Raw genomic sequence first — 211,855 nt, 5'->3', positions numbered from 1 at the left:
GAGACCCCACACACCCCCACCATGGACTGTTCTCCCTGCTGCCCTCTGGGAAGAGGTTCCGCAGCATTCACTGCAGGTCCTCCAGGTTCTGTAAAAGCTTTTTCCCCGCTGACATCAGACTGTTGAACTGCTGAAGCTAAAACTGGACTCTGTATCACATGTGTCCTGCATTGTTTACATCTCAATTGCTGTACTGTGAAATCACTCTGCACTTTATCCTGGAACTGCCCTGCAAAGTTATTTTACTATCCTGCAAAGTTACTCTATATCCTGCAAAGTTACTTTATTTATCCTGCAAAGTTACTTCATTTATCCTGCAAAGTTATTTTATTATCCTGCAAAGTTACTTTATTTTCCTGCAAAGTTACTTTATTATCCTGCAAAGTTACTTATTCTGAAATCCACTGCAATTCACTGAAATTCTCAAGCTGCATGCAAACCTAATTTCGTTCTGTACGCACTCTGTGCATACAAAATGACAATAAAGTTTGTCTAGGTCTCTAAGTCTAAGTCTAATTTCATTCACTTCATTCTCTTGAATTATGAAAAACAGAGATATGGTCTAAAGCTGTGGGTGACAAGCATGAGAGGAAAAAAACATTACAATGTCTGCTACAGGCAAATTTAGTTTTAGTAGAATGAGATTTCTATCGATTCCCAGTGTATAAGTATCTGACATGAGACCATAAATTGGTGAACATGCAATAATTAATTTAACTGTTTATTTTGTAGCTATAACGTGACCAATCAATACAACCTGAAGACTGCATGGCACTAAATTATCAAAGTTCAACTCCCATGTTGACAAATCTTTTGTTACATACGGTTACGCATGCTTGTTCGTAAAACTGTAAGATATTTCCTGTCTGTCCTTCCTTCCATTCTGTTGTTTGTCTGCTCAGCCTCATGCCCAGGGAAGTGAAACGCCTTGTGGTCAATTTCTGAGAATTTTAATTTCATAATGTTTGTGACATTCTCATGAAGGACTGAGTCGGTGTTGTAACTCCACAACCGATTACCTCATGTTTCAAAAAATATCTACACACCAGGGTCAGGGACAAAGAAGTGGTGACGGTGAAAATTCAGTTTTTGCTGTGAAAAAGTGTGAAAAACCTAATACATTCATTCTGCTTTTTGCATTGTTTTTGTCTCACTTAAATGTTTCAGATCAGAAAATCATAACTGTCATGATTTGTCACGATGAACCCGAACACACACACACAACAAGCTTAACTTGTGAGGTTTATTGAAGACAGATGATTTGTGGATGACGAGGACCAGAGTCTTAACCGGAATGGAGCAGACGGGAGTAGGCTGGAGGACCGCTGGTGAGCCCTGAGGCGGAACACAAGGCTGGAAGATGAGCTTCGGGACAGGACCCTAGTGGAGCTTGGAGCGGAATCCAAGGAAGGAGTGCGGTCAGGAAACAAAGTCTCTTAACAGAGGAAGACGAGAGTCCTTCTGATGAGGGAGTATGAGAGACGCCTGTGTCAGACGACGAGACGGACCGGCGACGAAGAGGAGACTGAGGAGGGTTTATATGGAGAAGCTGGCAGGTGGATGATTAGGCTGAGTGGAGTCCGAGGGGGGCTGAGGAAGAAGGTGCTGGAAACTTCCACAGGCAGGTAGGTCATGACAGTAACAAAAAAGTTTTTAAAGGGTGAATTGAAATATTTCACTTTATAACCCCACAGAGGGTAAATGTGTCTGCATTTAACCCATCCCTTAGGGGCCAGTGGGATGCCATACTCGCTGCAAAAAGGGACCTCAAAGTAAGTAAAATCTTCCTGAGATGTGTATATTTGTCCTTGATTTGAGCAGATAAATATACTATTTGCAAATGGAATGAGATATTTGCACTTAAAATAAGAACAATTCATCTCCACCATCTTATTTCAAGTGCAGGATATCTAATTATCTTATTTTAGGGGTAAAAATACTCATCCCATTGGCAAATAGTCTTATTTAGCTGCTCAAATCAAAGAAAAACATACCCATTTCAAGAATATTTTACTTAAATTTACTTCCCTTCTTGCAGTGCCTGGGGAGCAATCTGGGTGTAAGGCACCCATGGTGGCAGGCTGCAGAGATCAAACCAGGTTCTTACAGACTTCTCAGAACTCCATCGCTCTACTCTAACCACTAGACCACTCCCCATTTTATCTATAACGAACATTAAAAACAACATAACGGCTGCCCAAAGTGCTGTACCAAAAAGAAAAGCTTACAGTAATACAGGCGTAAAGTGGTTAAAGCATAGATCACTGTGTCTGGTAGGCAGTGTACAGGCAGGAGGGGCTTAATTTTTGATAGCTCCCTTAAATGAAAGAAAGATGACTTAACCACATTGTGGACATGCGAGTCATGTATTAGGCTGGGGTCCATTTTCCCACCTAAATTCGTAATGCTTTATTTTCTTTACGTAGCAACAGGGAGGAGAAATCAAGGATGGGATATAACTGGAACCACAGCATTTAAAAAGCATTACCTCAGTCTTTTTTCATGAAATCCAAGGAAATAAGGGCCATCCCCAATGTTCCAGAGAAAATCCAGACGAGGCTGAACATTATATTTTAAAAGGAAATAGATTTGACAGTGAATAGCATATAAGTGAAAAGGCAGGCAAAAATAGTACCAAATGTGAGCAATTAAAGAGTGGACAGAAGAAGACCAAGGATGGAGCCTTAGGCCTAATGAAGGACAGGAGAAATGCCTATCAGATCTGTAAAATTGAGAATTCTCGTACAACCTCCCTTGCAACATGAAATAAAAAAGCAAAACATTATACCAAGAACATATTACAAACATAGTCCCTGACAGCTGTGAGTCTAGATAAGGTTACAAAGTTGTTTCTAAGGCTTTAGGACTCCAGAGAACTGGAGTGAGAGCTACTAGCAAAACAAAGGCGTGTCTCACACAGTATATGCCAAAAACATGTGGATGATTCCCATATTATCTTCCATTCTTCCAGTTACCATCCTCAGGGCTACCATTTCCAAAAAGTTTAGCTGTTTTCCTGTTAACATTTTTCCTTGAAGTGCTCTGCTCCCCACTACTCACTTCCGACCATGATTTGCTCCTTGCCATTTTAGTTTGACTAATCTCCAAACTATTCAGCATAATCACCATCAGAACAATGACCCATTGCTACGCTCACGATACAGCTGGAACTTCAGTCCCAGTTTCTGGTCCAGAAGCTTACAGCGTTCTTGCACAGAGGTATTTTATTTTATTTTATTTTAGATCTCTGACTTCTTAATGGCAAAATTATAATGACTTTTTAAAGCCATCGATTTGAAAAATTCTCTAATGGACAAAGAAAACCGACAAGGGTTTAATTCTCTCATTAATTGACTGCTGAAATTGTGGTGTTTTATACCCCTGATAATGTTGGCTCTTCATTTTAAATCATCGGCTCATTCCTAGTTTTCTTCAATTTCTGTTTATCTGGTGTGTTAGGTGTTGAGTTGCATTCACCATTATTTCAGCCGGACGGTAGGAGAGCATTTTTTAACAGTTCTCTTCTCTTTTGTTGTTTTGTTGCCATCTTGGTCCAATTCCCTAAAAATGTCGTTTTTTGGGTGTGTCTCAATTGCAGGGGCTGCATCCATCGAAGGACCCGGTCAATGGTCCTTCGATGGCACAAAAAGGAAAAGCCTGTAAAAGTCTGCACACCTCGCGACCTCATGAGGGATAAGCGTGTATCGATAATGGATGGATGGAAGATCGGCTTGTGAATTTGGTCTGGCCTTCACCAGTTGTCCCCGCCAAGACCTCAGGTAACTCCTATTGCCGCTCAATCGAGACGGCATGAGGCAGCTGTGTCAGCGAACAAATGAAGCCCAAAAGTTATGCTGCATTCCATTTGTAATGGGAATCTGGAAATCATGGCTTCCATTCAGAAGAATCAACTGGAACGGCCATTAAAGTCAGACTTTCCCCTCAGAAAGTCAGAGAAAGTATTTTGGGCTGATTGCTGGATCCAGTATGGCAGCTCCTCACGTCAACAACAGTGAGCTTGTAATGAAGACATGTTTATTTTACAAGACACAGTTGTAAGAGTGCGTCTAAAATCAATGTTTCATGCAGCAGCTGCTACTATTCATCAAACAAATTATAAGTGGTATGTGGAAAGTACAGCTTTAAACGACCAGAAACAAAACAACAGCTTTCCTGGCTGTTACCATATTTGAATCCTGACCTTTTTTTGTTTTTATTTTGAAATCTTGACCCTGACTTTGTTGACTGGAACACATTTTACTCGGTTTTACATCATTCCCAGCTCATAGTTATGATTTCCAACCTAAATGGAATGAAACATTAAGCTCTCTGTCCCCACTGTGAAGTCCTAACTCCTTCTTTACTGCCTGCACTTGTCATTAGCTGAGGTTCAGCTGGGGTTGGCTGATGCTCTACCCTGGTGCATGCTCTGCTGCTAGTGTGTGATTTTTGTGATTAATGGAGGACTTCTGTGTGCCTGGGAATATGTGATTAAGAGAAAGGACTACATAATGGTGCATGTTCCAGAAACTTTACTGCTTATTTTATTCTTTTTTTTAAAGTGATTTTTCATCATATGCCAAGCAATGCAGACATGGCCAAGGAACAGATGGGCTTTGTCATATTCCATATTCTACACAAAATCACTTGGCCAAAATCATAACCTTTTGGTGAAACATATTGCATTCACCACAGAAAAAAAAAACTGACAGCTTATCTCACAATTATGACATCTTATCTCATAATTACGAGAAAATATGTCATAGCTATGAGAAAATATGTCATAATTACAAGATAAGATATCATAATTGTGAGAAAAGATGTCACAGTTACGAGATAAGCTGTCATAATTACGAGTTCCTAAACTCGTAATTATGAGATAAGCTGTCTGATTTTTTTTTTTCTTTGGTGAATGCAATACGCTTCTGTAGATAAACATATAAAACTAGATTTAAAAAAAAATCAATAAATCTATCAAAACAATCAAATTACTTAATCATTTTAACCTACATGTAGCAGACTTCTAAGTGCTCTTTGTTATACGTGTTATTTATTTCAGATATTTATTTTCATTTTGTATCTTGTATTTTCTTTCCAGCTCTGTCTCTCTTTAAATTCAGTAATTGACCTTAATTCATGTTTACCGACGTTGTATGTCTTTAGGCTGAAAGATTTGAAGAGAACAAAAAATACATAGACATCAGATACGTAGACGCGTCGTTGGGTGGGTTCTGCCTATGCTGCGAACGTGTAACACGTTTTTTTTTTGTTTTTTTTTTCAAATAATGAAGACCACAATGTTTAGATTTAACAAATTGATCCTTATAGTCATAACACATACACATATACACAGACAAATGTATATATATATATATATATATATATATATATATATATATATATATATATATATATATATATATATATATATATATATATATATATATATATATATATATATATGATACTTGAAAATCTATATATGCGCACATCTATGTCTAAATACAATAGTCTGTACTGTATGCAAGCTAAAAACCTTGAAAAAGAATGGTCTTGCACATCTTTTTCTTAGTGTTGCCACTCTGCAGCTTTAGTGTGTCCAGTTTTATAACATGGTGCAGCCTTAGTTTATAGAAGGCAGATACAAGTAGTGAAATCAGCCCGAATACATTTCCAAGCAGCACAGGAATGAGGCATCGTCTCTGATCCACGTTCACTACAACAGAACTTAACTTTTTTCTGCCACATACAATATGGCGGTGACGTTGACGTGCGAACCGGCGCCCAACGACGCAATGAGTGACGTAGAATTTGTGCGCCCATAACAGTCACGCAGAAAACGTTTTTCTGGGAACACGCTGAAATCTTCGGCGAAACTGATAAATTAAAGATTGTTTACATTGCCTGAACGAAGATTGAGGAAATATTATGCACACTTCCCACTAGAGATGTTATCAAAATGCATATAACTGCAGATGTTTTTCCTTAAATGTTGTATTTTTTCACGTACGGGGAATGTCGGCACGCGTCAGTGACGTACGGCCGCTTCCATAGAAACCACCGTAACAACGGTAGAAAATGTAACACTCATATTTTGCTGAGAATGCGCTGCAATCTTCAACGAAACTAACGAATGAAAGATTGTCTACTTTCTTTGAACAAAAATTATGAAAATATTTTGGATACTTCTTACAAAAAGAGTCAGCAAAATGGAAATGCAGAACCTTTCAATAAATGTCGAATTTCCCCCATAAAGTATTGGGAATGGCAGCCAGATTGTTGTTGTTTTTTTCGGCTTGGAAAACGTTATAGTTACATGACTTTGTTGCAGACCAATGTAAATGAACAGACCAAATAAAACGCAGGACTGAAATTGAGGAGCCAAACTGTAACAATACTACTTTTCTCTGTGAATCAACGTGGAGTTACACGGTTTTCAGTGAGACGGGGTTATGTGTGGCGATAAATCCAACTTGTATTAATCAAAATGCATATAAATGCATCTGCTTTCTTTAATTGTCGAGTTTTCCACATAAAGTACGGGGAATGACGGTCACTTTTTTTTCTTTGCTGGGAGAAACGTGAACGGGTTGCCAGTCAATGTAAGTAAATAGACAAAATAAAACGTATGGTTGAGAATTAATTAGGGCTATTGCACGTTTTTCAGTAAAACTGGGCCGCCGCCAACATAATTGATGCAGTACCTCAATGTGGACACCAGGGGGAGGCGCTGAGCCGTGAAGCAGAGACGTGGCTCTCTAACATGGGCCGAACTGCTCACTTTCTGCTTCTTAATGACGTTAAATGAATGAGTGGTTGAGGGGGCTTTATATCCACAGGCTCCATGGTGGCCGTGCTCTCCGGACTGAATCCTCCATTTCCAGAAATCCACGCAGTCACGTTGTTATAACAAGATGGTGTCCCATTTCCAGTTTTCAGTTATGTCGCCGCCTATTTAGATTTGCTTTGTCCAATCAGGCGAGCTGAATCTATTTTGGTGACAAGTTCAAACAGAGCATCCACGTCTGATTTGTTCTTGAAGCCCAACTAAGAGGCGCACTTCACACAGCCCTTCTACAACATAAAAATCCACCAATGCCCGTACTTCAGCGGAGGATTTTTCTAATTCTGAGCATTATTATTAAAGACATTCTGTCGGATGACGATATGACAGCATCTTCTGCGACTAGAGGGAGTCATCTCTGGAAATGAACGGAGACCTCGCAATGATTCAGCGATATTGCCACCCTCAAGTGACGATCTGGCAGGATTATGTGGGAATACAGTAAGACACGGGTTCTCTACTTATTTGTTTTGAAAATGAGCGCCAAATGACAGTTGATGACATCATATTATGGGCTGCTGATCGGGCTTTATTTCTGTCAGTCAAGTCATTCAATTTGCTTTAAGGCCTGTTTGTACAGTCAGTGATATGTGTTTAGATGTGGAGTCACAATAACACCAGGAAGACACGTGCTACAGTCCAAGTCTCAGCTTGTTTTCGTTCTGGCTCGGTTATTATAGTGTCTATATATTGTTGCACATCAAATCGGTTTCTAACAGCGGTAGTCTTTAGCTCCTTATGCAGAAAATGCAGTATAAACATTTAAAGCCCTAAAAAAAAAGCTCATTCGCCGTAGTGGGCTATCAGGACATGATACTCTTTACTTAAGTGTTTAACTGGAGGGCAAACTGGACTTCTTTTGTTTAATGAAGACCTTTACCTTAAAATACTTTTTCAGTTTTTCAAATATGACGTTAGCTAGTGAATACATTGTCTAAAATGTATATAACTCAGCGATAGCATAAAAGACTTGTCATAAAAGTGTATAGGTATATTTTTACACTAATTTTTTATATATATATATATATATTCACTCACTCACTCACCGGCCACTTTATTAGGTACACCTGTCCAACTGCTCGTTAACACTTAATTTCTAAGCAGCCAATCACATGGCGGCAACTCAGTGCATTTAGGCATGTAGACATGGTCAAGAGAATCTCCTGCAGTTCAAACTGAGCATCAGTATGGGGAAGAAAGGCCAAGAAATATATATACACACACACACACACACATACAATAGATAGATGCAATCTGTCTTCAGTTCAATTATGGTATTTACAGTGATAGTTGCAGTTGGGTATGTGAAAAATCTTGACCACCTTTCCCAGTCATCAGCAACAGGAAAAGGCGGTGCCTGAGCTGAGGTTGGCCTAGGTCAGCAATGTGTGCAGAGTTATGAGGTAAAATTGCTCGTGTTTGAATTTTTTTTTTCCATGAACAATGACCTCACTCAGAGAATGCATGCAAACACTTGCTACTTTTTCTTTTTCTTACCGTTGCAAGTCATGAGCAATACTTCCTGCTCCTTTAGTGCTTTAGAAAAGAGGTTTCATCTTTCTCTTGGTCAGCATTAAACCTATACAGCAGTTTGTGTGTGTGTGTATATATATATATATATATATATATATATATATATATATATATATATATATATATATATATATATATTCTTCCTGATTCATGACTTGAACGTGGCATAAAAACTAATTTTTAGAGTGGTGCTACATATAACCAGAAAACAAAGTGTTTCAGTTAAATGAAAAACAGGAAGTTGTCTATCTAAATACCAACAAATAAATACAAACATAAGCAGCCACTGCTCTGAATTAAAAATTTGTATTATTTAAATGTTTCTGTTTAAGGTCACAATATAATGACTGGAAAACGAGGCACAACCACATGTAAAAATAGACCCTCCAATAAACCTTATGTTTGTTTGACACAACACTGCTTTTAAGGATTCATTATTTAACTAACTTGCTTATTACGGAAAACTTGCGTTCATGGAGGGTGTTTGGGGGAGTTGGTAGGGAAATAAAAACAGTATTTTTCTAAAGCTCGTACAGTTACATCAAACTCATTTGCAGTTTCTAAAATTACTTGTTGGCAGTGAAATACGGGAAATATTGTCTCAATGCGGACACACTGCGGCTCTATATTAAAGATTAAAATGAGCAATATGATCAGATAAACAAAGGCTGGATCACACAGGGCCATATACAACTTTTTTTAATTAAAATAAGCTAATATTATTTTGCTTTCCTCGTGTCCAGGCGGTGAGTTTGGGACACAATTCACTGGTCAAGGCACTGACCCTCACGCCATCGGGCCCAGAGGCTCACCGTGACTCCCGAAGCGGTGCGCGAGACGGGTTCCTGGACTCTGCGCGCGTGCTGATAGACCATCGGTGCCACCGACGTTGACCAAAAAGTGGAACCTGCCGCTGCACCGGCCTCCTGGAAGTACCGTCAGACTCCCAAGAGGCCAAATAGGAGGAAAACACCGCTCTGATGCTGGCGATGGAACCTTAAACGGGTAAAGAAGGCTAAATTAAACGAAAACTGTCTGCTTCGCCCCCCCCCCCCACACACACACACACACACACACACATTTTTCAGCCGCTACAACCGTTCAATCCGTTATTTGCAAATTGTAACGCGTTTTTCCGAGCCGTCTTTAAACGCACCGTTAACGTACTGCCGTCACCGTGGATCAGACGGGAGACGTGCAGCGCTTCACCGTGTGTATGCGCGCGCATATCAACATACCAGCTAGAGCCAATAAAAGGAAGGAAAATTTAAACCTATTTTTTCTAAATAAACCGTGTAAGTTGGGTAATGCTGTTGCAAACATAATGCAGATAATGTTAAATGATGATTATGCAATACATGCCAGGACAAATGACAGATAAAGCTGTCTATGTCTATGGCAATCCATATCATGTTAGGCTAGTTAACAAGAATACTACTGTGACCTCTGTTATATCCCTTGCTAGTTAATTCATGGCGAGAGAAAGCACAACCATATTTCATTTCTGCGTAGAGAAATGAAATAAAAAAAAACATCTGTAGTGCCAAAATAGAAAAATCAGAAGTAAGGAGAACAGAAACCAGCAGCAGTGGACAATGATACTAGGCCTTCACAGGTAAGGAGAGGTTACAACTCGCTGACTAAAATATATCTATCTGCAAGGAGGAACCAAGCAGTTCTCAGGAGAAGGTTTACACAGATACTTCATAATAACTCTCATCCACACTCTAAAATATGTTTAATCTGTATTAGTTAGCCCAGGGAGAAGGTCATGTGTCAGGACAGAGGCCAAGCTGCAGCACTGACTGTCAAGGAGAGCCTGCAGACAGTGATAGTGTCATGGTTTTGTGTTTATTTTTGGACTATTCTGCAATATTGCTTCATTCCTCTCAGCCATTATTATATCAGCTCAGTCACCTCCTGGCCATCCACCCAATCAGCGCAGTCCCCAGTTAGATCAGATCCACCTGTTGAAATAATTAGAGTCCACTCTGCTCCACATGCCTTACTGAGGTCTCGTCTTCTTTCTAATGCAAAGCTGCATTGACGCTCCCAGTTCCTGTTTGCTCAGCCTGTGGGATCCAGTTTCTCTGCCTACGATCGGCCCTCACTGAGGAGGTTTTCCAGTGCCTGCGTGCTGCTCATATCTGCCCTGTTTCACGTGAGTTCCTGCTGCTTGCTCTGGTGAGCCGTCGGCCTGCGTACCTGTTCAAGTCTGTCACTGTCTGCTTCTTCTATTCGCATATATCCGTTGAGCTCCTGCATATTATTGCATGCCTCGTCTGCCATTATTCACTTCTTGCAATAAATTTTTTTAATAACGAAGCTCTGTGTCCGGCTGAATACCGGTTTCTCCGGCGGTAAGCATTGAAGATAGAGCAGGGGATGGATCTTTGTTGATTTTTGTTTCTTTTTTCAGATATTATCTGACGTCTGTATATTTTGCATTCTTAATGGAAGCAGGAATACACGTGCCATTTTTCTTGATTCGTTTTGGACTTTGTTACATTTGATTACAATGTAGATTTTTAGTATCATGCTACTTTCATTGTTCATGCCAATAAATGATGTGGCCTATTACCGTTCCCTTGTTGCTCCTATTTCGTATAAGTTTGTGCCATGTTCAATTGCTACTTGAATTTGTACCATTTCCTTACAATTTCTGTAGGCAAATAATTACAGAACTTTGCTTACAGGAAAAAAAAATTCTATAGCAAATATCTGATGTTTAATGTTTTTATTTAGGCTATTTGCCCTGTAGACGTCAGATGGTCATTGTCTCAACTCTACCACAGTTTGGGAGCTAAAACTTTATAATTTGTTAGTTTAAAGAAGGCTAAGCCACTGGAGAGGTTAGGATAATAAATCACTCAATAGTCATCTGAAAAAAATATGTCCCTCTCACTTCTGAGATGATGTCTATGCCCTTGAAAATAAAGCTGTCTGAGAAAACTAGGCTGTGTGTGTGTGTGTGTGTGTGTGTGTGCGTGTGTGTGTGTGTGTGTGTGTGTCCAAATGGATGTAGTTCCGCGGGGGAGTGTTTCCATACACATTTACCCTACTAATTTACCTTCCTGGGGCGTTGGTCCGCCAACCGACCCAGTACTTTTCTGCTTTGTCGGGGCTTGTTGAGGGGGTGGGTTTGTGTGCAGTAAGAAAAACTGTTCACCTCAAGGGTGGAATAAGGAGATGAGTTTACAAACCTATCAATTTTATAACCTTAATTTATCACAAAGTTGTTAAGATGATTTTAGGTGAGAAAGTACACCTCCAAACTTCATCTGTGCAATCGGTTCATCAGAACTTATGAGCCAATTTTAATTCTGCTAGAACTCATCAGGTGCCGGGGTGTTACGGCTGCTGCAGCTGCGTTATCACTGGGCCAGACAGTCTGCAATTTACTGCTGACTGGATCATGTTTGTCGAAGCTGAAAAGTCACTCAAAAGGGCTTACTAAGTTAGTCGGAAATATTTGATCATAACAGATGTTAAAAGTTTGGCTGGAAGGGTCTATCTACAGATATCTGATTTTTGCTATGATCAAAAGGCCTCTATACTATACTTAAAAAAAAAAAAAAAAAAACATCCTGACAGAGACAGCGCTACTGCTGTGTGTGTGTGTGTGTGTGTGTGTGTGTGTGTGTGTGTGTGTGTGTGTGTGTGTGTGTGTGTGTGTGTGTGTGTGTGTGTGTGTGTGTCCGCGGAGGGGCCGGATGATATGGGAAGAATATTTGGTGCGCCTTATGGTCTGAAAAATCCGGTTAGTTCTTTAAAAGAACACCAACATCTGTCTTTTACAGACATTGTGCCATATTCAAGATGGTGGCTTTCTGTTTTGGTTTCACTGTGTTGCTCTCGTCAGTGTCACGGGTTGGTTTTGACGTGAGTGGTTGAAGTAGCACGTCAGTAAAGATGAGGGACAAGTGGTTTATCTAATCATATGCAAGAATTTTTTTTGATGAGGCCCCTCCTCCTGAAATACATCTTCAATGGAGCAATCCCAGATGGATGCGTGGAGCTCGGCGGAACGAAATCCATCTGGCGAGACTCAATTTAATTTCTCCATTATGATTGAGCACACTGGAACAATAGGGATGCAGCTTAACAGGTTTCTCAAGGTCAGGTCTAAACTTGTCTAATGTAGACAGTGCAAAAAGTGCCCTTTTGTGTTTATTATTTTTCCTATATGGCGGTTGAAAAAGACTTAGAACACAGCAATGCTTTTAGTTGGTTGTGTCTTCAAGGTTATTTGAGTGGTTCATGATTATAGTGGCTTGTCAGTAATCATGCCCCTTGAACTTTTCCATGTATTGTCACATTACAACCACAACCATAAATGTATTTCATTGGAAACTTGTGTGAAAGACCAACACAAAGTGGTATACAATTGTGAAGCAGAAAATTATACGTGTTTTTTTTTTTTTTTTTTTTTTACAAATAAAAAGCTGAAAATGGCATTGTGCAAAAGTATTGAGCCCTCCTGATTCAATACTTTGTGGAACCAGCATTTGCTGCAATTACAGCTGCAAGTCTTTTAGGCCTTTAAAATTTAGGGTATGTCTGCACCAGCTTTATACATCTAGTGACTGATATTTTTGCACATTCTTTGCAAAGCAGCTCAAGATCAGTCGGATTAGATTAAGAGTGTTTGTGAACAGCAGCTTCTAGCTCTTGCCACAGATTCTCAATTGGGTTTAGGTCTGGACTTTGAGCAATACATTCTGACAAATGAATGTCTTATTTTAAACATTTCCATTGTTGCCCTGGCTTTATGTTTAGGGCCATTGTCCTGCTGGAAGGTGAACCTCTGCCCCAGTCTCGAGTGTGTTGCAGACTCCAAGACTGCCCTGTATTTGACCCCATCCATCACCCCATCAGCTCTGACCATCTTCCCTGTCCCTGCTGAAGTTAAGCAACCCCAGAACATGATGCTGCCTCCACCATATTTGACAGTGGGGATGGTGTGTTCAGAGTGATGTGCAGTGCTAGTTCTCCACCAAACATGGCGTTTAGTCGGATGACCAAAATCAAAAGTTTTGGCCAAAATGCAAAGTACCTTCTTCTACATGTTTGCTTTGTCCCCAACATGGCTTCTAGCAAACTGCAAACAGGACTTCTTATGTTTTTCTTTCAACAATAGCTTTTCTTCTTGCCATAAAGACCTCAGTTGTGCTGTGCTTGACTAGTTGTCCTGTGGACAGATTCCATCACCAGACCTGTGGATCTCTGCAGTTCATCCAGAGTCACCTTGGCTGCATCTCTGATCAGTGCTCGCCTTGTTCGGCCTGTAAGTTTAGGTGGACGTTCTTGGTAGGTTTACAGTTATACTCTTTCTATTTCCAGATGATGGATTGAACACTGCTTGGGGAATCTTTCCATTGCCTGAGCCTGCTTTAAACTTCTCCACAACGTTATCCCTGACATGGTGTGTTCCTTGGACTTCATGATGCTTTTTTGCTCCCAAAAATTCTCGTAACCAACCTCTGGAGCCATCACAGAGCAGCGGTATTTGTACTGAGATTATCTTACACACACACTGGTGGACTCCATTCAGTCATTAGCAATCATCAGGTAACTTCTGAATGAGTTTGTTGGCACCCAGAGAAAAGGGGACTGAATATGTTTGCATACCGCACTTTTTTTAGTTTAATTGTCAAAAATGTTTTAAATCATTTATAGTTTTCCTTCTACTTAACAATTGTATACTACTTTGAGTTGGTTTTACACATAAGATTCCAGAAAACGAATCACATTTGGCCTCATACAATAACGTCACACGGCCCAAAATGATGCAAACAGCCTCAAGCAGATGTAAAGTTGAAATTGATCTGTTTTTGTCACATGTAGATATAAATATGCATCGGCCTGTCTGCTGATCAGCAGATTAATTCCTAACAAATCAGATGTGATTATTCCTAAAGTGGAGACAATTACACTAGGGCTGGACAATTAATAGACGCAATTTCCAAATCAGAGGTCTGCAATTTTTTTTGCCTTGTAAAGACACGTCGAAATATGTTTAAATTAGGTTTGCCTCCACTTGGAAGGGAAGAGAGTTGCAGCAGTGGGATAATATAATTTAAATATTGGTTTTATATGATCATACTTATTTATTATTTTACCAGAAACTTTTAGGAATCTCACCATAGCCTTAAATACCGGTCAAACTGTTTAATACATAGACTTGTAGGTTGTACTTTTACTATATGTTGAAGGTGAAGTTGTAGGATCGATATCCTACTCAATTAAAAGCCATTCTCTTAAAAGCTATTCTCTTCAATAAGAATATTCTGATTAATAAAAGGAGTTAAATTTCTTGTCTTGAATACTCATTGTTTACAAACTATCTACAGGCCATTTTGTTGCTTGTGGTTAATGCAGAGAAAAGTCTAAATTAAATTGCAATCGCAATTGTGGTTGAAATATATTGAAATATTTTTGGCAAAAATCGTACAGCCCTGGATTACACGTCCATACATCGATGCGTAAAGTTGCGCGTAATCGTGCCACGCTGGCAGCGTTGGAGCTGCGGGAGGAAATCCAGTCTCATTTTCAAATTGTGTAGTACCTCGTTTGTCCCCCTGGGACAATTTCCCCCTGGGATTATTAAAGTATGTCTGAGTCCACAGGTCCAAACGTAGCCATTTCACTGGGTTGCTGGAGGACACCCCCGGTGGAAGAGTGCGGAGGCAGCGTGTTTTGAGACATCCTGCTGATGTGCTGGCACATGATGATGATGGTGGTGATTAGGAGCTTAGCCGGTTTAAATCACCCAGGGTTACTTTTTAACTGGCCCCATCCTTAGCGGGAAACCGGGAGGAAAAATGCGTCCCCCGTGCCGTTTAAGCTCCACTGCGGTCTTTGCAACAGGAGCTTTTCAGGCGGAGCTGACTGACATGTCGGGTATTTGTCATGTGTCGTCCTAAGCCTGTCCCCTGAAACGGGGGGACGGAGACAGTTCAGAAACGTCCCCTAAACCAAAGCTCTCATTTGCAGCGAGGAGCCGATTTCCAAATGTAATCAGAGCGACTGCACTCATAATACTAAAATCCTGCTCAACTCCGCTATCGTAATCATAACAATTATTATTATTCTCACAATAGTTTTGTTTGAAATAAAATAAGAACAGGTTCCGAGCACGACGGCTGACTTTTATGTAATTTTTATCGTGGTTCGTCTTAAAGATTTAAAGTACTCCACAGTGTGTGTGTGTGTGTGTGTGGTGGGTGGGCAGACTTTCTCATCGAAGTATTGGAGTTATATTTATTACGTTCAATGATCAGCATTAAGCTGTAACCGAGCTCAATGCTGCAGCTGCTGCACCGTTTCAATTTAACAGACAGAGAACAAAGCGTGCACGACCAGACAAACTTCATATTTTCATCCAGTTTCTTTATTGATTCGCCGATGTCGCCCAATAAGCTGTTGGTTTGCTGTAATTTAATACAAGTATCCCTAGTGCAACTATATGCGGGGAAGACGGGCAGGGCGGCCCAAGATAAACGTGCAGGTGCGTCCGATTCTGTCTCAAGCTGGGAATCAAGGCAAAGCCGGTGGTCACCGTCTACGCACGGTTTCGTAGCTGATTTTTTTTTTCTTTTTCTTTTTTTTTTTTTTTCTTTTTTACTTTATTAATTTATTTATTTCAGTGCACCGCAAGTTTCAGGATTTTCCCCACCGCCAACTTTTAGTAAGAGACGCTCTTTCGTGAATGAGGCCCCAGAACATGGAGTTTGTTTGAACCCTTATCTAAAAAAAAAAACCTCTGCTTTTTTTTTGTGCTTTTTTCAGACCAAAACACGAAGAAAGTTAAATAAATCCTGTTGTAGAAACATTGTATTGGAGGGTTCACTACAAAGCTGTGGTGTAGTAGAGGGTATACTGTGCTTAGAAACAAAAGTACACAGATTTGCGCATTTTGAATCAACAGTTTATTTTGGTTTTTAAGCATTTTTAACGTTGCAAAATTTGTCTGCTTATACTGTATTTGAATAAATGTAAAACTTTGTAGAACTGTTGGATATGCATTGAAAACGCTTAGAATGTATAATACAATGTACATAAGCAAAACATGTTCATGTGTATTCAAAGAGTAAGAACAGAAGTCATAACTAACCATAAAACCTGTTAACCGTTTCAGTGCCGACTTCTGCAGCACAAACTTCTGAATGACTTTTCCAGCGGGGGGGAAATGCCCATAAATACTAGTGAATTAGAAAAATCTAATTTAAACACAGGAATTTAACACAAACTGTGACTCACAGCATGACTAGGAAACATCTGGCACAGAAGCCCAGCCACCTACACTAAAAAAACCAACCAGACCACTGAAATGCACCCAACGATTGTCTAAACTTTCCTTACAAGGCAGACTAATTTGTTTTTCAGTGATGTTAACTCTGTTACGTCTTAGCTTTCACATTTTATTAATTTGTAAAGTTTGTACCATTTAGAAAATGGAGATGTTTTAAATATTTTCCCGGCACTTCTTATTTTATATAAAAAACTATCATATTTGTAATAGTTCTACACATAAGTAAAAGCAGCTTCAAAGGATTGCTTTATTTAAAATTTAAAAAGTGCTACATAGTCAGAGTAACCTGCATTTTCTGAGTAATCTGCATGTTTGAGGTGAGAATGTCTGAGTGATTTTGCAGATTACCTCATGTAATATTTAGGATGAGCTGCTGTCGTGCATATTTTAGTTGTTGCACAGGTTTTCATCCTCTGTGACATCTGTTAACTCATCGTGGGCAGTGACTCATTGATTCTAGGTTTTTAATGAGGAAATTGAGTTGTCCTCTTTAACATGCGGAGGCATGCTGGGTGGCAGGAGACTGCTGAGCTGCAGGGACAATTGACTCCAGTTGTTTACAACTCAATGTACTTATAAAATGCTCCCAATACATTTGTTCTCAAGCTCCCTAGGCTTCATGAGTCTTCTGGTTGGTGTTGCAGAGTGATGCTGTCTTCACCACGTACTTGCATACTTTATCAGCTCAAAAAGATTAATAAGAGGCCCATTTATACTGATCATCATGAAATTACTCACATTTGTTAACAACAAACAAGACATTTTATCTGTACATACATTGTTCATTAAGCTAAACCCTCTTTCACACTCAGCTGTGCTACATGGAATGGTTTGCATGCAAGTGATCAGTGGATTAAGGTGTTCAGGTTCTTTGTTTTGGTCCTCAATTAAATCTCTCTTGGCATTAACAGCTTTATTTTCACTGTGAAAAAGATTAAATCTCTTACAAAGTCGCTTTACTTCTGTCTCACCATATCTTAGATGGCCAGTTGTTTTTATAAAGTATGCTTAGATTGTGTAGCACTTCACCTTCAAACGAGAGACACTTCACCTTCAAACGAGAGAAGCTTCATCAAGCTTTGGAGGAACTGATTTGCTACCTAATTTGTTGATATTAGTTAAGAATTTGACACTAAGAGAACAGACCCACAATGTCCTGAAGCCTGTGGTTCAATGGCTTCTACAGATTTCCCCCCTGGGGAGTCTATGAAAGACCTCAGCACACGAATTGTGCATTTTAGCTGTTCTGCTTTTAAAAGTGTCATAGATTGTGCTTGGACAGGTTTGACAGTTCAGAAAGTGCATCATACATTAATCTGAGGTCAAAAAGAAATTATTTGCTTTGTAGACGACATAGAAGCCCTATATAAGTTTGCCTTTCTTTTGTGGTCCTTGTTTGGTCTCCTGCAGCATTTTCAAAGTGTTTGAGTGCACCATAGGGCCTCCACACTGCCTTTGCAGCAAGGAAGCTGCTTGCCACCCACTGTGTGTTCAGAACTCACAATGGGTCTAGTTCTTTGGACGTGTGAACTTACTACTTGTGCAGCTTCCAAAAGTTCTCTGGAGTTTTTACTGAACTGTCTATACAGATTATGAATGATTTACATCTACATCTATGGAGGCTTTGTCCTCATCTACAGCACCTGACACAGCAAGCTCCAGTCTAGACAATGATTCATACAGTGCCATGTGAAGAGATTAGGATGCCTTGCAGTCAGCCTGGTTGCCACACCCAAGTTTCTGCCTAACATAACATTAGCTCCATCGGAAACAAATGCAAACCAGTTGTTTTTAAGCCTCTCATCAGTGCAGCCCACAGTATTTATACAGTTTATAAAAGCTTTTTCTCTACTTTCGGCTTTTTTGCTCTCCAGCTCCAGTAGCTCTAGAAACATAAATTCAGGAGGAGCAGCTTCATCTATGAAGGCTTTGACACCGACAATCATAACAGATTTGTGACTAGCAGATGTAGCCGCATCGATTGAAAACTGACAGTTTGCTAAAAGACAACACTATACTGTTCACAATTTTAGTCTGCATTTTTATATATTTTTTTGCAATATATTCCACAATTTCTATGGGACAATAACTTGAGTGTAAACTAGTGCCCATATTGACACCATTGTAGTTCAATTAGATCCTCATGATCTAATTGAAGGTCTATTTATTTTGGCACTTACCGAAACTAAAGTCTTAAATCTCTTATTATCGGACAACTATTCTTCGCATTAGCAAATTAAAGCTATAATATATTCATATTGTGATTTTTACCACTTTTGAATTATGACAATAAATAAATGCTACTGTAACCTGCACAGATTTATTTGATGCACTAAACTTCATATACACACTTGTTCTAGGGCTGGGCGATAAATCGATTTAATCGATTAATTCGAATTTACAATTCTTTAAGATTTCATTTTTGGAAAATCTGGATTTTATTTTGCTAATACACTCATTGGGTTTCCATGAAGAGAACAGCATGTGATGCTGAATATATGTTTAGGCAAATGTATTGTCAAAATATTGTTAAGTGGAAACTTTTTTTTTTACCATAATACAAAGTACTTAATTTACTTATTTACTTTTTTTTTTTTTTTTTACATAGTTTGAAGTTCACAAGTGCAGTGAAGCCTGTTCTTAGCTCAATGTGTAATACCACTAGCAGCAAATGTTTTGTTATATTTTCATTGTTTATAATGGCACGGCTACCATCTTGTTTTCCAAGCATGTTTCACACCTTGTTTTTAGTTGCACGTTGAATTCAGGTCAACTCCCTGACAAAATGCTTGACATAAAAGCAAGGCTTTAAAATAATTTCTTTTTATGAAACAAAAAGGAGGGGAAAAAAAATCGATTAATCGGATTTGGTATGATAAAATCGGAGATTTATTTTTTAATCCATATCGCCCAGCCCTAACTTGTTCCCATGTTTGCTGGTATTTACCTAACTTTCTGCCCCTCCATTCAAACCAAGGATGTCTGTTTTTAAATTCTCTAGCCTGACCTTTGTTCCACACGGCTGGCTAGGAGCTCATTACTAAAAACAGAAACAAGGAGTTTTACAACGGAGTACAGAGCACACCGTTTTGTTGATTAACGGCACAATAACGCATTTGGATACAAACACATAATTTTTATATTTACGTGGCTGTGACTCTCAGGGAGGACAAAGAGGAAAGGGGAGCGTATGGCAGTGGGGACAGAGCAGCAGAGAGGAGCAGAGGAAAGGTCGCGTTTGTCCTTTTATAACCAAATGTAATCAGAACGTCTTGCATACAGACAGGTTCTAAAGCCGGGCATACACTGTACGATATTTTCAATCGTTGTACACAGATACAGCTCAAACTGTACGATGAAACCGCAGGGTTTAAAAGTTCAGAATTCACGATATCTGTTCTTACACTGTACGGCCCGATGCTCTGATGCGATCTGACTGCTCACACTGTGCGTCTAAAAAGCACACGTCAGACTCAGCCCAGTAGAGAGATTGCGCTTGTCAGACTCCTCTATCCGGAAACCAAACGTAAACAGTAGGAGGAAAAAGACAGAAGTGTCAATGTGTGAGAATTGTGAGAACGTGTGAGAATTATAATTTTTTTTTTGGGATCGCGCCGAGTTGCAGCTGCATTGTGCGTCCTGTGTCATGTAGTATATAGAGGGTAACGAGGGGTGATTGGCTTCACGACCACTTCCTGATTAGGAATCGTACAGTTGAATGAAAAATCAGACGTTTGAAATTCAGTCGGCCCTCGTGAGGTGATCGTGAGCTCATCCTGCTGTCGAAGCAGAGTTATGTATCACGTAGACTACTGCTATAACGCAGTGGTGTAATGCCTGATAATTGCCGGATTTCGTCTGGGACCTATAAGACAAAGCAACAGGAGACAGGAAATAAACCAACAAAATCCCCACTCTTAAAGACACAGCTGATGATGTTCTGTTGGAACTTGCATTTCCCATCTCCCGGTCAACATAAACGAAGTGAAGAAAGCGAAAACTTGTGAAATTGACTTCCTCTTCTGAAATGATATTGGGCAAGGTGTGTGTGTGTGTGTGTGTGTGTGTGTGTGTGTGTGTGTGTGTGTGTGTGTGTGTGTGTGTGTGTGTGTGTGTGTGTGTGTGTGTGTGTGTGTGTGTGTGTGGAAACCACTGCAGGCGAACGGATCCTTTTTTTTTACCTTTATAAGCACACGTGGGAGCAGAAGGACATCACTCTGATGTTTAGCTGCCTACACATTCAGTGACAAACTGGAAACATTTCACACTTCTTAAAATCCAAGGTTAGAAACTATTCTCAAGTCTTTGAAAAACTAACAAAGCCTCTGAGAAATTGTATGATGCAGCCTAATACACTACTGATATTTATAAATCTTACCCTTTACATGAAGAACATTGCTGTGTCCTTTAGAAGTCCAGTTCGTTTCAAGCTATCAAGTACTTGGTAGAAATGCCTCGAATGTCAGGAAAACTAACTTGAATTTAAATGAGACTAACTAAAGGACTTTTATTTCTTTTGTGGCCAGTAAAAAAAGGAAGCAATTACTCATGACTCCAAATTTCTAGTTTAAAACTCAATCTGATATGCTTGAATCATGGTTCAGTTTTCATTTTATTATGACCTTTATGCCTCTTCTGGCAGCTGCCACCACACAAAAACTTTCCACATAAACATTCAGTCTGATAAATGTACTCTGGGATTTATAAGCCACCCCTGCACAATAATCCGTTGGGAAAAAAACACTTTGACTGAGCTCTTTTCCCCAACCTATGGGAAACAACATTTTAACTGGCAAACACCCTCAGACTACACAAATAGGACCCAGGCAGTGGCGTGTGGTAGGGTTCATAGCTGGTGAGGCACTGACGTCATCAGAGTCAGATTTACAAATATATTCACTCTACAGAGTGTCAAGATTGTTTCTTGAGAGCACAGGAGACTGACACACACAGGGAAGCAGAAGGCAGAACACAGAATGACTCGACAACGGGGAAATAAACAGAGGAACCTAAATACATATGCTAATCAGGGGAACAGAAGGGCGATTCTGCCCGCGGGCGAGGACAGCAACCGTCAGCTGACCCGACAGACCTCGCAGCAGATCTTGGGTGGTCTGAACTGCTTCTCCAAGTGGCGGGAGGAGAGCGTCCTCCCGAGTGAGTCCCAAGGATCAAGCTGGCCAAAGTGGTGGCAGAGGAGCCCCGGAGCGGCTAAGAGGCTGCTGCACAAGGGGCTGCCTCCAGAGCTGATTACACAGCCCGATTCTTTTCAGCCCTGTTGCCTAGCCCTCTTTTGGTCGGGTCATTTCTGTCAAGATTGGGGAGGCGAGGACCTAGGCGGCAACGAGGCAGAGACAGGCGCATGGGGGTTAAACAAAGTAATTTTAATGAAAACTGGAGACTTACAAGTTTCTTGGGAGCACAGGAGACTGACGCACACAGGGAAGCAGAAGGCAGAACACAGAATGACCCGACAACGGGGAAACAGAGGAACCTAAATACAGATGCTAATCAGGGAAACACTGGTGAGACCAATAAACAGAAACGAGTCCCCAGCTCAGAGGGTCCTGACACAGAGTAGACTCATTGCAAAATGCTGAAGGAGACTGATTGAGCCAAATTAATTCACCAAGAGACATGGAAAAAAATATTGATTCTTTGATTATTTAGTATTATCTTTGAAAATAATACTAAATTATTTGTCATTTGGTTGGTAACAGTTTGAGTTGTGATGGATTTCTGCATTTTGTAACTATAAAACTATAACACTGTAGTGACTACTTGTCTATGGAAAAACTTAAAAGTAAACGAACAAAAATTAAATGTAAATCAAATAGTTACTTGATGAATAGTGGGTTTCCGGGTTTACGCAGTACAAAAAATTCTCAAAATGCGTCAAAAAATGCAGTTCTGAGAGTTTATTCCAGGCCTCTTCAGGGAAAAAATAAACATGATACAAACTGAAAAACTACTTGCTGCCTTGGCTGCCCTGGTTTCAGCCTTTGTGCTCGCTTCACCTGCTACTCACTGACTAACCAGGCTGAGTGACTTGCTTCCTGAAAGGACTGGTAGACTGCCAGACTGCAGCACTGGAAGACTGGTAAAAAACCATAAGCCCACCCACTTTCCATCCTGAGCTACCTGGAGTCCATGTATTTATACACCAGACACACCCAAAACCCAAACAAAATCAATTAACTAATTAAACAATTTACTAAGAAATAATTGTATTCTAAACAACTGTATTCTAAATGCAACAAATAACCAAATAAATACAAATGAACTAAATAATCTGAGTTCTAAAACAAAAATAGAGAAATGGCTCCTACACACACATTACGCACATTTCATTACAAATCAAAAGATGAATAATTATCGCTAAATTAAGTCCATGCGGCGCTCTTTCTGATCAAAAATATCTGTCATTTTCCGGTAAAAGTTCTCAATATCTTCTTCAGTTTTAAAACTCTCTGACAGGCCCAAACGTATTGTGAAGGTTTGCTGGGAACGTCTGGCAGAGTTCCCTGTGAGACGGAGCTTTAACTCCCACCTCCGGGAGAACTTTGAACACGTCCCGAGGGAGGCGGGGGACATTGAGTCTGAATGGACCATGTTCCGCGCCTCTATTGTTGAGGCGGCTAGTCGGAGCTGTGGCCGCAAGGTTGTCGGTGCATGTCGCGGCGGCAACCCAGCAGTGAGGGAATCCATCAAGCTGAAGGAGTTCTACCGGGCTTTATTGGCCTGTGGGACTCCGGAAGCAGCTGATGTGTACCGGCAGTCGAAGCGGCAGGCGGCTCGGCTGGTCGGCGAGGCAAAAACTCGGGCGTGGGAAGAGTTCGGAGAGGCCATGGAGAAAGACTTCCGTACGGCTTCCAAGCGATTCTGGTCCACTATCCGGCGTCTCTGGAGGCGGAAGCAGTGCGGTACCAACACTGTTTACAGTGGGGGTGGTGTGCTGCTGACCTCGACTCGGGACGTCGTGCGTCGGTGGGCGGAATACTTCGAAGACCTCCTTAATCCCACCAACACGTCTTCTGTTGCAGAAGCAGAGCCTGAGGACTCTGGGTCGGGTTCTCCCATCTCTGGGGCTGAGGGTGCCAAGGTTGTTAAAAAGCTCCTCGGTGGCAAGGCCCCGGGGGTGGATGAGATTCGCCCTAAGTACCTTAAGGCTCTGGATGTTGTGGGGCTGTGTTGGTTAACGCGGCTCTGCAACATTGCGTGGACATCGGGGGCAGTTTCCCTGGATTGGCAGGCTGGGGTGGTGGTCCCCCTATTTAAAAAGAGAGGCCGGAGGGTGTGTTCTAACTACAGAGGAATCACACTCTTAAGCCTCCCTGGTAAGGTCTATTCAGGGGTTCTGGAAAGGAGGGTCCGTTGGATAGTCGAATCTCGGATTCAGGAAGAGCAGTGTGGTTTTCGTCCTGGCCGTGGAACACTGGACCAGCTCTATACCCTCAGCAGGATTCTGGAGGGGGCATGGGAGTTTGCCCAACCATTCTACATGTGCTTTGTGGATCTGGAGAAGGCATTCGACCGTGTCCCCCGAGGGTTCCTGTGGGGGGTACTCCGGGAGTATGGAGTACCGGACCCTTTAATAAGGGCTGTCAGGTCTCTGTACGACCGGTTTTAGAGTCTGGTCCGCATTGCTGGCAGTAAGTCGGACTCGTTTCCGGTGAGAGTTGGACTCCACCAAGGTTGCCCTTTGTCACTGATTCTGTTCATAACTTTTATGGACAGAATTTCTAGGCGCAGCCAAGGTGTTGAGGGGATCCGTTTTGGTGGCCTAGGATCGCGTCTCTATTCGCGGATGACATGGTCCTGTTGGCTTCATCAGGGCGTGATCTACAGCTCTCACTGGAGCGGTTCGCAGCAGAGTGCGAAGCGGCCGGGATGAAAATCAGTGCCTCCAAATCCAATACCATGGTCTTGAACCGGAAAAGGGTAGAGTGCCTTCTCCGGGTTGGGGAGGATGTGCTGCCCCTAGTGGAGGAGTTCAAGTATCTTGGGGTCTTGTTCATGAATGAGGGGAAGATGGAGCGGGAGATCGACAGGCGGATTGGTGCGGCGTCTGCTGTGAAGCGGGCGCTGTACCGATCCGTTGTGGTGAAGATAAAGCTGAACCAAAAGGCGAAGCTCTTGATTTACCGGTCGACCTACGAACTTTGGGTCGTGACCGAAAGAACGAGATCCCGGATACAAGGGCCAAAATTAGTTTTCTCCGTAGTGTGTTTGAGCTCTCCCTTAGAGATAGGGTGAGGAGCTCAGTCATCCGGGGAGGACTCAGAGTAGAGCCGCTGCGCCTCCACGTCGAGAGGAGCCAGTTGAGGTGGCTCGGGCATCTGGTTAGGATGCCTCCTGGACGCCTCCCTGGTGAGGTGTTCTGGGCACGTCCCACCGGGAGGAGGCCCAGGGGAAGACCCAGGACACGCTGGAGGGACTATGTCTCCCGGCTGGCCTGGGAACGCCTTGGGATTCCCCCGGAGGAGCTGGCCCAAGTGGCTGGGGAGAGGGACATCTGGGCCTCCCTACTGAAGCTGCTACCCCCGCGACCCGACACCGGATGGGCGGAAGAAAACGGACTGACAGCTCATAACTGTTTGAACAATTGAATTTATGATCTAGAGACGGGAAGATGCATTCACAGAATGGAAGCCAGCGCAGTTAACATGGGACTGCACAATCCCAGGAGAGGCCAAGCTCGCTGCGGCCTCACCGGCATCGCTATCAAGCGCCACCAAGGATTTACATGAAAAATAGCAAAGAGTCTGCGATTTTAAAGGGAATATGATCAAAAATGAGGAAATTGGATAAAAAATTACTTTTATTACAAATGACTGAGTGAATCACAATTTATATTATGTTATCATTATTATATTTTTTTTCCATAACAAGTGAAGCCTGGTCTCACTTGCCTCCCCTGACTGCACGTCACTGGATCCAGGGTCTGTATGCATACATTAATTAGCCTCGTGAGACCATCCTGATCTCGCGAGCTTTCAAGGTTTCACTCGCAGATCAGTCTGGATACTCTCCGTTGAAGAAAATTTGGAGCCGTTCACCAAACGAACGTCCAATCAGCGTTGGCTTTGAGGCGGGTTGAGGTGTGACGCAACGGGAAGCGCGTCAGTTCAGTCTTAACAGCAAGGCGGCTTCAGCCGATGAAACTAGCGTTAGCGTGGCTATCGAGCAAGTTTTATCGGAATTACAGAGTATTTCTTTGCTGAGCTAACGAGCCTTTACCTGCAGCAGCAAGAGTAGCTTGGCTTGTGGTTGTGTTTTCGTCGTCGCTCTGTTACGAGCGACGACGAATCTGATTGGTTCATTTGGCCCGTCTATCACCAACATAGGCCAATCAGCTAACCAGTATTTTCGCCCCTTCCCAAAATTACTTCAACGGAAGGTTTCCAGATGGATATGCGGAGCAAATCTATCTGGCGGAGTCAGGTAATACATTAATAACTAATTGTTCAAATGTCATTGCTAGTGTTTAGTCTGCTGAACATTGCTACATATCTTGTTTGTCATGTTTACACTTTCCATGATCGACCCGGGATAGCGTGGTGTGTAAACGGTCGTCTCGGCTTGGTTAACTGATCCAAGCTCGGACTAGGCTCGGCTCGGTTTAACAAGGGTAGTGTAAATGGGGCTAATGACAGACGTTGAGGTTCATCACACTGCTAAGCAGAATCATCACTGGAAATTGTGTTGCACAGTAGGGAAGCTAGTACTTTATAGGCCCGTTTACACTACGCGTTTTTTAACCGAGCCGAGACCAGTCTGAGCTTGGATCAGTTAACCAAGCTGAGACGACCGTTTACACACCACACTATCCCGGTTCCTTGGTTGCTCCTCGCCTCCTAGTGACGATCTGCGGTACTGCTGCTCTCTGGGATTGAAGGCGGGACGAGCAAATCAAAATGGCGGCGCCCGTAACATTCAGGATGTTATGGTTAGACAGAGTCGGCTTTTGGGACGTGTATAAGACAAACGAACGTCTAATAAGGATTTACAGACAGAGGAAACAGACACTGAGATTCATCACACTGCTAATCAGAATCATCTCTGGAAATCGCGTGGCATGGTACTTTTGAAGTTATGGTTGCTCTACAGTTTTCTGATAATACAAACTTTAAAGGCTTTGACTATGGAAGTGACATTTGTTTGGGAGGTATTTTCATTATTTGTGCAGTAAATTAATTACTGCGTAGATTAATTAAGATTATTAATTAATTTTAAGATTTGGATTAAATAGATTACATAATATGCTGTTTTAATCTATTTGATAGCCACATAGAATTATTATTTTTTTTCATCTATGCCATCATTTGTTTACTCAGTTTGAGCTTAGATTTAGGGCAGAGGATGATGTCATTTTAAATTACTCAAACTCAGACTGGAGTTTATTTTCTTACAACCCTCATGGGTGGTAACCCATGAGGGTTGTACCACCCTCAGAAGAAAACAAAATACCTATATAGCGAGTGTTTACACACAAAGATGCCACAGGCAGAAAGTGACTAACGCGCTGTATGTGCTGTTTCATGATTCATCATAACTCCTAGTATGTGTCAATAGTTTCAGATACTTATTTTGTATTGGTTCAGCCAAAGGGCGTACAATGTGATATCTTAATTTCTTTGTAAATATTTAAGTAAGATCAGAGTACTGGGCAGTTGTCTATTTTGTGCTAACATTTGATTTCCAGTTAATACATAAACACTGCAAAAAAGCCAACTTGTATCTTTTAGCCTAAAACAGTAATTTAAATTGGCTAAACTTGAAAATATAAATTGACATTTGAGGCAATAAAATTAGTTAGCACAACAAAGCAAGCCAGTTGTACACTCTAAAACAGTTTAGTGAGTTGGTAATAATTAAATCTTTAAGTTGGAGTTCAATACAAGGGACAAGAGTTCTGCAAACTCTTATTTCTTTGTTGTGAAATGTGGGAAAGCCAACTTTCCGAGTTGGCACTTGACACTTCAAGTCTCATTGTGGCTGTGCTGCCTTGAGTCCACATAGGTAAGTAACCTTTAATTAAATTAAGTTAAAATGATACAACAATTTTATTCTAAGTTGTGTTGTGCAGTATTGTACGTTGTTTAATGAAGAAGGCCACATACACATTTTTAACACTTAAACACAAACATTTAAAAACAAACAGCTTTACAGTCACTCGCGAAAGCTAGCAGCTAACTGATGCTAGTAGCGCTAGTAACACTGTGGTAATAACACCGTCAATTCAGCACCTGCATTGCTCCCTTTATGCAGCAGGAGCGCCGGTTGGTTTGACAGTAAGGACGGTTAGAGAGCGGAGCCGGAGCTGAACAAGAGCTGCGGCTTGGGCCGCAGGGCCTATTTTGGTCTGTCTGTTTTCTCAGTGTATGCAGAGTGCACTATTCACACAAGGGAGAGTGCAGCTGTCGGTGGAAAGAGGCAACAACATACCTATTATGATATACTGGCCTATATTATACTACTATATGTAGTGTATATACACTACTATATATCAGCATGTACGATCGGTAAAATGCAGATGACCAGTGAGTCTAATGACTCAAAGTTGCTGTAACTGGTCACCGCCTTAACAGTTTGACAGTATAACTTCAAATCAACACAGCTCAAACCGACCCGATGCCTCAGCACGGTGACCAAGCTTTGATCTACACCTGATCTGCGTCGGCGGAGTGTCCTCTTGTATTTTAGCCGGGTCGCTAGTGGAGCTTTAACTTTAAAGCTTTATCTTTCATAACTATCCCTGAAAATCACACAGGGACAACATGGAGCTGCTTGTGTGACCGGTTATTGAGTTTTATGAATGTTTACATTAGGGCTGAGTTCAGCAGATCACTATATGCTGTAGTGATTTAAGTGATAAGATGTAATTCATATCAGAGTTAATATCATCATAATAGTGTAGTGGTAAGAAAGACCAATTCACCTGTATGTGTCAAATATTGTGTTGGTCATAATATACAGAGATGTTACTGCTTTAATTGACTGCTCCGTTTTATACTGACTGTTGACTTTCTTAACCTCGAGTGTTATAGGTGTTGGTTTGTTAAGTAGTGTCCATAATTAATAAATGTTAACTGTAATTCATCCTATTGCAGTAAAATGTATTAAAATTTTAAAATAGGACAACCCTAATGTCAAGTCTATTCTTTGTCATTAAATTGATAATATTTTTAAAATTTTTACTGACTGCTTTACTAATCCCTAGCAAATTGTCATCTTTGTTTTTTTTTTTTTTTTTTTCAGATTGAAATTAATGCAGTGCCAGTCCTGCAAGTTCACCCACACCGTGCAGCAGTTCTGCTGAAACACTACCGACTAAATCAGAGGTTCAATCTGGCCTTGCATCCACAGGGACTGCTGTTGCACTTTTAAAACCATTGGTGCTTTGAAATCACATCTTTCAAGATTACACAGGACTGTCCCAATGTAAGAGAACTTATCATTCCAGTGCTGGTTGTGTGAATACAAGGACATTTGCTGTAAAAAGAAAATATTAATTAATTTGCATCATCACCTTAGACGCAGAGAGAGAGTGCGTTGCCCATTTGTGGGGTGCAGCTTTGAAACCAACCACTTTAATAGTTTTACTGGACATATATCACGGAATCATAAAAACCATAAGATGAGAGATTTTCTGACACCAGTCATGGTATTTAGTGATTTTCAGTCTAATGACGCAGACCAGCCTTGTAATGTTGATCCTCAAGCTGGATTGTCTTTGACAAGTAGTCCTAGATTGGATTTCACAGAAAAAGGTGAACCCGATTGTGTACAGAATGTAGACTCCAAAGTACTTGAGCACAGGTTAGCTTCCCTTTTGTTCGTATGCAATGTCTGTGTCAAAACATGCAACACAGGCAATTATAGAAGAATTTAACTACATTTTGTCTCTTTCCAAGTTTCATACAACTGGAATTCTCAGAGGTTTTTGGAAAAGATAATACTGAAGTTATTCAAGAGATAAGTAACATTGTGTTTGACAAAAATCCAGTACTTGTTACTACATCAGAAAAAGGTACATAATTAACAGATTATAGGAGGAACAGATACTTCAGGGAGCATTTCTCCCTCATTGAAATGTCAAATTACCCTTTAAAAGCAGGTAAACATCTGACGTGCACTCAACAGGAATTTTCTAAGTATGGAAGAGGACAGCTGCTTGCATGTTTAATCTACTTTATTTTTGTCAGTTACATCTTATGTTTCATGCAACTCTTTGTTTCAGATATATGACATCACTGCACATCGACAAACTGCAGCATTGAAGGGCCTTCCCTTGTATCTCCGTGATAGTCAGGAGAAGCTCTTCAGGAACTGTTTTGTGAGTGGTTATAAGCAGAAATTGTAAAAATGTAATTATACTGTATTTATAGTGCTGTATTTAATGTTGACTTCAACCATTACCTCTCTGTCTTCCTTGTTCCTTTTATCTTTCCCAATGTCCAGAGTGTCTTCAATAGCTGTACTGTCCTGGCTATAACTGTGTGTGTGTGTGTGTGTGTGTGTGTGTGTGTGTGTGTGTGTGTGTGTGTGTGTGTGTGTGTGTGTGTAAGGGGTTAAATTTTTAATTGCAGGGTATGGGATGGAAATAGTTAATATGTCCAACTTATAATTAATTCAATTTGGAAAAAATGTTTATTCAATAATTTGTGACTATTTTGGCGTAATACCTTATTCTGATTCACAGTATTTTAATGACTAATGTCTTGTCCTGTCTGTCCACACAAGGACACTGACCCAGAAGAGGAGCAGACGAAGGGCCTCACTGTGGGTGTCCTCACTATGTTGGAGGATGATGACAGCGCAGCTCCTCAAAGACTTAGACTTAGACAACTTTATTTGTCATTTTGTATGCACAGAGTGCGTACAGAACGAAATTTCGTTTGCATACAGCTTGAAAAATCACAGTAAATTGCAGTAAATTACAGAGTCCATTTTGTGGCTTCAGCAGTTCAAAGTGTCGTGAATGTTGCTTTTGTTGTGGACAAAGATTGTCCTTCAAGATCTCCCTGGCCTGCCGACTGCTTTTGCTTACCTCTTTGGACTGATCTATGATTTGAACCTTAAGCACCCAAAAGATACACATTTGAAACTGTTCAGAAGGTTTTCATGGAACTTAGTACAGATCTCTCTGCAAGGAGCAGATGCCTCAAAAACAAACTCCTTGAGTGAATCTGCAAGTTAACTGATAATATTGGTCTGGAATTGTTGATCTCTGAAAGGTTCCTTCCAACCCATGTTAATTTTGTCTTCCTGTTACTCACACTCAACTCTGATGTACTTCGAACTCCCACTCTCTTACATTTATTTTGCACTTTATTGGGTTTTCCTTAAACATGTTACATGTTAAGGTTCAGTGTTTGTAAAATGGCAAATAGTATAGCCCTGTTGGAAGGGCTTTGATTCTGGTACAGTTCAAATAAAACAAAAGTTTTGAATGTATATGTTGCATCTGTAATTATTTATACATTTCTGTAATTATTTATACATTTTATGAGTTACTACAACGTACAGGAGAGTTAGTAGAAAAATAATTTAAAGTTATTACAATGTAAAATCAGATGTTTGCACAACTCAATGTAAAGTTAGTAGAAGTAAGGATTTGAAAGTTATTACAATGTAAAATTAGAAGTTGCTACAGTTGAGTTGACAAAAATTAGAACTCAGAGTTCTCCAAACTCAAAAGCAAAACTTAAAATATTTAGTTTTATTGCCCTACTTGAATTTTTATCAAAGGTTGTTGCCTTGAAATTTTGAATTCATCCGGCTTTTTTTTTTTTTTTTTTTTTTTGCGGTGTTTGCTTGGTTAAAAACAAACTGTGTAATATTTACTAGGAAAAAATCTATTTAACCCTACAGACACCTTTTTAAATGTAAAATGCATAAAGTGGACAACAGCCCTGGTTCACCTTTGCTCCTCAGACATTTATTTTGTAATGCTTTATATGTCGGCATTAATTCGTCTTCCATCTCTCGCTTACAGCTTGTACGAAACTCCGCCCCTCGCTTAATGACTGATATAGTGAATATGAGCATGCAAATCTCTGCACTAGCTCCCGGTTCAGTTTAGGATACAGTTCAAGCCGTTTTTTTTTTTTTTTGTTTTGTTTTGTTTTGTTTTTTAAAGCTTTGAATGTCTGCCAACCTAAATCAGCCGGAGGCATCTCGCTAGACAATGAGCGGCCCTTTTATGCTGCTGGTCCAACAGCCGGCAACTTTTCCCCCAGCTGCGGACTATCTCTGATCTGGTCTTGTTTAAACCCAAACTTAACCAATATATTTAAAATGACTTTTGATGTTTAACTTTTAGTACTTTTATATTATTTTATATTTTCTATTGTGATTGTATTTTAACTAGCTCCACTCTACTTTTCATCTTGGTTTAGAGTCTAAACACAGAGATGTGCTGAGCTCATTGAGCCATCTGGAGGGCAACGCACAGCAAGTAGATGCTGGAAGTAATTACTGTTTTCACGCAGCTTACTGTGTAAATATATCAAGTGCTCTAACTATTGCTTTCAAGTTCAACGTTGAAAAAACAGGATTTAGAAATTTGCTTCTTTTGTCTTTAGTGTGTTTAGGCTATCTTTTGTATTTTGCACATAACCTTTGTTTTTGTCAGTCCTATTACATAGTTTGTAATGAAATAATCAGCTGTTATGATTAATTACACAGTACTTGAGCAGCCTTCTTACTGAATACTTTACTCTTATTTGAGTAATTTCTTGGCTGACAACTTTTTGCTTTTAAAAATATGTTGAAGTAGTGCTATTCGTGAGTACAATTTTTTTGGCTACTCTACCCACCTCTGATTGTAACAATAATAAAAACCTGAAATCAAAAGATCAAGAGTCCAATTCTAGACGTCGAAAGAAAACTCACTTTTCTTTTAAACTATCTCCCAAACGTATAGCCTACTTTAGACGGACCATTTAGACATCGTTTATATGGATTTTAAACAACAAAATGTTCGCTGGTACCATCTCGTGGAGAATATGCCTAAAACCAAAATGCTCTCTTAAAGATCTTCACAATTTTTTTTTTTTTTTGTTGTTGCAAAACATGATGGCATTTCTTACAGGCACATTTATTCGCTGCGGAATATTCCAATGAGCACTGCGACCATAATCTGGAAGGGGAAACAATACAATGTCAGCCAAACCGCTCGCTGCCACCCAACCCCACCTGCTGCTGCTGCTGCGGCCTCCAGGCTGCATGTTTAGACGACGCTTCCACATCTCCCTTGCATCAACAAGGAAGAAAGGAAAATGCAGCAGCTGCACACTAAAACAAAATTAGCAGTTCTATTAACATAAATCATATTTAATGCTATTTTCATGCTGCGCGTGTCCGAGCTGGGAAAACATTTTACACATGAACGTTTTCTAAAGAAATGAGCAGTTTTTTCTGTGGGTGGTTGTTGAGGCAAGCTCGCCCACTTCTACCCTCCAATAAATGAACGTTCATACGCTATTGTAACGCTGTAAATGTCTTAAATTGTTGCCGATTAATCTTTGCGTTCAGGAATATGCTTAACTATATTATTTAGACCCATTCGTGTCACGTTTATGCACGTTTATTTTCACCTGTAGACAGGACAGATCGAGATAACAGATGACAAACTCAAGAAAAACATTAAGATCCCAAAATGTCTTTTTATTTATTTATTTTTTCAGGAAAAAACCAGGAAACGACCCACAATCCAGTCTATTTTAACTAGCTATGTGCTTTTTGGTAACCTATCCAGAGCTGCGAACAGCTGAACAGAAAACTGCAGAAATGAACTAATAAAAAGGTGGCTCCGTGAAGGAAATGCTGCGTATGGGCTCAGATGAACCTTGGGTCAGCGCTGCATAATAGCCAGTAAGCCCTGATTGCATTAATCATTCATATTTCCACTACAAGCCTTGCAAATACCAAATAAAAACAAAGTCAAAAAGCAACTGAATAAAAGCCGGGTTGTTAAGCGTTTCTTTTAGTTATTATCTCAAGGTCAATGTCACGCAAATAAAAGCTGCCTTCACATCTTCTAACGACCGAAACCTCCTTTGAGCAAATGTCCCCGGAGTGCGAAGCTGCAAAAAGGAAATAGTGCTGGCAGAGCCGAGCGCATCGTATCAACACGACGCAGCGCTCTGAAATGAATTCATTTTCCCAGCGCCGGGCCACGTTGCACCGGTGAGATGGCTGCCGGGGTGCGTTCCTTTACGGTCCGCCGGTGGGTGGCCTTGTGGGGAGCAGTGAAGGTGGCCAGTTTCCGGTACTGGGCTGATCGCTTGTTTGTTGGCGCGATGAGAACAGAGACGACCTGTCAGCCAGATCTGAGCAGTAATGGCAACGTGAGACAGATGTGAGAGTTCCCCTGGTGGCCATGAGACGACCTGGGATCTAGAGCGCATTACGCACACTCGCGCACTTTATTCAGTCCGGTCATCACGGAAATCGTTCATCTCAACGCACACACGGAACCGTCGCTTCGATCTCCGTCGTATAATCGAAGTGGATCTGAACGGGGTCATGCAGCAGTTTTAAGCGAAGGCGCAGATCCAGGCGAGCCCGGCGCTCCAGCTGCCTCTCCGGGCGACACATCGACGAGACCCGCCTTCTCATTGTGCTATATTCAGTCCAATCATGGCCATTTTATGTGTTCTTGGTTTCATTTCTCTTTGTAACCGAATAGAAATTAGCTCTTAGGTGCGCTTTGAGTCTAAAACGCACAGTTTCTTCCGTTTCGGGGGGGATTTTAGCGGCGTATTTCCACCTCGGCGCATTAATGTCGCCATATTGGGTCGCGCTGCGATGTGAGAATAAGGCGCGCTGTGATAGAGTCATTTCTGAAAAGGAACGGATCCTAAATGATTCAACGATATTTGGACCCATATTGTAGTGCAAACTGACGATGCCCGTGTTACCACTTTTTTTTATGGCTGATTTATTTTTTTATTTTTATTTTTTTAAGAAATGTACGGGGGGCGTTTGTTAATGCCACTGTGGTGCAGTGTTAATTGGTCCTGTTTTCTTTTTTTTATTATTTCGGTTTACTTTTTTATTTTTTATCGTGTTCAACCGACTGATTTTCTTGTCTGAAGTCTCTAAACAGGGTGCCGAATAAGAGGAAGACATGTGCTGCGGTTCAAATCTCATTTCAAGTAAGTCCCACATTTGTTTTCGTCATGGTTATAGTTTTATTTCTTTATTAACAAACTCTTATTATTATTATTATTATTATTGTTTTAAACTGAAACTCCTCATTGTGTGCACAGTAAATATGCTGCAAATAACAGCGCAAGCTCATCTCCAGCAGATGTGGCTCAAAACGAGGAAAGCTTTCTACTAGTTAAAGAAACTATTTGAAGTCTGATTCCTAAATCTACATAATATAAATCAAAAATATAATGTAACTTAACAGCTGATGTTATTTTGTAGTCATTTTTAGAATTTTTTTTTGCATTTGGTAAAAAATAAAATCAATTTGGCACTATCTGGCGGCACAAATAGTCCAGGATACCGGAGTGTATCAACTTTTTACAGACATAGTTTACATTAGTATAGGATAAACAAATTAATATTATACAGCCCCACTCTATATTAGGAAATAAAAGCTGTTGGCTTATTTTTACATGCATGCTTTGTTTAATAGTTTGCTACCCTTGTGTAACCCATTACTTGTCCTCCTCCTCTTAGAAATATATTTACTTTTTAAAGTGTTATGCAGGTCTTTGCAGTGTGAAATTAAGTAAAATATTTATTTATGGATATTCATCATTCTATACATGAAGCTGGTAAAGTAATTAAATTATTACGTGTGGAAAAAGAGAATGAAATGTTTCTCTATTCCTACATGTTCTTCACAACAAATGCATAGTTCACACATGAACTACCCCTGAGATTGCATCAACCAACTTTATTCAAACAAAAAGGCCTTTTTGCAGTAAGGGAAGGCAGGGCCCTGGATGGTGCAAGGAAGGGGAGAGAGGAGGGGCCTTTGAGGGTTTTTATAAGACCAACATGTCAAGACTTAGTCGACATCAGCTCTGGAGACTGAACAAAGCTTTAACCTTCTGCCTTTATTCTTTCCCTCCCCCTAGAATGGAGTCCATTACAGACCTGCTCTCTTCTGCATCAGCACGTGGAGAGCTGGAAAAAGTGCTGAGTTTGCTGCAAGCTGGAGTCGATGTTAACGGAAAGAATAAGTTTGGGAGAACTGCTCTGCAGGTTTGTGCACAATTTATTCACTTCAGATTAAGATGTTTATGATGTTAGAGCACCTGACATTGGACATTGTGGCATTTCCTGATTTTACTTGTTTCCATCTATTCAGAATTATACTCCAAAATGTTAACTATATTCTCAAATTATTCCAAATTTATTCTGTAATATAAGTAGATATTTTTGTTCCATTTGTGTTTTTTTTCTTTTCATGTCGCTTAATTTAATTCATAATGTGTAGTAGGCCTACTTTAAAAAAAAAAAAAAGTTTTCAGACCAGTGGATATGTTACCTAGACATAACAGAAACCAAGGAAATTATTGTATTTTTACTTTAAAATATCTGCACAAAAAATATATATATATATATATTTTTAGTTTAGGAGCAAAGAGAAAGAAAAAGGAAGTTGTTTCTCAGTGGAAAAGTACAGGCCTCACAGTGAAGGTAGTTTTACCACATTACAAATTAAAGCAGTGTTGTATAGAAACTATCAACTGCACCACCACAGACATATTTTACTTATTACTCTTTTCCTGCCGTTAACCCTTGGCAAGCAAACCATTGTCTCTTTTCTCTCTCTCTCTCTCTCACTCAAACACACACGAGCACGCACACACACACACGGAAGGGTAACAGCCTGGTAGAAACGTGCTAGAGCAGTGCGAGAGCCTCTCCCCATTGCACATTCTTATCTGTCTTGATGGTTTTCACTGTAAATATTAAAGGAGCACAGTTCACAAAGTGAGTAGCTCTTTTGCAACGAGTTTTTACGTGACAGAAGGAAATGTAGTCCATAAAGAAAATAGGTTTCATAACAGCCAATGCTTTAGAAAGAAACAGAAAACAAGTGCAGTGAGGCCAGGGGCGGTTTTAGGATATTTAGACCATGGGGGCTTGAGCTCAGGCCCAAAATGGTTACATTTTCACAAGAAACCTGCCTAGTTCATAAGTAATTTAAAATTAAAAAAATATCAATCAAGAATATTTATTGTCATTGTGTGTTACTATAATGGAATTTTAGTGAGGCAGACACTGGCTCACATGTACATAGTTACACATAACGCACAGACACAACATTATTTTATTTTTCTATCTTTTTAAACAGTTGATTGCACTGGCCAACACTCCCTGAGGGGCTAAAGCATGCATATATGACATATTGTACCAGTTTCCTGCCTTGGATGGGTTTTGATTTAATTTAAATGATTGTGAATCAAGAAATACAATAACTTTACTTGTTTTGTTGAGATAAAGGATGAACAGAAGCAGATTTTAGGATTGATTACTAAAACATTGTAGCTGAAGCACATTATGACATTTTGTTATAGTTAGAAAAATAAATATAGCTCATTCCATCTGACAGAAGTTGTTCTTAAACTCAGAAAAAACATGTTTACTATGGGTTAAAATAAAGTGCTTCTTTTCTTGTTTACATAATGACCTTTTTAAAACTTTACACTCTTATCCAAGTGTTTCACCGATGAGGGTCCATCGTCGTAATTTCTTACATTTCAAAAATGTAAATCGACACAAAGTTGATTTTCTTAAAACTTTGTCAAATGTTGAGATCCTAAAAACACATTTTATTTTACCATATTTATGAATTTTCCAAAAATTTTATTAGAATTCATACTCTATGCTCCTTACCTCTTTCCAGCCCTTCAGTCCACTTGTGAACAAAAACTAATTTTCATTTGGCCCTCCAAAAATAATAATTTAAAACATTTTACAACACAGGCTGCGGCTCTCCGTGTGAGCCAGTAGTGTCGTATTAATTATTAATGCACTTTCTGTAGGAAAAGGTGTTAACTTGTGTGCTATGTGCTCCGGAGCGGCTCTGAAATAATCTGCATGTGTTCCTGCTGTGGCCCTGTTGGAGACCCTTGGTGTAACTGAGACTCACTGAGGCCGAGGGCCCTGGACTGAACGGCCCTTGTGGACTTTTCCAGAATGGACAAATTCCCTTTCTGCCCATGCCCCTTCCCATAGTTGCACAATCGCTGTGCTGCATGTGCCAAAATATCTATTTTCTCCTATTTATTTTAGAGTGGAATATAATAGAAACAAATCTTTTTTAAATAAAAATGTGAAATCTAATGTCATTTTGGAGCTTAAAGCATCTTTTTTTAAAAAAAAAAACATGCAAGCCTACTTCCAACAGTCTTTTTATGTGCCACATCCTGGAGTGGCACTGACAATTAAAATCCATAGAAGACACAGTGTTATTTTCCTACACTTAACCAAAAACCTTAAACTAATTTAGCCATTATTAATAGATTAGTGGAAAGATTCACTATGAACTATGAGCATGATTTGGAGGCTGTGGTCATGCATTCCAGAATACATTTCCAGGCAGCTTTCCCAAAGCATCTTTGGGGAAGTACCTTCTGCAAGGGCAGACAAGAAGGCATCTGACTGAAGAGGTGGAAGATTTTCAAGTAAGACTGTACATACTGCCCTTGTTCATACCTCCCCCCCTTCTGTTGGTGTTCTGCATTGGAGAATACACTAGAACTAGAAATATGAGGTGGGGCACAGTAAGGTCACACATTTGCTCACTGAAAGAAAATAAGGTTTTGGAGTGGTCAAAATTCAGTCTTAATTCCATCTGTGAGGCTTTTGCATAATCTTAAACAGGCCAATCACTTTCAAATACCCCATCAAAGTGGCTGGATTAAAACATCAAAGAAGAGTGGTTCAAAATGCCTCCATAGTAAAAAAAACAGAAAAAAAAAAAACAATTGCCAGTTTTTGGAAATGTTAAAGATAGCTGCCGACAGTGGGACGGCCAGTTGTTCAGGATTAAAGGAGAAGTCCGGTCAACAAGGAAAAATCAGGGGACCATTAGCTATAACTAAAACTAATACGTTTGTGGTTATTTAATGAACTTATCTTTAATCAATAAGAAAATTAAAACATAAATTGTCATCTGGATCCCTGTGTATGGAGGCCGCCCTTAACTAAGGTCCGTCTGACATCACATCCTGCGACGTGGAAAAGCGGAAGCGGCGACATTTCTCCGCTCTTTCCATGCAAAGTCAATAGAAGCCGTTCTAGCAAGGGGATCAGTTTGGATACTTTTTTTTTCTTTAAGAAATCAGAACTTACAATTTGTATTTACTCTGGTTATCTTGTTGTGATATTAGTGTGAAGGGGCACATAATGTAATAAACATAAAAGGTATTGCTTTCTTGTGCCTCGGCCCTTCATGGGTCTTAATACCCAGGACGGCATTTAGCTCATTATTCATTGGGTTTCATTATTCCCATCATCTCACCCATTTCGTTCGGTGTCACCATCAGTTCACATATTTCTTCCACCATTTTTATGTTTCCAGGTGGCGATGCTGGGGAAAACCAATCTCGTCCCGGCCCTCCTCGAGGCAGGAGCCGAGCCCAATGCGCGCGACGACGTCCTGAAGCTCACCGTTGTCCACGACGCCGCGCGAGACGGTTTCCTGGAGGCCGTGCGCGCGCTGGCAGATCACGGGGCGGATGTGAATCTCACGGACGAAATCGGCAACTTGCCGCTGCATCTGGCCGCGAAGGAGGGGCAGCTGGAGGTGGTGAAGCTGCTCCTGGAGCTCACCGAGGACCCCCGGAGGCCCAACGACCAGGGGCGCACTGCTCTACAGCTGGCACGAGACTTCCACCATGAGAAGACTGCTGACTTCATCGAGCAGTACTTGCTTTCCTGTGAGTGACGCGAGGAAAGATGTCTTTGTTGTTAATGCTTGTAATCTTCAGATGAATAGCATTTTAAATCAAAGAGGTGTATATTACAGTGTAATTCTCACATTAAGTTTAAATAAAATTGGGCCTGTATCATCTTTGACCGTGTATTATCTTTTTTTAGTTTATGATACGGTGCACCTTTTTATATGATTATTGTTGTGCTTACTGGACAATTTTATGTGGTACAATGCGTTCAAAAATCTGTTAAAATGTGTAGGTACGACTTTGGTTAGCAACAAAGCCGCTCCGTTTAATGCATATTTGGAGCATTACGGCACACTGTGCCTGTACCTGAGAAGTCTACAAGACTGCCTGACTGTAATGTCGAGTCTAGAAGTGCATTCATGAAAAGGCCCCCACCCCCACATTCTCAGGCGTACTTCACTCCGCAGAGGTCCGCGCGTACTCAGGGCGGACTCGGTGTGAACTCCCTGCATACAGGTACGTGCAAAGCTCAATTTTTACAACCGCATACGCGGTGTCGCACTATAAACTGCTCAGTGCAAGAAGTCTTTACATCGAACTGTTTTATATGTGACACAGAGCTCCATACACTGAGCTGCTCCAAGCAGGCGGTCGCAAGGACGTGCTTCATCACAGTCCCTCCCTGTTCTCACTGACAGGTGGGAGCCTGCTGGAAGAGAAACAGCTCTAGATGCTCTGTTGTGCCGCTTTGTCTAACCGGCACAAAGTGTGGGAATTTTTAAAATTTGCCACAAGAAATGTAGGCAACATTACGCTTGATAATGAAGGGTAAAACGTCCGCAGAGAGGGAGGGTGGAGTCTGCCAAGCTCACAGTATGCGCACCGTACGCCAAAGTATGTGGGAGCCTTTAGGAAGCCCACACCCAGAGTATGCGCTAGCAACAATAAACCTAGGAAGTTAATTCAATATAAAAGTTACGTTTATTTTGGCCTCATGTTAGAAACAGGGCAGGGTAGTCCAACTACTGTCCTCCCAACAGAGATGGATAGAGAGCTGTGTACGTGAAGGAGCAGAGTGATATTACACACTTGGGAAGAATATTTAATGCGCCTTATAATCTTGTGTGCCTTATGGTCCAGAAATACGGTGCATCATTTTGTTTAAGCTAAAGCGAAAAGTTGCTTTTAGCTGCATTTAACATTGGATTTAAGCCTATGCCACAGGTGATACCTTAACAGAGTCATGAGTTGATGAACAGAAAAACAGTTGGCAATGGGAATGTTGAAAAAATAAATTGCAAAAATAACTTTTTTACTGTTGTAGACCAAAAAATAGCAAAGCATCTTCCGCGTGCAGTTTTTCACTAAAGCAACAGTAAACTTCTTTGAACAAATGAAAAATGATTATTGCAAAAAGTAACAAAGACACGAGAGTTGATCCCATGTTCAGCCTGTTACATCTGCCCTAATTAAGACTATTTTCTCTGAACTGCCGTGTTAAAGTTTGTTACTCTAAAATAATTAGCTGGAGTTCTGCAGACTTTGAGGGTCTTTGGTTTTATTGAGTTTCTCCTAATGAATATTCCTCCATTAAAAAAACAAAACATGATCACATTGTTCAGTTTCCCCTGGAAAGTCTGACATTTATGATGATTTTATCAAAAAAATACAACACATGAAAACATGACAGAACATGTCTTATTCTAAGAGCAGATTATAGGATAAGTCCTAGTTCTGCATTACTCTGCCCATTGTTGCATTTTGTTCATTGTCCTTTATTTTCTCATTTTAATCCTATTAAATGCGGGTAGAAGTCCCGGTATGCGCCGCACCCAAGAAAGTCTTTCTGATAAGTCTTTTAATGCAAAATATACATTTGTAGTGGTGTATTTTCAATATTATGCAGTTGGTTACTGTGAAAATTAATTAAGATTAAATAATACAATTAATTTAAAATAAGCATGTAATTGATGATATGCTGTTATATTCAACTGAATATTGAACAATAATATTAATATTGTATACTTAGGTTGAGTTTAGATCTAGGGCAGAGGATGATAACGCTTAACTTTAAATTACTATAAGTGCTCCAGTCAAGACAGTCACAGCCTGGAGTGTTTACACAATGACAGTGGTGCTGTGAAGAGAACAGTAGAGGAGACCAGGGCTAGTTGTCACACTTTTTACACTATAAATAAATATTGGAATCAAAACACCATATATAAAAAAACATATGTACCAGATGAAAGACCAAAGTCTCAGGTATATATTTTGTATACGGGTCATTTTCATCTGTTATTTCTGTGCAGAGTTATAAGCGATCTAATGGAGATTGTCACCATGTGACAAGTTGCCTCTCCAAAGGGTAATTTGTCACATTATATGGGGTAAGATGTCACACTGGGTTTTGCAACAAATAAAATAAGGGGAAAATTAATTTTGTTATTGTTTTAATGTTAAGTGAATAAATGACAATAACTCACTTTTACTACTTATGAAATAACATGAAATAATATGCAACATGCATTACGAAACTGACACTTAAACTGGATCAACTTGAACAAAAGAAAATCTCACGAGTCAGACTCCTCTTATGAGTTGCAGTTTTGGCATAGTTTATGTAGATTGAATTGCCAGGAGCACATGCATCATATGAAATAACATGAAATAAAATGGAATATTATGAAACATTGATTGATGGCTGTCTGACCCTGAATTTCCACTGATGTGAATGTTTTACAGTATTACGCCAAAGTACGGTAATTGACATTAAAGTCCTTTGCTGTACTCCTGTTCGACTTGTGACCTAGGGCCACCTGCCTGACTGCCCTCAGCATCACGTCAGGTGCTGCACGGCCATGCTCTGTTTTTCTTTTATAACTCCTGACCAGCTTCTTACTTTGTCCTTTCTTTTAAATCACTCTTTTTTTCTGTAAAAATAATGTACAATTTTTATTAGGATGTATTGATTTAAATTATTTTTGAAAATTATCATTTTGGGGTAAGTTGTTACATGTGACAACTTACCCCAAAATGACTGTGACAAGTTACCCCAAATGACCATGTTTGCTAATTATTGCTCTTGCTTAATGTTAGGCTAAATCAGAACAATGACTGAGCTATGACTGAATGCCTTAATATCTACTTTAACAAGTCCATATGTCTAACTGGTAAAATTTTTATCTGAATGAAGGTTATTTAAAATAATATATAGTTAATATTTTTTACTATGGGTAGTGGAAAATGGTCAATTGGTGCTCATCTCAACCTACAATGTCTTGTCCTCTTCTCACACAGTCCGTGAGACCTGACCATGCAAAGGAAGAAAACCAGTATTCCACTTTTTAGTTGTGCCCTTCGATGGAGAAGATAACTGCAATGTGACAACTTACCCGTGTGACAACTAGCCCCGGTCTCCCCTATACACCGTGTTTAATGATTCATCATGACTCCCAGTATGTGTCGTGAGTTTCAAATACTACTTTTGTATTGATACAGCCAAAGGGAGTGCAGTGTGATCATATCTTAATTTCTTTGTGAATATTCAATAAGACCAGTTGTCCATTTTATGTTAACATTTGATTTCCTGTTAACACATTAAAAAGGTATTTGTTGAATTAAAAACTAACAATTGTGTAATTTACTAGAAAAAAATATATTTAGCCCTGCAAACACCCTTATTTGTCAGTTAACTGGAAATTAAATGTTAATGCAAACTGGATAACAACCCTGGGACCCTGGATACATAGAACAATAAAAAATAAAAATACATTCCTTCATTGGTTGAGTTTAGATCTAGGGCAGAAGATGATAACGATTAACTTTAAATTACTGTAAGTGCTCCATGACAGTCACAGTCCGGAGTGTTTAAACAATGGCAATGGCCCTGTGAAGAGAACAGTATACACCTTGTTTAATGATTCATCATGACTCCCAGTATGTGTCGTGAGTTTCAAATACTTCTTTTGTATTGATACAGCCAAAGGGAGTGCAGTGTCATTTACTAGAAAAAAATATATATTTAGCCCCGCAAACATCCTTTTTTGTCAGTTAACTGGAAATTAAATGTTAATGCAAACTGGATAACAACCCTGGGACCCTGGATACATAAAACAATAAAAAATAAAAATCCATTCCATTATTTTTACAAAGATGCCTAGACGTAAAATGGCAATGGCGCTTAAAGAGAACAGTATATACTGTTTTGGGGTACATCATGACTCCTAATGAGTTTAAAATACTTCTTTTGTATTGATACAGCAAGAGGGAGTGCAGTGGGATATCTTCATTTCATTGCGAATATCAATAAGACCAGTTGTCCACGTTAACGTTTGAATTCCAGTTAACACATTAAAAGGTGTTTGTTGAATTAAAAACAAACGATTGTCATATTTACTTGAATTGTATTTATTTATTTTAGCCCAGCAAACACCCTTTTTAATCTGTTAACTGGAAATTAAATGTTAAGGCAAAGTGGACAACAAGCCTGGTTCACTTTTTTACGCGCTTAGCATGACATCTAGTAATGTCGGTGCTGTTACCACCCGTGGAATGCGTTGATTACGCTCTTTTGTAGATTGCTGTGGGCTGACTGAGCAACTCAAAGTCCGGGGACCTCATTTATAAGGCGTGTGTAGGCACAAAATGGGGCTTGAAAATTACGTAGGCCTACTTCATTTTCCCGCAAAAAGCTGGAATCTATTTAAAAAACAACAACAACAACTTGACGGGAAAATGTGCGGTCCTTATGGCAACTCTGACCCATGCCTACGCTCAGTTTTGGAGTCTGGGGAAGTTGACGCAGATGGTAAAGTGATATATCAGCTGCAGACTGCATGAGGCTGCCTCTCAGACGTTCAATTTCACTCAGATTTCAAGTATAGACCGACTTTCTCATAAGCATCCAAAAACCCGAGTTATTCATACTTGCGCTGGAGACACATAACTATTAAAGGACATTTCAAATAACAAAAATGCCCATAAACCAATTTTAAACCTTGATTTCTGCATCAGTGAGGGGACAAATCTCATTCCTCCTGGTCTCACAGCTTCAGAGGAATTTCAACACGGACCTCGGCTCCGTGAGGCTTTCCTCTGGTTTAAAACTGCAATCAACTTAATTTTGACAAGTTATTTTAATGTGAACAACATCTGTGCTTTTTACATTTTCTTTTTACCTCTGGCTCATATCTGACATTTAATAAACTCCTCTCTCCGTATACGTTGACGGTTTACTTTTGTTTTTCTCCGTCGTTGCCACTTCACCATTAAAAAACCACGACCGGTTGACTAATTCATTTTTAATACAGATTATCATGAGGTGCTTTGCTTTGACCATCTGGGCGTGTAGAATGTGAGGAGGAACCTGGTACGCAAACGTTCAGCTGTGATCTATAAAAGAAAATTGCGTATACGTTTGATTTTATAAATCTGATTTTTTTTTTTTTTTTTTTTTTTTGACATTCTGCAATTTAATTTCTTTGAAGTGCGTACACCTTTTATGAATGTTTTATAAACGAGCCCCCAGGGCAGTTTTGTTGTCCCAATCCGTCCCTGTACAACAGTGACCACCTGGTTTCCCCGTTAAACCATCGTAAAGACAGGAGTCAATGAAACGTGTTGTAATCATGATTTAGAGCTATAAGTTTTATTTTGGTTGTAGGAGCCATACATGTATTGTTTATTTGTCACGTGGTGAATGGTTTCTATGGTGATGTGTACGCGTGTATGTCATGTGACACATTTGGTGAAGGGGTGGTTGCTTCAAAAGAGGCGTGCTCACCTGTACCAGGTTTGACAGCAGAGAGGGGAGGCCGTATTTTTTGTTCACTGTTTTGCCATGCTAAGATGAACTACAGATCACGTAACACCATATAGGCCTGTTTCCAACTGAGTGTAAACAGCGCTGAAAGCCGCTGTTTAATAAATCATTCACGATATAATCCTGGATTCAGTGCGCTTCTCTTCTCCAGCGACGGCAGCGCGTCAGACAAACAGCACCTTTCCCTCTCAAGCGACTATAGGCTGAGTTTTTGGAGTCGCAACATTGTTTTTTATCAAATTAAACGGTTTGGTGACAGAGTCGTCCGAAACACAGATACAAAGCCGTTTGATGTGTTTAATTATACTGCGTTTAATTTGATCTGATTATTTTTCCTTAAGTTTATTGTAATAATAATAAAATCCATGAACTCAGACGATCCCGTCTAATTCTAGACGTTAAAAAATAAATCCTCACTGTTTATACTAAATATCTGCCAAATTTAGTTTAGACGTCTATGAACCATTTGGACATTGTTAAAATGCATTTTAAACAGCAGCAGCAACAACAACAAAACGTTCACTGCGAGGATAATCTCAGGATGGGTGAAACCAAAATGTTCTCTTAAAGACCTTCATACATTTACTGTCGCTTACAGAGACATTTCTACACTTCTGAATATTCCAATAAACACGATGGGACCATATCCTCTAGAAAAGTTGGGGAAAATGTTCTTATAACCACTTAAAGGTGCCCAATGATACGAGGCAAGCTGTCTATTGGCAGCACACCAACTTTCTGTTCGTTGACGCAGGCTGCGCACGCAGGTGTCAGGTTACAGTCTCTCTCACTCACTCACTCACTCACTCACACACACAGACTTTTTTTTTTTTTATGTGGGCAACTTTTAGAAATTTAATAAACGCCTCTCTGTGAAATTGTTCCAGAGTTTCTTTGCTTTTTATCCGTGGTTGTTGCCACTTATGTATAGGAACGAAAGGAAAACGATCAGCTGACCCGGGCCGTTTCACGAGAACGCGAGTCCAAATTTGGATCAACATTCATGAGGTGCTTTGCCTCATGTTCCGCCCTCTACACAATCTGGGCGTGTAGAGGGCGGAACATGAGGCGGAACCTGCCATAACCAGAAACCTGGTTTTAGAAATCTGTATTTTCTTTTGCGTAAGCCCTTTTCTTTTCGATTTTTGGGGGACGTATAGCTACATACACTTTTAGTACGGATTCAGTGCAGTGTTTTATGACTGCGACCCCTGCTCTATTCTGCGTCAGCACGGAGAGCTGAAATAAGTGCTGAGTTTGCTCTGCAGGGTGTCTACAATTCATTAACTTTTTTAGACTAAGATGGGTATGAAATTATACCTGACATTGTAGCGCTTCCTGCTTTTACTTGTTTCCATCTGCTCAGAATTAAACTCTAAATTTCATCTACATCAATTTATTAAATTCGGCTATACCAATGTCATTTTTTCTGTAACAGACAACTCCATTTAGTATAAAGTATATTATATAAGATGCAGAAGATCGTTCATGGCTAATTTAATACATTCACAAAACAAGTAAGCAAACGAATTTGAAACAATATTGACACACTCAGTTGACACACTCAGCTGAGTCAATCTGCTTTTCAATAATTAGTAATTCTGTAATAGGCCTACTTGAATATGTTTTGCTTACTGTTATATAAGCTCTCCAACATATTACTAATACAAATCCAATTGTTCTACAAGGTTTGACATTTATTCAAATATAAGCAGTGTTACAAGTGCTTAAAAGTCTATATAAATTGCCGACTATTGCATTAACCGATGTATTTTTGTCTCCAAGCACACTATACTCACTACAAAACTGTAGACCACTCGACAGAGGGGTCAAAACGATAAGGTCTTTCAGTGAAGTAGGTGGGAACTAAACGGTTGCAGGTAAGTTTGAGGTCTCCAAAATGAATTTGATTAAAAGTATACGATGACGTAAAACTGCTAAATCTGACTAAATCTGTTTCAGTATTGTCTTCTAATGGTTTCCAGTGCCGAGGTAAAAAGAAAAAAAATGGATAAAAAAAAAAATGGGTTTCCAAACAGGAACTTCAATAAAGTCTCCCGGTTTATTTCAATCCGGTTAAAAATGTTTATATTTTATGAAAATAAAAGTTGGTTAATTTTGATGAAATACCAGAGACAGTGTTGCAGTGAGCAGAGTTTCCTCCGGCGGTGCGGAGGTCCGCGAGAGGCCGCTCCCCTCTCCTCCACCTGCTGCCGCTGCACGCATGCGTACTACCGGGCGGTATGCTGAGAGCACGCTACCACGTTTTCCTTGTATAAAAGAAAACAGAAAAAATCAAACTGCACCAGCTGCACACATGAGTTTTAAAAATATAATTTACAGTTATATTAGCATGGATAACAGCTATCTTCACACCAGTGTCCAAGCTGGGAAAATATTTCACATGCTTGAACTTTTTTCCAAACAAATTAGCAGTTTTTGTGCAACCGCATTACATTTTTATGTATTTATTTATCTTGACAACTTCTATCCCCAAATAAATTGGTATAGATACTGTAATGCTGTAAATTACTTAAATAGCATAGAACTTACTGGAATATTTACTAAATTGATATTTTTAAGACTTGTACATATCACATTTTTGCACGTTTCTTTTCAACATAGGAGGGCAACTCACGACTCAGTCAACTGCTGACAAACAAACAAAATAAATTGCAGTATGCCAAAATTACTTAAATTCAGTTTTTCACAAAAATAACAAAATCAACCAGAATCCAGTCTGACGGTTTTAACTTTAAGCAACCTATTCGGGGCTCTGAAAAGCTGAACAGAAAACTGTAGGAATTAAATAATAAAGTCCATCCCTTAAAGAAAATGGCTCAGACATAGCCCCCTGATGTAATTCTTGTTCTTCTATGTTCTAAAAACACTTTTTATGTTCGCCTGTGACTGTTCACAGGCAGAAAATATGTATTAATTTAAATTTGTTTGTTTTATCATTTGGATGTTCCTTATTTGAGATTGTCTATTTATTTTTCCCTTACTTTCCATATTTTTAGTGACAGGACAAGGACAAAAGTTGAACACCTCTAAATGTTACTGACCAAAGTTCACTAACATCTGATGTGGAATTTTATCATTTTTGTAGCAACATTAACAGCAAAATAATATTTATTTTGAAGGGTATAAATTTTGAAATTCCAGATCAGATGCTGGTGAACTTTGGTGAGTAACATCTGGAGGTGTTCTACTATCATTCTGGAGTTAAAGCCATCACTGGAATCGGGCAATTTTGGAGCAACATTGACTGCAACCTAGGTAAAAAAAAAAGTGTCATTGCTTTATTTTCCATGATGATCCTTTAAACACAGAGCCAGGATTAACATTAAAAAGGTGATTTATTGAAGGTAAGTAATGACAGGGGAGATGTGGTTATGGGTGATTGGTTCTGGTTAGATGAGAAGGCTCTGGTCACGAACTGTGAGGAAAAGGAGAAGGGAAAGTGAGCAGCAGGGGGGAGTGGTAATTAGCAGAGGTTGGCTAGTGAAGATGGTGAGAGAAGCACCAGGGGAAGGTTAGTCGGGTTGTGGCGAACAATGACAGACCAAGTTGTGGTTCCAGGTTTGATGGAGCATTCCACAACATAGGGGTGGACAGGCGGACTGCAGGATGTCAGCAAGAGAGGAGTGTCAAGTCGACTGGAGTTCCAGGAAAGGTTCAAGGGATATGGAGCTTTCAGAGGACCAGAATGATGATGCCTGAGGAAAGGCTGGATGACACCAAGCAGGAACTGGAGGGGGTCCAAGAGAAGAGACACAAGGAGTTAATGAGCGGTAAGAACATCGGGGAGCTAGGTTCAGGTCAGGTACTGCCTAGGTGAGCTAATGCTCTGACGCCTTCCTTCTGTCTCCAGCTGCCTTAAATGCTCCCCTGATTAACAGAGATTGTGAATCTACCGCCGGCGTCTGCCTGTCGCACCCCGCAGGAGAGAGGTAAGAACAAGAATCACACACCATGGCTGACCTGAACCACATACCTGACATTACCCCACCCCCCTTTTAATGGTCACCTCCTGGTGACTGAACAGATGAGGTGGAAGAAGATCTTTCAAAGTCTGAGATGTAGTGGTGAGCTGCTGGAACCAGGATGACCTTATGACCCGGGACCAAAGGAAAGCAGGTTACATAGAGGCGTACAGGTGGTCCTCCCCCAGCATCTGGTTCATTGATGAGGGCTCGCTGGAAGCTTTGTTCCAGATCCTAGGAGAGGGATCTGACAACACAGGAGATGGGAATGACAGAGGAGAGCAGAGAGTCATGGTCAGAGGAGAACTGTCGGGAAAGGGCATCCAGTTTGACATTCTAGGATCCAGGGTGGTAGATGATGATGTAGTTGAAGCGAGGGGGAAAAAACAGAGACCAGGGGGACTGCTGGGCATTAAGCCTCTTGACAGTTTTAAGACAGACAAGATTTTTTTTATGGTTGGTAGGTACAGATGAGGATGGGATGTTGAGTGTCCTCCAACCAATGCCACCACTCTAAGCCAAGCTTAATGGCCAACAACTCCTGGTCGTCGATGTCATAGTTAATCTTGATGGAAGTGAATCAGCCGGAGAAGAAGGAACAGGGCTGTAGACGATTGTTGGAGTCTGACTGTTGGGAAAGGATAGCTCACACTCATCCTCTGAGGCATCGACTTCCAGGACAAACTCCTTCTTGTTGTCAGGGTGGATTAGGATGGGAGTGGAATTGATAACTTCATGTCCTCCACAGCTCCTTTTCCAGATGGAGTCCCTCAGGGGTCAATTCTCGGATCCGTTTTTAGGAAATATGGCATTTCATTTCACTGTTATGATTGCCAGGTCTATTTCCCCCTGGCACACAACAACACTGTCCAGCAACTCACAAACAGCCTTGAGGACATTAAAGCACGGCTGTCTCTGAACTTCCTTTTTTTTAAAATGAGAACAAGACACCCTCGCCAAACGTAGATCTTGGCTCGCTGTCATTTTATCTCAGGGAGTGGGTCACCAATCTGGGGGTAAATGTTGACTCTAATTTTATATTTGAGTAACGGATCAGCAGTGTTGTTCAGAAAACTTATCAACTTCTTCAAATGGCAAAGGTGAAATTAATCTTAGCAATACCCGACTTGGAAAAACAATGTATTTTTTATGTGCTTTTATCACAGTTCATCTTGACTGCTGAAATGCACTGTATATAGGTGTAACCGGGTGGTTTATTGGTGGGGAACAGTGGTTACATGGAGTGGTTGTAAATTCCTACCCATTTCATGTCCCTGAATGCATCTGTGCCCTATTTCTCCACCTTCCTCTGGTTTGCAGCATTGTGGGCTTATTAGTGGGTGTATGTATATAGGCACCAGGTGTGCTTGCCAAGCTAGGAGTGGATTTGGATCTCACTTGGCTGACTACTGGAGCTGTTGGTCTGCTGTACTAGGAATTGGTATCAGGAAATTTGTGTTGCTGGGATCATTTCAGTGACTTCTCACTGCAGCATCTGTAGGTACCAGTTTTTCCATTGTTTTCTTATGTCTTGTTGTTAGCAGACCCTTTATTGTCATCTTTTTGGGTATTTCAGGCTGCTGCATCTGCATATTATGCTCTCACCCAGGTGCATGGTTTATGCTCTGGATTAATTTAGCAGACAAGGGGTTGTTGTTTAGAGCTGGAGTTGTAGCACCACCAATACTGAACCAGACAATAGTGGAGGGTTCTTTAAATTTTTATTAATTAGCTGATTGGGCACAGCTTTACAGGACTGGATTGATGCAGTTTGAGCTTTGTTTTCTTTTTTTGGTTATTTAACATTATTTTGTGTCTTTGGTTGCTACTAATTTGGGTTGCAGTTGTGTGTGTGTGTTTAATTCTCAGATTGTTTCTAGTATTGTCCTGTGTTCCTGTGCTTTATTGGGTTTTAGATTGGTATGTCTATTTTTAATATTGTAAAAGACTGTATAAATATATATTTTGTATTATATTTCTGTTTCATAATTCCTAAGTCAGACCTACCTGGGTACTTTTAATTGGGAGACCCTAGGCCACTTGATATTTAAGGTCTACCAGTTGGCTTTAGGGCCACGTCCTCTGCCACAGTCCGGGCTCCATCTCCCCGTGTTACATAGGCATTAGCCAGATGTCTCTTGCCTGCCTGCAGCTTGTGCAGAACTCTGCTGCTGCTCGTTTAACTCAGACCTTTAGACACGAGCATATTACTCCCATCATAGCGTCCCTTCACTGGCTCTCTGTGTGCTACATAATTAATTTGAAGCTTTTGTTTGTTTTTAAATGTTTGAATAATTTTGCTCCACCATATTTATGTGAGTTGATTCAACTTTACTGCCCACCGACCCCTTAGATCAGCTGCTACTGACAGTCCCTAAAACTAGGCTGAAACTCAGAGGTGACAGAGCATTTGCTGTTGCTGCTCCCAAGTTGTGGAATAACTTGCCACAAAGTATCAGACAGGCCTCCTCTTTTCCTGATTTTTATATCTCTTTTAAAAACACACTTTTATTTCCTGGCTTTTAATACACTGTGATATTGTCATATATGGCATTTTAAAATGCTCACGCCGTGAACCTGGTTTTTAGCTTCGGATGTTGGGTGTGTATGTTTTGTATGTTTTTAACCTTTTCTTGTTTTGATGTACAGCACCGTGATCACCCATGTGTTTTTTAAAAAATGTGCTGTAGAAATAAAGTTGATTGATTGGAAACAAAGAGATCCTTGAGTTTCTTAAATGTGTCTCAGCAGAGGGCATCCAAATTATAAGGTGGTCCTGGAGGAAGTGAGAGCCATCAATGGTTGAGCAATTAGACTGAAGTTCTTGATGAAATGCTGCTAAAAGTTGACAAATCCCAGGTACTTCTAGAGTTGTTTACTCGACTGGTTGAGTAAACAACTGAGAAACTGTCTCTTTAATCGACTGGCCAGTACCCACTGGTACTGGCCAGTCGATCATCACTTGAACCATGCCCAGAAAAACGGTTGAAGGAATGTGGAACTCACAGTTCTTGGCTATCATGAACAGCAGGTTCTCCAGCAACCTATGCAAAACCAACCTGACATGTTGCTGGTGGCCGCTCAGACTATAAGAAAAAATTAAACTCATTGCAATAGCAAAAAACAAAGGTATGAAGGATGTCATTGACCTGAGTCTGGAAAACTGGTAGTGCATTGGTGAGACCAAAGGGCATGACGAGGTACTGAAAGTGATCTATGTTTTGTTTTTTTAACAGTTTTCCATTCTTCTTCCTCCGTGAAAATAACAATGGCCATTTCGTTCAGTATTAACATCAGTTCGCAAGCTGACAGCTCAAGGGATGGATGTGAATCTTGCAGACGAATTGGCAACCTGATGCTGCATCTGGCCACGATGGAGGGGCAGCTGGAGGTGGTGAAGCTTTTCCTGGAGCTCACCGAGGACCTCCAGAAGCCCAACGACCTGGGGCGCACAGCTCTACAGATAATATTCATCGTCTTTGTCATTGCAACATACGTTCCATTGAAATGTGTTCTCTGTATTTAACCCATTCCCTTGGAGAGCAGTGGGCTGCCACTGTGTGGCCCCCTGAAACCAAAAATCCCCCTTCCTGGGTCCATCACAGCTGTCTGCTTGTTCCTGTATTTTTATTTATTTTTTAGTTGCTATGGACCCACATTAATGGATCATATAAAACGGATCCTAAATATGATCAAATAAAAACTGAATAAAGTTACTGCCAAAATTATATGGCAGATTCAGGACTCAGTTGGGTTTTAATTTGCTCAAGAATGTTGAGGATATATATGACACAGGTATCTTTTAAAAATATAACAATTAGTTTAAAAAAAAATAATTACAATGGCATGTTTAAAATTCTTTAGACTTACACTGTAAAAAAACAGTCCAACAAATGAACATAAGCGCTATAGTAGTCTATAATACAAGCCGCCACACACACACACACACACACACACACACACATTTTATTTCATAACTGAGCTAAAAGCGGCATGTCAGATTTAACAGATTTGATTTATTGGCGCTCCCCGAATGCGTAACGCACCGGCTGTGCTTCTTCATTACGATGAATACGGTAATGTTTCACCAGCGTATTCTACTACACAATTTTCTTGTAGCGTGAAGGCAAAATAAATTATTCGAATTGTGATGGGTTTGGAAATGTTTGGATGCCAACTTTGATGGATTTCTGCGTCAGTGGCCTTCCGCTCCTTCTTCCCAGGTAAACTGTTGAATGGACTTCTTGAAACCGAGCATGCACCGCGGCTGCTCTGGAGCTGCAAGGCACACCTGCCAAAGACAAAGAAATGAATTATACGCCTTTGAAGCGGTTCCCTGTAGGTGGCGTGGGCGGGACATTAAATTCCCTGAGGGGAAGCTGTAGCAGATATTACGAAAAGATCACCCTCGTTAAAGCAAAGCTTTCAGCATCCAAACGTTCCCTGCTGTGCGGTTCATTGAACCGTGCGCTTCATTGTGCATATTTTATTACTGCTCATTTGTAACTGCATTGCTGTTATCTAGAGTTTGCAAATGGAGACATCTATAATTTTTTGTTGTTGTTTCTGTTCCTCTTGCAAGGTTGAGACGAGGTCGGAGATCAGGTCCCTGGAGGATCAAAAGGAGCACAGCATTATAGCTCCAGGGTGTTTGCAGACGTTTGCTCCGTCGGTCGAGAGGTTGAAATAACACCGTTGTCATATGGAAGAAAGGGGGGGGGGAAGCACCTGCCGCTGCGACTGCACGAGTCTTTTGTTTAGAGGCTTAATGTGTTTGAGGTAAGAAAATTATATACACTGAAGTTGGCCCGTGTTGTCTGACACGTCACCAGGTTAACGAGAGCGCGGCGCGCGTCACACACGCGCGCACGCACAGAGGATTCAGCTGGTACATGTGGCCCTCATATAATTAGAGTATCATGAAAAATAAGATTTTTTTTTTTTTTTTTTTTTTTTAGAAATTCCATTCAAAACGTGCAACTTGTATATTGCACTCATTCTTCACACACACTGATATATTTCAAGTGTTTATTTCTTTTAATTTTGATGATTATAACTGACAACTAATGAAAACCCCAAATTCAGGATCTCAGAAAATTATATTAGTTAAGACCAATACAAACCGAGTATTTCCAGAAATGTTGCAAACTGAAAAGTGTGAACAAGAAAATTATGAGCATGTGCAGCACTAGTTGGGGCTCCTTTTCCCTGGATTACTGCAGCAATGCGGCGTGGCATGGAGTCCATCAGTCTGTGGCACCGCTCAGGTGTTGTGAAAGCCCAGGATGCTCTGATAGTGGCCCTCAGCTCTTCTACTTTGTTAGGTCTGGCGTATCACATCTTCCTCTTCACAATACCCCATAGTCAGGCAAGTTTGCTGGCCAGAACAAAGATACCTGACCGTAAACCAGCTACTGGAGCTTTGGCGCTGTGTGCAGGTGCCAAGTCCTTATGGAAAATGAAACCTGCATCTCCATAAAGTTGGTCACCAATAATGAGCATTAAGTGCTCTAAAACGTCCTGGTAGGCAGCTGCATTGACCTTGGAACTCAGAAAACACAGTAAACCAACACCAGTGGATGACACGGCACCCCAAGCCATCACTGTGGAAATTTTACACTGAACCACAAGCAATGTGGATTCTGTGCCTCTCCTCTCTTCCTCCAGACTTTGGGACCTTGATTTCCAAAGGAAATGCAAGATTTACTTTCATCAGAGAACATAACTTAAGACCATTCGGCAGCAGTCCAGTCCTTTTTGCCTTTAGCCCGGGCCAGACGGTGCTGAGGCTCTCTTGTTCCAGAGTTGCTTGACACCAGGAATGTGACAAATTAAACAATATCCTGCATATGTCTGTGCTGGTGGTTTCTGAAGCTCTGACTCCAGCTGCAGTCCACTCTTTGTGAATCACCCACACATTTCTGAATGGCTTTTGTTTCCTGGGTGCGGCCTATTGCTTATACATTTTTTTTCTACCACATCTCTTCCTTCCCTCTGCCTCTCTGTTAATGTGCTTGGACACAGAGCTCTGTGAACAGCCAGCCTCTTTAGCAATGACCTTCTGTGTGTTGCCCTCTTTGTGTGAGGTATCAGTGGTCGTCTTTTGGACAACTGTCAATTCAGCAGTCCTCTTCATGATTGTGTCGCCTACAGAACCAGCCTGAGACCGTTTAAAGGCTTTTGCAGGTGTTTTGAGTTAATTAGCTGATTAGTCTGGCACAAGGTGTCTTCAATATTGGACCTTTTCACAATATTCACATTTTCTCAGCTATTGAATTTGGGTTTTTCCATTGTCAGTTATAATCATCAAAGTGAAACAAAATAAACACTTGAAATATATCAGTCTGTGAAATGAATGAATATAATGTACAAGTTTCACTTTTTGAAAGGAATTACAATAAATAGAATAAAAGAAAATCAACTTTTTCATGATATTCCAATTATATGAACTGTAGAGGCAACTGCAGTAAATAGTTGTAAACTCATTTTACACATCGGGCAATTGTAAGCGCATGTATGGGAAAGAAAATAAATATTTAACTTCTAAACTTGCACTATGCACATTTAAGTACTGGAAATGTCAACGATGTTCTCAGCAAACACCTTTCGAATAGGCCTAATGACCTGTAATTCACACGAACATCTTCTACACTTATAAAGAAATCAATTACTCAAAAAAATGATCAGCAATAGACTGAAATTTCAGAGGGAATGAGAATTAAATACAAAAAAAATTAGCAGCACAAAGGCATAGGGGGTAATTTTTAGGTCTGTATTCAAAGCAAACAGGATCCCCAACAGTGCAAATTAATGTCAACATTGGAACAATAATTACAACAAAAACTAAAACTGAATCCATGAGCCCATGCCCACTAAGAACTTATGAGAGACCTAAAACTAGCAAGTACAGTGTATAAGTGATAAATAAACTGAGCTGCAATGGCAGCCGGATATGACCAATACTGAACTCTTTGCATATCACTGCACACACTGAAGAGAAATCTGAGTGTCATACAGCAAACCAACAGTGAGGTTTGGAGGTGGGAGCATCATGATGTGGGGCTGCTTTTATGGCACTGGCAGACTTCATAGAACTGACGGAAAAATTAGTGTACTAAGAAGCTCTTGATTCAAATGTCAAGGATAAATGTGACTTTTTTTTTTTTTTTTTACAATTATCCCAAATAAACAATGAAAGTCAAATGGTTTCAGGTAAAGAACATAAATAGGACGGCCAAGTCAGTGATCCCACTTAAATTGAACAGGAAATCTATGGTTAGAACTGAAGATTATGGAGTACAAAGAAGAGATCCCCATAACTTTCAGGATTGATGGAAAAACACACGCAGTTAGTTTCTACCAACAAGTCAGAAATGACTATTTTAGTCGTAACGAGCGGTTGTTTCCTGCGTAATTCCATATTATTTAATACAGCTGAATTTACCTGATTTCTATGTCTGTGGATTTATTAGGTCATTAGTGACAGTTAAAAAAAAAAATAATCCCAAAGGGAAAGTAAGTTGTTGTAGAGGCTGATGGCTGCCACATAGCGGTCCACCAGCTCCCTGTACCCAGCTTCCTGTTTATCTCTGACGCACCCAACAACGGCGGAGTCATCTGAGTATTCCTGCAGATGACAGGAGTTTGTCTTGTACTGGGAGTCTGAGGTGCAGAGCGTGAAAAAAGGAATAGAGTACAGTCTGCTGCTGTGCTCCTGACGACCTGGTTAGACACACAACCTACGTGACGTACAAAGTTTTAATAGCCTCATATTTACTGAGAAACACGTTGACATCTTCAGTACTTACTTTCCACACTGAAATTATGGAGTCCAAATTAATTTGTTTCAAACTTCTATAAAGTTGTGAAAAAAAACGTCTCAAATCAAAACCATGAAGATTGGCATGGATCAAACATCGCACCGACCTGAGATGAACTCCAAGCTGTTGGGTTTTACAGGCGAAACAGAAATTCAGGAAACCAGTAAACTCCCTTCCCCAGCACTTGTGCTCGGCCGCCTTTTCAATTTGCTTTTATTAGCGCGTATGCATATTTAATCTTACACTGTTCTTACAAGCATTCACAAATACACACACACACTCCATTCACGTGTGAGAACACCTTGTCGTTTTGTTCTTTAGAAATTAAAAAGAAAATAGTTAGAAACACTCATATTCATGTGAGTTTGGTCAGATTTAGATGGATGAGTCACTTAAACGTTGAGCCAGAGCCACTCTGTCATGTTTTAAGCAACGCCTTCTGCTTTCTGGATTAGAAACAAAGGAAATGCTCCAGCTTCTGTGTGCACACTAGTTTTGGTGAGACATTTTACGGTTTGGAGAGGCGAGATAGATACCAAAAAAAAAAAATCACATTTTATCAGACTATCCCAGGCTTAAAGAAGCTATACCTGAATTTAAATTTGTCTGGCTAAGAAAAATAGCTTTTTACAAAATGTATTATGTGTTAAGACGCAATTTGATAACAACTGACTAATTGATTACGTGATAGAGCGAGTTCAGGCTTTTTTCAGTAGGAATAAGCAGCAAACTGGGGACGACTTTTCTCTGCCAATGGCACAACAGGGTATGCTGTTATTTGAAAGTAATTGTTCAGCATAAAAGAAAATACAATTTTCCCGAGACGTAGCTATTTATGTCAAAGAAAACGAAGAGAAGTCCCCCAATAAAGCCTTGTTTTGTCCAGAGGATTGTGCTCGAGCTTGATGTGCGTTTAGTATTGTGCGTGTCGACTGAGGAGAGACAAGGAGGGTCCACAGCTGGGGGTGGAGCTTACAGTTCAAACTAAACTAGTCTCCTCACTCGCAGTTTTGTGCAGAATCAGGGATTTCTTTAATCAGAGCTAAACTCTTGAGATAAAGTAGCTAGAAAATATGTATTTTTTTTGTCAGCTCAGCCTGCATCAGCGGCACCGAATCCCTACTAATTTCCCACAAAGAACGAAAACCAACAATGTTAAACAGTCTCTCACGAGTACAGCCTAAGGCCATGAAGCGCCACCTGGATGACGGTTATAAAGATATAAAAGACTGTGCGGAAAAAAACATGTATAGACCATGACCAGCTATCCATCAGGGTTTTTTTAAAAAAGAAAACCTCAGGGTGGGTGCTTTAAGACCTGGAGGACAAGTTTGCCCACGCCAGGACTGCTCACTTGATTTTTTATTTTTTTTAAACATGATATAAGTCACGTAAGCAGTGCAGAGGCAGATTCAACGTCTTGCAGAAGGAAAATATGACCAAGTAATTTAGTTTCATGGGCCATTTCTGTAAACTGGATGACATTGAGAATAGGAACGTAAAAATGTAGCAGAGATTCTTCAGACCGAGGCCTCGTGGTGCCAAAAAAAAAAAGTCCAATTTTAACAGAAATATATTTAACTCAATAAATTATGATTAAATACAGGACAACTGCACACATTTGCAACTCATTAAACAAACTGTATTTTTGGTGAAGGCTTAAGCAGTCTTACTTTTATTTTCTGGCAATTTATAGATGCATTATTTCAGCCTGGTCTCCTGCACAACCCTTATGGGGATGTGCATAAAGCAGATATTATAGATCACATTGCAGTAATGCAGATTCTCTTGTCCTAGGTCTGACTGGGAAGTGCAAAAAAAAAAAAAAAGCTGTTGAATTGTGCTTTCTCTAATAATCTGAGGGAGGAATCAGAACCTTTAAAAAGGGACACTTTTTTACCAGCAGTCCGTCACATTAGCATACACTGATTCAACAGAGCCCTTTAGTTGGAAAACAAATACATTTCACAAAACCACAGGACTGTCGATCAAAGCATTGACCATCACATTTGACAGAAAAGATCTGTACAGACAGACAAAACTCAGCCTGTGGTCCCCCAGCAACAAACGTCAGTAGTCTTAAGCCGGATGTCCGTCTCAAGTTAGCCCATCAGGAGTCCTCTCTGCAGCAGAGACAGTTTCTCAGTAAATGCCACTCTGCTGGAGGTCGTCTAGTTTCCCCCTTTTCGTCGGGAGTTACAAGCAGTCCAGCAAACACGATTACGCAGCCCTGGGATGGAGGTCAGACGTCTCTTTCTGGCTTCTGGTGGCCACGTTTCAGAGGCTGGAAGTAAAGGAAGGAACTGTGCACGTTTGTACATCACACGTTTAAAACGGTCTTCTTAATCCCGACCTTCGCTCTACCCTGTTCTGGCACATCTCGGTGATGCTCGTCTCCGAGTCCTACCGTCACACCAGCTTGCTCCTGCCTCAGCCTTTTTCTCAGATACAGTCCCGTCCAGCAGGCTGACTGAGGAAACGTTGCGCTCACAGTCAGTCGTATGCCTTCACATTTAAGTACATATATTTTGCACAGAAACAGAATTCCTCCATTTTTTTTTTCTTCTCTCTCTTAAAATCATGACCTATATTTCATAATTTTACTAATCCAGGATATAAGTTAGCAGTGAGGAGGTTTAGGGTATTTTTATGTGTGTAGGTTTTGCTGATCCAGCAGAGGGGGAAGGAGTCTCTCAGTTGGTCTCGTAGGAGGAGAGCAGAGCTGCGTCTACAGGCTCCATGCAGGAGGGGCAGGTAAAGGACCTCATCAGCCAGTCGTCTATGCAGTCCATGTGGTAGATGTGCATGCAGGGCAGGAACCGGATGGGGTCCCCATAAACAAAGTCCATCATGCAGATGACACACCTGTGGAGGTGAACGCAGGGTCTTAGAGCAGAAAGGATTTTATTTCTTGTCCTAAACAACATTTGCAGCAGCCATCAGGCCTCATCACTGCAAAAAGGGAACTAAAAGTAAGTAAAAATATTCTTGAAATTAGTGTATTTTTCCTTGATTTGAGGAGCTAAATAAGATTATTTGCCAATGGAATGAGTATTTTTACCCCTGAAATAAGATAATTAGATTTACTGTCCTTGAAATAAGATGATGGAGATGAGTTGTTCCTATTTTAAAAAGGCAAAAATCTCATTCTATTGGCAAATAGTCTTATTTACCTGCTCTAATCAAGGAAAAATACACTGATTTTAAGAACATTTCACTTACTTTTAGTTCCCTTTTTGCAGTGCATGGATGGTGTACGGTTACACTTCGATACATGGTTTAAAAGAAAAAAATTCTTCACAGATTCCTAATTGCTGCCAGGTCTGGACTTTGTAGCTCTGGCTGTGTGTTGAGGGTCCTGGACCTGCTGGGACGTGCATTTTTCTAGCTTCAAAACAGGTTTTCTTCCAGAATTTCTCTCCCTTTAGCTCCATCTTCCTATACGCTCTGACCAACGCAGGGAACGGAGGGCTCAGAGTGATTTGTGGAGTTGAGGGGTAATAAATGATCATCATCTCATCAGATAACACCTCAATAGACACTGGACATGTCGAGCTGAAGTGCACCAGGAAAGTCCAGACTACCCAACTCTAGCTGTGGATAGTTTTATCAGAAAGCTGTATGGCTCCTGGGCGCCATCTGTGGGCCACTCACCAGATTCCACTGGAGAGTTTTATTTAACAGGATAAGGCCTTAATTCATGACGTACATTTTAGCCCCCAGGTTTTCAGCTACACGCACAGTTTTCCATTAAGTAGGGCTCACATTTGCTGTAACCCCTGCATGATTTGTGACAAACTAATGTTGTCTAACAAACCTCTGAGGTCTTCACACAACAGCGGTATTCATACCGAGACTAGATTACATTAAATGGACTGTATCTACTAATAAAGTGGCAGAGATGTTGCAAACTGAATTTTGATTGAAACACTGAACACGGGGTCCCACTCACTCTCTGATCTTCTTTTCGGAGCCATCGCGGCCCGGGTCGTAGACGCCCTTCGGGAGGTGCTGGATGAGGCCGATGCGCTGAGCGATGCGGACCTGCTCCTCTTCAGTCAGCTGGGTGGCCAGTCGAGCCTGGCTGGGGGTCGGGTGGTAGACGGGGACGTGGATCTGCTCCTGCGGACAGAGAGGCTCGTGAAAAATGCATCCAACAATCGCCTAAGGTGGAAACAGGCAGCGAAGGGAAAGATTTCCTGTAGACGCTCACGTTAACTTCAAGTTTAAATGCTAGATTAGACCCTAAAAGAAACCTCTTCACGTTTGCCAGTAAGCCCCTCCAGATTTAACTCTTTATTATGTGACCCAATTTTAATAAACCATCAGTCTGACCAGTAAACTGCGAGGAAAAATGACAGAAGCCCAGGCCATCAGGAAGCTGCATCATACATATTGTGTTCAATTCGACAATAATATATACTACGATACCGAGATTAGAGTAATATCTTTACAAAGGAAACTTGCTGAAGGCACTGATGTGTGAACTCCCAAACCAATGAAAGTACTCAGCTGGTTGCTCAAGTTTCAGAACCCAGCCCACAGCCTCGGCTGCAAGCGTGCATGTTACTATCATCTCATAAACGACTTGTGGAAGAGATGATGAAGCAAGAGGACATTCCCGTCATAACGCGAGGCTGCAAATCAGTCAGTGGGTGGTGGTGTTTCCCCAAAGCTCTACAAAAACAAGCAGCGGCCTCATCTGGCTAACTGTCAAGCTGCAATAAAGGGGAAAAAAATTGCAACAACATTCCTGATCAGGAGGATTAAAACCTTTTCTAAAGGGATCCCCGTCTTTAATCTATTTCAGTTCCATTTCTTGTGCATTGCAAAAACGAAATAAACAAAATAGTTGAATTTTCTTAAAATTAGTATATTTGTTCTTGATTTGAGCAGGCAAATAAGATGATTTGCCAATGGAATAAGATTTATGTGCTTAAAATGGGAACAACTCATCTCAATCATCTTATTTCAAGTGCAGTATATCTAATTATCTTATTTTAGGGGTAAAAATACTCATTCCATTGGCAGATCATCTTATTTACCCGCTCAAATCAAGGACAAATACATTAAGTTCAAGACAATCTGACTTATTTTTTGTTCCGTTTTTACAGTATGTAGGTCATGATTCACAGCGTCTCACCAAAGCATTCACACCCCTTGGCATTTTACACAACCTGTCAAGGTCAAAGCAACAAACTGATTTATTTTACCGACGCCGTAGATCTACAAAAACAAAAAGCACATAAAAAAAGAGACAATTATTTAAAAAAAAAAAGTTAGCTGTTAATTAAGTTAACAGAAAGCGCTCTCATAAAAACCTACGCTCGTATTCACAAAGAATCCTAAGACTAAAAGTAGCTCTTAGAAACGCCATTTTAGGAAAAAACTAAATACTAGAATTTCTCAAATTCCAGGATTTTTCTTAGAACTTTACCTCTGTAACATAAAAGTTATACATAAAGCATCTTAGGCCTTAAGAGAGCTCCTAAAGTGGAAAAATGTTAGGAGTAGTGAGGAGGACTTCTAACGTGCTATGAAGCAGGAAGATGGTGGAAACAGAGAGAGCTGATTGGCTGATCCACTCCCTAAACAGTGGAGGAAACGAACACAAACATCTTTATCATACAATTATTAATATGTCGATAAAATAAACTATCATCCCCATAGAGGGGAAATTAATTAGCTTCAGCAGCCCGATGGGTTAGCGTGTGCCTCCAAGTAATTTTATTAAGGAGAAATAAATGGCAAAAATATTGGATAATCGTGAATAAAAAAAATGGAAGAATGTACAAACAATATGGACCAGAATAATTTCAATATTATTTACAGATTGTAACATACTCTCAATAATAAACGTTTCAAAAGAATTGGAAAAAGTTGCAGAAAAATATTTACATAATGCACACTAAACTTTTATTCTAAAAAAAAAGTACAATAATAAACACTATGAACAGAGATGAGATGTAAAAGAGGTGAGAAAGTATTTACAGTTTTATACATGATTATAGCATCAACCTGGACAGAGGCGCTGCTGCTCTGTGCGGTTTGGTTTTCTCCACCTTTTTACTAAATTTTATGTCGGTCATTTTGCCAAATGTGACATTTTTTATACCAGCCGACAATCCCGGTAAAATGCTGACAGGTGAGTAATATCAAACGGATGAAGTAGTAAGACGACCAGTACGGTAGAATTTAGATCCATTTAGGTTTTTTTGTTTTATTTAAAAAGAAGCAGGCCGTTTCATCTCCATCTTTGAACAGGTCCTCTTTGTAAACTGGTTTTTATTCACTAAACTCTGTCACTTTGTGGTCTGGACGACTTCCTTCCTCTGTCCTCTCAAACAATCCTACATTCTCAGCAGTTACTTGTGGTGGCTGCTCCGCTTCCTCCTCTATACGCACTTCACAAATTTAAAGTTTTTCCCTCTTCCGTTTCGGGTTTCTAAACCCAAACGCCGCCAGTATAAAAAGTCAAATGACAAATTAAAGATCAAGAAGCCCAATTTAATGCAATGACTGTAGATATTTGGGGGGGTGATGCTTTGCACTTATTTAGTGAAATGCCTTGTTGGAGGTGAACAGCCTTTTAGGAGACAGATGTATAAACTAGCTGGGCTTTTAGCGACACAGCATTTAAACCTACCTGTCAGCAGTTTTTTTTTGTATCGGCTGAGCTTGTGTGTCGCTCCCCTGGCTTCTTTAGTGTACATAAAAGGAAAGACCCACTGACATGATGACCAGAATAAAAGCTACTAACAGGGCCTCAGAGGGGGGCAGCAGCTGCACTGGGGGTCCTCCATTGTGCTACGGTCAGCAGTTTGATTGTCAAATGTCTCTCCCATTCCCCATCTCCCAGCCAATAACTGCATAACCTGAGGGTAAAACCAGGAGGAGAAGAGTTAGAAAAGTAGATGGGGAGGTAAAGGATGGAGCTGAGAAGCAGCTTTTAGTTTCCGCTGCATCTCCCCTGATAGGATGGTTATACATCACATATCAAATTCCCCAGGGTTGAGGCTTTGCTCGTACGGAAAGCCAGGCTTTCCGTATAAGATTCTGTATAGTTTCTTCGCTAAATATCTGAACAGCTGAAACACGAAGCGTTTGCAACTTCTACCATCCAAGATCTCTGTTTGGCAACTGCGGAGTCAAAATGTCTAACTGCTTTCTTTGTATTGTGTGCGCCGGTGTCTGCAGGTCTTATTCAAACTCAAAGAAGAAAAAAAAAAAAAAAAAAAGACAACGGACGTCAGCGTAATAGCTAGTATTTGTCACGTGATAACGGGACAGGCAATACTAGGGGTGTGCAAAATAATCGTCATGACGATGCATTGCGATTCTAATTTTTGCGATCTACTGCATCGATTCTTGACGCCAAGTATCGATTATTTATAAAAAAATGAATAAATAAAATTGCATTAGTGGTTGGCGAACATCAGCCAAAAACAAGTGGAATACAACTTCATTGGTTTAAAGGACCCCTGAGGCCATGTAAACAACACTGATTATCCTTTATTTTGTTATTTTAAGTTTTATAAATCCTAAGCACTTTTTGTCAGTGTGTCCACTCCAGTAATAGTGATATTTGTTTTCATGGCAATACCTACAAAAGTGGTTTCAATAAATACAGCTATGTATGAATTCAGTTGCTTTCAGTTATGTATCAATTGAAGACACTATCCAGATCGTACACATCCAGTCAGCCACTGGTAATGGCTGTATTTGTTTCTAACAGTGTTCAGTGAAAATATCACAATGCATAGCGATACATCGCAATAATTCAAGTATCGTGATGCATCGTGATAGAATCGGATCGTGGCATGTGAATCGTGATTCGAATCGTGACTTCTTTGGCAATACCTAACCCTAGGCAATACCGTTGCAATTCAATACACGGAACGAATGGAGTTATTAACCTAGGATCATAACGTGAAGCTCTTTTTTTTTGCATGTAGGCCCAAAAGGTCTATTTTGGTCTCATCTGACCCAAACACCTTCTTTCACATTTGATGTGTCCCCTCCATGACTCGTGTTAAACTGAAGTGGACTATATCTGGCATTTCTCTCGTCATTCCACCATTGCAGGACTAATACCATCGACAGAACCAGATTCTCCCACCTGAGTTGTGGTCCTAGCAGCTCCTCCCAAGGGTTTCTTGGCTAAATCTGTGAATAATACAGTCCCTGCATGGCCTTTCAGTTTAGCAGGCAGCCATGTCTTAGGCTCATAGTTGTGACACGTCTAAAATAAATGTGACTATTGCGTAAGAGTGCAATATTTTTTGCCAGCCGTAAGGGAAGTAAGGCAAACGGGTATTTTATAGAGATTCACTATACATGGGGTAAAATATTTCAAGCTTTTATTTCTTGTACTTTTAATGATTGTGGCTTAAAAAAGGTAAAGAAAACCCAAAATTAAGTGTCTCAGAAAATTTGATTATCACAGACCATTAAAAAAAAAGGATGTTTTAAGCCCACGTGTCGGGCTTCAGAGCAGTATGTCCATTTTTCTGTTGGTTGGGCCTCTTGCATGAATTACTGCATCAATGCTTGGTGGCATAGAGACGATCAGCCTGTGGCGCTGCGTAGCTCTGATGGAAGCCCAGGTTGCTTTGATAGCTGCCTTCAGGTCATCTGCCTTGTTGGATCTGGTGTCTCTCATCTTCCTCTGGACAACAGCTCATAGTTTTCAGGTCAGGGGAGTTTGCTGGCCAATCAGGAACAGGAACACTACGGTCAGTGAAGCAGCTTTTGGTACCTTTGGCAGTGAGGGCAGGTGTCAAGTCCTGCTGTAAAATAAAATCAGCATCTTCTCCATACAGCTTTGTCTGCAGAGGGAAGCATTTAGTGCTCCAAAACCTCCTGGTAGACGGCTGCACTGACTGTGGACCTCAGAAAACCCAGTGGACCAGAACCAGCAGACATGGCACCTCAAACCATCACTGACTAAACGTCACGCTGGACTTCAACCATCGTGGATTCCAGACTCTGGGACCTTGATTTCCAAACAGGCACACTTTACTTTGATCTGGAAAGAGGACTTTAGGACCACTGAGCACCAGTCCAGTTCCTTTTCTCTTTAGACGCCTCTGGTATTCGTCTGTGTGGCTGCTCTTCAGGCACTGACTCCAGCCTCAGTTCACTCCGTCTGAAGCTCAACATTCTTGCTTGGATTTCACTCGACAATCCTCTGAAGGCTGCGGTTCTCCCTGACACTGGTGCACCTTTTCCTGCCACACTTCTTCCTTCCACTCAGTTTTCTGTTAATACGCGTGGATCCAGAACTGTGAACAACCAGCTCCTTCAGCACTGATCTTCAGGGTCCTCCCCTCCTTGTGAAGGGTGTTGATGACCGTCTTCTGGGCGTCTGTCCAGTCAGCAGTCTTCCCCAGGATCGTGTCGCCTACCGACCCAGAGTGAGACGTTTAAAGGCTCAGGAAGACTTTGCTGCTGTTTTGAGTTGATTAGCTGATCAGGAAGTGACACCATTAGTTTATGCAAATAAGTGCAAATAATGTTGCACTTTTACACAACATCCTAATTTGTTTAAATGCACCAGTATATTTGTCAGTTTTTCCTGAGATTGGGAATGGACAAGCTGTGAAATGTTTTGCAACGCAGTGCTGCCACAGGAAATGACACGCGCTTGTTTAAGCCATGGTTCTGTTGTGGTTTCCATTTTGGCTCTCTAAATATTTCTGCAGAAAACAAACCGTCTTGTGTGGGGGGGAACAAATGGGCCGTTAGTTACTCATCCAATAATTATCAGAAACAGCATATTTCTGGCTTGCCTCGACAAGTGGGGAACGTTACAAGATTTTTGAGCAATTTTGTGCTTTAGCGATTCCAGCTTCCACCTTTTAGACTCTCTCTGAAACCACAAATCCAGTTCAACCTTGACAGCCATTTAGGTACAAATCTAAAGCAATTTTTACTTCCTTGTCAGTCTGACTAAAGGAAACTTTCAACAAGAAACCATCTAATTTTTAGAAGAGTACACATGTACTCTGACAGATAATCCAAAAATGATGCATTTATGGGCACCAAGTTAAGCGTTTGTTTTGAAAAATCCTCTGGCGCGTGTTTTTGAACATGCAACCAACTCCGTGCCCCGCTGAGGTCAATGTAAACATGGACGAAGGAGAACCGCTTCAGCCTTTACCAAGAAGCCAATCTGAGCTGCTCTTCCTGTTGCTCTCTTGACTGATATGAACCCACCAGGGACAAACACTCATGCATTTTAACGGCACATTAAATAGGACACCAGTAGATAGCTCAGAGAACTGCTTTCAGCCACTCAGCCGTCATCTTTCCAACCACGTACTGTACATCCTAATCCAAAGACAGGCTGTTTTTTGTTTTTTAGATTACAACCCTTAAATCTGAAAAACGTACGATAAGCAGCCCCAGAGTACAACTTTTCTTTTATCGTGACTAGACTAGACCAGCGGTGGAAAAAAAACAAAAAACTAAAAAAAAAAAGTTTAAGAAGTACTTTAAAAACCTAATTTTACATTTGTATATCTGTTGAAAAAGGTTCAACACAACACACCATCTATTGCACTGGAGACTTAACCTTAAGTAATAGTTGATAGCTCTGGAAACTAACTAAATACTCTAAAATTCGTCACATCCGAATTGTTTATTTGATGACAATAAGCGGCGTTAGCCGGGCTGTTCGTCTTGGTCTCTCTATTGATTTATGCCTCATAATTATAATAGTTTAGCAAAGAAATTACTGCAGGTTTTTCCTTAGAAAAGAACACACCCACCATAAAACAACAAGGACGACTAGCCGTCTCTGAGCTCACCCTGGTCTCTCACAAACAGCGAGTCAAACTGTACGTTTCGACTATAGCGCTACAAATAAAACCAGAAGTGTCTGAAGGGTTCTGTCAGAAACGACGACAGCAGACGAACTCAGTGAAACCCCCCCCTGCTGCTGGTCGATGATGCGCCATGATTTAAATTTGATATCTCACCGTCTTCCTCCAGTCGGACATTACTTCTAGCCTCGTTCACAAATGTTAAGTTCTGGGACCGGCTGGTGACACAAACGAGACGTCATCACCAGATTCACGGTCTCGACCCGCGAGGCCGGCTCGCCATCCTTTGGCAGCACACAGACGCTCGAGGTTGGGCGTGTCAGGGCGGCAGTCTGGAGCTCACGCAGCGGCTTGCTGTCACGCCAGACTACAAGACATGGACATCATCACTGAGACTCGAGTCCCAGAAAACAACACCAGAGTCCAGGTCTTTGTGACTTAAATGGCTGCACTCTGAACTCGAGTCAACGTTTGAGGATTAAACGTCATTTTGTGGTTTATGTTGTTTTAGTTGAAATGTGTGAAATCCAATTACTTAAAATAGCCGCTTCAGTGAGCTAATATGTTGCGATTTAAGTTCTCTTTATCAGTTTTGTAGTTTAATTTAGTATATTATTAGACCTTTACATTTGGCTGTAAAAATAGAAAAAAATACTAAACTCCTGAGACTGAAGTGTTGCATCATAAATCTTGCAGGTCTAAATATGCAGGAGTTTAATTTTTGTTCCCTGGGACCGATTTTTCCCTTAATCCACTCGTTTCCAGAAATAGATGAACCACTTTGGTGCCTTTTATTTCTTGGTGTAAAAATTAGCTTAGTTTAAATATGACAATCCTCATTTCTCCAGAACATGTAGGGGAAAAAAGGGGTTGAGACGAGAGCCATCCACCATAAGCTGCTCTACCACGCCAGTGATGCTTCCAACATAAAGTCAGATCATTCGTTTCCTCTGACATGTAAACTAGGGACTATAGTTTCTTATAACCCGAGAGATCCCCAGATGTCACGGGTTGTATGTTGCCTGATAAATGAGTTTTCTCTAATTCTGGGAAAACTTTATAACCCTAAATTCACAGAGGAGGGTTGTCACGAATCGCGATACTAAAATTTCAAAATCAATACAAGTACCAAGAAAAATACTTGATAACCAATTAAAAAGGCACACGGTTATTTCTGGTTAAGTGAAAAAATATAGTTACAAGAAAAAAAACACTTTTTAATGAAGAAAAAAATTAAAAAAAAAAAAAAAAATCAAGAAGTTGGGGAGAATTTGGCCCTCGGTAAGAGAAACATGTTATTTAAAGTGTCACTTCCCTGTTTGACAAAATAGTAATCAATATAATTACTATAACTGTGCTATGGATTTATGTACATTCAAATTAGTCATATAATTAAATTAATTATTCATAAAGTACTCTAAACATCCAAATGACGAGAAATAAGCACATAAAACAACAGGCAAAAAGGATTGCAGAATACAAGATACTTCAGTTAAAGAATGTGTTAGGGAACATTAAAAGCCTTTCTGAACAAAAGCATCTTTAATTTTCTCTTTAAAAAGCCCCAAAGGTCCAAAGAAAGCTGGTTCCAGAGTGTGGGCGCCTCCACCAAAAAGGCGGGTCACTGGATGAGCTGAAGGACCTGCCACGCACACAAACACTTTAAGGTTCAAATAAATAAGGAGCTGGGAGATTTAAAAATTAACGGTAAGAGTTTAATATACATTTATTCCACAACAACAACAGGCCAGTCTAATCTATGAGTCTTAACAGAGGGGGGTTTAGACTGACAGGCGTCATTAGGCTGTCCGTGTCGCCAGTATTTAAACTGCTAGCATTAATAAAAATAAATTAATAAACAAACTGCTAGCGTTAGCTTACGTTGTCCGTGAGGTTTACTACTCCACCGCTGCAGATTCAGCGGAAATACTGACATTATTAAGATGCTCCCAAACGTCTGCGTCGTAACGTTAGCTTGCAGCTTATAGCTCGACATCATTTTTTTTTCTGAACGTCTGCCTCGTGGGGAAAGTTCGTCTTCGCAACACTTTTGTGTTCGCCTTGTCGGCTAAAGAGGGTTGCATATGTCATCTTCTGGACATAGTTAAAAGGTGAACGGGTCATTTAGTAGCTTTGTCGCAAATTAGCATCTTTGAATAATATATAAATTTTTGAAGATCGATTAGGCATCCATTATTTCGACAACCCTATAACCAAGACAACGCTTTTGGTTTTCCTCATCCGTTTTTGGGACACTTTCCAACACAGACTAAAAGCTTTTCCATTCAATTACCTCGAAGGAGGAAGGCATCTTTACACCTGATATCTCAGAAACTGCTGAAAGCACAAAACCATTCCACACAGCTAAATAAGACCATGAACCAAAGAAATAATACCCAGTGCACTCAGAGTCAAGTCAAGCATTATTTTGTGTGATTTCTGGCAGTCATTTTTACACCATATCTGGCACAAAGCTCATTTGATGTCAAAATCAAAAAGGCACAGTGAAGACGCGCCCCCGAAATATCATTTCAAATAGACCATAAGGGAAAATAATGTCCATTGTTCACCACATACAACACTTCTTAAATGCGTTAAGCTAAATATAAAGCAATGAAAAACAGGGGTGGGGCAGGTTTCTCAGGCTAGGTTCAGACTGTGATGGTGCTGAGTCACCAGGAAAAAAAGCTGGCAGATTTGATCGAGTTGTTTCTAAGTGGATTTTAACGGAGTAGGTAAACCTCTTATGAAACGCTATCAGTTTAACCAGACCAGCGAACCCTAAACAGACTTATCCCACAGAACAGAAAGATCGGGTAAGAAGGCTCACATAAAAACTGCACAACTCCTGTGTTTCTTATGTCACCCCCCCCCCTCAGACCACAGCTGACTGACCTAATTACACAGTGGGAGTGACGTCCCAGGACAACGAGGACACGCCAGATAACAAGCACTCTCTGCTAAAATGGAGAAAGTCTGCATTGTTTTCACAGACATGGAACAACAAAGACTCAAAATGTGAAGTTAATGCTTAATATGACTTGAAATGTTTCACCTGTTGACTATATGACATGTTTTTTAATTTCCTTTGCAACAACAATATACCCGTCTTACTGTACATATGTAACACCATGGTCAGTTTTAGGATTGTTTTGTAACCTATTGCCTAAAATCTGAGCACTAAAGAATGGCTCAAATGAAGAAGTCATCCAAAACATACTTAAAATAATCTATGCCTGTGCAAACTGAGAATTTGCACAGGCATACGTGGGATATTTTTAACCATTTGTCTTTTATTTTCTGAACATCTTTAAAAATGTGTTAAAACTGTTTTATTCCTTAACCTATGTGAGAATTACTGCAACTTTAAGTATCCAGCAGTTATTCATTACAACTGGATTTTCAAATAGTGCAATAAAAGTTTAAATTATATATATACTACAGTTACTAAGTCTAAATTAACGATTTATAGCCCATATGCTCTTGCATTGATGAAACTATTAAATGTTACAGTAAATACTGTAGCATTCCCTGGGATATGTTTTTGGAAATTCATTCGTACAATATAGTTTATTTGAGCAAAAACAGGAGAGAATAAAAAGGATAATAGGAAACGGCATAATCCACACGCTAATTTGGTTATGACATCATGAGTGCAACTTTATATATATATAAAAAAAAATTATGACATGATAGAGAACTAGTTTAAGTTGGAGTTGTGAAATTGGTTCAAAATGTTTAGGTGGTGAACTATGATCATGAATCGGTTTATTTTAACCTGACTGAACCGAGCTAACAACCAGTTCTGGTCAGGATAACCTTTGCTATGCTGACTATGAGAAACGTGTACACCCCACATGCCAGATTGTGTTGAAGCACAAATCCAGATAAGCAAAGCAAAAAAAAAAAAAAAAACAAATGGGAGAACGTCTTAAATAACTAGATGGTCTCCATTGTTCATAGACGGTACCTGGAACCACCCTTCCTAGAGCGGCCCAAACTGAGTTATCAGGGAAAAGGGGGCATTGGTCCTGAAGATCGATCAATAATCCAACGATCCCTTAGTTAGAGCCCCGCCAGTTCCTCTGTTTGGTAGGAAACGGCTCCTTTTCACACACGTCATTTTATAATTTCAGTGTTTTTTAATGCTTGTGTTATTAGCCAATGTAGTTTCAGACATTTCTATTTTACTGAGAATGATTTAAGTCCGCAGCCGCTAACGTAGATGTTCATAAACAACCTTGACCTGACATGACTTCTTTTAGTCCCAACATTGTATTTGAGAGACCACGCTTTAAAAAAAAAAAAAAAAACAACAACACTTATCTTAAACCCACTGATAAGACCCGGCTCGGCCTGCTAAGGAGCAAAAGCTCTCTGCCTGCCGGTGCCTTAAATACCATCACACACATCCTAACATGGAGCAAGACAATAGCATGATCAACAACAAAAACACATTGACAGGAACGACTTGGCCTAAAGGCGTAAGCATGACCTAAGTCAGGAAATGAAGTCAGCAGGCAAACAAAGGTGGTGCCTGCAGGTTGTCAGGCAAATCAAAAAGTTGAGCAACTTCAGCCTAGAAACTCAAGCTTTTATAAAAACAATATTGAAAAGAGGACGGCTGTCAATTGTAGCATCATTAAAACTGCATATGGCTCATATGGTTGTCTTTAGTGCCTCCTTTTGTAAATGAATGCAAAGGGAACTATTGCTCCGTTAGAATTACGCGCAGGCAGAGGAAGGACCTTGGGATGTAGGGCAGAGGATTAGTTTCAGCGCGGTGAAGCGACGGGGTCAGCGGCCGATGTTCGGTCTGTAAACAGCTGATCCGGCTCCGCGCATTGTTTGCTCTGATAAAGACGGCCATCGGCTGCTTTACAGGCGGGTCTGACCAACCAGCGCAAACACGGGAGCTGGGCCAGCCACCATAGAGTTCAGCATTTAAATCAAGAGTTTAAGGTTAAAAAAACACCAGAGGGCTTCGGTCTGCTCTAAACTTACCTGGTAGGGGGGCGGCGGCTCCTGGTCCAGGTCAGCGCCGTCTCCATAGCTGGCCCGGTCCGACTGGGATTCATGTAGCAGAGAAATATCATCCGAGGTCGGAGACTTCAGACAGTTTCCCATCTCCTTCCCCTTCAGTCAAACTGGATCTCCCACCCTCCTCCCTGCCTGTCTGTCTGTCTGTGTCGGCGGATTTCAGATGCGTCAACGCGACGTCCCCATCCACGGCTGACAAATATCCTCTCCCAGACGACGGGAGGGCTGCCGGGCTTAACGACAACAACAAAACATCCCTCAGCTAGCAGCTAGCCGCACAAAAAGCTAGCCCCGCTAACGCCAGCCTCGACTCCCTAGCAGGATATTTAAATGCAAAATTGACACAATTAAAAGCGTCGACAGGTGTTTTGTGTCTCGCTAAACCAGCCAGGACGGCAAAACATCCAAGTCCGTCTGTCCAAGAGAAAGACGAAGGTGTGTTTTGCCTGCCTGGAAGCTGTCTGGCTCTGAGGGGACTTTCCAGTTTGAGAGCAGCTGCTGAACAACGACAAAGGTGGTGACGTAAGCTAGGCGCCGCCCCTTTAAAGAATGAACTACCACTTAAATTCACGAGGGCCTTGGCAACAGCCAATCAGCTTGTTGGCCACATTTCCTTATCTCGAAAACGTAAACACAGGGCTTTAATCTCCAGATGAGTCGTTTTCATGATCGTATGTGATGGCCGGTTCTCAAATTGTGTCTTTAAGACACATCTTTAAAAAAATAAAATAAAATAAACGTGTCTTTAAGACAACTTCACGGTAGATCTAAATAGTTTAAAGCGTTTTCTCATCCCAGACTGTAGGCAAATTCGTTAATCGTCTTTGCAGACCAAAACATTAATCATACGTTTTCTTAAAATATAAGATTTATTGTGAGCACGTTTAATACTTAGGGGTTAGGAGCATTTTTTACAATCTTTGGCAGAACTGTTGGCACCCTTACAAACCTAACATTTAAAATGATATGCATTTTAAACATTTTTTTTTTTTACTATCAGAATGCCAAATAATTTTGAATTGGTAATTGACAGCTTTGTTTCTCTAGGGTATGATGCAACAGAGGCCATTTATTTTAGCCACTGGCTACAAGGCTGGAAAAGGAAGACCCATGTTTATTTTGGCCACCTGCACTGAACACAGTGATAAAGGAGGTGAGAATAAATCTCCCAGGCTCATTATTAGATTATCGCAATCAGGACTCAGGCCAACCTGTTGTTAGGGAGTAATAACCGAAAACAAACCTTTTCTGCAATCACATACGTAAATGTAAATTCACTCATTGCTATTAGGAACTGTGTTCTTTAGTCAGATGAGACTAAGAATAAGATTGTTCTGCAATTAACCCCTTGGTTGCCCTCTGGTGTAAAACAGAATATGTGGAAAAAGCAACCACTCCCATAAGGACAGTGAAGGATCCATTATATTGTGGGATTTATTTCTCTTCCAGATATCTAATAATAAGAATAATAATAAGAATAAGAATACATTTATTTATACTACACTTTGTATCAAAATATCTCAAGGTACTACAGGTAAAAAAGAAAAAAAAGCATAAAAAAAATTTAAAAAAGCTATTTTAGAAGAGAGAAAAAAAGCATAAAAAAATAAAAAAAGCTATTTTAGAAGAGAGAAAAAAAGCATCTATAGGGGACCAAAAGCTTTGCTAAAAATTATTTTTTAAGGCCTTTTTTAAAAAGGGGAGGAGGAGTGGAGGAAGTTTGAGTGAGTGGAGCGAAGGGAGCGGGTTTTGTTCTGTGCACAGTTCTTTGAGGTAGGGGTCGGGGCATGTCCATGGATGCATTGATGTGTGAGGAGGGAAACCTTGTACTCAATCCTGGTGGAGATCTTGCCAACTTTGTTGCGTGACATGATGAGCTTTTTGAAATATTTAAACATTTTAATTAAAAATCTTACAGTCTTTGTCAGAAAACCAAAGATGGCTTACCACTGGGTCTTTCAACAGGACGATGGTCTAAAACATATGATCAGATCAACCTTCTTCTGGACATCTTAGTCCCCAAAGTTTGATTTTTTTCTAAAATTCTATGCTGATATTCTACAGCAATAAAATCTAAATTAATTTTAAAGGTTCCATAAACCATTTGATGTAGTTGATATTGCTGCACATGTAAATTCTGCTTGATGTTGAGCTCTGATTGGAGAATTTGAATAGAAAGGCAACCCGTTTTCTGATCCGACCGTTTTTGGGCAAAGCAACAAATTCTGACTGCCACTGAGCAGATCCTTTGGTATTCACTTTTGACATTCAGTACACACAAGATCATATTCTACCCCCAAAACATCATGGGGGTATAACATGGCCCCTTTAAGGCTTTTCACACATCACACGTAGTGAATGTATCAACAGATGTGTCTACTTTTACTTAGTGTGACGGACCAGATCTTGCTAAACAAATAAATAAAAGCAAGGTCTGCCTCTTTTTTCTATAACTTATACAACCTCATACCGTGCATGTAGAAATATAATTATCTTAGATTAAAAAAAGAAGACAATTGGGAATGGGGTGTTCAGTTGCACATCATAATTTCATCATAAATTACAACATATACAGGAGAGCCATTCTGATCGGTGGGTAGCCATGCCCAATACAATATACAGAGTGTAAACACCAACAGCTTCTACTTTAGAATTTCTTCCAGCTACAGCATGTGTAAATCATAGGGAAACTGAAAATATACCTTTTACTAATAATAAGAATGTAAAGTTTAATATTTTCCCTGAAACATTCCAGAGACTGACCTTAGTTACAAAAATTATGTTATAACCATTCCTCCACCATTAAAATATGTTTTGCAATTGACTCCAAGTAATCAAATTATCTCCCTACATTCTCTTGTATATAAATAAATCATTATTCCAACTCTCAGGTACACCATTGGAGTTTGTGAAAGGCTGTAAGATGTGCACAACCTGTCACAATAACCCATCCACCAATCAAGTAAGAAGAGAACCATATTTGTTTTTTTTTATACAGATTATTTGTAGCAGGATGCGGTTGTAACTTTTGGGTCCTTCTGTGTGTAGTTCTAGGGAAGAGGTGGCTCATAGGGGCGCAGCAGAGGATGTCAACAGATGGTTCTCAGAATCTGTAAACGCTGTAGTGGTTTGTGGCGGTTTTAAGAGTTTCCTTCAACTTGTAAAGCGATGCAGCAGGAGGACAAGCGCACAGCCCCGATCGCTTTGAAAGGCCCGTTTGTTCAAGCTCAAGTAGCACTGGAACCAGTCCCACACACCAGGAGGCGAAAAGGAGGGAGTCTGCCTTTCTGAAAGACACGTTCCTCTGTCCTCTTAAAACAGGACGATCTGTTTAAAAAAAAGGTGCCGTTTACAGTAGGTAAATCTAAAGAATGTCTGCAAGTCTTGCTGGCTTTTTTGACTTTGGGAAGTTGAGAGTTATTTCAGTAGTTTGCAAAAGTATGTGCAAAGAGGGAATAAATAGCCAGGGTGTTTTGGAAGTGATTGTTTCAGGTTGCAAAAGGAGACTAAACAAGTGGAATAAAATCATAAATTCATTCTATCCAGTATTCAATATAGCTCAAAGAACTAAAAAAAATGATTCCAGCAAACACAGAGAACCAATTATATAGTGTACATACAAAAACCTAAAATATCTTAACAAGAAAATAAAATGTAAAATTTGGTTAAGGTGGCCATGGATTTTGATACATGGCAAAAATCTGCATGATTAGATTCTGATAACTTTATCACAAAATAATCATGTTACCGTGATAATAATCTGTATTTAACGAACTTCAAAAGAAATTTGAAAATATTGTGACCAATTGTTCTCCTTCAGATCTGGCTTCAAACCCGGGCATATTTATACCAGCTCAGGCGTCTTCAGCTCCACTCCCTGAGAGCCCCTGTCCTGCAGCTTTTAGATGCATCCCTTTGTCAACACGCCCGGAGCAAATGGATGCCTGGTTACCAGATCTTTGCCAGACGGCATGCTGAAGAGGTAATTCAACCGTTTTATTAGACTGTGCTGGAGCACGGACGCTTCTAAAAGCTGCAGGACCGTAACTCCTGAGGACTGGAGTGGTAGATTTCTACTGTAAGTTTACATCAGAGAAATCTGACCTTGTTCGCTTCTCTTTTGCACTCATTGTGAGTAGTCACAGTGAAAGACCACAGTGTTTCATAAACACACGACCCACTTCTCAACTCATTTCGGTTTTAAATCAGATCAGGAAGTGAAGCTCTGTCATATTAAAAAAAAAAAAAGGCATAGAAATCAGAAGGAGAAGTCAGTTAAGGCCAGTCAGAGCTGCAGATGTCTACGCGTATGGCACGCATAAGACCAAAAAAAAAAAAAAAAAAAAAAAACAAAGCCTCCATGTTTGATGAGCAAATAAAATAAACTCTTCAGCCATAACGGGCGGTGGCTGGCCAGGCTGGGTGTTGCACTGTGGGACTGCAGGCACAGCAAGCTGTCACTACACTCGTGTGCCCTCTTCTGTCCGTTATGGACTGGAAGGAACATGGACGCCGTTCACCCCAGTTCCCTTAGCTTTGTGCAAAGCAGCCTGGATCCGGAAGTGCGTCCGTGATTCCATGGAGTAGTTTTTGTAATTGTTCCTGAGACAGAGCAGCAGAAAAGTTTAATTAAAAATAAAGTTCAAAATATGTTGAAGCTGATATTGTTAGGTGAATTGTAGGCATGTCATGCCTAAAATAATGTGTCTGGTAAAAAATACACAACATGCAGATGAGATGTACCGTTAAACCCAAAATTATTAATACCTTGGGCAGATTTAGATTTAAAAATATTTAAATTTGACCCAGAAGTTTGTTTCTGAATGAGATGGGAATTTCTCAAAAGTTAATAGATCTTTTATCCTTTTAAATATATATATAATTTATCTCTTTTTATTAAAATTTAATTGAAAAAAGTTCATGATAATGATTATTTATACGTTTCCAAAATGTTTTGGAAAAATCTATACAGGATTGGAGCAAATCAAACCCTTGCTCCAGCTGCTGACCACTGGTAACTAGTAAATAAAGTAAGCTGGTTTTAAACACAGGGCCCCCTCAGGGTTGAGTTTTACCTCCTGTTCTGTTTCTGTGTTTTACCAACAGCTATCCTGCAACAATGAAAGGAATGTCCCTTTTTAAAAGACACAGACCCACTTTTATAAAGCACTTTGTGACCCTCAAAGTCTGTGAAAGGTGCTATATAAATAAACCCACCGCAAATAGGTGCGAGCCTCCCATTGGATAATTACTGCATGGGCGATTATGTTTCAGCTGGCAAGTTATTTAAGCCCAGCTGGTGCAATGAGTACTTCTAATTTCTCAAACAACCATGTCAAACGACAGACCCTGTAGTCATGGAAAAGATGTCAGTCTGTTTCTGAAGGGTCAAATCATTAGCAGGCATCAAGCAGAGAAAACTAAGGAGATTGCAGAAACTACTAAAATTGGGTTAAGAAGTCCCCAACACGTTAAAAACTGGAAGGATAGTGGCGTCCCATCATCTTCGAGGAAAGAAATGTGACCAGAGAAAAAATCCTGAATGATCGTGATCGGCGCGTTTGGTGAAATCAAATCAAAGAAAAACAGTAGAACTTAGGTATGTTTAATAGTGAATTTAAGAGCATTTCCACACACACAATGTGAAGGGAACTCAAGGGATTGGGACTGAACAGTTGTGTAGCCTTAAGAAAACCACTGATCAGTGAGGCTAACCGGAAAAAAGGCTTCAATTTGCTTGGGGGCATAAATATTGGAATATTTGAGGTCATCTGGTCTGATGAGTCCAGATTTACCCTGTTCCAAAGTGATGGCTACATCAGAGTAAGAAGAGAGGCAGGTGAAGTGATTCACCCATCATGCCTAGTGCTACTGTACAAGCCTGTGGGGGCAGTGCTGTGATCTGGGGTTGCTGCAGCTGCTCAGCTCTGGGTTCAGCAACACTAGGGGCACAAAGAATGAGGTCAGCTGACTACCTGAATATATTGAATGACCAGGTTATTCCATCAATGGATTGTTTCTTCCCTGATGCACCGGGCATATTCCAAGATGACAATGGCAGGATTCATCGTGCTCGATGGGTTATAAATCAACCGAACTGGTCCAGATCACAACCAAGGCCAGGACAATTATCAGTTCCCGTCAAACCTCCCTTTCCAAACGACACAAAGATCCTTTATATCCCCTCCATCTCTGTAGTCCAGCTGCTCCTGTCAGCCAGAAGGTTTATAGCCATTTTTTCTTTTTGCAATATCTACCTCGATCACTTTAAAATAACTGCACTTTTACACACTTTTAACTGCACTTTTATGTGTTTTAATGTGCTTTTTACGTGCGTCTTGAAGTGTTAATTGTATGTTAAGTGCAGAGATGCTGTTGTCAGAACACCATCAAAGAAAAATTTCTGTCACCATCTGCGACTGACAATAAAATTTAAGTTATTTTGATTGTTTATCTTTCTTTACTGATGAGCTCCAAGTCTTTGAGGTTGGAAGGCCTCCTTGCCATTACCCTAATCGTTGGCGTCCTGCACTAATTCTCTTTTACATTGCTTCAAGTCAGAGGAAATATGTTGGTAATATTAAAAGATTACTTTAAACCCAAATCTGCCAGGGGTGTGACATAATTTTGGTTTCACTGTAAATAATTTACTTGCTCAAAGACTTACTTTGCTGTTTCCAGTAGTTTAACAGCTTCGTCTTTTCTGCCTTGCTCCAGACACAGCAGACCGTGCTCAAGTAGGGCATTAGGTACCAGGTAGTGGTCATATTTTATCTGAGACTCACTGCAGAAAACAACAAAACACAACGTCTCCAGCTTAAGTGATCTGCTGCTTGGTTTTTCACGCAGTAAACCAAAAAGCACAACATTGTTTCTTATAGGCTTCACTAGAACAGCCCTGCAGGCTAGCTGCATAAAACAGGAAGGGGAAAATGAGTTTTTCCTCAATTGCTTCTTGCGGTGAATGCGCCGTCTGTGTTTGTGTTACTGTACGAGGCTTACTTGCAGAGGACGAGGGTAAAGTAGTGTTCAGCCTCCTCTTGGTGTCCCAGGTGTTTGTGACAAAGGCCCTTCAAAAGGCTCAGCAGACACTTATCATCTATGGTGTACTCTGTCCCTGACAAAGACACAAAATTAGTTATCCGGTCATTTAGTTGTGCAAAGCTGCCACAGATGAAGGCGTTCAGGATAAATTGCAACACATGGATGCATATGGGCTAAATATAATTTGAACTTTTCAGACTTTTATTTATAACAAATAATGTTTCATTTTTCTTCCACTATGAAATCATGCACAACTTCATGTTGATTGATAACATAAAATCTCAATAAAATGCAAATTTCTAGTTATAGCATAACAACATGCGTAAAGGCTGAAGGAGTATTAGTAACTTTACAAGGAATTACATCAAACATATACTGAATCAACTTTCGCTAATTCTTAAAATTGAAAAATGTATCCCAGTTTATAGTTTTGCATACTTGGGAAGCTTTCGATTGTTTCCTGCGCTTCTTCCAGGATTTTCAGCATGCCCTCGGTAAGGTCTTTATGTTTCCCGATGACAGTGTAGCCGTTCCAGATGTACATCATCTCCTGAAAAATCACCAAAAAAGTTAATTTTAAAAGGAGCAATCATCATCATTTCCTATTGTCACGACACAGTATGTTCACTGCAGCTCACATAGAGTCACCAGAAGTACGCCGCCATTACAAACTATTCTAAATGCAATCATGTTTACTCCAAATATCGGGTTTTTAACTGGTTGATATTTACTAACACCTTACATGGCTGCCTGTGTACCTTCACTTAAAAGCCGCATTGTCAGCAATGAGAGGAAAAGTTGACTGATCAGAGGGCTGGACCTCTGCTTATATAACTGGGTTTAATAGGTGTTCTATTACAGAAAACCATTGTTCAATAAGCAGCAAGATTTGGGTCTCATTAAAGGATAAATGACAGTTAATAAGAATAAATATTCTGGTTAGAGCTGTTTTGAGTCTAATTGGCGACTCCAAACTCTGTTTCTTTGATTAACGTTGAGGTTTTTTCAGCAATGAAACATTGTGTGTTCCAGTTTTTGACACGTTACAAGGACTTTTAAAGCGACTCATTTTCCTGTACTGACCAGTGGAGGAGCTGGAAGAGGAACAGGATTTTCTGCAAAGTAGCGGCGGGCTTTCCTGATTGCAAACTTCTCTGTTGGCAAGGATTTTCCTGCAATTTTCTGTTTCAGCCCAGGCACTTGCCTGAAACGTGAGACAAAAAGAAGAACAACATGTAAATAACAGTAAAACAGAGAAAACGTGAGAAAATGTTAAGAAAATATCTTTCTGTAATATCCCACACTGATCCTTGACTTTAGTTTATTTAACTGACAATGAACAATTTGACATTTGTTAGTTTTTATTTCCATGCTCTATGTACTAACAATACTTAAATTAACTCGCCCCAAGGAAACTGAGGGGTGCTTTGCATGAACTATAGGTACTTTACCCATGCTTTTTCTTTCAAATTTACTTTCTTTCCCCTTTGACTCCTTCTGCTGGGGGATTACAGAAAATTTATTGCCATTTATTTATAGCCGGTTCTATTTGTCCTGGGAAGTTCTGATCTTTGCACTTTTATTTCTTCCACTTTGACCTCAAAGGGATGAAATGGCAATGTTTGGGCACAAAGCAGTGTTACAAAGTGATCCAGAGCCATTTTGTAATGGCTGGCATAGAACAACCTGTGGCCCCATTTCATATCAAAAAGTCTGGTAAAATGGAGCCAGTAGCCACTACACCAAAGGTGTGGTTACAAAATGGCAAAATAATCCCACTCTTTCGTTTACTAAAATTCAGCCTCCCTTCCTCTCAAACGTGTTTGCGCCAACTCCAGCCATGGGTTTAAGCTAAACATATTTCTGCCAGGTTACGGACCGACACTCCAGACCAATAATATCTCAATATTTTTAGGCTGAATGCCGATGTAAGATATTTATCTGGATATGTCTTTCTTTTCATAAAGTAATTATAAAAAAGGCATTTCTGAATCAAACCTTTATCCAAAATGTCTCACAGGCAAATTTTTTAACAAACAGCTGTGGATAAAGATGAGAAACAGCTGAAAAATAACCTACTGGAAGACATAAAAGTATAATTCTAATGCAACATAGAGCATCTCGATATAAACAAACAGCATTCTTTAAACCCTTTTACTGCCTTCTTGCCATTATTTCTTCCTATTTATCAGCTGCTCTGAGGATCCATGGCTGCCAATAAAGGCCCAGAACGCACCATGTCCATGACATACTAATGGATTCTGAGAGCTTGAGTTTCATCTTTAGCTTTCTGCCTTTAAATGAGCGCATTACGCTCCACTTTCTCAACTTTGCACATCAACAAAAACCTCTGAACATGACGCCCCAAACTGTTCCGCATTTCTGTAGTGAACTGTCAGGATGGATTATGTCTTTCACTTTGTTGTGAGTAATTTGAGCATCATCTGGGCTCATACCTGAACAGAGTTAGTGCAGTCTCCCCAAAGGTAAGGCAGTCATCTGCAGTCAGCATGCTGAGATAGGCTGCTTTCATGTAAGCATAGGTAGCCTGAGGGGAAATAAAAAGTGCTTACTACAGCAAGCTCACCAAACCTTCAGATAGGATTTTTGTTTTTTTCTCTCCGGGGCGAAGAACAGATTTACAACATCTTGACTAAATTTGCACTGGAAATAATTATAAATGTATACCTGCATGGAAATAACTGGCTCATATTGGGAGAAGGCTTAGCGTCTAAACATTTACATCTATGTTTTCAAACCTTGGACCAGGTGTTCTCCTTGCTTAGCAGGTCAGCGTAGAAGTAGGCCATCTTCCAGTGCCTCTTGTATGTGAAGCACCACATCAGCTCCCAGTAGCACATGTGGTGAAACTGCTTCCACTGCTGCTGCGCCTCACAGCAATCCTGGAAGAGCTTGATAGCCTGCCCAAAAACACATAACAGCGGTCATGTTTTAATGAGCCTGTGCGTTTTGAAAAACCATTCAGCGCTACAAAGACAAATTCGTACTAATTTGATGCTCAGAAAAAACTGCAATCTACGCTTTACGTCAATCTATTATGGGAAATTAAATGCAAAAAAAAGTTAAAATGTTAAAATCAAAGCCAAAATGTATTGTTTTGATTTCAATTCCTTGTATTACTATTTTAGAGGCACACTGTTTGATTTCATTATTTTTGTTATGTAGCAGTTTCACCTTCTTTGTATTCATTTTACAAATGTATTTTTAAAAATGACATTTGAATGGATGCTTCCGTATGGTATGACAACATTAAATGGGTTTTATGTTGTGTTCACAGTTTGAGCTTTGCACAATGGGTGGCGCAGCTTTAAATCAGAAAAAGATAACCAATGAGAAATTATTTATTTTTTGGTCTCTAGGCAGAGTTTGTTTATGATGTAGAATTTGAGTCCACCCTTAAAAGACCGCACTGAGCTGTTAATCTGTACAAAAGTAATAATGATAAAGATAGTAAGCATCCTTATCATCCATTTTATTGCTTTAGTGCCTTGCAAAAGAGAAGTTTCAAGGAACATCTACAGCCAAAAAAAATTAACACACCATACAATAGTCTATATAACTTTATGGCACATGCTGACATACAGATTTAATATTAACGATACTGAAAATATGTAAAATAAATAAAATTTTAAGAAATACGTTTCAACTTTGCAGTGGAATTTCAATTTATTATTATTATTATTTTTTGGTGAAGAACAGATTTGGACATGGCCACATTTATTCCCACTTACTGCCTAAAATTACAAACAAGTGTACTACATCAGGTGTAAATGTTAAAACATCATCACTCAGCCTTTTGAGTTTTTTTTACCCCCCCCCCCCCCCACAAAGTCTGAGGCTTTCAAAAAGAAGCTTATTATGAATCTGGTAAAAGGTTTTAAGTATGTTTTAGTTAAGGAAAACAAAAGTAACAGACTTTAAAAGTATATATTTCATAGGAGGTGAAGCCTCGGTTCTCTAGGAAAGCCATGAAGGCCAGAATAAAGTTTGCCAGAGAAGATGTAGACAAAGACCAGGACTTCTGGAATAATGTTGTTTTAACACATGAGTAAAATTAAATGGTCTGGACATCTGAAAACAGTTGTTTTTTTTTTGCATAAATGCAATATCTTAAACACTGTGAAGCGTGAATGTGAAAGTATCATGGCTTGGATATTTCTTTTATTTCTTTATGCAGCAGGTCTTGGTCAGCTCATCATACAATAGTTTGTATATTTGTGTTGCGAGCTGTCAGCGTAGAACCAGAGGGGCTGCCTTGGTGGTTGACTCTTAATCTACTGCATACTAAGCAGTTGAGTTAGTGACATTAGGACAATTGCTTTAATGCCCATTAGTGACGTGCCACTGATTTAACACCATGATGAGAGTACTTACAGCATCCAGGTTGCCTTTAATCTCCTCTACTCGACCAGCAAAGAACAAAAAGATGGATCCCTGGAGGAAAGCAAAAACGTATATGCGATTGATCGACACACTTCAGGGCATGAAGACAATCTAATGTGAATACAAACTTGTTATTGCACACCTTAGGGTATTTTTCCAGATATGGTTTCAAAAGCTTCTCCGCATCCTCAACGTCTCCCTCCCCAGTGCCTGTGACAGACATTCAAAACTAATTAACCCGTGTCTGCTACAAAAGTCTTTGAGCGGCTTGGTGTGTGTGTGTGTGTGTGTGTGTGTGTGTGTGTGTGTGTGTCGTACCCAAAATGAAGCTCATGAACGTGTGATAACACAGCAAGAGCATGTTACACAGGAACGACCTGAAGGTGCTTTCTGCAGAGCCCTCCTGGAGCTGCTGGAGACCGAATTCCTGCACGAGAACACAAACACAGATAAAACCAAGCCTGAGTTCAGTCTCTGCTCATGGAAGATCAGCTGATATACAAATCAGAAAATAATCAGCACACGAATTCAGTTTCTCTATGATGTGAAGTTGGGTCGGAGGACACAACTCCTCTGCCATGCAAAAAGCGCCTGATGAACCAGTCTTATGCACCGCTGCCCTCTGCTGGAGACCTCGAGTCAAACAACTACAGAAAACTTTCACGGGTAGGTTTGCTTTTTACTGAATATCGGTAGCATGGATGAAATTAGAGGCAACGGAAACATAGACGGGTCATATAAAGAGGAGAAATTTCAGTCGCATTACTCATCATGGTCAAAGTTTCAAAGTCAATTCTGCAGCTGAGAACTTTCGTTTCACGCTTTCACCAAATGTGTCAGGTTCCACACCAGTCATATCAGTAGTTATTTAGTGCATCACTAGAAAGTATGATTTAGCAGTCAGTTAATATAGATAAATAAGAGTAAAAATGTACATCCTGTTATAGATGAACCAAAATGGTGCTAAATAAAAGAGAGCAGAAGGGTTACTATCCATATTAGGAACTTAAAACAGATACTCTGCTGCGCCAGGCTTTATCAAGAACCATTGAATCAATTGCAGAACATTACCCGAGTCCAACCATTTCTTTCTCAGCCCAATTTGGAGACGGTTTTTAATCTCACACAGAATAGATTCGCTCAACGCTCGGCTCGTTTCTGGTCAGAAACATCAGAAAGAGAGCTCACAGTGATTATAAGGTCTCTGCTTTAATTACCTCAGTGGGGATTGATTTTAAGCAAATGATTAATCTATTAATAGATTTACTCTCACATTTCTATCAGTCTTATGGTACAAGAGATCCTTATTGCTCAGGTCTTCTGAAAAATTGTCTTTTCATTGTAACAAACGTAAAAACAAAAGCCACAGGTGTATCATCATCATCATCATCATCATCATCATCATCATCACTTCTATTACAGCTGTCATTGGCGGAGCTGCCTTCCTGAACACATGAGGAGCTGTGAGTGTTGATGATTTTAAGAGCAAATTTAGGATTTTTGGCTGAATCTGATCAGTATTTTATTTATTCCTAAATCAATCACTTTATAAGTTAGTTATAGCTGTGGTTTCAATACGCTTGTGAGACATTTTAAATAGATTTTGAATGGTTTGATTTATTTTTGTTTTAACGCTGTAATTAATTAACTTTTATATATGAGGCTGATTTAAAGATTTCATATAACTTAGCATTATTTTATTCTTATTAAACGTGATCCTACTGTTCCCGCTCACTGGTATTTTTACAATCTATGCTCTGCAGGATGTTTACGTCCACCTCTAGTGATTCCAAATCCTCATCAACAAAAACTGCATTTCCTCAGTCTTTTAAGCCAATATTACCAGTTTACCACCCATTTCTGCACAGTTTATGTTTAGTATTGGTAATCTTGCTTTGTTGTTTGCTTGTTTCTATATAACATAAAGCCTTTTGTGTTACTCCTAAATAAAGAGTGATTCATTGGTTGAGCTTGACTCACCTTATTGCCGGAGAATCCCACAAACTCCAGCAGCTTTAGTGTCCGTGTGGGCAGCATGGAAATCATCTAGAGGAGGCAGATGAAAAGCTCACAGGATCACGGGATATTTTCTCTGTTATTAAAGTAATGGTAAAAACCAACTCATTCTGAAATGTGGTCAGACGGTAGACCATACGGACTCTTAATGTTTTTTTTGTTGTTTTTTTTTTTTTTGCTTTGCATGTTTAAGCATCTAAAAATGTTGAATGTGTGCTTTAAACATTGAATTAGGATTCTAAAACATGGCGTTCCCTTTAACAGATTAAAAGTTATATTATTCCACACTTACAAGATTGAAGGCTCCGACTCCCAGTTTAACGCCGCCTTCAAAGTGACCGTGATTGTCTCCTTGAGTGTATGCAGCAGACTTCAGGACGGTATGGAGCTCTCTGAGAGGACAAGATAAATTAAGAAAATCAAACGCTGCCAAAAAAAAAAAAAAAAAGCATTAGGACAAGATATTTAATGGGAATGATTCAGGAAGAAGCAGGAAAATGTCAAAGCGTGAGCATGGACATGGTTGAGATTCTCACTTGTATGTCTGGTAGCTGTTCCTGACTTTAATACCTCCTTTGATGAAGTTAATCATGTTTTCATCCTGGACAGAAAGGGAGCAGGAAGACTATAAACAGAGGGATCGAGCTGCACACCAGACTGCATGTGGCTGACGTGTGAAGGCTGACCTGAAGGAAGGTGAGCGCTGCCCTTTGCAGGAGACATTCGGCGTAGCAAACCTCCGCGTGGAGTTCCTCTGAGGTGAACATGATCACACCACAAATTACCTTCACTGATACAGTCTGGCCGTGCACACAGGCAGCAGCAGATTGCACCAACAAATACGGTATCTTAACCCTAACGCCACGCAGGATTCAAACCAACACGCTTCCCTCAGTTTAGACTGACACACATTCAAGAGCGAAAAAACATGAAAACCGCTGACGTCTGACAAACTGTGGCGAAATATTTAACTCTTTCTGACCTTCCGTGAAGCCTTTTGCGAAAGTTGACTTCCTTCTGTGTCTAAAAGGGAAAGCAAAGAAAAAAAAATTAATATTTTTAAAACATGAAATCATCACTCATGCACAATGCAAAAGTATCTCCTTTTTCACATTTGGTCACGCAGCAGCCACAGAGATTAGAGCGTTTTATACTGATTTCATGTGATACACCACAAAGAGGCCCACAGTTGTGAGGTGTAACGAGAAACAAGGTGGTTTTTAGTCCTAACAACTGATGTGCATTTCACTTCCCTGAGTGACTACTTAGCAGAAACGCGTGTTCTTCAAATTACGGCTGCAGGTCTTTTGCACATCAGGATTTTTCTGTGCATTCTTCTTTAAAAGAAAATACCTAAAGCTAATTCAGACCTGTGAACATGTATGTTTTTAAGTCTTGCCACAGATTCTCAGTGCGATTTATGTGTGGAGTTTGGGCTTTTCTAAACATTGAAATGCTTTCATCTGAACCGCGTCTTTGTAGCTCTGTTTGTTCAAACCCGTCGTCCTGCTGAAAGGTGAACCTCCGCTCCAGCCTCGTCCATTGCAGCTTTCCACAGGTTTCCCCCTAGATTCGCCTGTATTTAGCTCTATGCATCTTTTCACACACTCTGACCTTCTTTCCTGTCCCAGCTAAATAAAAACCATCCCATATGACCATGCTGCCTCCACCATGTTTCATTATGGGAATGGTGTGTGTTTACTTTTCTGTAAAGTCCAGAATGTGGAGCACAAGATAAAGAGATTGCCCCACCTGAGAAATTTTCAAGTGGTAATTAGTTGAACTGGATTTTATTTTTGGTGTGGACATAAATGCATGCCACAAGTTTCAGATAATTTACCTTTGTGTAAACAAAAATTAAATCTATGAATCATCTTTCTTCCGAATCCACAACAATGTGTTGGTCACATGCAGTTCACATAAAAACAACCCGATTTCTGGCTGTAATGTGACAAAATGAGGCTAAAACTCAGAGGCATGTTCAGTGGCGTAACACTACCTTTGATTAATAAATACTTTAGCAGTGCTAACAACTCCCAAAAAAGAAAGCTGTAGGTCTGATCTCACACTCTCGTGTACGTCGCGCTGGATTCTCACACGGCCTTTAAGATCCGACTTTTACAGGTCTCTGTAAGATTTTTGTGCTACCGAGTCGGGATAATCTTAGCTTGTTCTTAGACTTCTGCTTGACGTTAATCACAAAATTCAGTGTTTTTAAGAAGCGTCGTCCCTACGAGTATAAACGCTTAAAACAATCCTCACCCAACTAAAACTAGCGACAAACATATTGACTGTGGCTGCTGAACCAAGCAGAGAGGAGCAACACGCCGCCTTCATTTATTTATTCATCCCAGGTCAAACAGCTGTGTTTCACTCTCAAACCGCAGGGAAGTCTCACCTCTGACAGAGAACCTGCGCCTCCTTCATAGTACTGCCCGCAGTCAGAATGTGTTGGGGATCGAAGGTCATCATGGCCTTCATTTCTAAAATAGTGGCGTAGGTCAAAGCGTGGTACATGCTGTCTTTGGATCTGTCAAAACAAAGCAAGGCAGACGTTGGACAGGATTTTATTACACGGTGAAAGAAACACGTCGAGGGAGAGAAACCTTCCTTTTTGTTTTTAAAAGTGTGAATGTTCCTGAGTCATCGCCTTTTGTTCAACAAGGATGGACCCAACGAGGTTTTAGTAAAAACATCAGCCACATTTTTTTCTGTGGATCTCCCTGTTGGACTGGTTCGATATCGGTCTATTTAAAACATCACCTGTACTAGTTCCCACATTAATATGCGTTCAATGAATTACAGGAAACTGCAGAGCTTTCCCTCTGGAGTCATGCTTGGTGGTGGTGTTCTCGACGGTCCAGAGAGCTGGAGGGGTTCAGGCATCACCAGAGTACGGTCTGCTCGCACGTGAAAAGACGTGGTCTTGGTTTTGTTTGTTGGTGCTGACAGGTGTGCAGCCAGGAATGCAGTCGGTTCGCTCCGACTACACTTCACTGCCTTTCATGTGACCCGCCCCTGCGATCAGTCAGCTCCAACCGGTCGTACGCTAATGTTTGCATGAACGAATTTCAGCAGCTCACGGAAAATAAGCACAAAGCAGAACGTGGGACATCAAAGTTAGTCACGACGAACCTGAGATTGTAAATGTTGCGAACGGGACAAAAAAGCTGCGTCCTTCTCGTTTATACACGTTTAGACGCTTGTTGCATGAAATGTATACTATGCGCAATGACCCTAATAAGAAAGCAATGGCATGGCTTGAATATTAAGGTTGAACTGGTTTATAAATGGTTCTTCTAACCGTGTCCAACCGGAGTGACAACTAGGAGGAACAACAAGCAGTCAGACAATGCTGGGCCACAGGCTCAACCACTGGGATTTGCTTTACATTACTATCTTTCCCAGGGTAACTTAAGCACAACGGCAACCAGAGCTAACACTGTGAAACCTGTCGGCTGCAGACATGAATGTAGTTGTCTGACACAGCTGGCTTAAAAACAGGGCATTTGTTTATTTTTAACACAATGTTCCTTGATGCATGGGAGGAGCTGTAATGTAATCTCTTTAAAACACACAACCCCAGGCACACCTTGGACTCAGCTCTGCACACGTCAAGTCGAATCAGGAAGTGTAATCCTCGCCTTTTATTCCTGACAGAAATGGACTGAATTTGACAGCGGAAATGTATGAAATCAGAGTAAACATTTTAAAGATCAGTATCAGAGTGAATGACTGAAAACCTGCAGCAGATTCACTTCAAACTCGCTGACCAAAGCAGAACATAAACACAGAAAAAAATGTCATGTCTTGATGTTCAGATTATTGTGTTTTACAACATTTCCAAATGGAGTGGGATGGAAGAATACATTTTTATTAAAAGACTAACCTCACAAATATAGCTAAGCCTGCTTTTGGACTGTGGTCAAAGGGTAAATAGACAAAACAACTACAAAACCTGATTAAAAAAAAAAAGGACAAAACTCAAAATTATTTTTTTATGATAGATTGACTATACATGTTTCAAGTAGCAAACCCAAAAGAGATAAAACAGAACGTAAAAGTCTAACCTAAATACGTAAAACCTGTAGGAGAAACAACAGAGACCCTAGTATAAAACACCAAAGTCAGTGTTCCCTGTCAAAAGTCTAAAAATAAAGAAACACGTGGCTACTGGCTATTCTGAGGGCTGATTGTCTAAAACTGACCTGTATTTACAACCAAACTACTACAGCTTCACCACCAACAGGTGCAGTAGCTTAACAAGTTCCACAACGAACTTTCACTCACATTTATTTGCAAGAACGCACTCAAAAGCATTTTTGCATATTCCCAATATCTGATCTAGAAGTCTGAAAACTCTCAGACACTTGTGCGTCAGAGGGAAACTCCTTCTGCAGGTGACGCAAATACACAATCAGCATGTGACAATAGCAGATCCAGTCTGACGTCTTTTTTCCTGAGACTTTTTAGTGTGGTGCTGTTAAGTCAGAAGTCTGAAGCTGATAGATTCGACGTCTGATGATGCTTCCCCCCCCTCACATGAGGAGGTCCTAAAATGTACACCGTAATTATGTGTGTTTCAGGCAACATGCTGGTGGCACATTTTGGTATCTTTTTGATCCGAGCTAACCAAGTTGGGATTTAATTTCCACTGATTGTGGAAACTATATGTCAATCCACGGATTGACATATAGTGGATAATTTTAAGTTAAAAGGGACACAAGCACAATATTAATGTAGACCATGTAACTCTGATGGAGAAGATGTTTTTTTTTCTGCATTCTAAAGGTACGTTCACACCGAAAATTAACAAGGCCAATGGAGCGAGGGATTTACATGTTAGCCTTATTTAAAGGAGCGAATTAACGGTTTGCCATCGCAGCATTTTAATCGTTGCGAAAAAAGAGAAGCGAAACTACAAATAGGCGTGGTTAATGCACGTCTAGAGTGAGTGAAATTTTGCTGGAGTTCAACTATCTGAACGTTTCTGTCAATTCTCGTCACGTTAAGGGTCCTCCTCGTCCATTTATTTAAGGGTGAAAATGTTTTTATGCGTGTTGCATATTTAGACGGTACAATTAGGTTGTATTTCTATTGAGCATTGATTGATTTATTGACCGACGCCGGTGGCTTGTGTACTGGTGGGGGACAGCAGGTCTTCATGCGGGGTCCTGGACAGATGGAAGTACCGCTGGAAGCGACCTGAGATGGCCACTCTAGTATGTTTCAGGACTTTTCCTGACTTATTGAAGGCCCAGCGAGGCTTAAGCTTCAGCTTCCTCCTCAACAGAGTGGCATTTTATCTCAAGGTTTTCTGATACTTGATTTAATGCATCTCGCCTTTCACACGCTGCAGGTTTTCACCCCCCAGAGTATCTTCGACATACAGCCGTGCCTCACTGTAGATGAGTTTTAATTTTCACTTTATTCTTCCTCCTCCATAAACCACCGCAGAGCCACAGGCATGAAAAGTTCCAGTTTTGATTCACAGTTTCAGAGAGCAGAATCACAACACTTCTTTGGCTTATTTTATAGCTGTGAGGGAACTGATACTGACATTTATTGTACTTTTGTGTCAGTAGTGGTACATCCACTGTAGTGTAAGCCTATAGACGTTCATTATTTAGCATGCACCTTACTGTGTAACCTGAAACATCGATGGCTGCACCCACCAAGTCCTGCTAAAGATATTTTCTAGTCATTCTAGGGTTTTGGACCACCTGCCTCCTTGGGGGTCTGTTGGCAGCTGTTGTTAGCTTCCTCTTTCTGCTACGACTGGCTGCCGCAAACACAGTTTACTTTACACCTGCAAACCTCTCTTCCAACTCTATGTTCGAGAAAATTCAGGATATTTGCTTTTGTTTTGGTATATTTTTCCCTGTATGCTTTTGTACAGAATAAAAAAATAATAATTCAACGATTTAATAACATCCTCACAATAATAGTTTTATTTAACTATTTAAACGGTTTGGATTTGCCAATAAATCTAATCTGTAGGGAGGTTTGGATCAGTTCAGGGCCATGCATGGTAGGGAGGCAATAAACGTGATATTATTTTGTGATAATACAGCCAACAGTTAAATTAGAGACTAGACTAGGACTTTGTCATTTAACTGCACATTCACAATGTACATTTGAGCAACATTTTGTTGCTCAAATGTACATTGTGAATGTACGAGAAAAAAAAAAGACAAAAGAAGTCTACAGCTGATGCTCAGTGTAAGGGTCTGATACACATTAACAAGTTAGTCACCGTATTGTACTGCTTATTACGTTGTAATAGAAAGATAAATACCTTTATTGTACCACAATGGGGAAATTTGGGTATGACAATGGCAAAAACACATACAGTTACTCACTGGATTAAGAAATATGAATAAAAAGATAATTTAAAGTTAGGTTATAAAGCAAAACAGAATGATGTAATGATGCAGCCTCTCTCGCTCTCAGCTGAGTGCATACTTTGTCGGGCAGCTGTCTTTAAAAAAAAAATAAAAACTCACTGAATTAACTTCAGTATAACTGAATTAGTGTCTCTATTGTCTTCAATGCTATCCTTCACCAGTCAGTTTGAGGTCTAATGACTTTGATTGCTCTCACCACATGAACGGCCAGCACCTCTGTCACGGCTGTAACTCCACTTCCTCTCTCTGATAAATGAGTAACTTAAAAAAAATACAATAAAACAACCGACAGTATAAAAACGATTACTTGCTTTTGTGTAAGCCAATAAAAACAGTTAGCAGCCTTCAACAAAAAATATGGAGAATGTAATAAAAGGAGGTTGAATCTGACAAGTTAGACTTTGTGTGTGTGTTTATATTAACAAGCCAACATTTTAACTGAGGTGGAATAATTGCGTCGCCACAGTTGGCAACACCACACCTCACATCTCCCCTTCGATAGAGGAGAAAAGTCCTGGTGTGGTTTTTCGAAAGGACCGAATTAACGCTAAGAATGAGCCTTGTACCTGAAAGTTATTTCCAAAGAGTTGTTAGAATTGGTTTGTGATGTTTAAAATGATAATATCCTGCCTGTCTGAACAGTTCTAGGCCCATTACAAGCTTAACTTTAGCTTAGCGGCAGAAATGTGCCGTTTCAGCGTTCTTTCTATCCAAACCTTTTCTATTGTGGCTCCAGCTTTGTTTAACTCTGCACAGCATGGTTCAGCCTGGGATGTTTGGCTTGGTGCACCTGAAGTTAGCTTTAGACCAGATTTACAGTCATTTTCAGAATAAAGAAAGACATAAAGCCTTTGAGAAGGCTGGTTTGTCAGATTAAAAGTACCTTTTTGAAAATAGCAACCTTTAATTGAGTATTAAACATAATTTTTATTAACTCCACTATTAAAATTTATGTTTTTCTTGTTGCTATGTAATAATCTAATCTTAATGAGCTGTAAGCGGGAAATCATCATGATATAAAGAGATATAGTAGCTGGAAAACACCCACCTGTGTGTAATTAATCTCTATAATGTGATTCACTTCTTGAGTTACTGAAATAAATGGACTTTTCAATAATATTCGAATTCATTAAATATGACCTTAAAGCCAGAGGTTTGTAGTTTCTTTTCCCCATTCCTTTAACAAACACTCTTTTGAAGCCAGCGTGTTTATTGCATTCGTTTCAGTGGTGTGTTTCAGAGTGTGTGCACATGTGAGCTCTAATCAGAGCCGACTGGAAACGGATGAAGAAACCAGAGAGAGGAAACCTGGAAATACCCAGGGCCGACAGCAGAGACTCCTGCTGTTGTTTTAAATCCTCTGGGTTCCTTGTTTTTAAGCAGTCAAGTCTTTCCGGGGTTTTCTGCTGCACAGAGAACAGTATACCAGTCAACATCACACAGACGACTGAAACATTAGGACATTTTCATCCCAATAAAGAAAACTCAATACACGTGAACGTTTCTTTTAATAACATAAGATATATCACAATTTGGACGGAGTTTCATCGGATTTACCATGTCTATTCAATTATTTCAATGAGAGAGGAAGATGCATAAAGAAATAAAAGGAGTAGATATTAAAGTATTTCTTCACTAAGAAGCTTTATCTTAAAACAATGTAGATTTGAAACAGATATAGCATGATCAAGAACATACAGTTGAAACCAGAGATTTACGTATGCTATACAACAAGACACCTAACCTTTTTCTTGGATTTCTCACATTAAAGTAGGATAAATGTTCCTTTTTTAGAGATCAGTTAAAAGAAAATTATATAATAAGAATTTATAAAGCTTCCGTTATATTAAAAATATATATTTCCTTAATATTTGACAGACTTGCCTTTCAAACTGTATGACTTTGGTCAAATATTTTCCACAAGCTGTAACTAAACCAGGTTTGTAGGCCATCTTGTACTCGCACACTCTCAGCTCTGCCCACAGAGTTTCTTTGGGACTGAGATCAGAGTTTTTCGATGCCCTCTCCTAAACTTTCTCCTTTCTTTAAGACACTTAATAACTAAAACGGCAGTATGCTTAGAGTAGGGCTGTCCAAACTTTTCGGCTGAAACTGTCAACTAAAAAACTCTCGAGGGTCAAAAAAATAAATGACATAACCAAAATATGGATTTTTTTATCCTGCTTTGACATAATATGATAATTTTAAACCACTTGTATCTAGCCAAGTTTAATAAATAAGTTCTAATCAAGTTTTTTAACTTTGCGTTGGAGTAAAAGCCATTGGATAGCAGTGGTCCCACGCCACACTTTGGACGCACCTGGCTTAGAGTCATTGTCCATTTGGAAGACCTATTTATGGCCTCATTTTAACTTTTGACTGATGTCTTGAGTTATGGCTTAAATATCTCCCTATAAAGGTAATTCCTCATGAAACCAAAGTATTTCAATTCAAAAATACTTTATTAGAAATGGAAATTAAATTCCAGTGGCAGCAAAACATCCCTATAATTTGCTTCCACCCACGAACTCTGAGGCTTAAAAGTTGTTGTTTTTTTAATGTAAAGATAGTCGTTATGGTCAGATTCTTCATTGTCTTTGTCTCTGGGTCCATTTTGTAAACTGTAGTCAGGCGTTTTGGGGTTCTTCAGTAATGGCTTCTTCCACTCTGAGTGGCCATTCAGGCCATGTCGGTGCAGGACTTGATTCACTGTGGACAGGGACACCCTCTGACCCGCATCTTTAAAGGGTCTTTAGCTTTTGTTCTGGGGTGGATTTTCACATTTTGCACCACAACAGGTTTATGTCTGGGACACCCTCACAGTCTCCTTCCTAACAATTTATTTCTTGCTCATAATTCTGGCATTTAGGAAGAGATTTTGGTTATCATAGCTGATCTAAAACAGAACAGATTCAATGTCAAAGGGTGAGAAAAAGAAGTCTGTAAATTAGTTTTTTTGGGGGGCATAAATTAATTGTATACAAACAAAAAACATGTTGACCCATCATAAAGACAGAAAACACACAAACGACTTTATCTGTTAATCTCACCCAAGTACAAAATTACCAACAAAGTGCCAGGAGACAGAAAGCTCTTCTTACTGTAAACTAGGACTAAAAAGAGAAACCTGGGGCTAAGGAGTGGCCCAGGGCCCTCGAACGCTTCTATGGAGAAGGAAATATTAGCCACAGTGCCACAGAGCTTCTGATAATAGTACACAGAATAAAAAGCAAACAATAGAGTAACTTGACGACAGCCCTGGAGTACAAAAACATGAGGCTGGGTGGGACCGTTCCCTTTCCTTGTGAATTTATCAACGTAACTCAAAGCAAGAAACGTTGAAGGATTTGCAACAAACGCCTGGCTATGTTGGACACAGCTACCCGTTTCTGAGCCATGACTGGGCTTTAAAAGGACCTAGTCATGGACTGACTTTATGAATTTCTATAGCAGTGGCTCACTCTGGTTTCATACAAAGGTTTCCCAATGTATGTAATAAGCCCTGTTGGCTTATTACATTTTATTGTTGTGTTTTACACTTTGTTTTTGCCCTATTTGCTATTAAATGAAGTACTATTGTGTATATTCACCATAACAAGCCCACATGGCCAGAAGTATGATATTGCGCATGCGCACAATGAGTGAAAGAGGAGAAGCAATGGAGGCGAGTGAGTGAGCAACGTCTAGCGGAGGAGCGAAAAGAAAGAGGTTAAGTAAGCCTAACCCTGTAGATCTGGTTGGTCTTCCACCACGCTGAGCTGTCACTTTACTGCGAGACGTTCCAGAACGGTCCACTGCCTCTCACCACAGCCGCGTCATTTGTCAATAAGTAAACACTACCAGGACGAGTGCTTGGCGTATATCATCTTATTTAAAGGTGAACATATGGTTTTTTTTGTGTGTTTTCTTTCTATGGTCAAAATACGAGACTAGGCCCCTTTAAAAGTTCGTTTCCGTATTACAAAGTGGGAGACTCCTCCCACACTTACTGAAAACATCATAAAACTGTTACTGTAAGTTTGTAAAATGGCCTCTACTTAACATATAAAAATATATATATATATTGAAATATTTAATACCTAGAGGAATCTAGATTTAATTTACCCCTGACATTTCTGCGGGGGAAAAACAGCTAAGAAAATTAGGCCTAATGCTGCATCCGGTCATAAAGGCAACAATGTTCCCACACAGCCTATCACAGGCAGGAAAATATCAAAGCCATTTATTTAGTTATGCATTGGCTAACATAGTCATGTGACATGAGTCAGGTTTTTTACTGAGTAATGTTTGCCCCTTCCTCACGCAGAGGCAAACCCCCTACTTTCACCGAATAATGGAAATCAAAGAGATTACAGATATTATTGTAGGAGTAAACCAGTTTCTTGCTTTTAGATTATAATATTTGAAACAAATAAAAAAATAGACTAAAGTACTTTCCATATTTAATAGGGGTGAATATTAGAAAAACAAGGAATTGTGACATAATTGTTGAGTTTTGCTCTGATAGCGTTGTGAATCTCTACATTTTCTTCTCTCTTCTCTTTTTCTTCTGTCATCCGAGTGTTACAAACACTCGGACAGCATTGCAATATTGTGCACATTAAAATAGCAATGACGAATAGGTTACAGTGTGCAGCTCCAATTTGTTAAGTGATTAAATGTTATTGAAATGATTAGTAGCTCCCGTGTGTCCTCTCTAAAAATCATAACTCTTGTGCTCAGCCGGCTTTTGATAGCCTGAGGAAGCACCCAGAAGAAATGTTCAGTACAGCCAAACACTATGGCACACTGACAGATGGAAACATATGACCAAAATTAGGTGGACATTCATGAGGAAGATAGGATGTCATATGCTGTACATTAAGCTCCACGATGCTAACATTTTAGAAAAACAAAGCAATTCTCAGTTAGGCTAATTGAAGCTCTTTATGTAGCAAGTCTATAATAACACGACACAGAGAGCAAAAGACGGTCATCTGCAGTTAAACCCAGACCCTAAAACAAATATATATATCTAAAAGTTTCTGACCCTTGCTCTTTTTCATCATTTGGACTCAGTCTTTGTTGGGACAAAGGTTATAATAGTTAAGGAGTAAAGACAACAGAAGCAATGAGGAACGCACCGGCTAAACAAATGCAGGAAGAGCAAACTGGCCACAGGATGGGAGAACTTCCAGAGCGTCTACCCAAAGCTTCTCCATGAAATGTTGATCCATTTACAAACATTGGAAGAGACAACATTCAGGTTTCAAAAAGGGAAATTAACTTTTGTGTTTATGATGGTCTTTTAAACTTAGCAGATCCAATTTTGGAGCACCTTGAGCAGCTCTTTAAGAGTTATTAGTGTCTAAACTCTGTACACCTTATGCACACATTAGCTTTTTAGTATAAGTGACAACATGTTATCAAAAGGAACATGACAGATTTATGATGTTCAACTAAACAGAGGAGGCAGTCGCACCGAAATTCTGCTTATACATGAATCCTATTATCAGGGCCAACGATCATGTTTATTTAACCACTGCATGATTTCTGTCAGGAAGCCGCTTAAACTGGGCAATTTATAAAGCTCTTAGGTTGAATGCCATCAGCATTAAGATAACAGACATACTTGAGAAGATTAATCGGACCTATTGGATGCACACAGAATAGGAAGAGAACAGAGCCTTGACAGAACCCACAAAACAACGCTGTGATTTTCAGTGAAACCCAGGGGACCTAGCTACATGAAGCAGGAAAACTACAGATTTGTTTTCAACAGAAATAGTGGAAAACAAAACCAGCAATCCCAATTAAGTAACTTAATTTGTTCACATTCTAGAATGAACAGCCTCAAAAGCAGAAGAGAGGACAGGTCCAATATAACCAATAAAAGGAAAAAAAAAAAAAAAAAGAAAAATCAGTCTGCTGACAGTTCTGCCAAATAATTTGGACATGTGCCTCCGACTGTTCAAAGTGTTGCCTTTTCATAATATAAGATTGTTTGCAGAAAAGCACATCTTTCCTCTCTCTCTGTGTCACATGAGGCTTTTTATACGTTTACCCATGAAAGCTGAAGTCTGGGGCCCATAAAAGCTGTTAACCTCTGTTTTAGACTGTGGACTTACCTGCTCAAAAGGCGGGCCTGCGCCTCCTCAAAGTCATTTCTGAGAAACAGATCAAGGGCAGCCATGCAATCCTCCAGAGCCACAGACAGGTCGGACCGAGAGCAGCTGCAGGACCAAACATATCCAGATTAAACAGTGCTTAAAATTAAATGCTGTACAATGTGTTTTAGCTAACACAAACATTAAATTGAGTAATTTCACTAATTAAATTGTAAAACAAATGAAACATACAAGTCTTGACCAAACAGTGATTTAAAATCTGCCTCTTATGGAACCAAACAGCAAAAATGCCCCTTTTTAATAAGCCGTTTCTGAATATTTTCTGCATTCTCCCTCAAATCACACAGTCACTGCTGACCTATATGTTCTTCCTGTTGAGCGCATTTTGCACAACACCAGTACGGTACTTTAGATGAGAGACAGAAACAGGAACAGAGGCAGAATGAGTAAGCTAGATGAACTCGATCAATGTGTGTTTTTAACAGTTTCTCTGCCTTATACTGCAAATTACAGAGGAATTCAGCAGAGTTAAAAGGTCTCGAAAAAACATTCATCTTAAAAGAAAACAAAAAACAAAACAAAAAAAAAACAAGATCTCTTTTCTCCACTGCTTTCTTGGTCCCAGAGTAACTTAAACCCGGTCCATTCTTTGTGTTTGGCTATGCAGGGAAAAAAACTGAGATCTCAGAGTTATCATATCATGAATTTAAGCCCAAATAATCAAATTTGTTTTAAAATAATGTTGTAAAGCTCATCAGCTACTGCACATTTTCCCTCCCATTTTTCTCTGTTAAATACCATAGCTGGGGTTCTCTTAGGCAGCACAGGGAATACATTTTACATTTGAACTGCAGCCTCAAACATTCACAACCTTCCTCCGTTTTTAAGCAAACTTTATGTGCAATTTGGGGGTATGCGCGCATATCCCAAGATGGGAGCCCTATTGCACTTGTGAATACGATGCATCTTCTTTATCTGTATTTACAGAGTTCCTGAGCATAGCATAGTGTTTTTTTTCTGTTTTTGTGGACAGTGGATGGTTTGTGTCAGGCTGCTTTTTGTTGTGGCCGTACCCCATGCACACAGAAGGTGTATCATTGTGATGAATTACGCTACGTGAGAGCTCACGAATCAGGTGAGGGTGTGACATGGTTGCAGATCTTAGAAAGAGACTAGCGTGACCAGCCCGTGCAGGTGCATGCAGGACACACTTCATGGATAAGCAACTGCTACTACCAGACTCCAGTACCAAGATATGCTGCTAGAATGATAAGCTACGATACCACCAGAGAGACTTTTTGCCCTAAAACAGTTTCAGACTCCATAGGACTGCACTGTATACTAAATGCACGCCTTAAAAACCCTGCAGAGATCACCAGCGTTTTAACTGACTTTTAACGACATGATGTAATCTTCATAGTTGAAGACAGGCTTCTGTAAGTTGGTAAAAACAACACAATCAGCCCCAGTCTCAATAACAAGACATTAAAACAGCGAAATACAAGAGCACAAGCAGAGCGAATAATATGCCTTACAGTGGTGACTAATAAACTTTTACATTCCTGTCCGTTAGCCTCACAGAGGAACAATAAAGTCATGTCATAAAGGCGCACAGCATCGCCACGATGGAGGAGCACACACAGGCCTGTGCAGGCCGGGCTAATGACATGCGGGTGACTGCCGCCTTCACCATATGACCAGCACCAAGCAAAAAACCTCAGTTTTCTGATAACAAAACACACAGTCACTCAGCCGTTTTGAGGTAAACACACACACACAGTCGGTGTCTTTCTTAATCATATTTACTGTATGTTTCAAAATGTGGAAGGGAAGAAAAGCTGAAGTCATAAATTGTGATTAAATGATCATGTTTTAAGTTATATTTTAGGTAACCATTATAATTAAACTATGGTTTTCTACAGGACAAATAACAGCCGTTAATAGAGTCAAAACAATTACAATTGTCATTCAGGTCACATGTTCTCCCTTATGTGACCACTGACTTGACCCAGCCATTACTACCATCATTTTCCCTCATGTTTCCTCTGTGCAGCTTTTATAACTTTTACACAAATTGCTTTTATTCTATATTTTTCTAAAAAATAAAGTAGAAAAAAGTCTCAGCACTGAATACTTAACTCTAGTAAAATCTACTTTTTTGGGGTCTGATCTAAGGACAGAGAAACAGAGCCTACTTTGACCCCAGTAAGTATGTTTAACTTTACATGCTTTTAATAAGATTTACTTTATCTGATGTAGATAAAGTGACTGGATTATGTCAAGCTCATCAGCTAATGTCTGAGCACCTAACCTCTTGTCCAGGATCTCAGTGTAACCAGATAATGTGTATAAAGAATATTGAGGCCTTGAAGTCTCATCTTGTTTGCTAGGACTTCGCCGTTTATATGTTTTTTTTTTTTTTTTAAAAAGGAGAAAAACAATTAACCATCCTCAGCTGATAACTTAGGGTCTTGTTTCTTAGATAATGTATTCCCACAGTTAGTATCTTCACACACCATTAATGTGGATAAACTAGTAGGATTGTTGGATACAAGCATGACTACAAACAGAAACTACACAGCTTCTAACACCCAACACCAGCAGTTCTTCAATGCACACAGACTTTGAATATTCAAATTTATAATATATGTGCATATTGGTAACTGAAGCCCATTTCTAGCTTTCAAGAAGATGAACGTACACTTCTTATGAACAACTTCGGAAGCGTGGTTAGATTCCCTTAAGCCCCCAAAACGCATCGCAGTACTTTCATTTTCTGATTTATGAGGAATACCTACAGCAAAGCTACAACATAGTGTAGATCACAGCACTATAAAAGGGCCTTTTTGTAATAATTTTATACCACACCGGTGTGATTGTTTTTGGAAAAATGTTTTTTAAAAGTTTTCTATAACCCTGCACATCTCCACATGTCAAAACATAATCCGATTTAGAGTGCTCCACTGTTTAAAATCATGTGAAGATATGACGGAGCACAGACAACGTCTGCACTTGATGTTGTTGTAGTTGTCCTTTATTGTATTGTTTTATCATTATCGCAAAATAATTCTTATTGTGATAATAATCTGGCAATAATAAATTCCAACCAATGGTCCCTGAAACCCCCCCCCCCCCCCAAACAGCCAGTATGATCAGGATTATTATTTTTGCTATTTTCCTCACTGTTGATTTCTTGAGAGCATTAATAAGTATAAATAAAAAAATAAAAAAAATCTAATTAAATGCAGTTCCTTTGTGTAGTTTGGTGATAGAAATCCCACTTCTTTATGCAACTACTGTCCTGATGAGATGCATTTCGTTACACTATTATATATTTTGAAGGTATATATGTTTATTGGGCTAAATGACATGCAGTCACAGCCACACAGTTACCTAAAAAGCTGCAAGAAGGTGTAAATAGTATTTTATCCTCATTTTTATCATTATCACAATAGTACCACAAAGAATTTGACTTTGGTTCCAATTTGCTCTCAGAGATCGTAAAAGATAAGATAGATAAATAGGATAAGATGGAAATATAAAACACACATTTCTGTATTTTTTTCTTATGTAAAAATGTTTATACTGTACACAGGCTTTAAAATATGAAGATCTGGTTGGACTGGTGCACGTAATTCTGATACTGATTTGTAGACTCCGATATGTGTTCATCAGACTGACACCCCTGAAGAAGAAACAGTCCCTGCTTTTTTTGTTTTTTTGTTAGAAGTGGTCTGCAATACTGACCTAAAAGGTAAAAGTCTAAACAGCTTGTGTGCAGGATGTCTGGGGTCTGCAGAGAGCTGCTCTTTTCTTGACTCTGGACATGTACAATTCTGGACAGAGGGAAAGTCAGTCCTGATGATCTTCTCTGCAGACCCAATTGGTCGTTGCAGTCTGGACATTTTTTTTGGATGAGCCAAACCACACAGTGATGGATGTGCACAAAAACAGACTGAATAATGGTGGTGTAGAGCAGGGGTTCCCAAACTTCAGCCTGCGATCCCAAAAAATAAACGATCCCTGAAACTGGCACCGTTTTAAAATTACGCCCTGTTGGACGTAATTTTAAGAGAACTCTTACAACAAAGTGAAGTCCCCCCCCACCTCCCATGTTAAAATAAAATGTTGAGCATCTTGTTAAGTTATATTTTGGTATCGGTTTTACAAATAAAAAAAAATACTAAATCTTTTTAACTCATCAGCATCATTATTAATTATTAATAATAATTATTAGTAACAGGACTATGAAATGATTGTGTGAACAATTGTGACTTTATTTTCGTAACATTATGACTTTATTCTGATAACATGACTACTTTTCCAATGTTATTTATTCTTGTACACAATATTATGACTTAATTCCATTGTAGACTAAAGTAAATAAATTATTGGCCACAAAGGAGTAAATTTCCACACAAAAAAAAAAAACTGATTTTGATTTAATTTCACATATTTACAAGACAAAAACTTTGTTGTTCTCTGATGTCAAAAAGTCGTAAAAGCTTAATACAAATTTTAACATTTTCCACGATTAAAAAGGTATGCATTTGCTATATTAAAACTAGGATATTCTCTAACTAATCATCTTGCGACCCCCCCTAGGGGTCCTGACCCCCACTTTGGGAACCCATGGTGTAAAGGATGACCAGCAGCCTCTGTTGAAGCTTGTACTTCTTGAGTTACCACAGGAAGTATAGTATATGCTTGGCCTGCTTGTGAAAAGCGTGAGGACCAGCTTATGCAGCTTTTTCAATAGTACCAACTTGGAGCGCTTTGCCAGGGGTCAGTTCGATTCAGTTTGCTTCCGGTGCTTTTCGACAACAACTGAACGCAGTGCACATGTTTTAGAGGGGCGGCGCAGAGACAGAAAGGTGACGTGACGACAATAATAAAACATAGCATGTACGTGTAGCTAACAAGCTATACGTTTTAAATCAGACCGTAGGTCGACAAGCGGGGATAACGAGCTGACAGAAGAGAAACACGAGAGAACTGAGAAAGTGTTAGAGCAGATGATAAAGACCAAGATAAGGCTTCTGGAAGGCATGGATTTAAGACGAAAGTATTAGCTCTCTCCGGCGTTTATGCTAGTTCTAGCTTGCTACGTTCTACATCCTAAGAAAGGGTGGTTCCTAGAAACTGAAAGCGATCCACTGTAAACACAGATGTTGAGGTGGTGAAGGAAGGCAGTGTGCCAACATATTTACTCAGTAAGCAAACTGCATGGGGTCCTTTTACTTCAGATGTTTCAGCACCAGTCGTGGAAAGGATTTGATGACCACAGACATCAGGGCTACAGGCTTGCAGTTGTTTAACAGTGTAGGGGAGCTTCATGGGAACTGGGATGATGAAGGAGCTTTTGAAGCTCGAGAGAGTCCTTTCTTTGTTAAAGAGTCCTGTTGAATCTGATTGAGGATGGGTGAATATATTGGTCAGTGTAAGTTCTCAGGCATGAGTGGTAGACATAGTCAGATCTTTCCTGGTCTTCTGACACTAAAAGAGCCTATTAAGAACTTCCCCAGAGATTTTAAAACTATGTAGGAGGTATGAATGGCTACTTTCCAACCAGCAGTGGGAGCTGTTATAGTCATTTGTCAGGGGAGAGGATTCAGCCCAAGGTGGGAGGAGGAGGAGGACTCCTGTAGTTAGTGATGGACCATCACCAAGCTGCTGCAGGGTCGTTAGCTCACTGCAGTTCCTTGATCTTCTTGGTCAGTTTGCGCCGGTCATGCTTTGAGCCTCTTCCTTGTTTCTACGCAGCTTCCGCAGTTGTGAAGTGAACCGTGGTTTATTGTTGTTGTATGAGCAACAGGTCTTGGTCTGCATGCACATCCTAACAAAAATTGATGTATGCAACATCTGCTTTGACTCATCGGTCCACCTCCTAACAATCCTAGCCACAGACTTGGAGGTTTTTCGTTTTTGCCATTAAATTGGAATGAGATGAAGCAGACAGTGATCAGATAATCCAAACAGGGCACTGAAAACAGCACGGTGTATTTTTTAAAGCTATGCAACAATGACACATGATGTCTGTACTTTGGAAGTTCATTGGATAGATTTGCACTGTTAAAATCCTCAAGAATAATGATTCTCCATATCAATTTTTCTCCATATCTGGTATCAGTTCAGCGAGTTGCATTTCAGGTAGGTGGTAGGATGTAAACACCAGATATAACCAACAAGGAGGACTCTCTTGGTGAATAAACGTGTTTGCAGTTTATACAAATTACCTCCAGTTAAGGACTACGTGTCTGATGTAACACTGACGTCAGCACTCCAACCTTTGTTTATGTAAAAGCAGATTACACAAACTCTCATTTCTTTTAAGAGCTCCACACCGCAGTCTGGACTAAACAGCTGGAAGCTCTGCATCTGTAGTGTGCAGTCCGGGGTGTGCTCACCGCACCAGGTTTCTGGGAAACAGGGGGTGGCAGATCCGCAGAGATCTCAAGTTTTCAGAGATGTCCATTTTTTCAGCTCGGGTGCAGATATTAGCCAGGTGGATTGAAGGCCAGGGTGTGCAGAGTCTCCGTTGTCAAATCTTTACCAGTGTGCCTGCTGGTTTTTATACCTCGTCTCTGTCTCCGGTAAGTCCCATAGAGTGAAATGTGTTTGGAGGCCTCGGTCCTCGACTGTCCTGGGTTTAAGTCCTGGCTACTGTCAAATAAAGACACCTAGTGCCATAAAATAAAATTAAAAAACTTTATGTTCTGGTGTGCCCCAACCAAATTCTGCGTGAAGTTGGTGTTGATGAAAAATTAAAGAAAAAATGGCAGATAGACAGTTTGATGTTTAGGAGTTCCTCTCTTGATCACTGGAAGGTGGCAGAGAGCAGAATAAACACAAAAATAAGAGAGCAAAGTACCAAGGCTGTCATCCCCAACGCTAATCTTAGAAATGATTTATACCATTTCCTTCCAGTTAACAATGGCCTAATGAATAAAAATGGATAAAAATATCCCGTCGATCACAACAATGATATCTTAGCTTTTTAAAAAACTAAAGACTTTAAACCAATTTCTACATGTGGTCTAGACAGCTACTTAAGTGTTGAGGTCAAGTTTTCCTTTTGACTCAACCAGTAACCCCATTTCTTGTCCATGTGTTAGGGTAACCTAGACGTGTTCCTAACCTTCGCAGAGCCATTTATTTCTCTTGGATGTTAAGGGTTTTGATTAATTATGTACTCATGAATTATGAGAGATTATGCCCTCTGAATAAACCAAGTGACCTTGTTCCTATAGATTCTTTTTCTGAAATAAAAATATTTCCTCACAGTACACTATACAAATGTAGAACAAAGAGTATGCTTTAAACAGCTGGTTGTCCAAGTGAGTACAAAATATTCCCTCGGCTGGTTCAAAATTCAGCATGAAAAATTACTCCTCATCATATCAGGCAGAAGTCAGCTACGAAAAGACCAAATCTGCAAAGGTACAAAGTTGTGAAGGGGCGAAGAGACCAGTGTCTTTAGCTAAACAGAACAAGAACAGGAAACCCTATTGTTCACTGCAATATAAACTTAACCTCAAAGAACCGGGCAAAAATGCTATTAATTTTGCCTTAGAACTGCACATTTCCACTGATTTTCAGTTTCATTTAAATGTTGATTTGAACTCTAATAAGTTAAACTGAATTTGATCCAATTCAATGTCATTAAATCATACCCAATCCAGTCCAGTCTAATCCAGTCCAGTCCAGATGGATTCAATTCGGACCAGTCAAGTTCATTCCAGTTCACAATTTTCTGAATTCGATTAAATTTAATTCAATCCAGTTCAGACAAATCCAGTTCTGTCCAATTCAGCGGAATATGGCCTAATTCAATTCAGTGTCATGAAATTGTACCCAATCAAGTTCAGTCCAGTCCTACTCAGTCCAATCTGGAAGGTTTGATTTCTGACCATTCCCGTCAGTTCAAGTCCAGTTCACGTTTTCTGAGTGCAGCTGAATTTAATTCAATCCAACTCAAATCAAATCTGATTTTAATCCAGTCCTGTTAAATTCCATTCAGTCCTATTCAAACCTTTGTTACTTCCAAAGAAGAGATAAATACTGCAATAATTGATAATATAAAAGTTTCTAAAAGTTATTTGTCAATTTTCTGCTCTCTCATCATTCGTCAATTTTACCCCAATGCACTACCAATAAATAAAAAGCACATTTAATAATTGAAAAAGGCCTGAAGTTAAACTATAAATAGCCAAGGTCAGCTGAATAAAAAAAAAAAAAACATATCTATGTGTGTGATTTGATTTAAATAAAGACTTTCTTGCGTTGTTTTTAATTATTCTGGTGTTTATTCTGACCCCAACTCTCGGGTAAATAAATCAGCCACACGACAACCCTGACTGTCAACAGGATTTGACTGGATGGAGAACCAATCTGATTGGTTCAAACTTAATAATTGCTCTCATTTAAATAGCTTGGATGCCTCCTCGTCAGCAAACCAGCAAGTCACTGTGTCACCAAAAGTACAACCAGTGCGGTTTGACTGCAAACCAACATAACTGGTACTGCCTGAATGGAAAACAAGCTTCTAGGCCTTTCAGGCCTGAGGCTACAGGAGATAAAGAATTGCCATTACTACGCGACACAGACCTTTAAAACCAGGAAAGAGCTGCAGACAGAAGGGGCCAAACAACCGGCAGAACAAAAAGAACGTGTTGGCTTCAGGATGTGCATACCACGCATTGTCCCAATAATTCAATAAAGTTTCAAGTCAGCAACTCTGCTAATTTCTCCAGAGAGCAACTTGCACAATGCTTTTCATTATCAGGCAGATGCACGCATAAAACCCATCACACCATGTGGTCATGCACGCCAGTTTGCAATAACACACACACACACACACACGTACGTAGCCCCACAGGAGTGACGAAGCATTAGTTTGTCGACTCAGAACTGTCATCGTGCTCGTTCCAGCCGAAATCAAACATTCAGAAGCTTTCTTTTAAACGTGAAACGAGGGAGCGTGCCTACTTGCCAGAGTGTCACGGTTAAAAAAGACGTTTCCCCTCATGTGACGTAGCAGGACATGCAACACGCAGCAGAAAATCTTACCCGTTTGACAGAGTCTCCTCTTCTTCTGACATTTTCATCTGGCAAAGTGTGTGAAAGGGAAGGCACAAGAGGTAGCAGAGACAGAAGGTTTGCAGAAGTGAGCCTCGGGCCTTCGCCAGCAGTGCGGAGTAAGAATGATCTGCGCTTCTCTCTGTGGTTGCAGACACTAGAGCAGAAGCAGCAGAAGAGAGGAGAGGGAGAAGAATGAATGAGCGAGGGGAGGGAGGGAGGGAGGTAGAGAAGGAGAGAGCGAGGGAGGAGGAGGTCGGAGGCAGCAGCAACAGCAGCCTTTAATCAGATTGGCATGACCATCACACATGAGGGGGAGAACACACAATCTGTTTGTGCTGCCCTGAACACACACACACACACACACACACAAATAAAAAACACAGACCACCTCCCCTGGTCGCCAGACTCGCTGCGGTCTCCCCTCCGATTGGTCAAAGCCAACTCAGGGGGTGCCTTTAAATGTCCACAGCTTCAGAGGCCGAGGACTTTTAATGCGCGACGGAATATAAAGTGGAAAGAAAAGAGTAAGAATGAGAGCATATAGCTCCATATAGTCCAGAGGACAAATAAAAATAACTAATTGCTGGGGCGTTCTGGCTGAGTGTGCTGCAGTGGCAGAGAGAAACAGAGAGAGAGAGAGAGAAGACTGCAGCGTGTCCTGACACAGAGGCCACAGATGCAGCACAGCAGCTCCCACTGAGGAGGGAAATCATGAATGAGGAGCTGGCACACAGGAAACAGCCGACTGCATCCCAGCCATCAGGTGGGCGAGAGAGCAGGAGCGAAGAGATCGCTTCAGGAAGGACCGACCGCAGCTAAATGTCACATTGGTTTGCCCGATCCTCCCGCTGTCAGAGTTACTGATATAATAACCGGGAAAAAAACTTCACTGCCAGTTATTGTGATGTTAAGTTGGAGGAGTACTCTGAAACGTGTCTGATGCATTTCTATTCAGCCCCCCCTCAAACAGATCTGAACATCTACAGAATGAGAGGGAGCGATGTTGTAAGGATGATGAGCAAATAATTCAGTCGGGTTGCAGAGACAGCTTTTCTGACAGTCATTTTTAAAGTCTAGCAACACATCCTTAACTAGATCTAGGCCTGGACTTTGACTAGGCCATTCTAAACCCTTAATATTCTCTGGTCCTTATGGAAGGTGAACCTCAGCAGCCTCTTTTGAAGTTTTCCAAATTTAGCTCCTTCCATCCTCCTCCCTGCTGAGAGCAGCTTCCAGTTGTATTGCTGAATGAAAAAACTCCTCCCCAGAGCATGAAGCTACCACCACCATGTTTCACTATGGGAATTCTGTATTCAGTGCCAATATTCATCCACCACACAATATTTTGAATGCTGGTGGAAAAACAATTAAACGTTTGTCTCATCTGACCAGAGCACCTTCCACGTATTCGCTAAGCCCCTCGAAAACAGCTTTTACCAAACTTTAAAAAGGACTTCACATGTTTTTTTTTTTTAACCATCAATTCCAATCCCCACCCCAACACACACTCTTTCATAAAGAATTGAACTAAACAACTAATTATTCGCATGTTGACAGATTCATCCACCTGAGCAGTGGCTCTCTACAACTCTTCAAGAGTCATCTATAGGCCTCTTGACTGCTTCTATGATTAATGCCCTCCTTGTCCGACCTGATAATTGCTGTGTTTTTGGAAGATTTTCCATTTTCAGATGATGGATCGAACAGGGCTCTACGTTTTATAACCGGCTCAGCTTTAACGTTCTCCACAACTTTCTCCCTGACCCGTCTACTGTGTTCCTGAGTCTTCATGATGCCGTTTCTTCACCGATGTTCCCCAACAAACCTCCAGGGCCTTCAAAGAAAAACCTTAGACCGACATTATGTGAAACAAACTACACTCAGATTGACTCCATTTACTACTTGGGTGACCTCTGAAGGCAATTGGTTGCACTGGATCTTATGTAGGATTATCTGATTGTAGAAGAGTTGAACACAAATAAACATCTCTTTCTTTAAGATTTTTATCTGTAAACAAATTTACATCCTGCAAGTCAAATCATTCAACTTCATAGTTGATGCAGTAGTTTGCATTGGTCTGTCACATTAAAGCCCAACAAAATCCATAAAAAAAAAAATCAGATGTAAAGAGACAAAATAGTAAAAATGGGTATGAACACATTTGCAAGACAATGAATCAATAAAAATGTTGTGATTTAGCCTGAAGGGTTGAGTTATGTGTCAACGGTGAGGAGAGAAATGTGACTGTCAGTAAAAAGAGTTTAAGCCAAATAAAAAAAAAAAAAAAAGTAAATAATGCTTAAGGCAATAATAACACTGCCCCAACAGGATGCTGAGGAAGGCGCTAAAATAGGAGGTCAGCTGGACAGGTTGTACCTTTTGGTCACCACATCAATCTTTACCCTCCCCCTGGGATGAGTGTAAAGATGACTTATGTCAATCGTTGGATTTTTCTTTAACAAAACGATCCCTAACCCTGCCCACCAGATGAATTTTCACAGTATGCGTTCACAAAACACACCAGAATCCATCTTGTACCGCTCCGGCTTGAACCGTTTGTGTCCAAACCAAAAACGGTTTGGGCCAATCACGTCGCAGTATTGTGATTTAAGGCGGGACATACCAGCTGTGACGAAAGCAAGAGCGGCTGAGCCCACGGCCAAACCAACATAAACATGGCAGCACAGGAGGACGCATGCGTAGCTGCTGCTATCACATCCGTTTGGTGAGAATCCACAATTTCTTCTTTGAAAGAAAAACAGCAAGAAGTGCCTTGAATTGCTTAGTTTGTTGTGGTTTCTGATGACGCCTGCTGCTTACGTTTTCATTTGATAGCATGATTGGCTAAAACCAACCTTTGGTAGGCGGACACTAGGTGTCGCTTCACCCAATCAGGTCGGAAGGTTCTGCTGAATGTCCCTCCTTTCCCTGAATGGATTCAATGGGAGCAGTCCCAGACTGACAATGTGCAGAACAGAGAGTGCTACACATTATCAATCTGGCCAGCCGGCTCAAATGATCCCTGCAGATAGAGATTCATTTGCACCAAACAATGCCTGCCTCTCTTAACATTTCTGTAACCCGACTCGGACTTTCTTCTTTCTTTGCTGCCCTGCCAAGCATTCAGAGCACAGCCCTACCCATTTGATGAAGGATTCACTGACCCCTCGGCGTCGCCGTTTCCCGGCAGCTGTAACCTGAAACACAGGAACAGAATTGAAGGTGTTCAGAGAGGTGAGGGCCACTCTCCGGGGACAAAGACCAGCTGAAAGCACCACTGTTGTGTGAGAAACGTAAGCGTGAGAGCCGCAGAAACCCAGGCAGGGAATACAGGGATAAAACACAGACAGCTGAATGTGGCTCGGTGATGATTTAACGACATCTGTCAGATATTGCTGACTTGACACTTTAAGGGAAATCAGGGAAAGTGGTCTGATATTACAATAGACATTAATGTCTATTAGTTCTTCACTAAAAGACTTCTAAGTCAGATCAAAACTCACTTGAAGTCTGTGAGGATGGGGTCCAGCTCTGGAACGTTTATGACAGACAACCTGGAGAAAGAAGTATGCAGATCAGCATGTTCCCAGTCCTGCACGTCATCATTACAGGGTTGCTTTGAGAGGCAATGTCTTTATTTAGCCGTTGCACTCCTCATTATTCTCGACTGTATGGACAAAAAAAAAAAGAAAAAGAAGCGAGTGAATGTGAACATACCGGCTCGGGGAGTCCAGGCCGTCAGGGATGCCTCGTGCCTGCATGGCACCCCTGTGAAAACAGCAAAGGGAAACGTTAAGACATGATCCCCTGATGGGGAGCAGAGGAGAGCTGAGGTTTACATGATTGTTTGAAATAAATTCCATGTTTACAAGAAAAGTCTTCTGAAAGACGGGAAACCTTAATTTTAAAAAGACAAACATGCATGTGTCATGTATGAAAACCACAGCCTTACTTTAATAACCCTGTTAAAAGTTAAAACATAATGTATGATGAATGTGTTTTCAACAACCATAGCTGCAAAGGCTGCTGTGTTTTCACATAAATAATAGATTTCTATTATTGATTTTTAACATTTAAACAACCACCCATGGTTGTACGATGTCAGGAAAATATGAAATTTCATATACTTTATTGCTGGAAGCTTCAATATTGATATCAGCCAAAATTACCCCAATCTTACCATCTATTTCCTGTTTTTTATTATTATTATTATTATTATTATTATTATTATTATTATTATTATTAAACAGTCTCACCAACACTATGAGTTAACATCTCAGACGCTAAGATATGGATCAGGTGAGGACATTAAGGGCTATTATTGTCCTTCCAACTACCAAAATGTACCTTGCTGTTCGATAAGCATAGTGCGAGCGTCTGACACGTTAAAAATAATATCCTGCCAAATATTTTCCACATGAAGTCCTTTGTGATTACGATATCGAATGAACTGATATTGCAGTAATGATTTAGATTCAGTATATGCAATATGCTACACAACCAACACAAAGTGCTGCATCTTGAATAGGATGACAGAGTAAATATGAGCAATGATGTGCAGAAAAAAAAACAAAATGAGTGTATTCTAAGACATTGATTTATCTAACGTTTCTATGCTTGAAATCTTATAAAAATAAAAAATAAATCACCTTAGCACTACACCTGCTACACTATAACTTGATGTGAGGCAGGCCGTCCATAAATACCTCTGTGACGAGCCCAGTCGTCACAAAGTACCTTTGTGTCTCCTCTTTTCTGTATTTTCTCCTACCTTTTGTGTTTCTATATGTTGAAATCTTTTCACCTCAAAGCTATGATCATAGCGTGACATCCAGCTCAACAGGGTTTGGCACCAGAAGCAAAATAGCTATCCCCCCCTTCTTTTGTTTAAAATTAGGTCAAGTATGTCCATCAAGGAACCTGTCGATTTGTAAGGTTTAACCAAATCCAAAAAATTTACTAATTGGTTTAGCTTTTTTTTAAGTTTAGTTGCTGTAAACTATTTTAAACATATTTTCAATGAAATATTTGTGAGTAAATAAGTCGCTCTAGTAATGTAAAGCTAGAAGAGGTCAAGTCACAAAAATTATCCCTGGCTTTCCAAAGGTATTCAGGACTTTACACCAATTATTATTATTATTATTATTATTATTATTATTATTATTATTATTATTCAAACCCTAATCTGAGGCAAAAAGGCAACTTTATCATTCAAAAAAAGTTTGACACCCCAGCTGGACTTCAGTAAGACCCAACCAACATGGTGAAGAAGTCATTTTAGCGACTATAAATAGCATATTTAGAGCAGATGGGTCTAAAAAGCACTGACCCAGACAACATTGTGCTCGCTATTCCTCTCCGTGACGTCTACGTCAGCAATCCTGACCATAATCCCCATTCAGGACATTATGAAAGTAATGCTGTCCAACAGGCTGCAGACAGGTTACACAGAGCAGGGGAGCACACAGACAGGCATCGCAGTGCTTGACTAAAATAAAGTTTCCTGAGTTAAAGCAGGAGTTTGCGTCCACGGAAGCTCCATCTTATCTGCTGCGTGATAACAAGATAAGAAGCACATGATGAGCGCCATAAAACCCGGTCCTCTCTGCCAGGGCCCGCTGCACGGATTTCTGCCTCTACTCACTTTTTGCTGTCATCCCTCTTCACGCTTCGCTTCTTAAAACTCATCCCAGGGCGCAGGAGGGGGTCCGGACAGCTGAGGACTGCGGACAGAGCAGCTGTTCACACAGGGGACATGGATGGAGGGACACACACTTCACACACACACAGCGGCAGGCAGCAGAGGACAGGACCAGCTTCCCACTCGCCTCCCACGCAGACACTAATGGCCAGGAGCCGCCGCCACCGAGCCTCTTCCTGCTTCCTGGCGTGGAAACAAGGTGTGTTGCTCCTCATCAGCATAATAATGACTTTCCTATTTAAACACGCGGGAATGTGGCTCCCGGGTCCTAAAGCCCTACGTGTTAAAGTCGCCACTAAATAAAGAGGAGAGAGACAGCCGACGAAAAGACGGAGAAAGCTTTTATTGTGGTTCTTCATTAAAATATATCAATATATAGAAAGCCTGAACACATTTATATACTTTGACAAGTTTGTAGGCAATAGTCATGAGGACAATTTTTCCCCCTAGGCTAAAAAAAAGTTATGGAGGACCAAGTCTTCCGTATCTAAAAATAAATACAGAAATAAATAAATGCTCAATAAATAAATAAGCATACAATTAACTGCCACCAAATTAATAAATGTAGGTAGAAATTAAATTATACAGTGAGACATAAATGTATATATCTCTTAATTAGCTTATTTATTTATTCGCCTTTGTAATAATTACCTTATTTATTGTGCGTTATTAAGGAGGCGGAGATATGGAAGACTTGGTCCTCCATAAAAAGTAGCCTATAAAAGGGTTAAAAAGAGAATGTGAACTAAAAATAGCACGTGCACAAACTTTATAAACACTTCTTTCTATTTATTTACAACGAGTCGTCTCAACAGTGTTAGTGTACTCAAAATAAGAAGGTGGACTTGGTGTTTTCGCTTAGTGTTACTTTAATGTTAGGATGGAATGTAATAATTTGGCTACAATATAATATGATACAAATATGGCAAAATTATTTTAAAAGTACGCTTAATCTAAAGTAGCTTGAGGATGGATAAAAGGTACACTACACTAAAGTTTGGGGTCACTTAGAATACCACAACGATAATGTCCAGACTGTATTTCTGATTATTTTAATTGCAGAAAAGGTTTGCCTTTTATAAAAAAAAAATAGGGGAATTTCTGTCTATAATGGAGGAGCACGATGCCCAGCTCTCAGCCCTGTAGAGATGTGGGAGCAGCTTGACCGCAAGAAGCATCAAGCCAGTCCAATTTGCAGGAGGTGAAATTTTCCCAGATTAACTCAATTTATCGAAAACCAGAATGCCAAAGGTCTACAAGACTGTAATCAATGAAAGAAGAAGATTTTTGGATGAAAGCGAAGTTTAAAGGACAACATTCCCCCAACTACAAACAATTATTTCTGAGTCTGGCCTTGTCAGTCTTAGTTTTCCTTTTCATTTTACAACTCAATGTTATGTTTCTTGGAAAAACAGGACTTTTTGGGTGACCCCAAACCTTTGAGCAGTAGTTTATATTATAGTGCTTTCTATATATACACACACACGTATTTACATGATGAATAGGATGTCCATTTTTGGAGTATAGCTTATTAATTGGGCAGGACCCTCTCAGTTCATAGCAACGTAAAACTCACCTCACTGTGCGTATGGAGGTCATAGAGAGGTTTCCTGTTGCTCATGAACATCCCAACAATTTATTTTCTCTGAGGGTGGCAGTTCAGGTCAGGAGGTCAAAACTTGGGATGCAATCAGATTTTTCAATAGGATAATGATCCCAAAAACAAATCAAAAGTGGTTTTGTACTGACCATATTCAAAACTAAGCCAAAAAAAAAAATAATAATAATAAAAAAGACCCGCCAGGACACAATACATTTAAATAAACCAGCAACTTTGCCATAAAGTCCAGCCTGAAGGCCAGAGATTGTTGAAGACTACAAAAAAGGGCAACATATTAAAAGACATCAAACTAAATGTTAGTGGGGGTATTTGAGCCTCTGTATAAAATAGATTTCAGTAAAGCTGCAATAAAGATCAAACATGTAAATCACTAAGTGATTGTGGTTGTTGTGAGATCACCACAACATCCTCTCACTGAAGCTGTGTGTTTTCTCTGCATGGGGGTCCCTGCAGGTGAGGGGAAACAAAAAAGACGACAAACTGCAAAACTACACATTCTAATATTTATTCAGTTTCATTTAAATGTGTTACAATTTGTTTTCTGGTTAAGTCTCCCAGTAATGCTCTTTGTTACAAGTTAGAAAATACAAAATAAAGTACAATAAGTTTTGAGTTTTAAAAAGACCTTCAGAGTAAGTCTACAAGCATGAGTGGTTCTGGGTTTTTTTCTGTACAAAAGGACTGTAAGATGGACAATAATGGGGAGGGGAAGGGGGGGGGTTAAAAGAAGAAATTAGAGAGAAACTATAAACACTGGCATAACAACAGACTCTGGGAATAAACATGCAAATCTTGTATATACACACACACACAATAAACTTCAACATAATGCTTCACTTACTAGGAAGTGGTATTTTAATTCCATCTAGTAGGTGGGTTAAACATAAACGGACACATGGTAGAACTTATAAGTTGGAAGATTTGTCCATAATGTTGTGCCGTACTTGATCAGAACAAGTGAAATAAAAGACCTTCAGTTTTTCCAGCTGAAATTTCCCTCATTAGAAACCAACTTTCAGAGATTTGTGAAAAGTACCTCTTGTGGGAGGGGGAAAAAAAAAAAACAAAACAAAAAAAAAGCTCGGGTAGCTTTTAGCACGGCTATAATAAGGCATGATGGAGTGCAACGTGAGCTTTTATCATCACAGCAGGAGCTGGTGAGTTAAACTCTCACAGAGGCAGAAAAAAAAAAAACAAGACGGAGGGAAAGATCTGCCGACTTTGAAATAATAAGACTTTGAAATCCACTGAGATGCAACGACTGATGGAATATGAGAGAAAAAATATCAGGAAAAACAACCTGGAAATATACGAAACACAAACAGAATGAGCACCGACAACAGCAACGCTTTGAAAGCTGATCGAATGGGAAATGAAAATGTGATACTTTTAATAACAAAGAAAATACTAATTAGATCACACATTTTTTAGGTACTTTTAGAGCTTCCCTTTGGGACTTCAGTTTTATTAAATCAAGCATAATAAAATCCAGATGACTCAATACACAAACATACACTCAACGATGCTGTAAATGTGTCAAATTTAAACGAGTTAGCGTCCAAATCTTCCAGTATTGTTTCTAGATTTGAGGAGAAAAAAATAGTCTAATTAATCCATAATTATGAAATGTTTCCACCATTTGTAAAAATGAGTAATCAGGTAAGAACAGATTACACTTCTATCAAAACAATATTTCCCCCCCCCCCCCTTTTACTATTCAGCAACCCCCGCTGTAGTGTGCCCTGAAATTTAAACGCCATTCAAGGTGCAGACAACGTAGTTTTATTCGTCACCTTCTAACAAAAGAACAGGACAAACATGAAGGACCTGTCTTTTTTTTTTTTTTTTTTTTAAACATGCAGTTTACATTTCACAGGACTTTAAGGTATACGTGTAGAAAAGTTGACTTCCAGAAACATACCACATCAGATTTTTTGCGGTCGCTCAGCTTAAAAGAGCTGCTTAATAAAGACTTACAGACGCTACATTTTGTTACAAAAAAAAAAGAAAAAAAAAAAAAGGAAAAACCTCAAATTTTCACAGCCGACTGCGGTTTGTTGCAGGATGTTAGCGATTTCTGGGAACTATAGAACAAGAACGTGAAACTCGGATCCCTCCGGCTCAAAGAACGTAGTGTTAGCGGCAGAGAAAGGACCGTCTTAGTCTAGTTTTGAGTGCATGTTTAAATAAGTTACATTCTGAAGCTCTAATAAGCCGGATTATTCAAAACAACGTCCAGATTTATCCCGGGTTCTCCAACTCTTGATCTTCTCCCTTTAGTCGAACGAGCGGAGGCCAACAGGATGGAGAACACATGACGTGAGAACAGTGAGCAGTCGAAGGGGGAGGAGAGAGGGGCGCTGAGTGTTTCAGGGACAGGTTTGAAGTCTCTGCACGGGGTCGGCGGGAGCTGCTGCATCAGCTCCGTGCATGTCCCCCCTCCCCCCCGTGTTGCTTTGGTGCTTCTTGGGTCCGGGTCCGGCTGTGCAGCGCCAGCCCCGGCTGGGGGGGGGGGGGGGGTGCAGCCTCCTCATGAGAGTTCAGACTTGCTTAGTGCGATGGCGAGCTCCAGGTCCTCTTGCTCCTGCTGGGTGAGCCTTGCTAGCCGCTCCTTTTCCTCTCGCTCGCTCTCGCGCTTTGCCCACTCTATCATGTCCTCCTCGGTTGGATACTGCTCCATGAAACAGAGTAAAAACAAATAGGACACATTGGCAGGAGATTCTTTGGCTAAAGCGGACATTTTGAGTCGCCGGCGGGCTTTCTGACAAGACTCTTCAACCCAAAATGTCAATTTTTCCACAAAAGGTCACGTTAAAACCATCACAAAGCACAAAAATGCTAAAGAAATCCACTTTTCATAAAAAAAAAGAAAAAAAAAACATCCAAAAGTGACATCTTTCATTCCTTTTAGGAGCTTGGTCGTCATTGATTTCACGCAAAACATGTGATCGGGGATAAAAAGCATCGGTCTGAAATGTGGGTGAAACAAAATAAAGAGCATGCAAGTCTGGATTTCCACTGAGTCGTATGATCAGCACCACACCCATTTTACTGATTCACGACCACAACAGGAACTGGACAGGAGCTTTAAAATAAATGGCTTCGCTGTCCCGGCCTGGACCGCAGTGGTTTCTTCGCTCTCAGGGAAGGACAAACAAAAAGACACCCATGGTCATCAGGTCTGTTTCCAGGCATGCAAAGAAAACAAGCAACGCGGACGACGGCGCACGGCAGCCACGTTCAGGAGTACAACGTGAAGAGAAGGGGCTAGAAAAAAGATGAAATGGACAGAGGAGAGGATCATGCAGACGACAACACTGATGCTAAACAGGAGTGAGATCAAACGTCTCTGCAGAACAAAAAGGAGTGCAGCTTCCTGATTCATAACACCCCCACATCTGATCGGCGCTCATTTATTCAAGGATATTTAAAGGATCTTGGGTGATTGCTAAATGTAAAAACAAAGCTGTTATGTTTTTTTTTTCTTTTCTTTCTGATATGTCCACACAATGCCAGTCAATTAGTGGTATCTCTGCTGAAGAAGTGACATTTTTCCCCCTCTTCTCATGCATGAGCATCACCTTGCAATATAAATGGTAGAAAAATGCAACTTTTAAGTACATTAATCCAGTAATCCAAGACTAGAGTACAAATGACATGACAGAGGCGCATCTCTCTTACCTACTCTTCAAAATGTAAAATTCAAGAAAACATGACATCTACATGTCAACTGGTTTTATTAAAAGAGGAAAACGATCATTTTCTGTTCTACCATCACAAACTAACGTGGAGTTCACTAAACTTTATCTAAATAAAATCGTGTGGTTCACTTGGATCAGACTTAGACTGAACCTTCTAGCAACAAACACCAGGTGGGTTTGGTGTGAAAACAACTAATTTGCAGGGAACCAGCTGATCACCACTAAGTGTGGCGCAGGTTGTGCAACGCTGTGGGCTGGTTCCACTTCTAAAATCTTATTATGGTGAATGGTTCTCTAAAATACAAGGTAAGTCATCAGAAACAGACGGTTTCTGCTAATTGACTGATTATGGGTCTCAGAAATAATGTGAAATCAACACAAAACTGGATTAAAAGAAGAAGAAAAAAACTCCTTGTAAGCCTAAATCCTACACAAAACCTCTGGGGTGATCTTGATGGTAGAGAAGATACAATCGTTTTCATGGGGAAAGAAATATTTAAAGAATTTCTGTTTTTGAATAATTGTACTTGAATTAAAAGCTGGATTTTTCAACAAAAAAAAAATTTGCAAAAAAACTCCTTTTAAGTTTCTCCCCCCCTCCTCCCATGTTTTCAGGGGGTAAGGCAGTAAGTGTTGCCAGCAATGTAAATTAACCTCCAGAGTCATAAAACCTGAAACTTGAGCTTTTACAGGGCCGTGCATTTAAGGCAGGTTTGGGGGGGGGGAAAAAAAAAAACACTAATATGAAGCGGCGGCGTAATGATCTAAAAAACAAACTAAAAATGCAGAGTGAGTAACTTCTGGTTTTGCAGGTAGAGAGGTGATGGATGCACATAAAGGCCAGAGATGGTGGCTATGATTCAAGACTTTATTAAACATTTCGTTGTAACAAACATACAAACACACAAAGAATACAAGCAACCACACAATGCTGATCAGATGAAAGCTGAGAGTGAAATAAATCGATGAATGAACGGACGGACAGGGGGGGATGCACAAAATCCATAAACAGCAGCACGGTAGAGGAGAAAAAAAACAAATGATTTGGGGAATGATGGAGGGGGGGGGGGGGGCAATCAAAGATGGTTAGTGCATGCAGGTTAGGGCTCGACAGAGGCATGCAGGGGTGGTAATGTGATATCAGCGGCATTAAAAACCAAGAATCAAAACTTCACATACAGCCGTCCATCCCAAAAATCCCAGCTTGACCACTCATTTCTATGCAGTGTTACAGGAGAACAGTTGTGGTTAGTAAAAAATAACACAGAAATTTATTCCTTTAACTACAACAGAAGCTTGTCCAACTGGACTCGTTTTACTTTTAAAAATTGTAATATTTGCAAGCTCTTTCATATAGCGAGTGTGAGCAATGAGGCCCTTACAGAATAGAAAACGGCCACTGAGGCGAAGCTCATTTTTTCTGCAATGCAACAGGGGTTCAGTCAAAGCCTAAAAGTGGAGGAATGAGGAAGTTCTTCGCTCACGCTGAGGCGTTACACAGCAAGCGTGTAAGTCAGAGACTACAGAAACATCCTCATCACCGTCTAGCTGATGCTGCATTAAAAAAAAAATGACTTTTGCACTCGGCCACTGATGAGGCTTTGAGGAACCTGCTCACTTAATACAGTAGCTATTAAAAAGAAAATCAGCAATGTAAATTTCAAGAATAAAAGAGGAATAAAAATCCCCTGGAAGAACACACTGTTCTTATAAATAGGCATCTCTTTCACTTTCCCCGCACATGCACAGGATGTAAAGTCAGTGTGCTGAGTTGGGATGGCAAACAAAATAAATAAATAAAAAAAAAAAGCCAAACTCGGGCAGGTTTTCTCCATCTTTCCATTCACTGCCAAACAAGCCAAATGCATGTTATCCATTAAATGACTGACTGGCACCAGAGGTTGGATTAATGGCTATAAATAAATGCAACCCATTTGTTTATTAAATATAATAAAGTATCTGTAATCTTTATAACAAAATATCAGAACAAAATAAAGGCGTTCGTCGTCAACCAAAAGGATTGAATTACGCCGAATCCCAAAATAAATCGCCAACAATATTCTTAACAATGCAAAGCAACAGCACCGTTATTATTAGCCGGGATATAAAACAGCAGCAGGCAGGATTCAAAATACACAAGACTTAGTCAGCTAACTTCCAGAAATGTTGGTAAACATATAATTCATATATGCAAACCTTGTGCATCTGTACATGAAATCTTTGTCTTTGGGGATCTTTTGGCAGTGAATGGAGTGAATCATAAAGGCTTTGGCTGCACATTCATGGAAAAGTGGATGTGATGAATGAGCAGAGAAATAAAAAGAGAAGAGGGGTGTGATTATTGACATTCATGAGGAGGTGAGGGAGATGGTGAGAGGGAGGTGCTCACTTTGTCAAAGCTGGCAAACCGATCAGATTCCCGCATGTTGTGACGAGGAGGGGAGGAGGGGGCGAAGGGGTCGGCTAAAGGATCCTTGGCAGGCTGGGAGGAGGAGGAGGAGAGGGAAGAGGAGGAGAAGTCCCCAGAGGTCTGAAGGAAGTGTCCTCGTCGCTGGAAGGAGTCGGAGGACTCCGTCCTAGAGACTGACGCTCTCTTACCTGATGAGGCAGAGACAACTGGCAGCGTTAATCCAACAACACCAGACGCACAAATACGAGAGCCAATTGTTCCTTAACCTGACCCTTGCCAGATGGATTTCCCTCCGCCTAGCTCCACTTACATCCATCTGGGACATCTCCATAGGAATTGCCTTTTTTGAAGGCTGGGCCTTATCAAAAATCCTTGCATATGATTGGATAAGCCACTTGTCTGTCATCTTTAACGACGTGCTATTTCAACCACTCACACCGAAGCTAACCCGTGACGCTGTGAGAGCGACGCAGGAAAAAACAAAACTTTTTTTTTTTTTTATGTGTTTGCGGCTCTAGTGGCACGCGTTTTATTGACAGTGAGCTGACAGGAAGACGGTGGAAGACAGGCGGCAAAGCGCCGCGGGTCGGAGTCGATCCCGGGCCGACCGCGTAAAGGACTAAAGGCCTCCTAATATGGTTAGCGCTAACCGCTAATCGCTCCAAAATAAAACTTGCCAAATCCGGTCGGGAGAAGGGCGAAAACATGGTTTCACCAACAAAAGCCTTCAGAGCCGTTCTCTGATGTTCTTTTAATAAAACAATATTAGGTAGATTGGACAACACGGAAGAAATAGCAGCATCAATGCTAACGCTTGCTTCCTCGATGCGAGCCGCCATTGTCTGAATCAAAACAGTCTCACGTCACGGTCGCTTCTCCACTACGTCACATCTATGAAACTCCAGCTGTGCGTCCTGATTGGCTGGACAATAAAATTGGTTGGAGAAATCACTTTCTATGTGGGAGATGTCCCAGATGGATGTGAGTGGAGCTAGGTGGAGCGAAATCCATATGGCGAGAGTCAGGTTAATTGTTCCTAGGGTCTGGGGGATTTTCAGGATTTATATGAACTGACCTGGAGGCGGAGGAGGAGGTCTAGTCGGCGTCCCCGTTTTAGGGGGCAGGGCAGGGGGCACGACGGAGTTGGCCGACTGGCTGTCCTCCTGGAACAGGTTCTTGCCAAACTGGTCAGGACCATTTGACTGCAACAGAAAGCTCACATAAATACTCATCTATACTTATCATCATCATCATTATTAGTATTATTATTATTATTATTATTATTACTGAATAATTTTTTTGTAGCAAACGAAGACGTGCAATGCATTGAAAAAGTATTCCTGCTGCTTAAACCTTTCCCAATTTATTTCAAGCTACGACCACAAACAACATATTTTACGTAGCATGTAATTGTGGAGTGGAAGGGAAATAAAACGCAGTTTCTTCAAAATATGAAAACTGTGGGGGAAATAATTGTGCATTTATTTCCTATTGTGGTTACTATCTTTCCACAGAGTAATGGCAGCGCCCTGTAGGCATCGTGTAAGCAGTGTCCTTGGCAGCATGGCCTCAGTAAATCGTCTCCCCCTGAAATGTTTGTGATGTATGTGATGGTGGTTGTACTGAAACAGTAATTTCCCTCTGGGATTATTAAAGTATTTCTGATTCTGATTTATATTCAGGCCCCGAGTCACCAGAAGACCAGAACTATCCTTTATTTTCCATAAATGGCAGGATTCAGGTGTTAAGGTAAATAAATTACAACAACAACAAAAAAAGAAAGACTATGCAGTCAGAGCAAAACATAAGAAAACCATATTTTAGTTGTTAAAATAGTTTTAAGAAACGTGCAGCCGAGTAGGATATGGTAGGAAACGGAAAATGGAAAAACTGCAGGGATGTAAAGATCCTGTCGAATTTGTTACACAGCAAACTCAATAGGTTGTTTTAGGGTTAGTTTTCCACTTAAGTCATCAGAGCCCCTCCTACCACATGTTTGCTGTGCCCCTCTACATGGCTTGTGGCAAACTGCAAACACTGTTTTTTGGCTTTCTTCTCTCAGCCCTTCCATAAAAGCCACATTTGTGAAAAATAAAGTACCTTTGTCAGAGCACTGAAATCAGCAAAACCTCCTCCAAACGACTCGCTGCCAAAAACAGCCGCAAATGGATCTGAAACGTGAAAACAAAAAAAAAAAAAAGTGACTTGATTGTGTCTCACTGTTTGCAGACGCACTCCATAACGTTCAATAACATTAAACACTTTCAACGCCCTTTGTCGCCAGATGGTGGCGCCATTTCCTAAGTCTTACCTGGATCAGAGGTGGTGCTCACTGCAGTACCTCCTGGAGCAAAGGGATCATTGGCTGGTGCAGACTCCTGCTAAAACCAAAACAAAGAACAATTACAATGTCATTCACAAAAAAACTAAACAAAAAAAACTTCTAACTAGAAAGTTATTCTAATTAAATAAAATAAGGGAAAATAGACAAGAGTGGGACAACAGTTTTTGGTGAATGTTTAAACCCCACGGCTGCAGGGAACCCAGTAACAGCTTAATTTTAAATTAAGCCTTGATTCAGTCTCTTGATTCCTTAAGTTGTTCTTTGTTTAAAGAGAATACGGTCAGCTCAAAATGAACATTTATAGGAACAATGTTTCCTCCTGTACCTACTGTGGCCTCATCCTGAACTTTAAATCCCTTGATGACTGTGAATGACGACAGTCTGTCACATATTTACGGCACAACTGAACCGTGGACTAAAGGCTTCATTTTAGCTGCATTTAAATCATTTTTGTGGACAAAACAAATGTAAATTTGACATTTATGAATAGAAACACACACTAAAATCAAACAGATTCGACCCGCTTACAAAATCTTAAGATTATTGTGAAGCAGCAGCATAAAATGCGAGAATTTAAATAAATGTTTTGACCCTAAAAGTTTTACTCAGTTGTCAGGACTTTTGTCAATGAGGAAAAAATACTGATCTAGTGAAATTAAATGGGTGATTTATGATTTGTGCATTGATTTTAGTCGGGACTAATAATCAAATTAGTTTAGATTCAATTGACGCTAATATTAGTCTGAAATCTGCTGAGACCTGTGCAGAAAACTGCAGGTTCACAGCATTTTAAAGATTTAATGAACACAAGAATACATAAAACTCGCACATTTTAAGAAAATTATTTGACATTTGTTGCTTCTAACTACAAATACCACCCTATATCAGACTTTAAATTGCATTACAAACATATAAAATCACAACATTCAGACCCAAATATCTAAACCTCCAAACTTTCAATCTGAAACTAAAACCTTTATGGAGAAGTTGGACATTTTCTGGATGCTTATGGAGCGTCGGGTCTAAATGCGGTTGGGAAATCCAACCTGCCTTTGAGACTGGGCCTGGACTGCGTCACGTTTTTGTCAGAAAACCAACTCACCACTGCCAGATCGGAGCTTGTGGAAGAAGAGCTGAATGGATCAGAGCCGCCATCTTGTGAACTGAACGGATCCACCTCCCCGGCGTTGTTCATTTTGCTTCCAAAGGAGTCTGACTCCACCATGTTGTCCCCCTTGGAGCTGAAAGGATCCTTGGATGCTGGGGTTGGATTGATGGTCTTGGGGGCAAAGGGATCTGGGGCTGCTGCTGCTGGTGGTGGTGCAGCAGCTGCATCCTTAGCCTTGGCTGCAAAGAGGTCTGGCTCTGGGATCCCAGGGGTAGTGCCAAATGGGTCAGCTGAAGCTGAAAAGGGGTCCTTTGAGGGAAAACTGGTGCTGGAGGGCTCGGGGAAGAAAGAGTCTGCAGCAAAAGGGTCTGAGCCTTTAAATGGATCTCCTCCAAAAGGATCTAATAAAAAAAAAAAAAAGAAATGCAGATTCACTTTGTTTAACAGGAAAGAGACTTTGAAGGATTGAACTGATTTTGACTTGAAGTAGGGTGTTAAAACGGAGAACCACCTGCAACATCTGCTTTTCCAAAGGGATCCTCTTTGAATGGATCATCTACACAAGAAAGAAATCCATGCTTTAGCAACCCAGCAAGAGCTGCTTGTTTATAATGGGCTCGATCGCTTAAATAAAAGACTTTGTCCTCAGACAGGTGGAACGCGGTCATTGACGTTGTGAGGGCTTACGGTCAGTGAAAGGGTCTGAATGGAAGAAGTCCATCTCCGGCAGCGAGGGAGGGCTCGTCTGTGGCGGCAGGGAGCGAGGGCCGACCTGCGGAGGTAGAGGGGAGGGGGTGGTTTCTGTAGACGCCGCTGGGTCCAGTTGGACCTCCGGCTCTGGGGAGTCGACCTGTTGGGAGGCCACATGGCTCTGAGAAGCTCTTAGGCATCACAAAATACCACGCGCCTTTACAGTAAACACAACTAAACCCCTTAGATTGTTATCTCCTACAGCGTTTGTGCATCTAGTCAGCCGTTCTTGATATCTTGTGGATCGGAGAACAAAAAGGTCATTCCTTGGTCTCGTTTTACTCCAAATAAATTAAGTCGAGTCGTGCTTCAAAGTAAAACGTATTTGATGAGCCACGGCCTCGATCTCACATCTGTGTCAACTTCAAACAGCTTTACGTGAGACAATCTGACAAGGATGAAGATTAAAGAGAAGTTTGTGACGTTTGGGTAAATGTGACATAATACGTAACAAGATAATTATGAGAAACTTAAAACTTAGGCAAAACGAGGCCACAGCAAAGTTTCTTCCTGATCAACATTGCTCGTGTATTTATACCGAACCACCACAGATCCAGCAGTTATCTAATACGTCATCTATGGAAACCCGTTTGTGTAGGGCTGCAATAATCGATTTTAATGATAGATTATTTTTTGATTACCGTATTTTCCGGACTATAAGTCGCAGTTTTTTTTATAGTTTGGGCGGGGGTGCGACTTATACTCTGGAGCGACTTATGTGTGAAATTATTTATTACCGGTATATCATTACACCTGTTATTTTCACACCAAACCGCAGGAGGGCGCTCTAGGCCTGTGTTGATAATTTCAACATTGTCGGTAACTTTTAAAAACAACTGAGAAGGGCTTAACCAAAGTACTACGGCAACCGGGAGAATGCTGCGTGCAACTTTCCTGGAAGTCATTGAATGGATCCACAAAGCATGGGCTTCGGTGACAACCCAAACCATTCTGTCTGGATTCAGACAGGCTGGAATAATTGGAACTGCGACTGACGATGAATCTGACGTAAGCGACGTAGAAGCGGAAGTGCCGCATCTTCTACATCCGGAGTTAACAGAGTTATTTGAAAGTGACACCGAGGATGAAGATTTCACTGGATTTTAGTTATTTGGAGTGACATGGGCTCTTTGGTTAACTTCTTCGCATGTTATTTATGCTATAGTTATCTGAATAGCTCTTAATGTTATGTTAACATACCTGGCACGTTCTCAGTTGTCATGTCAACTATTTTTTTCATTTTTACATTAGGAAGTTATTCCAGTCTGTAATTGTGATTTCAGGTCTTATAGTTCACCTTCCTTAAAGAAAAAAAAACAAAACACTTTTGGTTCTTAAGTGGCTCCTCAATTTGTTTTGCTGCTGAATTTAATTTATTCACATAATTTTGTGCAGGCTCTGATCATTCTCACCAATGAGCCGACTTTAAGAGCGTTTTAGCCACAGCAGAAACACACCTGTCAGGTCACGTGAAAGGCCCAATTCACTAAAACCAAACTTTTTTTTCTATATTCATAACAAGAAAGATATCAGTCAGTTTGGGACCTAAACTTTGACATTTTGGCCAATAAAGGTACCATTTAAGTTCACATTGGGCAAATATTTTAGAAGAGTTTTTGTGTTCAATAAGATTCTCTTAGGGAATTAGTTTCTGTTTAGGAGAAACAAGAAAAGCAACATTAATCATTCATTACCTTTTTCTGTGACCCCCGCCAAAAAATATCAAGTTACATACAAAATTATGACTTAGGTGTAATGTTAACAGCCTGATTATCACCACAAAGTATGATAAAATTACCTTGAGTTGCGTCTCTTTTAGTGATTCTTCATCATCATCCTCATCCTCATCATCTGAGACCTCAGAAGAGACATCAGGTGCCAAGCTGTTGTTTTCCTGCTGATTTTAGAGGTAAATACAGTTTAATGGGATGAGCAACTCTAAAAAGGCACCACTAGACATACAGATCATGTTTATGTGTAATAAACTCATTCCATCACCACCCCCCCATTTGAAACAAATTTGGGTGAATTTATTACCCCAACTGGGTCATCTCGTTGTTTAGAAATGGTCGACAGACTGCTGTACATATCGGTGGAGGCTAGACCGGAGAAGAGATCGTCCAGAGCATCGGGTTTGCTCTTGTCCTCCTCCGGAGCCTTTGTGCTCTGCTCCTCCTTCTCTCCTTTTCTCTCCTTTAAATCTGAATGTTCGTTCTGCTGATTGCCGGCCGCCGCTGGCTCGCTCTCCTTTAGCTCTCTGGGCAAGTCCTCGCTGAAGAGGTCCGCCTCTGCCGTGGAGCCAGCTGATCCATTCACCATGACCGGTGAGCTGTCCTCCAGGGCCCTCTTCCAGCTGAGCTGTGCAGTCACCGACCGCTCCTCCACACGAAGGTCTTGTACTTTCTGCTGAACCTACACAAAAAACCAAGGAAAACAAGACGGTGAGCCTAGATTTGGTAGCCGTTAGAGTTTGACACACATTCAGTGGAGGCACAGAGATGAGGAAAAAGTGATAAAAAGGTATTTATATATGCAAACTGTATGGGGGAGTAGGGCTGGGCGATAAATCGATTTAATCGATTAATTCGAATTTACAATTCTTTAAGATTTCATTTTTGGAAAATCTGGATTTTACTTTGCCAATACACTCATTTCCATGAAGAGAACAGCATGTGATGCTGAATATATGTTTAGGCAAAATTGTTGTCAAAATATTGTTAAGGGGAAACTTTTTTTTTACCATAATGCGAGGTACTTCATTTACTTATTTACTTTTTTTTTTTTACTTAGTTTGAAGTTCACAATTGAGGTGAAGCCTGTTCTTAGCTCAATGTGTAATACCACTAGCAGCAAATGTTTTGTTATATTTTCATTGTTTATAATGGCACGGCTGCCATCTTGTTTTACAAGCATGTTTCACAGCTTGTTTTTAGTTGCACTTTGAATTCAGGTCAACTCCCTGACGAAATGCTTGACATAAAAAGCAAGGTTTTATAATAATTTCTTTAATTTCTTTTATGAAACAAAAAGGAGGGAAAAAAAAAATCGATTAATCGAATTTGGTATGATAAAATCTGAGATTTATTTTTTAATCCATATCGCCCAGCCCTATGGGGGAGATGTGTGAGGAACAACCACTGAGTCATGGTGCAGGCTGGAGAAAAGAGTCCGCTTTGACCTGGGAAACCTGAGTGAAGGAGTCCCGCACAGACTCCTGAAGAGGAGTGAGTTGCTCCTGAGCAGCTTCGACCTTCTCCTGCAGCCGCCGGCTCTCCTCCTGCAGAGCCAGCAGCTCCTCTCGCGCCTGGACCAGCTCCTCCTCGTACTGACAGATCCGCTGCTCCTGCTCCTCGTGCTCCGACTGCAACGACGAGATCTGGAAAGACGTAAGCGTATGTGAGGCTGGGCAGGACGTCAGATTTTTCTGGTTTAAAGAGAAAAGTAGTTCCGTTAAAATGCATCACTATCACTAGGGGGTTAATGATTTACTAAATGCTAACATACAAGTTGGGTCTCTTGGCTGGTCTGCTGTCGAATGAAGCTGAGCTGCTCCTCCAAGGTGGTTTTCTGCTGATCGAGCTCATCTAACGCCTCCTGGACCTTCTGACGCTGAGACTGCAGCTTCTGAAGCTCCAGGGTCTCTTTCGCCACTTCATCTTGAAGGTCCTGAACAGAAGAAGCCAAATCTGAGACTAAAACGATAAATTGACGTGTTTGGATATTCTTCTGCAGGACTAACGGCACTGAAGGGGAAAACTCAGAGGGTTATGCGCTTTTGTTCTGCCGGCCAGGCCCAAGTACTCATGCACCTTGAACTTCTCCACAGTTTGTTGTCACGCCTGAGACAGAAACTTCAATCTATTTTTAGTGGTATTGTGAGTGCATGCCAGACCAACACAAAATATTCCACATCATCCAACACAGTAAAATTGTTAGAGAGCAAAAGACCTGACTGTGGGGAAATCTGTAGACTTGCAGCTACAACCACAGTGAAAATCTGGTTATAAAATGTGTTATTTTTTTCCCCAGTTTCCACCTGGTTCACAATTATGCACCACTTTGTGTTTGTAATATATCACTTAATGAAAATATATTGAAGTTTGCTGCTGCAACATAAGATGGGGAAGTTCAGAGGGTATAATTACCTTTGCAAAACGCTGTAAATCTCCAGAGTCCCCTGCAGACTTACGCGGGACGCTTTCATTGGAAAACACCAAATAATATAAGCACACTAACAGCAAGAACAACCCAATGTTTTCAATGAAACATTGGCTAAAGGAGCTTTCCAAGTGCCTTGGACTGGAAAGACTAACGTATATTGCTAAGGGAAAACAGAAAGAGTTTTATAATCTCTGAGGAACCATATATGAGCATTATAGAGTCTGAGATATAATGTTTATTTATCCTAAGTACTGTATTTTTTAAATGTTTTATTTATTTGTTTTTCATTATATTTTTAAGCGGGATCCTTTTTACATTTGAGTACTTGATTTCAAATGTATATATTTCTTAAGCTAAGTTGTACATAGGTGGAATTTGCTGGTTTAGCCTAGGTCTGTGTGTATGTGGGGGTGGGGGGTGTTATGTGTTAATGTTCTATTTTGAATTGTTATGCAATGCAAAAAAATCAATAAATATATTGAAAAAAGAAAGGAAAAAAAAAAGAAAGTAAGAATTCAGCTGCATTAACGTGAGAATCCCTTGCGGACCACTCTTCTCTGCCTCAACACTGAATATTTAAGAGTAGAACCGACTGGCCCTTTAAGAAGAAGGCTCCCAAAATAGAGCCAATCTCCGGGGCTCGGGGGAGGTGAGCACACCTTCAGGACTAAAACCTGATTCACTCATAACTACGTTATAACGGCATTTCCGAGGAAGCGTCTCAGACTGTGCAGAATAAATGTGCTCAGGATCTGCTCCAGTGTTTCATTACAGTAAAAAGAGAATCGCTTCAGCATTACGTTAACAAATGACCAGGATATTTCTTTAAAGAGGGAGAAAAACATCACGATTTTAAACACCAATATCGGCAGTAAATATTTTTCTTTGCATAAATCATTCTCACCTGCACTTCGTCTGTGCGCTGACGGATCGCCTCCTCCTTCTCCTTGATGTCCTCCTCCACGGAGCTCTTCTCTCTGGGTGTCCAGCAGAGGAGACAGAAGTGGTTAGCCACAGAGGACAGACAGGTTAGACCCTGCAGCCCCGCCCCGCCCGGCCACGGCCAGGTGTCTGCCCAGGACGCTTCGCCCCGTTTCTCCAACGCCGCCGCCTCGCTTCCCTCAACTAACATGGTCCTGTCCCCAGAATCACAACTTCTCAGCAGAAAGAGCTGCATAAAAACCCGGCGCGAGAGCAGCAGCGGCGCGTTAAGACACTTTTCAGGATGCGAGAGAAAGCGGTTCAGAAAGGGAGCTTCTGCTTGGGCAGCGAAAACGTGTGGGAAGTGGGGAGCGAGGAGCAGATGGCTGCGTGAGGATGGAGGAAGGCGGAGAGAGGAGAGATGAGTCATGAGGAGCCGAGCGACGCCATCAATCATTTGAGCTTCCCAGGCTGCTCCCCCCGTTTTATGTTGCTATTTCTGCCAGAAGGTGAGAGAGAAACGAGAGCTGGATGGAGCGCTGTCAGCATTCAGGAAGTTCATCTGCTGTGGTGTCTGTATGATTTGATTTTGATTTTCAAACTGGTATATATTTTTAAAAGGGAAAGCTTGAAAAGACAAATGTTAAAAAAAGGAAATAATGCAAAAAAAATACATAAAAAATAACTACCGTAGTTTGACTGAATCCTTTATGGCCACATTTTGGGAGGCGTTCTGCTACATGAACTGATAGATTAGGGCAGATGCATTCTGGGGCATCAGATCAGAACCAAAAGAAAGTCCTATCTAGACCCAGATGACTAACTTAATAAAATCTCCAATTTTACTATTCCAAATACGAATAATCGATTTTTTTCCCCCTCTTTTTTGTTTCACAAAAAGAAATTCATGAAATTATTTTAAATACGGTACTTGAGTTTGCGTCAAGCAATTCGTCTGGAAGTTGACCTGAATTCAAAGTACACGTTGTTAAACATTTGTTTTGCTAATAATATTACACAATGAGCTAAGAACAGGCTTTATTTCACTTGCGTAGCTTTAAACCAACTTAAAAAAAAAAAGCAAACAAGTAACTTAAAGTGCATAATTTGATGGTAAAACATATATTCAGCATGCCGTCTATTCTCTTCATGAGAGCCAATGAGTCCATTTGAAAAATAAAATCCCTATTTTTCCAGAAAGTAAATCTTAAAAAATAAATAAATGTAAATTCAAATTAATCAATTGAATCAATCTATCACCCTGCCCTATTTAATAGTTTTCAATACGTACATGTTTTCTAGCAGTTGGGATAAATCCAAATTCTGGATTAATGAGCGTAGTCACGTTTCAGAGTGTAAAAAAAAAAAAAAGGGGGGGGGGGCAACGATAAGGGAGTAAATCAGGAAGGTGGCCTCAAAAGACCAACTGTGACATGAATGTCTCGGGCAGTAGAAACAACGTACAAGATGGTTTCCCTCTGCTCCTCTTCTGGCAAAGGACTAGCCTCTGCATGGCTTGTTGCACTAACAGAGTGGGGAAGTAGCTGATATCAAGACGTCCTACTGTTTGCAAGAGATAGCCGAGCTGAGGGACTGAACACAGGCCCTAATCACGGCTGCACAGGAACAGGCTCTCAGCAGAAGAGCAAAAGAAGATGCTGTCAACCACTTCAGATAGGAGCACAGCTGCACAAGAGTCGAATGTCATCAGTATCAAAGTGTGCAACATCAAACTTGCAAAGGGCCTTCATGGAAGTTATATCTGGTAGTCTTTCATATTGATAGTATCATGCAGTGACAAGATTTATTTCCAGTTAGGTGTCTTTTCCGCCCACATCTTATTATAGATTTTAGTGACAACGGCTCTAAAGCTGAAGGACAGCAGCAGAGGCAATGCAATGTCGGAGAGCAAGCCAAAAACGGAGCGAACAACGGAAGTTTGTTGCAATATTTACCAATAATATTGCATATTGTATGTTTTTCTAATACTGTGCAGCCCTAGATGGGAGCTAAGATGCGTGTTGTGCAAAGATGCCCCTGCAACAATCCACAGATACCAGCTGGGTTGAAGATGCTGGCAGGCAGAGCGTACATGGAACAAGTGGCTGGGATATTGTCCAGGATCATCTTTGCTCAGCATGGGCTGGTGGTCCCTCCAGTCAAAGTAGGAGACCCCACCGAGCACGACTAGAATGATAAGGCCGAGCTCCTGAGGCCCTCCCAGATCCCTCAGAATATCAGGATGAAGGGTTTTCCCCTTTTCAAAAACAGGTGATGACCAACCTACCAGAGATTGTGGTGAGAGATGGAGCAGAAACAGATGAATCAAGCCCAAGCGAACGCAACATCAAAAAGGAGGAACACAGGAAGCTCGACCAATATCAACAACTCAAAGAGGAAAGAGAGGAGTTGAGGAGAGTCAGGGCATCAGTTCCCAGGAACAACCGGAGCAACTTTTTAATAAAATATATTTGTGCTCACATTTTATACAAGACCCCTGATCTAAAGGGTGGACACAAAACTAACACCTCAGGGTGTTTTGGTGTGAGCCACTAAGACTTGAGTAATGATCTGGACACTATTGGATAAGAGTCGGGTTCTGATTAAAACTGGGCTTGCTTCATATTCCATCAGATCAGGAAACTTTCAGGGGTGCGAGGCTGCAGCTGTAGGCCAGTGAAGCTGAAAAACTGGCCGGATATAATGTAATGTATAATATAAAAGAATATAATGAAAATAACAATTTACTATAGGAATTGACAGCACAGTCAATTGTCCATTTTCTGTTTATGTGGGGGGAAAAACGCTTCAAAAGAGTAACTGCAGTCATCCGCTTTTTAAAAACTGAAACTAACTGCAGAACTGAAATTACAAAAAGGGAAATTTTACTTTAGTCTTGGAACTGAGGCTTGGATTATATCAAGTCTTTGCATGCTTCTGACTGCTGCCTTTCCATGTCCGTTCTGCCTCTTTGTGTTCTGCACTTTATTTAAAAGCAGACTTTATAAATACGAGAAATGCATTTAGAGATCACTGGTAGCAATTCAGAATAATGAAAGAGCCTGATTTCTAAGATCTACTTTCAGCTCAACATAAACAGCCCGTTGCTTATTGGTTGCATAACTATGTGTCATCCTACATATAACCAGCACTTTGTGACTTTAATTTATGCTTTTGTCGCTCCTCGGCTGGATTACCATGATGCATTTACAGATACATCTAAAAAAAAAAAAACTGGATCATCATGAAAAGTTCAATACTTTGTCACTTATTTCAGATAGTGATATCCATTATATAGATTTATTACACAGTACAGCCGTCAATAAACTTGAAATATTTCAGTCTGACTGTGGACCTCAGAAAACCCAGTGGACCAGAACCAGCAGACATTGCACCTCAAACCATCACTGACTAAACGTCACACTGGACCTCAACCATCGTGGATTCCAGACTCTGGGACCTTGATTTCCAAACAACAGGCACACTTTACTTTGATCTGGAAAGAGGACTTTAGGACCACTGAGCACCAGTCCAGTTCATTTGCTTCGTAATTATTTTTGCCATTTTAGACCCAATTTAAGAACCACTGATCCAGTTCAAGGTGATTTCAAAGCTATTAAGAGACAAAACGGGTAGTAAAACTGCCACAGTTTTATATTATGTAAAAAAATAAATCAGGGCTGAGTTTGGCAAATCAGAGATAAAGTATATATCAAAAATCTTGTAACAAAAAACAGTGTATTTATTAAACCTTTTTTAGAATTTAGAAAACAGCAAGAATAATAAAAAAGTCCACAGAAATCACACATTTTTCCGGCTCTTATCGTTTTCCCATATTATCAAATCCTGGAAAATGATACCAGCAGATTCTATAGTTTTTCTAGACTTTCAAGATAGTGATATAACCCTGCTACACCGTTACTTTGTTTTTTTTACTAAATAACCTGAATAAAATGCAGATTTGCCCTGTTCTGTGAAGAGAACCCACAGATTTCAGTTTCACTTTCAGACACCCTCTTTAAAAATAAATCAAGCCATAGCCATTATTCTTTGCCATCTACCGTCAACGCCAGCTAAAAATACCTTTGAAACACAGCGTCTATTTTTAAATCCCGTCTCCCGCCTCAGATGAAAAGACCCGCTCCATCTGCTAAGATTTCTACGGAGTTACAGCTAAAGACATCTCACTCCTCCCATCTTACCCGCCATCATTTTGACGGCCAGAGCCTTGCAGCCAAAATCTGAAGCAGCTGCAGAAACGCGTCATCTCTCCAGGTTCCTAGCGTTGATCTGATCTGTTTGCATCTGACTTGACTTTTTTCACCCCCCCTACTTTCACGTATCAGTACCTTTAACAGCTGCTGCTAGCGTACTTTTTAAGAGTGCATCTAAAAACGCAGGTGGACCAGTTTCTCACTTCTCACTCTCAACTTTCACGACTAGGGAAGTTGAATTTTGTTTTCCATTAGAAATAAAAACAAATCATAAAAACAGATGTGCAGAACCAGCGAAACCAACTATATTCTGAAAAGGTAATTTCTTTGCCAACACAAACGAAACATTAACACCACCTGCCATCAACAAGCAGTCAGATCACTCGGTTTGAAACCAAATGTAGTTTGCAGCTCTCAAAATAATGTCTATTTCCTCTGAAATTCAAACAATGTCTGAGACAGTTACAGGATTTGATCAGCGCATACTTAGATCTAAATTCAACCAAATTTAGGTCAGAAATTCAACCTTTAGCTTGGATTTGCACAAACCAGCTCTTCATGTTTAGGTGCATAGATTCTCAGTTTGATGGAAATGTTGCATCTAGCAGGAGGATGAAAACGATTCAGCAGGTATATTATAAGAGCCCAGAGACTTTTACAGTAATCATGCAACAAGGTGGAAATGGGCATCTCTTTAATAAAACATTTTCCTAATAATAATTTACAAAAAAAAAAAAAAATAAAGATTTTTTTTCCAGATAAAAACATGAGGACATTTTATAGAAACTTTCTCTTTCTGCTGGGTAAGATGATGAATGTCTCAAACAATGGAGGCCACATTTATTGGCAGCTCTGGTAAAACTATTAAAAAAAGAGGGTTAAAACTATTTAATCTATATTAAATTCTGGTTTAATAAGTACATTTATTTAGTCGGGAGAAAAAAATAAATAAAAGTCACAATTTATCTTAACCAAACAGTGCCACTGTTGGTAAAACTGTTTGTACCCTGAACAATAAATCTGAAATATATGTAATTAAAGCATTTTTTTTTAAGTTGACCAGAGCTTCTATGAACTTCTAAACAACAATCAACGATCCATAAATACTGACGCAACACAGGGATCGATTTCTTTAGTCACCGAGATGAAGACCCACATTTATCAGCTTACTTTAGTGTGAAACAAAAGGATGAATATCACTGAAGGTCATAGGAACCTCGTTAGCGAGCATGACAGTGTGAATCTTCTAAAGTACCAGAAGTTTTAAATAAAGATCTCGTGGACTCTACCAATAAACTGAAAATAGGTTGTGACTGGGTCTGCCAACAGGATAATGCACAAAAAAAATGTGATAACATCAACAGACACATAATCCCTTTTCCATGGCCATTTCAGAGAAAAGAACTAAATCCTACAGAAAACCTGTAGTCTGAGCTTGAAAAGAGGACCAAGGACCTTGGAGATAATCTAGAGTTTAGGGCAACAAGAGTCAAAGTTTCCTCTCTATATGCTCAAACCCTGTTAAATTATATGGAAAAAACAAGTGCAATCTTAGTAGCAAAAGGATATAGCACCAACTATTATAAAACATTTTGTTAATGTCTTTTTTTCAAACCACTTAAATTTTATATTAGAGTTTTCTCATTTTTACAGAGTGAAATTATCAGGTTGTTTTTTTTATATATTCATTTTCTATAACTAATGTTCAGACTCCTCCATTGTGGTGCTCCAACCTTTCACTATTATGGATTCAACAAGAAAAGCCACTGCATCTCCTTTATTTAAATACCGGGATGATATCTTACTTTTGTAGTTCAAAGATCTCATTGCTGAGGCTGTCCAGCTCCTTAATAGCAGAGAAGTCAGCTGCCAGGTTTGCACTGTTCTGAAAAACACAAAGATCACAACAAAACGTGTTTAAAAAAATAAAAAACAAACAAGAGCAAGAAAGACATAGTAAGAAACAATGAGCTGCAAGCTTATATTATAAGAGTAATTGAATAATACTCCTTTATATAAACATTTGTTCTTTTGACATAAAAAGATAAGTGGAGATCAGCTTTTCATCCTTTGTCTTCAGGTCTTTACATCTAGCTCTGATGATGCTAGCTAGCTGAGAAGACTTCACTATTTGGGAGAGAACACCGTATTTCTGTGAGTTAAAGGAAAACAGAAATATTTGAAGTAAACCTTTAACCGAATAACACCAGCCTCTGCAGCTGTATCTTTGCATACTTTTCCCAGGTTTGAACTGTAGATGAATTTGGCTTTTTTTTTCCCAGTCTCTTCAGCAGGAAAATACACTCTTGGGTCCTAACTTGGAGAAGTGAAATCGTTACCCTTGCTTTTTCAGATACGTGTCACTCAAGGGCGCCGATAAATTTCTTCATGTGAAACCTAATCTTCATTTTTAAACCCATCTTGATGCAAACTCATGAAGATAGAAGCAGAAGCTCTGACCTCTTATCTTATGTTAACATTTCTCGTCAAATCCAGAAAAAATAATAATAAAATACAGCCAACACAGGAGCCTCGTGTCCTTTTTCATTTGAGGGGGGGGCAGGGTCCCATTACTGCGTGAGCGCCACTTTCTCACAATGAAGCAGCCGGCAGTAGATAAAAAAAAACAAAACAAAAAAACACAAGAATGGATTTGATGTTGGTAAACATGGATGGCTCCAATTTCAGGAGGGGTTTTCCCTTCCCTCCATCATTAGGTCTGCAGTTTTTGCACTGTCTGACATTCAATTTACTCAGCCAGTATTAAAAATCAGAACAAGTGTCAGAATGTCATTTTATTATGTGCAACTTTATTCTAAAAATACAAGCATTAAATACAGTGGCGGCTGGCCAGTAGGGGGCGCTCGGGCGCCGCCCCCTTTAAATCTTTTAGATAATAAATGATTTCTGAACTGCAAAGTTCTTAGAAATGTATTTATTCATACTGTGTGTCCAATAGACATGTTAGAATTTATTAAAATAGTAAATACATAATTCTATTTAATTGCTCACATTGTGCACACTTCCTCCTTTCCTATGTGCAGGGCGCCGGTCTAATGGGAGTCAATGTAGGCGCAGGAACTTGGGCAAGCACGTGATCTGAGGCTGACTTTTAATTGGTTATCTAGGTTTTTGCATAGGGGCGCAGAGCTCTGCGCCCCGGACACACCTATTCTGTTGTGTCATTACTGGTAGAGTGTCAGTACTGGCTAATTTTTTTAAAAACATTGTGTGATTGGACAATCCCCGATTCGACTCAGCGCAGCTGCAGTTCGTTAGGTTGATTCACGGTTATGCTTGCAAAGTTGAGTAGTTTCAAAATGAGAGAAAATTCTGTTTTGTCTTTACAAAAAAATGCTTTTACAAAGCGTTCACTTGAAGAAAAAAAACAGGATAAAGGAGCTTGGACCGGATCGTCTTAATTTACAAATTCAGCAGCAGGCAAGTGATCTCTCCACTCCATGGTTGGACAAAGCAGTGTAGGTAGTCAGCCAGTGAAGAAGCGTCGGACACTCAGTGTAGAAGACCATGAAAGGATTGCTGCAGAGGTGAGTTGTTGTGGAAAATCACTGTTACACTGGTTTATAGTAATGTTATTTAATATATTAGGAAGATGTGCTTTGTAGTTAGAAATACCTTTAGTTGCGTCTATGCTGTGTAGGTATGTTGATATGTTTGTCAGCAAGATATTTTATTATTTAAGTTGTACTGAAGTTTATGGGTAATGGGGAATAAAACATTTGGTTACTGAATTTTGTATAATCTTGTCCCACAAAAATGCTGTAACACATTTCATAACACAGCCTTAAAAAATGGCAGAAAATGTTATTAAAATCAGGAAAACAATCTAGAAGAAGTCTTTTCAGAAACTGTCACGCTCTTGAAGATCCTCATCACCACACCCATGACCACAGCTGAAAGCTGAAAGGTGCTTTTCAACTCTGAAAAGAATCAAGACTTTTCTGAGAAACTCAATGACTCAGGACAGGCTGAATGCATTGGCCATGTTGTCAATGGAGAAAAGACTAGTCACAGAGATGACTGACTTTAACAATTAAGAATATAATTGAGAAATTTGCTGGGCAGAAGGAAAGGAGGGCAAAATTCATGTTCAAATAGTGCTATTTTTTAAGATTTGCTTTGTTTGTTTTTCGTTTGTTTGTGTGCGCCCCCCTCAGTTTTTTTAGCACCAGCCGCCACTGATTAAATATAATGTGCTGTCTCTCATTGAATATCTAGGCACAGTAATCCCCCTCAGCAAGGGAATCGTTTCTAAAACAGTCCGCTGTAATTGTTTTTTCACAAAAGTAACCAGTTTTGCAGCACTTTAAACACACAAGATGTCCTTTAAATGTCTATCAAACATGGAGGACTCTTCCGGCTTCAGGACACATATTCTCTTTTGCAAAACAAAATACTGAAAAAGTGGAGGCAAATAAAATTTAAGAAGTGATTTAAAAACTTCATATGACATTTTATTGGCTCTATAAGTTTCTTAAAGAATTCAAACAAGAGATTTGTTGAAAAGAGCAAAATATTAGGGAGAACAGGTTTTCAGGAGACAGGTGGGGTATTTCGATTATGAGTGAAATACCCCGATTACTACAGATATACGGGTATTAGTTTGTCTTCATAACTCTACTTTAAACGAGTATTGCCGTTTTTATGCATCATAAGAACTTGGACATCTCACCACTTTGTTTAATTGCCGTTTTGGCGTCTTTGCCTCACACTTTCACAGGGATGAAGAAGCCTCCTGCCTGGTTGCCATGGTAGCAGCTTCCTCCATCGTCACGTTACACAAACTTTAATGGTCTTTACTGGGATTGCACATGATAGACCACTACAGAAGTACAAACTGTGAAGTGATACATGGAACATTTTTTTTATACGACTAAAAAAAGTGTGGCAGTCATTTTTATTTATGGCCCCACCGGGGTCATTACTTTGTGCTTGTTTACCACAAAACGTCCCAGTAAAATACAGTGATGTTTGTGGTTATATGACACAGGTGAGAAAGTTCAGGAGGTAATATCTATCAGAGTCCCTACTCCTACATGTAGCAGCTGTTATTGTCGGTATATGAGCCAGACTTGGAAAGAGGGATGGGATGAAATGGAAGCGTCTGGGTGAGACATGAAGGAACAAATGGTTAAAATAATAAAAAGTAAAGAGCGCATATTTACTCCATCTTGCTTGCATCAGTGTCTTGAGCTGGTTGTGGGCTGTTTAGATACCTCTGTCCTTATAAAATTGGACATGCCATTAACTTTAGTCGCACGTCCAATTTTATAAGTATTTATAAGTCATGGGGGCTTAAAGCTGTAGCTTCACATATTAGTAATTTCTAGCGATGCTTATCTGCATCTGAAATGTACTGTTCTGATTGATTTCAATATTTTTGGCTCACTTTGTATATACAGCAGACTTCCTGCCATGCATTTAAACTCATCTATTTTACAAGCCACTTTGTGCAAACTAGTACTCGGCATTGGAGCAGAGTTATTTGAAACCAAAACAAAAAAACTTGCATGGGCACAACACCTGCTAAAAATAGAGGAAAACTTCTCCCAGTGTGGCATTTAATCCGTTTCCCTTGTAGTGGTATTAACGGTTTTATGAGAGACAAATGTAGAAAGTTTTCTAATCCTTTTTCAGATAAACCGTCAGACTCGAGAGGACTTCAGGATCTCACCAGCTTGCTGTTTTGTCTGTCAGATGGAGGGATCATTTCCAGAGTGAGCGTCTGCGGCGGGTCCAGGCCTTTCGTCAGCTTCAGATTGATCAGATAAAGCGCCAAAGCGAACTGCTCCCGGGTCAGCTTTCCCATGTCGCCAATGTCACAGAGCTCCCTGAGCACAGGAACACACGTGTTACATAAGAAGCTAGTGATTTCCACCTCAGGCGATAACAGTTTTTTTTAATAACCCGGCTGATCCATCGTGCCATTATGGAAACCAATAGACAGGATTGGCACGGCAGGACGGATGCTGATCAGACGTGCGAGGATAAAAAATCTATGACGTTACTGGCCTACAGGCATGTGGATATCCTTCAAAAATCCTTTCAGTGTGCGCTTACAGCTAAAACAAGAGTTAATAATAACTTCTGACAGAGATAAACCATTTTAATCCCCTCATCAGTAACTGTGCATCTTCCTTTCCATAAGAGCAAGTGATTAAATCAACCAAACCGTTGCTGAGCTGTATTGACGGGTCGCCGTCTCTGCTTACCAGATACGTGCAAGCGTGGCGGACGGCAGCCCGGTCTTGAGAAAAATATCCCTGACTTCTGCTCCAGACACCAAGCCGTCCATGTCGCCGTCCGTCTTGCTGAACAGTTCATCATACTTGGCTTTCTCCGCCGCCGACACCACCCACTGCATGAGCGACACAAACTTAGCCGTACGGTCCGTGGAAACAACAGCAACAACAACAACAACGCCACAGATGATCAACTCTGCGCTACCTCTACGCATCAAGCTAACACATATTCACTCACCTTCCCGCTCTTTTTAGTCTTCTTTTGAAAAACACACTGAGCTAGCCAGTTTGAGATCATTTTAATGCCGTTGCTCGAGTTTTTTCCCCCCGTTAGTAAAAAAAAAAAACAACAAAAAGCTTTTCGGGTTCTGCGTGCACAGGAAAGACCGAGGCCGTACTCACAGGGACAGCTGCTGGCGTCGGGGCAGGAGCTGGCGCGGGTTTGGGAGGGTGGGGAAGGGTCTTCGAGCCAGTGTGGGAGGAGCGACTGTCTTTCACAGAGGGAGGTGAGGGTAACAGGGGCACGGCGGGTGCCACGGCGGGTGCCACGGCGGGTGCCGCCGCAGGTTTTTTCCTCTTAGAGGGAGGAACTAAAGGAGGCGGTAGGGACATGGGAACGGACTCGCCCTCTAAAGCTCTATAAACCAGAAACATGGCCTGGGAAAGAGTAGCAAAACATAAAAATCAATCAGAAATGATAATTACCCAACAGTGATTATGTCTGTACATGTCTTCCATGCACACTGACTTTTTCCATTCAGCTCCACATCCTGTAAATTGATGATGTTCACAGACATTAATAGCACAATTTAGTTAGAAACAACTCTGTGGAAAGCTGGTAGAGACATCCCCTTAAAGCTTTGCAGATTTAACTGCAGTGAAATGTGCTTCTACAATGATTTATAGGGGTTGAGTGCAAATGTATAACACTCATGTCAGGTTTTTAGTTGTAAAACATTCAGAGAAAGTTTGCTATTGTAGCATGACAGAATGAAAAAGAGAAAAAAAAAACTTCAAGGCATAAAAATATACAGTTTTTTTTTTTGGTCCGGTTCTACTTGGTTCGGCCCGTTTTGTGAGCATTTCAATTAATTTTTTCGCCACCGGCTGTGCCTCCTTAGGAGGTAGTACGACCGGAGTGGAGTAAGGCTGAAATGTGACGTGAACAGCCTGCTGTTCACTGATTGGCTGAGGAGAAGGTTTTCTCTGACGTTAAACTGAAGAGCAGTGACGTTAATATTAAGAGCCACCATGAACAGAGTGGGTTAAACCAAAAATAAAATATTTATAAACCATGGACCACACCTAAAGGAGATAAAAGAAAAGGGCACTTCAGCTTTTTATATGTAGACTTTCACACTGCATTTAATAACCTAAATCTGATCCACTGATTTAGCAAAGCTTTCTCTCATTTCAGACACACTAAAAGCTGCAAAGTTACTTTATTATCCTGCAAAGTTACTTTATTCTGAAATCCACTGCAATTCACTGAAATTCTCAAGCTGCATGCAAACGAAATTTCGTTCTGTACGCACTGTGCATACAAAATGACAATAAAGTTTGTCTAAGTCTAAGTTAGGTTTTGTCTTTAAAAGAGTGTTTGGGTCAAAACTTGGTTCACGGCTGCTGATGGACCCACTGTGTGCGAGAGGATGGAGAACGCAGAGAGGAGCTGCCCGCTCTGCTGCAGACTGCCTGCAGTGGATCTAACCCACAGAACGCCAATATCCAACCTAAAAATATAATATCACTAAGGTCAGCGCTTTTGCACTTTAAAGTCCTTTTTCAAGTCCTTCTCACCATGGCTGAGGCAAAAACATCTTCAAAAACCCCTAGATTTTAACTCCATAGAGCAAACTTTAAAGCATGTCCTCCACACCTATGCAGGCAGAGAGAAGCTGGGCCTTTTTTTATTATCAGTAGTTCAGGCTGATCTGGGATCAAGATATTTATCTCAGTGGATGATTTTATCCTTTCTTGTATATTACAATAATACTTATATTTGTTTTATTCATTGTGATGCATTTAATTTTTATTTTTTACTGTTTCTCACAGATTTCTTTAACGTGTTACCGTCACTCAGTAATGCTTTATAAGGGCTGAGTGCAAAACACTGACAGCTGAAGGTGGGGCTAAATCCATGGAAATGCTAAAGGCTGAGTAGAGCGGTGCTGAAAAAGTCAATGGAAAAGGCGACATTCGTTTTGCAAATCACTGTTTCAGTTCTCACATCAGATTTAACCAAATACAACAAGCTTCCTGTCTACACATGTTCTTTTATTATTATTATTATTATTATTATTATTATTATTATTATGAACTTACCACAGAAAATTCATCTCTATCCAACATGCCATCTCTGTCGATGTCACTGAGCTCCCACACCTTCAACACAAAGAGGCGACAGAGACTCAGCATCTAAATGAAGGACATTAACTGAGAACTGGTAATAAGTCGGCGGTGTCATCGGTAAATTAAACACTGGAAACATTACAAACTTTATCACTTATCTTTTAGTCATTTTGAAAATATTTTAATTCTTATTTACCCTGGTCCAAATAGGGTGAATAATAATATTAAGCATTAAAATCAGTTGTAAATAACCTGTGGATCACATTTTATAGTCTTTTACTTGAGGTAAGACCTAAAAATATATCACTAATCGCTAAAAACAACTAAGCACTGGAACAAGGTGAGGTGCGAGCGACATTTGTCATAAAAAGAAGAGTACATAATTATTTATACTGCAGAGAGCATTTGTTTGTGACCATAGCTTAGTAAATGGCTGAACTGCTGGAGGTTAAAAAAAAAAAAATACCAGTAGTCACTGGTAAGTAAAACAAAGAGGGAAAAACAAGAGTTAAAATAAGATTTGAAGCTGAAGAACATAATGTCTTAAAAAAGAGGATTTCAATATCGGTGTAAGAAACAATTCCACATTCCCAAAAAAAAAAAAAAAAAAAAAAAAATAACTTCTGTCAGAAATAAGAAAACTTCTAAATAGTTTTGAATTGGCTCTCACCCTGCCCAGGATGTCCACAGGCAAGTTGGAGTTGAGCAGAACGGGTTTAACCTTGTCTCCTGACAGCATCCCTCCGACTGGACCCAGACTCTCAAAGATGGTGTCAAACTTCATCTTCTCCTCTGGCTGGAACGGAAGAAAACAAAAAGAAGTGCAATGGTTGGACTATAATGCCTCATACTTGGATTCTTACAGTAACAAAAGATAAAAGTCTCAATTAATGGTTAAACTGTAATCAAAAGAGGAAAAAAGGATATTTCTTTATAAATAGGATAGTCAACCATCTTATATTTCATGTTTTGATGCTTCACAACCTGTTATTAAAATGGATTGTTTGAGCGTTTACACCATTTATTTTAAGGAAAATGCCTGCAATCTTAAGGATGTATATATTTTTTTATTATGAAGCAACATTAAACAGGACAGAGTAATAAAACTTCATAACTGTTCAACCCCCCCAAAAGTCGGTCTTGTAGAGCCACCTTTAGCAGTAATTCCAGCTGTAACTAGCTTTAGATTAGTCTCTGTGAGCTCGCCACATTTTACCACTGGAGTTTTCCCCATTCCTCAAGGCTAAGCTGCTCCAGCTCCTTAAGTGTTGGACGGGTTTCACTTGTGAACCACAACCTTCAAGTCTAACCACAGACTCTCAACTGAACTGAGTTCTTGACTTTGACTAGGCCATTCCAACACGTTTAATTGTTTTCCATTAAACCACCAAAGTGTTGCTTTAGCATTATGCGTCGGGTCATTGTCCTGCTGGGAGGCGGACCTCTGTCCCTGTTTCAAATCACAGGCACACAGACAGGTTTCCCTTGACTTGAACCAGTTTCCCAGTCGCTGCTGCTGAAAAACGTCCCCACAGCATGATGCTGCCACCACCATGTTTCACTTTGGGGATGGTGTTCTTGGGATGACGAGATGCGATGGGTTTGTGCCAGACTAGAGTTCTCCTTGGTGGCTGAATAGCAAAATGTTGGTCTAATCTGACCAGAGAAGCTTCTTCCACACGTCAGTAGTCGCCGACGTGCCTTTTGGCAAAGTCAAAATGTGCCTTCTTGTTTTTAACACTAAAAATTGATTTTTTTTTCTGCCCACTCCTCCATAAAGCCCAGCTCTATAGAGCGTACGGCATATTATGGCCCTATGGACAGATCCTGCAGTGTCTGCCGTGGAGCTCTGCAGCTCCTCCAGGGTTACCTTTGGTCTCTGGACAACGAGAGCATTAATCAGAGAGGCACAGAGTTTTGGTGGGCGATCCTCTCTTGGCAGGTTGGTTGTGGTACCAGGTGCTTTCCACTTAAAGATGAATATGATGTTGCTCCAGGGAAACAAAGATTTTTTTGATTTTTTTTTTATAACCCCACCCTGACTTGTACTTAACAACTTTGTCTCTGACTTGTCTGCAGAGCTGCTTGGTCTTCAGGGTGTGATGCCTCCTTCTGGTGGTGCTGCAGCCTCTGCTGCCCCTTAATAAATGTGTGTGTATGCTGATAGATCATGGGACACTTTGATTGCACAGAGCTGGACTTCATTTCACTAATTATGTGACGTTGGGGGTAACTGGTAGCACCAGATATTTTTAGGGGCTTTATAACAAAGGGGTTGAACACATATATAGATAGCAATTTTCAGTAGATTTTTTTTTTATTTCCAATATATTTTTTTACTCATTTCACTTCAATAACTTAGATAATTTTGTGCAGATCCTTAGCATAAAATAAAAGGTTAAAAATATTGAATTTACAGGTTGAAATGGAAGGAACTAGGTACTTCTGTGAGGCACTGTAACTGACCTTAAAACTAAGTATCTGATCATACATTACCTGATTTTATATTTCACATACTTTCATAATCAGATTACAAATCTCCCAAAAAACAATCTTCCCACTTAATAAACAAATAAATCCCACATAAAAACCTTCCCACCTTGACAACCCAGGGCGCGTCTGCAGCCACTCCTCCTGCCAACAGCGGGCTGCTTGGATCATGCTGAAAATGTTGGGGGAAAAAACAATAACATTGAATGAATAACATCAAAAAAGTTAGTTAACACTTTCTACTGCAGGGACTGCACGTAATTATAACTCACAGCTGCAAACTTACAAATTTTGGAGGAGGAACAGCCGCATTAAGACTCTTAAGCGCCACCTCCAGGCCATTCTGAGCACAAGCAACCAACCGCAAGGCTATGAAGAATTGCTGAGGGGAGAAGAGGCACAGTCAGGTAAACTCTGCTGGGATCCAATACCAAAGCGCATCATAAAACACAAAATATAGTTCTGCTCCCTCATTAGATTTGCTACCTCTGAATACTCGCCGCTATGTTTGATTCTTCAAATTTGGCTCAGGACAGGGAGGACAACTACTGAGGATTTGTTTTTGTTTGTTTTTTTCCTTTAAGCCCCTCTCTAGCCGACACCATTATATGCTTAATATGATGCTGTGAGCATTAGGATTAGGTAGAGACTAAATCTAGGAAGAGGATCAGCCTGGTGAGATATTTGAAGTCTCCTACTTGACTTTTCTGTTACATAACCCTCAAGTTTAAAATGTTTTATTGAGTAAAACCTCGACAGCGACGGTGCTCTGGTGAGAGGCTTTAATCCTGCCATGTTCCAAGACAAAAAGCAGTTTTTACCTTTGCCGTCTGGAGTCAGGAAGGTGAGAATAAAGACAATATAAAATCAAAGTCATTTTTATGCAGATTGACTTTTTAAGGTAAATGGACTTTTAATAATTGATCATAACCTGTTGGAGTCCAAACGCAGCTTTCAAAAACGTGTGTTTGGTGTTTTGTTCCCATTTATTCTCTTTCGTATTTTTTAAGCCCTTCCTAAAGCTGCAGTCGGGAGTTTTGAGAAAAACCTTTGACTTAGCTTAAGCGCACCTTGCAGGTCACTCCCCTTTGCTCTCTGCTGCAGCCCTCCCTCCACAGCAGAGCCTGCCGCGCTGCTCCAATGTTTACCCTTCTCTGTTTTCTGAGCAGGTGCCACTCCAGAAATTGACAGTTTTCCTGTCAAGCAGGTTGTTTCTCCACACAGCTGCAGCCCACCGTCAGTCTTGAGCTTGAATGACAGTAGCGCTGTGCGGGAGAAGGGGCGGATGTCCACAAGAGTGACTGACACTGCCAACGACCAATCAGAGCCAGGGATTCCTCCTGGCTCTGATTGGTCGTTTCTCACCGGGAGTGACATATTTGTGTAAATGGTAGAACCAATGGGAGCTGCCAGAGGAGCTTCATTTTTTTTTTTTTTTATCTGTCTCATATTTTACTGTCAGAACAGAGACAAGCTTACCAAATATGTTTAAAAAATATATATATATACTTTTACTCAATACGCTGGTGAAAAAAAACAATATGCTTTGTTTTTTTACTTTTGGAATTTTTACTCAAGTTACCTAATGCAGCTTTAAAATCCATCCAAATTATGCGAACACTCCCCAAATTAGGATTTTCCTAAGAGCCTACCTAAGAAAACATGTAACAAATTGCTGTCAAACCATCTCTAAAAACATTTCTAACTTACTCGTATTACTTTAGTTTCATTGCAAATCTTTGACGTAGCCGACGCTCTAATCACCACCAAAGTCCCATACCTGTAATTTTGATTTAGGGCTAAATATTTTAATGTAAATTAACATGTTAGGTAACTAAACAGCTGTGAAAGTAAATATAGGTAGTTTTGAGCAGGTATATTCGATTTATCAACAAAAAAAAAAAGCATAAAACATTAAGTACATTTGTTTGTTTTTGGAAGCATTATAATTTTTTTGCCACAAAGGTCCCTAAAATGAGTAAAATGTATAAAATACATGTAAGAGGAAAAGACTGGATTTCTAAAAAAGTTTATGTAAAAATTCATCCCACAAACTGTTGGACAAAACAACCATCAAAATGAAACAGAAAGAAAATGCAGCAACACACCAGAAGGGGGCGCTAGAGTCCCCAGAGCTGGACCAATGTGTCTTTTTACCTGTTTGTTCAGTGAACCCTTTCTTTCAGCGTCTGCCAAATCCCAGATCTACAGAGACATGAACAGTTTACGGATTAATTTTATCCAATGTGAATACCAAAACCAAGAAAGATGCGATGGTTCCAATCCATCTTCAGGCTTCATTCACCTTTCCCAGGACCAAGTCAGCCAAGCCTGACCGCTTTAGGAAAAGAGCCGCATCTGCCGCCGCCACCCGCCCGCTCCCTGTGGGATCCACCTGAACACAGCACAGCAGCAAGCTCACATTATTACAAACGGAAACATTAGACTGGCGAGATCATCAGCAAAAATATGGTGACTTATAAACACGTATAAATATCACAACACTTTTTAGATATGAGCAGTCTCAGAGCATTTATTTAAAATAAAGAGAAGGCAAAATAAAGAAGAAATAAACTGGGAGACACACCCTTTGTAAGAGGGGATTCTTTGACTCACTAGAATCAATATGGCTAATAAAATAAAGCTTTTTTTTCAGTAGTTTATTAGCTTAGTAGTCTTTTATAAAGCTCAGGGGGAGCTTGCCTCACTGGCTGGCAAAGAGAAACATTAATAATTCATGATTATACTTCCTTTGTTGGACACAAAGGCTGGACTGAAAAGGTTGACCAGAGATCAGAGCTGACTGCACTTTATCAGAGCAGCTAGATCCAGATCCAAGTCTAAACAGTCTTTATAAAAATAGTTGTCCTCAAAATTTGTTTATTACAACACAATTAAGATTGCGTTGATATTGACGCCAAAAGCTGATCTAATCAACTTAAAAAGTACAACTAGTACAACTTAATAAAGACATGTACACGACTGGTGTTGCAGTAAATGTAACAAAAGTCTATACAATCTTTTGTTTTCGGAGGAAGATATTACCTGTCGATAATATTTGTCATAGATGGGATTTCCACTGGAAAGCTGTTCAAGAAAAAAAAAAAAAGAGACAAAATAATTAAACTACATTCATGCAGCTGCATCAAGATAAATCAGAATATCATCAACAAGTTTGTTTAGGAAAGTAAGTTAATGTAAAACAGTTTAAAAACACACATTACACTGCTTCATAGAGGAATCAAACTATATTTATAAAGCAGCTCAACACAACTAAAAGGCTGTGTTATATCAAGGGGAACAAAGAAAAGTAGGAAATGTTCGAAATAGATTAAAAATCACATACCACAACAGAATAATGCACGTAACATACAAGAAACAAACTCATTAAAGACGTCACAGCATCATCTTAAACAGAGTTAAATAAAAATAGACGAGCTTCATGAAGGAAAACGCCTCATTTCTGGAAAACAAACGAAGCTTTTCTGCTTTCTGGCTCACAGCTTCACAACAAATCCAGCTGCTCTGAAAAAAAATCATATTATACAAGATCAATTAAAAAACACAGAGCAATGCCTTTCTTCTAAAGCACATCTATGTGCTGTGCAGCGTTTATACTAACTCTACTTGCTTGGCGCTGTTTGCATTAGTCACTGCATGCAGAGGTGGAGGGAGGGACATGGTTCAACTGAGGGGTTAAGGAAACCCCGGTCACTTTAAGAGCAAGCCTTCCACAGTGTCTGCACGCCTGTTGACTCCTCTTCCTCTTGACCGTACCCAAGAGTTTCTCTGCGGGGTTTTAGGTGAGGCCATTTTGCTGGCCAGTCAATTACTGTGATACCGCGGTCCATAAACTCAAATATCGGTAAGCCTCCAAGAAGACTACTCGTCTTTTGGCTTAAGAAATCCCTAAATTCACATTGGAGCTTAAATAAAGTTGGATTCTGTGGCTCTGCAGTCCTCCAGACTCTGGTTTCCAATTGAAATAGAAAATCTAATTTAACCTGAAAGGAGGGCTTTGGACCACTGAGCAATAGTTCAGTTAATTTTCTCTTTAGAAAAAAAGATGTAATGGATTAACCTGACTCCGCCAGATGGATTTGCTCCGCATATCCATCTGCAAACCTTCCGTTGAAGTAATTTTGGGAAGGGGTGAAAATACTGGTTAGCTGATTGGCCTATGTTGGTGATAGACGGGCCAAATAAACCAATCAGATCAACGAAGCATATGACGTACTAACAGCGACGACGAAAACACAACCACAAGCTCTTGCCAAAACCAGTCGGGAGAAGAGCAAAAACATGTTTTCCTCTGAGAAAAGCCTCCAGAGCAGTGTTTTGCTCTTCTTTCAGTGAAGAAATACTCTGTAATTGCGATAAAATTTGCTCAAAACCACGCTAACGCTAGTTTCATCGGCTGAAGCCGCCATGTTCTTTAGACTGAACTATCGCGCTTCTCGTTGCGTCACACCTCAACCCGCCTCAAAGCCAACGCTGATTGGACGTTCGTTTGGTGAATGGCTCCAAATTTTCTTTAACGGAAAGTAGCCAGACTGATCTGCGAGTGAAACCTTGAAAGCTCGCGAGATCAGGATGGTCTCATGAGGCTAGCAATGGATGTCTCTGTTTCAGAAGAGGTTCATCTAAAGAAATGTGACAGTTTTACTCTGACACGGCCGTCCATGGCGGCTCTTAAAGCACTGACTAACTCTTTAATGGGTGTAGCCTCATAATCCTTTCACGGCGGTGGTCATAACTGTTGCTTGGCACTTTTCTTTTAAGATCAGCTTTTCCTTCCACTCAACTTTCCATTATTCCATCTGATAACACTGAGGAGTCAACTTCAGAGGTGTAACTGGTTCCTGAACCACTGACAATAGACGGCAGTCTTCCCTGTAGTGATGTGGGCCACAGCAACAAACACAGATAACATTTATGTAAAATAAAACTTTGTTTATTGGTCACATGTAATTTGGAGATTACCTATAAGCCAGAAACATCACGTTTAACAGAACAAAATCTACATTTAAGGTATCACTGTGTGTAGTCAATCTAATAAATCCCTTTATGATTTAGAATAATTAATAGGGGAGTTAATGTTTGATTGTTTTTTAGATAAACGTATAAGCCTCCGTTGAAACTTTTGTCTAAACTCCCTTATTTAGCGTCCTGAATTGTAGCACATCATTTTAAAAGCCGCAAGTAAAAACCTGAAAACCTAGGATGGCACTAAACGGTCAATAATCTTAAGCAACTAAATAGTTTTAATTGACAACAGCATGTGGCTCACAAACAAAATTAGAAATATAAAAAGAAATAATTACAGCAGAATACTTAAATGGAAATATAAAAACTAAATTAAAATCTAAAAAAAAAAAAAAAAAAAACTAACCAGCAGTCTAAATATTCTTAGACTGCTGAGAAAAGAAAAAACCTTTAATAAGCACCTACCCTTATTTAACAGTAGAAAAAAATGTTTTTGTAATTGTGGAAAACCCAAAGCAGTGCAGTTTAATAGTATCTGACAGTGACTCCAGACCGAACAGTGGTAGTTAGTTATTATGTGCTCTTCTTATATTAATCATAACTCTAGGATTAATAAATTTATTAATAAATGATTAGAAACTATCATGGCTGCAACAAGCATTTTACTCATTTCTGAAGCCAAACCCAACATGCATTACACGTAAACTCAAACTCCTTAAGTAATTTGTAAATACGTGAATCTAGAAGATGCAAGAAAATCTGGAAAAACGGCTTTTAAACCGGAACACAGCCCTCGATACATGCAGTCTGTAATAACGAAACAATAAAGGGAAGTAATCACATTTTAGGGGAAACAGCCTTCCATTTTTTTCTTTTTAAATGCCAGTTTTTTGGGGAAACAGACTTTCTTCTGTTTGGCCAATTAACCCACGGTTATACGTAGTCAGACGTTCTGGAGAAAACTGATTTTAATGCATGAAACCATTTAGTGCTGCATCCACGTAACCCGACACCGTTCAACGAGGCCGGACAGTTCTGTTGCCGTTTGCTTTCCTGCCATGTCGATGAGCTTGACTCGTCCAGAAGAAGCTTTTAAAAAAGCGTCAGAAGCTTGCATTACGAGCAACGGCTAATTTGTCTTTCCCTCGAGAAAAAAAAAAAAAAAAAAAAAACACTGCAAACCCGCTTCTTTAGTCTGTCTGCTTCTGTGCTCAACAGGAAACAAATCAGTGTTTCCTCTTTCTTGTAGCTAGGCCTGACAAACGGTCACAGAGGGCTTGAATTCAGGTGCAGGGAGGAAAGAAGAAGTGAACGAACCGAGGAGTTGCCCTTCGACTCTCCAACGCTACAAGGCCAACCAAGCGTGCAAATTTAGCCTCCGCCGTACATCTAAAGCAGGACAACAGCAGACATCTGCTCGGCTGTCAATCTTATAACAGATCCTGGCACAAAGAAAGACGTGGAGGGAGAGAAGAATCCCTGAAGCCTGTCATCAGCAGTTATCTGTCAGCTTTTACAGCTGCCTCTGAGATAACTGTTGACACACACACATCTCTATCTATTTCTCTCTGGAGGGCTAACGCTACTTTTTCTATGGGACACACGAAATCGTGTGCCAGGAACTGTTGACGGCTGCTACACTGCGATTATTGTACTGGCGACTCTTTAACCGAGCGCTGGGGGAATTATCAAGATCTCTGCAAGTTTCATAAAGTTAAATTCAAGACTTTTTTAAAAAGCCATTAGGATTTTAGTTTAAGATCAACTTGAATGAAAACAACATTTTAGGTTATAGTTCACACACTTGATTAGAAGTTGGGTAAATCTAACTTTTGCCAACCGCTTTTACACCTCACCTAATCTGGACGCTGAAAAGTAGGCGTAAGACAATTTACCGGCATCAGCAACTAAATGTCCCGTTTTTTTTTGCAGGCAAGACTTGTTAAAAAAAATAAATAAAGCTGTCCTGAGACGAAAGCAGCCAATTTGATTTTATTTGTTTAAAACATACAGTCAGCCAGTTTTTAGGAGCAATGTGGTTTTTGTAGAGATAGATTCAACCTGAAGCGGTTTACGTTATGAATTGCGTCCCTGCATAATGGAGTTAAAATTAAACAAGTAAATAAACAAATTCCTCTGAACTAACAAAGCACAGAACAAACAAAGATTAAATAAAAAAAAAAAAGCAACGACTAAACCAATACAGACGTATCGAAAATTTAGACGTTTTACAGGGATAAATATCTTAAGAGCTCTTCCCCCCCCCCCCACATTTAAGGCGTTGTAGAAACCCTGATTAAAGTATAAATTAGACAAAACCAAATTTTGACCAATAGAAAGCGGCAAATCAGTGGCGTAAGTCAGACGAAATTTCAAAACATTGACAAAATGACAAACATAAGAGTCTCTGCGTCACGACATTAGCAAACCCCAGAACTGCCATATCATTCATGAATATTGCGATGGCGATTTCAACAGTGAGATAGGGCCAAATTATTTTACTTCCGTGCTTCTTTTCATCATCAAAACATTCTTGGTCACTAGGCTCTATAGCACACACAAAAAAAAAGCAGTGAAGGTCCATTTAACTAGCCAAATAGTTCAGAACCTGAAGGAACGGCACCTGAAACACTTCACGCCAAACAGCATTTAAGAAGTCGTCATTACAGTTTCGCACATCGTGCCATTCAACATAGCGTGCAACTCACAATGTTACAACCCAAAGCTAAACGCTGGGGTGATTTTGACAGCATTCAGTGGAAGAAAAACAAAATAAAGAAGCTCAACAATGAGCTACCATTGCCAAACACCTGTTATATCCAACAGTGGCTCAGGTAACAAGCCTGGGACTGCCACCTACAGATTAGGCCTGACTGTAACTTCATAAATAATTTATTTATGAGCCAAAATAAAAAAACATCAGCCAAAATGGTCAGTTCCTAATTCAACAATTCAACAGGCAACATGTTGGGCTTCTTTTTTTCTCAGCGGGGTGAGGGAGGGGAAGGAGGCTAGTAGCTGCTATAGTACACTTCCTCTTATGGCTGCAAAAGCAATCCCTCAACATCAAACAGTTGTATTTTTACGCCACACAGCAACAGCTTGTATACAAAATACGCCCAGAGGCTAACGGGATAACAGCGTCCAATCACTAATTAAATCACCCTGTAGCATGTTTACTTCCAGTAATGGCCATCAACTCCTGTCTGGAAATAATACAGCCTAAACCTCATGGGAGACCCCCACGGACAGCGAGGCGGCCCTTAAAACGCCGGCTTTGACACGGGGAAACCCGAGACTGCGGTGACAGGAATGTGACAGTGAAGCGACAATACAGAGGCAGCCACAGATGGGGCTCACGCTTCATCCCCCACTTTGGCCGCGACCGGCCGGCCCTGCGGCCACCACGGCGACGGGTAGCCGCGGATACGGACGGAGCCGAGCGGGGACAGCGGCGCGACGAGCACCGCAGCTCCGACAAAAAGACGCGACAGAGCGGCTCAACACTGGCACCAAACTAGCTGTTAGCTAGCTGGGCTAGCTAGGGCTAGCTACGCCCTTACGCAGTCCCCAACGAGATTAGGCAGAAACTTTTCCCAGTCACAGCAGGACTGAACTTCACAAAACAGCCACCACGGCCGAGCAGGGCCCCGCGTTTCCGCCCGCCTCGTCCGGGTAGCGACACCGACGGGTTTCCGACGGAGACCAGCACACGCCGGCGACGTTTTAGCTGTCGATATGTTAAGAGTTGTACGGACAGTGTTACCTGAGTAAGAGACAGAGCGGCAGCCATAGTGTTTCTGCTTCCCACCGCTTTCGCGCTGCGACGCCGCCAGACGCCGACAGGGGGCGCTGAAAAAGCTGGAGCGGGACCCCAGCGTCAGGGAATGACGGGAAATCCTACTCAGTTTATGATAAACGTAAGTTACGTAAAGCCTTTCTCCTCATAAATATTATATCTGGAATAATGAAGACATTAAATACAAAAATAAAATAGTATTTTTATAGAAAATGGTTTGATTGGGGAATATTACTTGTAAGCCAATTACTAAATCCAAATGGGCATTTATTGTCTTATTTTGCCTTTATGTTACTTTTCTAATTTCCTGTTACCCCTAAAGAATATGCTGTTGTGTTTGACGCAATCCCCAGTGGGTCAGTAAAGCTTTTATCATCTTTACCTACGCGTCAAATTCACTCGATGCCAAGTTTTGATCCAAACTCCACTTATATTGATATATTGAAGTAAGAAAACAACCAACAAAATGTTAAGAAATATTCTATTACGAGATGTTGTATGTTGTATATTTTATTGGTCCAGCATTTTTGAAAATATAATTTGGAAGTGGACTTGGTTGCTCCTAAAAAAAAAAAATACTTAATAAGAGAAATTTCTTTAAAAATTATTAATAATGTTTATCCTGTTAAAGCATTTTTGATGTGTACTTTTTGTAAAAATAATGGAAAAAAAATCTTATTCATTTTTTTGGGATTGTAATTATACCAAAATATTCTGGGGAGATATGTCAATATTTTTTCATCAGAGAAATCTCAATATTACTTTAACAGATAAGGATTTTTTTGTTTGGGATGGAGAAATGTGAACTTGTCAAAACAATTTTTTTATTATTATTATTTATTGTAAATAACATATTCACACCTCCAAATATTTACAACAAAAACCTAATTTCCAGATTTTATCGTCTATTAATATCTATATAGAATCCTTAAAATGCAGCTCAAATGCTAAAGCCATTCAAATAAGTGCCCTTAAAGAATTGTAACCCTCAAGCACAGATTTTATTTTCACATTGTAAAATAATTGTTCTGTAAAGCCCTTTGATGTTGTATCTATTATTAATGTTCTATGTTGTTTTTGTATGTTCTTTGTGTTCCCATAAAAATAAATAAATAAATGTTACATAAAGCCATGTTTTTTTTTGTGTTTGATTTTTACTTTTTATTAAACAAATCCAAAATACAATTCCAAAACAGCAAAGTACAATTGAATATATGCCATCCATAACAGTTTTTTATAAGACAAAAAAAAAACAATATAAACTTAAAAAGACAGTCAAATTAGAAGAATTAAAGGAAAAAAGAAGAAAAAGATAATACAACAAACACAGGGGTTTAGCTAAAGTATACTGCTATCAAATTTGAAAACTTAAAAGCTTTGTTATTTCCCAGTAACTTCATCGAGGCATGAAACATTTAATATAATTTTGCAATGCTTGGAAATTTGGAGAAACTCTAAAAACATAAAGCCATGTGATAAAATGCTTTCTACTCGGGAAATCCTACTCATTTTATATTAAACATAAGTTACGTAAAGCCTTATGATAAAAACCATTCTACAGGGGGAAACCTACTTATTTTATATATTAAATGTAAATTACGTAAAGCCTTGTTCGTATTTGCTGGTTGAGGCGTTACACATCACCTCCTGCAGAGCCTCAAGATTCCCGCTTGTGCCATTTCATTTAAAAGTCTAATTATGTCATTGCGTATAGCCTAATAAACATATTCTCTTTGACTTGTTGTGGAAATGAAACGAAATGAGAAGAGTACAAATTCAATAACATAGCGACTAAAACCTGTAACTTTGGCGCTATGGCGGCATTCTCTATTATTATTTCTTGCTTTTTCTGTGAATTTAGATGTTTTGGATGTGAAATGACAACTCACGTCCACGACTCACTTTATTGTACACGAAACGCTTGTATAGTGAATAAAATGCTCTCACAGGACACTTTATTAGGGGACAATTTGTTGGACCCCTTTTTTTGCAGTCACGATACTCCACCATAAACCAGAAGAGAGTTACTGGAAGGAGGTCTGGTGCTTATGGAGGTAATTGTGGTATTGTGAACTCATTGTCCTGTTTAAGTTTGAGATTAACTCCACTTATTTATTACCACGATTTTACACAAACATACAGCAGCAGTTTTCCAGCAATGATCTTTAGAGACGTTTTTCCTCCCATACATCTTGTTTGCTGTGCTTGGTGGCAGAAGATAGAGTTGGGGCGTTGCTGTGGTTGTCAAACTTTCAGTTTTATACTTTTAAACCTTCATTTCTTTGAATGTAGATATAGGCGACTTTAGCTATCTTCTGAAGATTGACATGTGTTTCATTTGGATGGCGTGTTGTCGTCTTTACTGTTTTGAGGAGTGAAGACAATGAAGTTCCTTACCATATATCTTTCCTTTGTTATGTACCACACCAAATATCGCACACACTGAAAAAGCTGTGATGATATATTTGTAATATAGCACGTTGCCCTAATGGAGGCCAACCTGTGGATGTTTCTAAGGCACACTACCTCTTTTTGGTGTGACATCGAGGAAAAGTCTAAATAAATCAGCCAAGACATCGGAAGTGTGCCTCAAAACAAAATCGTTGGGTGCAATTTCCAGATGCCTGAAGGTGCCACTTTCATCCGTTCAAGCAATTATATGAAAGTGTAAACTCTATGGTAAACCATCATTATTGTTAAGGAAAAAGTCAGGTCTTGTGTCCCAGAGAGGAATGTGCTTTGTTGCAGAATGTATGCATTAACCTCGCCGGTAAGAGATGGTCAGTGAAGCAAATCCTACACTGCTGTGGGCTTAAAGGCCTCTCTCAGCACGGTAAAAAAACATTACACTAAAATCAACATTAAAAGAGAGAAATTACAGGTGTGGCGGTGGCGCAGGGGTAGAGAACATGACTCGTGTTTGGAGGCCTCCGTCCCCAACATGGCCATCCTGGTTTCAAGTCCTGGCCCCTGGACCTTTGCCTCATGACCCCCCCCTCCCTCAACCTCATTTCCTGTCAGCCTACTGTCAAACAAAGGCAAATGGAGGAAAAACACAAAAATCGCAATGACCTTAAGGTTTGAAGACATAGCCTAGTCTCTGATCAAAGTAAAATCGTAAAAGTGTCCGGCTATGAAGAGCTTTGTTGCATTTGGAGGAAATAGGAGACACGGGGGAGGCTGCATGATGTTGCTGGACTGACGGCGTCACCAGGAAGTAACATCTTGCGAAATCAGCCAGGAAGTCAAAGCTTGAGCTGAAATGACTAAAATTAGCTACTGATGGGTCTTAAGTGTGTCAGTCTTGATCGATGGAGTTGGCCTCACAAAGCCCTGATCTCAGTTCAGCGTTGAGAAGGTGTGTGCGAGAACAAGGCGGCCTACAAACACGATTCAGCTACGCCAGTTCTGCCAAGAACGGGACAAAATTCAAGAAAGCTATTGTGAGACGCTTTTGGAAGGACACCCAAAACCTTTGACCCAAGCCACACTATTAAAAACGGCTATTCTACCAAATAGTTAGAAAATATATGAAAAAAGTCTTTGAGTAGATTCAAAAAGACGTCCCTAAATTTTTCCAGCAGTTACCAAATAATAACTTGACCTTAAACTGAAGAGGTTCAGTCTGATTTAAAGGTAAACGGTGAGACAAAATAGGTATGTCTTTTTACAAATGTAAATATCTTGATTCAACTTCTGAGTCAAACAGTGTTGGAGAAATTGCCAGTTTGCTGCCGCTTTCTAAGAGTGAGATCTTCTACTTCTCCTCTCATCCTGAAAATAATCTTCGTCCAGCCTCGTCTGTCTCAGTTCCAGGTGTTTTAAACCTTAGATTAATTTCACGTTGGAAATGAGCGATTGACTGACTTCCCCATTTTAAAGACTAAGGGAAATGGGCCAGTGAGCCACATCATAATTACAATTAAAAATCATTTGCTAGCAATAGTCAGGCTAATTCTTGCACAGGGATTTTTGTAAATGTACTCAAATTAAAAGGTCTAGTTTCTGAAAATGTGTTCAGTGAGATAATGGCACTGCACTAATAATAATATAGAAAAAAATAACGTATTTTGAGGCTTCTAACATGTTTACCAGCAGTATCATGATATAAGCTGCTGTATTTTGGATCAGCTACATCTGATCATTGCAATTCCACCAGTTTCTCAGAACTACATTAAATCGCCCTTAAGAGCCCCAAAGTTTTAGGTCATCACTGCGAGACAACACCCACCATGAAAAGCATGAGTGCAAAAGTAACATTTTACAGATAACTGCGTATCTTGTGTTGATTTCTTCAGATTTGTTTTTATTATTTGCACAGCAACATAAAAATTGCCCCCCCCACTCACTCAATTTTCTACCCCATTAGTACAAAATGTGTGTTTTTACAAAAAGGAGCCTTCAGGACGGCGTGCCGGGGGGGGTACAGCAGTGGAGAAGAACTGAAATCAGACAGGAGGAAACTGGTTAAACCCCCCCATTAGGGTACCGAATGATCAGATGATTTACTGCTACAGGAGAGGCTCTAACGTACGTCTAACTCCTACAGAGGCTCATCGTAACGCAAGACTAGACAATGTGGAGGTGTTGGTTAGAAAACTATGGAAGGGGGCGTGATGCTGTCCATGAGCAGGGTGTAAAATACAAAGTCTTAGTGCTGATGCTGGTTCCCATTAAACCTTGTTTTAATTTAACGTTAAAGCAGGATAGATGACCTGCGTGAAGACGCCTAACTCCATCCAATCTTTCCAGACGGACATGAATTTAGTGTAAAACATTTACAAAAGCAAAACAAAAGAAATAAAAATTAAAACTCACAACACACAAAGCACATGAGGTAAACAAAACATTTTCATGGCACCATCCATACAACTAAATACATACTCCTGTCAAAGCTTCACATAAACCTAGACCCCATTTAACAAATGATAGTTTATTCCCTTGCAACTTTATAATTACTAATCTCGACATTCGTTTCAGTGGATCCCTTCTATTGTTCCAATTTATATAACAATAATTATGTTAATAGTAGCAGTAGTGGCTCATCGCGACAGAAAACACAACAGTAATTGCCCTTATTGACCCATCCCTTTTGTTCTGTAAACAAACAAATGAAAAATGTCCATCCCACCCAGGCCCCGCCCCCAAGGTGACGGTCATCAAGGTCTTTCGTTTCAGTCTCCATCCAACAGCCCACCGACTCAAACGGGGCAGTTCCTGAGTTTATAACTCATCCTTGAGTTGAGAGTCTGTGTCTTCATCTTCTTCCTCTTCCCCCTCCTCCTCCTCTGGCTCCTCTCCCTCTTCCTCCTCTTCTTCTTCCTCGTCCTCCTCATCCTTCTCTTCCTCATCCTCATCTTCCTTCACATCGTCTCTCCTCTTCTTGTCCTCTTCCTCCCGCTTCTTCCTCTCCTCTTCCTCTTGGCTTTCCTTCATTTTTCTCTCACTATCCTGAAAAAGGTAATAAAACAATAAAAAAAAAAAAAACGTTAAAGACTGATGCAGATATGCAGCGCGCCAGCTGAGAGTTGGAGGGGGGGGAGGGGGGGGGAGGGGGGCAGTGTTCGGGGAGCGTACCTTAGTTTTGCCCCAGGTTTCGTCACCAACGTCCTCGGCCAGTTTAGGATCGTTGGTGATTAGGAAATTGTCAAAGATGGTCCCAGACTTGACCTTCACACAAACACAAGTCAATCAGCGACAATCCCTTATTGTTATTTTAGGACATTTTAAAGCATAAATAGAAACGTTCATTGTCGTTTTAACATATGCTAGACAGAATAGATAGATGGGTGACTGGATGGACGGATGAAAGACTCGACATACAGATTAATGAATGGAAAAACAGAAGAATGGAGATCGACAAACAGATGGACGGACAAATGGGTGACTGGATGGACAAACGGGTAAACAAGTGAATGGACGGACAGACTGTAGAGGTTATATCCATGGAAACCTGAGAGGAAACCTCAATTTGCTATTATGTGCTTGCTTTGATGACGACGCCTGTGCTTACTTTGCTGTGCATGTATGTGCAAATGCTCTACTCTGGTGAGTCAGCAAAAAGCGGGGTGGCCTGGAAGCGACCCCAGTAGGCCGGTGCCAGGGGTAGAGGAGCAAAGGAAAACAGGCACCGCTTGCAAAGTATGTAAGGAGACGTCTCACTGCTCCTAACTTTGGTTTTGGCTGAATTCTCCAGAACATTTTTGACTCAATTTCTTTTCTCTCTTTTTTTCCCTGAGCACCTTTTTGAGGCCCAGTAGATCTGTCACCAGTATCAATTAAACATGTTTATATCACACCAAACCAATGAATGCACAGGTAGATGTAAGGCTGGGTGAATGGACAGGTAGCTAAGTAGATTGGTGGATGGACGAACAGACAGATGCATGAAGCGATGGATGAACAAGCATGTGGACCATAGATGACAAATAGACAGAATAGAGTGATTAGAAAAAATATCCCGTGCTCCAGTTCCTTTAACCACAACTATTCAGACCTGCAAAATACTTCAACCCAATTCCAGATTTTTTTTTTCCATCCAGTCTGTGTAGGAACCCTGAGAGTTACTCCTAGCTTAGCTGCTGTATTGTTAATGCCGACTAAACGCGCTGCGAACGTGCGGCGGTCCCACCTGCCACAGGTCCAGCCCGATCACGCCGATGCTGTCGTACTTGTAGATCTCCGGGTCAGCTGTGTACTCTGGATTGTCGATCTCAGGGTGGACCCACTTGCCTTTGTAGGCGGGATTATCGATCTCCCTGGGCTTCCACTCGCCCTGCATGAACAAAACACATTGTGGCTCGGGTCAAGAAAATAAACAATACAAAAATCGGAATCCATTTAAATAAAATGTGAGAAGTGAAAGGCTTTGTCTAACAATTATATTCATAATAACGGAGTAGCGCTACGTTGACTGCCTCATGTGAAACGTGTGATGAATACCTTGTAGTCAGGGTTGGTAATCATCGGTGGCTCCCACTCTCCATCCATCTCTTCATCCCAGTCGTCGGGCTTTTTGGCATCAGGGTCTGGGATGTTCTCAGGCTTGTCCCAGTCCTTCAAAAAACACACAAAAAAAAAAAAAAAATGGGTTAGAACATGAGAAAAAAAATGACAGTGTGGGGAAGAAGAGATTTGAAGGACCAACCTCAGGTTTCTTATCATCTGGGTCTGGAATCTTCTCCCTGTCATCCCAGTCCTCTGGCTTTTTGGCGTTGGGGTCCTTGATTTTCTTGGCGGGCAGAAAGTCCCAGTCGTCCTCCAGGTTGCCAGACTCGACCTTCTTGTTGTCGATCTTAACCTCATAGGTGTTGTCAGGGTTGACGATCAGCGTGTACAGGTGGGTGTACTCATCATCCTGTAAGCACGACGGCAGACGTTAGAAACAGGAAGGCAATGGAGATTTTGCCAAATGATCTCTTTTGATAATTTAGCTACCATATTTTTCAGACTATAGGGCGCACTTAAAATCCTTAAATTTTCTAAAAAAATTGATGGTCCGCCTTATATATGATTACTGTTGTGTTTACTGACCGATTTTATGTGGTAGAGTTCGCTCAAAAATCTGTTAAATGTGTGAGTACGACTTTGGTAAGCAATGAAGCCGCTCCGCTCAATGGATATACAGAGCATTACGGTGCACTATCTGATAGGACCCCTGAGCTGTCTACAAGACTGCCTGACTGTAATGTCTAAACTAGAAGTGCATTCATGTAAAGCAGCCCGCGCCAGGAGTACGCACTAGCAACAATAAACCTAGTTAATTCAATATGAAAGTTAAGTTTATTTTGGCCTTATGTTAGAAACAGGGTAGTGTAGTCCAACTACTCTGTCCTCCCGACATTCATTCAATTTCGCAACAATGCAAATGTTTGGAAAAAGCAAAACACAAACAAAATAAAAATTAAAAAAACAATACTTTCTTATTAAAATGGGGGAACAATGCCATACCTTGCATCTGATATCTTTATTGATCAAATGGTTTTTGCCTTTGTAGTTGAAGATCACGTGAACTTTCTTTGTGCCAGGGCCGCAAATATCAGGACCTGAAGAAGACGGGAAAATCAAAAAATTAACATATAGATGGTTTTAAGGAATTTAAAGCATGTTAACAAATGTGCACGTGATCACAAAATGAGCCTCGTATCCCAACACTGTAAATGTTTAGTTAAGTATATTCTGACAGAAACGTAGGAATCAGATTTTCTCTTTCCCGGCTTCCGTGCGGCGGGGTCCTACCGAACATGATGTTGTACACAGAGTCTCCATGCATGTCCTCCTGGTTGAGCTCAGAGGGGAACAGCTTGATGTAGCCGCCGCCACAGTCGATGCTCTGCTCGTGTTTCACAGTGAACTGGATGACTAAAGGCTGGCCTTTGTTGCTGAAGTCATCGAAACGGGCTGACAGAGCATAAAAGTGGGCATCCTGGCTCGTCTGCAGGCCTGCGGTAAAAAAAAAGGAAGAAAAAAAACAGCATAATCACGGGAAGATCTCAGCTGGGGCAGGATTTTAAAGGCCGACTCATTTAGAGACGCTTTTTATGATGGGTAACAGAGGCAGCTTTATGGGCAGAGAATCAGGGAAAGAAATATTTCACAAGCCGATAATCAGGCTGCAAAATACATTTTAAAAAAGGACATTTGACTATTTGAAGTACTTCTTTAGAAGTACTTAGTGGATTGAATTATCATTGTTTTGTGTTAGTTTTATTATTGATGTTATTTTAGTATTATCACTGTTTTTATCTTATTGCTGTTAATATATGCAACAGGTCGCTCTTGTAAATTAAACTGAGTCTCAATAGATTTTTTCTGTATAAATAAAGGATTAAATAAATAATTTTTTACCTTTGCTTGTTTGCATTTCCACTCAATGAGGAATGCACAGCCTATTATTTGTAGCTAAACTAATGGACTAGGGTTGGACGATAGAAAAACAAAAACATATAGATAAAATAGAAATATTGATCGATAATTATCAAACAAAACTCAAAACATACATTTTAAGTACAGCCCTGGCCATTTTATGCTGTTGCTTAATGCCCTTTTTTTAAATAAATAGATTCAAACAACCCGTTATTGTACCAGCTTTTTACCAAAACTAACTGTTATAAAAGGAAAAAAAGAACATGTGCTCTCTGAACTCTCTGAAGGCAGACAGATCGTTCCTGTGTCTGTTTGTAATTGGTTGGGAGGATGTAATGACTGTAGTATTAACCTACATGATGGGCTAGACTTTTAATTTACCCCTTTTTTTCCTATTGAACCACACGTCTATCAATCGATACATATCATTATAGAATTATCCCTATAACGGACTAACTTGGTGCTTTTATGGCTTCTGGGAAACAGTCGAGCAAATCTATGTAAACTATAGGACCTCAACAATATTAGAGATAGACTAAAACTTTATTTTGTTTTAAAAAAAAGATAAAAAAAAAGAAAAGAGCCTTTCTAGTGTGACAGGAGTGAAAAATACTACATATAAAAAAAAACAGCCAACGGTCATTGTTCCAACAGGTTGAAGTCCTTTTAATGGGAATCAGGGTTTTCTCCACTTGTATGAGGCAGATAGCATTGTAGTCCTGCCCATCGCCTATGTGTTGCTGCACACTGCCAAGTCAGCTGGATGAAAAGCAGTCTACTACACCTAAATAATACAAATATCTAAATGAATAAATACTCCCAGTAGCTCCATAGTTTTAGTTTTTAAATGGTGGCTGGTATATTAAAGAAAGTGTTTTCTCTCTCTTTTTTTTAAATAAATATATTTGAGTTTAATTAAGTGCCAAACCAGGCAGCCGACCAGGGCGGCACTTTTTTCAATGACACATAGGGGGCAGCGCAAGCGGTAAAAATAAATAAATTGAAAATTATCTGCCCCCCCCAAAGGCAAGTTCCCATTATCTATCATATCACTATGTGAGGAATTGGTGTCCGTAACGTAAGGCTAGACTGGATCAATTTGATGTTTTGCGAGATACAAAGAAAGAAAGAAACTGGAGCGAGTTAAAGTAGCAAAGATGCTGTAAAGAAAAGAAGAACGTAATGAGCGGAGTAGAGAAAATATCTGCAGGATGCAACCTGTGCACAAAATGAGCAGAACATTTAACTTAACGCCACGTGTGTATAATCACTCTGCTTTATCAATTAAAATTAAAGTCAATCCATACTGGCTGACCAGGAAAAGAAAGATTACAAAGAGAATCTATGTTCAAATGGATAATATTTTAATAAATGTACTCTACATCCTGTTTTCTTCTCTTACTGTGTTTGTGTGTTATTTTGATTTTTTTTTTTTGTTGTGTTTGTGTTCCAACACTCTACATTCTATAACGCTTATTATATTGATATGTCGTTGTTTTAGATATTGTTGTTACTGTTCTTTGTAGCCGAGGATGCCAGTTTCAATCGAGGTTGTGGAGTTGATGCAGAGGGAAAGAATAATGCCAGTCATGGGAGTGAGGAGAAGGAGGAGACAGATGAGGAGGAGACAAGAGAAGGTGATGGAGGAGGAGCAGGAACCGCCCTAAAGAACAGTGTCAGGTACAGGTGCAGGGCTGAATCATAGAAAACCTCCAAGGATTGCGGCCCAAACCAAGACATCTTCCAGCTAATAGGCTGAATACGTTGATTAATTATAGGTCTGGCCTGTATACCTGCACATAGTGTGTGTGTGTGTGTGTGTGTGTGTGTGTGTGTGTGTGTGTGGTGCTTAGAAGGGTTTTCACCCAGGGGGAGTAATTCAATGTAGAAGCGCCTCTGGGAGCAGGAGTGTGCCTCACAGTCATGCAGGAACCACCTCTGCGTCCCCGTGCGGCTCGTCTCACACCCACCTTTGTCTTTCTCCGCGTCTCCGTAGAACTTCCCCGCAGACAGGACAAACTTGCCGTAGTCTGACTTGTGCTTGGACTCCATCCAGCGACTGTTCCAGGCATCTGCACAGACAAGCACGGCTTCAGTGTAAAAAAAAAAAAAAAGCCACCACACGCACAGCCAAAACGCACATGTGCTGCTGCTCCTGCTGCTGCTGATAATAATAAAATCAGTGCAGGTGCACTTTACTATGGGAAGAGGAGGACAAGAGGGAGGTGCAGCGGGGGGTGGTGGAGGGGGCTGATGACAGCTGGGGGTAGGAAACAGATGGGCTATAGATGAAGGACTGAACGGATGAACAAGGGGCTCCAAGATTGATCATCTTATAGACTAAATTGCTTTTTACCCCATAGCTGAGCAGATGACGCATGGAAAAATAATCATTGCACTAAAAACATTCAAAGTGCGAACAGCTAAGCGTGTTAAAGCTAGAATAAGCGACAGTACACAGAATCAGCATTCAGTAGCCAAATCCAAGCAAAAACAAAGATTAAAACCTCACCGCCATCCTCGAACTGCTCTCGGAAATACACCGAGGACTCGGCCAGGACCGAGGCGGCGGACACCGCCATCAAAAGCAGCGACAGCGCCGTCATGGTAACGAGCTCAAAGCACTGCGTCCGGAATGAAGCTGGCAAACGAGAAAACGCGCGGCTTGCGTGGATTTATTCCCGCTTTATCTGCGCTGTGTGTCGGCGGTGTCGGTCCGGTTTCTCTCTCATGCAATCATGTTACCGTGCCGAGCCGCCGAGGTCCACCAGCCGCTCTCCTCTCCGCTCGGAACAGATGTCTGAATCTGATTGGCCGGCGGCTCCGACGCAAGCGTCGCAGCGCTCAGCCAATCGGAGGAGAGGAAAACCTTAACGCTAAGGTATGTATCCAATGGGAGAAGACCACGCGTTTGCTTGATACACGCCCCTAGAAGAATGATGCTCCATGGCTGGAGGGGAAAAAAAAAAAAAAAAAGATGGGTGGAAGATCTTGTAACGTAGAACTCCTTGCTAGAACAAGACAAAACCTAGAAATATTAATGGTAATAATTATGCAAAAGCAGCGCTATATTCTATAGTAGTTAAATAAATTGTATGATCGATTTCAAATATAGGCCTACTCAATCTGAGCTGACTGGTTTTTAAACGTTAACAGATTTATGCAAATATGCACTGCTAAAAAAAAAACATAGGAACACTTTTTAATCAAAGTATATCAAAACAGTTAAATCTGAGGAATATCGACCTGGCTGTTTTGACACTAGAGGGGGTTGTTATAACCAGTTGAAGTTGTTTTGGTGTTCATAAAATTAACATGTAGGCTGAACTAAATAGGCAGCAAATACACAACCTCAAAAACAGGAGTGGTTGTGCAGATTGAGGCCGCAGAAGGGTTTTCCTCCTCATTTTTTTTAGTTTTGCATACAAGGGTCAGTGTCACTACTGGTAACATGAGGCAATATCTGTACCCGTCAGCGGTTCCACAGGCAGTCCATCTCCACCAGGTTGGCACATCAATACGTGCTATTGCCAGAAGGGTCCTGTGTCTATGCTGATTTGTAATGCTATCTGATCAGCTAGCAATAGAAATTGCTAGAAAATCACCAGAAAAACAGTTTTGACAGATTCTGACAAAGGTTCTATCTAGAGCATTAGAGATGCATTCGAGTTTCAAGAGTTTAGCCTTGTATGTTTGAGCCAGAGTGTGACTAATGAATCCATGATGGGAAAGCTCAAGAAAATGGTAATAACTGTGTAAACTGGTTCAAACCTGTTTATATTATTCTCTGATTAGTTTAGTCCACATTCATCATAAAATAGTAAATACCATATTCTGCTCAGGTTAAATAGTTCAATGATTTGCCAGTACTGTGACACTGCATGTAGTCTGAACCACTTCAGTTTTCCTGAAACACAGTTACAAACCATTTGTAATAACTTTTCCCACTCTACTTAGGAACTCTATGTTCAAATGTATGTTTCGACTGATTAAACAGGAAAATATGACCGAAATGCCCCAAACTGAATAAGTATCCATATGTATTACAGCTGCATCTTTTAATGAAATAGTGTTACGGTGGAATTATGTAAATATTTTACTATGGCACCCGGTAGCAGTATTCACGTCTATTGGAAGTACGCCTGCTGTGCTCCTCTCTATTCATTAGTATGTTTATTCTCTAATATTCTCCTACTTTCAAATATCAGAAGTGAATATGCCTAGATTAAATACACATAGATGAAAGTTAATTAGGTTACTTCACAAGGACATTTGCACCAAATTTACTTTACTTGGAGGTATCAGATTAAAGGAGGCTAAACAGAAGTGCAGGCCATACTTTTCAGATTCTTGTGCAAAAAATAAATAAAAATAAATAAACTTTTTTCCTTCAACCACTTTTGCATTGATCCAGCACATAAATTCCCTATACAATGCATTGAAGTTGCAAAATGTAAAATAGTTTAATGAGTAGGAATACCTTTGAAAGGTGCTGCATATGAAACAAACATACAAAGTGGCTGAAGCAAACATTGGGATGAATTCATGTCATGGATTTGGTGTTCTTTAAATTTGAGTACAAATAAAGACAGCAGAAAAAAAATATGCAAATGTTAATAAAGCATAGCTATCAAACCAGAAGCAAAATAACAACAACCGTTGTAAATATTTAAAGGTTTAATTCCCTTTTCAACCATTGTCCCGTGTGTATGTGAGGAAATCTCAACTAAAACAACAAAATCTTTGTTGAGTGAGGATGAATCGGTGGTCCAGGGTGAAAGCAAATCAATAAAATAAGATATACATTTACAGATTGGCTTCAGATTAAAAAGACTATCACAGCTTGACTTTAGAGGAAATAAACATTACTAAAAACTTAACCATCATCATTCCTCTTGGTTTCCACTCGTGGCCTCACAACCTTTCCAGTAACATTTACACAACTTGCCCTACGCAGACACTAAACGTAGTTGTTGTTGGAGTGAAATTAGCACAGAAAATAAAAAAATAAATCAGAAGAACTAGGATGATGTGTGGGATTTCACATATATGGGAGCTAAATACCTCTGATAGTAATGTGATACAGTTCTGTGTACCTTGGGTTATAACAGTAAAACAGGTCTACACTAATTGTGCATTTAAACAGATCCACACACACACACACCACATGGCACAGTAAAAATATTCAACTATGGCACAAATTATATCAATAAATAAAAGGTGCCAAGATTAACACAATATCTGCAATGCTAATACCAAGACATCATGTGAACCCATAAAAATACAAAAACCAACCCTAAAAAAAAAACAAAAAAAAAAAACAGCACAACCTGTAACTCTGCAGAAAAGACTAGCATAAATAGTGGGAAGGAAAATCAGGTTTATGACAAACACTTCACGGCCACAGACTTGTTCACTCGTCTTCATCTGGACACGGTGACAACTCAAACCAGGCAGACGAGGGAGAGCAGCCGCGCCTCCTGGTAACGACCGTCTGGTATGAGTGCGCTCCCAACGCTGCCTGAACCAGCAGGGTGGCCCGCGCTGCTCCCTGCTCTCTGGCCGCCTCCGAGGGACCTGGACAGAGCATCTGTATGGGGAGGGGGGGTTAGTGCACAGAACGGAGTGATGGAGACGCTCCTTGGCTCTGTACGCAGATGGGCCGAAAAAGCAATCGTAACGCCTCCTCCAGGTCGCTGCGTCTCTCTCTCTCTTGCTCTCGCTCTCTCTCCTTCTAGGGGAGAAAGAAGTTGATCCTCTGAGGGATGGACTTGCATCCTTGGGCTGAGAAGAGTCTCTCCTCCTTGGGCACATACAGCATCGCCTTGGCAACCTCATCCAGTGTTGCTTCGTCTGCCTCTAGGCCCCGCGCTGCATAGGCGTCTCGTGCGCAGAGCTTAACGTGACGGTACTCCAGAGGCAGGAACGGCACGAAGAAGTCAATCAGGTGGTCCGACATCAGCTCACTCTGAGCAAACCCCCCTAAGAGAGAGAGAGAGAGAGAGAGAATAAAAAGAAAGGCAGGGTTCACCTCATTACTTTTAGCTGTTTGTGGCTGAATTTGCAAACTAGGGGAGAACCACCAAACATCTGAATACTCTAACTTCACCCTTTCTTGGTTTAATACCTTGGGTCTCCAGAGTTTCAGCTCGAAGCCGATGCTCCAGGTCCTCCATGCCGATGTCCTCCCGGTTCTGACCCGAGTGCCAGAAATCCAGTGCCACGTCGTTTATTGTTGCGCCGCCTATGTTGCTGTGGTGATTCAAAACAGAGGCATGTCTGTCACACCTCTGCAGACTACGTGCGTCGTTCAGCAGAGGAAAAATACTAATTCTGTAGCGGTATTTCATTTTAATGCAATCGTAATTAAACAATTGAATTCGCATTCATTTGAATCCAAGGAAAAGAATCTTAAATTCTGCGGACAAATCAAGCTGGTGCAGGTGCGACTGAGCTAATAACTGAGCGACAGTACCCGCGGAGGTCCTATGTGACCCAGATTTCACAGACAGCGCGTTCCTTAGGTAGATCCACCCACCTGAGGAAGATGAAGATGGCTCTTCGGTAGCTAACCCCGTCCACGTTGTCATAGTGGTCCATGTAGGGCTTGATGGCGTCGATGAGGCCCGGGTGGAGCTTCTCGGCCTCGTCGAAGATGAACAGAGTCTGCGGGCAGCGCAGCACCAAGTCGCGGATGGCTTCCCTCAGCTGACCCTGGACCCGGTGAAGGGGAGCAAATTAAATATCTCACACCAGTCACTCAAACTTTATTTATAGAGCACGCTCCATAAAAGTGTTTTAGACCTGGAATCAAATACACTAAAAACATAAAACTAAACAAACTGACAAAAATCTACATATAATACTGATAAAATAACAAATTAAAAGAGAAATAAGTCAAGCAATTATAGGGGATGCAGACTTACATTTTTTGGCTAAGCCCAAAAAATACAGATGGAGCTGATTTATCCTCCTTTCCAGCATGAAAGTAAACTTTTGCTTTCGCCAACTCGTGCTATTACTATTTTTTTCATGTCCATCCCAATGGATACCAAAACTAAATACAAAAAAAAATAAAAAAATATCTAGATATAAAATATATAAAACACAAGCTGACTTCTTCTTAATAGTTTGCAGACAATATTTAAACATTTTTAAAAAATCTCAGAAAGACAAAAATATCAGATTCAGTGCAAAACTCTGTCATGTAAAGAATCTTATATTTACAGAAAAAGATTTCTACAGTAGTTAAAGGCTTTTCCGTGTACTATAAGGTTCTCTAACCCTGCTATGAGGAGCCCACTTGTGTCATAGTGGCCCAGTTGGACCGGAGCCAGGTTCCAAAAATCCACATAAATCTGTGGTGTTGGAGCACCAATATTTGATCTGAAGCATCAGTCCAGATTGTGAGCTGGGTTACAAAACGCAGACTAAACATACGATTAAGCAAGGGAACCGACCCGCCAACACGTCCACCACGTTCCCGGGACACGGGGTCCAGCTGCGTGGGTCCCCACGTGTCTCACCTTGTACGTGTCTCACCTTGTACGTGTCTCACCTTGTACGTGTCCAGCAGCCTGGCGTGTGGGAAGTGGAACGGGGCGATGAACAGACGGACGCACTCGCTCTTCACCCCGTCCCGGTACAGGTTGTCGGCGACGAGACGGGCCACGAAGTTCTTGCCGGTTCCGGTCCAGCCGTGGAAGGAGAGCGTCAGGGGCTTGTTGGACTCGGGGCTGTTGATGAAACCCTGGACCGCTTTGAGGACCACGGACTGGACCAGGTGTTGCCCGTGGAGCTTGGTCTGCAGGTCCTTGGCCAACCCTTAGTGGGGAGAATACACACATGCAATCCAGCATGTTTAGACACAAAGAACAATAACAGTTTATCCTATTTAATCCCATAAGTCGCACTTCAGGGGAGGAAAAAAAAATGCATTTCTGAAATTCTGAAATCCAAACAGATTAAAATCGATGCTTGTGTTTGTTTTTGGCAAATGCAGGATGCAATGCAAACAAACCCCCCCTGGAGGATTTTCAAATTGAAATTGTTTAAATAACCATTTCCAAATCAAGCTTCTGGACAAAACGTATGATCTTTACCGGAACATTAGTCCTCCTGATCCACTTGCGAAACGGGTTATCGAGTGGATGATAAGAGACCAATAAATTTATAATAAAACGGCATCACAGGAAACAGCTACGATTTTAAAGCCGGAGCGGCGAGCAGTGACTGGAGAAATAAAGTTTCCATGAAAACCAGCCCTTCTCTTCCTCCTTCCACTGGATTTGTAAGGGGAAAGCCTCTGATAAAAGCAGAAGGTAAATGTTGACCTTCATACAAGCACAATTGAAAAAAAAAAAAAGACAACTGTGTAGGATTTAGCTCTTTCTGTTTGCAAAGGCATCTGACTAAACCACAAGACTTCTGAAACAACGTCCCCGGACAGATCAGACTGCAGTACAGATCCATTCAACCACTTTCCTGCTTATTCCATGGTATGGTGGTGGGTGCCTTGCTCCAGCAGCCACCGGTGCTCCCTGGACAGCCAATCACAGGGTTACACTGGGAGATACAAGACAGACAGTCATGCACTCCGTCCTCAGGGAGGTTAACCTAAATGAGTTGGGGTGGAAGCCAGAACCGATGCGTGCAAAGCGACAACAAGCAAACTCCTGTGCAGTGTGCTACTGCCGGCCAGCTCTGATATACGTGGTTAAAAAAAAAACAAAAAAAAAACAGAACAGCAGCACAAACTCCACCAACCGTGTTTCATTCACCCGAACCCACTTTTCCTTATGGCCTGACCTTCGCAGACCTGTAGATTGATTTTTTTTTATATTCTGAAAAACTATTTCACATAAAAAGAGGGGAAAATGTGCTGCAGAATTATTCCTGATCGGGGACGTTGTTATGAATCTAACAAACCAAAATCACACCCGTTTATGCCTTAACAAATATCTTCCTAAACAGTCTGATATTTTTACAAAAAAAAATTATTGTAGTTCCAAATTCCTAGTTTTAAATCAAACAGGACGGTGATCCCAAACACGGAAGCAAACCCACAACTAAATGCTGAAAGGGTCTAGTCCAGGGGTGTCCAAAGTGTGGCCCCTGTTCTCATTTTATCCGGCCCCCCCAACTGCTATTGCAGAATGATTTGGCCAACCAGCAACTGGTGGTTGATGCACGTGTGGAGAGTTTTTTTTTTTATATCAAAATAGGGTAAAAATATTACAGACAAGTTATAATCTTTTAATTGAAAATGTGGGTCACAGCACAAATATTTATCTTTTAATAACCACAATTTTACATTCTCTTTAATTACATGGTAAATAGGACTAAGCTTACATCTATCCAATGACTTTAATTCAGTTGCAGACTTTGGTGCACCAAAATCTGCCTTTAATTAAATTTTTAAAAGGTCCTGTTTCTACTACTGAGAATATACATTTTTTTTGTTGTTTTTTTAAAATCGAGCCCAAATGAATTTGCAAACTGGATGACCGTCTTTTAACAATTATCTACAATTATTACACTTCCCTTTCCTACAGAAAATCTGATTAATTTGTTTAATTAAAGACATTGCATGCTCATATCAGGGTGCTTGCTCTTTTTCCTAATTAAAATTCCAGACTTTTTTTAAAACTGATATTTTTTTCCCCAAGACCTTAACTTTATGTACTTGTATACTTGTGTGCCTACTGCCTACTTCATTGGTTGAGATTGTACAAACTGTTTATTAGAAATGTTAATTTTTATAGGCTAGTATTCAATGAACAAATGCATTATTCACAGTAAATTATGCTTTTACTGATGAAAACGTTTCAAAACATGAAAATCACAAGCACATGAGTTTCACATCAAACAAGTGTTTGATTCCATTAGGCTAATACAGTACGTCACCAGTTAGTAAAAGTACAGTTTTATAGCCTACCTTCCTATTTCTCATTTCACAATGCCTTTGAGCATACTGTAAAATTCTACCATACATTATTAAGACTTTCACACAAAATTCAAGACGTTTCAAGGTCTGGAAAACAGTGTTTCAAAATTCCATACTTATTCAGACTTTCAAGACTTGCGCAAGCACCCCGTCATATTTCTGGAGAGGGTCTAGAACAAATATCACAATATAATATGTTGGTAATTTGACTTGACAAAAAGTTTGGACACCCATGGCCTAGTCAAAGTAAAACCCCATGGCTAGGCCTTATGAGAGCCGTCTATAAACAAGAGTAAACTCACTCTACAGCAATGCAAGAGCCCCATTCTTCAGATAAGCGCTGCTAAAGGTGGTTGGCCCTCCGCCTACAGATGCCTACCCAGACGCAGACCGCTGAGACGCACAGCTGGAGCACATGTGTGGTAAGACAGCTTACCTGTGATGTTGTTGGTTATCCTGCAGTCTCCAGACTCGCAGCACTGGCCCAGGCTGCAGTACCACTGATGCAGCAGGCCGGTGTAGTCCTGGGGGAAGCCCGGCCACAGGTCCCCGACGGGAACTTCCCACAGCAGCAGAGACAGAGAACTGGGGTTTATAAAGACGTCAGTGCGCGCCGGGAGGAGAGCCCAGCCCGATCAGTCAAAACGCTCACCTTGCTGCGAGGCATCGTCCTGGTGGGGCTGACACTCGCCCTCCCAGATGTTGCAGTAGAAGTAGTTGAAGTAGTAGGTGGAGACGTTGCTGATGCTGTCCAGCGGGAAGATGTCGGCCTCCGCGGACAGGGCGCAGATGAGAGGCAGCAGCAGCCAGCAGGCAGACATGGGGGGAGCGCGGCGGAGGGGCGGGGAGGCACAGGCCGGCGGAGCTCCTCTCCCGGTTATTTAAACCCACCCAGCTTCCAGGGCGGCGGCCTGATGTGGCTGTGTGCGGAAGGGAAGGGAAAGGGGGGTGTCCGGTCTCCGCCCACACCGCCGTCCCTGCTGTGAATAATGTCCGGAAGAAACTGGCTCAGCGCAGAGCGTTCCGCCTGACTCCGCCCACACAGAGAGGAGGGAAAAGGAGCGGCGGCGGTACAGACACCATCACCAGCGTTATATTTACTGATCACTAAACTCATTACAAGCCTGCAGGGAATAGGCTCAGTTTACTTTATAAACATGGACAATTTAGGAGGAAGCGACAATTTGAAATGAGGCGGAACATTTAATAAATTTTACGACATGCCGTCAATCGTGTCCTGATGTGTAACGATCGGTGATCCTATGCTAGATAAGTGTTACCCAGTGCAATTTCTCCAGCTTTATTTGATAGCAAGCATTTTCTATTCCATTTTATATTACAAGTGAAAACAAAATGTTTTACAAATGTTAATATTGAACGTTTAGTCATCCCCATTTCCTTTATACACACATGCAGTGGGGGTCAAAGCCCAGTTTTAATAGTCAGCGTTACATTACAATGTGAAATCTTTCAAATGCATGGCCCGTCTCTGCTCATGTAGATATTGCTTTAAAACAGGGCCATTAAACTAGGATTATGACTCCCAATGTTGGATAGAGTGCCTCACTCCTACCTTGTCCATTTCCGTTAAAAAGGTTTATTAAAATATGACCAGTTTTACAGCTAAGAGTTTCTGCTTCCAGGACATTAAACACGGTATTTTTGGCATTTAAATAAAAATCTGCATTAGAGGAAAAAAATAAAGCCCTCAACCAGTCTATAGTCCACTCCAAGTTTGCTTTCATAGTCTTGAAATGTTCAACCTCTTCCTCTGCAGTGGGCAGCACTTTCTGCATTTTGTGGAAACAAGCTACCACTAAGTGAAGCTACAGCAATTAAACCATTAGCTAAAAAGAATAAAGCTTCATTTCAATTTTACACCAATTGTTTTAGCCAGTGCCCAACATGGTTTTACAGGAGAAAAAAAATAAAATGATACCCAGCCCCAAATTTTTTAACATTGCAGTTCTGGAACAGTCCCTGTTCCCTTAACTTAAAGCAGTCAAGAGAATTAAACTTTAAAATGTTTTTAATTTCTATCAGTTGTCTTTCACAAAGTACAGAAATAGACAAACCAAATTGTGCTTAGGCAATCCAAGGCATTTGTTATGGTCTTTGTTCCTGTGCTGCCATCAAACTAAATAAACCATGTGCGACTTTGTGCCTCAAATTAATGAAAATAAACAAACAATGCCAGCCTTGGTTCATTTCACACTTTATTAGATTGCAAATCAAATTCCTGCTCAAATCATCCAGATCACAGCATCATCTCAGGAAATAATGTTTGACATTTTCTTCCATCCTTGGGTCAGCACCTGCAAGAAAGCAGCTTTTCAGAACAAAGCCTCTTCAAGGAAGTCATGTGGGCTGTCTACCGACCACAACACTTCAGAAATAATGGAACGGTAAGGGTTATAATCAGTCCATTTGGTCATTTGGCAGAATCTTTTCATCACTGGTGTTTATTGAGACTCCTAAAACACATCACTGCTTTCACAAAGATACTCACCGTCACTTGAGCAGACATCCTGCAAAGAACAAACGAAAGCCTTATTACAAGTCAACAACTGGCTTCAAACTCTTTTCAGTCACTGGGTTTCTCAGCAATATTTTATTCGTCTACATTACATTTCAGGTCAGACATTTGTTTGAACATCACTGAACCCACATTTAAATGTGGCCACACTGATTCTTTTCTTACCAAAAGTTAAACGTTTCCCTTCCAAGCTGCCGTCCAGGATGAGCGCTGCCCTGCAGAGACCAGAGCATCAGTCAGATACACAATCCAGCCAGAGACGTGCCCACCCCCCCCACTGACCATGTCAGCTAGAGCTAATAAAAGACATCACGGTTCATCAGTCTTCAGTTTGTCATCACACAGGTCAGAAGAGTCGCGCCATCCCAGGTTGCCCGTTTTCACTCACCTCTCAGTGCAGCTTTCTCCTCAACACGGGCTGCAGCATCCCAGAGGCTCTGTGAATGAAAAGCTCGTTTAAAATGCTGCAACCCTGAGAAACCATCAGACGCACACTGGGTCCAGATCAGAGCGTTACTTATTTCCTCAACTGGATCAGCGACCTGATTCAAACTCATCACATCTGGACCGTGTGTCACTTTAACCCGCAGCAGATAAAAATCTTTACCTGCTGAGCTGCTGGGAGTCACATGGAGATCCTCGTCCTATCAGAGAGCAGAGAAGACGCAACCAATCAGCTTTGACTTTAAACGACCAGAACATCCAGATATGAGGCTGATGCGTCAGATAGGAGCGAAAGACAAAATGTGTTCTTCATTGTGTAATCTGCTGAACTATGCAGTCATCATTGCATCAAACCTTAATGAAAGGAGCACTACAGCCATAGAAACTCACCGTTAACTGCTGCAGACTCAGGTTCCTAAAGGACAAAGAAAGTCACGTTAATAAAGGCTCCATGAGATCCAGCAGCACTTAAGTTAGGGGGGCTGATGCTTCAGATAGGAGCGAAAGACAAGACAAGTTTCTTCTTCATGGTGATCCGTTGAACTATGAAATCATCACTACATCAGGCAAAAATATGCACAATGGGCCAGAATTAAGAAAACTCACCTGCAGCTGATCTAAGGAGCAGAGCAGAAGCCAGGAACACATCCTGCAGGACAAACAGGCTGATTATGCAGAGATCAAGCCTAAATGGCTTATCTACTCCCTTTGCTTAGGCTGTGTCAGAAAAAAGTCCTCTTTCACTCTTTTTCAGAGAGATTCCCATTGTTTTAGAAACAAAATTCATCACAGACAGTCACCAAGAAAACATGGAGGTTCACACACTGACAAATTACCTGCATGTCGGCTGCTGAGGCGATTAGCGTATCTAAAAGAGACAAAGAACTTTAAAAAAGGCTTCAGACTGAAAAGGCAAACACGTTAAGTTCTGTGTGCCTCAGAATACAACATTAGGTGGTTGGGGTATCGTCATTCATCTAGTCGAGAGTAGCAAATATTTGTCATCACTGTAGCACAGTATTATGAAAAGCGTTAAGGTAGATTAAGGCTCCACTGAGGTGTTTCAGCAACATTACGATGGTAGCTATAAAAACATGCTTCAGGCCTTATAACTAAATAGTAATCAAAGTCAGTTTATCCACAAGGGAGATTAATAATTTAAATCTGAAATCTACAAAAAGCCAGTTCAGAGTTCTACTCTCAGATCTGCTTTCATCATTAGGCCTTTCCAGGTCTAACACTACCAAACTTGGATATTTTTACTGCGATATGCCACAAAATATACAGAACTCTTAAGCTCATGTGGCCTAACCCCTAATTCAGTTTCACAGTTCAATGAGGCACAGGCCAGCACTAATGTAACATTTTATGGATGTAGACCAAGATCCAAGTTTCTGGCTCATGTATTCACGCAGTAGATAACTTGTTTTAATGACTGTTTAATCGTGTACTTTATGCATAGTTAATTTTTTAATGTACCTGTGGTTTGACAACCTTTCTGCAAGACACTTTGTAACATCACAATTCTGAAATTACAGCCAGTGGCAATTCATATAAATATAATGCAGCTTCACCTATTAGTGCAGGAGCATAAAGTTGGTGAATTACACCATTATAACTGTAAACGTAGATCAATCCACTGCTTCCCTCCATGCTGTAGTAGTTACATGCATCTAGAGTACGCAAAATAAATTAGCTGCATGCTTTAGATATTATCTTTCAGTAATAAACCCTAACATCACCCATTGTGGAACAATGAAGGGAGATTTCTGATTTAACGAGTTGCAACGAATGCACAAAAAAAAAGGGGGAAAAGTGTTTAAATTGACAGGAAACACCTCAGGGAGGCAGAAGTCTGCCTTCAGCACGGTTTAAATCAGTTTCAGAGGCTCACCTCCATCCTGCAGCTCCCTCAGGGACCTGGATTACTCCACACCCTGTGGATCATGCGTTCTGGTTAGTACTGCACAGTTTAACAGACTCAAGAGCAGAGCCAAACAGAAAAGCCTCATTATTTACCGTTTTCAGAAATCTCTTCTGTCCACTACTCTTAATTTAACTTAATCATCGACTTAGACATGATGGTCTGCATTCAGTGAGGAACTGTACCCACCTGAGCATTCGGTGTGGTGGGATTACACAAGTCTGTTGATCCATGGTCGCCCTAAACAGTCAAAATGCAAACGATTAGAGCGCGAAACCTTTTAGTTTAAGTAAATACTTAAAACGGCGCTAATAAAACGTAACCAAATCGGGATTTATGCAGTATTTAAAGACGCATGCCATTAGCCGGAGCTGCACCGCTAGCATTACAGGCCTGTAGCCCGCAGACAGAGGCCGGCCCATGGAGTCAGAGTGTCGTGTCTCATCATTCACTCAGATGTCCCTAACAACACAAAACCTCATCATTCATCCATGGGCAGCGATGCCGCTTATGCCTGCAGTAATGAGCAGCGGGGGTTGCTGTTAGCAGCTAAATGCTAACGGCAGCACGTGGCTGAGGCCTGCCCGAGTCTCCCATCTAACGTCACCAAATAAACATTAAATTAGAAAGTCACAAATGCACCAATAGTTACTAGGGGAAACAAGCTAAACTGCCCCAAGCAACGAGAAGACAAAGAAGGTTGACTTAATAAAAACTACCGCTGCCTGAACAAGGAGCTTCTTACCGCTGAGAGTCAGAGACGAGAAATGGAAAGAGCGGACGGCGCAAGAGGATTATATAGAGAGCCTCGCAAAGGTTCACGGGAAAAAAAGAAGGACGACGTTTAGCGCCCACTGCTGGTCTTATCGGGATGTACACTCATTTTCATAGTAGCCTTTTTTTTATTATTTGATTAAAGTGTTGTTTTTTTCTCGTTTGCGCTGTGTGCAGATAACCCTATTGTTTTTCGTATGTTTCTTCATTATTCTCGCAATATTCTTCATGCATGGACATAGAGTAGACCCGACCGCTCTCGCCTATAGGCGCTGACGAGATTTAGGAGCGCCATCTTGGGGCGGTCGACAACTCCGCTCAGTGTAATGTGTTAACCAGGTGCAGAATCAATTTTAGTCAACTATACTCGCTGATTATTGAACTAATTTTCAGGGTTTTTTTCCCTGAAAACTTTAAAGCTATAGCTATTATATCAAATGGTTCAGTGCATTTAAATGTTCTTAGTGTGGTTAAAAGTAATTGAATATTCTGACAGAAATTGTATGCTGCAAAACACACAGCCACTCATACACACACACACACACACACACACACACTACATATATATATATATATATATATATATATATATATATATATATATATATATATATATATATATATATATATATATCTATATATATATATATATATATATATATATATATATATATATATATATATATATATATATATATTGTTACGGCCCAAGGCCTTTTCCTCTGAGTCCCTGTGTAGAGCTTCTAATTGGTGCTGAATGGAAGTGGGAGGCAGCTGGCCAGAATGACGTCAGCAAGCTTCCTATATATATATTTATATATACATATTTATATATACATATTTTTATTTATATATATATATATATATATATATATATATATATATGTATATATATATATACTATATATATATATATATATATATATATATATATATATATATATATATATATCTCATTCACTATATATCTCATTCACCAATGTCTAAAGAGCTGATGTCTTCTTGGAGTAGATGCAATTTTGGAGAGAAGTCACAAAAACATGGACGTGTAGACCTGTATCTTTCTATCTAATATAAAAATCACAATCTAATATAAACAATGGACATCATGCCACCTTAGTAACCTCATTTGCTTATTGTGCAAAGTCAACTTTAACCAAATCTGGTAGTTCCATTGACAATTCCTGTATCTCTCCCACCTTCCAGCTTCAGAGCCTTGGCGCCATCCTGGACAGCCCTCTCCATAATCTCCTTCACTTTCCACATCCATAACATCACCTGGTTAACTTTCATTTTTGCAGCATCAAGCAAGTTCTTCCTTCGCACTTTTGCCAAACTGGTCCACAGTCCACTGACCTTTCCACTTTACAATTTCAAAACCCTCCATAAACTGCAGCTAATTCAAAAGACAGCAGCTTGCATCATTACATCATCTTCTTCACACCTGTACATTAATTCCACCATCACATTCAATATAAATCAATCCTATGATCATACAAGGCCAATAATAGCCATGAACAAAGAGGGACACAAAACCAACACGACACAGATCGCACATTACAATAATCAGTGTCTGCTTTGCCCATATTGCTCACCAATTAATTATCACAACTCATGAGTTTATAAAAAGGCATTAACTTTTTTGAAGTTTATAAAAACGGTTATATTTTAGCCCAGTGACATGTCCAGGATGGACTCTGTGTCCCTCATTGACTGCTGGAGATAGTCAACCAAGACCCTGTGTTACGTCAAGCTGCGTTTCCCCATCAGATACGGCATGACGTAACACCTGTACGGAAAAGCAGGTATAGAAAATCCATAGATGGGAGGTCAGATTTATAAAAAGTTTAGTAAAATTGCTTAAAGTTTATCAGAAAAAAAAACGCACCTTGCTTTTAAAGATGAACATTTCTCATTAGAAATTTTTTTATTAAACTTCTGCGTTATGTTAAATACTGTTTAAGGTAACCTTGGCTGGTTTAGCTTGTCTGTCTGGGAGGTGTTTTTGGGTTGGAGTAAAATTACTCCATAGATCCACAGGAGGCTTTTTCACATGTTTCTGGTGTGACTCGCTTCTACAGCGTCGCTTCACATCGCGCTCCACTCTGTGTAAAAATAACAATAATTACAAAAACTCTCTGAGAATAGCCTTGCTCTGGTCTCACACAGTTAGAACCCGTTCTCCAGTCCATGTTGTAGCTGCAGTTTATTTGTTTTAGTTTTCATGTAGTTTCCTTAATAATCTGTATGCATCAAAATCCTTGTCATTTTATTTAACGAGTGTCCTGGTTCAGTTCCTTATGAGGTGGAGGCTGCTGCTTTGACTGACAGCCGCTCTGACTGCAGCTCTGCCTTCTTTGTTCTTTGTGTTTTTGTTAACCTTTTCAGAATCAGACCCAGTCAAACCGGGACATCGTTTCACATGCCGACCCTTCTTCTTCTTCTTCTTCTTCTTCTTTAAAAAAAAGCGTGTAATGCTAAATTAACTGATCTAGAGCGTTACTCTTTCAGTTTTAAATAAAACATAACAGTGAATCATGGGGAGATCTCTGGTTAGTTGCTGCGTTTATCAGCTCAATTACTGGAAGCGAGGGAATAAAAACTGACAGGCGACGTGGCCACAGGTGGAAATAACTCATCAATTAACTGTAAGAGCAGCAACAGACACGCTTACCGAGGAAAGTTGTTGTCAGCTGTTCTATCAGCTGAACTTTCTGACCTGCTGGTTCGCATAAATCGCAAGAAAACCTTTGACCACCGCTACTTTCATTCATGCATCTGTGGTCAGTTTGAGATGTTCTTCCAAAGGTTAAAATGATTAAACATCGATAAACCTCAGACTGGCAAATCTCTGCTTTGCAAAGACCAACCCTACTCTCTTTCTGATTGGCTAAATTCCTGGCTCTGCCAGATTTCATTGGTTGAGAGCAGCTTCCGTTTAAAACCTTGAATAAAAGGTCTACAGGGAACATCCGTCGCAGTGACAGAGAACTTTAACCCTTGCTAAAAGTGTATTTAAATGTTCATTCATACTGGCTCTACTAAGATTAGGCCAGAAGCAGAGTAACTGTTTTTCTACACTGTCTCAGTTTTCTAGTCGATTGCTTGGTTAGGTCTTCACAAGCTTTTCACAGTTCCTTTGACGTCATCAAACCTCTCTAATTCAGAACATTTCAACAACTACTACTATATCAAACAACCAGGGTTGCCTTATTAAAATCCACTTTTACAGTTTACCTTTTTAAAAAAGTTGATTTAGACAAAAAGGGTCCAAATCAAGTCAAAATTTGATTGACCATATTGTGAGTATAACTGCTGACGCTAAACCAAGACAGCGGGTATAGTTAATCAGAACCGTGGCCTTTGATGTTGTTAAAAGCTCGATGTAGACATAAGCACAGTTGAAATACCTGCATGACTTCTCACGTTTCCATAGCAACTGTAAGAAAACAAGAACTTGCCTTAGAACCTTGATGAGGTCATCATCCTGTGATCTCATTGGTGATGTCATAGAGGTTCAGAGAGTTTTTTAATTCCGCAAAGAACTTTTCACTCTGTCCAGTGTTCAGAAGCAAACGGATTGGTTGCAGAGAGATTGTCAGTGGATTTATTTCACAATCGATTCAAGTGGAATATACAGTAAACATGTCTTTTACTGCTAGATTTAGAGCCAAGGTCAGGAAGGCAGTGAGAAAGATCTTTACCTGCTGCTGTGCAGAAGATGATTCTGACAACGATAGTAATGATTTTATCACTGAGGAGGAAACTGGAACCAAGGATGAAAAATTCATACATGGAACCTATCAAGACCCTTTTCAAAGCAAGATGGCCACCGAGGAAGAACCTAGCGCCTGTTTTGAAGTTGAAATTATAGATGACGTAGATCATTTCTTCGCAGAAGACGACAGTAGGTCTGAAAGTAACCCTTTGACTGTGCAGACATCTGAAAACTTTTTTTTTGCCGCCAATGTTCCTGAAACCAAAATGACTGGCACTGAAATAGGTCAAGGCGATACTGGAAAGAAAGAAAATGCGATCAACCCAGATCTTCTTAGCAATGATTTTATCACTGAGGAGGAAAGTGGAACCAAGGATGAAAAATTCATACATGGAACCTATCAAGACCCTTTTCAAGACAAGATGGCCACAGAGGAAGAACCGAGAACCCATCCAGCCCCTCAAACAGATGAAAACATAACACAGAATGATCCGAGCCCCCCCTTTCAAGCTAAAGAAATAAACAAGGAACGTGCAGGTAATATAATAATTTCTGAAGTGCTGAATCAAACAGAGTGTTGCTACCAAGGAGAAAACAGTCAAACAAATCAGGATCCTGACCCCACCATGTTCTTTTGCAAATTTCCCAACTCTTTTCAGAACTCTTGGCTGAATGCCTCAATGCAGAGCATCCTGCACCTGAGCGTAGCTAGGAAGGTTGTGGCTCAGCATCCCGAAAAGATTTTTAAAGGCTTGTCAGCAAGTCCGTTATGTGCCAAACTTCTCTGCTCTGCCATGCAGCACCCAGGGAAACATTTCACCTTAAGGGAAATCTACCAAGTTGTTATGGAAATACTAGCAAATGTGCCGTCACTTGACTTGACAGAGGAGAACCACCCATTATACTTTTTGGATTTTATTTTGGCCAGGTTACATTGTTCTGGTATCAAAGCACTTTTCAAGGAGTATACAGCTTTAATTTGTGAACAATGTCAGACTGTGTGCTATGAGGAGAGTTCAGCTGGTCCCATCTTAGGACCATTAGAGCCAGAACCATACGACAGTACCACTTCTCTTCTTAACCGTATGGTTGCTGACTTCGACCACGAACATTGTATGGACTGCAATTCCATCTTTAAGCAAAAAAGGTTTATCCATGACAATAATGTAATAGTCCTTTGCCGCGAATTGACAACCAGTGAGATGGGTTTAAACTGTCCTGTTATTCCTAGTAATACCATTGACATTCCTGTAAAAGATGGAACCCAGTTGTACCGTCTTTCCTCAGTCATTTGCAGCCAAAGCCTGCATCTGGGGTTTTCACACTTTTACACATATCTGATGTGTGGACAAATGACATATAAGGTTGAAGATACCGAGGTAACAGCTTCAAATAGAGACTGTGTAGCAGATATTTGCCACAATGGGTTTATCTACATCTACGAGAAGTACACCGAAGGAGATGACGAATTTAGTGCTTGGATCAAAGCTACCCCTGAACAAGAACATCGCAACCCGGAAAGTACAGCAAATATACCAACAAGGACAAGATGTGGTAGGGAGCTGAAAACTTTAACCCATCCAGCCCCTCAGTTAGATGAAAACATAACACAGAATGAACCGAGCCACCCCTTTCAAGCTAAAGAAATAAACAAGGAACGTACAGGTAATATAATAATTTCTGAAGTGCTGAATCAAACAGAGTGTTGCTACCAAGGAGAAAACAGTCAAACAAATCAGGATCCTGACCCCACCATGTTCTTTTGCAAATTTCCCAACTCTTTTCAGAACTCTTGGCTGAATGCCTCAATGCAGAGCATCCTGCACCTGAGCGTAGCTAGGAAGGTTGTGGCTCAGCATCCCGAAAAGATTTTTAAAGGCTTGTCAGCAAGTCCGTTATGTGCCAAACTTCTCTGCTCTGCCATGCAGCACCCAGGGAAACATTTCACCTTAAGGGAAATCTACCAAGTTGTTATGGAAATACTAGCAAATGTGCCGTCACTTGACTTGACAGAGGAGAACCACCCATTATACTTTTTGGATTTTATTTTGGCCAGGTTACATTGTTCTGGTATCAAAGCACTTTTCAAGGAGTATACAGCTTTAATTTGTGAACAATGTCAGACTGTGTGCTATGAGGAGAGTTCAGCTGGTCCCATCTTAGGACCATTAGAGCCAGAACCATACGACAGTACCACTTCTCTTCTTAACCGTATGGTTGCTGACTTCGACCACGAACATTGTATGGACTGCAATTCCATCTTTAAGCAAAAAAGGTTTATCCATGACAATAATGTAATAGTCCTTTGCCGCGAATTGACAACCAGTGAGATGGGTTTAAACTGTCCTGTTATTCCTAGTAATACCATTGACATTCCTGTAAAAGATGGAACCCAGTTGTACCGTCTTTCCTCAGTCATTTGCAGCCAAAGCCTGCATCTGGGGTTTTCACACTTTTACACATATCTGATGTGTGGACAAATGACATATAAGGTTGAAGATACCGAGGTAACAGCTTCAAATAGAGACTGTGTAGCAGATATTTGCCACAATGGGTTTATCTACATCTACGAGAAGTACAACGAAGGAGATGACGAATTTAGTGCTTGGATCAAAGCTACCCCTGAACAAGAACATGAAAGTACAGCAAGAAGAAGAAGACAGTCAAGCCAAATATAATCTTTATCACACCATGTTCTCAAATTAATTCAGAAAATGCTGGATAAGTTAAACAATTCAAGAACTTTATCATAGTTGGTATGCTTCTTTGTAACTGGGAACAAAACAAAAGAAAGAAAGAAATATAATATACTGTACCCTCAACAAAAAAACAGACATAAAGGGAAAAAAAGCTAATGGTGGCTCATGTTTTAGGGCTGGTGTGGCTTAACAGAAAGGTCCCTGATCTGAAACCTAGCTGGGATCTTTCTGTATGGAGTTTACATGTTCTCCCCATGCATGCAAGGGTTCTCTCCGGGTGCTCCGGCTTCCCCCTCAAAGTCCAAAAATATGCATTTTAGGTTAATTGGGCACGTAAGATTGTCTATAGGTGTAAATATATTCATGCTTTCTTTGGTTTTGTAATCTTTTAAAAATTGACAAAGAAGTAACCCCAAAAACAAACGAGACAAAAAAAAAATCTATTGCATGGTGGTACCCTTGTTAAACCAAAATAAAGGGGGTAAAACTTTAAAACTTTCCTTTTTGACAAAGCTTATAGTTAAAGCTGCTCATGTTACTCTGAGTTACCTCTATAGTTATGCTGCTATAGGTGTAGGCTACTGGAGGACATCAGGGCCTATTTTTCTCACTCTACTGATTTCTACTGTTCTCCAGTTTTGCATTGCATTGAAATGACTGTTGTCATTTCAGCTTAAAACTTTTTGTTCTCTCTCCTTTTTCTTTATAGTAGGTACACCTGGTCTGGAGTTTTGTTAGCTTTGACATCATCCAGAGAAGACAGATCACCTGCTATTACCATCTAATGTAGAACAGATTACTGGATCAATGTGTGCTTCTGTGCTTTTTTGTCTCTCTTGTTGTGTCTCTGCTCTGTTTTCTGTAACCCCCAGTCGGTCGAGGCAGATGACCGTTCACACTGAGCCTGGTTCTGCTTGAGGTTTTTCCTTCCCGTTAAAGGGGAGTTTTTCTTTCTGCTGTCGCTTTATGCATGCTCAGTATGAGGGATTGCTGCAAAGCAATGGACAATGCAGACGACTCTCCCTGTAGCTTGACGCTTCTCCAGGAGTAAATGCTGCTTGTCAAGACTTTAATGGAATCAATTGGTTCCTTTATACAGGAAATGTTTTTGAGCAATCAATATAATTTGACCCAATCTGTATAATGGGGCTGCATGGTGGCTCATGTTTTAGGGCTGGTGTGGCTTAACAGAAAGGTCCCTGATCTGAAACCTAGCTGGGATCTTTCTGTATGGAGTTTACATGTTCTCCCCATGCATGCAAGGGTTCTCTCCGGGTGCTCCGGCTTTTCCCTTAAAGTCCAAAGATATGCATTTTAGGTTAATTGGGCACATAAGATTGTCTAAAGGTGTAAATATATTCATGCTTTCTTTGGTTTTGTAATCTTTTAAAAATTGACAAAGAAGTAACGGCAAAAACAAACGAGACAAAAAAAATCTATTCCATGGTGGTACCCTTGTTAAACCAAAATAAAGGGGGTAAAACTTTAAAACCTTCCTTTTTGACAAAGCTTATAGTTAGAGCTGCTCATGTTACTCTGAGTTACCTCTATAGTTATGCTGCTATAGGTGTAGGCTACTGGAGGACATCAGGGCCTATTTTTCTCACTCTACTGAGTTCTACTGTTCTCCAGTTTTGCATTGCATTGCATTGAAATGACTGTCGTCATTTCAGCTTATAACTTTTTGTTCTCTCTCCTTTTTCTTCATAGTAGGTACATCTGGTCTGGAGTTTTGTTAGCTTTGACATCATCCAGAGAAGACAGATCACCCGCTACTACCATCTAATGTAGAACAGATTACTAGATCAATGTGTGCTTCTGTGCTTTTTTGTCTCTCTTGTTGTGTCTCTGCTCTGTCTTCTGTAACCCCCAGTCGGTCGAGGCAGATGACCGTTCACACTGAGCCTGGTTCTGCTGGAGGTTTTTCCTTCCCGTTAAAGGGGCGTTTTTCTTTCCACTGTCGCTTCATGCTTGCTCAGTATGAAGGATTGCTGCAAAGCCATGGACAATGCAGACGACTCTCCCTGTGGCTCTACGCTTCTCCAGGAGTAAATGCTGCTTGTCAAGACTTTGATGCAATCAATTGGTTCCCTTATACAGGAAATGTTTTTGAGCAATCAATATAATTTGACCCAATCTGTATAATGAGGCTACATGGTGGCTCATGTTTTAGGGCTGGTGTGGCTTAACAGAAAGGTCCCTGATCTGAAACCTAGCTGGGATCTTTCTGTATGGAGTTTACATGTTCTCCCCATGCATGCAAGGGTTCTCTCCGGGTGCTCCGGCTTCCCACTCAAAGTCCAAGGATATGCATTTTAGGTTAATTGGGCACGTAAGATTGTCTATAGGTGTAACTATATTCATGCTTTCTTTGGTTTTGTAATCTTTTAAAAATTGACAAAGAAGTAACCCCAAAAACAAATGAGACAAAAAAAATCTATTCCATGGTGGTACCCTTGTTAAACCAAAATAAAGGGGGTAAAACTTTAAAACTTTCCTTTTTGACAAAGCTTATAGTTAAAGCTGCTCATGTTACTCTGAGTTACCTCTATAGTTATGCTGCTATAGGTGTAGGCTACTGGAGGACATCAGGGCCTATTTTTCTCACTCTACTGATTTCTACTGTTCTCCAGTTTTGCATTGCATTGAAATGACTGTTGTCATTTCAGCTTAAAACTTTTTGTTCTCTCTCCTTTTTCTTTATAGTAGGTACATCTGGTCTGGAGTTTTGTTAGCTTTGACATCATCCAGAGAAGACAGATCACCCGCTACTACCATCTAATGTAGAACAGATTACTAGATCAATGTGTGCTTCTGTGCTTTTTTGTCTCTCTTGTTGTGTCTCTGCTCTGTCTTCTGTAACCCCCAGTCGGTCGAGGCAGATGACCGTTCACACTGAGCCTGGTTCTGCTGGAGGTTTTTCCTTCCCGTTAAAGGGGCGTTTTTCTTTCCACTGTCGCTTCATGCTTGCTCAGTATGAAGGATTGCTGCAAAGCCATGGACAATGCAGACGACTCTCCCTGTGGCTCTACGCTTCTCCAGGAGTAAATGCTGCTTGTCAAGACTTTGATGCAATCAATTGGTTCCCTTATACAGGAAATGTTTTTGAGCAATCAATATAATTTGACCCAATCTGTATAATGAGGCTACATGGTGGCTCATGTTTTAGGGCTGGTGTGGCTTAACAGAAAGGTCCCTGATCTGAAACCTAGCTGGGATCTTTCTGTATGGAGTTTACATGTTCTCCCCATGCATGCAAGGGTTCTCTCCGGGTGCTCCGGCTTCCCACTCAAAGTCCAAGGATATGCATTTTAGGTTAATTGGGCACGTAAGATTGTCTATAGGTGTAACTATATTCATGCTTTCTTTGGTTTTGTAATCTTTTAAAAATTGACAAAGAAGTAACCCCAAAAACAAATGAGACAAAAAAAATCTATTCCATGGTGGTACCCTTGTTAAACCAAAATAAAGGGGGTAAAACTTTAAAACTTTCCTTTTTGACAAAGCTTATAGTTAAAGCTGCTCATGTTACTCTGAGTTACCTCTATAGTTATGCTGCTATAGGTGTAGGCTACTGGAGGACATCAGGGCCTATTTTTCTCACTCTACTGATTTCTACTGTTCTCCAGTTTTGCATTGCATTGAAATGACTGTTGTCATTTCAGCTTAAAACTTTTTGTTCTCTCTCCTTTTTCTTTATAGTAGGTACACCTGGTCTGGAGTTTTGTTAGCTTTGACATCATCCAGAGAAGACAGATCACCTGCTATTACCATCTAATGTAGAACAGATTACTGGATCAATGTGTGCTTCTGTGCTTTTTTGTCTCTCTTGTTGTGTCTCTGCTCTGTTTTCTGTAACCCCCAGTCGGTCGAGGCAGATGACCGTTCACACTGAGCCCGGTTCTGCTTGAGGTTTTTCCTTCCCGTTAAAGGGGAGTTTTTCTTTCTGCTGTCGCTTTATGCATGCTCAGTATGAGGGATTGCTGCAAAGCAATGGACAATGCAGACGACTCTCCCTGTAGCTTGACGCTTCTCCAGGAGTAAATGCTGCTTGTCAAGACTTTAATGGAATCAATTGGTTCCTTTATACAGGAAATGTTTTTGAGCAATCAATATAATTTGACCCAATCTGTATAATGGGGCTGCATGGTGGCTCATGTTTTAGGGCTGGTGTGGCTTAACAGAAAGGTCCCTGATCTGAAACCTAGCTGGGATCTTTCTGTATGGAGTTTACATGTTCTCCCCATGCATGCAAGGGTTCTCTCCGGGTGCTCCGGCTTTTCCCTTAAAGTCCAAAGATATGCATTTTAGGTTAATTGGGCACGTAAGATTGTCTAAAGGTGTAAATATATTCATGCTTTCTTTGGTTTTGTAATCTTTTAAAAATTGACAAAGAAGTAACGGCAAAAACAAACGAGACAAAAAAAATCTATTCCATGGTGGTACCCTTGTTAAACCAAAATAAAGGGGGTAAAACTTTAAAACCTTCCTTTTTGACAAAGCTTATAGTTAGAGCTGCTCATGTTACTCTGAGTTACCTCTATAGTTATGCTGCTATAGGTGTAGGCTACTGGAGGACATCAGGGCCTATTTTTCTCACTCTACTGAGTTCTACTGTTCTCCAGTTTTGCATTGCATTGCATTGAAATGACTGTTGTCATTTCAGCTTATAACTTTTTGTTCTCTCTCCTTTTTCTTCATAGTAGGTACACCTGGTCTGGAGTTTTGTTAGCTTTGACATCATCCAGAGAAGACAGATCACCCGCTACTACCATCTAATGTAGAACAGATTACTAGATCAATGTGTGCTTCTGTGCTTTTTTGTCTCTCTTGTTGTGTCTCTGCTCTGTCTTCTGTAACCCCCAGTCGGTCGAGGCAGATGACCGTTCACACTGAGCCTGGTTCTGCTGGAGGTTTTTCCTTCCCGTTAAAGGGGCGTTTTTCTTTCCACTGTCGCTTCATGCTTGCTCAGTATGAAGGATTGCTGCAAAGCCATGGACAATGCAGACGACTCTCCCTGTGGCTCTACGCTTCTCCAGGAGTAAATGCTGCTTGTCAAGACTTTGATGCAATCAATTGGTTCCCTTATACAGGAAATGTTTTTGAGCAATCAATATAATTTGACCCAATCTGTATAATGAGGCTACATGGTGGCTCATGTTTTAGGGCTGGTGTGGCTTAACAGAAAGGTCCCTGATCTGAAACCTAGCTGGGATCTTTCTGTATGGAGTTTACATGTTCTCCCCATGCATGCAAGGGTTCTCTCCGGGTGCTCCGGCTTCCCACTCAAAGTCCAAGGATATGCATTTTAGGTTAATTGGGCACGTAAGATTGTCTATAGGTGTAACTATATTCATGCTTTCTTTGGTTTTGTAATCTTTTAAAAATTGACAAAGAAGTAACCCCAAAAACAAATGAGACAAAAAAAATCTATTCCATGGTGGTACCCTTGTTAAACCAAAATAAAGGGGGTAAAACTTTAAAACTTTCCTTTTTGACAAAGCTTATAGTTAGAGCTGCTCATGTTACTCTGAGTTACCTCTATAGTTATGCTGCTATAGGTGTAGGCTACTGGAGGACATCAGGGCCTATTTTTCTCACTCTACTGATTTCTACTGTTCTCCAGTTTTGCATTGCATTGCATTGAAATGACTATCGTCATTTCAGCTTATAACTTTTTGTTCTCTCTATAGTTATGCTGCTATATGAAGCACCCGTATCACATATAACTGCGCTACTGGACCAGTTCTAGGCTCTAAGGAGTCGGGAGGAAGAGTAATTACACCAGAGACCGCTGCTTTATATGGTCAAGGCCGGCAATTTACTGAATGCAGAACACACACATAAAATACAACACATGAACTTAAAAATACCCTGCAGATTCTTAATAATGAGGTAAATATAAATGGGAAAAAGAGGGAAGGAAAAAAAGTATATCACTCTTTTTTCTTTTTTACTCTTTAATTCACATAGTTTGTTTTAATAAGACTAATCTAATTTAATTAGACCAATCTCGGTTCTCCTAGGTTATTTTAGGCGGACTAATTTGAGTTAATTAGATCAGTCTCTTTTTTTTCCTAGGTTGCACCTATTTTAAGATTCCTGTTTTTCTTCCTGGGTTAACTCGTTATCCTTTCTTTTACAGGTAGGGAAATACCTTCAAACACAATTTAAATCAACACGGACCACAGTTGTTCAAATCACATTCAGAGACACAAACATATGAAAATCAAAGTATGGCACTTTAAATTCAAGTTCAAGTCCCAATGTAAGTTCAGATGTTCAGTTCAACGAAAAGTCTCAGTTTGATTCAGTCCAAAAAATAATAATTCAATCAGTTCTCAGTTCTGTTCAATTCGATTCGAACTAGTTCCTGATATTCCTACCGCTCCGGCAGCGCATTACCACACGCAGGAGAGTCTCTCGTTGATGCGATGGAGAAGATGAATTGAAGGTCTAGGCTCGCCATCTAGAATCCCGTCTGTGAATGTGCACACCGCACACTGCAGACCAATCTTCGCTCCGACCGAGCTTCCAACCGAACAAAAAAATCCGACCTGCGTAACAGGCCACAACACAATAAAACTCTTTTTAAATCCTCAAATTGTACAAATAAATTCTTCTTTCATAAACCCAACATATTAATCTGATAACAGTTTATGGCGGAGCGTTTCTTCGCTGATAGCTACGTTTTTAACGTTAGCTCCCCGCCAAAAGAAAAAAAGTACAACACGGTGAAAATGCATAAAAATAAATACAAAACTTACAAAAACCGATATAGTTCTCATAAAATCCTCGTCCGTTCCCGACCAGGTAAATTATGTTTTTTTAACTATAATGTTAACTTTTTCTGTTAATTAATCACCGCTCTTTTCCTCCGATTATGAAGGTAATCTTGTTCCAATACGATTTGTGCATTGTAAGCGTGAATTTGAAGTTGTAGAAGGAGTTTTGTATTTGTAGAATTAAAAAAAAAATTACAAGTACAATTTTTTTTTTACACCTGTTCAAATTATTTTTTTTCCTCAAATACAAATCAATAATTTACAATTGCACAAATCTGCTGCTGTGAGTCACAAATTCAATGTTACAAGTTACGCCTTCATTTTCACTTTTGACACGAACGTCGCGCCAGTAAAAATGATCTGTAACTTGTGGGTAGTACCCTTGATTGGACAGCAGGGGGCGCTGCCTGCTCCGTCAGTCTGTACCAACCAGAAATACATACTGCCTTGTTGCCTTTTAAGTCATAGACATAATATAACAGTATATACGTCTGTGTTTTAAGTACCCTGCCACACAGACATGTATATGTAGACGCCGCGTCGTCGGGTGAGAGGCGTGCCGACAGAGCGGCCATCTTAGGTCAGACCAAGCTGCGCTCAGACAGAATGTACTTTATGTTTTCAGACAGTCTGGATCCGGTGAATTCTCAACCGATTTCCAGATAAATCTGCCCCTTTAGGGGCTACATGGGACCAATTGATTGAATGAAATGATTGTCTAACTTAATAAATAATTTCGATTTTGTATTGAAAGTAAGCAAACTTCCAGAGCTACGTCCCAGGAAGCCCGACTTTTACTCCCCTTATGGGTGCGCAAATAAAAGGACACTAGGAACCAGATCCTGGGCAATTACCTTCCATAAGTAAGATTTTATGATAGATAATCCTCATGCTTTACAATTACAGTTTTACAGATTTTTAAACACAGTATGTGCTAATGGGTAGCAGGGATGGAAGTAGAGAAAAGTACATTAAACACCAAAAACAAACAAAATGGTCCTAAAATTCTGGATAGACATGATTTATGGGGGGTAAAATATTATACAGTATTTTTAGTTTTGCTATGATTTTGTAATGTATTTGATTCTAAGATGCGTTTTTAGGTTTTTGTTGATTTTTTTCTTCCCAAATCGCGGTTTGTATTATATAATTTTTAAATGCTGTTATGAGCACCTTTGCTTTCACTTGTCTGTATATAGTTTTGCTCCTATGTAGATAAGTGCTGTTGTCTGTAGATCGGTGTCTGTGTATATATATATATATATATATATATATATATATATATATATATATATATATATATATATATATATATATATATATATATATATATTAGGGCTGGGCAAGTTAACGCGTTAATTTCGCGTTAATTCCTTAGACTATTAACGGCGATATTTATTTTATCGCGCATTAACGCATGTTGCTCACATGCTTTCAGTCAGTGTCAGTCAGCAGGCGCGCTGACTGCAGCGCGCTGTCACGGCAGCACTCTCCCGCTCCCCCTCCCCTCTCGTACATGGCTCAGCGGCGCCAGCCAATCAGCACGCAGGCTCAGCCTGGCCCGCCCACTCAGCTCTCACACAAACTTAATACACAAACAGCTGAGAGAGACCGCAGCAGCAAAAAAACATGAACAGGGGAAGTAGCACCGTTTGGCTTTATTTTAATACCGTAAATGAAATCAAGCTGTATGTTTTGTAAAAAGCCGGTTCATTTCCGTGGAAACACAACAAATTTATCTAAGCACGTGAAAAAACATGAAAACGTCGAGCCCCAGAAACGGAGAGAGGAGACGAAACTTCTCTCATTGCCCCGACAGACCCACAGACGTCTCTGACTGAGGCGTTTCAGTCCTCCAGGGAACATCCAGGTAGATCAGTGGATGGATGGATGGATGGATGGATGGATGGATGGATGGATGGATGGATGGATGGATGGATGTTACTGGAGCCCACACATAACATGTAATTAAGACCTTGAAAGAACCCAGTACATATATTAAAAAGTGTTATTTAAGATAAGATAACATTAGCTAATCCTTTTTTTATCCCACGACGGGGAAATTTATAGGATTAAAGCAACAGGCAGGTGCACACAACACAGACAAAATTACATAAGGATTGAAATATATAAGAGGTGGATTAGCGAAAAAACACTGAACATAACATTATTATTATTATTATTATTATTATTATTTAATCGTAATAATAAAATAAAAACCACAAAACCCAAAAGGTCAACAGTTTCATGATACATCAAGCTTAGGGACTGGCTAATGTACAGCAGGTCAAAAAAAGCCATATTTTGGCTGCAGTGCTTGTTCTCTTATGAAGAAAAGATCAACTAGTGCACTAAATTCAATAGATGGGTTGAAAATATCCAGTATAAAATAAGTGCTACAAATGTTACAACACTTTTGTTCATATGGCAGCAGAACATTAAAATAAAAGTGCTCTTTACACTACTTTTGAATTCATTCTTGGAGTTTGTAAATACAATGCGATTAATCGCGATTAATCGCGATTAATCAGGGCGATTAATCGCGATTAAATATTTTAATCGTTGCCCAGCCCTAATATATATTAGTGCTGTCAGTTAAACGCGTTATTAACGGCATTAACGGCAACCCATTTTAACGGCGACAATTTTTTTGTCGCCGTTAATCGCGCGTCAAAACACACACACTGTTCCCTAATGTTTTTCCCCCCGCCGCGCTCTCCGGACTGTGTTTCTTTTACCCTCGGCGCTTTCCGTAGTTTCAAGAGTGCTAGAAAACTGTAGCAAAACAGACCCGCGCTGCGCTCACTGTCGTTTCTTTTACCCTCGGACACATGCGACTTTGGGCTTCTTTTTTCTAAAAGCGCTTCTAAATTTCATGAGATACGGGTTTCGGTTTTTTTGGGCAGGTTTCTGAAAGTGAAATCGCTTATTTGGGCTCTAAAATAAATGACGAAACAGCGGTTATTAAGAGGCCTGCCGTCGGGAGTAAAGGCAGACAGAGCAACTCTGCAGGTATTTTCTGCAGTTTACGGTGCAATAACCGGTGATAACTGCTGAAAGTAGATTACATGGTGCAGATCACCATTTTAAGCAGAGATTGGTTCTGAAGATGAGCTTTTACACGTTGATAACATTGCAGAAACCCCAACCCATAAACCGTACTTTAATGCTTATTAATTTGTTTTCTCTGTATTTGACAAACTAAGGCTGAATCACGTTGCCAAAAGAAGGACCTGGAGTTACTAAACAGTTGCTAAACAGTCTCATTCAGGCTCCTGGCCCAGTTGTAAGCAAAGTGTAAGACTGGAATGACCTGGAAATTTAAAACCTTTTTCCAGGCTTAAACTCTATGAATATGGATAGAATCAGCAAGCAAAAATATTCAAAGAAATTATTGTTGTTGGTGTGAAAGCTCAGAATTAGATGTGTGAGAGAGAGAGTAAAGAAATGAACAAAACTTATGACTTTATTGAAATGTTCAATTTTTATCAATGTACATGTTAATGCATAATACCATGTCTATCTTTGTTTAAGAGGCAAAAAAAATATATCGGCATGAAAACAGGTATTTTACACATTTGTTTACACACTGTGTAAACATCAGGGCGTCATGATTAGTCATTTAGCCATTATAGTCCAGAGTTTAACATTTGGCACCAGGATGTTTTCATTCCAATTCTGAAAAGTGCTTGAAAAATAATTTTATTTGCCTTGTAAAAAATTTTTGTACAAGCATGTATTTTATTAGTGTCATTTATTGCAAAATTGCATATAAAATGCCAAAACAGGCTATTACACTTTCAGAAATAAAAGGATAAAATATGCGATTAATTTGCGATTAATCTCGAGTTAACTATCCACAATATGCGATTAATCGCGATTAAAATTTTTAATCGTTTGACAGCACTAATATATATATATATATATATATATATATATATATATATATATATATATATATATATATATTGGAAGTATGTAATATGTAATATATGTAAGTGCGTGTACATTTTTCATCCAGTTTGAATTCAGTTTAAATACTTTTGGTTCTGAATAAATATGTGTTCACAATGCCCGTGAAAGGTCACGGGCATTGTGAACATCTGATTAAAATGAGATCTGAGCTGCCTCCTATTAATTTTGACAGCAGATGTCTGATCTGTGGTCTGACCCAAGATGGCCGCCCTGCAGGCATGTCAGCCTAGCGGCCGGCAGCGTCCAATGGGGCGTCTACGTATATGATGTCTATGCCCTGCCAGGTCTGACCGGCTTCCTTCCCCTCCAACTCACCACCAGGTAGTGGTCGGTGGAGAGCTCCCCCCCTCTCTTCACCCGTGTGTCCAAGACATGCGGCTGCAGATCAGATGAAACGACAACAGAGTCGATCATTGAACTGTGGCCTAGGGCAGGGGTTTTCAATAGGTGAGGCGCGCCTCCCCTGGGGGGCGCCAAAGAGTCACAGGGGAAGCGCGAGAAGACAGAGAAGAAGACAGCGCTGCCGCTGAACTCTGTGAAACTATGTAGCGATATTCGTGCCTTCTGTTTGAGCGCGAAGGAACCAATCCAAGCGCGCAGTGAGACAACTCTCAACGCTCAAAACCGGTCTGGCACGGTGTGAAAAACTGATCTCAACCCACTGTCCTCACGGTGAGTTCGTAGGTGCTCGCGCGCACCTGTTCATTCCACGCTCAACACCAGCTGTGCACTCGCTCGGCTGTTAAAGCCAATCACAAACAGTTTTTTTCCCCATCCAATCAGAGTATGGCTTGCAAATACTGCATTCAGAGGAATTAAATCAAAATGCTGCAGCCTTTGGCAGAAATTACTAAACATAACTGAGGGATTGAAGAAAAACAAATAAAAAGTGTCATATTTTAGCCTAAAATATTTAGGCTAAAGTATTTAGACTAAAATATTAGAGTTACTATGTGAGGTGTAAAAAAGAGACAAAATGTTTTGTTTCTTTTCTTTCCAGCTTCTGGGAGGTTATGAACGCAGATTTGTGTCTTTATTATTCAATCAAAAAAAAGGTTGCTTCAATCAAAAAATATATTTTCAATTAAAAAAAACTTCACTTCAATTAAAAAAAAACTTTTCAATCAAAGAAAAAAAGTATTTGAATCCAAAAATATATTTGAGACTCAAAAAAATACATTTGAACACTGATTTTCTTTGATTGAAAATGTTTTCTTTGATAGAAGTCCGTTTTTTTTGTTTGAAGCAACGTTTTTAATTGAAGTAGCATCGTTTTTTGACTGGACCATATAATGGGTAGGACATTTGTGTCTTTATCATTCAATCAAAAAATAAGTTGCTTCAAACAAACAAACAAGGGAATCAATAAAAAAAAGTCACTTCAATGAAAGGATAAACGTTTTCAATCATAGAAAATAGTTTTGAATGCAAATAAAATATTTCAGACTCCAAAAATTGCATTTGAACACTTTTTTTTAATTGGAAATGTTTTCTTTGATTGAAGTAATCTTTTTTTGCGTTTGGGGTATACATGGGTAGGACATTTGTGTCTTAATCATTCAATTCCAAAAAAGTTGTTTCAATCAAAAAAAAATATTTTCAATTAAAAAAAAAATGTTTAAATGCAAAAAAAAATGTACCCAGCAAAAAAAAAAGTACTGAAGAGAATGTGTTTTTTCGTTGTTTTTATTTTTTTTATTTGAAGAGAAAAAAATTTGAAGTTCAAATTGTTTTGATTAAATAACTTTTTTTTAAGAGAAAAACGTTTTAAAGTTCAATTTTTTTTATTAGATCAATCTTTTTTTGAAGTGAAAAAAGTTTTGAAGTTCAGATTTTTTCGTTTGAATCACTTTTTTTTTTGAAGCTCAAAAAGTTTTGAAGTTCAAATTTTTTCGATTGAATCATTTTGACACAAACGTACCGCGGTGGTATGAAGGCAGATTTGTGTCTTTATTATTCAATCAAAAAAAAGGTTGCTTCAATCAAAAAATATATTTTCAATTAAAAAAAACTTCACTTGAATTAAAAAAAAACTTTTCAATCAAAGAAAAAAAGTATTTGAATCCAAAAATATATTTGAGACTCAAAAAAATACATTTGAACACTGATTTTCTTTGATTGAAAATGTTTTCTTTGATAGAAGTCCGTTTTTTGTTTTGTTTGAAGCAACGTTTTTAATTGAAGTAGCATTGTATTTTGACTGGACCATATAATGGGTAGGACATTTGTGTCTTTATCATTCAATCAAAAAATAAGTTGCTTCAAACAAACAAACAAGGGAATCAATAAAAAAAGTCACTTCAATGAAAAGATAAACGTTTTCAATCATAGAAAATAGTTTTGAATGCAAATAAAATATTTGAGACTCCAAAAATTGCATTTGAACACTTTTTTTTTAATTGGAAATGTTTTCTTTGATTGAAGTAATCTTTTTTTGCGTTTGGGGTATACATGGGTAGGACATTTGTGTCTTAATCATTGAATTCCAAAAAAGTTGTTTCAATCAAAAAAAATATTTTCAATTAAAAAAAAAATGTTTAAATGCAAAAAAAAATGTACCCAGCAAAAAAAAAAAGTATTGAAGAGAATGTGTTTTTTCGTTGTTTTTATTTTTTTTATTTGAAGAGATAAAAAATTTGAAGTTCAAATTGTTTTGATTAAATAACTTTTTTTTTAAGAGAAAAACGTTTTAAAGTTCAATTTTTTTTAATTAGATCTTTTTTTTTTTTGAAGTGAAAAAAGTTTTGAAGTTCAGATTTTTTCGTTTGAATCACTTTTTTTTGAAGCTCAAAAAGTTTTGAAGTTCAAATTTTTTCGATTGAATCATTTTGACACAAACGTACCGCGGTGGGCGGGTGCTTCTCTATTGGTCAGACATGTTTGATTGACAAGTGTCTACACCAACGACGTCTTTCTGACAAAGAAGTCTTGTTTGTTCGGCACTTGCCAGAAAGCTTTTTACCAGCAAGCGAGGGAGCAGCGGTGAAGTTGTCGGTAAGTAGATAAAACAGGTTGAAAATAATTGGTGTCATGTTATTAGCCTATTCTGTTGATGTTTACAATAAATTGTACGCTTACTAACTTAGTTCACGTTGAGGAATGTTTGTAATGGTGTGAGGTTAGATATCTAAATATTTTCAGACAGGCAAGCAAAGTGGGCGAACCAATGACCCCCACGCAGCAGCTTGCTATGTGCTAGAGAGCATAGACATCATATACGTAGACGCCCCATTGTACGCTGCCGGCCGCTGGGCCGACGTGCCTACAGGGCGGCCATCTTGGGTCAGACCACAGATCAGACATCTGCTGTCAAAATGAATAGGAGGCAGCTCAGATCTCATTTTAATCATATGTTCACAATGCTCGTGACCTTTCAGATAGATTACATATATTTATTCAGAACCAAAACTATTTAAATTGAAGTCAAACTGGATGAAAAATGTACATGCACTTACATATTTTGCAGTTATATATTAATCTAATATACACACAATTTATACACACATAAATCTCTCTCTCTTTCTTCCAATATATATATATATACACAGTATGTACATACTGTATGTGTGTGTATATATATATATATATATATATATATATATATATATATATACAGTATGTATAGGCTATAGACACAGACACCGATCTACAGACAACAGCACTGATCTACATAGGAGCAAAACTATATACAGACAATTGAGAGCAGAGGTGCTCATAACAGCATTTAAAAATTATATATTACAAACCTCAATCTGGGGGGAAAAAAATCAACAAAAAACCTAACGCATCTAAGAATCAAATACATTACAAAATCATAGCAAAAACTGTATAATATCCCCCCCACCACAAATCATGTCCGTCCGTCCGTCCGTTGTCTTCCGCTTATCCGGGGTCGGGTCGCGGGGGTAGCAGCTTCAGTAGGGAGGCCCAGACGTCCCTCTCCCCAGCCACTTGGGCCAGCTCCTCAGGAGGAATCCCAAGGCGTTCCCAGGCCAGCCGGGAGACATAGTCCCTCCAGCGTGTCCTGGGTCTTCCCCTGGGTCTCCTCCCGGTGGGACGTGCCCGGAACACCTCTCCAGGGAGGCGTCCAGGAGGCATCCTGACCAGATGCCCGAGCCACCTCAACTGGCTCCTCTCGACGTGGAGGAGCAGCGGCTCTACTCTGAGTCCTCCCCGGATGACTGAGCTCCTCACCCTATCTCTAAGGGAGAGCCCAGACACACTACGGAGAAAACTCATTTCAGCCGCTTGTATCCGGGATCTCGTTCTTTCGGTCACGACCCAAAGCTCGTGACCATAGATGAGGGTAGGAACGTAGATCGACCGGTAAATCGAGAGCTTCGCCTTTTGGCTCAGCTCTCTCTTCACCACAACGGATTGGTACAGCGCCCGCTTCACAGCAGACGCTGCACCAATCCGCCTGTCGATCTCCCGCTCCATCTTCCCCTCATTCGTGAACAAGACCCCAAGATACTTGAACTCCTCCACTAGGGGCAGGACATCCTCCCCAACCCGGAGAAGGCACTCTACCCTTTTCCGGTTCAAGACCATGGTCTCGGATTTGGAGGCACTGATTTTCATCCCGGCCGCTTCGCACTCGGCTGCGAACCGCTCCAGTGAGTGCTGTAGATCACGCCCTGATGAAGCCAATAGGACCACGTCATCCGCGAATAGCAGAGACGCAATCCTAAGGCCACCAAAGCGGATCCCCTCAACACCTTGGCTGCGCCTAGAAATTCTGTCCATAAAAGTTATGAACAGAATCGGTGACAAAGGGCAGCCTTGGCGGAGTCCAACTCTCACCGGAAACGAGTCCGACTTACTGCCGGCAATGCGGACCAGACTCTGACACCGGTCGTACAGAGATCTGACAGCCCTTATTAAAGGGTCCGGTACTCCATACTCCCGGAGTACCCCCCACAGGATCCCCCGGGGGACACGGTCGAATGCCTTCTCCAGATCCACAAAGCACATGTAGACTGGTTGGGCAAACTCCCATGCCCCCTCAAGAATCCTGCTGAGGGTGTAGAGCTGGTCCAGTGTTCCACGGCCAGGACGAAAACCACACTGCTCTTCCTGAATCCGAGATTCGACTATCCGACGGACCCTCCTTTCCAGAACCCCTGAATAGACCTTACCAAATCATGTCTATCCAGTAATTTAGGACCATTTTGTTTGTTTTTGGTGTTTAATGTACTTTTCTCTGCTTCCATCCCTGCTACCCATTAGCACATATTGTGTTTATGCCGGAAAAACTGTGACTGTAAAGCATGGGGATTATCTATCATAAAATCTTACTTATGGAAGGTAATTCCCCAGGATCTGGTTCCTAGTGTTCTTTTATTTGCGCACCCATAAGCGGAGTAAAAGTCGGGCTTCCTGGGACGTAGCTCTGGAAGTTTGCTTACTTTCAATACAAAATCGAAATTATATATTAAGTTAGACAATAATTTAATTCAATCAATTGGTCCCATGTAGCCCCTAAAGGGGTGACGTTTTCAGTCAGTTGATTTATCTGGAAATCGGGTGAGAATTCACCGGATTCAGAGTGTCTGAAAACATAAAGTACATTTTTCTGATTTGTATTCTCTCTTAGCGCAGCTAGGTCTGACCTAAGATGGCCGCTCTGTCGGCACGCCTCTCACCCGAGGACGCGGCTAGAGAGCTACTGTGTTATGTTACACTGAGTAAAGTGGCCACAGCGCTGCCTGTTTAGTAGACGCTTTTATCTTGAGAGCGGGATAGGTTGCTTAAGCTGCTGTTAGTCGAGGTGCATGCGTCTCCCCCCCCCAACGCTGGGTCCGGTGTCGGCCAAGTGCCATGTACTGAGCGGGTATGGCAGGCCGTTTTAACATTTATTAGCTTGACTGAATATGTATTTCAGACATCTCAAATACATTCATTCCTAGTCAACATTTACATTTCAGACATCTACAATAACATTTGTCCTATCTAAAATGAACATTTCAGATATCTTGAATATAATTCATACTAGTACAAATTATGTCACTTTCCCCATTCATGTGTATAGGGCTTTTATTTACAGACATCTAAAATAACATTCTTCCAATCTAAAATAAACATTCCGGATGTCTAAAACTGAATTCCGACTAGGATGAAATCTAATTTCAGATCTCCATAATCCAGTCAATACTAGTAATAATTATCATTTCAGATATAAAAAATAAATAAAACATTCTAGATATCCAGATATATAATTCTTGACATCAAAAATATATTTCTACTAGTTGAAATGACATTACATATATCCACTACTGATTATATGACGAATTAAATTGGAATTTCAGATATCTAAAATTTCAATATGCCTATACAAGGTTGTGTTGTGAATTGGCACTATATAAATAACATTTAAATAAATTGAATTGAACTTCTGGTCACAAGAAACCAAAACTTTTAAAATGAGATTATAAAATTGTTACATTACAGTTAATCTTTCTCCTCTTCCCATCTCTCAGAGATACCCTAAAAGCCATTTTGTCTTAGCTGATCAGTGGAGTGGACATGAGTATTTCTCCAGCCGGCCATCAAATAAACGTCACATATTAGTGCTAGGGTATTTTGTATGTCAGGGTTTGTTTTTAATGATGCCTTCCTCATTCTAGTGAATTCAGTCTATTTTAAGCAGAGGAATTTTTAGTCTTGGGTAGTCATTTAACTAACCATCCTTTTATGTTTCTTCTGCAGCATTGGAAGCAAAGTTGTACTACTTTGTAGCAAAAATTATTACAGTCTGTGTGGTCCATGGAGGAGTTGCCCACCATTTTTTCTCAGAAAGGCTGTTTCAGCAATTTGCCGGCTTCCAAAGGCCCCTTTCAGACCAGAAGTTCTGCTTGATCACAAACTCCGGGAGCAGCTAATCAAGGTATGGGTATAAGCTGTCAATTTGCAAACCATTTCAAAGTTTGTAATCATCTTCAATACTTTATACCAACATGTTTGACAGCTCAAGCAAACTGTTGTCCTCTCCTGAGTGCAGCACATTGTTGTATATGTTTGTTCCTGCGCACCACACGTCTCTCCAAACACGTTGAATTCTGAAAGGAGAGTTAAATCATGGTTTAAATACGTTATTTTTGAAAAGTCCGTTACACAGCATTTTTAGATCAGAGATAAAACTAAACAGTGCCTTTAACTGAAATCTTACATGATCTATCAGTGAGCTGTTACTTTTTCACCGGAAAAGCTTTGAAAGTTACCTGTGGGGTGCTAATGCTGTTAGCTGTGATGTCACGTTTTTCTTCTTTAGCCAAACCGGCGCGTTTCAGTTTCTTTCGGGTGCGCCCCCTGCTGTCGGGAAGTCTGAACAACAACAACAACTCAATGCATCACGTGACTTTTGGCACAAATTTACCGCAGCGGTAGTGGGATTGTTTCGTACTCGAGCAGAGGCTGTTTTGTGCGAGCAGAGACCGTTTTGTGCTCGAGGAAAACTTATAAATGATATTTTGAGTGCAAGGTTGGCGAACAGTTTGCAAAACATTTTTTTTTGTGTGAAACATATCTTTTTGTGTGCAAAACAAGTTTTATTTGTGTGCAAAACTTTTTTTTGTGTGCAACGTTTTGGCAGAAATTTGTCTCCATATATAAAGCTGCAATCTAATCCTGTTTACATGAAATAAGCCTGCTCGCGAGCATGTTTAAGTTTGCGCACATGTTGCTATGACAGCAAGTCCAGGATGAGTTTCGAAGAACCAAACGATCCAAGATCATGCCAAATCGTCAACAATCAAATCCAGCTAACTGAGTTAGCGACGTATGAAGAACGGACCCCAGGTCACGACGTGATGCTGGTGGAGGAAAATGTTTCCTGACTCGCTCCTCCAAAACACCCCAAAGTGGCTGAATAATATTTAGATCTGGTGACTGTGCAGGCCATGGGAGATGTTCATCAAACCAATCTTTCACCAGTCTTGCTGTGTGTATTGGTGCATTGTCATCCTGATACACGGCACCTCCTTCAGGAAACAATGTTTGAACCATTGGATGCATATGGTCCTCCAGAATGGAGGACCATATGCATCCAATTTGTCCTCTTTTGAACTCTGGTATGTCACCCATAATGTTGTGTGCATTGCAATATTTTGAGCAAAACTGCTCTCTTACCCTGCTAATTGGACCTTCACACTCTGCTCTTATTGGTTCAATGTGCAATTAATGAAGATTGGCCACCAGGCTGGTCCAATTTAGCCATGAGCCATCCCACACTAAAATGAGAGGTGTTTCAGTTTCATTGTCCAACCCCTGTAATAGACAACTGCAGCTCATTCAGCCCTAGCTAAAAACAATCCCTTGGACCACATCAGTCTGGTTCTGAGGTCTTTCCATTGGCTCCCTCACTGTCAGAAGACAGACTTTTTAGTTATGCTGCTGGTCTATAAAGCTCTGATTGTTTTAGGACCAGGATCCATCAGTGGCCTTCTGATCCAATATGAATCTCTAAGACCACTCAGGTCATCTGGATGCAATCTGGACCGGTTCCCATAGTCAGAAGCAGACCTAAAGAAGCTGCATTTAGCTTCTATGCTCCACATGTCTGGAACAAACTCCCAGACTCAGCTAAAACATTTTTATGTAAATCCAGATCAAAGACCCACCTGTTCTTAGGTCTATAGTTATTATTAGCCTGGTGGCCCACCAGGCTAATAATACGCTGAGAAATGCCGCGGTGCAGGCAGCCTTTGAAAGCACCCATGATTGTTTTGGTCTACAGACAGTGCTAAAGCACAACCTTGTATCAAAATAATGCTTATTGTTCCTTCAATAAATTGTTTGTTAATCATGTTTGTTTTTTCATATGTACTTTTTTAATGTCCTCTGTAGTTTGCTTTAAGGTTTTTGTAGAAATTTTCTTGTACATTAGATGTGCTTTAGAAATAAACTTGCCTTGCCTCTTAGGTTTGCAGAGGGCTTCAAGATTCTGGGGCTACTGAAAGAGCTGCAGAAAAACCCAGCCGTTGTTCCTGACATGTCCGTGTGTGAGTAGAAAGCCCTCACTGCCAGGGACATGAGCCACAGTGACCTATTCTGCTCAGGGCAGCAATCAGCGCGTTCTGGAGAACCAATTGGTCTGCTTTTGGAGTGACTGGCTGATTGACATTGAAGGTCTGTTTTTGCATTTTAGTCAATGTCCATAAATTTAAAATTACTTTGTACAATACATCAGGGGTATTTTTTCCATGTCTAACAGTCGTATTCTTCTATTGTTCTGTCTTATAGAAGAGTAGGATGGTCCACCCTCTTTCTTGATGTTCACCTCTGGAGCCTCTGCCATCCCTCCACTTGGCTTTTCCTGCCAGCCTGAAATCCAGTTTCTGCATGACACCAAGACAATTTACCCAGAAGCCAATACTAGTGTTGTTGTCCTGTTGTATCTGTCGCTGCACTCCTCCTACAAGGCTGTTAGAATATACATGATGGAGGGAATTTTGCAAGCTCCGACCTTTGGAGTTTCTTAAATGATCACGAATGTGACTATGAAAGGTTACGCTGTAAGGTGATGACGGGTTTGCATGTTTGTCCAGCTGTTGTTAATGTTTTACTTAATTTTAAGGTAAAACGTGGTTTTACAAGTCTGAAAAGTGCACCAGTGTTTAAAAAATACTGTTCATATGTTTTTTACTAAAAGCCTTTAGCTGGTCCTGAGGATAAAATATCAGAAGACTGTGCCAGATGATTCAGGTTCTGTCATTAAACTTCTGAAATGGTTTTAGATTTTAACAACTTTCAGGAAGTTGACAAATTGTTATCCAAGACTATCATATGTTCTCTTCTAGGTTTGTCTTTATGGCAATAAAGAAAATACTCAAAATTAAAGTTTGATACATAAATATTAAACTGAATTTATCATGGCCACTAATGACAAAGAAAAAAAAATAAAAAATAGATATTTTTGCCAATAGGAGGGAAAAGTTTAACACAAGGAGAGGGCCAAAATAAAAATGTTTTTTAAAAGATGGGAATGAATAAATTTCGTCCCACTTCATGATTGTGTCCCACTTGTTGAAACATGCAGTTTTATATCTTTATGTTTGAAGCCTGAAATTTGGCCAAAGGTTGAAAAGTTCAAGGGGGCTAAATACTTTCAGAAGGTTCTGTATGTGAGATCATGTTGGTTCAGACAACTCCTGTATGACAGCAGCTGGAAGGGAGAGGTTAAAACTGAGTCTGTTTGATTACACTGAACCTACTACTTCCCATATAACACAGTATAAGATATGTAAACTATAGAATTTCCGATTAGAGTCAATAAAGAAGCTGTTTTATATTACCTAGTCTGTCTGATGCGTTTGTGCATAATGTGTACAGTCCTTTGTGAGCCTCTGTCGTCTTGACTTACTTGGGCATCTAAATTTGCTAAACAGAATCTTTCGCTCAGTGCACAATTAAAACGTGGTAGGCTGTGATAGAAACGCAAACATCCGAAGGTTAGGTTAGGGATACAGTGACAATTTTCATGCTTCTTCCTTTTCCTGAACCAAAGTGTACAAGTTCCTCACAGCGGCCTGACTGCAAGGTTTCATCGAATCGCACCCAACAGAGTTATTTCAGAATCAGAAATACTTTAATAATCCCAGAGGGAAATTATTTTCGTTACACGCTGCAGATATAAAAACATAATTATATAAATACAACATTCCCCACTAAAGAAATATAAATATATACATATGTAACTATATATATATAAATATTTACAGATCTAAAATGATGTGATAATGGCAATGTGCAAAAGAATGATTAAATGTCAATAATTGTCAATAAATGTATTCTGCATCAGAATTACAGACAAGCTGCTGTGTGATTACTTTCTGTGGGCAAACCATGGTGGTACCAAGCCTGTCTGAACTGTTCCAGCCTCCTTTGAATCTCAGGTGGATATACAATATGTAAAGAAAGTCTGTGGATATCATTATCTGGGTTAAGATTCTCTGCATCCTCCAGAGAAAAATACATCCTGCCAAAGGCGTTCTATGCGCTGATTATGAACTGATTGTACTGTTATGAAGCCTCTGTGTTCCAGCCCTTGAACTAGATGCATGCATAAAGCAAGCAGCATGTTTTCATCCCCATGGTCTGATCTGACTCTTGATGGTAGTCCATAGTAAGATGTTGCTTTCAAAAACTGACAGAGTACTGTTGTTGCCCTATTGTTTATACTGCAGCTGAGGTAATCCGACACGAGTGTCCTTCGATGGCACCATGTATCACAAAGCCCCATCTAGAAAGTTGAAACAACACAAAATAAAATTAGTACTTAATATAAGGATACAACCACTTACCTGGAGACAATATACAATAATGATAAGAAAACCCGTATTAGAAATAAATCAATGGTTTCAACATTTTTTGCTGAAATTATGTCATTGACTCACAAATCAAAATGTGAATTAATAATTGAATTAGTATATCAGCAAATATTTGAAACACATTATCACCTAGTGCTAAAAATCAACATTATCAATCTTCAAAAAGACAAAGTTATATATTCATTGCTGGAAAAACACTCAAGGTCACTATATTGTTTCAGTTGATAATTTTCTGTAAAAAGCAATCCAGAGCACAATAACTCAACAATAGAACTTAAAGAGCTACTGATATCAACCTGGAGGGTATCCCAGATAGGAGGCTTAACAAATATGGAAAAGCCTGGTTTCTAGGTTGCTAAATTCTGTTAAAGGGTAACTCTTCCCCCAAATCAGCTGTTTGTTGTCAATAAACTGTTAACATGGTTGTTTTATAGTACTATCTACATATCCTGGTCATTATTTTCAGTATGGCGCCTTCCCAGGGTCAGACTTCTTGCATTGAATTTTAAATTAACATTGGTTCCTGCACGTGCCACGCTATTCTGAGCGTGTGATATTGGTCCCCTGGCTGCTCAGGACTATAAAAGCCAGCTCAGTCTTAAAAAAAAAAAAAAAAAAAATAGAACATCTTCTTGTGCCTCATAGGGAGCACTATTGCACTTTTCAAACCCTCTAGCGACCTTTTTTTCTCTTCAAAAAAACAAATCTACCAACTTTTTATGTGTTGTTGATGAGTGTATGTGAAAGCAATCAATTGTTCTGCAGTTAGTGTCTTGAGGCAGCCGGGAAGGGGCTGCTGTGAGACTCTGATGTTGGTTCTAGGTTGGACATTGGACATGGGCGATCTGCGGTATCTGCCTGCTGTTTGAGACGATACAGAGAGGGTGATCTGGGGCTGACGTGTCCACATTACAAATGAATCATGATGCACAAAGCTGCCGGTGGTCCCGCCTGGGTTACAAAGCAGAAAATATATGTTGATTCTGATATATGATAATATATAACAGGACCAATTCTGTCCACCATTTGACTCTGCAGCACCCGGTTGTGGCTTCACTGAGTCAGGGCCTTGAGCCAGGAGGTCAAATTGATCAGAGTCTGGTCTGCTTGGCTCCACAAAAACCTTCCTACACCGCCGGGGATGAGGAGTGAAAAATCCTCCAACTCAAAAGACCGAAACGTGGCGTAACTACCAGCATAACTCTGCTCACTCTCCATGATTCAGTACAGCAAATCAAGCAGCCTGTCTCACTCTCTCTCTCTCTCTCTATATATATATATATATAAAAAATCAATATGCCACAAACTGTCAGGGTACGGCACATGGTAAGCCCACCTTGCAACAGTCCGACTCCACCTTCTTGCAGCAGATGTCAGGTTTGTCCTTCCCCACAATCACATCTTGAGCACGAAGCAGCACCCTCATCATCTAAAAAATACAAACATGAAAGCATTAATCATTAAAAAATACTCTCACAAGCAGATCCAACTTAAATATCAATTTTCTATAGAAAAGACAAACCTTATTCCCAGAGTTTGGATACTGGTCCTGCAATGTGCTCACACGCTCTTGCAGCTGATTGTCATCTAAGGCAGACAGTCTTCCTCTTATGCGTAGGTCCACCAGCTTTGATTTGTTGTTCAAAAACGACGAAGAACATCTGATCATTTTTGCCTTTTTTTTGATTGTATGTCCTTGCTTCACAAGGACGTCTATGTGCTCTCTGGTAACAACAGATAGTCTGCCACTCCGCCCTAGGAAAACAAATGTTAAGTATTACATTTTATACAGAAGACAACCCAATCTTTAACAGCAAAAAAAAATAAAATAGAAATCAATTAATAAAAAATAAAAAGAAATTCTGTCGGTTCCATGGAAATTAGCTATTGCTAGCGCTCCAACCTCAGTCAAACTGCTTTAGTGTTCATTGTAGGTTTCTGTGGACAATAAATTCAATTCTGTGAAGGTTTCTTACACAACTTTCTATTGAACGTCGCTCTCTGTTGCTACACATTCCCTGGCTAAGGGCTCGCTCAGTTTCATGCCCTTTTCTAGCAATTCTGTCAATTACTACCAACGCCATTACTGGTTGCAAATTGACGGACAAAAAGCGGAATTTACGAAGTTGGATGTCTTACATATTGGTTTCAAAACTTTTTATCATTGATTTTTGATATCTGAAATAAAAACTATGACAGGTAAAAAATGGATTATGGAGATCCAAGATTAGTTTTCAGACATCCAGAAAGTTTATTTTAGATAGGAAGAAAGTTATTTTAGATATCCGAAAGTAAAATCCCACTATTATTAGATTTCATCCTAGTCGGAATTCAGTTTTAGACATCCGGAATGTTTATTTTAGATTGGAAAAATGTTATTGTAGATGTCTGTAAATAAAAGCCCTATACACATGAATGGGGAAAGTGACATAATTTGTACTAGTATGAATTATATTCAAGATATCTGAAATGTTCATTTTAGATAGGACAAATGTTATTGTAGATGTCTGAAATGTAAATGTTGACTAGGAATGAATGTATTTGAGATGTCTGAAATACATATTCAGTCAAGCTAATAAATGTTAAAACGGCCTGCCATACCCGCTCAGTACATGGCACTTGGCCGACACCGGACCCAGCGTTGGGGGGGAGACGCATGCACCTCGACTAACAGCAGCTTAAGCAACCTATCCCGCTCTCAAGATAAAAGCGTCTACTAAACAGGCAGCGCTGTGGCCACTTTACTCAGTGTAACATAACACAGTAGCTCTCTAGCACAGACATGAATACGTAGACGCCGCGTCCTCGGGTGAGAGGCGTGCCGACAGAGCGGCCATCTTAGGTCAGACCTAGCTGCGCTCAGAGAGAATACAAGTCAGAAAAATGTACTTTATGTTTTCAGACACTCTGAATCCGGTGAATTCTCACCCGATTTCCAGATAAATCAACTGACTGAAAACGTCACCCCTTTAGGGGCTACATGGGACCAATTGATTGAATTAAATTATTGTCTAACTTAATATATAATTTCGATTTTGTATTGAAAGTAAGCAAACTTCCAGAGCTACGTCCCAGGAAGCCCGACTTTTACTCCGCTTATGGGTGCGCAAATAAAAGAACACTAGGAACCAGATCCTGGGGAATTACCTTCCATAAGTAAGATTTTATGATAGATAATCCCCATGCTTTACAGTCACAGTTTTTCCGGCATAAACACAATATGTGCTAATGGGTAGCAGGGATGGAAGCAGAGAAAAGTACATTAAACACCAAAAACAAACAAAATGGTCCTAAATTACTGGATGGACATGATTTGTGGTGGGGGGGATATTATACAGTTTTTGCTATGATTTTGTAATGTATTTGATTCTTAGATGCGTTAGGTTTTTTGTTGATTTTTTTCCCCCAGATTGAGGTTTGTAATATATAATTTTTAAATGCTGTTATGAGCACCTCTGCTCTCACTTGTCTGTATATAGTTTTGCTCCTATGTAGATCAGTGCTGTTGTCTGTAGATCGGTGTCTGTGTATATAGCCTATACATACTGTATATATATATATATATATATATATATATATATATATATATATATATATATATATATATATATATATATATATATATATATATACACACATACAGTATGTACATACTGTGTATATATATATATATTGGAAGAAAGAGAGAGAGATTTATGTGTGTATAAATTGTGTGTATATTAGATTAATATATAACTGCAAAATATGTAAGTGCATGTACATTTTTCATCCAGTTTGACTTCAATTTAAATAGTTTTGGTTCTGAATAAATATGTGTAATCTATCTGAAAGGTCACGAGCATTGTGAACATATGATTAAAATGAGATCTGAGCTGCCTCCTATTCATTTTGACAGCAGATGTCTGATCTGTG

General features: G+C 40.2%; 7 protein-coding genes, 2 long non-coding RNA genes and 7 other non-coding genes across 27 annotated transcripts; 3 read left to right on the top strand and 13 right to left on the bottom strand.

Annotated features, from left to right (window-relative positions):
• The first annotated feature begins 9,363 nt into the window (after nucleotides 1-9,363).
• Nucleotides 9,364-39,732, top strand: cdkn2c (cyclin-dependent kinase inhibitor 2C (p18, inhibits CDK4)). 2 transcript variants are annotated; one of them, XM_036141237.1, is made up of 4 exons: nucleotides 9,364-9,382; nucleotides 34,799-34,858; nucleotides 35,798-35,924; nucleotides 39,256-39,732. In XM_036141237.1, the coding sequence occupies exons 3-4, from the start codon at nucleotides 35,799-35,801 to the stop codon at nucleotides 39,619-39,621; spliced, it is 492 nt and encodes a 163-aa protein (XP_035997130.1). In that variant the 5' UTR covers nucleotides 9,364-9,382; nucleotides 34,799-34,858; nucleotide 35,798; the 3' UTR covers nucleotides 39,622-39,732. The 2 variants fall into 2 exon arrangements, with proteins under 2 accessions (XP_035997130.1, XP_021179928.2); XM_021324253.2 differs by lacking the exon at nucleotides 9,364-9,382 and adding an exon at nucleotides 10,362-10,538.
• Nucleotides 39,733-57,400: 17,668 nt separating this feature from the next.
• rnf11b (ring finger protein 11b) lies at nucleotides 57,401-73,587 on the bottom strand. Its single transcript, XM_012877896.3, has 3 exons — nucleotides 73,035-73,587; nucleotides 61,157-61,326; nucleotides 57,401-60,069 (listed from the first exon to the last, which is right to left on the bottom strand). Exons 1-3 carry the CDS (start codon nucleotides 73,155-73,157, stop codon nucleotides 59,898-59,900), a joined length of 465 nt encoding a protein of 154 aa, XP_012733350.1. The 5' UTR covers nucleotides 73,158-73,587; the 3' UTR covers nucleotides 57,401-59,897.
• Nucleotides 73,588-76,072: 2,485 nt separating this feature from the next.
• ttc39a (tetratricopeptide repeat domain 39A) lies at nucleotides 76,073-114,026 on the bottom strand. Of its 3 annotated transcripts, none has more exons than XM_021324239.2 (21): nucleotides 113,774-114,026; nucleotides 111,847-111,897; nucleotides 111,633-111,683; nucleotides 111,270-111,326; nucleotides 99,049-99,153; nucleotides 88,933-89,064; nucleotides 87,517-87,557; nucleotides 87,221-87,288; nucleotides 87,071-87,135; nucleotides 86,827-86,926; nucleotides 86,499-86,564; nucleotides 84,837-84,945; nucleotides 84,661-84,728; nucleotides 84,510-84,569; nucleotides 82,874-83,035; nucleotides 82,571-82,662; nucleotides 81,198-81,318; nucleotides 80,553-80,664; nucleotides 80,073-80,187; nucleotides 79,738-79,854; nucleotides 76,073-77,672 (listed from the first exon to the last, which is right to left on the bottom strand). In XM_021324239.2, the coding sequence occupies exons 1-21, from the start codon at nucleotides 113,815-113,817 to the stop codon at nucleotides 77,558-77,560; spliced, it is 1,851 nt and encodes a 616-aa protein (XP_021179914.2). In that variant the 5' UTR covers nucleotides 113,818-114,026; the 3' UTR covers nucleotides 76,073-77,557. The 3 variants fall into 3 exon arrangements, with proteins under 3 accessions (XP_021179914.2, XP_021179915.2, XP_021179916.2); XM_021324240.2 differs by having other exon boundaries at nucleotides 111,294-111,326; XM_021324241.2 differs by lacking the exons at nucleotides 111,847-111,897; nucleotides 113,774-114,026 and adding an exon at nucleotides 108,118-108,283.
• A 1,914-nt stretch (nucleotides 114,027-115,940) lies between these two features.
• On the bottom strand, nucleotides 115,941-155,034 carry eps15 (epidermal growth factor receptor pathway substrate 15). 5 transcript variants are annotated; one of them, XM_021324229.2, is made up of 25 exons: nucleotides 154,918-155,033; nucleotides 149,211-149,252; nucleotides 148,471-148,560; nucleotides 148,323-148,370; nucleotides 146,452-146,547; nucleotides 146,275-146,337; nucleotides 144,346-144,471; nucleotides 143,649-143,708; nucleotides 141,726-141,980; nucleotides 141,294-141,439; nucleotides 140,756-140,912; nucleotides 136,866-136,945; nucleotides 130,830-130,902; nucleotides 129,269-129,430; nucleotides 128,943-129,140; nucleotides 127,802-128,176; nucleotides 127,563-127,661; nucleotides 125,702-125,864; nucleotides 125,526-125,570; nucleotides 125,009-125,415; nucleotides 123,874-123,940; nucleotides 123,663-123,733; nucleotides 122,638-122,764; nucleotides 121,542-121,750; nucleotides 115,941-118,122 (listed from the first exon to the last, which is right to left on the bottom strand). In XM_021324229.2, the coding sequence occupies exons 1-25, from the start codon at nucleotides 154,942-154,944 to the stop codon at nucleotides 117,982-117,984; spliced, it is 3,327 nt and encodes a 1,108-aa protein (XP_021179904.2). In that variant the 5' UTR covers nucleotides 154,945-155,033; the 3' UTR covers nucleotides 115,941-117,981. The 5 variants fall into 5 exon arrangements, with proteins under 5 accessions (XP_021179904.2, XP_012733290.2, XP_012733291.2 ...); XM_012877836.3 differs by having other exon boundaries at nucleotides 123,874-123,943; nucleotides 154,918-155,032; XM_012877837.3 differs by having other exon boundaries at nucleotides 123,874-123,943; nucleotides 127,563-127,658; nucleotides 154,918-155,032.
• Nucleotides 155,035-159,235: 4,201 nt separating this feature from the next.
• calr (calreticulin) lies at nucleotides 159,236-166,628 on the bottom strand. The gene is made up of 9 exons (XM_036141234.1): nucleotides 166,328-166,628; nucleotides 165,786-165,887; nucleotides 163,189-163,392; nucleotides 162,901-162,995; nucleotides 162,098-162,307; nucleotides 161,893-162,006; nucleotides 161,582-161,725; nucleotides 160,528-160,620; nucleotides 159,236-160,401 (listed from the first exon to the last, which is right to left on the bottom strand). The coding sequence occupies exons 1-9, from the start codon at nucleotides 166,419-166,421 to the stop codon at nucleotides 160,174-160,176; spliced, it is 1,284 nt and encodes a 427-aa protein (XP_035997127.1). The 5' UTR covers nucleotides 166,422-166,628; the 3' UTR covers nucleotides 159,236-160,173.
• A 2,777-nt stretch (nucleotides 166,629-169,405) lies between these two features.
• On the bottom strand, nucleotides 169,406-174,753 carry tor3a (torsin family 3, member A). 2 transcript variants are annotated; one of them, XM_036141233.1, is made up of 6 exons: nucleotides 174,414-174,753; nucleotides 174,198-174,320; nucleotides 171,374-171,639; nucleotides 170,354-170,523; nucleotides 169,943-170,067; nucleotides 169,406-169,797 (listed from the first exon to the last, which is right to left on the bottom strand). In XM_036141233.1, the coding sequence occupies exons 1-6, from the start codon at nucleotides 174,580-174,582 to the stop codon at nucleotides 169,550-169,552; spliced, it is 1,101 nt and encodes a 366-aa protein (XP_035997126.1). In that variant the 5' UTR covers nucleotides 174,583-174,753; the 3' UTR covers nucleotides 169,406-169,549. The 2 variants fall into 2 exon arrangements, with proteins under 2 accessions (XP_035997126.1, XP_035997125.1); XM_036141232.1 differs by having other exon boundaries at nucleotides 170,354-170,529; nucleotides 174,414-174,752.
• A 1,206-nt stretch (nucleotides 174,754-175,959) lies between these two features.
• LOC105936899 lies at nucleotides 175,960-179,455 on the bottom strand. 3 transcript variants are annotated; one of them, XR_004931687.1, is made up of 10 exons: nucleotides 179,411-179,455; nucleotides 178,855-178,905; nucleotides 178,636-178,678; nucleotides 177,578-177,609; nucleotides 177,348-177,390; nucleotides 177,132-177,156; nucleotides 176,905-176,941; nucleotides 176,686-176,734; nucleotides 176,271-176,512; nucleotides 175,960-176,076 (listed from the first exon to the last, which is right to left on the bottom strand). It is a non-coding gene; the product is annotated as an uncharacterized LOC105936899 (long non-coding RNA). The 3 variants fall into 3 exon arrangements; XR_004931688.1 differs by having other exon boundaries at nucleotides 175,960-176,512; nucleotides 177,578-177,626; nucleotides 179,411-179,454; XR_004931686.1 differs by having other exon boundaries at nucleotides 175,960-176,512; nucleotides 179,411-179,450.
• Nucleotides 176,146-176,222, bottom strand: LOC118564266. The gene has a single exon (XR_004931743.1). It is a non-coding gene; the product is annotated as a small nucleolar RNA SNORD47 (small nucleolar RNA).
• On the bottom strand, nucleotides 176,358-176,425 carry LOC118564262. Its single transcript, XR_004931739.1, has one exon. It is a non-coding gene; the product is annotated as a small nucleolar RNA SNORD78 (small nucleolar RNA).
• Nucleotides 176,581-176,643, bottom strand: LOC118564267. Its single transcript, XR_004931744.1, has one exon. It is a non-coding gene; the product is annotated as a small nucleolar RNA SNORD44 (small nucleolar RNA).
• LOC118564260 lies at nucleotides 177,012-177,093 on the bottom strand. Its single transcript, XR_004931737.1, has one exon. It is a non-coding gene; the product is annotated as a small nucleolar RNA snR60/Z15/Z230/Z193/J17 (small nucleolar RNA).
• On the bottom strand, nucleotides 177,224-177,307 carry LOC118564261. Its single transcript, XR_004931738.1, has one exon. It is a non-coding gene; the product is annotated as a small nucleolar RNA snR60/Z15/Z230/Z193/J17 (small nucleolar RNA).
• LOC118564259 lies at nucleotides 177,457-177,539 on the bottom strand. Its single transcript, XR_004931736.1, has one exon. It is a non-coding gene; the product is annotated as a small nucleolar RNA SNORD79 (small nucleolar RNA).
• Nucleotides 178,746-178,814, bottom strand: LOC118564263. The gene has a single exon (XR_004931740.1). It is a non-coding gene; the product is annotated as a small nucleolar RNA SNORD75 (small nucleolar RNA).
• Nucleotides 179,456-182,944: 3,489 nt separating the features above from the next.
• On the top strand, nucleotides 182,945-186,318 carry LOC118564162. Its single transcript, XM_036141230.1, has 2 exons — nucleotides 182,945-184,663; nucleotides 185,792-186,318. Exons 1-2 carry the CDS (start codon nucleotides 183,085-183,087, stop codon nucleotides 185,833-185,835), a joined length of 1,623 nt encoding a protein of 540 aa, XP_035997123.1. The 5' UTR covers nucleotides 182,945-183,084; the 3' UTR covers nucleotides 185,836-186,318.
• Nucleotides 186,319-199,593: 13,275 nt separating this feature from the next.
• Nucleotides 199,594-206,467, top strand: LOC118564161. 2 transcript variants are annotated; one of them, XR_004931685.1, is made up of 4 exons: nucleotides 199,594-199,610; nucleotides 203,325-203,502; nucleotides 205,536-205,742; nucleotides 205,857-206,467. It is a non-coding gene; the product is annotated as an uncharacterized LOC118564161 (long non-coding RNA). The 2 variants fall into 2 exon arrangements; XR_004931684.1 differs by lacking the exon at nucleotides 199,594-199,610 and having other exon boundaries at nucleotides 202,312-203,502.
• Nucleotides 206,468-211,855: the final 5,388 nt, after the last annotated feature.

The sequence above is a fragment of the Fundulus heteroclitus genome, chromosome 9 (genome assembly GCF_011125445.2).
Source record: "Fundulus heteroclitus isolate FHET01 chromosome 9, MU-UCD_Fhet_4.1, whole genome shotgun sequence".
In the NCBI taxonomy this organism is placed as follows: domain Eukaryota; kingdom Metazoa; phylum Chordata; class Actinopteri; order Cyprinodontiformes; family Fundulidae; genus Fundulus; species Fundulus heteroclitus.
The sequence above is the reverse complement of the archived record's forward strand: the minus strand, read 5'-3'. Positions and strand labels throughout refer to the sequence as shown.

Excerpts from the sequence above, each read along its gene's own strand:
- cdkn2c (XM_036141237.1), top strand. The coding sequence starts at position 35,799 with ATGGAGTCCATTACAGACCTGCTCTCTTCTGCATCAGCACGTGGAGAG. Across the intron at positions 35,925-39,255 it reads TTGGGAGAACTGCTCTGCAG|GTGGCGATGCTGGGGAAAAC; the intron begins GTTTGTGCACAA and ends TTATGTTTCCAG.
- rnf11b (XM_012877896.3), bottom strand. The coding sequence starts at position 73,157 with ATGGGAAACTGTCTGAAGTCTCCGACCTCGGATGATATTTCTCTGCTA. Across the intron at positions 61,327-73,034 it reads AGCCGCCGCCCCCCTACCAG|GAGCAGATCCACGTCCCCGT; the intron begins GTAAGTTTAGAG and ends CTCTGTCCGCAG. Across the intron at positions 60,070-61,156 it reads TCCGAAAAGAAGATCAGAGA|GTGTGTCATCTGCATGATGG; the intron begins GTGAGTGGGACC and ends TCACCTCCACAG.
- ttc39a (XM_021324239.2), bottom strand. The coding sequence starts at position 113,817 with ATGAGTTTTAAGAAGCGAAGCGTGAAGAGGGATGACAGCAAAAA. Across the intron at positions 99,154-111,269 it reads GTGAATCCTTCATCAAATGG|CTGCTCTCGGTCCGACCTGT; the intron begins GTAGGGCTGTGC and ends TTGGTCCTGCAG. Across the intron at positions 83,036-84,509 it reads TTAAAGGCAACCTGGATGCT|GCTATCAAGCTCTTCCAGGA; the intron begins GTAAGTACTCTC and ends GTTTTTGGGCAG.
- eps15 (XM_012877836.3), bottom strand. The coding sequence starts at position 154,944 with ATGGCTGCCGCTCTGTCTCTTACTCAG. Across the intron at positions 128,177-128,942 it reads CCTTCACTCAGGTTTCCCAG|GTTCAGCAGAAAGTACAAGA; the intron begins GTCAAAGCGGAC and ends TTTTTTGTGTAG. Across the intron at positions 118,123-121,541 it reads GGTTTGCCAGCTTTGACAAA|TATCCAACCGAGGAGGACAT; the intron begins GTGAGCACCTCC and ends TTCATGGAGCAG.
- calr (XM_036141234.1), bottom strand. The coding sequence starts at position 166,421 with ATGACGGCGCTGTCGCTGCTTTTGATGGCGGTGTCCGCCGCCTCGGTC. Across the intron at positions 163,393-165,785 it reads AGACGCGGAGAAAGACAAAG|GCCTGCAGACGAGCCAGGAT; the intron begins GTGGGTGTGAGA and ends TTTTTACCGCAG. Across the intron at positions 160,402-160,527 it reads AAACCTGGGGCAAAACTAAG|GATAGTGAGAGAAAAATGAA; the intron begins GTACGCTCCCCG and ends TACCTTTTTCAG.
- tor3a (XM_036141232.1), bottom strand. The coding sequence starts at position 174,582 with ATGTCTGCCTGCTGGCTGCTGCTGCCTCTCATCTGCGCCCTGTCCGCG. Across the intron at positions 170,530-171,373 it reads GGCTGCTGGACACGTACAAG|GGTCAGCTGAGGGAAGCCAT; the intron begins GTGAGACACGTA and ends CACCGGGTCCAG. Across the intron at positions 170,068-170,353 it reads GCCATCTTCATCTTCCTCAG|CAACATAGGCGGCGCAACAA; the intron begins GTGGGTGGATCT and ends GAATCACCACAG.
- LOC118564162 (XM_036141230.1), top strand. The coding sequence starts at position 183,085 with ATGTCTTTTACTGCTAGATTTAGAGCCAAGGTCAGGAAGGCAGTGAGA. Across the intron at positions 184,664-185,791 it reads AGCTACCCCTGAACAAGAAC|ATGAAAGTACAGCAAGAAGA; the intron begins ATCGCAACCCGG and ends CTGAACAAGAAC.